General features: G+C 44.3%; 6 protein-coding genes and 1 long non-coding RNA gene across 18 annotated transcripts; 1 reads left to right on the top strand and 6 right to left on the bottom strand.

The window, feature by feature from the left end:
* Positions 1 to 1549: 1549 nt before the first annotated feature.
* Positions 1550 to 16270, bottom strand: LOC141786228 (uncharacterized). The gene is made up of 10 exons (XM_074664979.1): positions 16223 to 16270; positions 14982 to 15016; positions 14607 to 14662; positions 14318 to 14371; positions 13771 to 13824; positions 12125 to 12178; positions 11742 to 11795; positions 11226 to 11279; positions 10344 to 10397; positions 1550 to 1964 (listed from the first exon to the last, which is right to left on the bottom strand). Exons 1-10 carry the CDS (start codon positions 16268 to 16270, stop codon positions 1729 to 1731), a joined length of 699 nt encoding a protein of 232 aa, XP_074521080.1. The 3' UTR covers positions 1550 to 1728.
* Positions 15500 to 64268, bottom strand: LOC141785750 (voltage-gated inwardly rectifying potassium channel KCNH7-like). 4 transcript variants are annotated; one of them, XM_074664219.1, is made up of 18 exons: positions 63630 to 64268; positions 62865 to 63095; positions 42625 to 42780; positions 39000 to 39479; positions 37988 to 38008; positions 35987 to 36010; positions 35061 to 35275; positions 30571 to 30996; positions 25596 to 25827; positions 25322 to 25489; positions 24986 to 25185; positions 21891 to 22143; positions 20647 to 20852; positions 20381 to 20459; positions 19553 to 19843; positions 18810 to 18960; positions 17889 to 18087; positions 15500 to 17425 (listed from the first exon to the last, which is right to left on the bottom strand). In XM_074664219.1, exons 1-18 carry the CDS (start codon positions 63703 to 63705, stop codon positions 17147 to 17149), a joined length of 3687 nt encoding a protein of 1228 aa, XP_074520320.1. In that variant the 5' UTR covers positions 63706 to 64268; the 3' UTR covers positions 15500 to 17146. The 4 variants fall into 4 exon arrangements, with proteins under 4 accessions (XP_074520320.1, XP_074520321.1, XP_074520322.1 ...); XM_074664220.1 differs by having other exon boundaries at positions 21891 to 22134; XM_074664221.1 differs by lacking the exon at positions 35987 to 36010 and having other exon boundaries at positions 63630 to 64266.
* Positions 64269 to 92109: 27841 nt separating this feature from the next.
* Positions 92110 to 116034, bottom strand: LOC141785751 (uncharacterized). Of its 2 annotated transcripts, XR_012597563.1 has the most exons (6): positions 115844 to 116034; positions 114183 to 114265; positions 110565 to 110654; positions 104810 to 104888; positions 99428 to 99578; positions 92110 to 92190 (listed from the first exon to the last, which is right to left on the bottom strand). It is a non-coding gene; the product is annotated as an uncharacterized LOC141785751 (long non-coding RNA). The 2 variants fall into 2 exon arrangements; XR_012597564.1 differs by lacking the exon at positions 99428 to 99578.
* Positions 116035 to 121465: 5431 nt separating this feature from the next.
* Positions 121466 to 152113, bottom strand: LOC141786086 (fidgetin-like). 2 transcript variants are annotated; one of them, XM_074664801.1, is made up of 3 exons: positions 151698 to 152113; positions 150855 to 150888; positions 121466 to 126358 (listed from the first exon to the last, which is right to left on the bottom strand). In XM_074664801.1, exons 2-3 carry the CDS (start codon positions 150880 to 150882, stop codon positions 124083 to 124085), a joined length of 2304 nt encoding a protein of 767 aa, XP_074520902.1. In that variant the 5' UTR covers positions 150883 to 150888; positions 151698 to 152113; the 3' UTR covers positions 121466 to 124082. The 2 variants fall into 2 exon arrangements, with proteins under 2 accessions (XP_074520902.1, XP_074520901.1); XM_074664800.1 differs by lacking the exon at positions 151698 to 152113 and having other exon boundaries at positions 150855 to 151624.
* Positions 152114 to 188952: 36839 nt separating this feature from the next.
* On the bottom strand, positions 188953 to 196472 carry LOC141786029 (uncharacterized). Of its 3 annotated transcripts, none has more exons than XM_074664724.1 (10): positions 196378 to 196472; positions 193935 to 194088; positions 193647 to 193848; positions 193295 to 193556; positions 193159 to 193200; positions 192996 to 193075; positions 192759 to 192926; positions 192486 to 192585; positions 189847 to 191096; positions 188953 to 189759 (listed from the first exon to the last, which is right to left on the bottom strand). In XM_074664724.1, exons 2-9 carry the CDS (start codon positions 194024 to 194026, stop codon positions 189856 to 189858), a joined length of 2187 nt encoding a protein of 728 aa, XP_074520825.1. In that variant the 5' UTR covers positions 194027 to 194088; positions 196378 to 196472; the 3' UTR covers positions 188953 to 189759; positions 189847 to 189855. The 3 variants fall into 3 exon arrangements, with proteins under 3 accessions (XP_074520825.1, XP_074520824.1, XP_074520826.1); XM_074664723.1 differs by lacking the exon at positions 196378 to 196472 and adding an exon at positions 195168 to 195399; XM_074664725.1 differs by lacking the exon at positions 196378 to 196472 and adding an exon at positions 195168 to 195399 and having other exon boundaries at positions 189870 to 191096.
* A 2851-nt stretch (positions 196473 to 199323) lies between these two features.
* Positions 199324 to 221740, top strand: LOC141786003 (sodium channel protein type 2 subunit alpha-like). 4 transcript variants are annotated; one of them, XM_074664693.1, is made up of 27 exons: positions 199324 to 199564; positions 202718 to 203037; positions 203124 to 203242; positions 203416 to 203505; positions 203663 to 203791; positions 204401 to 204492; positions 205286 to 205525; positions 206561 to 206624; positions 206772 to 206913; positions 207123 to 207329; positions 207937 to 208215; positions 208300 to 208620; positions 208841 to 208973; positions 209052 to 209290; positions 209372 to 209545; positions 209626 to 209982; positions 210060 to 210587; positions 214281 to 214416; positions 214708 to 214862; positions 214936 to 215109; positions 215195 to 215317; positions 215908 to 216183; positions 216255 to 216308; positions 216390 to 216527; positions 218430 to 218534; positions 218615 to 218885; positions 218961 to 221740. In XM_074664693.1, exons 2-27 carry the CDS (start codon positions 202771 to 202773, stop codon positions 220151 to 220153), a joined length of 6006 nt encoding a protein of 2001 aa, XP_074520794.1. In that variant the 5' UTR covers positions 199324 to 199564; positions 202718 to 202770; the 3' UTR covers positions 220154 to 221740. The 4 variants fall into 4 exon arrangements, with proteins under 4 accessions (XP_074520794.1, XP_074520791.1, XP_074520793.1 ...); XM_074664690.1 differs by having other exon boundaries at positions 208300 to 208641; XM_074664692.1 differs by lacking the exon at positions 204401 to 204492 and adding an exon at positions 204089 to 204180 and having other exon boundaries at positions 208300 to 208641.
* A 1420-nt stretch (positions 221741 to 223160) lies between these two features.
* LOC141786000 (uncharacterized) lies at positions 223161 to 226672 on the bottom strand. 2 transcript variants are annotated; one of them, XM_074664685.1, is made up of 5 exons: positions 226382 to 226672; positions 225590 to 225760; positions 225229 to 225485; positions 224847 to 225158; positions 223161 to 224626 (listed from the first exon to the last, which is right to left on the bottom strand). In XM_074664685.1, the coding sequence occupies exons 2-5, from the start codon at positions 225732 to 225734 to the stop codon at positions 223592 to 223594; spliced, it is 1749 nt and encodes a 582-aa protein (XP_074520786.1). In that variant the 5' UTR covers positions 225735 to 225760; positions 226382 to 226672; the 3' UTR covers positions 223161 to 223591. The 2 variants fall into 2 exon arrangements, with proteins under 2 accessions (XP_074520786.1, XP_074520787.1); XM_074664686.1 differs by having other exon boundaries at positions 224862 to 225158; positions 226382 to 226671.
* Positions 226673 to 236793: the final 10121 nt, after the last annotated feature.

The raw sequence follows: 236793 nt of genomic DNA, 5'->3' as shown, positions 1-236793 counted from the left end.
TGCTGCTGCTGCTGCTGCTGCTGCTGCCGCTGCCGCTGCCGCCGCTGCCTCCCAAAGAGACAGATCCCACTGTAGTCTCGGTTTGTCGGAGGGTGTAAAACCTGTTGTGGCTGTCAAGAGTCTTGGCAGCTTCACAGTTTACCCCCTGGTCGAAGTGGGTGAAGTCTCCCGTTGTCTCGTAGCCCCGGTGTCCGCTCCCTCAGCTGCTGGGTGTTTGTCCCCTCGCTTTTTCGAAGACGCTCCGTAAAGTGAGCAAGTGGGCTTAGCGCCAAGTGTTGCGGTCGTCCCGGTGTGTCCGCTCCCAGAATGCAACACTTACCGCGGGGGTAGTATCCCTCCCGCACAGAGCGCAGAGAGCAGAGAGCTAAGCCAGTGTCGGTCCGGTTGTCCGTTTGGTCTTCGAAGAAGCCCCGGAAGGGGACAAAGCAAGGCAGTGGGCTCAGTGTTGCCGTCGTCCCGGTGTGTGCGCTCCCAGAAAGCAACACCTGTCGCGGGTCGTGTCCCTCCCGCACAGAGCGCAGAGAGCAAAGCCAACGTCGCTCCGGTTGTCCGATTGCTCTCCAAAGTAGTCCCAGCGGTGGAAGTGTTGCGTTGGTCTCGGTGTCCGCTCCCAGGAAGCAACACTCGCAGCGGGTTTTGTCCCTCCCGCCCCGCCCAGCACCGCACGGAGAGCCGATGGGTTGGCTAGTAGGTCCGGTTGTCCGCTCGCTCTCGGGCGCTCTTGAGCCCAGTGTTGCCCAGCAGTTTTGAAGTCTCGTAGCCTCGGGGGGCCCGCTTCCTTGCTGGGGATCTCGTTATCCCCCTAGAGACCTCCCAGCAAGGCGGGTTTTTCCCGGCCGCTCTTCGAAGAACCTCCAGTGGGTGTTTGTCGTTTTTCCCGACGTGTCGCGGTGCGTGCGTCGAGCACGCGCCCAGTCGGCGTTGCAGAGTGTTGAACTGTGTTTGTTTTTCAGGATGTGAGATGGTGCAATGTTGATGCTTTGTTTGAATTTTTCAATAAAGATGTTTGAACTGAATGCTACCTGTGTTTGTGGTGATTGTCAAAGATGTGTTGGTACTGTGGTTAGGTCAAGGACTTTGGCGAAAACCCAACTTAGGTGTTTGAAAATGAGAAATTGTGTTTACAAAGACTTAGGTTTTTCCAAATATGTTGTGTGGTGGTGAAAAGTTTTTTTTTGTAGTCACACTTAGGTGTTATCCCAAATTTTTTTTTGGTCGGTGTTTGATGAAATGATTGAGCATTTTCAAAGTTCGAGCGAGGCCCCAAAAAATCCCAAAATTTTGCCTAAGTATTTTTGGGGTTCGGACTTACCCCCTGGCAAAAAAAAATTTTTTGGTCGCGTCACGGGGGGGGGGGGGGGCTATGGTACGGGGGCAACCCCCCCTCACATGATTAGGGATATACTAGGTATACATTGATGCACGTTTTACTTGTCCTGTTAATGTGTACTCTTCCCAGACTAAAGGTATAGCTTAATCTTGCTCAAAATCATAAAGTTTTTGTTTCCCCCCCCCCCCACTAAATTGAACACAAACCACCATTCATCTTTATCACTTTATTTCAGCACACACACAAAAATACCAACACTGCAACACTTTGTCTGGGACAGCATGTACACAATAAGGTTTACTACAACTATCTTAAGGGAGAAGAGTGTCACCTTCAAATACAACTACACACTGACATTTCACGCTCACACACAGCACTTAGTGCTCTCACCATCAGCCTCACTTCTCCTTGATGGAAGCCACCATGATGAACACTCCTATCTGCACATTGACTGTGACACTCACAGGCAGCAAAAGGACACGCACACTCTTTATTGTCAATAACACACGCACAGTCGTGATGCGCAGGCCTAAGGTCACACGCTGCATCCTCTGCTCCAAACTTCTTCCGCTTGGCTCCAGTCCCCCAACCTCGGCCGCTCCTCCTCCTCCTCTGGCACGCTGTCTGCTGATGTCTGAGGACGACAAAAGTGCGTTACCATCATTAAACTTAACCTCTTCAGTGGCCTTTACACACCATGCACAAAGACATAGGAAAAGACAGAGACAGAGAGAGAGAGAGAGAGAGAGAGAGGGAGGGAGAGAGGGGGGGGGGAGGGAGGCACAGACACAGAGAGAGAGACAGAGAGAGAGACAGAGAGAGGGAGGGAGACAGACACAGAGACAAAGACAGACAGGGAGGGAGAGAGACAGAGACAGACAGAGAGACAGACAGTGAGAGACACAGACACAGACAAGGACAGAGAGAGGGAGACAGAGAGAGAGAGAGAGACAGTGAGAGACAGAGAAACACACAGAGAGGGAGGGAGGGAGAGAGAGAGAGAGAGAAACACAGAGAGGGTGAGAGAGAGACAGAGACAGACAGACAGTGAGACAATGAGACAGAGAGAGAGAGAGAGAAACAGAGAAAGACAGAGAGGGAGAGTGAGGGAGGGAGAGAGAGAGAGAGAGACAGACAGACAGACAGAGAGAGAGAGAGAGAGGGGGAGAGAGGGAGGGACAGACAGAGAGACGCAGACTGAGACAGAAACACAGAGCACATGTACATACATAGACCTGCTACACATTGACCCATTAGCAGCACATTCAAACATGCCTTCCAACACATTCAGTAGGGGTGTGTGTGTGTGGGGGGGGGTGATAAAAATAAAATAAGATAAACTTTAGGCTCTTTAAGGCTACCATCCTTACATTATGTTGTGACATCAACAAGCCCAAAGGACATGTCCAGTGGCTAAAACATGGATCCAAGTCATCACAGCATTTATTCAAGCATTACTTCTCATCCACTTTTGCTCTGTTGGATTATTACTATCATCACTATTAGCAGTATTACTATTATTTATATTTATTCCACACTACTATTGTTACTGTCATCATTTTGTCCCTAAACAACTTGATGACATTTGGAACCCTTACATGGCGTACTCCACACACTGCTTCAGCAAAAACAGTACACTCACTCACACCACAAAGTACTGCTCTGGATCTAACAAATCATTTCAGCCACATCACACACACACACACACACACACACACACACACACACACACACACACACACACACACACACACACACACACACACACACACACACACAGCATGACAAAAAATTAAAAAAACACATTACTCTGTAGTGGACACTAGAGGGGGATCTCACACCAACATAGACAGGAGGAAGTGATTTAAGTGATGACGTCAGACAACTCATCATTTACTAAATTTACAAAAAAATACACAACATACACAGTATACAACAATCCACACATAGTTTGATAGAGCTCCATAAGGATTTACTTATTTAGGATCTCACTTCACTCTTTACAGTTAAACCACTACATCAATCCATTATTTTTATTATTAACATACACTTGTAAAAACCATAACATTAACATTAACCTATCTCTATGACTGTGTGCAACATTATCATTTAAAGGTCTACTCTGCACTGGTTACTTCACCTCTTTCACTCAACATCACTTCTCCACCAACATCCATTTTCTCTACTCTATGCAAACACACGTCTCCATTCACTTGGACCAATAAACACCCCAGCCTCCCTCTTCACTTCCTCTACTGACCACATCAAAACTCCTAATATGAAATCTCCCAACCTGGGTTCACATCAACAATGGTGGAATCAAAAAGCCAATACACGTAGACCTTCACTAAGCCCAAGCAAACACACTTAACAAAAACAGACACAACCCTTTTCTTCCACATACAATTACAATTTGGTACGAGCAAGGTTAAAAGACTTTTGGATTTGTCATTACACTTTACTTTTAGTTAGTTTTCACATTTTTTTTTACCCCATTACAGTTTACTTTCATTTAGTTCTGACATTTTCTTTTTCCATTACAGTTTACTTTCAAATACTTTGGGAGCGGACATTCTACTTTTTTATTTACTTTTAATTTTTGCCACAAGGCTTAGTTTCACTTTACTTTACTTTTAGTTTTTGCATACCTTATTAACCAGGTGCAGGATTGAAAAAGGTCAAAGTAAATACTTTCAAATACAGTTTATTTTCCACGTCAACATACTGCTCACTGCTCAGTCAATGCTGACACTGAACTGTTGGCTGCTGCCTTAAACACAAGAAAAGAATATGAACTTCATATAAACATAAATTATATAAAATCATGTTAACATGACTCACATAAAACTAATAAATACAAAAAATTATATAAAACAATAAAATATGAGCTTCAACAATTACAAACTTGGACTCTGTAACAATAAAGTCACACTCACATCAAATGAAACTATTACAGATGCTCTAACTCATTGCTCCTCTAAGTTTTATCGCAGCACACCGCACAGCCAGTCAGTGCAGTAAACAAGCACGTCCAGTACGTCGCTGTGATGGTGCCGTACGGTGCTGAACACTGCTGAAAACTGTCGCAAAACTGCTTGGGAAAATGTTTCCCAATAATTTAAATCCTAAAGGCTACTAATACTATCCAAAACTATAACAATTTCTCTTTCATTTTGGTCACTTTCAGTTACTTTTGTAAACACAAGATACACTTTTACTTTACTTATCGTTTTGTTTTCTTTGCTACTTTATATTACTTTGACTTAACTGCAATGTATTTTCTAATTTAATTTTCCTCTTTAGTTTTGTTTAGTTAAATATTACAACCTTGGGTAGGAGGCCCGTGCCCTCGTGGCTCAAAATATTACTTTTACATCTCTCACTTCTTTGTGCTTATTTGAAACCGAGGACACAACATATGGGTTTCAATCACTTCATCTAAGGCCACAACAAAACAGGAAACCTTTTCAGTGAAGGTACATTACTGTCACTCCAAAAAATAATGCAAACAATAACCCTTCCAACAACACACTTCTTTCCTACAGCTCATACTCTGTACACTCAGATGTTCACACATCAACACCACAGTACAGCTTTCTAGCATTTAGCAGTTTGTAGTAAATCACCAACATGCCAGAAGCCAATTATCTATGTTTGACAGCATGCTCTGATTAACTTTCACACAAAATTCACATTCTTACCAATCAGCCAGGAACAAACATCTACAGCTACATACTACTGTTGAACAATGGGAAAAAGGCAGAATGACACCCTCAAACTGCATCCATAAACACTAAACACAGATCAATAATATATAAGTGACTACTCAGGACAAACATTACACCTGTCAAAATGCACGTGGCAAAAAATCCACTAAACCCAAAGGAATATTCTCAACATCTCTGAACCCACAGGTGGTGTTGCTGTTCCCACAAAGGCTGAATTATCTCCACTAGGGATGCACGATATTATCCGCACAATATCGGTATGGGCTGATAAAAGCTTAAAAACACGTTTATCGGTATCGGCACATATGAAAATTTCTGCCCATAGCCACAGACGATGAGGCGCTATTCAGTTAGGATTATTATTATTTACCATCTGAAAAATAAGCTCCTTAAATAAAATGTAGCACTTTATTTATTTGCACTGCAGAGCTCTGTGTCTGTCACCAGGTTGTTACAGTAGCTCTCAAATAATCAAATGCAACTTGGTTATGTTTCAAAATGCATCCTACATTTGAAGTTCGTGTGATCTACAGACATTATTTTTCTGCATTTCAATGCTGAATGTCTTGACTTTGAAAAAATAATACATTTCTTATTTATGGTAAAATCAAATGTTTTTTGGTCTTGTTTTATGTGTGTTTCCTAAAAAAATAACACCATTACAATAAGAGTAACATATACATTCCAGTACAGGAAAGACTTAGCTTTCTTCACAGTGAAAAAAACAAACACACTTGTGATTATAGGTATTGGTATCGGTATCGGCCAAAAGGGGTTTCCATATATCGGACATCGGCAAAAATCCAATATCGTGCATCCCTCATCTCCACTACACATACCCCCTGAAGTACCCCAGAAACAAAACAAAGCACAAGCTCATCCATTCATGTCTTCAACAAACTCAAACAAAAACAGCTTTCAGTTGTAAAGACTTTAACAAACCACATACTAACCGATGGATTAAAGACACCTCCCACACTCTGCCATCAGACAAACTAACAGACACCGTACAGGGAAAACCTCAACAATTCTATGTCACACCTTTTTTACAATTTCTGAATCACTTCATAATGCAAGGACATCCCTCACAAGTACATCTTTCCCAATACCTTATTGTTTTCTCTACCTCTTTATACAGCTACATTCTTATTTCATCTCTTTGTTTGCAATAGCAAGCACACACACAAACCTCCCTCTCCCCTTTGTGTCTAATTACCCATATATTCATGTCTCCATTTATTTTTTACATTTATTTAAGCATTACTGTTTATAATATCATAACTGCTTTTGTTATTGTTGCTACTTTTATTATTAATATTATTATTACCAAATAATTTATTCACTCTCCAAATGGCAAGGAGCACATTTTTACTATAATAATAACTTCATTTCACAAACTGTCCTCATCTGTATTTATACCACTACTGTCTTATGGTAATACATAGTCAGTGCATAAACGCATGTTTAGGAATACATGTAACTATTTCTGGGACAATTACAATACACAGGACCGTGCCACAGACTAAACAAACAACAATTACAGTCACTATCATTTATCTTATTGCTGCAACACACAGAGCAGCGAAAACACAAAACACACCTTAGCACTAACATTAGCACTAATCTTAGCATTTCAACACCAAGGGAAGGATTTTTACAAACTCCCTCTTAGGGCTGCCCAATATGGCCAAAATATAACAGCATCCTAAATATGCACAAAACAAACAACACAAGATAAGGTTTGACAGTTCCTTTTCCTACACTTTACAGAAAACAATAACTACAAATGACAAAGACAACCCACAACCACTTTACTTTACATTTCAATTACAACTTCCACAACTAACCTCTACTTCACTCCAGGAATTCTACTTTTAGCTGCTCCTCTGCTTCAACAACCTCACTGCAACATTTTACACATTTTCTAATCAAACACACAGCTACAAACGCCTGGACAGTATTACTTCAGTGCACTACAGCAATGTTCACTTACATTCTACTTTTACAGCTTTTTCTTGTTATACTCCACTTTTATTTCAAGTCAAAGCAGTAGCCTGTTACTCCTGTAATTCCAATACAAACAAAGAAAACGCAACAAATAGGGATCATACAGTGGCCTCTAAATAAAACAAGCCTCCCTGCATAACTCTGCACCCTTCTCAGGGCACCCGAGCAACATGGATTTAAGCTTAATGGACGGTTCACTCAGTGGATTCAAGGAAGTTACAGACAAATACAAGACTCAGCTTTTCCCCCAGGTACAAATCAAAAAACTTCCAAAATATGGGGATGTTCAGAGAGAAACTCATGGAGACCTCTCCACTATCTACATCTACAAATGATCACAGTGTTATTTTTTAATTACATCGCTCAGAATCTGCCAGACAACCTCAAAGGGTCCAAGCTTTGGAAATGTTTCACTCATAAATCTTTATCAAACTCATTAAACACGACAAATACAAAAAACAAAAAAACAAAAAACAAAGGGGTCTGGATGTTGACAGATAAGAGGTCAACTGTTACATCACCCTGCACACACCAAGGTCATAATAGTTTTGGATTTCTCATTACACTTTAGTTCAACTAAGTTTTCACATTTTTTACCATTACAGTTCACTTTACATTACTTTTACAGCACTCATTCTTGTTTTTATTTAGTTTGGAATTATACAACCATGCTGACTTTTAGTTTTTGTTTACTTTTACTTTTTTCATACCTTATTTGTCAGGTGCAGGATTCAAAGGTCAGAGTCAAGGTTAAAAAAGTTTTGGATTTGTCGTTATAGTTTGGTTTCAGTTACTTTTGACATTTTATTTTCCCTTACAGTTTTCTTTAAATTCATTTTAGAGCAGGCACTCTAGTTTTTATTTAGTTTTGATTTTTACAACAAGGCTTAGTTTTACTTTTTTCATACCTTATTAACCAGCTGCACAATTCAAAAAGGTCAGAGTATATATTTTGTCGTACTGTTTATTTTTCAAGTCCAACATAGTGCTCACTGCTCAATCAATGCTGATACCGAAATGTTGGCTGCTGCCTTAAACACAACAAAACAATATCAACTTAGTATGAAAAAATATAAGCAACAATTATATAAAATAATGTTCACATAAATTACATAAAAATAATATTAACATACATTATAAAAAAAAAAAATATATATATATATATATATATATATATATATATATATGAGCTTCAATAAATAAAAACTTGGACTCTGTAACAATTACACTACTACAAACGCTTTAATTCATTGCTCCACTACGTTTGGTCGCAGCACAGCCAGTCAGTGCAGTAAACAAGCTCGTCCCTATACGCCGCTATGATGGTGCTGTGCGGCGCTGACAACTGCCTAAAACTCTCTAAAATTGGTTGGGAAAATGTGTCGGATTAATTTAAACCCTAAAGGCTGTTAACATTGTCAAATGCTATAACTAAGGATATTTTGTCTATCAATTTAGTTAGTTTCAGTTAGTTTTATGAACACAAGATACAGTTTTACTTTACCTACCTTTTCACTTTTCTTTTCTAGTTTTTATTACTTTGAGTTAACTGCAATGTATTTTACATTTTACTTTTCAGTTTCGTTTCAGTTAACTATTACAACCTTGGTCAGAGTAAATACTTCTCCATGCTGTTTAGTGTCCTGTCCAACACAGTGCTCACTGCTCAGCCTGCTCTGATAATAAAATGTTGGCTGCTGCCTTAAACACAAGACAATCATATAAGCTTATTATAAACAAGATAAACATTAAGTATATCACAATAACACAATATAATATGAGCTTCAATAGTTACAAATTTGGACTCTGTAACAATAAAGGAAGACCCAAATACAATTAAACTATTACAGATGATCTGATTCATTGCTCCACTACATATTGTTGCAGCACAGCGTACAGCCAGTCAGTGCAGGAAACAAGCACATCTCAGTACGCCCCTATGATGGTGCCATACGGCACAGACAACTGCCGAAAACTGTTGTAAAATTGGTAGTGAAAATGTGTCTGATTACTTTAAATCCTAACATTGTCACCAACTAAAACTAAGGGCATTTAGTCTATCATTTCAGCTACTTTTGTGAACACAAGATAAAGTTTTACTTCACTTAAAGTTTCTGTTTTAGTTCTTATTAGTTACAGTTAACTGCAATGTGTTTTACATTTCACTTTTTGTTTCGTTTCACCTAACTATTACAACCTTGGCACGCACGCACACACGCGCACACGCGCACACACACACACACACACACACACACACACACACACACACACACACACACACACACACACACACACACACACACACACACACACACACACACACACTGAACACAAATTCACTTTGTTCTTCCTCTAAAACAACAACAACCCTAACCCACACATGACAAATCAATTTCACAATTACAATCACTGCATCCCCCAGACCCACTCTTTCTTTCTGTACTAACATTCATACACTCACTCAGCCCCATGATACACTCATACCACTCATCCCCATCAATCCACTCCCCATAACTCCATCACAAACACATGCTTTACAGATAAGGGACAGAAACAAGACTTCGCTAAATTGTTTTCTTCTTTTCCACACTAAACACCACATCCAAAACTGAAATATGGACAACAAAAAACCTAGCTTCCCAGCCTTTAAATCACACCTCAAAAACTACATAGATTCCATCAACAACTGAGGACATACCAATGCTACAAGGACCACACACACCGTAGCACAGTTACCTCACAGGACTGATGAAACACCAAAGGAGAAGGACACAAAACAAAAAAGAGCACACACAAATGAAAGCTACTGACTGTTTCATTCTTTGGAAAACTTCTGCCTTGTTAATAAACATTGACCATGTACTCCCCTTCTATTTATTTATTTATTTGTAAATTTATGTTTAAGCTTCAGAAATTACTTTTGACCTTTTCTTATTATCTGTAAGCAAAACTTAAAGTCATATATTTTGGTTGATGTCTGTGTTAACAACAAATAACTCAATCAGTAAATATATCAATCATTTACTCTGCACGTCTGTACCACTTACAACTACTTTTTATTAATATCACATTACAAAAGCCATCCCAATTACATAACCCCCCTAGTTACTTCACCCTTCTTTATTCATGTCACTTCATGTTAGCTTGTTAACACAAACCATAAACACTTCATAAAACACTTCTTTATTCACTTTGAAGAAAACACCAAGACACCCTACAACCTTTATTTATTCACAGTCTGCAAAAACTTCACACACTTCAAATAATACACCACTCACCTGTAGGGGTTGCTCTGTAGACGTGTTTCAGCTTACACCGTCCAGCGCAGACATCTGCAAAACATACAACACACAACTGTGAGGACTTCTGTTTCAATATTCCCCTTAGCTCTGGTTAGTTTTGTCAATGATTACAGATCATGAAGGCATACCAAACTTAATCACTTCACCATCACTATATAATGTAATCCCTCTACACATGTTCAATTAAAAAAAAAAATACAATACCAATTTTGTGTCTATCACTTGGATAAATAAAGTCTACTTTTAAAACCCCATGAAAGGAGACAACAGTGTAGCCAATTGGAAAATGTGACTTTACTGACAGAACTCATTATAAAATCCCCTTACAATAGAAATTAGTCTCCCACAAAATTCAGCTCACAAATGTTTACTTTGATCAACACATATTTCACTCAACATTTCCCTTTTGGGTTTAAAAAATACTGTTATTGCCAGAAATTATTTACAGATAAAACACAGAGAAAAGATTTTGCTCATTAAATTCCCTTCCCAAGTACAGATGTAAAAACAGTCTGCATGTCTGTACCACTTACAACTTCTTTAAGTATGAAGTATCCCACTACAAACATAATGCTAATTACATAACACCCCCTGGTTCTTTTCCCCATCTTCTCCAAGTCATTTCATGTTACCTTGTTGAAACGTACCAATAATACTTTATAAGTCACTTCTTTATTCACTTTCGACAGCACGCCATGACAACCTATAACCTTCATTTATTCACAGTCTTCAACTGTTCATTTGACATTCAAGTCAAAATTGATTTAAATCTGTTTCCTTTCTAAACCAATGCTGCACAAAATCATTACACCAACTTACAAAGACACTTTTAAACACTTAAAAAGATTAAATACTCACATGTTGGAGTCACTCTGTAGACATGTTTCAGCTCACACCCTCCAGCGCAGACATCTGCACAACATACAACACACAACTGTGAGGACTAATGAAAAAAACAACAAAGAAAAAAAACCCAACAAGACTTTTATTTTTTATTACTTTTTCCTTTTCTTAGTGTCTGTGTGTAACATTTCACTTGTGTTGGTATGTGTGTTCATTAATTCAAACATCAATGTTTGTGTCTCCCACATTTCACTTCAAACACTATTTCTGCACCACTTACAACTGCTTCTTAAAGTATCAAATCAAAAAAGGCATCCTAATAATATAACAGCCCCTGATTATTTCTCCCTTCTTTTTCCATGTCATCTCATGTTAGCTTGCTAACACGTACCAATAACACTCAACATGTCACGTCTTTATTAACCTTGCACAATACACCTTCAAAGCCTTTGACCTTTACTTTGTATCAGTCTTCACCACTTCATTTTACATTCAAGTCTCGATTGAAACTTGAATTAAATGAACACTCACCTGTAGGGGTCGCTCTGTAGACATGTTTCAGCTCACACCGTCCAGCGCAGACATCTGCAAAACATACAACACAACTATGAGGAATAATGGAGGAAACAACAAACAAAACAAAAAAACACAGTTAGCTACTGACTGTTTCGTTCCTCAGATAACACATTAAAAACAGCATCCCAATTACATAACAAACCCCTGATTATGTCTCCCTTCTCTTTCCATGTCATCTCATGTTGGCTTGCTAACATGTACCAATAACACTCAACATGTCACTTATTTATTAACCTTGCACAATACACCTTCAAAGCCTTTAACCATTACTTCTTATCAGTCTTCACTTCATTTTACACCCAAGTCACCATTTAAACTTCAAATTATTGGACATTCACCTGTAGGGGTCGCTCTGTAGACGTGTTTCAGCTCACACCGTCCAGCGCAGACATCTGCAAAACATACAACACACAACTGTGAGGAAGAATGCAGCAAAATGATGTTGTTTACGATGTTGCACCACAATTTCTCATCTTTACAACATGTGACCACAGGGGGCCATGGTAGATGGCTTACTCAAACACTTCTCTGGGGATACTTTTAGCAAATTCTGTACAGACTGTATGTCCCAAGCCTTCTATTGTTGCTGCTTTATCTGCCACCAATGACCGAGCACCGTTTCACATGGCCACTGAAAAAGGACAACCAATCCCATAGCCACTAACATCACCCAGGCAATGAAAAACCTACTTTGGAACAGGCCACTTGTGAAGGAAATATATACCATAATGTAATTTGCAAAAAGCTGCGTTGGCTGCAAAACTCTATTAACTGACTCAAACATGTACTTCATGGTGCCTGCTCACATCACATCACATACATGTCCAAAACCTTCTTTTTACTTTATGTTTTCATTTATTCACATTGCACTTCATCATCAGTATATAATGTAATCCCTCATAAGACATTCAACAAATAACATAATTTCATAAACAAGTCTTGTGTCTATCATTTGGAAAAATAAAGTCCACTTTTAAAACACCTTGTAAGGACACAACAGTGTAGCCATCGCAAAACGTGACCCTGATTTACTCACATAACACATTATTAAATCACCTACAAACAGAACTTAGTCTCCCCCACAATTCTGCTCTTAAAGGTTCACTTTCATCAACACATTTCCCTTTTTTCCTTTAACAAATGTGTATAGCTGTAACTGATTTTCAGATAAGGGACAGACAACATTTTTCACATTAACCTCTTTTTTTTCCTGGACAAATCACACATCCATAAGAGAACATTGGGAAACAAAAAAACCCTATCTGCTTCACTACCACAATGACTAAACTATAGAAATAGAAAATACCAATGCTACAGCAACAATACATAGAATTCAAAGTCATCTTGGCAAAGTAACGTCACACTGATGAAACACCAAAGGAGAGGGAATAAAAACAAAACAGAAAAAACACAATTGTAAGCTACTCACTGTTCAATTTATTAAGAAATGCTCTACTCTGACGTGACACTATAACTTCACAATGTACTCCCCTTCAAATCATTTATTGTGGCTTAAACTTCAGCTTAAACTTACTGTCTGGATGTAATTTTGACATTTCTGAATTTCACTTTGTATGTGTATGTGGGTTCATTACAAACAAATACATAAGTTCATAAATAAATACATTTAAAAAATCTGCACATTTGTGCCACTTACAACTACTTCTTAAAATATCAAATATCCCACTAAAAAGAAATGCCGATTACATAACCCCCCTAGTTACTTCACCCTTCTTTATTCATGTCTTTTCATGTTAGCCTGTTAGAATGAACCAAAAATACTTCATATGTCACTTCTTTATTCACTTTGTAGAAAACACCACGACAACCTACAACCTTAATTTATTCACATTCTTCACCTGTCCATTTTACACTCAAGCCACCATTCATTGACATCTGTTTCCTTTCTAAAACAATGCTACACATTATCATTACACCAACTTACACAGACACTTTTAAACACTTACAAAAATTAAATACTTACATGTAGGGGTCGCTCTGTAGACGTGTTTCAGCTCACACCGTCCAGCGCAGACATCTGCAAAACATACAACAAACAACTGTGAGGAAGAATGCAGGAAACAACAAACAAAACAAATCAACAACAGTAAACTACTGACTGTTTCGTTGCTGACAAATGCTGTCTTCTGCCTTGTCACTACAAGTGTACCATGTACCACCCTTCCAATTGTTCATTTGTGTATTTATGTTTCATCTTCACTTAATACTTCTTCCTTTTCTTCCTGCCACATTTCACTTCAAACACTATTTCTGCACCACTTACAACTGCTTCTTAAAAATGTCAAAGCAAAAAACCCATCCAAATAATATAACAGCCCCTGATTATTTCTCTCTTCTCTTCCCATGTCATCTCATGTTAGCTTGCTAACGTACCAATAACACTCAACATGTCACTTCTTTATTAACCTTGCACAAAACACATTCAAAGCCTTTAACCATTACTTATTATCAGTCTTCACTTCATTTTACACTTAAATCACCAATCAAACTTCAAATAAATGAACACTCACCTGTAGGGGTCGCTCTGTAGACGTGTTTCAGCTCACACCGTCCATTGCAGACATCTGCAAAACATACAACACACAACTGTAAGAAATAACACAGCAAAACAAACACAAACCTACACAAAAACCCCACTTACTGCACATGATGTACGGATGTCGATGCCTCCACTTGAACAGTTTACATTCACGTTAACGAAAACGTTTGCAGCACGCGCACAACCCCTTCCCCACGTGGCCACCAAACATTTCAACTTTCAACCTTCGCATTCTCACATAGCACCACATATTCACTCACCTTCAGGGGACTCATGGAGAAACAGGCGCAAAAGCTTCACTTTATCATCTTGGTGTCTATGAAAACAAAAGACAAGCGTGTTTGTGTCGCTGAATTCACTCAAAGCTAGCTTGTACAACAACAAACATGGCTGCCGTGCTCAACACTCTTACAAAAAATCACACCTTTACGGAGGTCACACACGAAAGCAGCAATGGCTTCAGTAAAGGCTCATATAATGAGTCATTTAGGATTCACTGCATGTATTAAGGTTATATCTTTACACCTTCACTGTTAGCACAATGTTTTGTAGCGCGCGTACTCACGCTAGCCACGTGAGCACCAAACATTTACAGGTAACCTTTGGATTCTTGCGCGGAAAACTTGTCAACTTACCTGCAGAGGATTCCTGAGGAAATCGGAAGACGGGTCTTATTCGATGATCACGATGGAAAATATAAAAATTACTGATAAACCTCTTTGTTTGGCTAACTGTGTTAGCATAACAGCTCCGGTTGCAGCACACGGGAACGCTTCTTCGGGCTGCGCATGCGCAAACCACACGGACCGACTACACCAACGGCGCTCTGCTGCCCTCAACCGGTCACTCCAGCTAACTGTACTACTTTCTCATCACACAGGCCACTAAACATTTACAGTGCTCAACATTTAGGATCTAGTGATATAATAAATAACATCAATGATAAATAATTAAACCACTTTGTGGCGTCAAACCTCTAACTTATATAACAGCTGATCATATTTATTATAATAACTGTTCACCTGCAGCCAACATCTGCTGAATACGAAACAATACAAATACACACACCTTACAATACATAGCCTATAAAATACTCCGACCGACTATCCCTGTGTGCATCGATGACAACTCACGCGCAGCTTCATCAGTATGCATTGTTTATTCATTTATACAATTCCCCATTCCCCCCAATAATATTTACACAATATAGTTCATTTCCTTAAATACAGTTCAGAACAGAAACATTCAAATTAGCTGTTAAGTGTTGCATTGTATAAAATACAGTGGCAAACATTTAAAAAATGCATAAAAACAATTGTGAACAGCACTAGATTTCAAAAGTGACATTTAGATCCAGTACAGCAAGTCTTCTTTTTTTTTTCAATTCTCTGTGCAAAAGTTTGCAAATCCCATCAAAGGTCAGTGGACGACTCGAGTTAGCCACTTCTGTTCTACGCGTGCGCTCGAGGAAAGGAAGCTTATCAAAGAGTCCGGAGAGCACAGTCTGCTCCAGGGGGAGAACTTCACAACGTTATGTGCATTTTGGAATCAAGACAAACTCTTTTGCTACATCGAGAGGCTAGGCGTTCGTCTTCACGTCGTCCGCCTGGCCGGCAGCCTTCGTCAGAGGGGTTCAAAAAATTAATAAGTTACATAGAAAAATAACCCAAAATTAAATACTTCTTAGAAAAATAGGTCTAAGCGTTACATCTCTGTGAGTGACTGAGTGACTGAGTGAGCTGTGTGCTGGACCTTCACTGACACCAGTGCAGTCTTCATGCAATACATGAGCTCCAGCTGGAGTGCTTACAAAACTAGGATGACTACTTCATTTCTCAACATGCAGTTCAGCCTAAAAACTGGTTAGGACATTTACACGTGACGGTGGAGGAGCGGGGTTCTGCCGCAGAGAAGGGGAGGCCATGGCGTTTTCGTAAAGGCTAAAGCGGGCTTACAAAGCTAAGGCTATCAGAGGCTGAGCCGTGTCCTTGGCTCAGAAGGATCCATTCTTTTTCTCCTTGTTTTGTGGGTTTTTACTCTTTAACTGGACTTTATCATCATGGAAGACCTGACACACGCTACTCAGAAACCAACTTCAGAAGGTGGATGTCCAAACTCTACAAAAACTGTCCACTGCAGTACCAAAACGTGCCACTAGCTGGAGCCATCGTTCCGCTTTAGTTTGTCACACTAACCAATCACTGCCTCTGCTTTAGTGTCTTCACAAACTTTCTATCACACCTGCAAACCTGGCTCCACCTCTACTGCACCACTGATGTGACGTACGCACTTCTACGTCTCTCGTACTAAACCATCTCCAGAGAGTTTCCTTTTTATTGCTCTCAAAGAGGGACAAAAGCGTCTTGTGCTATGTGGGACGTGGATTCTTTGAGACGTCTACAGCAGGCACACTAATGCCTCCAGTTTCAAGTAGGTTTTTTTTTCTCCACGGTGTGTTCGTGTGGTGGTGTTGGGGGGGCAGGGCATGCGATGGAGAGGAACAGAAACATGCATATCTGCTGTAGAAAAAGCACATCCGGTGCCTCGTGTCGCTGGCAGTGTTCTCTCCCAGTATGTACACTGTACGCAGGTGCTGCCTTTACATGTGGTCGTAGTAATAATATAGTGTATAAATACCTCTGTATAAATAGACTTTATACATTAGAGTCACACAGCTGGAAGGAAGGAGGGAAGGAAGGGAGGAAGGAATGGAAGAGAGTCTACAGTTTGTTTCCTTTGCATATTCAGTCTCGTTCTTAGACCCTGAGTCAAGCTTGGAGAGACGAGCGTCAGTCAGAGACTACTTTCCTGGAAGCCCCGGGTCAGAAACCGGCCGGTGGAGCCCTGATGTTCCCGAGCTGCCGGGGACGTCGGGTAGAGACGCCTGCCGCATCGAGGGGAACCTCTGCGCTTCTCGGTGCTTGTGCTGCTCTTGAGAGTCCACGCCGTTTTGTCTCTGCTCCACATCCGCGTCGCTCTCCAGAAGTCCTGCAAAGCTCCCGTCCGCTAGAGTCTCTGTGCAGAGGAGGACCGGGGAGGAATCTTTGGGTTTGTTTGAGGCCTTCTCCAGGACGGGACTCTAAAACAGCCACAGAGAGCACATGAACAAAAACTCCAACTTTTATTTTTTTATTTTTCAGGGTGTGCTTTTTTATACAAAAATGATCCCATATCATCTTTTCCCCTCTAGATTTAAAAAAGTAATATTGAAATAAAGATTTTTTTTATTTTTCTCAACAAGGGTATCAGTGGTTATAGACAAATCTGTAAGATAATACAGATTTTTTTTTTTTGTTTGTTTGTTTTTTTTTGGTTTTCTGTATATATATTTTATTAGCGTTTTCACCATTTATACCTCCACCAGTAAATAATAAAAATACAAACACACAATGCAGTACAGCACCAAACTCCCACCCAAAGACCCTCCCACCAACACCAAAACCAAAACCATCTATGAAAAAGGCAAAGTTGTTTGACAACAATTCCAAAACCTCCAACTTTTAATGACATTTCACCCAGATGCTCAGATGAGGAGTCTGTACCTGTGGCCGAGGAGGAGGAGGAGGAGGAGGAGCCAGGCTGAGCTCAGGCTGGATTGCTGACACCGGCTGCACCCTGATGGCCGGCCTGTGGTACTCAGGGCTGGAGGTGACGGTGCTGTAGGCGGGAGGTCCCGCTGTGGTCTGCCTCTGGAGGAGCTGCAGGATGGCCTGGATGTCCGCCGTCATCTGAGACTCCAGTCTGAGAACAAAAACCAGAAACTGAGACTTTGATGCATTCATCATATCACAGCAGTGAGGGTTTGTTTATCTATTTGTCTTGTTTTGGTCGTGACCTCGTTTCACCACAGGGATCGATGATTTCATCTCATCACAGACTGAGCTTTTAGCTATTATCCTCAGGAACAACAACACACTCAGGATTCAGATCCCACCACATGATGTGTGTGTATAAGGAGGGGAAGCCTTTGCAGCTACAAACACTCTGGGATCCAGGGACGATGGTGGTGCAGAGGCCTCAGACAGTCCAAACCCACCATCCTAACCTGTCGATGGAGAGTCTTTGCAGTGTGTGTCTGCATCTGGTGGCTGAGCGCTATAAATAGACAGCTGCTGCCTGTCTGCCTCCTCCTCCTCCTCCTCCTCATCTGTATCTGAACCACACGTGCCGCTCACACACTCCGCTGCCTGCGTTCACACAGTGACTGCGGGTGTCTGGGCAGCTTCTCACTCTGAGTCCAACTTTAAAAATAACATCAAAACAGACACAGCTAAAACACATCTTCGTATTAACACCTCATTTTTTCACTCTCACTCCTTCCTGGTAAAATAGCAGGGATTCTTTTACCCAGAATGCAGCTGGATCTGCAAATTCAGCACAGGAAAGGTGCGTTTCTCACCTCCAACTATCTCATTAAAGAGGATTACAGAAATGAAAATCTAAGAAGAACGCTTCCCCTCCACCTGTTCAGGTGCTGCTGCAGCAGATCCAGCCGTTGCTCCACCTCTCCGTACGTCAGGTCCGTGTCGCTGTCGTCCTCCCCGGCCGGCGTCCCCTGACACTGGGCCGACGACTCCTCTGTGGCCTCTTCAGGACGCTGTCGCACCCACTCCTCTGAAACACACACACACTGATCATTCAGCTTCCCGACCTCTGATCAGCTTAGCGCCTCGTCAATCCTTACATCATCTGACCCTGACGCTTCCTGCTCCTCTGGAGATTAAATCCACACTTTCTGTACGTTGTTTAGAGACATCATCTCCACTCTGTCAGAAATCCTCTTAAAGCTGCAGGAGCTGAATTATGGGATATTACTTTCAAATCAACACGCTGACACGACACGGTTCCTGCGTGTCAGAGGAGATTCACACTAAAACAAGAGGAGTCCTGCGGTGACAGTGTTGCTATGATGTGGTGATTTTAACAGGTTAAGCTGTCACAGCGGCGTGGAAACTATAGGAGGTTGTGTGAGGTCAGCGTGTGACATCCAACAGCTACTTCCTGTGTGTGACCTACGATCAAAAGGGGGCGACCCTGGACTGTAATCCTCTTAAACTGAGTGGGTTTAGGTTTCGCCGTAATGACTCATAATCCTTATTTGGGGTTTTAATAGGTGTGACATTCCTCCTCTAGGGCTTTAAATTCATTTCCCAACCAAAAAACCTCTAAGCCAATCAGAATCCACGTCTCAAACCGCCCTCCTCACCTTTAAACACCTCATTCTGCATGTTCTCTCCAGCCTGCGCCTCCGCGCCGCCGCTCAGCCCAAGACTCAGGGTGTGGTCCCTCACCACCGGGTATCCCAGCACACCCGAGCACAAAGGCCTCTGCTCCTCCTCCTCCTCTTCCTCCTCCTCTTCTTCCTCCTCCTCCTCCTCGTCCTCTCCCTCCTCGGCGGCTGACTCTCTCCTGTCCTCTGCAGCAGAGGAGGCGTACAGCGGCCTCCCTGGTGAAGCCGCAGCGGCTGCAGTGGTGGCCAGCTCCTTGTTGTTGGCGCCTACAGGGAGACACGGTAACGAGGAGATGAACACACACTCGTCTGTTTGGACTCCCCGCGGGGATGACTCATTATCTCTGACAACAGGTGCTGAGTGTTTGGCTTTGGGGTTCAAATGAGGACAAACAACGTTAGAGGAGTTAAACGTGCCAACGGCGGCGACTGAGACATGCGTCTTCAGCTCTGATAGATGGAGACAGGATGTGAAATGGAGTGTTGGGTGCTGCTGTAATCGCGCAGCCTCGTAACCATAGTGACCAATTAGATTTGGCTGAACTGGAGCCAAACTGCTGTCCCAAGGCTGTTAGAAGAGAAATTACAGCCGTTCCTGCAGCGCGAGTCACTCAAACGCTGAAACGCCGTCATATTAACGCTGACTTTAAAAAACACAAAGACAGATCCTGGTCTCAAATCCCTCCTGGATTCACCCCTGAGGTCTTGTTTTGCAAACAGCACAGCGCTAATTCTCAGAGGGACTTGGATGTAATGGTGCAAACAAAAAATGATAACAACACAACGTGCAAGCACAATCCTGACCTGTGGAGGACTTCCTCCTGTAGGAGATTCGTCTGGGACACTCGTCGTCCAGGCCGGACTCGGCGTGCTTCTTGCTGGTCTGTGAAAGGACAAGGATCAGATCTTGTGTGACTCAACCTCCAGCTTCAGGCTTCACAAATCTTCCCTCAGCGCTCCATTCATCATTATTACACAGCCTTCACCAATCCCTGTGTCCGGTAATGCGCTCTATCTCCCCGCTCGTCTTCCAGGTGAGGGAAACTCTGCATTAAAGACACTTCACCTACCTTAGGGTTTTCATCCCGGAGGTCAAAGGTCAGCTCCAGGTTGGTGAGGAAGTGGTCGGCGAACTCCGGGTACATGTCCAGCACCTCCAGGATCTCCTCCCTCGTGATGGTGTGGAGGTCGCAGTAGCTCAGCGCGCGCACGTCCGCGCAGGATTTCCCCGGCTTGGCGAAGAGGTGGATCATCTCTCCGAAAATGTCGTTCTTACCTAAACGGAGGAGGGAGCAGCGCATTAGACTCCTCTCAGCTGATCCACCAGGCCTCCTCGTGTTAAAGCAGCGTGTAGTACAGGATGCTGTGACCTAGAAGCAGACACGCCACCTGGCAGGGAGCGTGCTGATGCTAAAAAGGCCAAAGGGTGTCACAGAAATCTAAAAGTGGATTTGTTCACTACTGCCTCTGTTTGGTTTGTTTTGACCTTCATAGGCTGGCCTCGGGGTTTCCACAGAGTCAGGAGTAACACTGGAGATTTGACCTCTCTAGGCTTCCATACAGGACGACAAACACTAAAACCTCCTTTTTAAGATGTAAACACTTTCTCTAGTTCTCTGTGTTAAACATACACCCTAGCATGTCGTGTGTATCGTACAGCACTGTGACACACTGCGACCCCACCACCATCGTGTGAAAACACACTCATCAGCACTTTTCCTGCAGCAGCAGAGAAAAAATGCTGAGTTGTGCGCAACCTATAACTTCTACATCCATGCACCTCGCTCATCATGACCTTATTATGTCACCGGGTTACTCCAAACCTCATTGGCTGGGAGTAGATGCTCGTTAAAAGAGGAGGAAATGCAGCTCAGCTCCCTTCTTTTTCAACAAACACCAACGTGCGTCCTCCCCCCCTACTCTTGCTGCTCCTCGCCGATCATCTGAGACATAGCTGCGAGGCGGTGGCGGCGCTCTTTGAAGTCAGTTAATACAACATAGCCGGTGGGGATCTGAGCTGCCAGAGCAGCTGTATCACAGCTCGACGGAGCTGTCTTCGTTTAGTTGGCCCACCCGCGTCGGACGCAGCCGAGTTCAGGCGGAGCTCACCGGGCTGAGTGACGGCGCCATCGCACGGCTCTTTGAAGTGGTTTCCCGCTCCATGGCAGAGTTTACAGCGCTAATTAAGCAATGTTTAGACATTCTATGAAGCAGAACAACTGCTGGATACTTCGCGTCACTTTCCTACAACTTCACAAACTGCAAACACAGAAAACAACCTTGTACCTAACATACAGTGGCCACGAACACCTACCCAAGATGGCCACCACCACGTCGTCTTTCAGGATCTCGATGGAGCCGCGTGACACAAAGTAGAGCGCAGTGAGCACGTCCCCGCTGTGCACCAGCGTGTCACCAGGTGGGGCGTGGGTGGTCTTGAACCTCATGGCCAGCGCCCGGAGGCAGCCCTTGGTGGCCCCGCGGAACGCCTTGCAGCCCTGGAGGAGGTTCTTGTTGAGGTGGAGGCAGATATCTGCCTGCAGGCACTCGGGGAAACCCTTCAGGACCTGAGAGTGGGAGACGGGTCAGAGCAGATCAGATGTGACAGAAGAAAACACAGTTTCTCACGGCAGAGGCTTGGAGAGTGAAGTTCTGTTTGGGGGTGAAGTCGCAGGTCGAATTGGATGAATTTCCAGAGAATTTTGGGACAATTGCCACTTGTGTTCTTTCCTTCTTCTCAAAACCTAGTTTATCCTGCAGAACTGATGACCTTTCTCTGCTCTCTACGGCTCTTAAGCTGCTTTAGAGGAAGACGAGACACAACACTTAGAAACTTAGAAGCTGCAGATTGACGATTAAAACAATTGACAAAGAATTCTTTACGCTATCTGGCTGTAAGTTAACACAATACTTAGTCCGATCCTGAAAAGCTGCACAGATAAAAAACAGAAATAATGTCACAAATGTTGCCGCTGGACCAAACCGTCGTCACATTAGCGCTCCTAGCTCCGTGTTAGCCTGGAAGACTGTTAAAAAATACAACCACAAGTGTTTAAAAAGATCTCTGAAGCATTAAAAGACACTTACCCTTCAAAGACAAAGACACAAACACCACTGACCTGGGACGACAAACACCACTTTAACATCAAACACTACGAGGACGGGGACACGTAAGGAGCAGCTGGATCAACACACCACAGCTCCGCTCTGTCGTTGGCACATGACGCGCCATGTGCCAACGATCACCAAACACTGGCCCTGACTGCTTTCATTTCCTCACTGGCTTTCCTCTCTGCCGCTCAGGACTGATCAGTAGATTTGGAAAGGAAAGACTGAACAACATTTGGCAAGCGCAGGTGCCACCGCCGAGCGCGCGGCCAGGCCTCCCACGGTGGGAGGGAAACCTGGCAGCGCGCTTGGCGAGGCTGTGCCCACTCTTGCAGGCGTGATTCACTCTGTCTCTGGTAGCAGATGAATAGCGTGGCGGTTGGTTGGGATACACAGATTTCATGCACAATGACACACAGAGGGACCTCGAGGCGGCCTGCGTGCAAGTCTACGGCTAACAGGGTTCAGGTCTCTGGTGACACACCTCTAAATGGACATTTGTGTGCTTTCTGCTGTTACTGACATGCACGGGGAGACACTGTGAGCCCAGTGTTGTAGTCGAGTCACAGATGTCAAGTCTCAGGACAGGTAGGTCAGGTTTCAAGTCTTTAGAGTTCAAGTCTGGGTCTGAGTCAGCCAAGAAGACTATGAGTCAAGTCCAATTGAGTCTGAAGTCTGAGCTTTGTCACTCAACTCTGAGTCAAGACTCTGATCCTCTGTGTTCAAAGTCCAAGCCAAGTCCCTCTTATGTGATTCTGACTATAGCCCTCGAGTTTCAAGTTTTAGCCACATAAAAAGAAAACGGTCAAGTCCAAGTCAAATGTGAAGCAAGTCCTCATTACCTTAGTCTATGATGAGGCCCAAGTCCTTGTCATTCAAAAGAACCCCTGGATAAGTCAGAGACTAGTCCTTGTTACATGATTCTGAGCGACTTGGGATCCCAGTGCGCAGAAGCTTTAGTTCAGGTCATGTCTCAAATGTCAAGTGCCTAACTGTAAAAAATATGAGGCAAATCTGGGTCAAGTTTCAAGTCTTCCGATTTTCCAGTCTGGCTCTGAGTCGGCAAAGAAGAAAATGAGTTAAATCTGGGTCGGGTCTAGGCTCAAGTCCTCATCGTTCAAGTCGTAGTCACAACAGAAGAAACTAGTCAAGTCTCATTACAGTCTAAGGTGAGTCCTCTTTACTCAAGGAAAAGTCTGAGTCAAGTCTCAAGTCCTCTGTGTCTGAGTAGTCAAAGACTACGAGTCAAGACCCAGCCAAGTCAACCGGTTCAGGTCTAAGCCACCTACAAAGAAAGTTATCAAGTCCAAGTCAATTCTGAGGCAAGTCCCTATTTCCTTACCCTTGCCTAGTCATTGAAAAGAAACCCTGAAAAAGTCAGGGACTAGCCCTAGTTACATGAGTCTGAGTCTAGTCTTCAGTTCTCAGTTAGACCAAATCAGAGTCAGAGTACAGTCCAAGTCCAAGATAGGTCCCAAACTCCAGTGCTCAAGTCCAAGTCACCAAAGAAACAAGGCGAGTCTGAGCTTCCCGTTAAGTACTAGTCTGAGTTAAGTCCTTGTTATTAATGTTAGTGAAAGGGGGTCCACTGTTAAAGGGCTTTAGAAAGTCAAGTCAAAAGTCATCTGAATCAGGACTACAGTCCAAAAACAGTCAGAGTCTCTGACTCGAGTACTACAACACTGGTCGGTCCGTGTTTGTCATCACAGCAACCGTTCAGAGTGGTGATTGTGTTCGTACGGTCAGCTGTGAGACATATAACACAATAAAGGGAACATCTCTTCCAATAACATGCACAAAGATCAAACTGCAGAGTCAGAATGTTCTGGAACATTCTCTATAGGCTAGCAACACTGCTAATATGGGCTAAATACACATCTACCAGTGGGGAACATTCATGTCAACAGTAGTTTGGTTAAAACGTGTACCTCCTGCTCTTACCAGAGTGGTGGGGTCATTCCGTTTGACATGAGGCAGACATGGAAAAGACAAACCGATATAAGTACCATGGACAGAATCATGACAGGGAAAGACACAGTTCCTGGATGAAGACGCAGGAACTACGGCTTTCCATCACTTGTAGCTGTGCACAGTAAATGCTGCGGTATGCCCACGGCATAGCGCTACCGCTTCACAGAGTGGTAAGAGCAGTTCAGACAAGGGTATTCAAGGGACATCAAACTCACACACATGATACCGGAAAAAGAGCAGAAACTGAAGAAACGACAACAAACTCAAAGTTAGCAGTGGCAGGAACTAGCTTAACAGAACACACGCTGCCACGTGCAGCCGCTCTCGTACCATGTTCATGTCGATGCCGTTGGTGTAGGTCCACGCGTGCTGGAAGTACTCCTCCAGCCGCTGCCGCAGAGGGTTGGGGATCTGGTGGAAGCGGATGAACTCTTTGACCCGGAGCATCTGGAGGTGATACCTGGCCGTACCGGAGTACAACCGCTGGATGATGGCGGACACGTTCCCGAAGATGCTGGCGTACATCAGAGCTGGGAGAGAAGCCACAGAGAGGATGGTTGAGCTTATGCTAACGCCTTCTCTTTCTTGGATAATCCACCTTTACAACCTGCTGGAAATAACAACAGCAGTACGGTCTGAATGTGCGGTGACTCAGCTGGCACTCACATCCGATGAGCATGACGCAGATGGAGAAAATCTTCTCAGAGTTGGTGTTAGGGGAGACGTTCCCAAAGCCCACGCTGGTCAGACTGCTGAAGGTGAAGTAGAGCGCTGTGACGTACTTATCTTTGATGGACGGGCCTGAGCTGGGATCACTGTGGTTGTATTTCTTCCCTGTGATGCAAACAGAAAGAGTGTCAAACGTGGACGAAAGACTTTCGTCAAACATTGACCAAAGTCTTTCATCAAACGTCAAACGAGCTTCTGATTCAGGTCTCACCTATCGACACCCCGAGGTTGTCCAGCCAGCCGATCTTATGCTCCAAGTAAGGCATCTCCACGTTGCCAATGGCGTACCAGATGCACGCCAACCAATGAGCGATGAGGGCAAAGATGCACATGAGCAGCATGAGGACGGCGGCACCGTACTCCGAGTAACGGTCCAGCTTTCGGGCAACTCGTACCAGACGTAGCAGGCGGGCCGTCTTCAGCAGACCAATCAGAGTGGTGGTCTAAAGAGACAAAGACAAACACATACAAGGTTTAATTAGTGTGTGTCTCCCTCCATCCCTCCCTCCTTTCCTTCCATTGGCAAGGGACTTCAGGGAACCATCAGGGGGTACACAGAGCCCATCTGCACATTCTGGAAACGTTCCCTCTCCCTAAAACACCCACATCCTTTGTATTTCCAGCCATTTGTGTCGGGCCTGCGTCCAGATCTGGTTCAACAACAGTACAACAAACCAGCAGCTTTTCCCCAGCAATCAAAATGAACAAGTTGTTTGTCTCCAGTCAGCAGCAAGGGTTAAGGTCAGGGTCGCCAGAATCGACCGGCTTCTGGATTAGAGGCTCGTAAACATATGTAGCTTTACAAAGCTTAATCTTAGTCACACATCCCACACGAATGAGACTCACAGGCGAGACGGCGGATGACTCCTGCTGGTGTAAACAGATGTTTCAAGGTCTCGGCAGGATCCCTAAGTGTCAACACGGCGTCTCTGACTCGTGTGCTGCTGCTTTAGGCTCTACGGATCATGAAAGGCGCCGTGGGGAGAGGGATTGTTGAAGCGGTTTTGGATCAAGTCATTCCCCAGCAGCGAAATAAGACTTTCATAGTCTCAGCATCCACGCACACATTTAGATGCATCCTCCACAATGTGCAGACACCGCCTTCTGTTCTGCTTAATTCAAAGCGCTTTAATCCTCCGTTTCAGGGTTCCAGTCTGGCAAAATTAACCCACAGACTCAGCGTAGGGGGTGGAGGCGAGGGGGAAGCATACAGGCATGACACAAGCCCCGATCTATTAGAGTCGCGCAATCTGGAAACGCAATAAGTGAGACTTAGAGACCACTTTCTCAGCTGACAATTACCCTAATGTCCCATGGGAAATAATTACCTGCAGCCTCCTGCAGTAATTGCACTTCCTCACATCCATACTTGCTGATTTAGGCGCCACGTACAGGTGAGAGACCGGTATCTGAGAGCGGATGATTCATGAGAGGAGAGTGTGTCTCCGTCATGGTGAGGGAGAGCGCTGGAGCTGCGTCTGATGGGTCAATTAAAGAGCCTCCGTCCTCCTGATCTCACCCCTAAATCACCGTCATCATTCACCGCCGAGCATCCGGGCAGCAGGCGCTTTCGCTGACAACTGAGAGAGCGGTGAATGAATCACGCGCGGGATCAGACGAGCCCTAAATTACCCTGTGAATGAGGCCTCTGAGCAGGCGCTACCTGGACTCTGTGAGGAGACGGGGACGCGGCACCTGCTGGATGACGAGGCCCACACAGCGCGATGTTGATTAAAATCTGGACTTACAGTAAGTCGGAGGCGTTTGAGGATGTGGAGCGGAAGCTAAAGCTCCTATTAGGAACCAGCTGTTTAAAACATTTCCGCTGAATATCCCTCTGGCCATCTGCTGCAGTGGCTTTCTGGGAAAGAGCGGCCACTTCAAAAAAAGACAGGGGTGTGCACGTGGCGGATGGCCCAATGTTGAAAAAACAGGCTAAAGGTTCTCTTTTGCAGCTGAAATACATGCTAAATTGCCCTCTTGGAACCTAAATGCCAATAAAGTGACCTTAAGGGAGGCAAACGCCTGCTAATGTGCCATCCTAAAGGCCAAAATGCTCTCAAGCAACCTCTAGGGAGCCAAAACGTGCCCTTAAGTGCCATCTCAGGAGCCAAATGTGTTCTGAAATGTTTTCTTGGGGGCAAAAAACTTGTGCTAAAATGCCCTCTATAGAATCAAAATGTGCACTCAACTGCCCTCCTGGGTGCTAAATGCACATTTAGTGCCTACTTGGGAGAAAAAACATGCCCTTAAGTGCCCTCTAGGGGGCCTAACGTTGCAATTAGGGGCCAACTTGGGAGCCTAAATGTGTGCAAAGTGCTCTCTTGGGAGCCAAATGGGCACTAAATTGTTCTTTGCGGAGCCAAAATGCGCTCTAAAGTGCCCCCTTGGGAACCAAATACATTCAATGGTGCCCTCTTGGAAGCAAAATGTGTGCTACAGAGCTCTCTTGGGGTTAAAAACTTGAGCCTAAGTTCCTTCCTCAGCGCCAAAATGCACTACAGCAACCTCTAGGAAGCCACAACGTGCCCTAAAGTGCCATCTCAGGAGCCAAATGTGTACAAAATTTTTTTTCTTGGGGGTAAATACTTGTGTTAAAATACCCTCAAGGGAGTCAAAATGTGCACAAAACAGACCATCTGGGCACTAAATGCACAATAAGTGCCTACTTGGGAGAAAAAAGTGCCCTACAGTGCCCTCTTGGGTGAAAAAATTGTGCCAATTGTCCACTTGGAAGCCTAAATGTGTGCCAAAAAGCTCTCTTGGGAGAAAAAGGTGCACTAAATTGATCTTTCTGGAGCCTAAATGAGTGCTAAAGTGCTCTCTTGGGAGTCTAAATGGGTGCTTAAGTGCCCTATTGGGAGATAAATGCGCCCTAAATTGATATCTGAAAGCCAAATATGTATATATATTTATTTTTCTTGGGGTTGAAAGCTTGTGCTAAAACGCCCTCTAGGGAGTCAAAATGTGCACTTAACTCACCACCTAGCCACTAAATGTATATTAAGTGCCTACTTCTGAGAAAAAACATGCCCTAAAGTGGCCTCTTGGGAGTCAAATAGGTGCTAAAGTGCCCTCCTCTGTCAAGAAGTTGTGCTGAGTGTCCACTTGGGAGCCTAAATGTGTGCTAAAGTGCTCTCTTGGGAGTCTAAATGCGTGCTTATGTGCCCTTTTGAGAGATAAATGTGCTCTAAATTGATATTTGGGAGTCAAATATGCCTCAAGTGCCCTTCTTGGAGCCTAAATGCACTACTGCAACCTTTGCAGGGCCAAAATGCGCTCTCAAGTGCCCATTTGGGGGCCAAAATATGGGCTAAAGTGCCCTCTTGGGTCCCAACCATTGTGCCTTCTCGCACTGTTGGGTGGAAAAAGCGCTAACTGTACGAGCCTGTTTCCTTCTTTGCCCCTGCCTTTTCAAAGACTTTGTCCAAGCCACGACCAACAGTGATTTTGATGCAAGCTCTTCAACATCTTTAAAATTCTTCACCCAAAATATCCTGCTTATTCACTTCATCCAAAAACAAAACAAACACCTTGAGTTCACTGTGCTCCCTTCTGCGTACACAGAGTTTTAAAGACGACTCTTGCACAGCGGGCCAAAAGTGAGACTGAGGGGGCCGCTTGTTACAACGAATCTGCCTCTTCTTTCTTCTTTGTTTAGCGCAGCCGCCGCCGCTGCTGCTGCTGCTTTTTGCAGAATAATAGGAGTTGAAGTGTGCTGCTGTTCCAGTCTGTTAACCAAGTGTAAAAACAAGGAGGAAAACACAAGCTGGTTCAAAGGCATGAGAGAAAAATAAACAGAGCGTTTGAGCATGAAATTAAATCAGGCTCAAGAAGCTACCGCAATATTTAAGAGCACCTACACACATTTGGCCAAAAGGCTCAATCAAATCAGTAATAATCCTCAATGTGAGCAACTGTAAAATCACTCATGCGTTCAAACAATTCAGCTGAGCGCTTCAAACTCTGGTTGCTTCTGTGCAAAAAAGAGCTCAGCCCTGACTGGGAGAATATGATTTGACTTCTGGTTTCATGCAAATTCACAGACCCTTTAATTTGCAATAACCTTAACAGTTCGTACAAGCCAGTGTAGAAAACATAGGCAAATAATCTCCTCCAATCCAGACAGGATGCTGATATGAAAAATATGGAAATAGAGGAGCCCCATGCCTCCTGCAGGTAAATTCAGCACCGCATCATTTCTTTACATGTGCCAGAAAATGAGACATCGACCTGCCGTGATTTAATGAAATCAATGAGACAGGAAAAAACTCTCACATGGTGTCAGCGATGGTTTCCAGGCAACAAAAGTGCACGAGATGAAGTCTAAAAATAGACTCTGCTCAAAGAGATAAAATAACACATGGATGTGTTTGATTGGGAGAAGCTAAAAATATGATGTTTTGTTGTTCTGGTCCTGTCACCGCCAGGTTGGGACGATGAGCCGTAACGAGAACACACGTCCTGTCAGAGCACCAGACGTGGAGCTGTGTGACACTGTCGCTCAGCTGTCTGCTCCGTTCCCTCTGCCTGCCGCTCACTGCCAGCCTGCAGCCATGGAGCCGCTCACAGGCGCCAAGGCTAATGGTAAATAATGACTCTGCAGCTGGACGGGTTGACGTCAGGGTCTCGACCTCGACGCACGAAACACTCCAGGACTACTTCTTGCACATTTTTTCCTAATTTGGTGTTTTTCCGCCTCTGCATTTCTCCAAATTTTGTCTCATTAGCTACTTTGGCTCCTAAAAGTGAGACTTTCTAGAGACTTCCAAACAAAGTCAGCGACTTCAAAGCGTCACATTCCCGCCCTTTGTTGTCCCCGCTGTCTCCTAGCATCAGATAACTCACTCAGTCATCCTCTGTGAGTAGTTTCTCACAAGCAGAGTGTTTTGGGAGGCTGAGACCTTTTTAACTGATCTGTGCAGCCGGGGGGGCCTTCCAGACAGGCTCTGATGAAAAGAGAGCGGAGGGAAGCAGATGTGACAGCTGGCGTCAGATCGGTTTAGCAGGGCCCGGCGTTGGAGGAAGTACAGAGAGATATGACGGTTGGAGATGTGGCGGCGAGTCGGGGAACGGGTGGTGAGTCGGTCCAAGTTGAAAAGACACTGAGACAAACTAAAGATCCAAAACATTGAGTAACCATAGCAACGACTGCTACATCATTAAACAAAGCTGACTCGACTCACCTCGTCCGATCCTGAGCCAAAGATGAGCAGGTCAAACGGGATGGCGGCCACCATGTCGATGAGGAACCATCCTTTGAAGTAGTGGATGGCGATCTTGGCCGGGTGGCTCACCACCTCTTCGTTGATGTTCACATACGTGGTGCGGAAGTTTATGAGTATGTCCACGATGAACATGATGTCCACGATGAGGTCCACCACGTTGAGCGGCGAGCACGAGTAGCCGCACTCCCTTCTCCGCTGCTCCTCGATGTCGTTGAGGAGGAAGGCGGCGGAGTACGGCGTGAAGATGGCCGTGTAGATGACGAGGAGCAGGATCAGCCAGTCCCACACGGCTTTGAAGGGGCTGTAGTGGAGGATGGTCCACTTGTCCATGCGGGGGGTTTGGAGCTTGTACTCGGGGAGGACGTCTGCGCCCAGAGACAGGACCTGGAGAGTCGATCAAAAGCAGGAAGACTCGTGATTGAAAGACAAACTTCTACACCATCAGCATGCATAAAACCCTGACAGAGGACGGAGGTGAAACCCTCTCCAGTGAAGCGGGGCGTCTCCATCATTATCTCTGTTATTACAGTCACCATATACACCCCGATAGGCTCCAACATCGATATTACAGCGGCGTCACGGCCCATTTGGGATAAGGGTCTCGATGACTCGCAGGTAATTATAGGTGCGGGGAGAGGATTCATCTATTCATCTGAGTGTCTAACACTTCAATGGGCAGGCGACGGCTTTTGCTGCTGATTATCGGAGCTGTGAGGAATGCAGAAGAAGAAAGAAAGCGTGTTACATTCAAGGGCGGACAAGCGGTGACTGAGAATGGAGAAGCCTCTACTTTGTGTAAGGGGAGCGGAAAACGCTGAAGTGTTCATAAGTGAATTGGTTATAAGAACCTCCTGCCCTTCTACGCGGCGGCGAGGGTCAAAAGCTTTTACCCTGTGATACGGGATAACCTTTGGAATCGATCAGAAAGCAAAGGACGGACAAAGGGGAGCGCCTTCTATTATTCATCAGGCTGCCACTTCATTAAAAGCGGATGTTTCGAATGCTTGCTTTCATTACGCTCACGAGCCGGCTGTAATTGGTGCTGACTTTCACATATTTCTGCTTTTTTTATTGATTCCTGTCGGCAGCTGAAGGAGCACAGCAAGAATGTGAAAGACATGCTTTTTATGCTCTGATGTTGCCTTGCACTCTGCCGGCCACGCCAAGCACGGCAGGATACATTACCTCCAGCGGCCTGCTGGGAAGCCTGGGAGGAGCCGTTTGGTCGGCACAATGAGAGCTCTGGATTAACGTGTTGCAGCCAATCTGTTCCTAAATAAAAGATCCCATCTTAATTATTTAACCCACCGACTCTAGCTGTGTGCACAATTGAACTCTCTCCTGTGGGATAGTGGAGGGCTGGTTGGTGTGTTTGGCTTGGCTTCAAACCGGATGCAAATGAGCATTAGCTTTCCTCTTCTCTCGCAGGGTATTATTCATAAGTGCAGAGTGTTGTTTTGTGTTTTCCGTCACGTGGCTTTTAACGTCAAGGATCGGCCCTGATTTGATTGCGTGTAAAACTCAAGTTAACCCACATGTTCACAAAGAGAACATCAGATTGTAAGAGCGCGCGCTTCCTCCAGGAGCTGACGGAGACGCCTCGATCCCTGCTTCCTGAGCCCGATTCGAGACATCTGCTGCCTCTGCTGTTTGCAGATTTAAACTGCGTATCCCAGGGAAACGGCATGCTCCTCCCTAAGGCTCGCTTCCCCTCCTCTGGTCCTCTGATCATGTTGTTGCTGAACAGCTTGCGGTAAACAAAACGTAGAAATGACAATCTGCTCCAACTGGAGCTGCTTCCAGTCAACCAGGGAAACATGCGTGTGACAGCAAATTTATGAGCTGGGCTACAAGAAGTTTTTAATCTAGAAAAACACAACTGGACGACAAAAACATCCATACGTTTCATCAGAAGGCCACAGAGTGCAGTTAAAACATCTTTAAATTGAGTTTCCGCGCCTTTCAGTGCCTTTGAGCGTGAGCAGGGGTCATTTTCCTCGCCCCCTTATCTGTTACACCATTAATGGAGCATAATGCAGAACCGAGACCTTATCCGTGGTTTCTGCACAGCTCTACCTCACCTCTGGGAATACATTAACGTACAGTTCTGCTCTTCTCCGAGCCGCCGCTCAGGCGTGGCGGGAAGGTGAGAACGCCCTCTAACCTCGTCAGTAACTCGAGAAATACGGCCGGGGCTGTGGACGCTGTCTGGCGGCGGTAAGAGTATCCCTGATTATCCGCCACAAGTGATAGACGCCTCGGTTGTTTTACGTATCAGGCCCCTGTGGTTTCAATTAATCAACTGGAGGCACACAGAGGACAGGTGGAGGAGGGGGAGGAGGAGGGGGGAGGCAATCTGCTGACTCCATCGGCTGCTCAATTTGTGAAGGTGTTATATATGATGATATCACAATGAACGGTAAAATTGGATTCCAAAGTGACCCTAATGTGGACCACGCAGGCTCGGTGGGGTGAATTTATTGATTACCATAGACTTGACAAGACAACTGTTATTCTCTGCCCTCTTGGGAGCCAAAATGTGCTCTAAAGTGCCCTCCTGGTTGGCAAAACGCTTGTAAAAGTGCCTTCTTGGGAGCCAAAACACACTTTTTAGTGCCCTCTTGGGAGACAGAATGCGCTAAAGTGCCCCCTTGGGAGCCATAATGGGCCTAAGTGCCATCTCGGGAGCCAAAATGCGCACTACAGTGCCCTTTCAAACCCAGAATGTGCACAACAGTGCCCTCTTAGTGGGCTAAAAGCACTTATGTGCCCTCTTGGGAGCCAAAATGTGCTACAGTGCCCTCTTGGGTGCCAAAATGTGTGCTCAAGGGAGCAAAAAAACGCGTTACAGTGCCCTCTCAGGAGGTATACTGCAGTGAAGTGCCCCCTTGGGAGCCAAACTGTGCTCTAAATTGCCGAACTGACTTGCGAAGCACTTACTTAAGTACCCTTGTGGAAGCCAAAATACATATTACAGGGCCCACTTGGGAGGCAAAATACGCTACAGTGCCCTACTGGTGGGCATGGAGCACTAAAGTGCCCTCTTGAGAGCCATAATGGGTTAAAGTGCCCTCCTGGGAGCAAAATTGTGTGCTCAAGGGAGCCAAAACACACAGTACAGTGCCCACTTGGGAGCTAAAATGCGCACTACAGTGCCCATTTGGGAGGTATACTGCACAAAAGTCTCCTTTTGGGAGTCAAAATGTGCTATAAAGTGCCCTCCTGACTGGCAAAGTGTTTGCTTAAGTATCCTCTTGGAAGCCAAGCAAACTTTACAGGGCCCACTTGGGAGGCAAAATACGCTACAGTGCCCTACTGGTGGGCATGGAGCACTAAAGTGCCCTCTTGAGAGCCATAATGGGTTAAAGTGCCCTCCTGGGAGCAAAATTGTGTGCTCAAGGGAGCCAAAACACACATTACAGTGCCCACTTGGGAGCTAAAATGCGCACTATAGTGCCCATTTGGGAGGTATACTGCACAAAAGTCTCCTTTTGGGAGTCAAAATGAGCTATAAAGTGCCCTCCTGACTGGCAAAGTGTTTGCTTAAGTATCCTCTTGGAAGCCAAACAAACATTACAGGGCCCATTTAGGTGACAAAATGTGCTACAGTGCCCTATGGGGGATAAAATGTGTGCTTAAGGGAGCCAAAACACACGTTATAGTGCCCACTTGGGAGCTGAATTGCTTGTACAGTGCCGTCTTGGTATGTATACTGCATGAAATGCCATCTTTGGAGCCAAAATGTGCTCTAAATTGCCCTCTTAAGAGCCAAAACACATGTTACAGGGCCCACTTGGGAGGCAAAATGCACGCTACAGTGCCCTCCTAGTAGGCATAAAAGACTCAAGTGCCCTCTTGAGAGCTATAATGTGCTACAGTGCCCTCTTGGGAGCCAAAATGTGTGCCCAAGAGGGCCAAAACACACATTACAGGGCCCACATAGAAGGCAAAATGCTTGCTACAGTGCCCTCTTAGAAGGTACACTGCGCTAAAGTCTACTTTTGGGAGCCAAAATGAGCGTTTCAGCTTCCTCTCTTCTTCTTTTTTTTTGTTTCCTGCCCTTCAAAAAGTCTGTGCTCACCTCAGCTGGACAGAGCACCAGAACCTGATTCTTACTGTCTTGATAAACTAAGATCCCAGGCTCTTTGTGGATAATACTCTCACATGATGATCTGTCAATTACCAGGAAGCCAGGGGTGAAACATTCAGCTCTGTTATAATAAAAATAATGATGATGATGTATTTAGAATAATTAAAAAAATCACAGCGACCAGTTCTAAACTAATTTCTTTTTTACGGCTCAGTGAAAGGCTCATTTGGAGGAATAATTGAAGTTTGATTTCCTCATCTCTCAGTTACTATAAACATCCTGGATCTTGGAAATGGACTGCAGCTCATTTCTGATCTGCTAAAGTGTTTTCAGTGACTCTGAAGTGTCAGCGTCTTACCTGTGTAACCTTATCGGTAACATTGTGCGTGCGGTCCTTGACTTTCGGCGCGATGATGGTTTTCTCTGAGGACGGAGGCGAGGGGCACTTCTTCTCGTTATTGGCCTCAGAGAAGTTGAGCGTGATGAGCGGGATCTTGTTGATGGTGCTGTACTTGTTGAGGTTGGAGTCAGAGGTGGAGCCCAGCAGGCTGGATTTGATCTGGCTGAGCGGCCCTGAAAGCGACACAAGGAGGACACCGGTTACACATTTCTGATCGTTGGGTGAGTCGAGGACTTTGGGGAGATCATCATTTGTGATTGTTGTGACATGAGACGTGAGCATGGCGGAGGAGCGGCTCCTGACTTTTGGAGTGAGTTCAACCACAACACAACACCAGGAATACAGCAGACACTCTACTCGACCCGTCTAGAGTGAACAGGTCTTTCAGAGTCGCTCATTAAAAGATCATGAAGAACACAGTTGGTGAAAGAGAAGAATGACTCAATGCACAATCAAAGAATGAACTTCACACACTTAGTCAAAGCATCTCTGAGTGATGGATGTGACCAGAGTGTCCAAGTCACAAAATGTTCCCCAGCCGCTCCACTCACTGTTCCCTCACACACTCTCATCCTGACTTGGAGTGAAAGCATTCAACACTGCGACAATATGTGACAGCACTGTGACACACACACACACACACACACACACTGACATGTGGCCCGATGAAGGTGATAAAAAGTGAAAAAGAGAGAATTGCTGCTTCAGCCCGGGCGCTCTCTCCCCCGTTTTTCACACGGTTTACAGTACAGTGATTGAGAGTGGAGGACAGAGAAACCGACAGCTGAGATGAGAGAGTGCGTGCACAGCTTTCGACGCATGCCACAGAGAGGAGACTGGGAAATAAAAAAAACAACTGAAAAAGGGAAGAGCTGAAGCCATACCCCCAGCCATCCAGGAGCGAGACACTGGCAAACCAGGAGAGAGAAGAGACAGGAGGTAAAGGGGGAAGTGGGGGTGTGGGAGGGTGGCATAGCAGATATGAGTGCAAACATCACTTATAGTATCACATCAAAGCAGGAAATAGAGCAGTTAGGCAGCGTTCTGAGTTAACTTATGCATAACATGGGGCAGGTATAGATCCTACCAGTGGTGTGCACAAGGGGTGGCCCAGTTGTTGAACTACACACACTTAAGTGTCCCATTGGTAATAAAAATCCACTAAAGTGCCCTCTTGCAGGCTAAAACACACCCTAAAGTATCGTCTTGGGAGGCAAAACATGCACAAAAATGCCCTACCCTGTTTGTAGCAAAAACTTATATAGGTGTCCTTTTGGGGGCCAAATGCCCTTTTAGGAGCCATAAAGTGCCCCTTTATTAGCTAGAATCTGCTTTAGTGCCCTTTAGGGCGCCAAAACAGTAAAGTGGCCTCTTGGGAGCCAAAACAAGTTCTTAAATGCCCTACTGGGAGCCAAAATGTGCTCTAAAGTGTCCTTTAGGGAGTCATAACAGGTGCTAAAGTGCTCATTTGTTAGCCAAATGTGCACTTCAATGTCCTTTTCATAGATAAAGTCCACTTAAGTGCCATTTTGGGTGCCAAAACAAGTGCTTAAGTCCTCCCTTTGGATCCAAAATGTGCACTAAAGTGCCCTGTTGGTAGCTAAAATTCATTTAAGTGTCCCATTTGGTAGCCAAAATGCCCTACCAGGAGCCATAATGTGCCCTCTTGGTAGCTAAAATCTGCTTTAGTGTCCTTAAGGGAGCCAAAACCAGTAAAGTGGCCTCTTGGGAGCCAAAACAAGTTCTCAAGTGCCCTCTTGGGGGCCAAAAATGTGCTCTTAAGTGTCCTCTAGAGAGTAATAACATGTGCCAAAGGGCTTGCTTGACAGGCAAAATGTGCACTTAAGTGTCCTTTTGATATATAAAGTCCACCAAAATGTGCACTTAAGTGTCCTTTTAATATATAAAGTCCACTTAAGTGCCCTTTTGGGAGCCAAAATGTGCACTAAAGTGCCCTGTTGGTAGCTAAGATTTGTTTCAGTTTCCTTTGGGAGCCAAAACCAGCAAAGTGGCCTCTTAGCTGCCAAAACAGATTTACAGTGCCAATCTTGGGGGCCAAAATGTGCACCAAGTTGCCTTTATGGGGCCAAAACACCCACTGAAGTGCCTCTTTAAGACCAAACATAAGCTAATGTGCCCTCTCGGTAGCCAGCATGCACCAAAGTGTCTTCTTGAGAGCCAAAACACTCTAAAGTGGCCTCCTTCAAAAAGTGTGCACACCACTGCATACTAGGGATGGGTATCAAGGACTATTGTTGGCTTTATATGGAGCAACTTAAAAAAAAAAAGTTGTGGCAAATGTTGTTAAATGTACTGAAAAAAGCAGAGACTTGATTGGATTTGGTTTAAACTCAATAAATAAACTTGTCAAAACCTGAAAGATACCCATCTCTAATTCTTGTGTAACAATGTAACAGTAGCAGTCACTTCGACCTGAGCGTTGGTGCTTCTACAGTGAGACAACGTGAACACATGCATCTTAATCTCTGCTACAGTTGCAGTGCAAAAGGACACGAGCGAGCATAAAGAATTCAAACGGAAAAACAGTCGGGTTTCTTTCATTCACTGAGGAAGCAGAGGTCACAGGCAGTGGGAGGTATCGTCCTGAAGCAGCAGAGATGTAATGTGTTGCTTCATGCATGCTCGTGCAGACATTAGTGTCTTTTTTATTTTCTTTATACAAGCCCCTCGGCGAGTGGCTCCAGATCAGCGGGTCATGTGCGCTGACACTGAGTCATTCAGTGTTGTGCCAGTGTTTGCAGACTCCTTACAAACACACCGGCTTCTGCATTCAACACACACACTGCAGTCGAGTGGGGAAAACTCATGCAACAAGCAGGCTTGAAGAAGTCAAACAGCTCGAGGTGCTCGGGGCTGTTTGTTACCTTTGATATTGCGACCGTTGTCTGCGATGGCAGCGACACGGCGTTGAAAGAGAAAGGAGAAGGAGGTGAGAGAGGGGTTTCTGGTGATGACAAATAGGGGCTGGCATTAAAGCCCGGCTGCTGCCGCCACGGACTATTCATTACGGTGAAGTAGACGTATCACCGTGTCAGCCGCTGGGAGCCGTTTGGATTCCAGATAAAGGGGATAGAGGTAGACTGATCAGCCTGGAGGAAACCGGGCCACTCAGGGCCACAGCTACCCTTCTCGAAATGAGAGGCCAAAAGGCTAATGAGCGATTTAGACTCCAGGGAAGATCGATGGCGCGCCGTGCAGATGGTGACTCAATGTATTGCTGATTAAGACACCGGCATCTCACATCTCTCATCTCAGCACCGCGGGGCGTTTGGTAATTAATATAAGGACAAATTATAGTCATTGTTTGTCGCCGGTAATACAGTCCCTCATGACTCCTGTCGTGTAAACATTTTGGCAACATCTGACTCCGTTATTGCTGACACCACCTGGGAAATGTTGAAACTGTGAGCTCTGTTTAAAGAAACATCAGTCTGATTTCTACAAGATGAATAAATCTGGAGATTTCAAAAGGTTTGGTGTCAACTTGATGGCGTTAGCAGCAGTTTAGACCCTGAAACAAGCGCAAGGAGACGTTTCACCAGTGGCCTCTTTGCTCAGGACATCACCGCGGAAAAACAAACCAATCAGACGGGAGGTAAGCTGTGGGGAAAAGGAGATCTGTTTGTTATTTTTCTGTCAGTTTTTACAAGAAGCAGGCAAGAACAGGCGGTAATCCTGACAGGAGTCCCGACCTTGTAAGTTGCTTCAACTTTGCAAGATCGTAAAGTCAGTACCAGGATGTTTACAGGTGACGTTAAGGGACATAAAACCTTCAAAGTCTGTACAGATGCTTTCATGTTCAGCTGTTGGATTATCTTTGTGTTAAATAACACTTACTATAAAAAGACAAACTTGAAGGAAGAAGAAGACTCCTACCTTCGCTGGCGTGTCTGTCCCTGAACGCCGTCTTGGAGTTGGACCCAAACCCCTCGATTTCGTGCACAGACGACGCCCTTCGAATGCTGCACACGCTCTCCCTGGACGGCGTTGGAGTGAGCCCAGGGATTGACGGCGCCGCGATCAGCGTGTCCTCCTGGCTCTGCTGCACCATGGGTGCGGTGGACTGGTCTGGGTACGTCCGATCCCACGGGCCCTTAGGCGACGAGTGGTCCAAAGGCCCTGACACGGGGGTGGAGCAGTGGCTGGGGCCGATGAGTGCGCGAGTGTCGTTGGCGTAGGAAGGGCTGCAGCTCTCCCGGGTGTTGGGGAGCTGGTAGTCACGCGTGGCCACCGATCCGTCGCTGTGGCGGGGGGAGTCCACCATGACGGCATCGGGGTCCTCTTGGGGGAGGGACTGCTTGCTGATGCCCAGGAGGGGGAGGGCTGGGAAGCGGAAGCGAAAGAATCTCCCTTTGCCTGAGAGGGAAAAACATCAACAAGATGAGAGGGAGCTGGAGCGCTTACAGACAAACCATATCACAGAAAGTCACGACTCCTCAGGCGACGGGCTGCCTCGCCACTCAATTAGCATGCAGCGCCAAAGATCTGACGGTATTTGACCGCTGAGAGGCCGAAAACAGCAACAATCAGAGGGGATGTTGCTTTTTAATGAGCCAATGGGATCCACACGGCCCCCTCCGACCTTGTGTTGTGTTTTTCACGGCGTGTTTGCAGCAGGACTTGCTCGCTTCAACATCCCCGCTGATATCTCAGACTTGTTTGCCAATAGCAGTGAGGCGCCTGCCAGTGCGGCGTTCTTAAAAAGACCCTGGCAGATCAAAACAAACGCCCGATGTGCCTCAGGCGCTGGTTCAATCTTCAGATTTCTTTTATTATTCATGGGGGAGGACGTTTGCTGAACTATTATAGCGCGTCGAGGAGTCGGTAGTGGATCACGTGCGGGGTTTTAACGAGTGACTGATGCCTCTTTGGGAGTGATAACCACAGACTGAGGGGGTGTTGTGCAGGAAAAGGTATCCACCATTCAGAAAAAGACGTGTTCTAACAATATCTGCAAACATGCCAAGAGAAAGACTCACATATGGGCTGCAAACTGTGGCATGCATGTTGTGAATCATTTAGTCGCCTGAACATATGCCGTACATATCAGCCTCAACATGGCGAGGAAGCACTCAGGCGAACCTGAACACATCATCATCCTCATGTCTCCCTGAGAGCTGAGGACGTCTGTAAGGTAAAACAGGGAGGATAATTTTAGGCACTCCTCGCCTGCTCAGGTCAGCCTGGAGATTAACTCTGCAGCCAGATGTGGAGGTTGAACAGAGTCGGAGGGTGCGTTTTTGGTGAACAAAAAGTTGTGTTTCATCCGAGCTGGGCCTTGCATCAAAAACCACCTCCTGATTCATCGCTCTGCAGCCGATCCCAAACCGGCAAAGCCAATTTATATGCCAAAGAGTCTGCACAATACAGCTAAATCTGGCTCTGGGTGGCTGCGAATGCTTCGTCCCTCTTGAATCCAAAACTCTACCCTTCGAAAACACATCCAAGCATTTCCCAGATATGACCTGTTTCTTATAGCTGCTGGAGGATATTGATATATATAGTGCAAAGCCTTTAATTAGCTTGTAATGCAGGCATAAATCCACGCTATGTGTGTGTGAGTGTGTGTGTGTCACTGTGTTTTAATATTGCAAAGGCTGAGTGGCTCTGTGTGCGCTACATGTGCCTGCTGCATTAAGGACTCCCTGCTCCGCCACTGGACGCCGCACCAAGGTCCGTGTTGCTATGATACCACAAGGTAATATTTGCATTGAATACTAATTGGGCCCTCAGATCCCCCCTCCTCCTTCGTGTTGGGGAATGAAACATCTTTCTGTAAGCGTGATTCAGACGTCAGGGACAGCGGACAATGAAAACGGCCTCGCGTCCTTTTTTGTTCCTGCTTACGATGAATGGAAATCAAAAGGCGCCGGCTGCTTTGCATGCCGTGTGCCTCCACCTCCAGGAGTGTTTACCTGCGCTCCCTGTGTGCTCTTTACCCGACACATTTCACACATCTTAGACTCTTTAGGGAGTTTTTAACGTCTCTGGTTCCACTCTCGAGGTCGCACTTGGCTGATAGAATATTTGAAAAAGCATAAAAAGAGTCGTAAAAATAGAAAATCCTCTCCTGTCTCTTCTGCATCCAGAGAGGATGAAGGAGCAGGATGTTCCTGTGAGAACACAGAGAGAGAAAGACCAGCAGCTGCCAACTCGCCTCCGGGGGAAGCACCGGGCTCTGCAGAGGTGGTCAGCGGGGCGGGAAATGGTCAGACCTTCACCTTGTGGCTTTGACGAGTTCACATTTTGTGGCGCTCTGGGTTAAAGGTTGTGAATACTCAACGTGTTACATTCACAGCAACACGACTATATATATAAAAGCGTTTCATAACCTGGTGTTTCTCCCTATATAAAGCACCCTTCAAGTCAAATCCTGCTTTTTTCCGTTTGTGCGTAATTTATAGATCTGTGCTCCACGGCGTCGAAATGGGACATTCAAAGACGGCTGTGGAATGGATGGGCCCCTCGCGGAGCGGCAGAGGCGATCGATAAGCAGCACTTAATGCGTGGCTGCTCATTCCCCCAGAAGGAGTCTACATAATGCAACACATGGATCATCACCTCGCATCATCTGGAGGCAGCCGCTCCTGCACAGACTCAGAATAGCAGCACAGAAAGGAAGGGGGTGGGGCTTTTCTGAGTTTAATATACATTAGCAGCAGTTTGTACACTGGGATGTTCTTTGAAATTTGTGCTTATTCATAATTTGTGACCTCTATCCATCTGTAGGTAGAAGGAAAAGTGCAATAGTAAGTGGAAGTGGAGCGGAAGCCACGAGAGACAACTCTCTAAGGTAATCAAAGAGATCGCAGAGGTTGCGTGTAGGCTGAGAGGAATCAACCTTGTAAACAAATCTGGACCAGCGACGCCCACTTGAAGAGTCAGGCTTCAACTCGACTGCCTTTGTGTTCAAGCCGAGCAATTAGCTCCCTCAGGATAGCGACAGATGAAAGCTCCATCAACGTAAACACATACGCCGACGACTCATTCGTCTACGCTTGACGCCTGTTAGGGTCCAATTACAGTCATGTCGGGGTGACCTCTGCTCCCCCCCCCGTGCTCGCGCTTTATATGTCACGGGCTGAAAGAGGAGCGAGGAGGCACCACAGGGGAACGGCATTACACGCCATTACACCGACAGCTCCGGGGAGAGCTGAGTGCTCTCCAGAGCTGCTCCGCCAGTTCATCAGGCCATCCCGCCAGGCTATGAGCTATAATTGGGCTTAGACCTTTAAAATGATGGCAGGCTAACACGTCAGCGTCTGCTAAACGGTGGTGTCAACATGCCAGAAGAGATGTCTGGTTGGGGTTTCCTGCGCCGCATTGCTGCAAGTGCACAGTGATGGAAAATGAAGCTAGAAGAAGAAGACGTGAAATCCTAATGTCATTAACTTGACGAATTAGCGTTAGCGTGAGGGTCATGTTGCGTTTGTTAAATGCATGATGTAGAAGTAGGAAAAGGTTGCACCCAAAGGTCGCATCCTTCGTCCTCTGTACTCACGTTGTTCAGCTTTGGACGGCGACGTGTGGTTCAGTCTCTCCAGCGAGTCGCTGCTGCCCTCGTCCAGGATGTAATCGAAGTTGAGGATGAACATCATGACCACGCCTTCCTCGTTCTTCACAGGGATGATGTGGGTGGCGCACAGGAAGTCCGAACCTGAAGGAGAGATCGAAAGTTGATGAAACATTTCTTAAAGTACGGCCTCATCAATCTACAGGGCGAGTTCAGCTTATTCAAAATTCATAACTTGATTATTTTCCCGTCGCAGAACTTCACGGAGAGTTAAGGAACAGAGGAAGAACAGTTTGACCCCGGAGCTTTCTATTAACGCTCTCTGACATTCAAACATCTTAGTCGGGATAAAGCCGTGTGAGGCCGAGCGGAGAAATGAGGGTTAAAAGGTCAAGAGGTCCACAGAGAGAGGAGCCCCTGGAGCTGGATGAATCCAGACAGTCCTTCCTGGGACTGTGGGGTTCAGATACAGTACAGCATCTTCATCCTGTTACCTCCATTTGCACTCTCAGAGTCCCCTTTATTCCTGCAGGAGAACACTAATTGGTGTAGTTCTTTGACCTGAAATGTGCCGCCGGCTCCTCAGTGGGAGGTAAATTTAACGAAACCCTGCAAACGCCCTCCTAATGACTCAAACAGCACGCTAAGGGTTAACTGTTTATTCTTGCTTTGATTCAGATTGATTGAAAAGGCGGTTGTTGTTGTCGCTGCTGCAGCTTGCATGGGATGAAGGGGAAGCTCTGCCAAAGATCACTGGTGTAGAAAATGAAATGTAGATTAACTTTTAAATAATGAACGCGGACATCTCAGGAAGATGCTCTCCCTCACACCAGGCTCTAAGTCCTGCTGTCACCACCAGGCTATTTATAGCTCGCCCAGCAGGCCCAGCACTTCTTTTCTGGAAGGCTTGAGGCGGCGGGGGGGTGCAGACATGCTGCTGCGCACAGCTCTGACTCCTCGAATGTGCCCGCCACTCAAGCAAAATAACTGCAGAATTACAGTGCGGGGTAATTCTCTCAGACGATGGAGTCCTTTTGTGCGGTGTCGTGACGTCCTCACCGCGCTGTGACTTGATTTATGCATCGGGGAGCCCTGAATACGCTGGGCTAAGCAGCAACCTGCCCCTAATAGTACATCAATGTCAAGACGAGAGGATGGAGCCATTTGTTTTGGTCATAGCAGCAATGTGCATCCTGTGTCTTTCATGACAACATGCAGAGGAAGCCGTGACAGCAGGAGGAGGAGTCTCACTCTGTGATTTATTCCCTCGACAATAAACCGAGGGAATAAAAAGCTCCCAACTTTAACCTTCATTTAGAGCTGATTTGTAAGAGAAGAAGAAACAAGCAGGGACAAGCATCCTCCTATTTGTTTGCAAATTCAAACCGTAACGATCATGTTAGTCTCCATGGAAACAAGCGAGCGCTGAGGAGACGGGCAAACTTCATGTGCCAATTTGGATATTAGTGTAATTCATCTCCATCAGCAAAGTTTCTCTGATGAATTGTCATCATCTCCCTGCAATTCTGTCAAGGAGAACAGTGATGACAGTCACACATTAGGGTCTGCCTCCCTCTTTAACTTATGGCCAAATTGTTGAAAAACATGCACTAAAGTGCCCTCTTGGGAACCACAACTTGCTGATAGGTAGATGCTTGGGAGTCAAAATGCGCACTATAGTGCAACTTGGGAGCCAAGATGTGTTCTACACATCCCATTTCAGAGACCAAATACATGTTAGAATGCCCTGTTAGGAGCAGAATTGCGCACCTAAGTTGAAAGTTTTGGAAGTCCAAATGTGCTAAAGGGCTCTGTTCAGTGCCCAAATGAGTAAAAGTGCCCTCTTGGGAGCTAAAAATGCTTTCCCAAGTGTTCTCTTGGAAATCAAACTGGCTACAAGTGCCCTTTTGGGAGCCAAACTGCACACTGAACTGCCCTTATGGGTGCCAAAATGTGTCAAGTGCCTTCTTGGGAGCCAGTGGTGCACTAAAGTGCTACTTGGGAGCCAAAATGTGCGCCACAGATCCAAGTTCAGAGATTAAATGCATGCTAAAGTGCTTTGTTGGGAGCCAAAACGCATGCTTCAGTGCCCTCTTGGGAGCCCGAATGTACCCAAGCGCCCTGTTGAGAGCCTTATTGTGCAAAACTGCCTTCATGGGAGCCAAAATGATCTCCCAAGTGTTCTCTTGTGTCAAAACATGTGCTAAAAGTGGCCTTTTAGGAGCCAAAATGTGCTCAATTGTCCTTTTGGGGGCCAGACTGCACACTAAAATGCCCTGATGGGAGCCAAAATGTGTCAAGTGTACTCTTGGGAGCAAATAGTGCACAAAAGTGCCACAAATGAGTGAAAATGTGTGCAATAGATGCCAATTCAGAGCCCAAATGCATGCTCAAAAGCCCCCTTGGGAGCCCAAATGTGCTCAAGTGCTATTGTTAAGAGCCCAAATGTGCAAAAAGTGCCTTTTTGGGAGCTGAAATGCTCTCCAAAGCATTCTCTTGGGAGTCAAAACACACATTAGTGGTGTCCTTATGGGAGCCAAAATGTGTTAAGTGTCCTCTTGGGAGCCAAATGTGCGCTAAAGTGACTTATTTTGGTGAGAACACGCTGTTTGTGCCTTTTCTCTCTATTTGGCTCGTTTCCTTCAAAAAGTCTGTGCATGCCTCTGGATGAAAACTCAATTATCTTTAGTTTCAGTCCAACAAAACCTGAATTTAACTCTAAAGATGTCTGCCATGTGTATGAGGTCCCTTTATGATTTACACACTTGCTGCTGTTGACAAAAAACAGACAAGAGAGTGCACGGTGCAACCTCTGCATGCCTCAGGAGGAGCCAGCTTTGTAAAGCAATCTGACTGTGTGTGTGTGTGTGTGTGTGTGTGTGTGTGTGTGTGTGTGTGTGTGTGAGGACATGTATGTGTGCACTCTAAAAATAAGCCCCTTGGAAACCATAGGCATCAATAATTCACAGCAGCTAAGTATTATGTTCTAGAAAGTATAATGGTGAGACTTGTTTTGCTATATGAGAACCAGAAGAGGCTCTATGGATTATTTAATCTGCATTAAAGGAAATAAATCGTTCCATTTGTCTTTGGAGCGTTGCTGGCTGATAATGAAAGGGTTAATCTGTGTTTGGCTCATGCATGTGCTGCAGCGAACAACCAAATACCATGCAAATCCATTTGAATGTGCAGCACGAGCGTGTGTTCTCTGCAGTAGTCTGTAAATGTTAAAATGACAGTTTTCCACTTCTGCAGAGCCTCGTCAGAGTGTTTCCCATCAGCGTCAGGCACAAACAGGAGTGTGTGATGAAGCCCGACAGAATGAGGAGAGATAAATCTGTTAATAGGAGTTATTTTCCCCTCCGTTTCCCATTATGCTTTGCTTCTCCCCGCTCAATCACTGCCTCTATTACTCTCCTCTTCATTGTTCTTCCCAAGTCCTCGTCTGTCTATCACTCTCTGCACATTTACCGTTATTAAATCCACTCTGGGGTTAGTTTTTTCTGCTTTTCCAATCGCAGATATAAAATGTCAAAAGTAAATCCACTCTCCTCTCAAAACACGCCAACATTTAGTCTTTTTGTCCCCTGCCTTTACCTTCATCCTGAGAAATGATTGGTCTTCCCAGGGAGGCCGCCTGACGCGTTATAAGCGGACAGATCAAACACGTCCCTGGTGCTCCTGCTGATGCAAATTCCTGCCTGCATATCCTGCCTCAACTGAGGGTCAAAGACAAACACACACACTCCCGCAAACAGAAATAACATTTACATTTCTCAGCTGCACACAAGTGCGCGCACACACACTAATGAGGCTGACAGATCTCACACACGCACACACTCACAGGCTGCCGGCAGCATTAATTAGCTGAATGTTCTCTGTCCGACCAAAGCTGGTTTACACGCTGCAGCGTAATGAGAGGATGCACCTAAAACAGCCTTAGTCAGAGCATCTCTGACCTGAATATTCATGCCCGAGCAAAACACAGCAAAGCATCCTGGGTGTGATACATCAGGTGCCATCTTCTCCTCTCCTTAAAAACAAAACCCTCGCCCTGACTCAGCCTTCCTAAACTCAGATGTACATTCATGCATGGTCGCGCTAAAACAGAAACAATCCTCCCCTTCCTGGTCTCTAATCCTCCGGGGATGATGGAGGGGGGATGGAGGGAGACTGCTGACTTGCAGTTTGAAAGAGAATCTCAAACTTTGGCAAGGTGAAAGTGAGGTACCACGACACAGAGGTGTCCATCACTCACACAAACGTCAGGAAGATCCTCCAGCTGAGACATAACGTGTCTACAGGAGCTGCTGCGTGGCGTTGGAGTGCATTGTCTGCTGTGTCAAAGTCAAGCAATAAGCCGTAAGCCTGAGTGGAAACGTGGGTCTTATCGATTTAAATGTTTTCACTCGGCTTCATTTCCTCGCGGCCCACCTGGATTAACAGGGCTACCTGGTAATCTGCTGCTACACAGATGGCTGGGCAGGATGACGGCGCAGCGTGCGTATGCTGAATATGCCAAGTCACAGTATGCTGAGGGAGACTCATCAACACTGGTCCTACGAGGACTCAGACTAGACTGGAAGATAAATATCTGAAAGCAGCGAGTGGATGTTCACAAATGAGTACAGATCTCTGCTGTCTTAGAGCTGGACCGGGCTGAGAAATAGACGAAGACACAGGTGGCACACACATCTATTTAATAGAAAAATTACCCTCAGAGAAAGTTGTGTGCATGGGGAGGCTGATTTGGTGAAAACAATGCCCAATAGGAATCCCTCACGGGAGATAAGATGATTTAAAAAGTGCCCTCTTGGAGGCAAAAACATGTGCTAAAATGCCTCCTGGTTTCCAAAATGCATGCTGAGGTGCCCTCTTAGGAGCCAAAAGTCCACTGAAGTGCTTCTTGGGAGCTAAAACGTGTGTTTGAGAACCCTCTAAGGAGCCCAAACATGCTAAATACCATGCTTGAGAGTCAAAATGCACTAAATTGACTTCTTGGGAGCCAAAATGCAAGCCAAAGTGACCTTTAGGGAGCCAAAATGGTGCTCAATTGCCTGTTTTGGAGTCACAATGCACTTGAGTGACCTCTAGGGAGCCAAAATGTACGCTAAAATGCCCTCTAGGGAGCCAAAACTGTGCTCAATTGCCTGCTTTAGAGTCAAAACGCACTTAAGTGACCTCTAGGGAGCCAAAATGGCGCTTAAGTGCCTGTTTGAGAGTCAAAATGCACATAAGTGCTGTCTTGGGTGTCTTAAAAAGTGTGCTAAGAACCTGCTTGGAAGCCAAACCAGGCTTAAGAGCCCTCCTGAAAGTGCGCAAAATGTGTGCTTCAGAGCCCCTTAGGGAGCCAAATGTGCCAAATTGCCTGCTCCGAAATCCAAATGAACATAAATGTTGTCTTTGGAGTCTTGAAGAAATGAGCTAAGAACCTGCTTGCAAGCAAAAATGGACCAAAGTGCCCTCTTGGAAACAAAATGTGCACTATAGATTCCTTTAGGGAGCCAAAATGGTGCTAAAGTGCCCCTCTAAAAGCCAAAATGTGCGCTAAAGAGCCCGCTAGGGAGCCAAAATATGCCACATTGACTTCTTGGGAGTCCAAAGGACAGAAAGAAATGCGCTAAGAACCTGTTTGCAAGCAAAAAAAGGCCCTTTGGTGCCCTCTTGGAAACCAAATGTGCACTATACGGCACTTTGGGAGGCCATAGTGGTGCTAAAGTGCTTGCTTGCAAGTCAAAATGTGTTAACAGAGCCCTCTTGAGAGCCAAAATGGCACTCAAGTGCCTGGTATGGAGTCTAAAAAAACTGCGCTAAGAATCTGGTTGCAAGCCAAAGGGGGCTAAAGTGTCGTCTAAGAAACAAAATGCACACTAAAGTCTTCTTAGGAGCCAAAACTAGAGCCCACTTGAAAACTGGTGTAACATACTGCCCTTTTCAGCGTTGAGAACGTGCTGCAGTGATTTTTTTTGCGCCTGGCCTTCAGGAAGTCTGCTCTGATAGGATCTCCTCTGGTTCCTCTGACCTTGAGGTTTGGACAGCCTTACTGTGGGACATCAGGAGGAAGTTCACCTGAGGACAGGCTAATATCCCACTCATACACTGCTGTACTGACCAACTGTTCACACAGAGAGCTGCCTTCACACACACACAGGACACACATCTCCCTCATTCACCTGGGGTTCACTCAGCCTTCGCCTCCACATTCTCCTCCTGCAGTTACATTAAGGGCTCCTTCTGAAAGGTGACGCCGGTTCAGGCTCATTTTCAGCCTGAGAGCTCCCTGCTCCTCTCTGTCTCTCCTTCGCTCTGCTCTCATTCGGGGAAATTAATAGCGGGGAAGTGATGTGTAGGATTCTGCGCGGATTCTTTATGGATACGAGGCGGAAAAAACTCCACGACTGTTCAAATTCTGTGAATCTTTCATGAAGACTCTGTAAAATGGAAGTGAGAGGGTTTTCCTTCAAGTCTGAAGTGAAACTAAGGATTTTTTCATTCCAATATAAATCTTTGTGGATAAAAATCAAATAAATATTTTATATTTGAGAAGGAAAAAGTCTTGTTAAATTTAACTAAAGCAGTGAGCTGGTGTAATGATTTAACCTGATATCATAATGTGTGTTAAAGCTCCTGCAAATTACAGCTCAGCCCAAACAGGGGAGGACAGATGACTCCGAGCACTATGGGAAAGATTTTCTGCCCCATTATTTCATCAAAGCAAAGCCACAATCTTTGACTGTTATTACACACTACATTTCGCGCACCGAGGAAGCTTCAATTATTAAACAAATAGGAATCTCAGAGCGGTGTGTGTGTGTGTGAGTGTGTGTGTTTGTAGGGGAGGAGGGGAGTTCCAGTTTCAACAAGCTGGAAATTTCATTAGATTCTATTTCCACTATCAATAATTAAGACAATGCAGCTCCACATGCAAGTCGACTGGCAGGGGGCGGCTTTAACGCACACACACACACGTGCTCATTGGCAATTTAACGCCGCCATCCATTGTCAGAAAGGAGGTGTCTGGTCTGTGACAGTGATTGCAGGATGGATCCTGGTGAAAACGTTTTAAAAATGTGTGTGTGGATGAGTGACACTGATGCAAGCGAAGCGGCGAGCTCCTTGAGGGGTTGCAGTGACATCTCCCTCATTGTTGCGCCGCAGCAATCTCTCGCCGTCTCTGTCAGAAACGCTCAGCGGGGAAAAGGGGGGAGCATGTGCGGCTAATTGTCAGCGCATCACTCTCCCTGACCCTGGTGTTAGCATCATGTCCTCCTTGACACGACATCATCAAAAGGTGAGGGAAGCTGCGAGGAGACGCTCTCGGCATTTTAAGGATACAAATAATAATAATAAAAAGTTAACGAGCAGGATTGACCTTCCATTCCCTGGGAATCTGATCCTTTCCTCTTCTTTCTCCTGCGGGAGCTCTCTAATCCAGCTGGGGGACTTTATCCCCTGGGAAACAACATCATCAGAGGCAGCGTGAAGGGCCCCGGTGCTAACCCAAAGGTCATGTGTCAAATCACTGCGACACACAAGTTCATTCATTGACTGGAGAATCAATGGGAACATCCAACCTTATGCTACGTCCTGAGCTCTTGTTTTCTCCATTCAGCATTTTCACATCAGGAACTAACGAGGAGCTAAAACTGTTCTTCTCAGCACGGTGACTAAAAATCTATTGCATCTATAATCTCATTTAGAGCTTCACAAGTTATGATCCCCACGGCTACTCCAGTGGACTGAATGTGACACTTTGCACTACGCTGATTGTTTATCTGCAGTTTATGCTGAAAGGAAAGCTAAATTATCAAAAATCCATACGACTGCACCTCTACTCTCATGTTGCCATCGTGCAACTGAAGCTATAAGACCTGTGGGTGTTTTAAAGAGATCCTTTAGAGGACGTGGAGGCAGCCAGGAAACTACATCCGCAAAATCAATCCAGACAGAGTGTGTTGAGGAGAATCTGAGAACAAACGTAATTGTGCTTTTCTTTGGTTAAATCGCAGCATCCGGTTTGCGGAGCAGATAGAGGAGATAATCTAAGGTCCAGGGGAGCAGGAGCTAAGCAATTCAGAGAATACAACAAAGCCTTGCAGCAGCAGCCGCAGCATTAACAGGAATAATCTGTCTGAGGCTTTGGACGCTGTGTGGTGTCACAGCCAAAGGTTATCAGCCACATCATGGCGGGTGATGGACGGCGGTGTCAAACAGAGAGCTGTGACAGCGCCATGAATACCCTGCTTATTATCACAAAAAGAGGAGGACTTGACAGATGGTTGAGGAAGGAAAAAAGGGGAAATTGATTGATTGACCAGACATGCTGGACTTCTGAAGAGCAGCAATCTTCAGAAACACAAAAAATACAGCACTTTAATTTGTTACGTCCCCTGACTCAAATGGGGCTCTTATCAGGCTGCTGGACCAGCAACAAGAACAGAAAACTGAAAACAAAAACATCAAATCAAACCAATTAAATTTTTGTTTACACATGTTTGGATCACTCCTAATTAGAGTGTATCAAGTCTTTATGGCCTTTTTTGTTTGTTATTTACAATCTTGACAACAGAATTTACTATTTGCATGCATAAGATACAACAAATTAAAGTGGAAAGGCTCTTTTCAAAGAGCTCCCTGCCCTTCAAGTCTGGTGCAGGGAGAGCACACCTCTTTTGCTGTAATTTACATGGAAAACAAATGTAAGAATGAGGCACCATGGGGTGGTTTAGCTCTGTCATAGGAGCTCCCTGGCCTTCCATGTGCATACATGAAAAGTCAAAGCCTAAGGCGGGAAGAGCACACCTCCTTTTCTGTGTTATGTACATACACAGTAAACCAATGCAGAGACGGCAGCAGCCAAGACCCCAAGAGCGTTATGGCTCTGTTCAGGGAGATCCCTGCCATTCTACATGCCTATTCTTGCTTATGGTGGGAAGAGCACAGCTCCTTTCTTTGTCATTGACATACATGGAAAGCCAAGGAAGGGAGAGCACCAGCAGCAAAGACTGCAAGGGCATTTTGGCTTTGTTTTAGGAGATCCCTGCCCTTCTACATGCCTATTTTTGCTTATGGTGGGAAGAGTACACCTCCTTTCTCTGTCTAATACATACATGGAAAGCCAAGGAGGGGAGAGCATCAGCAGCAAAGACCCCAAGGGCATTTTGGCTCTGTTTTGGGTGTACCCTGCCCTTCCGCATGTGTATGAGTTACACCAAAGCTTATGGTGGGAAGAGTACACCTCCTTTCTCTGTCATGTTTATTCACCGAAAGCCAAGGCAGGGAGAGCAGTAGCAGTAGCAAAGACACCAAATGCACTGTGGCTTTGTTCTGGGAGCCCACTGTTCTTCTACTTGCAATCCCTATTATGTGCAAACATACATGGAAAGCCAAGGCAGGGAGAGCAGCAGCATCAAAGCCCCCAGGGTGGGTTTAGCTCTGTTCTGGGAGCTCCCTGCCCTTCCACCACGTGTGGCTGAATCGATGCAAAAGTGCAGAAATTAAGAGCAGAGATTCTGATGTGAATTGATTTCTCCCTCCATCTACTACAGAAATCCTCTTAACAACGTTACGCACATCTCATTTTCCAAGATGCCTGACAAGAAGGCCCGACAGGAACAAGCTGAAGCAATTACAGCCTCAGTGGGACGGAGTGGAAGCGCTCCTGCAGATGCTGAAACAAATTCGATTAGAGCGCACTGTAAAAGCTCTTGTGTTAAAGCAGTCGCTGTCACTTCTGTGCGGTCACAGCACGGCAGTGCTAAATTACTTAAGTGAAATTGTCAAGAAGTCAGTTATATATATAAATATCTGTCTGCCTGGCTGCAGCAGAAGAGAAAAACTACCAGCACAAGATATCCTGGAAGATTTATCACATAAATAACCCAAGGGCATGCTTTGTGAGAAAAATGTGATTTTTATGAGCTTTAATTCCTCAAGTACATCTGGATATTAACCAAATGTATAACAGACGCCCACGTGAATGAAACAAACAGCCCAGCATGTGATCTGATGAATGAGACAGCCTGAGAGGGAGATGGCTGCTCATTCACAGATGTACTCATATCCAATCTGTGAATGAGAGCAAAGCAGGGATCACGGCTGGAAATCACATACTGATAAATATGAGTGCTCAGCTGAAGAGGGGGGAGGAGAGGCTGAAGCACAATAAACCTCTTTAGAGCGCTCACGTGAGACTCTCGAGGGTTCCCCGCGTTCAAAAAACGCTGCATAATCTGAAGGAATAATCCGCGCTGCTCAGATACAGCTCATCATTTATCTCCAGGATGGATCTCCCATGAATGAGGGTGAGAGTGAGAGGAGGCACAGGGGAGGGGGAGGGGGAGCCACAGCAGGTTGGGGGAGGGAGGTGGGAGACTTGTTTACTCTGTTTGTGGTAATACCATCACATAACGTTGGCGTGCGTGCGGGCTTAATCCATACATCCAACATGAGAATGACCTATATATAGAGCGTGGCGGCGTGCCAGCAGAGCGCGGCTGAAGCAGAGGTTAAACTGGTGTGTTCAGCTGATCCGGGCAATCATTAAATATTGTACACATGGCTGGCTGCTGATATGATACACACTCTCTGTCCCTGCTGCTCAAAACTGAACTTTAATGACCTGAAGAGTCAGATTTTAAAAGTTAAAGTCGGGATAAACATCTTGATAATAACCTTTCAGAGCTTAACTTGTCGGGGTGATAAAACGATGTTGAGACGACCGGGGAGACAGGGGAACAATGGGGAAGGAGGGCGGAGCCTGAAGGAATGAGTTATTGATCGGAGTGACCTAAAAAGCAAGAGCAAGGTTTCATAAATTTTAATCCAGACCTTTTTTTTTTGTCTCGTTAATGTCACCGTAAGGGCTCGACTTCTTCAGTTAAAGCTGGTTGTGTGGATCCTTGCATTCGATAAAAGTGAGGATAATGATATGAAGATCAATCTTTACTGGTGATCACTGAATTTTCCAAGTGTGGAATGTTAATGAAAAGATTGATGCCAGACTATGACTGGGACAAAAAACAAGTTCAAGAAAAATCTGATGGTTTAATTCTGAAGGGCTAAGAATGTCGGCTCATTACACTCCCATACAGCAGGTGGCGACGATGCCCTGTAATGCTAACAAACTCTTGCTATTTTCACAGATAGGAAGGAAAGCTAAGGGTTGTTTCCATGGGCTAATGACTGTGGCTAACCTAAGGTGAAACATGCTACAATGGTTTTAGGGTGAAACGCAAAAGTTTTGTTATGTTTCAGTCTCGAGTTTCCACGGAAACGCTGTTTCAGCCGACCAAAAACGCAAACTTTTGAAAACGGCCTCCAGACTGAGATTTTCTGAAACGCTGCCGACAACGTTGCTGTGTACAGTTAGCCAACGTTTATAGTGGAAATGCTGATGTCACACTCTGTTTCACGCATACAACAGGATAACAGTACCGATCGTCACGAACTACCGTGTTGTGCTTGCGCTGCTCAGTCGGCTGACTGTCTTTCAAAAAAATGAGCATCTGTTGCTCCACTTATGCTCCCAGTATTCACCAATACACCAGATGATCGGCCCAACTCTACTTCCATGGAGATCTCCCAAAAGCTGCTTTTGGACATGACAGTTATAGCACCATCTACAGGCCTGGCATGCTAACTACAGCGTTTTCAGTCCCTCAGCTTTCCTGTTTAAACACAATTTTTTTTTCACTGCGTTTTAGCGTTTGTTAGATGAAAGATTGTCGTGTAAACAGGGCCTTAGACCTGAGGACATCAGCCACTTGTGTGTTATAGGAAATACTTTCCTCTCTTCCATCCAACTCTTTTGACTGTTTATTGTTTATTGTTAAAATTCAATGGTTATATTTTGTAAAATGTTCAAACTCAACATGTTATTATCAAATAAATTTGAGATGTTTGAAATTTCCTTGATTAGGGTCGCAGTTGAAAGTCTAGAAACCAGACTAGTTGAGAACCACGCATGAGACGACTCTTTAGCCTTGTTTCCACCAAGCGGTTCGGTACGGATCAGCACAGATTGGTACGGGTTGTATTGGTAAAGCCTGATCCTGTTTGCGCTTCCACAGCCAACTGTGCCTGTCTTGGCATGTCTGTACCCTGTATCTTGCTAATAAACCCAACAAAGAAAGACGCAACAAGGAGCAGCAATGGAAGACATCTAGAAATACGTCTTCTTAGAAAGTTCTCTTCACAAAGTCGACTGGAGATTTGAACATGCCAGGAATAAGTGTTGTTTCTAATTACCGCTGTCACACAGGAAGTGACCATTCTTTCTACCAATCAACAGACTGCAGTGTTTCTACCTCCAACTTCTGGGGTTGGATTGGTTTGTCTGGCACCCCAATAGTAGGGTCCCAAAATGTGAGACGGTATGGGTTGGTAATTCGAAGAACTGTCCCAGTTTCAGTCAAAAGAAATGCCACAAAATGTGCGTTGTACTGAACCAATCTGAACCGCTTGGTGGAAACTGGGCTTAAGATCTTCAACAGTTTGAAAAATCCTTGAAGACTACACACTTAACATCAAAGAATTCAAGATGGCAAAACACTTGATGTTTGGAGCCACTATTCTTTAGACATGAGAGCTTGCCGAGATAATCTGAGTTACTTACGCTATTTCAGTTTTTTCTCCTGGTCTCTGGGTTCAGTTCTGGTTATTGTGAGTATTCTGTCAGGGATTGTAAATATCAAACAGGTTTATGACTATGGACCAGGAGCAGCTGGATGTGAGCTCCTGAGGTGTACTGATGTATCATCAGTTGCTAAGAAATGCACCTGAACAGTCTGAAATTGTAAATCTAGCCTCACATCACTCAGGTCTCTAACAGCAACAATCAAGCAGAGAGGCTCTAAATGTGCTTTTCTTGTAAACGACCGACCCTCTCCTTCTTTCCTGGCAGCCCAGAGAGGCCAATGAGACCGGTTATAGATGAGATCCTCCGTGAAGCATGAGCGCAGAGGAAATCGAAGCCCTCTGCTTACAACAGGAATCCGTCCGTGTCACTTTAGATCGAGAGCAGGGGGGGCTTGCTCATTACGCCGCTTTCTCTCAGACTCATGAGAAGTGATGAGAGTGAGGCGAGCGGCCGTATTCAAAGTCACACCCCATTTGCTGAGGAACTCCTTCATTTGTTTCAGCCTTTATGGGTTTAGTGGGCGCCATTACCGTGGGGCGTTGCTAATCGAAGCAGCTTTTGGTCCCCAGAGATTGTCCACCTGATTCCTCTCCCCTGCCCACACCTGAGTTTACCTCCCCATCTCCCTTTATCTCATTCACAAGCCACATTTCCTTTCTGAATCCTCCTTTTCCCCGTCTCCTCCTCAACATCTGCTCTCCTCACACATATGTCTGCCTCAGACACAAGCTGTCCACTCAACGCTCGCAAACACAGCCTTCGGATGCCGAACGAGACCGCAGGCGAAACACAGCTTATCTTGTTTGCACAGAGGCGGATGTACAAGAATTGGGTTTTCTACGGAGAGCGGTTGCAATCCCAAAGTCGCACGGCGCCGGGATGAGGCGGCGTGAGGCGAATGAGCAGAGTCCTGTTATCTGCGGTCATCATGTGTGGCGTCCTCCGGGGCCTCGTTCAGTGGAAAGTTGTTATTCTCAAAGAGTGATTCACACACCAGCTTTCGGCATCATCTGCACTGCAGGAGGACGTGTCCATCAAAAAGACGCGTGAGGGGATTAGAGGGTGGTCCCAGGTCACTGAAGCAAACTGTCAAGCCTCGCCTAGCTGCGTGAGGCTAATTTAATGAAAAACCAGCGAAGGACGACGCCTGTTTGATATCCCTACAATGTTTAGGACGCGTTCAAGATTAAGTTGCGCGTTAAAAACCCTGAAATGTGTTAAGAACGGCTAATCCACTAGGAGGCCTGGTGGTTATGTTTCCATTACACACATGACTTCAAGTGCGTCCAGGGAGCTCGCCGTTCTTATATCCATCATATACTTCATTTAAAATGCCAGCAAGGGAAAAAAAGCGCTGTAATCCGAGCGAGCATCACCGAAGCACGACCGACTTTAATCTATTTATAGCGTGACATTTTCAGTCTCATTTGCGATTTGAAAGTGAGAGCTTTTTAGCATGTGGTGAGCTTATGGATTTCTTTATTCACAGAGGACCTCAAGAGGAGGAGAGCGCTTTAGTCTGACTTTTCTCCTCTTGACTGAGTAAATACGTGCTGCAGCAGCTACAATCATTTACTCTCACCGTGGTGATTCCTGAAGCTGTCACTACAGCGCCAAGGTTTAAACACCCAATCCAGAAACGGGCAGTTAATTTACAAACTGAGCCCTGCACTAGTTAGAAAGTGGAGTGTATTATTCAAACAGGTGTAAATAAAGTCAGCGTTTGCATTCGTTTCAGATAGGACGAGATCTCCTCACCTTCCAATTCCTCTCTGCTTTATTGTCTCATTACACAAAGAGGCATTAGCATTTAAATGGGCCTGAAGGCTATCTTAAACAACACGCCGCCAGAGGAAAACCAACCCGACCTACAGCTTGGCAACGCTACAGCATTTACTGTAAATAACAGAGAAGGAGACTAATTAAGTGAAACTATAACAGGATGCTAAAAGGATTTGTTCTCACTTTAACTACCTGAACAGTTTTTTAACTCAACACCAACGCCTCAAACACAAAGGTATGCCTTTAGCTTAAAGGGACTATCCTTTGAAGAGGACTGCAGCGACACATTTGGCCCACATACTGTCGTGATGACAGTAGGGTAACACTGCTGTTTGAGATATGACAACAAGCAAACGTTGTAAATTTGTACCATAGTTTAGTAGCCATCTTATGAAGTGCTACTGACAGACTGGTGCTCTGGGCAAATGAATAATATGTAACATTAGTAAATCCTGGTTATGTCCTGCCAGTCATCTACCAATCAGAGCTAACGTAACCTCACTCTTCATTTTATTGATAGACTCTCAAGTTTGAACAGACCACTGCAGAATAACTGCTGACTGTGGGTTGGGGGCAACATTATCACTAACAGTAAACCTTGTGTTTTAGTCTAAAGCCACTGTTTTAGCCATTAGCTCATGTTTTTTAGTTCATGTTTCAGCATTAGGCCCATATTTAAGCTTCTAGCCAGTGTTTTAGCCTTAAGATTTTATTTTAGCCTTTGGCTAGTGTAGTAGCCTTTAGCCAGTGTTTAAACCTTTCCTTTATGATTTAGCCTTTAGCTTGTGTTTAAGCCTTTAGCCAGTATTTAAACCTTAAGTTTTTATTTAGCCTTTAGCCAGTGTAGTAGTATTTAGCTTGTGCTTTAGCTTAAGACTGGTGTTTTAGCTCTGAACCAAAGTTTAAAACTTTTGCTTGTTTTTTAGCCTTTAGCCAGTGTTTGAACCTTTAGTTTGCGTTTAAGCCTTTAGCCAATGTTTAAACCTTTCATTTATAATCAAGCCTTTAGCTTGTGTTTTAGCCCTTAACCAGTGTTGTAGTCTTTAGCCAATGTTTAAACCTTTCGTATGTGATTTCACCTTAAGCTTGTGTTTTAGCCTTTAGCCAGTGGTTAAACCTTTAGTTTTGTGTTTTAGCCTTTAGCCAGTGTAGTAGCCTTAAGCTGACGTTTAAACCTTTCATCTATGTTTTAGCCAGTGTTTTAGCCTTTAGCTTGTGTTTTAGCCTAAAACCACTGTTTTAGCTCTTAATCAGAGTTTAAACCTTTAGTTTGTATTTTTTGCCTTTAGCCAGTGTCTGAACCCTTAGCTTGTGTAATAGCTTTTAGATTGTGTTTTAGCCTTTAGCTCGTGCTCTATCTCTCTCCTGTTTATCTTTCTTATTTCAGTTAGGCTCCAGTGTCAACCATCACTACAAAATTAATCACAGAAATTGTTTTCGGCAGAGAAATACACAGATTTCTCTCCTCACTACTAAACTTTGTCAGCCAGTGTGGTGCTGTCATAGAGACTTTGATGTGTTGTGAATCAATCCGGCTCAAACCGACTTGATCAGGAAGCTCAGAGGTAGCCTTCAGGAATAATCTATATTGGTGCTGGTAATCTCTTTTTAGAAAGTGGATTTTGATCAGGCAGATATCTAGAAGGGAGACTTTTCAAGATCAATTGGAAAGGCTTCTAAATGGCTGGCCAATCAGAAAGAAGGGGGTCACCTTAAAGAGATGACCTCTAAAAATGAGGCTAAAATAAGCGTTTTCTGAGAAAAACAGATTTTTCACAGCAGTCTGTATCTTCCACGTCCTACATTCAGCACAATAACTGCAGCAGTATCCTCTTGTTCCCTCACAGGTTTGCCTTTCTCTGCTGGTTGCAGATGAAAACTAAAAGCCACAAACACGTGGGATGAGGACAAAAGAGCACGGCAAAATGGCGCTAATGCACCGCTCTGTCCTTTAAGGTGAAGAAAGCGCTCTGTGTGGAGAACACACTGCGGTTGATCATTAAGAAAGAGACTAATTATGCTGAAGATAAGTCAGAGTCTTCTGAAGCATCTTAATGTCAGGCTCAGGGACTCTGGAGTAAACTTTCACCACTTTAAGGACAGGCTCCTCCAGCAGAGGTCATCCAGATATGTGCAGCCGAGGGCGAAAAGGACCAGAGGTACAAACCGTACAGCGTTAAGAGTGTAGCACAGATTGTGCTGACGAGATTCTCCTTCACGGACTGGAAAGGACAGCGGGTGATGCGTTTATGCAGACCCGGGGTCGTGGGATTAGAGTGGGGAAAGATTGCCTCGCAGAAAACCCCCAGAGGTCCACCAGGAGGGGGGCAATCAGCTCGCTGCGGTGACATTTCCCCGGGAATTCCAATATAGGAGGAGGCACTCGAGATAGGAGATAGAGGCTGAGGGCTGAGTGTGGAGGAGAGCCGCAGGAATGCCAAGACGCCAGGTTTCATTTCTCTCTTCCAAACTGCGTTAGGACAACACAGATCACATGACCAAAACTCCTCAAAAGTCTCATTAAAGCCGTACTTTGAGATGGTAAGAGCAGCCTGCCTTGTTGGAGCAGGTGTATGACCTTCCCTGGAGAAGCTCTGAGTCAGGTGAGAGGAAAACACTGAGGTAATTAGAGGCCCGGCACACAGAATGGTAATGAGGCCTTTTCCCCTGCTGCAGGGTCCAGAGCCTCCAGCTCTTTTTACTTCGGTCTCCTGTGGGCCGGCGAGTGGAGGGGGGAGGGTGCTCGGGGCGTCATTGATCCCCCCCTCTGCCTCTCCGATGCACCGGTTTTGAAGATCAATGCAACATGAAGGTATTTGTGTCCTCATTAAAGCTGTTTGCTCTGCAGATCGATGCGGATTGAACCCCCAGCACGGTTTGGCAGACAATGAGCCGGCCAAGGGAGGACGGAGGTCCTGCTTGGGCCGACTTGAAAGTACTTAAATCCTCGAATCAAAACTATAACTGACCTCGCTTCAGACGTAATCCAGAAAGTGTAATCAAGAGTCTTTTTTGGGAGATCAAACATTTTTGTGAGTTTAATTAGTTCAACATTTATTCCGAGGGGAGTTCGACAAGAGAGTTTGCTGCAAGATTCAAGGAAGAAACCAACGATGTGTGTATGTCTGGGAGTCTAACACTAAATGACACAGAATGCACTCTCTGGAGCTGTTTCCTGCCTCTAACGCCATGAAATGAAAATATTAAGAAATGCATTCATGAAATAAAGCCCGACTCGGAGAAGGTTTGCAGCAAATGTAGCAAAAAGTGTAACATTGCTACAGCTGTAATGAGAAGCACTGAAACTCCAATCACAGAAGCAGGACGTCACCTCCGGCGCAGGACGGCGCGGGGAAATTGTGTTATTCACGGCACCGTCTGAGCCGCAGCCTCCTCAGAGTTCACCGAGGACACCATGAAAACTGAGGCTGCAGCTCCACAGTCTCCAGAGGAGAAGACGAAGGCATCAGAAAATAAACCAGCATCTTCTCCTTCAAGCTTATCACACATGTTCAACCTTTGACCTCCTGCATCACGTCTCCGAGGATACTATGCCTGCTCTGTAAACCCTTTTCGACCTGATCTGCGTCAGCGCTCTCCCTCTGGGTGCTCTCATACCTGCCCGACTATGATTTACATGGACGTCGACGCGCGTGCACAGCTCTCGACACACATCAGCTGTCAAAACAAATCCTGCAGACAGAATCTTGTTTCATTATCCGCCAGCGCAGATAAAAGTTTATCCGTTCCTCCAGATAAGAAACCAGGAGAGTTGTTTCTCATCTTTTTTTTCTTTCGGCCTATTTTTCAGTTCTGCTGCAACAAACAAAACGTTGGACCTGACAAAAACTGCTGCAGTGTGAGGGAATAATGGGGTACCCAGAGGGGTTAGCTTAAATACGGCTAGTGGATTCCTGTATGATGAGGAATAACTCACTCTGGGTTGTTTAAGGTAACTTCAGCTGTGATGCTGCCTTATTTTTAAGACCTAGTGTGATTTCTGATGCCAACTTTGGCTGAGGAACAGTAAAAAAGACGCTTTTCTTTAATATGTTCTAAACTGCCTCACACCTACCCCCCTCTGAGCGGTAACACGTATTACAAACCACCACAAAAAACCTTCAATCTTCTTAATTATGTTCTTGCTTGCTTTTGGTGTGCTTTTGGAAGTCATAAAGAGGCATCAGTGTTAATTTCAGCATGTTTCATAACAGGTTAAAATTTCCTCACAGGAGCTTTAAAGCGAGAAGAAAAGCAAACAGAATCTGAGCAGCAAACTGAGGCTGTAAAAATCCTCAGGAATGTGTGGAACACTAAACATCTATTTATTCTTTTGCTCTCCTCTGGATGTGCTAAAAAATAGGGATATTCTGCTTTTTGAAGCATATCGGCATCCGCCTTTTTTAAAATCTGACAATGGATTAAAAAAACAATTTAAAACTGTTATTTTGTCTCACCCACTGCACCATCTGAGTGGTTTTCTTGCCTCTTGAAAATGATAAGAAATGATTTGAAAGTGCAAATATTCAGGAGGTCTGTGCTACGGAAGCCCTGTATGGCCAAAAAACTCAAAGTCATGTGAAAACTACAGAAAGAAATAATGTAACTGCTAGGGAAGTTTTACAATCAAAAATATTGTGTCGGTCGATACCCAAAGCCCAGGTATGGATATCGGTATTGCTATCGGTATCGGTATTGGTATTGGTATTGGTATTGGTATCTGTATTGGTATCGGTATTGGTATCAGTATAGGTATCAGGACCAGAAAATCTGGATCAGTGCATCCCTAGCAACTGCATCAAGTGCAGCACAAACTCTTATAAATCCAGTTTTATAGCAAGCAAACACATTTAGGTGATGGCTGATTAGCATTTAGCATAACATTAGCCCACCGGCAGCTTGCAGACTGCAGTAACTCCCTGCACACTTTGTTTTAGTCTGAACTTTAAAGTAAGAAAAGTGAAAGATAAAATATCTTCTACGTTATATTGAAATTTGGGAAAACTTTATTTAATGTAGAAAACTTTTTTTAAAGTTTTCATTGAACTTTATGAGACATGCTGCTAAGCCTGGGAGCTACTTTATAAACTGATGCTTAAAGGCTTTTAAATTAAGTTGAGTTTTTGGGCTTTTATGCCTTTAACTGGAGAGTATCAAGGGCTGTAGATAGAGCAGGAAACAGGGTGAGAGTGTAAATGAATATCGGTAATTGACCTCCTTGATCACTAATTATCGGTATCGGCCCTGAAAAAATATCGGTCGATCTCTGTTAAATAACTCATGACAAGTAGTGAATCACAGCTGATCACCTGAGATAACTCACAACACATGGCCCGTATTAATCCTCCACCAGTCTCCCAGCGTTATGCAAGAAGGCTTAATCATCTGGATACATATGTCATTGTTAAAGGTCAAAGCATCAACTCTCCCAAACCAGCACATTTAATGCGAGCGGTTTGGATTTCACTTGAAACAATAGCAGCTGTCAAAGCCAAGTCAGGGGAGAGTTTTTTAACGCAGCGCTGAATATGATCTGAGGAATGTGTAAGTGGATGTTTTCTGGAGAGGCAGAGAGCAGGAGTGAAAGTACACGCCTCACTATCCTCTCAGCGGTCTACAGGGAAGTGAGCTACATCCTTCGCAGGGTGCCCCATCCGGCACAGGCTAATGAACATCCCTCACAGATGAAGCAAGCTGCATGCTTTGGAAAACTGGACTTAGAAATGGGTGCACTCTGTGATTTGCTCCAGATAGAATGACACACAGAGGAACCTGTCGTGTGAGGGGTGTGTTTGCGTGCACTCACCATCCTTGCGGTGGTAGGTGATCTCCACCTTGCGCTCCTCTGAGCCCAGAAGCGCCTGAGCCACCTGGGCCACCGAATGCCGGGTGGTGAACTCGCCGTGCAGGAAGTCGCATGTGCACGGCTTCTGCATGACATCCGGACGGGAGAAGCCTGTCATCTCGCAGAAGCCGTCATTACAGTAGATGATAGCGCAGTTCTGCACGCGGGCATTGGCTATGATGAATTTCTTATCTGTGAGAAGAGGAAGCGTTTGTTATTGTGGTGAATCATAACAACACAGACGGACAACAGATGCAGACACAGAATCAATTTGGTATTTTACTCTAAATATAGATGGGAGAAGACGAGCCAGTTGCCCCACATTCCCAGATTTCTCCACTCATGTGAAAAAGGTTTAATCTGTTTTGAATAGGCACCCAGCAAGGTGTGCACCCGCTCAAATAATCCATCAAAAATAAACACAGCCGGAGGATTTAATACTGGCAATGAAGGTATTTGGGGATATGATCTGAAAGTAATTAAATCCTCTAATCCTTGCTTCTGTGGTAGCTTTTTAAACTGCTGGAGCAGAAGGCTGCAGCACCACTATTAAGCTTGATAAGGTGGCAGGATAATTAACTTATAATGACTTTTAATGGACCCCTGACATGTAGTTTATCAAAAGCAGAGTGGCATGGGATGTAGCATATCTGCATCACAAGCCGTGTTGTTGTAAAAGGAGGATGCAGCAGGACAGACACAAAGAGTGGGCAGAGGGGTACTCACTCTGTCCTTCGAATTTCCGGATAATTACTCCCAAAAAGGTGTTCTGTGGCGCAACATGACCCCTCCGGACAGGCATGGTTCCCCTCCGAAAAGAAAGATGATAAAAAACCTTGGGCTGTCCAAGGAAGAGCGAGCAGGTCCCCCTGAAACGTCCGTCAAGTTCTCGCGACCGAAGCCAGAGGGGCTCCCCGTTTTCTTTGTCACCAGTCAGTCATCCTCGCCGGAAAATTCTCCCCCTCTCTGCCTCGCTTTCCCCCCGTCTTTCCCTTATTTCAACTCCGACGCGTCCCCGTTTGAGCGCATCGCAGTGGCTCCCCCGCGCTCCTCGCCGATGTGAAGCTGGAAAGAAAAGCAGACCGCAGTTTCACCAACATTTCACCGACGCTCCTCGAAAGCCCCACTCTCTCCTCCTCTCTCTTTCTGTGCGTTTTGGTGCCGGTGGCGCGCGAGTGGCCGTGTGGATGTGTGATGTCTGTGTGTGTGTGAGAGAGTGTGTGCGCGCTCGCGTTGGGGGTCTATTGTTGTGAAAGGAAGAGTGATGGTCTCTGAGGCCAATGGTTGAGAGAGGCTGGCGGAGCGGAGAGGCGCAGCAGCGACACTGAGAAGGGAAGAACCCACATGGATGCGTAGACAAAGCGGCAGACGGAGAGGGAGGAGAGGGAGGAGAAGGAGGGATGCTTGTGACGGATACGCGGACGCGTTACAGCGGCGTTACTAACAGCGCCTCCTAATGCGTTTCCTAAAGTTTCAGACTGAATTATTGATACAAAATCTCTTCTTATTCCACTAAAGGGAGCTTATAAATTTTGACGCATCAGTCAGTGCGTAACTGACGCGTTATCGTTAGCATCAAAACACATTCAATGCCATTTCCCCCTATTTTAAAAGACTTATGAAAGTATGAACTCTTGTTTTTGACTTAATTCCTGATAATTTTATGGTATTTTAGTGAGCGCGTGCTCATTTCAGCCAGTCCACGTGCTGTAAACACAGCTCCTCCTCTCCTGTAATGATGTAAAGATGTGTCATACAATTCACTTTAACAAAAGCAACACATCACGACTAAAACTAAAAAAGAAGTCGACCTAATTTGCCGGAAATGAGCTTTTAATTTTAGCGCATCTCTGATTTTCCCTGACTCACGAGCCCAGTCGCTTCGTACGTCACTGACGCACGCGCAGGTATGTACCGTCCCCAATTAAATCACGCCCCACAGCCACCATCAGGTCGTGTTTTGAATGCCCTCTGCAGCCTGGAGTTTCTCGCAGGACTTTCATTGTTTGCATAAAACGTGACAGAGTTCCTCTGACTTTGCCTCAGAGCTGAGGGGCGCTGGCCGTGGTGCTGCAGAGGCTTTTGGCTTCTCCTCCCATCAGTGGATGGTGATTTTATAAGCAGCTTATACAGAATGAGGAGTCAAGGAGAAGGGGGAGTTTACGCCTTGACCTGGGGAGATTAATGAAGACACAAAGAGTGGGGCCTTAAAACCTGAGGGCCTGAGTTTACAAAGTGGTCCAGCTCAGAAAATCAAACATGCAACACACTTGTTGTGAAGCAAAGGGTTTGGTTTTTAGACTTGGTGCTAAATAAATAAATAAATACTTTTCAGTCAACCCAGGAATAAACTGATGATTTTCCTTGATAATTTTTTGTTTTAGGGTAGAAAAAGACATGCTATGTCCACCTGAGAAGGACTGCTAATGCTAACTTTTCAAACACACCTGCTCAGTGTCACAATGCATTGTGGGTTAGTTGCGAGGTTACGAAGGGTGTTGCAGTTAATCTTTGTAAGAATGTTGAATTTTTGTAAAAACTTGTCAGTTGGGCCACTCAAGGGCTGCTTTTGGGCCACATGTGGCCCGCGAGCCGCTAGTTGAATAGCGCTGCCATAGACTGTACAAAACATTGACATAGCCTCTGCAACGTCATCCTTCTGTTCCTGAAATGACACCAGCTGTAAGCTTCCTTCAAGCAGCTACAGGGCGCCTGTCGATCACGTGACCTCAGCTGTGTTTCTGATTGGACAATCAAACAATTCTTATATCTTCTAAACTGCTGAGTAAGAAAAGTCACTCACTGTACAGTTTGTGATGATAGCAAAAACAGTGTTTCAGACCCAAGTTGTTTTTGAATCAGGCTGTAAATATTTTTTTAATGCGGTAAAAGTCTGTTTATATGGCTGGGTGTGTACGTGGTGTCTGGTCTTTCTGCAGCCAGCCCCAAGTGGATTCTCGATGAACAGCAACTTTTAGCACTTCCACATAGGCTTCCTCCTCCTTCCATCCTGATTTTTTGTGCTTCTAAAAATAAAAGTGATGGTTACCTGTGGCCACTATTTTGTTCATGTATTACAAAAAATTCGCTGTACAATCACGCTTGGTAAGGTTGGAGTGCTACATAAACAACAAGCAGCTTGTGAAATCCCTGTAATTGTGTGGACTTAAGTCTCTACCTGCAGTTTCCCTCCAATCTCCATCGCCTCTATCAAGCTACATGGAAGAGAATAGCATTACAATGTAAATATTTCCAAGATAGAGACATTTGGAAAGATAAGAAGGTGCACATTTAGACTTCACACTGCCAAAACTGAGATCCAAGCAAGTGTCTCATTTTTTAATACAAATCCTGTTATCAGGCTCAGTATGAGTCACAGTCACACAGCAAGTCCAGAAAATGTCTTATTTTGAGATATTAAAAGACAAAAATAACACCTGAACAGGTCGATGGAGTAAAAAAGATAAACTTCCTTTGTAAACTGTAATTTCTAATCTTGGTAGACCTGCTGTGCTTCATATGAAAAGGTGTATTTCACCGTATGTTGGTTGGCTGGGTTCATATGTGCACATATGTGCATGCATAGACTGGATGATGTGTGTTTGTGTGTCAGACTTCAGCCTGATACTGACACGGAAATGGGTATTTCACATTAGTCTTCTCCATGAAGCTTGATTACAACACCATTTTGTCTTTGAACATCTTGAAATTCTACATTTCCTTAACTTGTCCAGTGAGTATGGCTCAAATCAAGTTTAAAATAAGACAAACACTTCTTCAGTTCTAACAGTGTAAAGTGTATGGGGCTGCACGCACTGCAAATAACAACATTTCTCCACATTAAGCTCTAAAACATAACTTTTTCTGCAGATTTAGAGAAATATTCGTCAAATACTTTATCTAAAAGTTTTATCTAAATGTTAAATGTTAGATCTAAATGTTGAATTTTATTAAAAAATGCTGTGAATGAATGTCCTGATTCTAAACATTTAGCTATGTTTCTAAACAGCATTTAGTTTAATTCAAAATATTTAGCTAAGACTAAATATTTAGTCAAGGTTTCTAAATCTTAAGCAAACATTTAGAAATCTTTTGCAAAGATTTCTAAATATGAGGTCAAGGTTTCTTAATCTTTAAGTATGATTTCTAAATATTTAGCTAACAAGCAAATTCACACTCCCGCCCGTGATCCAGCCAAGTGGATTTTGACAAAGTCAAACACAGTCAGCTAAATCAGCCGTTGGAAAAAAAACGTACAAAGTGCTGTGGTGGCGCTGTTGAAGATCCTATGGTCGACATCAAAGAAGAAGAGCCTGACATCGTCAAAATCGCTTCCTCAAACTTTCATTTTGGTACAACCCGCCACCGGGAGTGTGAATTTGCATGTTAGCTCAATATTTAGAATGAAAACTAAATGTTTAGAAACCTAGCTAAATATTTAAAATCAGGGCATTCATTTATAACATTTATCAATAACATTCAACATTTAGATAAAAAATTTAAAATTGATGTATATTTGACAAATATATTTCACAAATATTTTTCTAAATCTGCATAAAAAGTGATGTTTTAGAGCTAAATGTGGAGAAATATTATTTTTAGTGTGTGCAACTTTACAATCGGCGCCCTATCTGACATGTTTTCATGTAAGCAGAATAAACAACCACACAGCTACTGTTTGTTAGTATTAAAGTGCTTCTACACCTCTCACCTCCCTCTCTGAGTCTCTTCCTCTTCTTCACTCCCAGACGAGCATGATCAAACACACACCGCCTGTCTAGAAAACATCTGCCCCGGTCGAGCACCAGCTCTCCCTCCATCTGGCCCATTGAGAAAACCATTCACTACAAACAGACTAACAGGGGAGGTGGAGAGGAAGGTGGCATATGCTGCTTCTACTACCTTTTGTTTTTACCATGAATACAGTAGACTCCACAGAGGCCGCCTTTGTTGTCCTCTATTCAGGTTCCCCTGCACAGAGCATGTGTCACTTCTTCCTTTCAGCTGCTTTCGTATTTATCTGCATTAATCTCTGTTTCGCTGCAGTTGACACCAATGATATTTTAATCTGTAATCTCTGTCTGCGCCACTGGCTGATTCACTGTGCTAAAACTGAGGCGGGTAGGCCTGGGCCTGAGTCATACTCACATTTAAGAGAGTGACAACATCACTTAATTGTATCATGATCTGCTCAGTGGATGAACAGCAGGTGGTGACTAACCAGCTTGAAGATTGTAGTTGTCGAAATTTGGATGACGCACAAGAAACTAACGATTGAGATATTTTGCTGAAAAATATTAAGGTGTAGATGCTTTTTCCAGCCAACAGTAAAGCTCATCATTTTGTCAACAAGGATGGATGCTCCTCTCCAGGATTTGGTGGTCCACGCCGGAGTCTCTAAAAGGATCGAGCTGAATCCGGAGCTTTATAATTGGAGCTGTGCCAGCAGGTGAATGATTACAACTCTGCCCTCTGGGATCATCACCATCATTATGATGTATTGCAGAAAGACAAAATGGTTATTACTGTAGCGTCTAACCTTGCCCTGGGCCCTGCTAATTAGATGGACTAATACCGAACACCACAAGCTCCTGACAGGCTGTCACTCTCGCGGCAAAGAGGTAGATCCGGCTGTTACAGTGTTTAAGAGACGGAGGAGGCTGTGCTTTAACCTGGGTTCAAGCCCCCTTTGACAGAGAACATCAATCCTCAGAAGTTACCCAAAGCAAGAGCTGATACTGAATTCCCACCTGCTCCGGCTAAATGAGAACTTTCCCCTTCAATCAATAGAGTCTGACATAATTTCCTCCTCCACCGTCAGCACTAAATCATTTAAAACGAGCTTTGTCATCCTGAATTTTAGGACGCCCCATGGAGTTGGTGCGACACAGGATTTAAAGGTTAAGACCTGCTGTGTGTTTTTTTTTTTTAAGGTTTTGTGAGCACAAGAAAGCTAACACGGTTAATTACACGGGCTGCCAGCAAACCCGCAGTGATTTCCCCTGGTGGTTGTAAAGGATCTCTATTACGATGAGGCATTTTCTCTGACCTCAGCCCGAGAGAGGCTCAGTGTACTGTAGCCTGTGCAGCAGTCATTAAAAAAAACACTGCACGGCCTAATCCACTCAGCATCGGCTCATTCATGCCTGCACAGAGAAATGAATTGATGGTGTGAATTTATCTGTATCTGTATTTAGAGCATCTGGTTTAAACCCCCACGAGTCCAAAGCACTGCGCTGAAATCAGACTTTACCCTGTAGGTGGTTGGTGAGGAGGAAAATTGAGGAGAAGCTTGTCAAAATTCAACCTAATGGGAAGCAATGGCATTCAATCCATTATTGCTTCGACATGTCACCGAAATACCAAATCAGCATTGGTGAAATGTATAAAATAAGGGGGAGAATCAGATCAGTCAGTGACGCTAAGCATTTGGCATAAGTCACTGACGTATTTGCGGATGCCACGAAGCGACTGGCATATGTTGCTAAGCAACTGCTCAGTGTCATTGATGGATTGGCATGTGTCCCTGAGTGATTAACATATAAAGCTAAGCAATCGACACGTGACGTAAAGCATTTAGTACAAGTCGCTAAGCTTTGTGGGGTGCCACTGAGCGACTGGCATGTGTCGCTAAGCATTTGGCATGTGTCACTGAGAGATTTCCATGTGTTGCTGCGTGATTGACATGTGACGCTGATGGATTGGCATATGGCGCTGAGCACCCAGCATGAGTCGTTGATGGACTGGCATGAGTCACTGAGGGATTGGCACATGCCGATAAGCAATCCATGGCGTACCAAAAACCACTTTTGCATCTTGGTAGAATTTCTTTTTATCATTTTACCTGAGAGACAAAGACATATTTCAATCCTAGAGATAACAAATTGAAAGAAATAGATAACAAATTGAAAAGCTGGGAAGTCACTAATGTATTTACGGATGCCACAAAGCGACTGGCATATGTTGCTATGCTACTGGTAGGTGTCGTTGATGGATTGGCATGTGTTGCTGAGTTATTAACATATGACGCTAAGCGATTGACGCATGACGCAAAGCATTTAGTACAAGTCGCTAAACTTTGTGGGGTGCCACTGAGCGACTGGCACGTGTTGCTGAGCCACTGACATGTGTTGCTGAGCATTTCACACAAGTTCCTGAACGATTGTCAAGTTTTGCTGATGTATTGCTGTATGGCGCTGAGCATCCGGCATGAGTTGTTGATGGAGTGGCATGAGTCACTAAGGGACTGGCACATGCCGGTGAGCAATCAATGGCCTAAACTGCTTTTGGATCTTGGTAGATAAATCTTTTTGTCATTCCATCTGAAAGATGAAGGGACATTTCACTCTTTAAAATAACGAAATAAAAAGCTGGGAACAGGAGAATTCAGTCAAACGATAGTCAACATTAGTGAGGTTTACCCTCTGGGGGACATGAAAGTCCAAATGACAGGGCAGTTCATGAGATGGTTGCAAAGACATTTAACCAAGAAACAAAAATGTAAAATCTATGGTTACTCCAGAAAAAGTAAAGGGATAACCAAAGTCAGATAGATTCATCCTCTGAGGACTATGAATGCCTTAAAGAGATATGTAGCTGTGATCTCCCACCAATGTAAGGATGATCCACTAATGAGAACTCACCAGAAACAAACTGACAAACCCCTGTGGACAAACCATCTCAAGGAAAGATGCTAAGATTAATCTTACGGGGACAACGAAAATATTTCCCAATCCCATGAAATTGAATTTCATAACTGTCCAGAAATTTAGCCAAGAGCTAAAAGTACACCTACGTATCAGGAAAGTTCCTGTGAATGAGATATTTCCGTCTGCAAGGAAGCGTTAGACAACCAAGTGGATCATGGCTGCAGAAGATTAGAATAAAAGAGCTGCAGATACAGTAGGGGGAGCGTAAAATTAGCCCAGCAATGATAATGGAAGTCTTAATAACCTTAAGCTATCATAAGCTAAGTGGCGTCAAACAATAAAGATCTGGTTTGATGGAGAAAAATTGGGATGATGGTGATAAAGAATAAGTAGCACATTAATGAGGGGGTGAGGATGCTATTCCTCAGTGAGGGAGAAAATCCTGTCGATGCCATCCTCTGTCTCTGCTGCTGGGAGTGTGTTTGAGAGGAGAATATCCCCCTGAAAGCCCGACTCTATCAGCTCAGTTGGTCCATTCATTTTTAACTTAATCTCCTCAGTATGTGGAGCAATTTAGATCGGGTAGCCGGGCCTTGGCCCCTAATCCACGGATCACTCCAGGCAAATGGCTTCTTACATCCAGGAATGACTCTCACAGCCTCTCTATTCTCTCTCAGTTTATTTTTGCCTGTTCTTGTTATTGTTGGACCTTGATCTTTGCTCTGGCCTGGAGCCAGGAAAAGACAACAAGAGAAGGCTGACCGGCTGAAAGAGCGTAGCTGAAAGGTTGCAAAGTCAAGCAGAATAGAAAAGTGAGGGAGGTGACTGAGGCTGATGAAGAAAATTAGCCAATGTTCCTTGTTGGACTTTTTGTCTCCTCTGTGGTCAACTTTGTCCCAGACTTTTTCCACAGCAGGCCCCTTCCACAGATAAATGTCTCACCTTTCCTCATCTGCTGTCTCACTATCTGTGGGGAGCCGCACAGTTCAGCTCAGAGGTTCATGGGAAATACGCGCCAGGGACGCAGTGTTGGCGTGTCAGCGATAACCCACGCGTCACTCTGAGATACTGCCGGCGGCTCTCTGTAAACTCACGGCTTTGTCTTCTGTCATTGTCGCCATCACAGCTAAACGCCTGTGACTGCACAGCTCATCGCCAAAAAGAGGTGTCATCCCGTAGATGTATCACCCGACTCTTTGCTGGTTCACTCGAGGTGTCAAAGTGTACTGACTCTTACTCAGGGAAGTGTGTGTTTGTACAGTATCTCTGCATGTGTGTGCTGTTTGAGTCGCAGTTTAGGCCCATTTGAGGGAAGACATTTAAAAGTGAGGTCATTTCGCTTCATGAGGACATTTTTTTTCCGGACCATCGCCAGTTTAACCTGCTTGGGGGCTCAAGTGTAGAAATTGGCTGTTTGGCACATCTTGCAAGTTTCCATCAGGTACAGTGCACACAGGGACTAAAAATAGCAGCTTTGATTTAACACAAGGACCCAGACACAGAAACACAGCTTGGTTTCAGTTTTATTGTCCCTCCATCGATCGATATAAAAACACAGCCTATTTCCAAACATTCACCATCTTAACTGAGGTTAATACGCAAAATTTACGCCAGAGGGTCGAGTCAGACCATAAATGTTTTAATTTGAGCACAAAAAGAGAAATCAAGCAATGGTGGGAACACCCTCTTGTGAGCCCCAGTGCACGCTAAAGTGCCCAGTGAGGCAACAAAGTGTCCTCTTAGAGTGCCCTCCTAGGAGGCACACTTGGTGAAGTGCCATCCTGGAAAGCTAAACATGTGCTAAATGTCCTCTTGGGAGCCAAAATGCCTATCTAAGTGCCTTACTGGGAGGACCCAAAGTGCATGCTAGAGTGCCCTCTTGGGAGGCAAAATGTGCACTAAAGTGTCCTTTTAGAGTGCCCGCCTCGGGATCCAAAATACATGCTAAACTGTCCTCTTAGAATGCTCTCATAGGAGGCAAAAAAGCACGCTAAAGTGTACTCTTGGGAGCCAAAATGTGCGCTGGAGTGCCTTCTTGGGAGGCAAAAAACACACTTAAGTGTCCTCTTAAAGTGCCCTTCTAGGAGGCAACACTTGGTGCCATCCCGGATCCTGGAAAGCTAAACACTTGCTAATTGCCCTCTTGGGAGGCAAAACATGTACTACAGTGCCCTCCTGGGTGGAAAAACACTTGTTAAATACCCTCTTGAGAGCCAAAATGCTTGCTAAAGTGCCTTCCTGGGGGAGTCCAAAAAGCATGCTAAAGTGCCTTCTTGCAAGGCCAAATGTGTACAAAAGTGTTTTTTAGAATGCCCCCTTGGAATCCAAAATGCATGTTAAAGTTTCCTATTGGGAGGCAAAATGCACGCTAAAGTTAAGTGCCCTGCTTGGGATCCAAAATACATGCTAAAGTGATCTCTTAGAATGCTCTCTTAGGAGGCAAAAAAGCATGCTAAAGTGCCCTCCTGGGAGCCAAAATGTGCAGTGGAGTGCCTTCTTGGGAGGCAAAATGCATGCTCAAGTGTCCTCTTCGATTCCCCTCTTGGAAGGCAAAAAAGTGTGCTAAAGTGTCCTCTTGGGAGGCAAAATGTGCTTAAGTACCCTCTTCTGAGCCTAAACATGTGTCTAAGTTCTCTTTTGGGAGCCAAAATCCACTTGCTGGACTGCCCTCATGGGAGAAAAAACACATGCAAAAGTACCTTCCTGGTTGGCAACCCACTAAACTGCCCTCCTGGGTGGTCTTCAGAGCCCTGCCCTTCAAAAAGCCTGCGCACGTCACCGGAATCAAGTATCTGCACACTGCCAACATTTGTCGAGCTAACTGTTCCTATTGAATCAAAAATAGCCTTGGTTTCTAACAGTGGAGGCTTCCTTTTGGACAAACATTAGCACAAATCCAGAGCCAGCTTCTTGTGCCAGTTCCCACCACCAAACCCAGGAGCATATCTCTGCAGTCTGTTTCTGCATTTAGCATTTCTTTGCCCTGTAATGACTTCTGCTGAGGGACCTCGATGAAATCCGCCACTTATGAAATTACAGACGAGGTGCCAGGCTCGACATCCCGACTAACTGCTTCCCCTCACTCATTGCTCGTTATGTGTTTACACCTGAGATTTGCTCTCATCCTGCACTTGCGTGTGTAATTAAACAAAGCAGTTATTGCCATTACAGATGGTGACAATTACATCTATTCATGAGAGCAGCTGGATGTTTCATAGCCACAGAATCACAAACAAGTCACATGAATCATCTTCTGGTAACCATAGTGAGTCGGCGTTAGCAGCTGAGGACTGATTTTGGAACAAAGTCTCAAAGAAAGATCCCTCACTTGGCAGCAAAATTACTCTTGGCGACATTAAAATTTAAATATAGCCTACTTTCTTCAAAAATGAGCATGAATAATCATAAGCTTGTAGAATAAATGCAAAGTTCACACCACTGTTTCCACATAATCTCACCTTGGAAGCAGCTTTCAACTGCTCATAACAGCCAAAAGAGCATCACATTACTGCATACTCCCAGTACAACACATGCGCGATTAGACCAACATCATGATGAATTGCGATTGGTGTTGACAGAGCACACAGGGACTGAGGTATTTTTAGATTTTGTTTACCTATCAAATTACACTCCATCCTAGTAATCCCCGGTACTTCCCTCATGATCTGTCGCCTGTACAGTAGCTGCTCAAAATCCAGCCCTGTGATATCCAGGGCTCATGTGTTACAGTGTGTTCTCATTTGGCTGGAGTGTGTTCACAAATAGACTCTGTGAGTAAATATGGCTCCAAGTGTTCCTGTGGTTATATCCTGTTTGATTCCTGACCATTTCAATACATGAAATACAACTTTTAGCTAGGAATACTTTTCAGGTTCAAGATGCTATAAAATGTATAAGAAGCCAAAGCTAGCATTAGCCTAGCATAAAGCAACTGGGGTAACAGCTAGCCTTGTTATGTCAAAGGTGTATCCATCAGCTTTCCTGCACCTTCTTTGCTCACTAGTTAGCATATTTTAGCTCGTTTATCAAAATAAACCAGATGACTTCCTGAGATGCTGCCCTTTCAAAAGAAAAGTCGAGGCTAATGGAAGTAACTGTACCAAGTTGAGAAAAGTCCATACAATTTGAAGATACTATGAAGTCCTGATATGTTCTCTCACTCCTTTTTTTTTAGTTTGTTTTTAATTTCCAAAATCTTGACTTTGATGCTAAGCTAGGGTAACTGCCTGATGACTGTTTCTCCATTTTTGGTTTTTACCCCTACAACTAGGGTATCAATCTTCTCGTCTCACTTCAGAGAACAAAACTAGTGAGTGAATTTCTCACATCAATAAGTGTATTCAGAACAATTGTTAAAATTGACTCATGTGAACACTCACGTCTAGATTTATAAGTTGTCAGTTACAACTCATAACTTGCTGTGACGTCAAGTGTGTATTTATCTCTATGTTTATATGGAGAAACCTGTGTGTGTGTGTGTGTTCAGTCAGTATATAAAGGGCTGATGGTTTCAAATGACCCAACTATTAAGAGGTTATTTCTCTGGAGTCTCCTGCCTTCTATGTGACGGCTCCATTCACCCTGTTCATTAACGTACTGAGAAAACCTCTGGCAGCTCTCCAGCCCACTGAAGCCATCTTTCCTCCCCCCTCCTCTACCTCTCCTCAGGTCTGTCTCTCCCCCTCTCCCTCGCATGCTTTCACTCTCTGCCAGCTCCAGCCGGTCTGGGGGATCAGGAGCCAGGGTTGCCGTGGCAACTTCTCCTAGCCCTATCACTGGCTGGATCACCCTCATGATTGTGCACACCTCCACCTCTGCCTCGTCAATGAGGCGTTTCCTCTCTTCGACACTCTCTCATCATCCGTCTGGATTTGTTACTCTGAGTCAGCCGGGGTGCAGAGGTGACACTCTGTGGCAGATGAGGTTTTCAAGTGGCGCTAGACCTGGTGGGATTTCCCATCATGCCTCTTCCAATAGCAAGGCATTAGTGTGAAACCAGCGGCTTGCAGGGATGGGGTTCTCCAGGCAGGATTAGATATCTCGAGCTGTCGAAGCTGCAGGAAGGTTTTAGCATCTGGACCTTTGATGTGGGCCTCTTGTGGGTAAATACTACATATTGCACATGCATATGTAGCAAAGCCCCTTATATAGGTATATATACATACACACAGAGAGAATATAAGAATTTAACAAACATAACACTGGAGCAGTGGAGTCTCAAGTGAAGAGGCAGTGCATCTCGATTTGCATACTACTTAAATAATTTGCAAGTTTGTCCTCCTGGTTATCCAAATACAAGCCAAGATACTGCCACAGAGTAACTATATCTCATCTAATCTGCTAGACACCTGACTTTTCACATGTACAGTCAGATAAAAATCCTGTAGCTACCTGGCCCTACTGTAACTCTGCAAAGTGTTGCCAAGTTCCCCAAAAAATAGCTCTCTGCAGATCAAAGAATTGCAAGAAGCAGCCAAGGACAGTTATTAAATTGCAGATTCATACTTTCGCTACAGCGCCCAGGTCCAGACAAGAGGCCGGTCTCCACTGTGTATAAAAAACACTTTGATCACTGCATCACTTCAAATCAGGCACAGCAGTACTGAGAGTGGGTATACGTGTCCTGGCTACTGCAGCACCAATTTACCAGCACCACCAGCAGCTCGAGGGAGTCAACACATCGCTCCCCACAGTCCGAATAAAACAGCTTAATGTTCGCCTGGTTGTTTCTGACAAATTAAATCACCTGCGGTCCCTGAAAAGTCTCTCAATCCAGAAACATTTTCCCTGGCTGTGAAAAATGTTTGAGTAACACAAACGCTCATCTATCACACACACTCACACACACACTAATCATCGACTCTGTTGGATATCTTGACAGGACAATCCATTTGAAAGATGTCATACAAGGTGAAGTTGCCAGCTGATCAATCTCCTCCATTGATTTATGGCTAATGACATTGAGAGATGACTGCAAAAAGCTTCTACATTTAGCTTATTGACTGGCTGTATCGAGTGACAGACAGCCCGCTGAGATTCAGTTTTAGGATTGTAAAGTTACACACCAGCTAATTGACCGTACGAAGGGCTTAATATAGAACAGAGCTTTAATCTAATGAGATATTTTTAGTTTCCCAACCCTATGCACAGTTTAACAACACTGTTAAAGCCCATGCTTACTGGAACATGACTCTGGGAAACAGTGGTCACCCAGTTGTTAAAAATCATGCACTGAAGTAGCCTCTTGGGTGCCAAAACTCATGCTTATGTGCACCTTTGGGGGCTTTCAAGTGCCTTTCTTGGAGCCAAAACTAATGCTTTAGTGTTGGCATGGGAACCAAAATGCATGAAAGTCCCTACTTGGGAGACAAAATGAGCGCTAAAGTGCCCTCTTGGGTACCAAAATGAGTACTAGAGTGCTTCTTGGGAATGAAAATGAGCATTAAAGTGCCCTCTTGGGCGCCAAAACAAATGCTTTAGTGATTGCATTGCAACCAAAAAACATTCAAGTCCCCTCTTGGGAGCCAAAATTAGTGGTTAAGTGCCCTCTTGGGTACAAAAATGAGCATTGAAGTGCCTCTTGGGAACCAAAATTAGCACTACAGTGCCATCCTAGGAGCCAAAGCAAATGCTTTAGTACTGGCATTGCAACCAAAAAGCGTTCAAGTTCCCTATAAGAGCTGAAATGAGTGCTAAAGTGCCCTCTTGGGAACCAAAATGAGCACTACAGTGCCATCTTGGGAGCCAAAACAAATGCTCTAGTGTTGGCATTGCAACCAAAAAGCGCTCAACTCTTGTCTTTGGAGCCAAAATGAGCGTTACAGTGCCCTCTTAGGTACCAAAATAAGCACTGAAGTGCCTCCAGGGAACCAAAATGAGCACTACAGTGCCATCTTGGGAGCCAAAACAAATGCTTAAGTGTTGGCATTGCAACCAAAGAGTGTCAAAGTCCCATATTAGGAGCCAAAATGAGGGCTAAAGTGCCCTCTAGGGAAAAACGCATTTAAGTGACCCTTTTGGAGCCACACCACATTTGCTTGGTGCCCTCTTGGGAGTCTAAATATGCACTGAATTCCCTCTTCTGAGGCATAATGCATGCCAAAGTGCCCTCTTGAGAGCCAAAAACACATGCTTTAGTGCTGGCATGGGAACCAAAACGTGTGTTGGCACCCCCTTGGGAGCCAAAATGAGCACTCAAGTGCCTTCTTTGGAGTCAAATCATGTGATAAAGTGCCCTGTTGGCAGCCAAAACACTTTCTGAATTTACCTTTCTGAGGCATTTTGCATGTTAAAGTGCCCTCTTGGGTACAGAAACACATGCTTTAGTGCTGGCATGGGAACCAAATGCGTTAAGACGCCTTCTTGGGAGCCAAAATGAGCACTTAAGTGCCTTCTCAGGAGGCAAAAGATTTGTATAAGTTCTCTCTTCAGTGGTCAGAACAAGCTGTATGTGCCTCTTTTTCGTTTCACCCTTACCCCTTAAAAAGTCTGTGCACGCCACTGCAGGGAATTCCAGTCCGGCTGATGATCACTGTGACCTCAAGTCGGTTAAACAAGGGTGAAAACCAAGCAGCAGCCTGTAACCAGAGACATTCACTCTAAATCTAAGAGTGATGTAATTAAACGCAATTAATTAGTGCTGTCCTCATCTGATGGCGTGACGCACCTAAAACGGCCTGGCTGTAACAGGAGCTGGTGCTTCAGACGAGGCCCATCCAGGGCAAAGGAAACTATAGAAGTGTCCTATAAACTTAGGACAATGACTTCTACAGCGCCAGCGGGATTCAGTTTCTCTTATAGGGCACCACCACTAGCAGCTGGCCTCATTAGGTGCTACAGTTATCCTAAGGAGGGATGTCACCTGGAAAAGCTCCAGGGTAAGTTTACACCAGCGTAGTTTGGGTTTTTAGATGCTGAGCTCTCTGATCAAGCTTCAATCACATCAATCCTGGCAGATGACTCACCGTATGGTCATGTATCCTCTCTTTAAAAGTTTAATGAGGTGGTTCCGGTGTTTACATTAGGCACAAAGTGTCTGGCTGTGAAACTTAAGGCTTTGTCTGAAGATATAATCGAGCCTGGGATGGAAACACAGCAGTTGTTGGAGGTGAATTTGAATTTTAAATCTGAGAGTAGAGGGAAATATGGTCTGTGAGACAGCAGCTTATGAAGAACAATGAGTATGTGTCGCCATCTAGTGGTGGAATTTTATAAATACAACAAAAGGATTCATGTTGCATTCATAATCACAGTTTTAATCCATTAGAACTGAGGAATACAGATGTTTTTATTGCCTTGGGCTGATGACAGAGAGGTCAAAGGTCAGCTGTTGAACAGCACATTTAGAACTATGTGTTATCAACAATAGGAGAAGACTGGAGCAGGAAACTGACCCTGATTTTCACCTTTGACCTCAAATAAAAGCCTCAGGATCAGTCTGACACATCTGACCTGAATCCCCGCCGGCCTAATTCCATTAATTGCGATCATTTACAAGCCTTGTTCTCCAGGTGGAACATGATGAGCCGATACGCGAGCTGCCTGAAAGAGGAGCCGCGACTTTCACGTCGTCTGAAAGGGCAAGGCGAGCCCGGACACACAACCACAGGTGTCAGCTGACCTCTGCTGTAAGGACACAGCTCAGGCCCCGGCTTGATATCACGATATGACCCGTGTCTCGATCAAACATTTAGCGCACCTTGTCAGAGTACACCTGGTGTCACCCTGGGCGCGCTGCCAGCGTGGATGAGTATCCCTCGATGTCATTAACTATAAAACAACCAAAGGTTGCAGGGCAGGAGTGGAGTGAAACTGAAAACTTAAAGGAACACACCAGCTGGAGTCACACATGTGTCCAAACGTCTGCGAGGAGACCTCGATGAGAGGCCTTGTCACGTCTGAACCACTTAGAGGATGAGCGCCGGGCTGAGCTCTCGTCAGACATCCTAGCGCAGCATTCTCAGATCCTGCAGTAGCCCTGTTTAGCCACAGATAGCGGCTAAGTGCCCTGTTAGTTCACTCTATCTCCAACCCTTCAAGCTCCATTCCCGAGAGCCTCTTAAGAGACGCTGCACAGCTTTTTTTCCCTCCTCACAAAAGTAGCTGAGCTGAGAAAAACACATTTGTCACACTGAGGAGCTTTACAGGTATCAGCAGCGGTTATGGCCTATCAGACGCCAGGTTTATAGACGCAGGGAGCATTTGTTGGGCTATTAATGGCTGGTGTTTGCTTTTTAGAGTGTGTGCTCTTCCATTTCAAGCTTAAACTGTAAATTATTTCCAAAAAGTAAGCCTGCAATGATGTTTTTAAAGACATCCTGAACAACTCTACCTCTTCCAGCTGCTCACCTGATCCTTTCCCCTTTCTGTAGACTCACAGTACACAGGCTATAGGTTTATAGAGACTAATCCTGCTGGGTTATGCCTCTAAGTGGGCAGGGAGGGCTCTTACTGTACCTCACTTTGAAGCCTCTCCATTTTCAGGCCTGTCCAGAAAACTCTCACATGGACGCAGGTGTCTGGGGTTTCATCTGCAAAATGAGAAAAGTTGGATTTTTTAACAACTTTTATCAACTTCCAACTCTAGGTAGAGAACGAACTTCTTCCTGTTTTAAATATTCATGCATCTACACGAGTGGAATGCCCAAGTTTCCTCCCTGACAAATACAAATTCTTCAGCTAGGAATACATTTAAGGTTTAAGATGCTATAAATAGTGTATGAAGCCAAAGTTAGCATTAGCCTAGCATAAACCAACTGGGGTAACAGCTAGCCTTGTTATGTCAAAGGTATCTCCATCGGCTTCCCTGCACCTTCCTTGCTCACTAGTTAGCATATTTCAGCTTGTTTATCAAAATAAATCACATGATTTCTTGAGATGGTGCCCTTTCAAAACAAAAGTTAAGGCTAATGGAAGTCACTGCAGCAAGATGAGAAAAGTCCAACACAATGGCACATGCTATGAACTCCTGATATGTTCTCTCACACTGTTTTTCTTAAGTGTATCTACATTTTCCAAAATCTTGACTTTGATGCTAAGCTAGGATAAATGTCCGGTAACTGTTTCTTTGTTTTTGGTTTTTACCCCTACAACTAGGGTATCAATCTTCTCGTCTCACTTCAGAGAACAAAATTAGAGAGTGAATTTCTCACATCAATAAGTGTATTCAGAACAACTGTTAGAATTGACTCATGAACACACGTCTAGATTCACAAGTTGTCAGTAACAACTCTTAACTTGCTGTGATGTTAAGTGTGTATGTATCTCTTTATATATAAGGAGGAAATAGCCAAGTTTCCCCCCTGACTCTATCAATAAAACACAGATTTAAACCCTATACAGCTTCATGAATCCAAACCCTAGCTGTCACATCAACCACACTCTTGGTGTCATATAAAAAAATCTTTAAAGGCTCCCACTGCTTTTTAATTCCACCATAAGTTGTAAAAAAAGAGCTCAATTAATGTGATAAAAGCAGAGACAGAACAAAGCTAAAAGGACGATTTGGTGCTCTCTTTAAAAATGTCTCAAAATGACAAAACAATGTGGCTAATATTAGCATGATGAACCTTTTAACATTTACCACCTTCAGGAAATAAAAACAAGCACGTCCATCACTCAGGGCCTGGACAGCCGACAGGGCTGGTTAAAAATGGATGTTGATGAAAGGCGAGGTGAAAGAGCCACAAGAGGAGGGAAGTGAAAAGAAATTGGAGCTTGAGATTTAAATTTGATGGTGTAGGCTGGTGTTTGGTTGGCGCGCCAGCAGGTGGCGCCCTTTCAGCATGAATGAGACAAAGACAATCCATGTCATCTTTACACAGCAGTAACGTGGTTTCTTTCTCAGCTTGTGTCCTCTTTAACAATATATATTTCACATTTTAAATCACTTCACTTTTATTTTTTTTGTCATTTCAAAATAAAAGCAACATTTGACATTTAATATTAGCTCAAATAATATATTTTGCACATCCTTTAGATGCTAAAATAAAAATCAAATATATTCCAATATATTTTTTTTTGTTTGAGTGATGTATTTTATTTTGAAAATGTCTTCTCTTTCAGATTAAAATGTTAGTTTTTAAAGAGTAAAAGCGGAAATAAAGCCATTTCAGGTTTTTACACCACATTTTTGGGAGCATGTCTTCATGTTAAGAGATGTTAGTTTAAAAAGGAGTTTATACATTGACACATTAACATCACCATCAGACACAGCACTAGCAAAATATTTAAGAATAAATAAATAAAAATATACGTTAGCCTCTGTAGACCCTGCGTACAAATATATGGACATTACATTTCTGCCTCTCGGACCCATGATATTTTATTTTTGAAGCTCTGACCTATTTCCCACGTCATCTTTTGTTAATATTACAACATTAAACCCATCACAGTAAAATAAATTAAAAAAAAAAAACAGTATACATCCTCTAATCTAACAAATAACTCTCATAAAAGTAACTTCAGTCAAAGACCAAGTTTAGTTTTCATAATTATTAGGTCTTATTCATTTTCAAATATCAAAAGGAGAAATAAAAGATGCTCAACAAACAAAAGCTCGGGTCTCATGAGGTTAAATTAAATGAGTCAGATATCTGTTTTAAGATAACGTGGAATACAAAGAAGCCATACGATGATACTTTAGTGCCGTTAAAGGAGCTCTAATGCTCGGACCCTGACCACAAATCTGGATTTTCTGAAGGAGGATCTAGCTTCAGTTCATTTTCACGGCCGTTCATTTTCTCGCTGTGTCTCCATTCTTGCTCAGGAACAGGAGCCTGAAGCAGCCATGAAAACAGCCAATAGAGAAAAAAATTCTAATTTTTTCTCTTTTTGCCTTTTTTTTTTTTTCCTATGTGTTTGAGAAATAATCATGTATCATATCTAATGTAGCAAAAAGGGAGGAGAGAGCTTATTTTAGGTTCCCACATCTCAGATAAGACGCCTGCTTTAAGGTTTGACAGCTGCTAAACTGATATTCTATTTGTACTCTCTTAAATCTGGTTTATAAAATATCTTAATTTGCTAAAAAGCATAAAAAATAAATAAAGGAGCTGCACAGCTTTGTTTAGCTTTTTTTTTTTTTTTTTAATTCAACAGCATTAAGAGACCTTAATGTGCTGTGCTTTGATTTTAATCAGGCTTTTTAACCCTGAGCTTCAATGTGAGAGAAACACTCCCCTGTAACACTGCGTTCATCTTCATGAAATCATCTTTTCACTCTTAAAAAAGGCCCTTCCTGATACACCGCTGAAGCCTCACCCTGTCTGCCCACTAGGGGGCGATAAATATCAGGAAACAAAGTCGGTGAGATCCACTTCAAAACATGTAGAGGGGGAAAAAAAGATGAATCTGGCTGATCTCTTCCAGAATGATTAAGAAGAGATTGAAATAAGGAGCTGCTAATGCTCAAGTCAAATGAAACCGGCTTTAAAATCCTCCTTAAACTCCACTGTGTGAATCTTTGCTACTTTGAATTATTATCAATTCATCTATCAGGAAGCAGAATGTAGCGAGGAATCGAATCAGGCAGACAGCTCGGACAAGACCAGACACGTTAGTGGAGAATGATAAACAGAGAATCAGAGGCTCTCATCTCTGTCACCCTCAGATGTCATTAAACCCATAATGTGACACACGAAATGATTACTAGCATGATACGCATAATTATCATCAAGCTAATGATGCTTTGGTGTGCTCCATCCTCCATTTTTCTGCTTTTTTTTTCAACGTACAGGTGCGATTTAAAGACTCCTCGAGGTCATCAAGCTGATTATCTCGCGCTCTTTGCATAAAGTCTGTTTTCAAAGGTGGGGGAGGCAGGAACCTACAGGTGGTCTCTATCTCTCCCAGGGCGTGGGAGTGAGCCAGGAAGTAAAGTAGCAAAATCAATATCATGTGAATTATTAAGAGCTTCCTCCCCTCCTTTTTTTTCCCTCCTCTCAGTGTTTCTTTGTAAGTTTTTCTCGATGCACACATGCTATAGGATATTTCTGCCCAGGCCACACACACACACATGCACACACATGCACTGGTCTTGGCGCTCACCCCTTGTTGGAGTGCTCATTAGTCAGTGCAGTGATGCAGAGTCGCCCTGTCATTAGCTGAGAGCTCTGTGTCCTCCACTCCCTTTCCCTCTGCTTTTTTCATTCTTCCTCCTCTACTAAAGGATTCGTCTTCATTTTATCTCCGACGCCAGGGGCCGTTTCAGAGATCTACATGACAAAGATCTCCCTAATCCCACTGACGTCTAAATACCCTCAGCAGACCGTCTTTATTAGCAGAAGTGAGATCAGGTATCCTAATTGCCTTTGCCGTACGTGTCACTTGTTACAGCCTGAGCTGGAGCGCTCAGAGTTTGTTCGACTCTGGCTTTGTTTGGCCTCTTTTGATGGTCAGAAATTAAACCGTTATCTGATTCAGTCCAAATTGCTCCGCCTGTCATGTGTGGATAAGTCAGCACAATGTAGGTATCCTAATTAAAGTAGTGTACCAAAACAAAGAGGGGAAACAGAAATAGGCTAAATGTACCAAACCATGGGCTGATGGGAAAGTTTGTGTGTTTCTTTTTCCATCCTGATTCAGCCTGAGCATCAACACTAAACACCAGGTTTGTGTGTCAGTCCTTCAGAATCAAAGACTAATGGCCTCTCTCATCATTTTTTCTTTTTTTTTGCACCAACATTCAACAATTACACACACAGCGACATCAGAGGGACGGCAGAGATAAAATGTCTCCACAGAGAGCAGCCTTTGTGATGCAGCCCAGAGACGTGTTCTGAGTCACGGGCTTCACTTTCACTTCCACTGGACTGCAGGACCTCTCGCTCTGCCGGCTGCGATCACTCAGACTAATGTTACTCACAGCCTGTTCACTTACATCTCCTTCAAAAGGCATTCTGGGATTTGTAGGAAGTCTAGAACTGGAGCTTTTTGATGCAACATGAACAAGGAATGATCGAAGAGTGAACCAAAATGCAAGTCACCAAATGTACCACCCAAGCACCATAAATTTTAAACATCGAGGCAAAAAAAGCTTAAAAAGTTCATGTGAGAGCAAAAATAATACGTACAAGAGCAAATTTGACTTTCATTTTTGGCTATTTTTGATAAAAAGCGCAACAAACAGATACTGCCAGCTAATAGGAAGCTGCCATCAGCAAATTTGCATTCACCTAATACCTCAAGCTGTCATCAAAAAACAACAAAAATATCCAAATCCTCCCTAGATTAGAGTAAAAAGAGCACCAGACACCTACAGCTAGCTGGAGCACAATATGAGCAAAAACTGATAAAATGAAGCAAGTTCATCTCACATTGCATTGGAAAGTAAATACATAGCTCCTGTCAGTGGCAGGGCAGTTGCTAGCTAAATGCAAGGATTCACTCAACACAATGATTTGAGCCTTCCCTGCAGAACATAAAAAGTTTTTTGAGTAGTGTTGAATTGAACTAAAAATAGCAACAAACTGTTTCTGCCAGCTAATAGGCAGCTGCCAGCTACCTACATTCAATCCAGGCGTCAAAGTATATGCAAAACTATAACATATAGACATATTGAACTCTGTTCAACTATATGCAAAACTGACAAAATAAAGCAAGTTGAGCCCACAATACAGTAAAATTGGCAACAAAGTGTGTGTAAGCACAGAGGCAGCTGCATCGATTAGGCAGCGGCTAGAGGCTAGGCAGCGGCTAGCGGCTAGGCAGCGGCTAGTGGCTAGGCAGCGGCTAGCGGCTAGGCAGCGGCTAGTGGCTAGGCAGCCGCTAGCAGTTAGGCAGCTGCTAGGGGCTAGGCAGCAGCTAGCGGTTAGACAGCGGCTAGTGGCTAGGCAGCAGCTAGCAGTTAGGCAGCGGCTAGTGGCTAGGCAGCAGCTAGCAGTTAGGCAGCGGCTAGTGGCTAGGCAGCCGCTAGCAGTTAGGCAGCTGCTAGGGGCTAGGCAGCAGCTAGCGGTTAGGCAGCGGCTAGTGGCTAGGCAGCAGCCAGCAGTTAGGCAGCCGCTAGTGGCTAGGCAGCAGCTAGCAGTTAGGCAGCGGCTAGTGGCTAGGCAGCAGCTAGCAGTTAGGCAGCGGCTAGTGGCTAGGCAGCAGCTAGCGGTTAGGCAGCTGGTAGGGGCTAGGCAGCAGCTAGCGGTTAGGCAGCGGCTAGGGGCTAGTCGGCTGCTAGCACTTAGGCAGCTGCTAGCGGTTAGGCAGCGGCTAGTAGCTAGTCGGCCGCTAGCAGTAAGGCAGCTGCTAGGGGCTAGGCAGCAGCTAGTGGTGAGGCAGCTGTTGGCTATTTGTGTGGATTTAATTTAACAAAATACTAAAATAATGTCCTTTATTGTGATGAAAATAGCAACAATAGCTATTGTCACTATATATATATATATATATATATATATATATATATATATATATATATATATATATATATATATATATATATATATATATATATTTAAGCAAATTCTTGCAAAGAAAAAAAAAAAAAGGCTGCTGCTAATGACATGGATGAATTCAAAGTATAAGGGCAAAAAAAGACAACATTTAGCAAATTCATCCTCCATTATGATGAAAATAGCAACAAACTGCTTTTGCCAGCTGTCAAGCAGCTGCTTTCTGCATATATTGATATACATAATACTTACAATAATACAGTAAGCTTATTTATTATATTCATGCAACCAGCAGCTGCCTGCAGGCTGTAACATTATCCTCTAAGAGAAACATCAAACTTTCAGCCAAGAATAACTTACTAGTATTGATGCAGCTTGTCCTCTCGGTCCTCTTCCTCACTGTTCAGCCCGCCATCTCCTGGTGTAAAAAAATAGACCATAATTAGCTGATTAGCTTTAGCTGCTATTGCAAAAACACATGTTGTAGTTGATTTGACCCCAAGGACCCCCTGGAGCGCTGGTGGTGTATTGATCCCCCACAGAAAGTAGTCCCCAGATGATTTCATTCTGCTTTAGTTGGGAAAATTACCAGAGTGTGCTTACATTCAGACATTACGTAACTCAAACTCCTTTCACATTAAGAAACAGTGACCTTCATGACACTTTGTCTTCCTCTCTATCCTCCCTTCAGCTCTCATGACACTAATGCTTGTTCCTCATATGTGCACACATGGGTGATGAATCCATCTCTAAGAGAAGATGTATTTATTCTGTCTCTGGACGCCCACCCCATGTTCCAAATCCTAATTTATCTGAGAGAAAGAGGGGGTCTGACACGCAGACGGATGGGCCACGCTTCAGTACGTGTGTCATCCTATCGCTCTTCCTCTTCCTCTTATCTCTGAGTCGGCCTTTTGTTTACTGACACCATCAGTTTAATCCAACATCCGCTAATATCTGCCCGGCTAATGACTGCATTGTAAAATCTATCAATCTGCAGACGCCGGGGGAGATGTTCTGCAATAAAACTGTTCTAAAAAAAAAAAAAAAGAGAGAGATTCAAAGTTTGAGAACATGCCAGGTGAATTTCCCAGCAGACTTTCTTAGATAAATTCACAGGAATGTGAGCTCTTCCTTTCGCACAAACACTCATCATATCCAACCTGCTGTGTTTCAAACCACCATCAACAATGCAATTAATGAACACAATGATGATAGCGCCGCGAGGACATTCCTCTTTGCTCATCATGCATTCCACACCGCATGCTATTACAAATGACCAAACACTCCATATAATAGCACATCATTTAGCCGATGTCCTTCGCTGGCTTGGCTCCCCGCGTACTCACACGCCGGCCATCAAAATCTCTCTGATAGAGCACATTAATTACACCCATCCACAGACAGCTATGATTACAATTTCACACGTTTGAATGGACTACAGCCATTTGCCACAAAACTGCAGAGGCAGAGCAATGACTTTGGCGAACGGAGGTGGGGGGGTGGGGTGGGGGGCGGTTGATGGGGAGTTGTTCGTAATTCTCCCGAGAGCCGCAGATGCAGGATATGTGGACGCATGGATGCTGACAGCTCGTGGCGTTTAAGCAATGTGCTGTAATTGCATGCAAATGGACCTGAATCTGTATCTTCACACGTCTTCATTAGCCGGTTCACAAGTGTCCGCGGCTCGGGATGGAGGGACAATGGAGGGCTGGAGTTAATTCTTAGTAGGCTGGTCCTGTTTTCATATTCGACAACTTTAATTAAGCGATAGATTAAGTTTTGAAGGGATGGTTTAATGCCTTGAATCCCTTGAGTGCTCTCATAAACAGCAGAATGCAATCAGTCAGTGATATCTAATGGGGTTGAAAATGGACACAGACATTTAGATTTCCAGCACCAGCTCATTTTTTTCTAATTCAAATCAATCTGAAACATTGCTCTTAATGTCTCCATATACAGCGCTTTAATGAATATAAAATAATACTGAGAAAAACACTCTGGCCTTAGCTTTATTAATATGTTCCCCTTGAGCTAACACTGGTTATTTCTGCTTTGTTTTAGTCTTATAGAGAGGCAGAAGGCAGGTAGCATGCCGAGCTTAGCCTATAGACTGGATACAAAGGGAAATATGACATGCTAAAACCTTACTCTGGCATCTATAGAGCTCAATAATTACCACTGTTTAATTTGTACAATCAGCCTATTCCTTGTTTATGACTTTGCATTTCAACATTAGCATAATAATCCACAAGCTACACCCATGACTCAGCAAAATAACATCTTCTAATTTTTTGTTTTTGGCTGAATGACCAAATGCTATTGTTACTAAGTAAAACTTTGGCGTTGTCGGTAGGCATATTTAGTGACTGTAGAGAAAGACAGGCTTAAAAATTATAGCTAAGAGACAGTTTTATCTGTTGTATCATCAACTGCTAAAGCTAGCATTGTTTTGTTTTTACAATCAGCCTATATTTTGTTTATGTCTCGACATAGCAAAATTAGCAAGTTACGACCATGACTCCACAAAATGCCTTCTTCCTACTTCTTTAATGTGTTATACTCGTTTTTGTTACGGAGTGAAATTTTGGAGATGTCGGTAGGCAAATTTAGTGACTTTGGACAAAGACAGGCTCAAAAATCTTAGCTAAGAGACAGTTTTATCTGTTATATCATCAACTGCTAAAGCTAGCATTGTTTTGTTTTTACAATCAGCCTATTTTTTGTTTATGTCTGGACATAGCAAAATAAGCAAGTTACGACCATGACTCAACAAAATGCCTTCTCCTCACTTCTTTAATGTGCCGGACTCGTTATTGTTACAAAGTGAAATTTTGGAGTTGTCGGTAGGCACATTTAGTGACTTTGGATAAAGAGAGGCCTAAAAAACTTAGCTGAGAGACAGTTTTATTAGTTATTTCTTCAGCTGCTAAACCTAACTTTGGCATCTAGTTAGAGCAACAATTAGCATGCTAAATCACAGTCATTAAATTAAAAGGCAAAAATTGTGTTGTTTTGTTTTTACAAATGGCCTATATCTTATCAACATCAGCGTTAGAGACCATGACACAGCAAAATGCCATCTCCTTACTTCTTTGCGTGAATGACTGAGTGTTATTGTTACAGAGTGAAATTTTGGCGTTGTTGGTAGGCATATTAAGTTAGTTGGGACAGAGCCAAGCTTTAAAGACTTACCTTTGAGAAAGTTTTATCAGTTATTTTATTAGCTGCTATTGCAAAAAATATTCATTTGGTGAGTTTTAAGGAGTGAAGTGTCACAAAAAGAGCTCAAAAACATGCTATAAAGCCTGACTTTATCATATAGAATGAGAGATAAGAGTAGAGTATGTGACATTATATTCAGTTTCTGTAGCAAAGGGTGTCTCAAATATTTTTTTTCTGTGTCTGGAATCGTTTTGACCTGTAATCCCCAAGATTATAGTGGCTAAACTGCCCACTGTGTGTTTTCATGCTCTTTATCAACTCCCGGTATGCCGCGCTGAGAGGACCGCTGGCCTCTGGATGCCCTTAGCCTGACATTCAGGGATCACAGGGGTAGCTCGCTGTGCGCGCGGGCGTGTGTGTGTGTGTGTGAGAATGTTACTGAGTGTGTCCTCAGTTGTGAGCGCCGTGTCTCTGATGCCCTTGGGGTGGAGTCAGGCTCCTAGGAGGTAACAGAGGGGTCAGGGGGCACTGCAATTAGGGAGCGGTTGGAACCATTAATTAGTCGATATATCACTTACACGATTGTTGGTATAGAGTGTGTACTGTACGCTGGGAATAACCTCTGGACAACTTTCCCTCCTCATCATTTTCCTGTTCATAATTGCAAGTCCACTTTAGCTAACCTAAAACTTAAAGAAGAATGACATAATCCTTAAAATGAAAACCAAAACAATAAGAAATAAGTAATCGAGTCTTTAAGACGATGGCGGGGATTGAGAAACACTCTTTCAACTCTCTGCCCCGTCTTCAGGCAATGTGTCTCCTGAATTTACATCAGATTTTTTCTCTCTTTTCTTTTTCTTTTTGGAGGGTTTCACCTGTGATCCAAGCCCGCCTTGAGCAGTTTGATTTTCCTCTCTGTGCCTCCAAGCCAGGCTGTGAACTTTCAAAGGCTGCGAGTAAAGCCGCAGTTAAAAAAAAAAAAAAAAAAAAACTCAGAGAGAGGGGGATCTAAGCTGAGAGCGCTGTGGAGCTCTGCGGCTGAAAGGAGTAGCGAATGGGTGGAGGCTACGGTTGTTTTGAAACTATAGAAATCACGGCTTATAATAGGGATTGACAAGGCCACCCACGTGCGGGAAGGACATGACGTGCACGAATATGATTGTGCAACGCGCCCTCCTCTGAAGAAACACGTCATCATGACCCCCCTGTGTGTGTGGCAAGTGGGGTGATATCCTGGCGAGCAACACGCTGGCCAACGATAAGGCGTCTACCTCCCCTAACCCACAACTGAAGGATAAGCGAGGAACACAGTAGCGGCTCCTCAGAAGCAGCAGAGGCCATTTTGCCAAGCCACTGCGTGATTGACAGGAGCTGACGATAAAGGGAGAGAGGAGCGGCGTTGAAGGATAGCCGCCTCGGTGATGGAGTGCTCATGGGGAAGAGTAGCTATTGAATCCTCTTTTTAATCTGTCCGTCAAGGTTATTGAAAGTGCTGTCTTCGTTATTGCACGCCAGCCTTGGACTTGGAGGGGCCATAAGTATGAGAACACACCCTGTTCGAGTGGTAGATAAACAAGCTGTAAGCAAACATACACACAAAGAAGCTGTGTGGAAATAAAACCCTGATTAAGAAATTTCTTAAAGACAGCTTAAAGTTTCTCTCTTGAACAGTTTTAACAAAGTGAGCCTCTTTCTGCTCTCTTCACACCTCTCTTTTCCCCCCTACGGTGGTTCAAGTTCAGGTTCCACTCCAAACCAGACCCCTTTTTCAATCAATGTTCATCAGCGGGTCCAGCAATAACTTGTCAATGGGATTCTCATTAGGATTCAAGTATGCTTTTGAATGATATTGTATAGTACTGAATCACAGTGACAGATGACCGGGTGAGTGGCAGTTGAGTGCTTGTCATGGAGTGAATTTCAATCAAAGGGGGCTGGAATTGATGTGTCTGCATCAAAGTGCTGTTCTGTTTTGTTTGATAATCTTTAGAGGATGTTTCAACATCATTATGAGGTTTAAAAACAGCTAGCAGGAGCCATTAATCTCTGTTTTTCTCATTTAAGCTAATGCTAGCTGCCTTATATTGCCACAAATCTCACACAGTAAGCTAACGCTAATGATAATTTTAACCCCAAATTAATTTCATGTACTCTAAACTCATGAACATGCTAGAGTTAAAGCGAAAAACCTACCCGAAGATTTGCTGAGTCATGCTAGCATACCCTTCACACTGTTTGTTTACGTCTACAGGTAGCGTTAGCACAATTAGCTCACAAGCAGCCAAAAAAAACAAAGTCTCTAAGAGTGATAAATGAGATTGCACTCTTAGCAGGAGGTTAATCCGCTGGTGAGCTAATCTACTGGAGAGCTAATCTGCCTGAGAGCTAATCTGCTCATATGTTGACTGCCGCCTGTGCGAGCTAGTGCAATGTTATCTAATGGAATATGCTGAGAGCTTGCTAACTGGCAGTTAGCTTGATGTTTGTGTGTGGTAGTAAAATGTTCAACAGTGAGCAAAACCACGCAACAAAATTAACCCTTTACATACTGTGATAGCATCAGTGCTACTTCTACCTTTGCAAAAGTGTTATGACTGTAACTTTTTCACTGTTTCTTCAATCAGAAACATTCGAACAACATTGGAAACCTAAAAAAAGTGTATTTTCCAATGATATATGGTTCATTATGGTAGTCACAAGCATGTGACATAGCCCCCAAAACAAAACAGCAGAAATATCCTGAAAATGCTAAATGACCATAACTCCCCGAGTTTTTGCCCAATTTGAAAAATTCCAACGCCGATAAAGAGCTGGGAAGCTACGTTTTCCATCATTTTCAGTGTTTTGTCTTATCTTACTAATAAAGTACTAAAAAAGTGGCCAAAGATCAAAAATAGGGTGTTTTTAGACTACAATACAGCCATGATAACAAAATATGCCCATACCGCCTACTAGCTAGCAGCTCTTGCTAGCTGTGATGGAAATAAGTTCCTTAAAGCTAATGACGCTTGTTCAGATGGTCTTCATCACTATCATCCTCATGATTTGGCATCATGACTTCTTTCACCGATGTAGCACACTCGATGGCCAGTCCTGGAAAGGTAAGTTAGCATCAAGGTAAGTAAGCACCTAGTTGCAAATTTGGCAACATTGCTCCTCCAATGGGGTTTACCAACAATCATCAACCTCCCGACCAGACTTTATAACTCATAACAAATGTAATGAGTGCAAAGCAAACTTTATGGAAAGAGAAACCATCCCCTTGTTCATTGGAAACAACCCGAGCTAGTTGAATTGCATGACTACCCAAATGGAACTAAACGTAATTAAGATCTACTCAAGGTTAATTTGGTCAGTAATGGCATTAAGTATGTATGGAGTAGCCCTTTTCTAAATACCAGTCCATTAAATCTGTATTATTAAGGGATGATACTGAAATGAGACCAAGCATATACACATTAAAAATAATTAGTTTGTTCTATGTGTTTTTCCTGGAAGAGGATGAGAGGTTGGATTTAATGTTTAGTTTTGCTAATTGTCTATTTAAACATGTTTCTTCACAATGCCTTCCCTCAGTGAGGAGCCAGTTATTCATGTCCTTTGGTTGAAATCAATTGGTCGATGTCCACTCATTTGAGCTCCATTCAAATCACAAATAAAAGACGGTCTTTTTCGAAACGGAGCTTTGGTCGGCAAGGAGTGCTTCTTCAAAAACTGGCATCTCTCCAAGAGAAACAACCTTCCTTTTTCTCTCTTTTTTTTTCATCTCATTTGAAAACTTGGTCCCAGATTGCCCTTAAACAGAATAATTTTCATGCGCCGAAAGCGTTTGCTTTGTTACCCCTCTCGCAAGGCTAGCTTCTATGAACAGCGGTCTGAAATTACCAAATAATCCATCAAGAGCCAGTGCTTTTCAGAGCGCGCTACCTCGTATCAAAGGCTTACCTTGCCTTGTATTCAAATTTCCCTGCATTATTTGACCATTCATTTCTCTAGAATAAAAAAAGCTCCGGAAGATATAAAATCTCTGAAAGATGTATTATAATGGAGAAAAATCACTTATTTACTCATGAGTAGCCTTTAATTTATGCTGTCCCTGAACCGTCAGTGGCGAGTGAATACACTCTTATCTATTCAGCTCTTTTTAATATCACATATTAATCTGTTAAGCATTCAAAACAAAGCTCCATCTTTACAGCAAAGTCGCCATAAGTCTCTCTGTTTATATGAGAACATTAAGAGAGATCGTTTTACCCATAGCATTATCAGTGCACACTCCACTGGAGATGAACGCTTACTTATGTGCGCATAAGGTATATATATGTGTGTGTGTGCAATCACAACATATGCTGGAGTCAGTGGGGAATACTTTTCCCCAGAGGGTCTTCCACACAGCCCTCCAGTCAGTGTCTCAAATTAGAGAGCAGCAGCATAGCCGTGCCTCATCCACTTTAATAGCGTTTTAACTGTTATTGGAGCTCTTATATATGAGCATTCAGCGATGCTGGTCATGCCGGCACGCCTATGAAAAGGACAGTGCCACAATAGCCTCCAACTGAACTGTGACAGGCCAATTAATGAGCCTTCATCGGGGAAACAGTCGTTACATAGGTCGCTCTAAGAAGTGTAATTAGAATGCATTGTGGAGCCTTGTTTTTATTGGGCGCGTTAAATTGAAACCGTAAACGGCGTGGATTTGGGTGCAAACATTAAAAAAAGGTGCCTGTTTATGGAAGAGATGCAAAGAGGCGAGTTGGTTTCTCCTCCACACACACACACACACACACTCACACATAAATGTCGCCCATGAGGCTTGATAGATGTGTCACAGTGGGGATGTGAATGGGAGCCAATTACATTTATAATGTCAGACGTGGTGCAGAAATTAGCTTCAGTATTATTATGTGGAAGCTAATTGCAAGGAAATGCTAAAATGATTTAAATCACCAGGGCTATTTGAAGACATTAAGACATTTTGAAGATAGCTACAGCGCTAACAATTTGTACCACCCGCTTTATAATTACATTTAATAGGTTGTCTTATCAGTGCTCGAAAAGTGGATTCGGATTATCGCCAGGCTGGACAGAACAAAATTGTATTTTTTCCTTTTTTTTTTTTTTTTTAAAGTGATGAGTGCTGGCCATTCTGCTCATAGGAGAAGGGAGAGAGATAATATTCCGGGGGTTAAACTCTTGGATTGCCTCTTCAAAAGGTAAAATGAAGCAGAACGCCATTGGCGGGGGCCATGCTTTGTGTTTTCAAGAAGCCAGTCTGGAAGGTCTACTATTGGCATTCAGCGCCACTTAACTTCCCACCGCAATAGATTTCCTACAGTATGCAAAGACACATACAGAGCGTGTTGCCAAGCCGTCCTCAGAGTTGACCCCATCCAGCGGCACTGACCTCACCATTGTCGGCGCTCTCAGCATTCAGATTGTATGCTAATAAGGGCAGCGATGGAGGGAAGGGGGAGCTGGAGACATGCTTTGTTATTAAGTGTACGCAACACTTGAGTTGCTGCTGCTTATTAATGTTCAGGGTCTAACACTTGAATGGTTATGAATTCTGTTGGTTTTACAGAAGGAGGCAGTTTGTGAGTATTGTCCAAAAGAAAAAAGATGGTGGGAAAAAAGGTCAGGATTTAAATAGAATCTTTAGAAAAACTTGACTTTTGTTTGGCACTAAGAGAACACGTTTTCCCACCAAATTCACGTCACTCAGTGCACTTGTTTATGAAGGACGTTGGTGTTGGGTACAGAGGGATGTAAATACTCCTTGGTCTTAAGGCTAGCTGTGCTTTAAGTACAGTCTGAATAAGAAAATCTGTAGAGGAAGAGATGAAAGAACTACAGTCAGAGCAGACAAGATCAGGATCTGTGGAGTGCATAGGAATTTTGAAGGGCAAAGCCAAGAAGAAAAACCAAGAGGGCAGTCCAGTGTGTTTTTCCAACCAGGAGGGCAAAGTAGCGCAAATCTTTTTGGACAGGAGAGCACTTCGGTGAGCATTTTTATCAAACAGAGGGTCCCCTCAGCATGCATTTTTGACTTCCAGGAGGGAGACAGTGGAGACAAAACAGAAGGGCACTTTAGTGTGCGCTTACATCAAACAGAGGAGCACTTTAGCGTGCATTTTTGTCGTATAGGAAGGCACGTAAGTGTGCACTTTTACCAAACAGGAGAGCACATTAGCATGCATTTTTTGTCAGACAGGAGGGCACTTTAGCATGCATTTTGGTGAGCATTCCTATCAAACAAAAGGGCACTTTAATGTGCATTTTTGTCAAACAGAAGGGCACTTTAGCATGCATTTTTGCGTCACAGGAAGGAAACTTAGCATGCATTTTTGTCATACAGGAGGGCACTTTGGCATGCATTTTAACCAACCGAAAGGGCACTTTAACACACTTTTTTTCCAACCAGGAGGGCAATTAAGCACAATTTTTTTTTTGCCAACAACAAGGGCATTTTTGCACAAATTTTTGTCAAAAAGGAAGGGGAATTTTAGCATACATTTTTGCCAACCATAGACCCCTTTTTGCAAATTATTGCCACCCAGGATGGCACTTTAATGTGCATTTTTGTCAAACAGAAGGGCACTTTAGCATGCATTTTTGCGTCACAGGAAGGAAACTTAGCGTGCTTTTTTGTCATACAGGAGGGCACTTTAGCATGCATTTATACCAACCGAAATGGCACTTGAACACACTTTTTTTCCAACCAGGAGGGCAATGAAGCACAATTTTTTTTGCCAACAACGAGGGCATTTTTGCACAAATTACTGTCAAATAGAAGGGGAATTTTAGCATACATTTGTGCCAACCATAGACCCCTTTTTGCAAATTATTGCCACCCATGATGGCACTTTAATGTGCATTTTTGTCAAACAGAAGGGCACTTTAGCATGTATTTTTGCAACCTAGTTAGGAAACTTAGCGTGCATTTTTTTTCAGACAGGAGGGCACTTAAGCATGCATTTTTACCAACTGAAAGGCCACTTTCACACTTTTTTCCAACCAGGAGGGCAATGAAGCACAATTTTTTTGCCATCAACAAGGGCATTTTTGCACAAATTACTGTCAAATAGAAGGGGAATTTTAGCATACATTTTTGCCAACCATAGACCCCTTTTTGCAAATTATTGCCACCCAGGATGGTACTTAAGTGCACATTTTTGTCAAATGGAGGGGCACTTATGTATTTATACCTCCCAGAGCAAAAATTAAGCACACAAGCTAGCACCAACTGTGAGGGCACTTTTTACACAAAAAATTGTTGTCAAACAGGAGGGCACTCTAGTGTGCATTTTTGCCAACAAGAGGGCACTTGAGCACAAATTACTGACACCCAGGAGGGAACTTTAGGCTATATTTTGATTAGACAGGAGAGCACTTTATCACACGTTTTTGCCCAAAGAGGGCACTTCAGCTTGTATTTTTGCCACCCAAGAGGGCAGTTTAGTGCGTTTTGCCACCCAGGAAAGCACATTTTGGCAAGAGGAGTGCGCATTTTTGCCCCCAAGCGGGCACGTTAGGGCATGTTTTTCAACAAGGTTTTGAAACTCAACAGCTCTACAAATTAAAGGTTCATGATTATTATTTCACAGCTAAAAATTTGACTCAAAAACCTGTAAAGCAGCGCCAAGTGAAGGGAAGTGTTTCTACATTCTGTGAGCAAAGGTAGCCAGAGGCTTAGAGCTCTCTGTCCGCAGCACCTGAAATCCTTATCCACAGGTGTACAATCAGCAACATAAGCAAGAGGCCCTTTACCCTAAGACCACATCATCCGCCGGGCCGGCCACGCAGACCCGGGGTGCCACTCCGAGCTTAGAAGGAGATTAAGGCCTGGATCTGGCAAAGGAAGAAATGTATCATTCATAAAGCAGCATTTCCTAATGGTGTATGATGTCTGCGGCGTGTCTTAACCGTTTAACCCCTGGCTCAAATTAATTCCACTTCAAGTTTGGCTTTTAAGATTTCTCAGTGTGTGTGGGATTTTGACTCAAATTAAAACGTTTGGGCCTGCCGGTGCAGACGGTGGAGATGATTTGATGTTTTTGATGTGGGTTTGATCTACAGCAAGATTCTCATCTTGTGTTTATACATGCAGAGCAAATATTGCAGGGGTTGGTGATACTGAAAGTCTGCTTATACTTTGATCACATGGCGTTAAAAACGTATATTTGAACTCCACTGGTGCCAGGCGACTTGAAAAGAAACACACGAATTAGCCCTTCTGGTTCCGTCTGTCACCAAACACATTCTCTAACTTCTAAACAGTCCAAGGCAAACGTTGAATTTCATCCTGTATCAAACTCATTACTACTCTTAACAATTTCACATTTTTGGGATTGCAAAAGTGCATTTTTTTCATGTTAAAACCTTCAGGGCCCGGTTGTTTCAGGGATATTTTTTGGGACGTGGAATCTACACAGAATTCAGAGAATGCTCGTATTGTTGTGTTTGGATTCCTTAAATGAATCGGTTAACTTTCGAAGGTCAGCGAAAACATTTTTGCCAATTGGAGGTGGAATTCAATACGATTTTATTTGTGCTATTGTAACAGGTTGAAGGCTGGTGAACTCATTTAGAAGACAGTGGTGTTGTATTTAAGTTTGTTAAAGACAGTAAGAAAATTAATTTGACTTCGGACAAGCAGGGACTATAACTTTTATGTGTTTACCGTAAAGCCTCTAATAAAGGCTCCAGGTCTTTCTTTAAGGATTTATGTGAATTATCCAAAAAAAGGAGTTAAGTTAATTAAGTTAATTTGGGGATTTTTTTAATGCTTTTCGAGAAAAGGACTGTGGTTCGAGCAGGAAACTGGCCATAAACCCCAAAATACTTAAAGCTCCAGTAAGGGATTTTTAACTTGGGTCTACTTTGGCGCCCCCTGGGAGAAAAGCAGAGATTAGATGTATCAATTAAAGGGGGTTGATTTCAGTTATCACTGAACGCCGTCTCTGGTGGTTCTTCGTGACCTTTGAGGGGACCCTGAAACATTGGTGTAGTAGCTTTAATATCAAGTCTTGTAAACTTTAAAGTGCTGCCAAAAAATGTTTTGAATCCTGAAGGTAACAGGAGCAGGTATAAAAATTGTGACTTGTACAAAATAAAATTTAAGTAATTTTTTGGTTCTTTTTTGTGCTTTTTCAAAAACAAAGAGCAGGAAACTAGCCTCATACCCAAAAAAACAGGCCACCCACTAGAGGGCGAATTTCATGGGGCACGACTTATACAATAAAGCCACCTGTGCCCCAGTTAGCTTAAAATTTGACACCTCATTTAAAGAGCAGCAGAACTGTTCCTCTCGTAATACTTAAAGCTCCTGTGCAGGACTTTAAGTTTGGGTGCACTTTGGCGCCCCCTTTGGGAGAAAGCAGAAGTCAGAGGTATCAAGTAAAGGGAGTTTGATTTCCCTCAAGGTATGGCTAACCAGTTATCACTGAATGTCCTCTGGTGTTTTTTTTGTTACATTTGAGCAGACCCTAAATTATTGGTGTAGTAGCTTTAATATTTAAGTCATGTCACCTTTAAAGTGCTGAATCCTGAAGGTAACAAGAGCAGGTATAAAAAAATGTGACTTGTAAAACAGAAAAATTTAAGTAATTTTTTGGTTCTTTTTTGTGCTTTCTCAAAAACAAAGAGCAGTAAACTGCCACAAACCCAAATCCGGCCACCCACTAGAGGGGGAACTTCATGAGGCATGACCTAGACAATTAAGCCACCTGTGCCCTAGTTAGCTTAAGATTTAACACGTCATTTCAAGAGCAGTAGAACTGTTCCTCTCGTAATACTTAAAGCTCCTGTAAGGGACTTTTAGTTTGGATGTACTTTGGCGCCCCCTATGGAAAAAGCAGGAATTCAAAGGATCAATTAAAGGGGGTTTGATTTCCAGAAGTTACAGCTAACTAGTTATCACTGAACGCCATCTCTGGTGGTTTTTGATGACCTTCGAGGGGACCCTGAATCATTGGTGTAGTAGCTTTAATATTTGAGTCGTGTAACATTTAAAATGCTTCTAAAAAATAATGTCTTGAATCTTGAAGGTAACTAAAGCAGGTATAAAAAGTGTGACGTGTCATCTGCATTAGCATGTTAGCATCAGCCAGCAGCAGGAGGGAGGTTTGTGAAACCCTCGGCTGCTGCTGCTGATGAGTCGTCCTTGATTTGAGTGTGGCGGTAATCAAGCTCTGTGTGCAGTTAATTCTATGTTCCATTATGTGCTTACATGCATAGGCACATGGTGAATGATTCCCCCCTCTACACACACACACACCAAGCGTACACACACACACACACTAAACAGATAGAGCTCTATACGTCTCTCTACCTTCGCTGCTGTGTGAGTCATTAGCCATTCCAGACGCAGGGTGATCAGCAGAGCCAGCCTGGCCTGAGACAATTAGAGACCCCAGAGGTGGCTGCACATCACAATGAGCCCCGCGGCCATGATTAAAACATCAGCCGCGCTCTGTGCAACGCTGACGGGAAGAGGGAGAAAAGGGAGGGGAGGAGAGATCACAAAAAAGAGATGAGTTGAGTTCTATCGACTGCCTATGTTCCTGATTAAAAGAAGGGTTTGTACATCATTTCATGAGCTGGAGGAAGACGTCAGACGGGGGCTCATTTGTGCTTTGTGAACATAATATCCCTAACACGCACATTTTAAAGAGTCACATTCAAGTGTTCTGTTGCTTGCAGACAGTGGATTACCTGTGCTACGATGCTGCTATCTGCTTTGACATTTGTGGCTTTGATATGTATCTCAGGGAAAGGAGATTTAGATAGTAAATCCCTCAAGAAGGGTTTCGATGAGCCCAGGTGTTCAAGACTGAGAGATGCAAGCGCAGCACTTGAAACTCAAGTGATTTTTTTTGTTTTAGGACTCAAACTTTAAAGAAACAAAAGGAATCAGATGATCATTCATCAGCAGTAGATATCGCTCCAGTGAGGGGAAAACCAACTGTGCTATTCCCTCTGTGGTTTACCCTCCCATCCCCAGCCCTCGCTACCAGGCCCGACCCTCATCTCCCCCTTCACCCTCCCCCCTGCCCCCCTCTCCTCCTCTGGAGCCCGGCTGTCCTCTGATCTGGAGCGACACCGACCACTTACCGACGGCGGCGGTCCTCCAGGAGAAGGTTGAGCTCTCCCAGAGTCCCCGCGGTGTGCGAGCCCTCTGTCCCTGTGTTCTTATGGTTCAGTCACCATTGAGCAAAGCCACGTGGGAGCTCCACTCCAGCGTCTACACTGAGACTCCCTGAATGCCTGCTGTGCTGTGCTCTGCTGTGCTGAGCGTTGTTCCTTTGTGGAACCAAAGGCGAAGACATGTCGCATGTCGCAGGTTGCAACTTTTTTTCATTCCTTGTCATGTTTTCCAAAAAGCTGCACAGAAAGTGCTGCTTAAACTTAAATGAAGGGTAAATAACGCCTGTCTGGCGCAATTTGGCATCTAATCGGTCTACGTCGAGGCTGCTGGTGCTGTCTTCGCCGCATCCCCTCCTGTTCTGACACATGCTATAACGGCTTATTAAATGTGATGGCTGGTATTATTCAATTCGGAAACAGTCGTACCTCAAAGAGCAAAGAAAATTACAAAATTGATTTGATGACAGCTAAATTGCAAGAGAAAGGCCTTGATTTAACCAGCCAATGTAAATGAGTCCAATTTAGAATCGTGTAATGCGGGGCCGGCGGAACGCGGCGGAAAATGATCAGGCCTGGCCAGTCACAGATATTAAAATGAATTATATCTAATCGGAATTTTAGTCACGCTACATTAACTAATAGAAAGTTATTAACATTTCAAGAGCGCGGGGAGGAGAGGGAGGGAAAAAAAAAGCTTTTGCCTGCAAAATTAACAGTGGCTGGGCTGACCCGTGGGCCGGCGGATGTGAGCACTGTAATGACAGCATAATGGCATATTTACATTTAAAACCTCGCCGGCTAATATTCAGATCCAGACTGAGACGTTAAGTCAAGGAATATTTGGTTTGGCCTCGTGGCCTTTCTGCTGAGGGTTTCTCTGATTCCAACGCTACACTCCAACTTTTAATTTCCTTCTGCTTCCTTTTTTTTTTTTCTCATCCTTCCTGCAAGTTGTCACCGCTTTCTTTTGTAGCATGTCTGGCATGCATGCCGTAAAGTGCCATCTCCTTCCCTTGTTCGCGTCTCCTTTCATCTTTTCATTAGCACGTCTATAGAAACGTGTTGTCCCCACCTGTGTTTGTCTTTGTCTCCCTCTCATGCTTGTCATTAAGGGCTACGAGGCCAGCGATTTTACCTCTGGCAACAGAGTTTTGTATTTTAAGTGTTTCACTTTTATATTAATTTTCTTTGCTCACCAATATCACTCCACTCTCTCAAGCGTCTTCAATCCGCTCCTCTCTATCTTTTATTTTTTTAAGTTCAAGGGCTGCCGAGAACACACAGGAGCGCTTAAAGACACAGCTTTTGAGGCTGTTGATACCTGCCAGGTTTTGCTAATTTTCAAAGTACAGTGAATAAACCATAATGAAACAGCACCCAACAGTCAGCCAAGGACGGCGCCGCATTCAAAGATGTTTCATCGCTTATCACACACTGCCCACCGAGCCATTAGTATTCACAACATATTAGAAGTTTCATGGACATCATACAAGATGAACTCAAAGCGTAGTCAATCCTTAATAAAGGCATCAAAATCTTTCAGTATTCACAAAGTTTGTTTTCATGACCGGGGGTTATTCAAATTCCTGTGTTTTTCAGCAAGTGAATAGAACAATTTGCAAGCACACAATGTGTGTAAGAGTGTGTGCGCGTCTCCGTGTGTTATTGTTTCTGGGTTTTTTCGCCAGAGTTGGGCTGACCTCTGGCTCTACACGTTCAGCGCCAGACATCAGCGCTCCTCTGCTCTCCTCATTTCCACTCCTCCGCTTGTCTGCAGCCGCTCTGTTCATCCGCAGCGAGCGATGAAATTTTTACATAGGACAGACCGGCTGCTTTATAATTTAACACAGCATGGAGCCAGAGCAGGAGCTGAGACTATACTGTGGTGATATGTTTAATGTTTGATTTTCAGCATCTATGTGCTGGAAAAATGATACCTGAACGCTTCCTGACACTTGTACACACACATGTGTGAAGTGTAAACCAGGTGTCTGTATCCGTGTATGTCTTCCCTGAGCCAGCGGTGGTCTGTTCGGAAAGGGAGGGGAAAAAAAAGCAACAAAGAACGTCTCCAGCTCTGACGTCCAGCCAGCAGACCTTCCTCTCAGCTCACCATCTGCTCCCCAGGTCACCACACCCACCCACCCACCCACCCATCCACCTTCCCCCCTGCACCTCCCTCCCTCCTGTGTCCCTGCCTGCGAGCTCAGTAACTGGTTTCAATATGCACTGATGTGTGAAGCGCTTTGAGACTGAGCTCTGATTTACTGTCGACTAAAAACTTCCCCCCAACAGCTATTTTATAAACACGTCTCCTCAGCGCAGGAGACTCAGCTCTCTGGCAACTTGCTGTGAATTTAGAGTCAAAAGCACCTCACTGTGACCTTACAGCAGGCATTTGACCTTTCATTTCTCCTTATTACCTCCAAAAGTAACAAGAAATAAGGCGTATCCATGAACAGGTTACATAACTGACACATGGCTTAACGCTGAGAAACAGCTTTACACAATGCTTCCACTCATTACAACTCAGTGTGCAGGGATGGGTCTGACAATCTGTGCTAGAGTGCCCTCTTGGTTGGAAGCAACACAGTAAAAATCCCTCTGGAGGCAAAAATGTGCGCTAAAGTGCCCCTTTGGAAGGCTAAAATACTCGAAGGTGTCCTTTTGGGGAGTAAAACGCATTTAAGTGCCCTCTTAAGTGGCAAAAACGCCTGCTAAAGTGCCCTCTTGGAAAAACATACTTTAGTGCCTTTCAAGGAAAGAAGGGAGCTCAAGTGCCCTCTTGTAGGCTAAAATGCGCTGAAGTGCCTTCTTGATTGACAGAAAATGCGTTTAAAAGCCGTCTATAAAGGCAAAAATGGGCACTTAAGTGCCCTCTTGGAGGCTAAAATATGCTAAAATATTCTCTTAGGAGGCTAAAGTGTGCTATAGTGTCTTACATGGTGGCAAAATATCCACTAAAGTGCCCCCTTGAGGGGCTAACTTGTGCTAATGTGCCCTCATAGGGGGCTAAAAGGTGCTAAAGTTCCCTGTTTATAGTTACTGGGAGGCTAAAATGCACTTAAGTCCCCTTCGGAAGGCTAAAATGTGCTTTGATACCCTCTTAGGAGGCTAAAGTGTCTTCTTTTCCCCCTTGGGCATCAATATGTGCTAAAGTGCACTTTTCGGAGGAAAAACAAGCCCCGAGGTGCCCCCTCAGAGGGCCAAAACACTAGAGTGCCCTCTTTGGAACCAAAATGCATTGAAGCGCCTCTGTAGAGCCAAAAACACACCAAAGCACCCTTTTGTGGGGCATAGCAAGCACTCCAGTGCCTCCTTGAGGGACTAACTTGTGCTAATGTGTAAGCTTCCTAGGAAGCTTAAATGTGCTTAAATGACCTATTCAGAGGCAAAACAAGCGCCAAGGTGTCTCCCTAGAAGGCCAAAACCCACTGAAGTGCCCTCTGCAGAGCCTAAACATACCAGAGTGCCCTCTTGTGAGGCAAAGCAAGCACTCAAGTGCCCCCTTGAGGGACTAACTTGTGCTAATGTGCCCTCTAAGGAGGCTTAAATGTGCTAAAATGCCCTTCTGGGAGGAAAAGTGCACTCAAGAATCCTCCTAGGTGGCAAAAGATGTTCTTGGCCAAAGTTCTTTATTAGTAGGCAAAACAAGTGCTCAGGCCAAAAAGCTCTAAAGTGCCCTCTTGTGAGGCAAAGCAAGCACTCTAGTGCCCCCTTGAGAGACTAACATGTGCTCATGTGCCCTCTTAGGAGGCTCAAATGTTCTACAGTGCTCTTTGGATGGAAAAACACATTAAAGCCCCTTTTTGGCGGCTAAAATACACACTAAAGTGTCCTCTTGTTAGACTTAAAATACTAAAGTGCCCTTCTAGGAGGAAAAGTACACTTAAGAACTCTTTTAGGAAGCATAAGTGCACTAAAGTGCCCTCTTAGTTGACAGAAATGCACTGGAAAGGAGGCAAAAACTGTGTGCTACAGTGCCCCTTAGAAAGCAAAAAAATGATAAAGTATCCTGTCCTTAGGCAAAAACACACCAAATGTGCCCATCTCTAGGGGGCCAGAACATGCTACAGTTCCCAAGACAGATCAAAATGCTTGATAAAGTGCACCCCTGGTTGGCAGAACACACTAAAATCTGCAGAACTTAGTTCCTTTTTTGTGCGGAGAAAGCACTGTATGTTCCTTCTTTTCATTTCACCCTTTCCCTCCACAAAACGCCTGTACATACCACGGTTTTGAATCTCTAGAAAACGACAGAGTTCTAATGTACAGCGTTATGTGCAGGTTACAGCGTCCTCCAAGCATCTGCTGCCATGAGCCTGAAAATCACCTGCAAACATCTCTGAGACGTTCAAAGTAAATATATGTTTAAGGGATTGATGCATCCCGGAGCTCCGAGCATTTTAATTGTTGTTTTCTCGCACAGAAAAGTCTCACATACCAATAATTCTCTGCAGCCGCCTCGCTGAGATAGCTTGCAGCCTGTTGTTGTTGTACTCTACTTAATTAGACTTCCTCTAATGGTGGGTCTATTTTTTTATGCCGTGTGTGTGTGAGTGTGTACCTGTGAGCGGCAGGGCAGGAGTGTTAGCGAGCTGGCTTGGTTGTGTTTTCTGTGGTGTCTGCTAACATCCGTTAGCACCCTGTGGAAAAAAAGGAACAGTTAGTCTCCCCCCGCCACTTTACAAATGAAATCAGTGCTGTGAGGCGGTGGATTAATATCATAAGGAAGGCCAGAGTGGGCCATTAGAGTGGTGTAATGTTGCTCCGGGGCCTTGTGATGGATGGCCATCGGCGCTTCGGCCCTATTTGCACACAGTCACCTCTGTGGTGGCCGCCATTAGCAGGACATGGGAGGTAAGGGCTAAGGGATGGTAGCGAGGTGGTTGCACCAAGGTTTTTATTAGAGAGGTGTGTGTGCGTGTGTGTGTACTGTAAATGTCTGAGTGCATGTTTATATTTGTATCTGAAATTACCAGCCATGTGTGTGTACGTGTGTGTGTGAGTGTGTGGACTCTTCAGCAGACAGATGTTGCGCTCCCCGCCCTCCACTCCATCTAACGTGTCTGTCTCTCTCGGTGGACGGCCGTAGTCAGCGGCAAACACACTCAGCGTAATTAAGACAAATTAGCCCGGATGGCAGCTCGCAATAACAACAACATATGTTGGGAGGTTTGTGTACAGAAGAATACAATCAGAGTCATCATTAGCAAATCACTTAAAGTAAACACGATCACATTTTCCACCTTGGAGCACTCGTTGATTAATAAACGGCTTGATTCACTTTAATCTGTTCGTCGTTTCTTTCCTCAACGCTCTGTGTTCTCCTTCTTCCAGGGCTCACCGTGTCAGCGTTTTGGTTTCACCGCTCCACATGTGGGTGAAGTTTGCATAATGACAGTACGAATAAACAACAAACTTGTACTTATCCAAGTCAAAGCACAAACCAAACAGGAAGTCTAAGGAAATGTCTGTAGACCTCCAAGACAGGAAGGTCTCCAGGTACAAATCCATCATCTGCGAATGGAAGAAGTCCAGAACCACCAGGACTCTCCCTTGAGCAGGGGTGGCCAGCCAGTCAGAGACCAAGAGCCACAAAAATTACCGTGGTACCACAGAGAGCCACATCACACACGTGGTCTCACAAACACACTTCCTCTTAAACATAAACAAAATGACATAAAATGAAAGTCAATACATTTCCGTTTCTCAAACCAAGAATTATTGACTTGTCATCTATCTATCTATCTATCTATCTATCTATCTATCTATCTATCTATCTATCTATCTATCTATCTATCTAGATAGGTAGGTAGGTAGCTATGAGCACATGAGCAATTGAGAGGATCACATGTGGAGAAGTGAAAATGAAACTTAAGTATCAATCTCATCACCAGAATATTGATCAATACTGATCCCAATGTTGGATGAATGGATCGAAGAGCCACACACCGAAAGGCAAAGAGCCAGTTCAGTCTGTCTCAGGACAGCGCACTTTATGGTGTTTCCACTGACTAATCCCGGGACAGTTCCCCAAATAATCAAGACCAGCCGTCCCACTTTTTGGGACCCTTGCTTAGAGGTGTCAGACTAAACTGTGTCGCCCTGCTATGGCGTCACACTGTTACTTAACTGATGCGGCTATTGGCATCCGGTTTACATCTCGCCTACCACGATGGGGCATGGTTGGATGTGGAAATGCAAACAGGACCAGGCTTAACCGACCCATCCCGTACCAAACTGTACTGATCTAAACCGGACTGCTTGGTGGAACGGGGCTAAAGACAACCATCTCTGCAGCAATCAACCAATCATACCAAATGTATGGTAGAGTGGTCACACAGAAGGCACTCCTTAGTAAAAGGCAGCCCAACTGGAGTTTGCCAAAAAGCCCCTGAAGGACTCTCAGACCATGAGAAAGAAAGTCCTCTGCTCTGGTGACCTGGGCAGTGAAGCATGGTGGTGTCAGCATCATGCTGTGGGGATGTTTTTCAGCAGCAGGAACTGGGAGACCAGTCAGGACTGAAAGAAAGATAAAAAACTGCTCCAGAGTGTTTTAGACCTCAGACTTGGGTAATGGTTCATCTCTCAAGAGGACAGCAACCCTCATTGTTGGAATTCAGCTGTGACATAAAATGTGGAGAAGCTGTGAGAACTTTCTGGATACACTGTCCATTCTGCTGTAACTTTTCTTTAGTTACTAACACTGTTTTCTTCCTCTCTTCCAGGCTTTCCTCTCAGCAACAGCCTCATAAATATGGATCTAGCTGCTTATATTCATGTAATGTGGCCAAAGCTCGTCTCCACCTTGAACTAAATTAATAAGAATCCCCACTTTCATTTTTCATCCTCAAACATTTCTAACAGTTTCTTCTCATGCTTTGATTATCCATCCGTCTTTGTGTCTATCATCTCCTCTCCTCTCTTCTCCTCACTCTCCATGTCACTCCTCCCTCCTCCCTCCATCTCCCTAAACATTTCAAAAGAATGAATTACTTTGGGCTGTCACTTGGCCCCGGCCAAGAATTCATTTTTGTGGGTCAAGTGTTTCAAACTGTCATCTTTGACAGGAACCATCTCGTACAATAACTACACGGATGGACCTTGACTTGAAGCGCTTTTCTCTTTTTTTTCCCTCTTCCCTTTCCTCTCCTCTCTTCATATACATGCTAAAAAGATCGCTGCTATTGTTGGTGCAGAAATAGGTTAGGATGGCGAGATGGAAGAAGGGAGGTGAAGAGCGTAACCCGTGAAAAGGGCGGGAAAGGCGGAGATCAATACTGGATTAATAGATTCAACTCGACCACATGCAAAGTTAGAGGAGTGAAAATATCAAGAGCAATGGACGAGGCCTGAAATGTTCCAATGAGAGGATAAAGGAGACACTCGACACTACAGGAGAGCTGCAACATTTCTCTGCACCAAGGTCTTTAACATAACTAATTCAGTAAAGAAAGGGAAAATGCATAAAAGATTCGCCTCAATGTGAGCGATTGGGCAAAGATGGCATTGAAGTGAACATAAAGCTTCTGCATGTGTGTGTGTGTAAGTGTGTGTTTGCTGGGGACAGCAGGGCTTCAATGGCATTGGACTTGTGCAGACAATCTATTTACAGTGTGCTCAGGGGAGCTTATAAACAAATGTTGAGTAATTTCAGCCAGGAGTAATTACCCTTGCCGCTGACAAGGAGAGTGTGTTAGCACTCCCCTTCACCCTCGGCCCTGTCCAGAAGGCTTCGAGCTCCACAAACACACACTCCCCCACACTCACACAGGAGTGCGCAGACATGCACAGATGCACGTTATCAAAGTGGAGAAGTTCCTCGCGTACGTGTGGCGTTTGTCCAACGGTCGATAACACAAACACCTCCCCAGTGCTTTTTTGGTTTCACCTCTGTTTCTGAGAGTTGGATGATGAAATATGGCGGCCTGCTCGTGAAAACACGCCGTGGAGCAGTGAAGATATGCAGCTCAGAAACTTTGTCCAAAAAAAAGTAGCCGATGGATGACGGGTGAATCGAACCGCAACTGGCGGAGACAGACTGGAAAGAGATCTGGTGGAGATCTTGTAACTTTACTTACTTCCTGAATTTCAAGACTAGAGACAGGGGGTAAGGTTTTCCCACACTGTCAACAGGCAAAGGTGAAATATTCCATCTGGTTTCACCAAATCAGAGTTTTAAAAAAGTTAGAGAAGTGATCTATTCTGTGGCCGCCGCCTTAACGTGGAGGAGGGGTTTGAGTGCCTCAATGATCCTAGGAGCTATGTTGGTGGGAGCAATCGCCCCTGAAAGGGTCTCCCAAGGCAAACTGGTCCTAGATGAGAGGCCAGATGAAGTGTGGTCAAAGACCCCTTATGATGAGTACAAACAGAAATATGTTCACCCTGGCCAGAGGGTCTCCGGACCCTCGCCCTGGAGCCAGGCCTGGGGTTGGGGCCCTTAGGCGAGCGCCTGGTGGCCAGGCCTTTGCCCATGGGGCCTGGTCGAGCCAAGCCCGAATGGGTGACATGGGTCTTTCCTCCTGCAGACCCACCACCTACATGAGGAACCATAGTGGTCCCATGCAATGTGGGCGGTGGTCAAAGGCGGAGGCCTTGGCGGACAGATCCCCTGAGGCTAAGCCTTAGGGATAGAGCTGCTTCTCCTCCACATCGAGAGGAGCCAGATGTGGTGGTTCGAGCACCTGGTGAGGACGCCTCCCTTGGGAGGTGTTTCGGGCATGTCCAACTGGGAGGAGACCCCGGGGTAGACCCAGCACACGGTGGAGAGATTATATCTCTCGACTGGCCTAGGAACGGCTTGGTATCTCCTCTGAGGAGCTAGTGGAAGTGGCCGGGGACAGGGTCATTGGTCTTCACTGATGGCACTGCTGCCCCCACGACCCGGACCTGGATAAGCGGTGGAAAACGAAATGAAACGAAAAGAAATGGAGAAGTGATGTTTCCTTTTCCTTTTCCATCACTAGCTGTGTGGTTTCCATAGTGATTGGACATCCCCCATTTATTTAAATGGGAAACAAATGTTAAAAATGTTGAATATTTTAAAAAGTACATGGGTTAAAAATGTGAAAAATTCAAGCACAGTTCTTCTTAACATGCCACATTGTTTAAAATGTAAACGGTGACAATTTGACAATTGAATTTGACGTATGACCTCCTAAGGCCTCCGTAGGGGTAGTTTATGTCTCGGCTTTATGAACCTTTCCCTTAAAGATGAACTTTGGATCTGTCAAGGAGAGCCTCAGAGAGAGAACAAAACAACCCAAAGAGAGCGTCCTACACCCGCTCATTCCCCCTCATTAACATTCACCGGGCGTCGAGACAACAGATCATGTTATCGAATGCAAAAAAACAAGCAATCAAAGTCACATTCATTGCTCCATTGTTTTACATTTTAATCATTCGTGAGACTTAATTACAGGATTGAAATGTAACTAACGAACAAGCAAATTAATTTTCACCTCCACCTCTGGGAGGCAAAGCAGGGGCCAGATACCAAGCTTGATCCCCCCGCCTGATCGATTATGATCTCGCGGCTCAAACGGGAATAGATTCCCATGCAAATTCAGCCGGATCAATCGGCATTCCCACGGAATCAATGAAACAGCTTTTTCCAGTCCGACCAGAGGAGATTGTTTGGTTAGGAGAGGATGGACTGTAGAAATCAAAACTGAGGAAGCTGTGTGTCACAGATTTAACACCAATATTTCAAGAGAATAAGGATCTGATTGTTTTCAAACGTCACAACTAGTGGCTTTAAGCGTGAAACATCAAAGAAATGTTTCCTCATGCTGGGAAAGTTGCATCCTTTGGGAATAAAACTGAGGTCACTGGTGGGAAAGTCACATTTTCACATCCCACTGAACAACTTCAATGTCAAACCTGACTGCTGTGTCCTCCACACACACACACACACACACAGAGGAGAATAAACACATTTCCACTTATAGACTGCGTCGTCTGCATACGTGTTGTAGTTACATGAGCGCGTACAGGAGGCTGTGTGCGTGTTTCCTCAGAATTAAACGTGTACGTCTTTGTCCTCTCTTTGAATAACTTTCTCCCCAGCTGATATAAAATGCTGCGAGGGTGGCAGGCGACGTTAAGCGTCATTGTGTTGCCTTGGCCGAGCACTGCAGGAAGTTGTGTTTGGCACGAGGCCCGGAAGCAAGGTGAGGACAAACACTCCCAACAAACACACGCCGACATCCACAAAACCTACGGACGCATATCTGCTACATGGTCCACATTCACAGTGAGCGTGTGTGTGTGTGTGTGTGTGTGTGTGAGCAGGTGTTTGAGCGTGTACCCAGGTCTACCTTTCATCCGTGCGGAGATTTGGAGAGGCAGCCTCCTTAATTCTCCCTTAATTCATTTGTGCTCCAGATTCTCTGGGCTGCCGGGATAACCTGGGAATGATAATGAAGAGGAAGGAGAGACGGAGCGTGAGGAGTGTGAGGGTGGGGAGAGGGAAGAGGACATGAAAACATCACAGCACATGGCTCCTTCTCCTATCTCCCCTTTGAATGTGTTCAGAATGGATTTAGGGCTTTTCACAGAGTCTTTTAAGAGAAGATGGATCTTATTAGCGCTGATTGCTAGTCGCAGGACGTTTTCAGCCTCGGGAGCCCACCTTACTTAACCCTTTCACAGATGAACAGGGAGAGGAGCATTAAGAGGGACGGCGGTTTGATAGCATTTTATCAAATATGAATCCAGTATTGACTCCACTTATCGAGTGTGAGTGCTGTGAACGCTGTTTCCAATCTGAGGTATTAAGCCCTGAATCCAGACTGCTGTGATGATACTGGGAGACTCTAGTCCAATCCATCACACGTTATCCAAAGACTCCTTACCTCATGTTATATACTGACAGGGGTGTGTCTAGAGAAAAAGCCAAGGAGGGCTTTGGCCACCCAAGTGGCCACCTCAAAATCTGGGACTATTTTTTTTTTATTTGATCAGGTGTAATAGCACAAAAAATGTTCTGATTCCGATTCTAATTCTGGGCAAGGTTTTTGCATGCTTCAGACCCGTGATGTAAGCGAAACTGGAGATGGATGACGCCCAGGACTTTTTAAAATTTGCTTGCTCTGCTTCCCACCCAACCTCGCTAGTGCTCCTCTCATATGCTCTGCCCTTTAACAAACCTAAATGTTAAACATTTGTACATGTATATGACCAGGCAAATGCAGTTAATAAAAATTCCGGGAAATTCCTCATTAATTTCTGAAAATAACCACAGAACTTTCCAACTTTGGAAAATCCCTTAAGTTTGCAACCGTACTCCAAATAAACCATTTATTAACTTTGTTCAAACCACCTTTAGATTACATAGACACAGTTTTTCCATCAGCTGCAAAGATAAAAAGTTAACTAATTACAGATTTGTTTTCAAGAAAGAATATAACTTTTGGTGTAAGATTAAAAATAAAATATGATAATATGTACACTGAACCATAGGAAGTTTTAAAAAAGCCAAAGCACAACAAATACACATACTTAAAGACCTCCTGGACGAAAAATAATTGGTGTTAAATGCTCCATCTGGTGATCACATAGTAATAATGGAAATGTCCAAATGTACTCATGGTTAGTTTTGTTTATACATAATAAAAAACTGAGCGTAACCAGAGTCGCTTTCTACAAAACAGACCCAACAGAACACTAACAATACATTCAAAAGAAATAAGCAGTCTGAAGTACCTACTATATTTAGATGCTGTTTGGAAAACAGCCTCTGATTGGCTGTTTGCCTTGTGAAAGGTAGGACTTGTCGTCGTATAATCAAATATTCAGACTCAGTTACAAACACTGACTATAATATACGTATTTGTCATGACATCATCAGTCTGCTGCTGTTTTGAGGCTAATCACAGGGAGGGGGCCAGGTATTGGGAACGCCAACTTAACCGAACCAGGGTTGACATTTTAAAGCAACACACTGGTGTGAAAATGGTTGGGGAATGGAAGGAAAGTTATTGGGATATTTCAACTTGAAAGTTACACAAAGAGGTTGGGGTATGGTATTGTTTTTATATTATTTGTCATGCTAATTTGTTTTGTTTAGTTAGCATGTAGCTTAATTTTGGAATCGCGTTGATTGGTTGAGGGTGTAGGAGCTGGGTTGCCGTATTTTTTGGTTGACTGCTGTTTTCTTTGGATTACTGTTGATTATCATTCGTTCACGTTACCTTCAGTTTTTGACCTCGGCCAAGGAGGTTACATATCTGAGAGAGTTTGTTTGTCTGTGAACAACGCAACACAAAAACAAATGAACAGATCTTGATGAAATTTTCAGGAAATGTTCGAAAGGGGATACAGAAGAACTGATTAAATTTTGGAGGTGATCTGGATCACCGTCTGGATCCAGGACCTTTTTAGAGGATTCTTTATCATTGTGAGACAGGGCCGTTTTCACCATATGTGTGTATAACTCCACCATAAATGGTCGGATTGCTTTGCAAAACAACACAAGACAAAGTCACCATAATTTCTGATGAATGTTAAAGTACGATCCAGATCCTGGCGATATTCTGGATACTAAGATCTGTAATATGAAATATGTACTGGGTCATCATAATTTTCAACACTGTCAGGTAACAAATTATCGCAAAAACCTGCGACTAACATCAAATTGTAGCAGCCAGTCTGCTGAAAGGTAGTATAACATTAAAGTCGGACTAAAGTGTTGGTGGTCTGTGCTCTAGGCCCAACCACAGTCTACCTGAAGTTGCTACATCGCCTGTAAACATATAAAACGTCGATCAGTGGGTTTCTTCTGTCCTTAATTGAGCTGTATGCTCCTCTTCTTAAATAAGTCTCCAGAATGGGTTCAATTACCTCCCTGTAACTAATTGATCTTGCCTGAAACAACGGCAGCAGCAGAGTACAGTCCCAGCAGGGCACAGGCCTCCCCCCTCCAGGAACCCCCACGCAAACACTGCTGCTAATTGAAATTATTTCGATTAATATAAGCTAATCGAGGCTAACCACGCAGCATCACAGCGGGTCATGCAGTTGGAGAGCATCCCTGTTCTCTCCGTCTTCCTTTGCGTGCACTACACCTCTGTGTTTTGACAATCCGGCCCTCTTCAATACACAAAGCAACAATTCATCCCGCGGAGAAGAACAGGCGGGAAAAAAAGAAGGAGCTGGGAGCAGGGCCGATCGATAAACAGAGTCGGAGCTGTGATTTATTTACCGCTGCGTGTTATGTAGAGAGCGGGAGCACGGGGAGAAGAAAAAGCCTTCTGATATGGCCACAGGCAGCCGACATAATGGGGCCCTCTCAATCTTCAGTGAGTGGCTTGTTGGATTGTCAGGCAGGTTTTCCGCCGCTGTTCAAAAGCGATCAAACCCCCGAGACGCGGGCGACCAGACAGATGATTACTCACTGTAAACGATCCAGGAGGAGTGGGGGAAAAAGGAGAGGAATAACTACAGCGGATATTGATGACTCAATAGACTCGGTGACAGACGATTCCATTTGTGTCGAGATAAAGTGTTGACCGTCTCGGATCAATCATAATAGGGGGGCTCTTATTGAGCATAAAAACCATGTTTAATGTCATTAAACCCACATCGAGCCCCCTTCCCTCCTCTCTGGGAAGTGTACACATATCTGAGTACAGTAGATCGAGGAAGCAGAGGGGGGATGGGGGAGTTGTGTTGTTGTTGGGGAGGAGGAAGGAGGAAGGAGGAGGAGGAGAGGCATGGGTGAACAAGGGGGGAGAAAAAAAGAAACCTTCGAGGCAATCATTTCTGGCAGAGCGGTGGCAGCCAGTGTGTGTGTGTGTTTTGTTTCGTAATTTCAGGCGCTTCGGACGCCGCCGACACTCAGCGAGGGCCAATAACAGTTCGCAGACTGCTGATGTCATCACATTTTGACAAACTTCTCAATCTGGAGTGACCTTCCCGCAGCCTCACACACTCACCTCGCTAACTCTCCCACTGAGTGTGTGCATCTCCTGGACTCTGTGTCAGACGGCGCCACGGGGAGGGGGTGTTTGGCTTGATTCTGGAGAGATATAGAGATGGCATATAAAGATGTGATGATATGGTGATGGAGGATAACGCAGGAGCCTGTTGAATTAACAGTAACTACTGTGTCTTATCCATGAAATGTAATCGTTAAGATTCTTAGAGCAGGCATTAACATTTAGTCTACTATACTTGTGTTCTGCATGTTTAAAATAGTTTCATACTGTATTTGGGGTCAAATTAAAGCTTCTGTAAGGAATTTTTAGCTGCCTGTAATATTATCACCAACAAAAGCAAACTACGCACTCAACAGGTTGGACCCAAAGAGTGGATTTAGGGTCACAAGACACCTTCTCAAAAAATGCATTAAGAGTCATTTAACCAAGCATGTTTAATCTGTTTCCTACGGTGGCCAGTAGGAGTCAGATGATTCGCAAATGCTACAACACACCGGTATGATAAATATAGCTTTGTAGAGGTCTCACCATATTATTTCCACAATATTTACTGGTAATGTGTCATCTTATATTTAGCTTTAAGACTCAGTCATGCTTTAATGTTAGCATTATAGCGTTATATATAATGCTATTATTGGCATTATAGACTTCTAGTAGATGACTATTTAAATTTATAAAACAACTAACAGATATGCTACTGTTACTACATGTGGTTTTAAAGTGGTGCAGTTTGGTTGCCTTATGGCTCCTTGAAAATTTAATGGCATTGCATCATGGGACAGTTCTACAGGCGTAAACAACTGCCAATCTGGGATTATTTCATATAGACAGGGAGAAAAAAACAACAACTTGAAGCAACAAGATCTCACAATGTTCCTTTAAAAATGAAAAAATAATAGTAACATTAATATTAAATTTTGAAAAAAGTTTGGGGTGGGCTTGGGACCATTTGGCCCACCCTTAACACCACCCCTGCACTAGAAAACACCTTAATTTAACCTTTTTTCCATTATGGTGTGGCTTTTTCTAATCGTCTGACACCTACAGGCCACCATACGTAACAGATTAAATATACTTGGTGAAATATTTATTCATAATTTTTTTTTCAAAGAAGGCATCTAATGCCAGTAAGGGGTACCCAACCCACTTTGGGTCCAGCTTGTTGATTATCTAGCTTGTTTCTGTTTATAAATTTCTGCCTTTTTCACAACAGCTAAAAATCCCTTATAGGAGCTTTAATTTGGCTTGAATTTTAACATGGCAGAATAAAAAATAGGCAATAGATAGAAAAGGTGTACACATGTATATTGGACTTAATCACAGTCATATGATGCATCTTCACATCTATTTTGGTTTGCATTAGCATAATCTGGCTGTAAATATGTAACTTTTGTCAGTATTTACATTAGATTTAAGATTCCAAAGAGACAAATTAGCTTCACATGTCATATTTTGATTTATTAGACTGAGCTTACAGAGTATGGAGGTGACAGTGGAGACAGCAGGTAAACAAACGACACACCCCTGAGGTTCAAGGCCGAAACCAAAGTAAAACTGACTGAAGTAAAGACAAAATAAGGAGCTGATTCTCTCTGTTATGACTTCTCTAACACCTCATCTTTAGATCATGTGAGATAAACAGGAAATATGATGCTCACCTCAGCCTGCAGAAACTCCTGTGTGCTCCTGAGTGATCACATGATTAGACCCAGCTGTGAGTGCAGCAGCCACACACACACACATATACACACACACTGTCAGAGATCCTTGATTTTTTTGCAGATCATAGTGTAAAAAAGTAAATAATAGTAAAATAATCATAATATCAAGGCAGGCAGCCATGTTTGTGTTTGAGTTTTCCCACAATGCAGTGCAACAGGAACCTGGTGGAAAAGTGGGAGGAGCTCCAGAGAGGTCAAACAGGAGGGGATGAAGAGTTAAAGAGGGAGTGTTTGATGTGTTTTTGTGGAGTTAGACTTCACTTTCAATGTTTTATCACTTTTTATTCAGATGAAGAGGATGTAATGTGTAAATTTAACATATTAGCATCACCCACCTGCACACAGCAGCTGATGATGAGACAAACCTGTGGAGGAATCCACGCTTTGACGCTCACCCCATCAGTCAGGGCCCTGTCCTCTCCCACCCTCCTCCACCTTTCTCCCCTTCCTCCTCCTCCTCCCCTCCCTCCACCGCCGGAGGCCTTCACCCTGGGGCCCACCTGACTGACAGCTGTTGATTTGGATCTCTCCATCACACGCCTGATAAAAAAAAAAAAAAAAGGAGAAGGAGGAGGAGGGATTCTCATCCCTGCTGCAATTCCACAGGAATGGTGCACGGGACTTTCAGCCGTGGCGGCGGCGGGCGGCAGGGGCCTCCTAATGAAGTCATTCCCTGTGCACATGATTGGGTGAGATTGCCACCGCCATCCTTACCTTCCACGCCGCTCCTGCTCCTGCTCCTGCTGCTGTGGTTATCCCCTTTCTCCCATCCCCCATCTTCTTTAAGTGTACTCATGTGGAAACAGCAAGTGGTTGTGTGTGCATCCATCCTTCCTCCTGCATGTGTGTTTATACATATGTGGCACATGTGATACGCATGTGTGTAGGTGTGTTTTTAGCTCGGCTAGCACTGCCTCACTGGCTGCTAATTGGAAACAGAGCAGAAGTATGATGCAGAGGACGTTGCAGGTGTAAAATCAATCAAAAAGAAGCAGGATTTGAGTTATTTCAACCTGTCAATCACTGTCAAAACACAGGAAGTGCTTTGATGATTTGAGATCTGAGAGGTAAAGCAGACAGCTAATGAATTTATCACAAAATAAAAAAAGAAAAACCTTCATGGAGGTCTCCTAATGCACATCACAGTCCCTGATAGTTCACTCAGCGACACCTCCTCAGCAGAGCAGGAATCCTCCCGAGACAACCTCGCCGCCTGTCAGTCGGTCGGTCTGCCACTCACCGCTAACACGACAGCCCGTCCCAGAGTGCCTGTGAATGTGACAACACACACACTCACAAAATAAAAAACACACACACACATAGCAAGAGTGCTTCTGAAGGTACCCTCCTGGAGAGCTGGGATGAGTCACCGGAGTCTGACTTCCTGTTTTTAACACACTTTATTTTGAAATCTGATCATTTCTAACCAAATCGAGGAAATCTCTGATAGGTGGCGCTAATTGGTAGAATTTGCATTACAATGCTTTATCAATATGCCAACATCATGCATTATTAAAGGTGAGCCATTAACATAATAATATATTAGCATAATCAAGCAGCAGCGGATCTCAGTGCATCATCAGCGAATTGTTGTTACCGCCCCTTTAAGAAAATCATAACCCCACTTTAAAATGCAGCTGATTACAAATCACTTATGGAGTTTTTTTTTTTTTTTTGCACTTTTTGGACACATGTCATCAACATGTGACATAAAACACCCCGTGTGATTAATTTCAGTGGTATGTACAAATGCACAACGGGGTTTTTTTATCATTAAAATCAAGTAGTTTTCAAGTTATATTCAAAGTGAAGCCGTGTGCCCCTGATGAAACAAAGCAAAGGCACTTAGCATGTGTTCTCCTAGTTAAGATTCCCTCTCAGCAGTAATACAATGTTTCTGAGTGTCTGCTGGAAAACAAGTGGAAGGTCAAGAACGCGAACAATAGATGTTGATTCCAATTATGTGTAAAGCATTGAACAAGATGCGCTAATGATGGCGTTGTCGGGAGAAAAAAGGTGTTTATACGCTCCTCTCCCAAAGCCCGTGGAACGGTTTATTAGGCAAAGGCTTTATTTCCATAAAGGCTGATAAGACTTCAAATGATTCAGTGAAAAACAGTCCTGGCATCGGCACAGCAAAGCAGTGTGCGTGTATTTATCTCTCCCGACGCTGGGAGACAATCAAGACGAAGATGATAGCACGTTTTTTTGAAATGCAGCACAGAGGCATAATGAGATTGCAGCTACTTCAGGAACAAAAACCAGACAAAATGTTTTTTTTTTTTTTTTTGCCGTAAATGGCTTCTTGTTTTATTCACTCACGCTAAAAAAGAAAGAGGAAAAAAAAAGAAAAAGGCCATCGTTTTCAATTAATGAAGCAGGGAATTGAGTCCGAGGTCCAGCGGGATATGGATTAACCGTGATGGCTTCAGGGCCCAATCTCACACTGAGTCTGCGCCGCGGTCTGCACGGAGGAATTTCTCATTCAAGGCCTCGCCGATGCCACCTCCTACCCCCCCTTCCTAACTCATCCGCCCCATTCCTCATCCTAAGGTGAGTTGCTTCAGTGCAGACCGCTATTAGTGGCGGTGGGGAGATAAAACTGTAAGTGTTGCTCCCAATTAGTGCATCAGTGACCGCTCTGCGCCTCCTCCACGGCAAGGCCTGCAAGGAAGGGAGGAAGGGAAGGACGGACGGGAGGGAGGATTGTAGGAGGGCTGACAGGAGAGGAGAGTGAAAGTAAAGGTTTAGAGGTAGATAAAGAGATGACTAAAAAATGGCTTAAGCGTTCATTTTGAGTGGCGAGACAGCTCCTATTAACATTTAACAGCGTTTGCGCAACTTGGTGTGGAGGTTAGGATGCAAATGAGGAGGAATTAAAAGTGGCCAGAGGTTTGTCATTGATGGATTGCAGTCTGGCGCTACTCACCACTTCCTAGTGTCCATCACAGACGATTACTGTATAATTAAACCTTATTTCTGGACTCTGCGACGCATAATTACTTGTGTGGGAATGTACGATCATCTAAAAGCTCCGGCAAAATGCTTTAGCATTTAGTCTGGCAGGCTGCAGTCATTTCACAGAGCAGTGACAGATAGAGCCATCTGATGATGGGCAAAAGAACAGTCACTTTTAATAAGAGGTGGGGGGGAAATATTAGGCGACAGTGTGCTGATTATAGGAAAATTAGGCTTTCAAGTGGTAAAGTCCTTTGTGTTATTTGCATAATTTATTCCTTCTTTACCCCCCTACTTCTTCTTCAACCACCTCTGCTTTCTCTCCCTCCCTTTTTTTTTTTGCGAGCTCTGGGCAATTTCCTCCCATATTTGAATGGATTGCACATTTAAGACTACTTAAGGAAAATGATCACTTAGCATATTTTAATTGTCGTGCAAAGAGTGAGCAGAGGTGTGAGGGGGTGGGTGGGGGGCTTATGGGGGGGGGGGGGGGGGGGGTGTAGCTTTAATGTGGAGGGGACGCAGCGGTGGTGTGAGAGATAACCTCAGGGTGGACACAGGCGGAGCGACCTTAACGCACACGCTCAGTTCTTTCTAACTCAGACATTCCTCAGTCTTTAATCCAGGAACAATACCAGTTCTGGCCACAGGTGTCACTGCAACCAACTGAGTATGACTAATTGGAAATAAATACAGGCACGACATTACGCAGTGGTGTGCACAGGGGGTGGGTGGGTGGGTGGGGGATTGTTGAAAATAACATCCTATAGTGCCCCCTTAGGAACCACACAACATGCTAAAGTTCTCTCCTGGTAGCAAAAAAAATTGTTCACAAGTGCCCACTTGGGCGCCAAAATGCACACTTAAGTGCCCTCTTAGATACTAAAACATGATAAAGTGCCCAATTTTGAGGCCAAATACTTGCTAAACTGACCTCTTCAGACCCAAAAGCTGCACTTAAGTGCCATTGTGGGAGGCTAACATGGCTAAAATGTGCACACTTGGGACCCAAAATGTGCTAAAGTGTCCTCTTGGGAGCCAAAACTTGTGCTGAAGGGGCCTATTGAGAGCCAAAATGTGCGCTAAAGTGCCCCCTTGAGAGCCTTACATGGCTAAAGGGGCCTCTGGTAAAGCAAAACATGCTACAGTGCCTCTTTGTAAGCATGAACATTTTTTAAGGGCCCTTTTGGGATGCAAAATGGAAGCTTTAGTGCCTCTTAGGGGATAAAACACACGCAATCGTGACCTCTTGGGAGGCAAAATGTATGCAAAAGTGCCCACTTTGGAGCCAAAATGCACACTTAGGTGTCCTTTTGAGAGCCAAACTGTGATGTAGTGTCCTATTAGGGAGGCCAAACATACCTAAAGTGACATTTTCTTAGCCAAAATGTGCACCCAAGTGCCCCCTTGAGAGCCTAAGATGGCTTAAGGGCCCTCCTGGAAACCAAAACATGTGCTATAGTGCCCTCTTGGTAGCAAAAAAAAATATTCCAAAGTGCCCTCTCGGAAAGCAAAATGCATGCAAAAGTGCCCACTAGGGAGCCAAATGAGCACCAAGGAGGAGTCAAAATATGATATAGTGACCTTTTTGGAGGTAAACTGCATGTTAAAGTGACCTCTTTGGGGCAATTATGTACACTGAAGTGCCCTTTTTGGAAGCCCAACAGGGTCCCATGTTCACACTTGGAAGCCAAAATGTGCTCAAGTGCACTCTAGGGAGCCAAAATGTGCACTAAAATGTCCTCTGGTGAGTCAAACCATGTGCTGAAGCGCCTGATTGGGAGCCAAAAACTCATGCTTAAATGTCCACTTTGGAGCGTGCAAAAGTGTCTTCTTGGGAGGCAAAATCTTTTAGGCCCTGCTCTTCAAAAAGTCTGTGCACACCACTGATGTCATGTACGACTTCCTGCTAATGTGAACAACTCCAATGCAGCTGCACTGAGGGAGCGAGGAGCAAACAAAGGGGAGTAACACAATCAAACCTTCCATCCGTCTCGTAAATTTGAAGCCTGTAAGAAAATCACTGTATTTACGTCTGGAGGAAAAGCATGTGTCACAAATTATTTCTGATCATGCCTATAGCGTGTTTCAAAGTGGGAAAATAAAGAAAACAGCAACCCTCCGTGCACTCTCACCTCTCGTGAAGCGTTCGCACAGATAATTATAGAGGCTATACAGCAGCTTCCCACACCTCGCCACCAGCTATATAATGATACCTTTAGCGGTGTAGTGGGCAAATGCACATCATTTTCATTAAGAGCACTCACATAATCCGAATTCTTTGTGATGGAGGAAGATAATTAATGCTTTAATGTTTTTCGGTCTTGCCACTCTTACCACAGCAAGAGAAATGAATTGTTACATTTTAATGAGAGAAGCGACGGCGGCAACGGCAGCGGCGGCTTCCTGCGCTACACGGATGGTTTTATAATTGCACACAAGGGTGACTAACTCGAGGCTCATTAAGGCGATTTTTCAGCTGGGCTATTTTTTGGCAGGACAATACATTTATTTCTCGATCTACTCATAAATAAATCTTTTTTTTCCCCTTTACTCACTTTGAATGCGGCGTCAGGAAAAAAACACAGATATAATCTCCCAAGAAAATGTCTTTAATGAATCGTTTGTTGCTGCTTGTACCTAAGATTACATGAAAATACATTTAAGTTGACTGCAAGTATGGCAACATATTCACACATATAAACAAGTGGTGCATTTTGTATTGTATGTATAGGTATGTACAACAGAAACACGTTACACTCTGGTTTTAAAGTTGTGCAAGTGTGTTATATATACTAACAATTTATAAAATTCAACACACTAAATAAAAAAAAGAAGAGTGTGCCCACATATATACACATTCACACGCGCACAACCACAGTAGTTCACAAAAGATTAAAGCAAATGTATTGGATTATACATTTCCGGGTCACCTCGACCCTCAGCTCACGAGTCCTGTGAGTGTTTTTGATGTTAGCAGGTGTGTGTGTGTGTTCGCCTATAGCTCTGACCTGACAGTGACAGAGACACACACACTATAGGCGATGCTGCTGCAGCCTGTGGTTGCACCATCAGCTAAATGTTTTAAGTACAGTCATCTGAGGTAGACTGCGCAAAACTTCATGGTGTCACTCCCTCCTCTCTTCTTCTTCTTCTTTTTTTTTTTTTTTTTTTTTTTTTTGAAGCATTTTTCCACAAATGTCTGACATTTGGAAAGACGTAAATCAAATACCACGTGTGTGTGTGTGTGTGTGTGTTTGTGTGTGTGTTTTGTAGCCATGAGGTAGAAATGCTTTTAAAGAGGAGCCGTTTAAAGAAACACCATGTCGAGGAAAGAAAAAAAGAAAAAAAGAAAAGAGGTCGAGACACAAAAAGGAGGACCACAGAACACGTAACAAACAAGCGAAGCATTGACCGGTGCGTTTCAAGTCGTTTGTTGGTCGGCTGTGGAGACAGAGGGAGAAACGCCTGTGCTGTTGATGTGTGCTCTGAAGTGCATTAGTAGGTTTTTCTGTCTAAAGGGACTCTCCCTCCAGAGGATTTGCTGACAGAAGGAATTCTGGTACAGATTGTTTTGAGGGTGGTTTTTCTGACTCCGCTTTCCCCTTGTGCTGCCGCCACGCTGCCTGGCTGTCTTTCCTTTCCGTCAATTTTGCTGACGCTCAGCAGAACTTTTTTTTTTTCCCTTCTTCTTCTTCTTCTTCCCCTCCTCTTTCTCTTCTCTTTCACATCAGGTGCTGCACTGACGGTGCTCAAACCAGAAACAGTAGCAACACAGATTGAACAGTGTATGTGCTATGGAGGCTAAAAGTGGCGAACAAAATCTCCTAACAGGAAATGGCATTGGTACACTTCAACAAAAACAAACACACAAATGCCTTTTAGTGCATGGACGTAAAACTCTCTGTGTCACCAGGAGGAGGCGAAATACATTCCAATGTGATTCAAAGGTAACCTTCAGGGGACCAGAATCCCTCAATCCTGTTTCAAGCTTCTGGAGTTTGAGTCCAGATGCTTTCTGATGTGGGTGAAAAATTCAACTGAAATAAAAAAATGGATTGGTTAATCAGAGGGAGCCATCTGTCTAAAAAGAGTATTTGCAAACTTCTGCAGCAAACCCCTGATCTTCCTCCTTCCACTTGTGATTCCTCATAATTCACTGGATGTCTCTTTAGTGCACCCATCTCCAAGGATTCATTAGCTGAAGCCTCCACGCAGCCTGACAACAAAGCCTAGAACGATAATACAAATAATGATTATGCTGTTTAATAAATTACACAACTCCCACCACCCTCCGTCAGTCCGTCTCTGAAACCCACAAACAGCAAAGCTGGGCAACGTGGTTTACATCTTTTAAGAGCGATGGAATTAAGCTTGGTCAAGTAGGAACAGGTAGCCAAAGCACCTGCTGTAAGGACAAAAAAAGAAACATGTTCTACTCTCACTGTTGATTATGTTCCGTCACGTCTAGAACATATCTATTACATTCATCGTCACCTCTTTGCTTGCTGAGGTACGCCATAACTGCCAAACCACCGCGGATTCTCCCCTCAGGTCTTAGTGCTTTTTGTCAAGGTATCTTGAGGTACTATACAATTCACAAACGCTTTCCTGAGTTTTGTTTGTTACGTTTGTTTGTTTGCTTTGCAGAAAAAGGATCAGAAGAGATGAGTGAGTCAGGGCCCAGACTACTGCCGCCCTGATGGATTACTGCTCCAAGCAAGACAATAAAGACTGATTGACCACCGCCTATGGCTTCTGTCAATCTCTGTTTTTTAGACTCACCGTTGAAGTTTTAAAGCTCTTAATAATCGTCAGCTCATGCCATGAATGTAGATCGTGAGGCGAATTAAAGAAAGAAACTCAGAAAGCACCACTTCAGGCACTTGGATAGCCAACTAAATCTCAAGAACAGGAACATAAAGGTATATACACAGACACTGGGGCGTCTCTTCTGAAGCCAACTTGCTCGCAATGTGTAAACAACGCCTGGCTTTCCGGTGTGTCAAGAATTCAAATTAAAATTCTTGCTCATTAACTGCGAAACTGCCAGTTGTCTTGTCAAAACCAGGTCTCTCTCGGTGGATCTAAACCCTGCTTGTGAGAACTCTGTGGGCTTGTGTTGGCCTTCTGTGTGCCTTTCCCTCCAGCACAATGCTTCTGCCCTGAGGGGAGGAAATGTGGATGCCTCTTTTTCTCAAGGGCGGCATCTTTCTTTTCACTGGCTGCAGCCGAACATTTTGTTCCACTCAGTGTACGTGTCAATCTCTTTCTGCGATATACTGGCTTGGAATTTACAAAAGACACTCTCAAAGTCCTGGTAGGTAAGTGGCCTGACCTGTCCCCTGGGCATCATACCCGTCATGTCCATGCCCTGTGCAGAGGCGTGTAACAGACCAACCAGGGCCTCCTGGCAGAATCTGGCCAAGTCCAGTCCAGAGAAACCTTCAGTGCGCTGGACCAGCAGCGCCAGCTCCTCCTCGCTCAAGCAATATTTGTGCTGAGATTGAGCCAGGAGCTGGCTCACGATCTGGTGCCGGGCTGTGCTATCCGGCAGGGGCACGAGCACCCTGCGAGCAAAGTACCTGCGCAGCCCTTCGTCCATGTCCTGGGGTCTGCTTGTGGAACAAACCACCAACACTTGGTTGCTTCCGTCCTCTCCTGATCCCATGAGAAGTGAGTCTAACTGGGAAAGTAGCTCCCCCTTCAGGTGGTTGATGGGGCTCTCTTCACTCAGGTGGGCTGAAAGTAGCATGTCCACCTCACTTATGAACAGTACTGAGGGCTGCCGACAGCGTGCCACCAGGAATGACGCCCTTATAATTTTTTCTCCATCTGCTAGCCACTTAGTGGCCAACGTGGAACCACTGAGCTGGAGAAACGGTGCCCCCAACTGGCTCGCCAAGCAGCGTCCCAGCAAAGTCCTGCCACTGCCCCGGGGTCCAAAGAGCAGCACGCACCGGGGAGCCGGTCCTAAACTGCTGAACATGTCCGGGCGCAGAATTGGCCAAAGGACCTCCTCCTTAAGAGTCGCTTTGGCCAGTTCAAGTCCTGCAATGTCACTCCAATCCACCGGGGGGCCCTGCTGAACGATTTCAGAGGTAACCATGTCAAGAAGGTGAGGGTCACTGGTTTTCAGCTGCTCCTCAGCAGGCCTGGAGGAGGGGTTGGATGAGGAGGAGGTAGGCCCTGGTGCTGAGTGGGGGATGTGAAGGCGATGGTCCTCAGCACCTTGCTCACTGAGGGAGGGAGGGGTGAAGTTGACGAGGGAATCTGCCGAGCGAGAACTCCCCAGGGTGGAGGAAACATACGCTGGGGGAGTCATGGGTCCACCTGTTGCCTGGCTGCTGTACTTCCTCTGCTGCTCTGATGACATCGTGGACTGCTTCTGAGGATTGAAAGGTAAAGACGACTTTTCTCCGCTTCGGTCAAATCCACCACCACCTGCGCTGTTGGAGCCTCCGTTTGCACTGCTGCTGTCTGCTATCCTGTACATGGGGCTCTCAGTCGAGCTGCGAGCCTGGCCGTAGCCAAAGTTTCCGTAAGAGTCAATCTCTCCTTGGCCTGTCATGTAGAAGGCTTTCCTTTTCAGGGAATTAGAGGAGCTACTGTTGAGAGGGGTGGGGGCAATTGGGGTCAGGTTGTGGCTCTGGTATGGGTATCCAGGTAAGGTGGAGGGTGGAGGAAGAGGTGTAGGTGCAGCGATGCCTGAGGGGAGGTACGAGGAAGGAGGGGGCGCTCCCCCAGGGCTGTATCCTGGCCCGACTGAGCTCTGAGCTGGGTAGCCTGCTGGGGGGTAATTATAACTAGACAAGTTAGGAGAGCCTCCATTGTAAGCTGGGACTAAGGTGGGGTGGGAGGGCGGCGGAGGGGGCGGCTGCAGAAGCCCGGAGCTGTGCAGCGGGGAGGGAAGTGCCGGGGTGGGGGCAGACTGGGAGCTGTAACTACTGTGCAGGTAGGAGCCGCTGTACGCGGGGCCGTATTCCTGAGAGGGCATGGCGGAGGAGTGGAGCGCGGTGGCGGCGTGGCTCCCACAGCTGCTGCTGGAGTAGCTGGGTTCACTCAGGGTGCTGGAGGCCAGGCCCGGGGAGCTGCACATGCCAGAGACAACCTCTGAAGCTGCCGGCACTCCACCTTTTCTGACAGAGACCCCCTCTGGGATACAGCTCATGGGGTAGACGCCATCCTGCCACGGTTCTGATTCACCTTTCCGTCCATTCATCACCCCAGGGACGCCAGGCCCCTCGGCGTAAGAGCCGGGCATCTCAAGGATACCAGAGTACTTCTCAGCATACTTCTTTAACAGGTTGGAGGCGGTAAGGGCTGAGATGTCGTCATTGGCCCAGGCGTACTGGTAGGTGGCAGAGCGCTGGAGGTGGCCAGGTACCGCCCTGTACGCCTCGGCCTTGTGAGCTGGCGAGCGCGTGGTGGAGGAGATGTCAAAGTGCTGTTCGGCCCACTGGCTGTGCTCGGGGGTCCACTGCATCTTTAAGCCTGAAAGAAACAAGGACAGAGACAACTTCAGGTGAGCATGTCGACTTCTGAAACAATTTAGGCAATGATTAGGATGACAACACCTACACATTGCCGTAACTGAAAGGTACGTGTTTCCTTGCACCGTCACAAAGTTTTTACTAATCAGGAGCTTAAATCAGGCCTCTGCTGTCTAGGTCATGACGTGTGCTTTGATTTGGTGCGATTTAAGTTAAAACTAATAGATTGTTTGATTGATAAGGAGGCTGGAGATGTCAGCAGGCACAGTGCTCTACAGAGGGATGGTGGGATGGCTGGTTACGGCAGCCTAATGCACCCTGGCCAGACCAATAAGACAGAGGCATCGAGGGTCACTCTATAATCCCCGGCTCATCTGAGGTGGCTGGAGATGGGTTTGAAAATGCGCCTCGCCGAGTACCACAAAGCAACACACACACACTCACAACCGTGCACATCCACACCCCCCCCTCCTCTGTTCGTGGCCCTTTCATCCAACACACACTCACAAACCTTCGCTTAGACACACAGGCGTTTAAAAAAACTATCTCTGCCTGCACTCAGGCGTGCTGACGTGCACACACACACACTCGCAGCCACTGACCCAGACGGACAAACACAGGCACGCACACAGGAGCTGTAGCGAGCAATGAATTACAACACATTGTGTCTCAAGCTTAGTTCCTGTCTGCACAGCTCCACCTTGACCTCCCTCTCTCCAGCGTTCTCTTTACCTTTCTGTCTGCCTCTCTTCTTTATGCCTCCCTGCCGCCTTGTCTTCCCCCTCAGCCTCTTCTCTTTGCTTTTTTTGGCCGACCATTTTCCACCACCCCTCCTGCTAGATCCTTCTTTATTCCTCTTCACCTCTCCTTTATTCTGACTCCATCTATTTCGATATATATCTCTGCTTTTCATTCCCTTTCTGCTCTTTCTCTGCGGCCACCCCTCCTCTTATTTACTCCCTCTGTGCTTCTGTGCTCTCCTCCCCCCTCCTCCCCCTCCACCTCCCCTCCTTCCTTGCTCCATCTCATCTCAGACACACTCACCTGGCTCTCCCCTTTATTGCCTCAGGAGGCTGGAGAGCCACTGTTTCCTTTAATCCCAGCCAATGCCATCTGCAAACACTGACAGTCACACAGCGACTCCATCGTTGTCTCACTATCAAAGCCGTGGCACTATCAAAGGCTGGACGGGGCGTAATCACAGCAGCCGCACGGCAGATTGAACCCCGTTTGATTTGACTTAGTGCACACAAATAAAGGATAATATCGGTGTCATTTAGGCTGCTTCCTCCGACTTATTGACTGGCAGCGGTTGCATGTAGAGAACCACAGTTGGGGGTCTGGTGAGCAATCCCTGCCTCGGAATTGGTTTATGTGTGTGTTTTTGTGCCTGTGTGAGTAAAGCAGGCATGCACAATGAAAACCATTCATGGTGGAGCAAATCTTCCATCCCTCCCTTCCATTTATGTTCACACAAACACAGACAGACACACCAAATAAAGCACAGGCACTCGCACATACACGTTCACACTCTCTTGCTCTCTTTTCCGAGGCCCTGTGTTTGTTTGGTAACAACACAGAGAAGGCGGGGGGAATCCCCAGACTCCTATTTCCTCTCTGATTCTCCTCTCTAGCCATCTCTCGGCAGACGCCAGTGGCTAATTAGCAGAATGGCGATCTGCTAATTGTGTTAATTTACAACATTTTAGCCGAGGGGAGTCTAGCAGGGGCTGGCGAGCCTGTCACCCTCCCGGTGTACCAAGCAAGGAACGCCTCAGACAAAGAGCTGAGCGGAGGAAAGTTTTGTATTAGCTGGGAGGCTCCTTTAATATTGAGAATATATTAAGAGGGAGCAGCGTGATGAAAGGGCAGCAATTCAAGGAGAAATTATGAGGCTGGGAAACCGGACAACACAAGGAAACCAGGCACAAAACAACAACTTTGCAAAGAAGCCACATAATTAACTCTAGAGGAAGCTGTTGTGTTTAGATTTGACTATATCACATCCATTTTTGTAGCTTTGGGGCACATTTTTGTCCTCATTTTAAACACAGTACGTGCTAAGATTATGATAAAGTAATGATGCTGAAACGGGATCTATATGTTTAATTTTTCAACATTTACAGAACTCTACCCTCCAGGCGTTTGAGGGATTCGTAGCCTGGAGCTAAAGGCAGGTTTACCTGCTCTCATGCAATCTCAATTATTTCCACATTAGCCCTTAGCAACAAGGCAGAAATAGAGGGTCACATGGCAAAGCCAGACAGATTCAGAAGCTACAGGATCTGTAGTGTTTGGGTTTGTTTTGCTAACGTGTCTAATCACTGATCAGCACTTGGGTCAACACTGTCTTCAAGTGCTTGACCTCAGCTGATTACAGCTTACATCAAAATAAAGTCAAAACTAGTGCATGACGTGATGAGATACTGTTCATCATCTGTGCTTGTTTACATCCAGGTAGTACAGCGATACAGCAAGCAGCTAGCATCAAAGACTGTATAAAACATGGAGGTAGCCTCCCTGACACTGGCTTTGAGCTTCCTTTCTAGCAGCTATGGAGCGCCTGTCAGTCACATGACCTAAGCCGTGTCTCTGAGTGGGCGATCCTGTTATTTCCAAACCACTTTTTTGGCTTGGTGTGTACGTGGTTTCCATCTTTCTGCAACCTGCCTCAAGCGGATTCTCAAAAAACAGCAACTTTAGCACTTCCCCATAGGCTTAATTTTGTTAAACCAGATGTTTCCCCTAAGCTAACACACATACGGGCTTCATTTTACCCTTCGTCATCTGTGCTTGTTTACATCCAGGTAGTACAGCGATAAAGCAGAAGCAATTAACTGATCTAGTGGCTGGTAGCTGCACTCCAACTAGCATCATGGACTGTCTCAAATATGGACATAGTCTCCTTGACTCCGGCTTTGAGCTTCCTTTCTAACAGCTATAAGGCGCCATCAGTCACATGAGATGAGCTGTGTTTCTGATTGGACAGACAATCCTATTTTTTTTAGCTTGGTGCGTACGTGGTTTCCATCTTTCTGGAGCCAGCCTCAAGCAAATTCTTGATGAAAAGCAACAAGGCTTAATTTTGCTAAACCAAATGTTCCCCCTAAGCTAACACATATGAGCTTCATTTAAGGCCTTCAGTCACAAAAACATGAAGTATAAGGGCAGTCTTTCTGCTCACATGCAAGAATTTAGCAATTATCGTGTTAAGAGGCTGTTAAAACTAATAAGAATTTCAAGACATGTCAGTGAGTGATTTCTCCCTGCCAGTCCTCACTTACACGCTAGAAATTCAGAGTGAGCGTCATCTTGCTATAAGGTAGTTTCAAGACAATTATCAGTCCATTTGACACATCTCTCTCACAGCCGAGACGCTCGCTGCGCCTGCAAACAAGTGAAAATATTATGACGTGTTAAGATGGATGTGTGTTAGCGCTGTCACCGTGAATCGGCTTGTTTGGATTTCATTTTTTAAGTGCTCTGCTCTGGTTGGGGCTTTTTCTTTTGTCGGTGCAGGGATGCGTATGGAGAAATGGGGAAGAAGAAAGAAAAGGAGGAAGAAAACAAGGCTGAATGAATGGCACGCACTCGTCTCTCCATATAGTTTGACACTCCATCAAACTCAGATGTGTCCTCCGTTTAAAGAAACATGGATCTTACTAATTCCATCATTAATAAAGATAACATATATAAAAGAGTGTGTCAGCCTCCATCAGGGCTTTCATCTCCTCTATAATGAGGTTAATGCAGAGACGCAGTGATTACCCCAGCAATGCAAATGAAGGCCAAATGATAACTTGCACTATTTAAATAAGGTAATAGCGATTACTCCACGTTATTCAAATGAGGACGGAGGCTTTGAACTGAGCGCTTTGAACTCGCTGCTCCTTCTCCAAAACATATGAAAGGGATGGAGGATTGACTTTGGACTCATTCAGTGTGTGTATCCTCTAATTCAATGTGATGTAAACCAAGGGCAACGAGCGAGGCAAAGTCGCCCAATGTGGCGGCGGCTGTAGCGGTGGTGGTGCAGGATGGGTGGGGTCATCCGGGGAGAGGAGGAGGAGAGGGATCAAGGTGGGCTGACTTGCTTCTCACTTTGAAAGACGCTTGAAAGTCGCTGAAATCAGTACGAAAGCGAACATTGAGGATAAAAATCGACACAAATACCCATCAGAGGTGCGTTTTAATGGGAAAATAAAGAGTTTTAATGCTGCTAGTTTCATTTTAGAACTCTCAAGGCCTCTCGCGTTTAAAAAAAACACCTCCTTTTTGCAGAAATTAGTGCTTTCAAAATAATCTCGCAGAATTCCTCCCATTCAAGCTTTTTTACTTTTTCATTTTCACAACTTCACAATGTTTTCCCTCCGAGGCTTTCAAGGTCTGAGGGACATTTGCAGAGCATTTGGACGGACACGCGAAGCACGGTGTTTGTGTTGAGGGAAAAGGGAGGGCGGGAGGGGGAGATCGTGCACTCAGCTGAAACAACATCCAACAGAAACCTTCTCCACCTTCTGAAGCGTCAAGCCTTGCCAGCGCCTTTCTCCCCCCTCCTCCTCCTCCTCCTTCTTCTTCTTCTTCTTCTTCTCCAGCCTCCACATAGAGAAGCCTAATCATTCTCATTACACTCGGCGTCCATCTGCATCAACAGAGCTGCCTATTACGGCGCTGTGTGTGTATATGTGCAGTAAACAGCTCTTTAGAGAAAGCTAATGAGCTCTTTTAAGTCTGTCTGCCGTGTGATTCTGCAAGCGGGGTGTCAGAGCAAACTGCCCATTTTGGTAACGTCATAATTAAGCTGCATTTCTGTGTGTGTGTGTGTGGAAGGAGAAGGGATGCAGGCACCCACACGCGTTGGCGCCGAGACAAAATCGGTGACAAGACGCGCACATGTGCGGCCTTTCCTGTCGTTCTAACGCAAACAGGCAGCGGAGACCTTCCAGAAACAACTAACTATCAAACTATTGTGTCATATTCTCGCACAAAGACCTGCTCCTGAGTCTCCAGGCAAGTGAAGGAGGAGGAGGAGGAGCGGCGTGACAGGCGATAACTTCATCAGGAGAGACCTGTTTTCACACACCACAAGGGAAATCCAGCCAGGCAGTTATTCAAATCCTTATCAAATACACCAGAGGGCATCTTTTAACCTCCAAATCACTGCACGGATAAAAAATCTGAATGTGCGCCAAATGCAGCTATTGTCTTATGAGGGTGTGTGTGCAGCCTCATGCGCGCAGGCCCTTGTGTGTGTGTTTGACAACCTCCGGACCACCTTGTTAATGAGTCCAGCACACTGTGACTAAGCCACAGGCTACGCTGTATTGGCACACGAGCTACAGAAGAGAGTCAAATAATGTGATTAGGTCCTCCAAAAGGCAATTAATTATGAAATTAGTCATGAGCTGGTGTCATACACACACATGAGAACACACACGTGGATCAAAACTGGCAGTGTTTGTGCAGATCATCCTTTAAGGGAGGAATTAAAGCGCACCTTGTTTGAGTGTGTGTGTTTTTTTTGTGTCTTGAGTGATTAAAAAAGACTTTTGTGCAAACAGATGAGTTAAATTTCTCTTCCATGTCCTCTGACAGGCGACAAAACTGTCCCCAGACTTCTCCTCGCTCGCCTTTGAAGCGGCAAACCGCGGCTCGCCATTACGAACGACTAGCAAGCGACAAAAACAACAACAACAACAACGACAGCAACCAAAAAAAAAAAAAAAAAGGGAAGTAAACAGAGCGAGTTCAAAGTCGAGACGGCGAGCAGTGACCGGGAGAGATGAGCTGTCACTAACTCAAAGAGTGAAAAAGGAGGAGGGGGTGATTGCTGTACGGATGACAGCTCAGAGCTGCGATATAAGGATATTTGACAAATGACGGCGTCTTTAAAAAAAATCAAATATTCATTGTAATCCGTGATCTTTGACCTCAGTGATAAGTTTCTAAGCCTCGACCATCAAACTTTTGAAATCAGCGCCTCTTTGTGGAGAAATTTTAAGAGAGCTTCATGGTGGTATGGAAACGCCTTTAAAAATATTAGGCCTTTATTTATTTATTTAACGAGGGAGCTAAATTTAAAGCGGCTAATAAATCAGGACTTTAAATCTGTGAGTGAATTCTAGAGGCGTATCATCACCGCCCCTGCCTGCCTGTATCAGATCTTCCTTACAGCTGGATAAATTGACACTGTCTAAATTTCCTTTTACTAGACAGACTATTGAATGGGTGGGTTAAATGGGTAGGGCGCAGTTAAACAAATGCTCCGGATCAAGGAAATTGTGCGTGGCTTCTTTTGTCATTCAGAGAGGAAATTGAGAGATATTCGGCGGGGGCTCGGAGCCCGCTAACGCATGGCCATTCATCTATAATGCACTCGGCCTGTCCGTCAGCTACTCCATTTCCTGTGACTAGCGCAGCTTGCCTAATCACCCGGCTCGACGCAGGGTTCCTTCCTCAAAGACACACACACATACACACACTGTGTGCGCGCGGTCACACTGGCAGGAATGAAGGCAGACACATGCAGGACGGAATAAAACATGCAGAGAAACATCAGGCCTGCTGAGGCAGAGCGATTATTCTTATCTGGTGAATTAAACGTCTGCGGGGACGAAACACGCGCGCACAGCGCGGGGACACGTCTGTCCTGTGAGAGGTGAGATCTTAACGTGTTTACAGACCAGCCTACAGAGCCTTTTTTATTACACTTCACCTTAAAAGGTAGAATATCAAAAAGCAGGACGATAATTTAAAATATGACACAGAGGTGCCAAATTGACCAGAGGGGGCGCCAAAATCAACACAAACACTTAAAGTTTTAAAGAAAAAATGAACAAGATTAAAGGTTTTTCAAGAATTTTAAGAATTAAAGCTACTATCCACGCATTTTTTAAGCCATTAAAGCTGCTGTCAGGATTTTTTTAACTGTTGACTGAAATTAATGTAGATGCTTCTTAATGGGTTATTAGAGCAAACAAGACTATCACATTGGAAAAAAACTAAATCTTATTTTTTTTATTATTTTTTTTTTAGTAGAAAATGCCTTTTAGACACAATATGAGCCACATTCACCTGACCAGTCCGGAAAAAATCTCGGAACAAAAGAAAAGTTACTTATTTCAAGCCATTATTGTAGTTTTTCATTTTTTTTATTGTATTTTTTTTTTTTACATTTTTCTGGACTGATATGTTGAATGTGGCTCATATCAAGTGTAATAAGACAGTTTTGACTTAAAATAAGACAAAAACACTTAATAAGATATCATTACTTTGTAGTGCAGGAAGTATATTGATAATTCTTTATGGGTGTTTTTAATACATTCAACTGCTGCCGCAGGGTAGGTGTCAGCCAAATTATTTTTTTAAAAAGTGAGTTAAAAAAAAATAATGTAATACATGTGTTTGGGAAATTATGAGTCAAACAAAAATAGAACTTCTTTGTCTGAAAGTTGGATAAAAAAAAATTCTCACAGGAGCTTTAAGTTCCAATGATTTTAAGTTACAGGCAGCTGAAGTTGTGCTTCTGTTCCTTTTCAGACTAAGTGAGACAAACATCCGCCCACACCAGTGTCAATTAAACTTCCACCGTCCACAGTCTCCATCAGGTGACAGCATCAACACTCGTACATCTCCATCGGCATTCCCCACAAACACAGCTCTCCGTGTGCGCCGCGCTCCCACCTGAGGGGGCATCAACAGGATCTTTCAGAGCTGCCCCGAGGTTAACACGGGGCCACATGCTATCAATACTCCTCTGACGCTCGGATCCATACCTGTGAACCAGCAGCACTTTGTTTACCTGTGTGTTCAGTAATTAAAATAGATTTCTGAGAGGGGGCCTAATCCTTTCAGAAATGACATCGATCCCTGCTACCAATGCAAGAGAGCAACTTTTTTTCCTCCCCTCTCCTCTTCCTCTCCTCTTCCTCTGCTGCTTCTCCCTCCCCCTCTTTTTCCTCTTTTGATGGAAACTTTGGAAAGTCCTCGACATGAAGGACGTCATTTAGGGCCAAGCTGGGAGGAGGGTGAGGGGAAGGGGGGGTGCGGCTGAGGGGTGGCAGGTGGAGATAATAGAGAGGAAGCCTCTAACCTCGACTAAAGCTGTCTGTCTTCGTAAATAAAATGAGATAATTATTGAGTGAACAACATTATACGCCGACGACACTCTCCTTCTTCTACCCCCCCTCCTACCTCCTATCGGCGCGGTTGTAAATCTCAACAAACACGGTGCTTTTGGACATTAAGTGCTCACTAAGCACAGTGGATGCATCATATTTCAAGAGCAGGCGTTGTGTGGGTGAGGAGCTGGGGAAAATGGAGTGTAATGGTTATCCATTATCTTATACGGCAACGGCGGCGATGATCATTTTCAAGTGACTCATTTCTGGAAGTACCTATCTATTGGCCACTTGGAGGGAAGACTTTGATGGCTAATCCAAAACAACTATTCAGAGGTCATTTACCGCTGCGGCGCGGAGACACTCTGCACAAGAGAAAGCGCTCCAGCCTCCCTCATTATTCAAATACAATCCTCAGGAAAGAGCCACATCACAAACAGCGGCGCCGCAGCCCCGGAGTGGGCGATTACCTACACAGCACACTCCGGCCCAGAGTGGAAGCATTAACAATGCATCAACAAATGAATATATCACAATTCAAGTAAGAGTTTGAAAGCGCTGAGGGATATTTGTGGTGGGAATTAAACAGTGATCCAGGAGGGTATTAACATATCAATGATCCCACTTGGTCGTCGATGATACCAAGAGAGAAACTTTCGTATTATCCAATCGTTTTATTTTATTCTGCGGAGGTAAAAGACATATTTTTAGAAGAGTAGGTGCGATGTTTGTTTGTGTGTGGTCCCGGCTCCACATGAATGGTTACTTAACACCACACTGATTTCCCCTCAGCAGTTAGAGAAAAACCAGCCGATGCTCAATGATGCATCACCGTGTTTGTTGCCGCCAGGCTGTGTGTGGATGTGTGTGCATGTGTGTGTGTGTGTGTTAGCATCGCTGGCACGTAGACAGACAGCCCAGGAGTGACTGCCGGAGTGTCACCATCTGTGGATGCATTATGTCTGTCTGCACTGGGCTGTGCATGTGTGTGTGTGGGTGGTGTGGAAGTGGAAGAAGAGGGGTGGAGTGGGGCATTCAGTCAGACAGTAAACTGGACCACAGCGCCGTAGTCTTCTCACAACAGCAGGCAAACTCGCTGCCAAATCCAGCTACACTAGAAAAACTGTCACTTTAAGCGAAAGGGGCGCCTCTGTGAATTTAAAATAACGACCTTTAAATCTTTCTTCTTCTGCAGAATGAGAGGAAAACTCTGCCAAATGTGGGGACTGATGCATAATTTATCTAAAAACTCTTTCCTGAAACTTCACCGATGTTTCCATTCAGAGTTTTTCTCCCTGTCACAACCAGAAATGCGGCTCAGAAGTGACTCGTCGCTGAGTTTTTGCAGTGTACCAAACACTTGGCAAGCAGGCGAGATTAGAGTTCAACAGCAGTTGGTGGAGATTAACGCCCGCCGTGAGTGGCGCACGTGCAAGGAGAGTGTGCACGTGTGTGTGTGTGGATTACTGAAGAGGCCCTGGCTGGGATAACCTCTACCCCCAGCCTTGTGAACTCGCAGGATCCTTCAGCGCTCATGTTTGAAGTGCGAAATCCTGCACACTTCATATGGATTTCTGCAGAGATGTGCCAACTCACGCCTTCTCCATGGACGTGCTTTAAAGTGAGACCAAAACAGGCGAAAGGTCAGAGGTCGTACTTTTGCACGGTGGTAATTGCACAATAATTTGTCCTCCTGGAGTTCGGCTCAAACTTTGGAGTCATTTATCATAATGGCGGCGTGTGACAGCGGGGTGTACAGGATGTATTCGAGGCTGACAGGTGAGGTGAAAGGGGAAAGCGAGGACATGTCGCTTCAGGTCGCCGAGTTGGAGCCAAACTTTGAGGCATCAGGAGAACTCGTCCTACAGCTGCACGGTCTCGATTTAAAGCTACAGCGTGCGCGTCTTTAAATCCACTGCGGCTTTGCATTACGCTGGAATTCACACAGGTTGTCCAAACAGTCAAACAGCTGATCAATACGCTCATCGATCGGTGGCATTGAGACTGAACTGGTCGTGTCGAGGGGGCAGGAGATGCTCCGCAGGCTGCAGGCGCAAACACACATGTTTGCCCAGGCTGCTCTTAAGGAATCTGCTGCAGCAAATGTTTGCAAACGCTTGTGTATAGATTCACTAACCCTCGTCTGCCCACTCCTCAGGCCTCCTCGGGACACAAACTACCTCCACGCAAACATCTCGTACGTCCTGTCTGCTCCAGTCGGAGCAGTCTGCCAGCAGTTTGTCTCAAAGTGAGGGCACCCAGTCAGCTCCAGCAGCTGAATATCAAGCTGGCTGCTGCCGCCGCGCTCGTCTCTGCTCGTCTCCCCGCGCTCAACTGACACAGTCGATAGCTCTGCATTATTCATGGGGACGGCGGGGGCCGATGAGATGGCCTCTCGCTGAGGGCTGGATTTCAACAGGGCCCAACTTTTACAGAGGCTGGCGGACGCGTGACACCTTCAACAACTGCTTATCGTCAGCGAAAATGACAACAAGCCGCACCAGGAAGGGCAGGGAGGGCTGGGTCTGTAAGCAAAGTTTCCACTGTAAAGTTTGACACCATCAAACCCTTGTTCACAACAAGCAAAGGTGTCTTTTGAATAAATTTGAACAGAGCTAAAATAGCCCCAGAGTGGAAAATAAAGCACATATTACGACTCCCTTGTCAGCTCATCTTGTTTGCTATCAAGTCAATAAACACGGATCACAAAGTTAACATGACGCGTCCCTTTGCGCTAATAAAAAGAAAACAAATCATAATTTCAAATGCAGCTCATCCGTGTTGCCTGATTTCCATTACACAGACGAAAGACATCAATTAGCTAAACTGCGTCCGAAAAGAGGAGGAGAGGAGAAAAAAAGGAAAGCAGAAGAAAGAAAACAGACAGTTATTTGTTGAGTAAATCAAACAAGACGCAAAAGAGAACCAGAGGCGATGAAGAACGTCAGGCTGCTTGATATCAGATCTCGGAGGAGAAATTTGATGGGCACCGATGAGCAGAAGGCATCTCAGGAGAATTGGACAGAGGAGAGATTTAATGTGATCATAGGGGACGCTCATCTTTCAGGGAACGGGGTAATAATGAGCAATCAATAACGTCCTTAACAGAGTTAGAGCAGGCGGCTGACAGCAGATGTAAGGCTCCGGCTAACAGGCTACGTCTGATCTCACATTACCACGCTGGATCTGGGAGGAACAGGCACACATGTACACAAAACACACAGTGCCAACATATGGGTGCACACACTGTATGCTTCCCACTATCTCACACTCTCCTCAGGTGACACACACATACACACATACACACCACAGTGGTGTCATTGTCTATCGATCAGCGCCTGTAATCACATTCACGGGCCCACAACGCGCCAGTGGAGGCTCTGTGCTGTGAACACAGGCTGCGCTCGGGTTTGTCCGACGGCTGCTGATTTTACACGCTGAAATGACAACCACCGCTGGCAGATTCTATCAGCCGTGCTGGCGAGGCAATAAAAAAAAACATGCGGTATTTACTTATGGAGTAAATAAAGCTGTGTACTCAGCCTGCTGCTGTCGAGGCCACTTAGGCTCAACCGGCATCTGCACGCTGCGGCTCAGAATGTGTCCCACTGCAATTCAACGACGAGGAAAGGCGACGATTAAACAAAAGTCAAACTTTGGTGGAGATCTGGACTTTCCTCGCAGGGTGAAGCCAGAATATGAAAGGTGACGCTATTAGCAACCACTAGCTTACACCCTTCTAGTGTTTTCTCCTGTACAACCGCACTCCATCCTATTAAAGCTGTGAAGCAAACAGAAAATGAGATATTTCAGCATTGTCTTTCCAGCTCTGCCTGATCTGGAGTGAGAAAGACCAGGACCTTGATACGGCGCACGCTGGCAACTTCATGCACTTTCACATCATCATCTGTGCAATATTTCTCAGGCGAACCCGCAGTTAGAAAGTCTTGTTTTCACTCTTACTGAATAAATAATTGCTGCTTTATTACTGTGGGGCGCCGACGGAGACAGGATCTTTGCTTGTTCGTTCACCGACAGACCAACAGGGGCTGTGAGGGGAACTTAAGAGTGTGAAAAAGAAGAGGAGAAGAGAGGATTGTTTGTTGAAGAGATGAGCTGTGACATAAGATAAGGAGTGACTCCACCGTCCTGTTGGACGATGAATGTCATTCCAGCACTGAGGTCCCAGGAGGGAGATGAGTCAAGGCCGAGGGACGAAACGAAACCAAGGGGCCGTCAGGACAGCCTGGAATCCAGCTCGTGATATTTTCATTTCTGGAAACTTGTCACGAACTTCTTTAGAAATAAGCCTCATGCCAACTCATCCGCCTTTTGCTTCATCACGATTTGTGTATTCAGATTTCTCCTTAAACCTCTAAACGCCGCCCCACTGAGCTGCATGCACACTCCACTTTTTCAGAAAATGATTGACAAGATGTTTTTTTTTTTTTTAAGGGGGTGAACAATATCACGCTGTTGCAGATGCTCCAGCCCTTGTCAACAACTTGTACTAACAGCTGACCAGATGTGTCTGAGGGTTGCAGCGTCTCCTAGCAACAGCAAAATGTTCTGGCCTTACGGGTAAATCAGAGATCACAACGCGTGTGTCTATACTGTGCTGATTTTTCAGGCCGGGGTCGATCTGACTTCGCTCAGCTCCTCAAAAACAAGGAGGAGGTTGTTGAGATTTTTGCAGAAGCAGAAGTTTTGGAAAAAGATGCTTTTTGTTGTTTTCTGAGTCCAACTTGTGCCTCTAAAGCCATGAGATCTTTGTTTATCCCGTGCAGATTTCCCCACGCCAACGCCAACCCCCCCTTTCCCCGTCGTCTTAATCACGGATCACGGCTTTAGCGCTGCCGCTCATCAGGTTGTTAGTCGCTCGGAAAGCTCTCAGACTGGGCTACAGGCCTCTTATCTTATCAGTCAAACAGCGGCAGGAAATGAGACGCACAACAGTGATACTGCCAACAACACTCATCTGTCAAGACACGCCGCCTCAATTACCATACTGTAGCACAAAGCATGAGCGGGATTCAGCGAAGGATTGCTGACGTGCGTCCGAGTCCGGTTCATAAAGGAAGAGGAAATGAAGGAGGGAGGGGTTAACTGTCATTTAAATGTCAGGAGTTAGTGTTTGTGACGTGGCCTCCTGGTTTTATTTGAAACAGAGAGAAAAAGAGACGCACGGCGGGAGAAACAAAGAAAGACAAACATTCAGAGAAAGAGATAGGGAGGGATGTGTGTGCTGCATCCCAAGGGATCACTTACTCAGTATAGACACAGTACTGGAGGACAGAACACAGCAAGGGTTCATTGGCCAAAATCTCTCCTCTTTACACACACACACACACACACACTCACACACACACACACACACACACACACACACACACACACACACACACACACAACCCCTCCAAGCAATATTCCTGTAAGCACTCGTCCACTGAGAATAACCGCATTGACTGAAGTGGAGTCAATGTAAGAGGACGATAGAAAGAGGGGAGGTGGAAAAAAAATAAAAGTGAGGGATCAGGAGGAAGCAGGAGGAGGAGGAGGAGGAGGAGGAGTGTCCACCTGGCCGGTGTCCAGGGGAATTAAACAGTCTGTTTACCGCTCTCAGCGCCTCAGCAGCGCCATGTTAGCCTAATGGCACGGACATGAAGCCAATTGATTTGTGGACCAATAGACCTGTCCCACAGCACGGGCAGATTACCTAGATCACTGGCTCTGCATCGAGTAGACATCGCTCCTCATTCGCGCCCCACAGGCGGCTGGATGTGGACAGGGTTTAAAGTGTGTGTGTGTGTGTGTGTGTGTGTGTGTGTGTGTGTGGGTTTGCTTACATATGTGTAACAGTGTTCAACACAAGACAGCCAGCTCAGGTGAAAACTCTTCAGCTCTTCACATATGACTGATCACATACGACTCTTCATGAGTGAACGGTCTTGTTTATATCAATTTGAGAAATTTAAACTTGACTAAGATCAAAATTTTATTGCATCACTGCAAAAACTGGAATCATATCAAGTGTTTTTGTCTGATTTTAAGAAGAAAAAGGTCTTGTTATATGTGAGCCAGGGGCAGCGTCAAAGGGGGCCCAAAGGTCCCCGGCCCACCCACTTTTCAACAGGCCCAACCTTAAATTTATTTTAATTTTGGTTTTAATTTTTATAAATCAATTTAAAAAGACACTAAAAATTTAAATTTTGTTGCTTCATGTTTGTTTGTTTTTTTGTGTTAGATGCTCTGTCTTTGTAAAATCAGCCATGTTTTTTTGCCTGCTGGGTAAAAAATAACTGTATTACGAAACATTCATCTTCATGTGGGCAGGATCACAGCATTATTTTTGGAAAGACTGGAGACTTTGTTGTATTTTATTTAACTGTGGTTTATGTCCTTGCTCTTACAGCTTTTAATAAACTGTAGCGGTACATCCTACTGGTGCGTTAGAGTGCCGCTCTTTGGTCAGTACCATGGAGGGTGACTGCACATAAATCTGTCTGATGCACAAAAAGATTATAAACATACAGTTAAAGGTGGAAAACCAACCAAATCCACTTTAAAACCCCACATAGAAAAATTTGTATATTGTAGGGATGGGTACTGAATTAGGTACTTTTATGGGTACCGACCTAATTCAGTCAAAAGTACCGGGTATCGGTAAGAGTAGGTGATTTTCCTACTGGACATAAACACAGCATTGCAAGGTTATATATTGAAGTATAAATATGTTAAATTGATTTTAAAAAATATTTTTTTATACTGATATTTTTTACCACATAAACACAAAAAAGTACCGAAAATTGGTACTGTTGAGTACCGGTACCGATTGCCAGGTACCCGGCATCCGTACCATATTGTTTTAAATGTGAAAGGTACACATCCCTGGTATATTGTCAGTTGTTTTTATTCATTAAAATAATGATCTACAAACTTTTGTAACTTGAGGGCCCCACCAAAATTTGTCTGGCCCACCCAAAGTTGAAATCCTGGCTCCGCCCCTGACCACTCAAGAAAAAATGAGGTCTCAATAGCTTTTATCAAGTAAACAAAATCTGCCAATGGAACAAGAAAAATCTGCTCAAAAATTTGCTTGAAACTAGAATAATGTCTTAACAAAAGTAACTTTTTTCTTGTTCCATTGGCAGATTTTCCTAACTTGTTTTAAGCAATTTGGACCTCATTGCTGTTTTTAAATAACTTGAACAAGACAGTTTTCTGGACTGGTCAGGTGAATGTGGCTCATATTGAGTCTAAAAAGGCATTTACTACCAAAAATAAGACAAAAACACTTGATAAGGTTTCAGTTTTTTCCAGCGTATGTTAAAAAAAACATTAAGCCAGTGTTTTAATACTCGTATGTGGAGTTTGTTGAGTGAATTTTTTCCCAGAAGGATGTTCTACCACTGCCTGTTAGCAGCATTACTGCTGCATATTGTTCCAAATTGAATGTTACACCGAATAAAAAACCTTGCTGCAGGACAATGAAAGACCACACACACTTGAAACTACAGTTGTCAGTGTGTAGAGCCCAGAAGTGAGAATAATTCCACATTCTCCACAGTTTTCACTCATGTCAGTGTCCCACTTGATAAGCATGAAAATCCATTTATCTACAAAGGAACTGTATGGTCCATATTGGACAATGTCTCTTTCATGGTCCCTTGCAGGCCCTTTTTGGTCCCACAAAGCCGCCCAACTGACTCCTCCACGTCTGTAATAGGCCACATTCATTTGATATGGGCACATCAAGGAGATGCTGCACTGGTTTTTTGCCGTGCATCAAGAGACGAGGAGCTGGTTCACTGGAGCAGGAGTACGCTCCCCACATAAAAGGAACGACAGACGTAAAGCAGATGCAGTTGGACGAGGGATGAAAAAATACAGTGGACCCCATGCGGGGCTGGACATGAGCTCCAAACATGTCTGCTGGCGTGAACGTACGCACGGGAAAACCATATGGAGACACAGCGAGGCTCACTGTCATTATCATTCAGCTTTTCTCTCCTCCTCAAGAGTTGACAGCATTGAGAGCAGGACGTATATCCAGAATTAGGCCTCTGAGGAGGAAGAGGCGGAGGAGGAGGAGGGGGATGAGGAGGAGGAGGGGGATGAGGAGGAGGAGCCGTCAGATTACAGATTAGAAGGTGGGGAAGTGGTGGGATTAAACATGCGGTCTCGATGGTAGCCCGACTAATACAGCTCACAGCTCGGCTCAGGGCGTTGTCAAATTTAGTCCTGTGGATTTAACTCACTTTAGCGCCAGCGCCGAGGGGACAAGAAACTGGACTCTCTTGGAGAGTCTTGCTGGAAGTCTTTCCGCAGTCGTCAGTGTTCCTCATCGCTCATCCAATCCATATTTGTGTAAATAATCTGCGTGGAGCTTTTACAACACAAGGCAGACACACAAAACCTCTGAGACACGGGTATTAACAATGATGCTACGTCTTAACCACCCTCCGGCTAATGCGGCTAATGAATGAGAAAGCGCTAGCGGGCTAACGGCTCTAATTCTCCTTCACAGGCTATCATGTTGCAGCCCGGAGACAGATCAATACCATTTGCTCAACACACAGGAGGCCTGGGAATCTATAAAAGGGCTTTTATTGAGTAATTAAACACCCATTACTGTCCCGTGCAGCCAAACAATAAATTTGATCAGCCTCTCAGGCGCAGATCCAGCCGTGATTAATACTCAGTGCATGCACGACATAAAAGACCACAATGACATTTTGTTAAGTCCTGTCTTGGACCCTTTGACGATGCCAGGACAGGAGTGCTTCTCCTGCTGCTGCTGCTTACAGCGGCGCTCTCAAGGTTGTTTGGTGCATTCAAAACCCACCTTCACCTTTGCTACATCTTTCAGGTAAAAACAGCAAAGATTAGCTTCAAAACTCAGTGCAATCCCACACCTACTCAAAGCTCCTGTGAGGCCTTTTTTTAGCTAGCAGTGAAACAAACTGAAATTCACACTAATGTCTCTTTATGACCCAGAAAAGCAGATGAAAACATCAAGACAATGCTCAAATATCGCTACACACCTTTTTCTAACATCTGAAACCTCTAACAGGGGGTAGGTGACACTCCACAACAACATTTGTTAACATTTTCAACAGCAGATGAAAGTGAAGACATGCATTTTTGATGATATAAAACACAAGTTAAACATGAGCTGCTTTGACCATAGGGGGCGCCAAAGTCAGGACTAACTAAAAACTCCCTGACAGGAGCTTTAATGTGGCCTCAGTCGACCTTATTTAACATTTAATTATGTTTTATTTGGGGATGTCCCGATACAGATTTTTTACTTCCGATGTAATTTTTTATGTTGATGTTGATGATGTTGATCTGATACCGATACCTTTCTCCGATTAATCCCGTACTTCGTTTTTAAAGTGAGCCCTGTTGGTACCTCCTCGAGGAACACTTACTTTACAAACGTTGCAAGACGCTGTTTTACTGTCATTGCTTTCCAAAGAGAAGTAGACATGTTTGCAACATGGTTTGAATTACAGCCGCCGTAAAGTGTGACGGTGCTGAAAACACGTGACAACTGGATCTTATCGGATGCTATCTGATTCTCCAAAAACGGCCAAATTGGACGCCGATAGTGATCAGTGTATCAGATTTAGACAACTTTTGCTGCAGCTACAGATGTATATAAATAGAATGTAGGGATGCACTGACACAAAAATTTTGGCCAATACAGATATCTGATATTACTGTCATTGTTTTTGCCGATAACTGATATTTACCGATATCTATATTGGTTAAAAAAAAATATATATATATATAAGATAAGTACGTTTTGTCTGGACAGGAAGAGAGACATAAAGAAGAGGGTCCACTCTTCTTTTGGTGTTTACATAGTCATAGAAAACAAGATTATTGGGTCTTGAAAGATTGTTTAAGACACTCTGAAAATGCTGTCAGCTAATAAGTAAATATCGGCTGATATGGATATGTTAAACAATGACTAATATTGATACCGATATTTCATGCATCCCTAATAGAACAGACTTTAAATGATGAAAATAGACACAACAGCTGATATTTGACTCAAATCCTCGGCAGTAAAAAGCAGAGTCTGGTAGCTGAACCCGGATGACTATATCGACCAATTCTGCTCCTTCAGACAAAGCTAAAAATTTTAAGCAAAGTTAGGAGATAATCATGTCAAAAACATACTGCCCTGCACTGTCTCTCCTTTTCAGACTAACCGAAGGCTTGACTGCTTTTTTTTTTTTTTTCCAATTTCCCAACGTCCTTTTCTGCTCTCGCACAATTCAAAAACCTGTTACAATCCCATCCTTGTTGGAGAATATTTAGCGTTGTTGAGCCAACAATATGGCATCTGGGTGATTCTCCTAAATATGAATGGCCCATTCACGGGGCTCAATGGAGTCGCTTGGCAATGGCCCTTCTTCCCCTCCCTCCTCCATACTCAAAACAATATTCAGCGCAGCAGTCTTGGCACTTTTCCCCGAAATCAACAAAAGAGGAACTCGAAGCCGTCCCTGAAACCCTCAAAGCATTAAGCCTCTGTGAGATGCAAGTACTTGGCACAAGCAAAGCGATTTAACGACAATGGGCAAATCATACAGTGCTTTGTGAGATTTAGGGGATACAATAGCACTCCGTTTCCAAAGCACACATTAGTAAGCATGTCATCGGGACCCCCTGGGGGATTTGAGCAGCCTAGAGGATTGTGTAGTGAAGAGGATAAATATATGTTACTGGGCAAGAAGATGGAGCCCTGCCAACGCCTCATACTGTGGATTATGAGTGTGTGGAATACATTAATAGATTAATCTTCTGAACACACAAACTAACCCGCAAACTGAACCCATTTGGCTTGTTAAGCGTATACATAGCAACACATCCAAAATCAATTTACAACCATTTAACAGAGCTCAAGAGGTGCGGATGAGGAGAAATCTCAAATAAAAAAAAAACAAACTCCTGCAATGAAAATAAAACACACACACACACTCAGGAGAAGAAAAAAAAAACACTTGTTATAAATGTGCGGCGCTTGCAGCCATGCTGACCTCTGAGTGCTAAACAAAACCAACAACGGACAAGCAGACACCCACTCAAAAGTCAATACCATGCGTGCCTCCTCTTCCTCTTGTATGGTTAATGCATGATGCCAGGTAGGGGAGACAGACGGAGAGTAGGATCTCATTATACGCTGCATGCTATCATTAGCTATCTACCACATGTGTCCATCCTGCCAACAGAGTTGTACAGGCAGCACCCTAATGCTCCCGCCTGCTTCCAGTGAGGGGAGGGGGGGGTGCCTTGGCCCACAAACACAGTCAAGTATGCATGTAAATAATCACAGGTAGGCAAACAAACACCTGACATTCCCAGCAGGGCCTGTGTGGCGGGTTTCAGCTTGCAAAAATACAAACTTTGGTTAGCTTTGTGACTTTTTCTGCACGGAGGGTTACGTCCTAAAATTTGAACTCTTGAGATGTTTAATTTTGATTTATGAGGGAATTTTCCAGGTTATTTGAGCGCTAATTCAAGGTCTGATTACATGCAGCCAAGCTGTAGCGCTGGCTAGTTTAGCTAGCAGGGAGGTGTAGCTTTAACCAGAGGCTAAAACTGCAGAAAGACAAGACATTTAAGTCTTTTCTTTTCTGATCTATCAGAAAATCTTGACGATGAGTTTTGGATTTGTGTCTCGAAGCCATCAGTAGCTTTGCCTCTGCTCCCAGTTTGTGCCCATCTCCCAAAGGCCACAGGCAGCTCAGTGATGCTGTGCCACACGCCCAGCCACTCAACATCCTTTGTGTCCGTTCCCTGGCAGCCTGCCAAGCTCAAGCACACACACACACACACACACCTAAACTCACACACTGATTCTCCCTCACACCCCGACGAGGCATTGTTCATTAACACGCACGCACACCTTTGCTGCCTCGCAGACAAAAGTGGTTTGACTTACTTGCCGCTCGCTAATCAAGACGTTCAAACTGAGACGTGCAGGAGGGAGGGATGGAGGGGGGTAGGGGAGGTGGGGTTGAGGGTGGGGAAGCAGACGGCCACTATCTATCTGAGGCTCGCTGTTAACAAAATCAGATCATCCAGCCAGAGCTGGGAAGAGAAGAGCAGCGTCGGCGAGAGATTACAGTCAGATCCTTCCTCTCTCCTCGCTGTCATTTTCTGCGGCCCTTGTGAGGGGGGAGAAAAAAAAGGCTCTCGTCGTCCTCCATCGTCAGGCCAAATGACTGGCGAGCTTCCCCGCATATCAATGCACAATTTAACTTAAGACTTCCATGGCAATAACCTAATTAGAAGCAGCGCCTTCTCATTTCAGGAGCACAATGTAAAGGATAAGCTCCACGCCGCCATGTCTATCGAGGTCTAACGGCGCTGGATATTCCAAAGTTTTTTTAAATAAGTCCTTAGCATATTTAACACTTCCAGGCGCTGAGCGTTCTAATATCTGCGGGAGAATCCGGGCCACGGGTGGCGGAGATTGCTGGTAAAGAGTAAAGCGAGGTGAACAGGGGTCTGCTTAAAATTCAGAGAAGGGGCAGAGGATTGCAAAAGAAGGTAGGAGGGAAAGAGGGAGAGGAAAAGTCTACAGCTTTGATTTGATTAAAAGCGATGAAAATGGCGCATTACATAAAGCAAAGAAACTTCAAACATTCAGGGGGATTGGGAGTTCAAAGAAGGAGAGATAATGCTTTTAGCGCTGGAATTAACATGGAAATGAATTTCCTCTTACTTCATCTAATCAAACTGTTTCACCGTGTAACGCTCAGGAGGCGCAACACAAAAGCGCAATATCAGTTTCATGCACCACAGGTTACAGCAGGTGCGAAGTGGTTCGCTGCAGGTATCAGTCCAGGCCTGAGTCAGCTGAGCGTGGATACCCCTCGTCTTTAAGTACAGCCATCAGATTCTGACTGGATAATCACCAGTCAGCACTCGGAGTGAGGCGTGAGGGCACGATGAATATAATTTGTGATGCGTGAGGGCAGGAGGCCGCGTGTGTGTGGGGAAAAATTCCATCAACTCGCAACTGTCAGTCACAAAAACATCCCCCCACCCCTTTTCCTCCTTCCATGAAAAGACCCACAGGAGAGGAAGAGGATTGAGTGGATCATGGTGTCAAGGATTTTAGGGGACTGGCGTCCACTCATCTGCCGAGGAAGACACGATACGGGCAGCGGTGCTCCCGACAGCTGCCCGCCGTCTCTAGGAGAAGAACTTAGATCAGCGAGGAGGGGCTGTCAGCGAGCACGCAGGGAAACACACAAAGACTTACACAGTCGCGCTGGCTGACACACAGCCCCGGCACTGTCTTCTGGGACGAAGATGGAGAGAGGAAAAAAGAAGGAGAGTGGAGGAGAGAGGAGGGGAGTAAGTGGACAAAGAGTGAAATAGATGAGAGAGCAAGGAGACAAGACAGGCTGACGCACTGTCGAGCAAACGTGGAGAAGAGGAAGGGAAGGAGGGGGGAGAAAGATGAGAAGACAGAGAGAGATGGAGAGAGTGAAACAGACAGACAAGTCCGAGAGGGATTTGTTCTATTTGCATGCGCCGGGCTCCCATGGGGTCCAGCTCCGCTCGGCGAGCCGAGAGCACAAAAGATAACACTTAACATATTTGCTAAAAGATGACAACCCTGGCTGGATCTCGTTTGAAGAGGCCCTTTGTCAGGACGTGCAGACAGGAGAAATCCACTGATATGGATGCAGCCCAGACGAACAAATGTCTCTCCTTCTCTTTCTCTCCGTCTCTGTGAGTGTGTGTCTAAAAAGCACAATATTTCCCCACATCGTCTTACATCTGGCAGAAGTCCCACGGGGGGGCGGGCTGGATCGCACGCCGGTGGCTCTGGGACGGTAAAACAGCTTTTAATGGTAAACATTACAGACTGATAGAAAGTGTCAGGATAATTTATTTATACGGTCCCACTGGGAGTCGCTCCGCCACCCTCGCCGCGCACCAGCCCTCTCTATTCATTTGAGGGAGAAGTCCGTATTTAGATAAATAAAGGCAGTGTAAAGGGGAGCCTGTTTGTAAAGCACTTTTTCTTCTATTCCTATTATCTCTCCTCTCTCTGTCCCTATTAGCTGTACCGGGGGGCTGCCGGAGATGTGAGGCAATATGTTATGTGTATAATGAGGGGGATTATTGCTACTGTCACTGCAACACGCGCGCACAGACACTGCACAGGGATGGATCTTAAGCCTGGGACTGGAGCAAACAAATACACTTAGAGGAATAAACAAACTGCTGAGTATCTACATTATTTACATTACATAGACAGACACTTGCACAGTTGCGCCTGGGTTTCCTCGACTCTTGCAAACACACACTCACACTTAAATTCAAAAAGTGGCACCCTAACAGTCCACTTATACAGAAGGGACTTCTTTTTTCCTAATTAAAAAATGAACTATCTCATTATTTGTTGCACAAAAGTGAGATAGTTACACAATATAAACACAAATGTATAATTGTAGCAATGCACCAAAAAATGCGCTTATTGCATTGTTTGTACAAGTGCATACACCCATGTAAGACTAATTAGAAGCTTTTTATATATAACAGTGTACACACACAAACATATGTGCAAAACAGCTTAATCCATCAATGCATTTGCATTAATGCGCCAAAAAATGCACTTATTGCCTCATGTGTGTTAATGCATGGAGCCATATAAGACTGAATAAGACTGAATAAGAGTTATATATCTATGACAATGTGTGTGCACACTCACTAATACAAGCAGAAAAAGCTGCCAAAATCTTCAATTGTAAAAATGCACTTCTAATTATGCACTGTTAAATGCACTTGTCATATTGTTTGTGCAAATGCAATACTACATTTGTAAACAAAGGTGCAAAAAAAGCTCCAAAAGTGCTGATTATGTGACAATGCACTTTTATTTATGCACCGAAAAATGCACTTTTTATATTGTTTGAATTAGTGCAGAGTGTCTGATGGGATCATAGAGGAGACACACTTGCAAAAATTAGTGCAAAACAAAAACATCTATAAAGTAGTTGATGCACCTGCTGTCTGAGTTATACACACACACACACACACACAAGTGCATCGACAGGAATGAGTGTAAACAGCACATGATGTGGTGCAAATAACTGTAAGTGTGTGAAAGAGAATGAGAGTGTAAAAACATTTACAAAGTGGAAAACGCACCGGCTGCCTGAGCAAAACACACACACACGAGTGCGTTGACAGGAAAAAAGAGGAAACAGCACATGACATGGAGCAAATAACTGTGAGTGTGTGTGTGTGTGTGTGTGTGTGTGTGTGTGTGTGTGTGAGTGTGAGGGAGGCAGCGAGAGCGATCAGACAGAGAGCTGTAGAGATCAAAGGTGAAAGGTTGAGTCCTCACTAATAACTGCAACGAAAACAGAGAATGTGCAATCGCCCAAGTTTGGTGCAATAACAGAGAAGCGCATTGTTGGGTTTGGTTATGATGTTTTGTTTTGTTCTGTTTTTTTAATGTTGCTAAAATGTGACTATTCATTAGAAATGTACCCACTCGCTTTGCTTGTCGGTCTCACTTTGCAACAGGGTGGGATGGATGTTTTCAATTCCAACAATCCACCATTGTTCTGCGTGTGTGTTGTAGCGCTGCAGCGGTGGACACACGCTGCTCTCATAAATCTGCTTTTTGGAAATTTGTGCATATTTTAAAAATTTAGAATCACATTTAGTGGCTTCAGTTTGTTGTGTCTGGTACTGGTGTTGTCAATGCACAATTCTCTTTAATTACCTGCTAATTCACTTTTAATGCAACACAGGGTGAAATGTGAAATAAAGCGCAAATAATGTATATTTTAAATATGCATTTTGAATTTGCACCGACAGAGGCCTTGTTCACTGTTGCACCGACGATGAAAACAACACTTGTTCTCAACAGAGTGAATTTGAGCCTTTTTCATTCTTGAAGGGAAAGAATATCTACCTCGAGACCTCCAGGAGATTTTTCAAGATAATTTTTTATAACTAAAAAGTTTTAAAGCTAATAAGTGCTGGTTTTATGATCTTAAAATGCAAATGTGTTGCAAAAATGCACTTTTTTTTTAAAGTGTGTCATGGAAAAATGTGAAAATGAAAGTGAAACTTAATGGCTTCAATTTTGGATATTCATCTGAGAAATTACAAATCCAAGCTGAGATTTGGAAATCTGATTTTGCACACACACACACACACACACACACACACACACACACACACACACACACACACACACAGTATGATCATATTTTGCAGATAAGACACCTCACCTCCTCCTCCTGCTACCGGATCCCTCATATTTTTACACTTTCTGTTCACAAAAAAGCACAAGTTGATAGATAAAAAAAGAATTGGACTCACCATAGACGCTGCTGCTGCTGCTGATCATCTCGTGCTGGAACAGAGGAGGAAGAGGGAGAGGAAGAGGAGATGAGAGCATTGGGATTAATTGGTGGAGAGAAAGAGGGAGAGAAAAAAGGATTCCCAAAAAAAGAGGGAAAAAGAAAAAAGCTTTACATTACACACTATTTCTCGCTCGGGCTAAGCTCGGATTGCACGCCGTGAGAAAAGTGGGCAAGTGAATAGGAGAGACATCTAACCTACATGCATGTCATTAGAAAGTGGATGACAGGCGGAGAGAGAAAGAGGGAGGGAGAAAGAGAGGGAGAGAAATCAACTGGTGCAAGCTGGGATTGTTTGGGAAATGACGCCGGGAGTCAAGTTAAATCTGTTGCGAACGCCCTAAAACGTCCAAGCTTGTGAAAAATACATGCGGCGGTGACATTGTATCCGCTCCCTGCACGCATGCACACGGCAACTTGTTGTAAGAGAAGCCGCAGGAGCCCGATGCAGCCTGGATACGCGTCCTCACGCATGCAAGTTGTGTTTTTCTGCCCTTTTTTTTTAGATAGAGTGCCGCACAGCCGAGACATGAAACAGGCAGCTTATAGTGCAGCCAAGCCTGTGCGGTTAAACCGTGGCGCAGGTGCGCTCCTTAAAAAGAAATGTCATTTTTGAAAAACATGCACGAGGAATCCACGCGCTGGGATCGTCCGCAATTCGGCGAACTTGTTAAATCGCAGAGTGCACGTGCATTATTCCGAGATAAACAGCGCGCACGAGCCGCTGTAGCCCTGCACAGACGCGCTGTCTGCTCTGACCACTCTGTCTAATTGCGCACGCAGCAGACTACCCCTTTCTTACCTGCTTTTTTAGCGACAGGTCGACCTCTCACGTGGTGGGGTTAGGGTCGCATCGATCCCGGGGAGGGGTGCTGCTGATGAACGGGGTGCCGAGGTTAAGCCGGGTTGCGTGCGAGCTGAAACCATCCCAAGTTAGCGCAGGAAACACTGACCACAGCCACTGCCATGTTGGAATTTCACCAGCCCTGAACAGCTGCTTCTCACACTGACCAGTACGCTCCCCACTGCGCATGCGCTCAGAGGGGAACAGAGGAGGAAAAAAAAAATCCTCAATTCCAATTAATGCCCATAAGGTTATTATGGGCGTATAGTTTGTGGCAGAATAGAAGCTGAGGAAAAATGAAAAGAGAGAGTGTTTTTCATCTTATATGAAAGTACAGCCAAACAGTTTCCTTATAACTTCTTTATAAACATATGTATAAGTAATGACACTTTTTATCCTCTATTAAGTTGATTAAAGTTCACAAAAAGACACTTAACACCTTAAAATTTAAGGTGAATTCAAGATAATTAAGGAGAACATCTTCTCACCTGTTTATGTGACTGCATTGAAAACACACTACAGGACCCCCCCAGGACCCCCACTTTGGGAGCACACCCAGCCCCTCCCTGCAAACACCACCGTCCACGTCTCTCCCAGTGATAATTATAGCAGCAATATGGAATCCGCAATTGAAGCCCTAATTAGAAGGAAAATGTCCCAGTTAGTGAGTTATCAAAGCATCAGTGGGGGGGAGCACATTTAAAACAAGACATCAAAGATGGAGGAAACTGTCAGTTCATTTGTTCCCCATCACCCTTCACACACCCTGAATGGAATTAAAGGTGTGTGAGGGGTCCAGGTGTGTGTTTCTCTACCTCACCTGAGCTGAATCCACTTAAAACCCCACATCTCTCTATCACCATCAAGCATTTGTTGTCGCAATTAGAATCGATTGAAACTCAACTAATTGCTTCGTAATCGCTCTGTTGTTCCTGTTTTGTAGCACAATGCTAATTATTATAAGCTAGCAATTAGAAAAGGCCTCAAATAAGCAGCTTTGGCGTTAAAGTGAGGGGAAACAGGCTGTGCATGCAGGGCTTCGTGGATGCATTAGTGAGCATGCTCTTTCTTTCTCCACCTGATTTACATACTGGAGGCAAAAAGGTATAATTCAAGTGTGTTGAATATGTAGTGTTGCTATAAAAGGAAATGCGCTCTTATGTGGAAGATCATTTTTACATCATATTTCCTGATTTGTGACGGACACACTGCGTCTCATGAAGATGTGTGTGAGTGTGTGTGTGGAGGTTTAACGGCAACATAAATCTAAATAGATTTTAACTCATTAGCCATTGGAGAGGTAATGATGTAAGTCTGCCACTAATGAGCTTAAGCTCTTAATTGAATAGGAGGGGGGTAGAGGAACACACACACACACACTAACACACACTCACAACACGTATATGTACACACAGCATGGACGCCCACACAACCAGGAGTGCACACAAAGACAAATCCACACACAACAAATACAATCCCGCCTCCTGTGTTGGTATGGGGTGTTTTTTTCCTCCTTTCTCTCAGCGGGGTCATGAAGAGAGGGTGGAGGGGGGGGAGTCAGAGTCACATGACCAGCTAAATTTCAACTCCAGTGCCTGCGGACTTCAGTGTCGGCCCTCATCACTTCACCGCTGCACTTTTTTGTGCTTTCTTTTTTCCCTCCCCACCCTTCATAAAGAAGGAGAAGAAAATAAAAGGAGGGCAAAAACAAACCGGATACAAATGAGCTCACAATCAAAGCACCCACTGGATGTCACTAATCAAACCTCCTCTACACATGTTCTATATCCACAGTATAAGAAGAAAACAGGCGACAAAACGCGCCTGCTTTGATGCCACCTCTTCCAGACACATTTCATATTTTTATTCATCTCAACCAAATAATTATCAGCACTTAACCCCGCGTGTCTGCGGCGACGTAAAAACGTCAAAATCAATTTGGAGGAAGAAGAAAGCTTATAGGATAAAATGTCCACTCTTTATAAAGTGTACAATACATTTAGAGGAGAACGTTCCCCTGGTAATACAGGCGATGAAAATGATGATATCCAATTTCTTAGAGTCTTCTATCAAATATACTGTGATATAAACAAAGCCCCAGTGAATGGGGGACAATCTCAAAGCAGGAAATCCAGAGGGAGGAGGAAAAAAAGAGAGATTAGAGGAGGCGAGACAGTGTTTCCAGTCACTCAGATAAAGAAGAGCAGGGGAGGGAGAAAAAAGAAGAGGGGATGAGTCGTCGTGTGTGTGGCCAATCCACTTTTATGAGCCCAGACTAACGCCCTGATGGGACACGGCGTGGATTTGAGCAGAGCCTATTGAGCATAAGCTGCTAAATTTGGCAATAAAGGGAATGTGATTTACTGTAAGCTCCACTGGGCAGAGAGCGACACGGTGGCGCGCACACACACACACACACACACACACCTGAAGAGTGTGAAAACACACAGCAACAATAACTCACTCACTCTGTTACTGTCTCCTGCTCTCTCCCTCATTCTCCCTGACACACACACACACACACACATACACTGCGACGCGCGGCCGGCTTGCCTCTGAGCCACCGCACACTCGCGCAGCCACTCATGCGGCTCAGCGGCAGTGACTTTGACAAATAACCAGGAAGTCCTGGTGTTGGCTTAAAAACTCCAACTTGTTCAGTTGCAATTCTGCATTTGTCCTGCTTTAATGGCTGTGGAAGTGGCTTTGGAGGTAATCTGTCAGTGATTGATTAGAGGCCGGGCAAATCCCCCCCCCTCCGCTGAACGCATTGGTAGGCTGCAGGCCTGCTGCTGCTGCTGCTGCTGCTGCTGCCGAGTGAGGCTGAGAGAGACACAGCCAGGGAGAGACAGCAAGATGGGAAACATGGACGCTCAGTGTGCGAGTGCATGTTTGTGTCTACATTAGCTCAGCTCAAGTTCAGATCTCTGCAGGAAAAAAACAAATATCCCTCCCTTTAAACATCTGTTATTTCCTCTATTATCAAAATAAACAAAAATGTCTCTATTAAATGTGGAAATAGCCATAAAAAACACCAGTACAACAAAAAAACAAACACTCTTACATTAAAATATTTCCTTTTTAAGTTAAAAAAAGTCACTTAGATCCTGAAAAAGTGAACTTAAAAACAGAAGATGTGTTAAATCTGAAGAGCTTCATCAATTAAAAAACATGTATTAAAGCAGTTTTTTAGCATTAGCTTCAAAGCTCAAAAACAATATTACCTGGTATTATTAATAATGTGTAGAATTTAAAGGTAGATAAAAAAATATTGAAAGGGCAAAAGTTTTAAAAAATTCTTTAGTTACTGAAGTTTTAAAACAAAAAAAGACTGTTAAAATGTTAAGTATTTTTTAAATTAAAAAACATGTATAAGCATCTTTTTGAAATTCTGTTTTTGGCAAGAGTTGGTTTATTTTCGGTCATTTAAAGAACTGTTTTAAGACTCTTTTAAGAAAATTTAACTTTATTTAACACAAAAGTTAGTGTCCACCACTATATCTGTGTCGTGTCAGAAATATCAAAGACTTGCTATTAAAATTCTATCGGCACCCCGAAAATCGTAAAAGAACCAAATCATGGGGAAAGCACATCGTCCAACCCTACAAATTACAAAAATTGTTATTGGCTAGAGTTAGTTATTTTTAGTCTTCCTTAAAACACTTTCAAGACTTTTTTATTTTAATACTGGTAAACATAAAAGTTAGAGTCTACCACTGTTTTTACACTGTGTGATGACACATTTTGTGTTCTGGGGTCACTTAGACCAGGGGTCACCAACCTTTTTGAGACCAAGGGCTACCCCATGGAAAATGAGTGGCACAGGGCTACTTCTCTGATTAAAACTTTCTGAAAAAATTGCACCGATCACTTTTTAATATTATTAATTATTGTAGAAGTGGTAATACTATGTAGAGAGACTGCTCACATGCCAGTGTTAATTATTTCACAGTTATTATTTATTATAATTTACAGAAAAATGATGGTAGCAAGAAGCTCCATTATGACCAGTGCTGTTTTTTGGAATATGCCTCGTGGGCACCTTAAATGGTTCTTGCACCATGTTGGTGACCCCTGGCTTAGACTCTAAATTATAGGGATTGGAGAAAATTAATTCACAAAAGTATCTGTTTCTTTTTTCATTTTATGAGTTTCAAATTGAGATTTTTTCATTCAAACTTCTTTTTTTTCTTTTTCAAAATTAAATCCTTCATTTGAGTCTTTTGTTTATATAGTGGGTAGGAAAAAAGATACCACTTTTCACCAGCAGAGGGCAAAATGTTTTTCTTCGACTATCTCGTAACGTGACATCAGATCACCTGAATAAATCCTAAAAACTGACTCACGTGTGATGTAGGAAAATACGGCTCCTGATATAGTCCGAGGACATGATCATTATCATTACCCAACTTTTTCACATGGTCTGGTTTTAAGAAGCAAACTCAAAATCAGAAATAACGAAGAATTAGTTTTAAAATTTAATCGGCACCCCGAAAATCATAAAAGAACCATATCGTGAGAAAACGACCTTTCCTACCCCTACAAATTGTAAAGTACTTTTACTATCAAAACCTTTTTCAGCCAGAGTTGATTTATTTAAGTCTTCTTTAAAACTCTTTTAAGACTCTTTAAAAAATTCTAATGCTAGTAAACAGAAAAGTTAGACCCCACCATTATTTTTACGCTATGTGATGATACATTTTATATCATGGGGTCACGTCAACCCCAAATAAGTCAACATTTTCACCCCAAAGTCTTGCTTTCAATGCTTCAAAGTTCAATTAAAAATGTATTGCTTTTATATTGATCACAAAAATCATGAAATACAATAAGATAAATGCTAGATAAATAAATCCTTAAAGCCACTTAAGTGACTCTAAAGTTTGGTGATGGTACAGAGCTGCACACACAGTCTGTTTCAGCATCCTATGAATGCACAGATCTCCTATGCTGTAGATAAATTACATTTAATAACACCTCCAATTATGTCATCCTCCTTTTTCATCACTCCCATATAAGAGCTGATGAATGCGTTTGATTTCTGCGTGGATAAATGAAGCCATTCTTCTCTTGTTTATGAACTTCCTGATAAGAAACAAAGCCGTTTTAGCACTAAATGGACACTCTTGTGATATTAACGCTGCGGGCTGTTTAACAGGATCCACAAAATGCTCTGTGATTCTGAACTCGGTCTCACAGAGCACATTCACTGCTTCCTTTCTCCGCTCTTTTATAATCAGAGTCCTTTTTTGCCAAACATGTCGAGGCTCTGACCATGAAAATGTTTAGCATGAATCTTAATATCACTTAAGTGATAATTATTCCGCTCGCCACAAACCTGACTAGCAAAATGGAATTCAATCAGAGGCTGCGCATAATGACAGTCATTATGAAAATAATGAATAAAAAGTAATAATGACATCCCTGTCTGTATTCAGACCTCTTTTTCTCACACATCTCCATGGTGATCTGAGGGTTTTTTCTCCCCGACTCTACATTCTGGCTGGCCCATGGCCGCTTTAATCACATTGTTTATGGTAAACCAAGCGTTGTGTGCTAGCTCTATGCTTGGACTCATTTAATTAACCACTTGAGAGGTGTAGCCGAGTCTACAGTAGTGCAGCGTTGTCTCCTGCAGTGGAGAGTGCGGGGTTATTGTTGCTGACCGGTCCATCTCGCAGCAGCTTTCTCTGTTGGCTCTTTGAAATGAGACAAATCTCCCTCTGAGCGAGAATTTGCCTTTCTACCACTAATGTGAATCTGACGTCTGACAAGCAGGAACAATATAATTATGGGGGAAAACATCGCGCCAGGGTTGTAGAGGAACAGATTACACATGCTGGGATTAAATGATAAATCACGCGCTGCTTTGCTCTGTTACAGCTTCTGAGTGCGATTCAATAAACCTTAAAAAACATCGATTTACTGTACATTTAACAGTCGTTACGCCTGATTTCTGCGCAGGTAAGACGTGATTTAACCCACATCCACACCTCCTGCACAATCATCCTCCTACATCAAACAATGTTTTCTGTACATGTGAGCATATTCTTAGCTCCCACCCAGAGTATTTGTGCCTCTGTGTGTGTGTGTGTGTGTGTGTGTGTGTGTGGTGGACCATGTCCTTGAGGTTTACTCTTTTTGATTCAATAGCACTCCACATGGATGGACTCAATCAGATACCTCGAACCCAGTGAAGGGTGATGCTCAATGGAGCTGAAGTTACACCGCGGCTGCAGCTCCTCGGAGAAAAGACGGCCTGGTTCTGAGACGATGTTTACATGTACAGACGCTCCTGTAGAAACAATAAAGTGACAAAATGCAGAGCAGGTAAATGAAGACATTTTGACTTATCATCATCACAACATACTCGGTGTTTTCTGTGCAGTTTGTGCTTAAGCGCCCTAATAAATCCTACTTTAACTGTCAAACCAATTCACAAGCATGAAGATCCAAATGTGTGTTCAGATCATCAAAGGCGCAGCGCAGAGATCACATCAGTTACTTATCCCAAAATCAGATTTAGCACAGATGTACAGCTTTAAAAGGATGTCAGCTGCAGTCAGCTGTGCAAAATCCTTCCACGGATTTCTTACCCGCCTCTCCAAACACACTTACACGCAGTTCCTGAACAATAACTACGAAGGTCTGAGGGAAGAACTTGAAATGGCCAACAGAGTGTCTGGCCCTAGAAGCCATTACTCCTTGAATACCTTGAGGATAATGAAACTGGGCCAGGGGGAGAGCGGAGATGGAAAAGTGTGCTGTTGGAGTGCACTGAGCCATTGCACATTTCTGTTTGAACCCATAACACGGCGGGCATGTGACAAATGATAGCAAACACAGAGCCTGGGCCACTCTGGGAAGATTGTAGTCAGTGGAACTCAAAAAGCAGGTTTGTTTTTGTTTTTTCCTCCCGTTTGAGTCGCACTTCCAGCAAAAGTTTGTTTGTTTTTCCTTCAACATAGATTTAGATAAGTAGATTGGCACCACCTGTTCAAATCTTGATATAACTTCTGTAATTGTAAGTCTACTTTTCGAACATTGTCTCCAGACAGGCCAATAACTTTTCTAACACTTCCAACAGGAGGGACAACCCAGACTATCTCTGCTGTGAGTCACATGTCAATTTGTTCCAGCTCTCTGCGAGAAACCAACATCGTCTGGGAGCCCACTTCCTGATTGGTCATTTTGAAGCCCGAGAAGTACGTCTGCATGTCCTGACCCCTGCCCGTTGTTTCTTCATGCTCTGCTGTATAACAAGACCATCACACGGCACCGACGGGAGACAGGTCTCAGCTGCTCGGCGCTCTTATCAGAATGGGCCGCGCGGAGCAGAGCGAGACGCCTGGAGGAAGTATCAGTAAACAACAACGCTATAGGGTTGCAGTTGCTATACGCTCAGGAACTCATGCAAAATTCAGCACGTTGTATGTAGACTGAGATGAAGCCGAGGCAAAAGGCAGGGGTTATGTTTTAACTGGTGAACCTTCAGAACTTCACTATTCCCTCTCTAATTCCAGCGGAAATGCTGGTGAATCTGACCTTACAGAGGGAAACGGAAATATTAATTGCTGCCTGATACATGAAGAAATCCAACTAGCGGCTGCTGCACTGTAGCTCAAGCTCCAACCAGTTATCTCTGTGTCTTCCTCCCAAGTCCTTTAATGGTGTGATCGCCCTTAACTCCACTGTAAATCTCTCCCCAACGGCTTATGGTTCAAATTAATGGCCCTGCCATAAGTGTTTGAATTTCATGAATTGTAATAATACTTACATCACAAGACACATGAAGTCATGTCTCTCTCCCCACAGTGGAGATATGATACATTTTAGCGGGATGCACAAAGTGGTCCCCTGGTACGGCAGTGATGTATTCTAATAGACTGTGCTGGCCAACCCTCGGGTGCAGATATTCATGATTCATATTTGAAGGCAGCAGAACATTTAAATGGGACATTAAGTGGCGTGGAAGATTAAAACACTGTTAGCTTTGTGGGATATCTGGGACATTCTCTGCTGGATGAAAGTGCTGTGATATCTATCAAAGCGTGCCAAAATGAGGATTCTCTTTGCTTATTACGTTAAAGATAGGGTCTGCAGGAGTTTTTGTTGCTTGTTGGTAAACAAAACATTCAAACTGGGCTCCTCCACCTTGGATCAGTGTCAGCGGCAGCACACACCCACTGCCTCCAACCGTGACAATGTGAACACACCCACTAGCCCAGCAACCACTTGCAACATTGCGTTTCCATGTGGGAGAGACTCGAGAGCCGTGCACCTGACTTAACATGTTAGTACAAGCAAACCACAGGTATTTGGCTATTGACTGTATATAGAGTGTATTTTGAGGCCAAAATACAATGGTCGCAGGTGCCGCCATTGGCATTCGTTGTGCAGCCAGAGTCTTGGCAGTAGAGGCTATGAGGAACTCAAGAGGAATCTGAGTGGAGCCGGTGACAAAAATAGTAAAATACACAAGAACGGCAGCTGCCAATCATCATTAAACGCGAAGTAAAGACTCGTTTTTAACCTCTTGTAATTAATGGGAATGACCTATAGTGCAGCCAGCCACCAGGGGGAGCAGTTTTGAGGCAATCTCACTTCAAGCTGAGCAAGATGACGTCCTTTTTTTTACAGTCTATATATTTGACACATACCAACTTGCATCATTCTTCGTTCTGTGCTGCTCTCTGAGTTCCTGAAAGCGATTGAAAGTCAAACCAAGCTTCACCTTGTTTAGGTTGGTTGTGTTTTTCTTCCCCCGTGCTACATCCACCATCATAGCTGCTCTGATTAGCTTCCACTCTGGATCATCACCACGTGATTGGCTGCTGTAACCACGCTTATTCTTCGTCTAGAATTATCTTCATATAACCAAAACATCAGCATACAGGCAGAGGATGTGGTTGAGGCTGACACAGACACTGACACTGACACACATGTACAGAGGCCCATAGGAGATGATTGAGCAGGATTATTCCTGTAAGAGTTGACATTTTATTTTTTTTAAGAATTTTAAACAGCCAGGGATGAATGCTAATGTAGCTTAGCAACATAATGTACAGCGAAAAGTGGGGTCACTTCCTCTGGATCTGTGTCTGGTACATCTCTGCTATGTTTGGCTCCACTCTGTGATGTTTACTTTTAAAATTGAAAAGTGTTAAACATATTTTTTCTGATCAAAATCTTGAAATGAAGCTGCAACGCTGAGGATTTCTGACATTTAAGAGCATTTTTTAGGCCACAGTAAAGGGTTAAGAAGCAGACAGATACATCCTTGTCCGTCATAATGATCGTACAACTTCATCCAGCCATTATTATTATAGGAACATGTTTTGTGTCTATGAGAGCGAGCGCATAATCGCGGATGTGTCTGTGTGAGTGTGTGAGTGTGTGTGTGAGTGTGTGTGCCGGAGCAGCAAGACAGACTTGATGATCCCCTGTCTCCTGGTGACTGTGTGGAGCCAGCCAGCCGTGGCGAGGCTGCCATAACTACCAGTTGAGCTCTGTCAGGGAGATGACCCACTCTCTATTCAACAAGACCTGCCACCCTGACAGAAAGACAGACACAGAGGCATGACGGACAGTAAGACAGGCGGGCGAAGAGACAAAAGACACAGCATGCGAATATTTTAACTCTCGACTGAATTTGAGAACTCTCCGTCTCGCTCCAAACGGCTGCAAACGGGGAAAAAGCTGTAGGTGTAATTGGACCGCGGCAGCGCAGGTCAGAAGTCAACGGTCTTATTTGAGGGCTAACACCATTTAAGACTAATTTGAGACTATGTGTTATTGTGCCTTTAACTAAGTTTCTAACCTGATCTGTATAGAGGTTCATTGTGCTTTTAAAAGGAGACCTGCTGCCCTGCAAAAGGCCATCTAATGGTTTTTCAAACCCACAGTATTACATTAATGTACTGCAGATCAAAGGATAAAACAACCGCTTCTGCAGATGGAGAGTGTGCGGGGAAGATTTAAGTTTTTTTTTCCCTGTATGAGGAGTCCATTCGGGGTTCTCACTGTTACGAATGATTACAGTCTCACCGACGATTAAAAGGCACTTAAAGCAAAATCAAAGCACATTTATGATGAGCTTACCTCACACATCTCTGAGAGTGAAATACGGCAGATTCAAATGGACACCTACGACGGAGGAGGAGGAGGGCCACGGTTCATAAAATAAAATACATAACAAGAATATGAGACGAAAGTTGTGTTGTTATGAAATAAAGTTGAGCATCTTCATTTTTAAGCACTCCCTTAAAGTTTCCACAGGCCGGGGAAAAGAGCGTGATGGTGGCAAACATTAGGATTCAGGAGAGATGAATGGTTCTTAATATATCTTTAAAATTACATGAATTTTTAAAGACTAGTTCTGTGCATTAACACAACTGTTAATTAGTTTCCTGGTAATAAAACACAACCGCCTCCTTATGAATGTGCGTCCAGGCACTGTTGCTGGAGCCAAGCGGTGTATATACCTCGTTCATTTTGTCATTGGTGTTTGTGTGCATGTAGCGAGGTCAGGACCCTGGCTGGAGGCCCGTCCCCGGAGAGCTTGCCTCCAGCGTGACCAACTAACACTACAAACAATTAAAAACCACTGCTGCCTCCCCCCAGGGCGCTCGGCTTTACCCAGCTCAGGTCGGAGAAATCGCTGCACAGGATTCCAAACTGAAAAGCCCTCGCTATGTGCTCTGTAACGATGCCGGGGCTACGCAGGAGATGGAGAGGCAGAATCGATACGGCTACAGCCTGTGGACCAGTGTGGAGACAGGGGGCTATTATTAGGACGTCCTTTCTTTACCACCTGAGCCACTTACACACTTAGGATAGTCACACACACACATCCGCAGAAAGAGCTTGCAGGCGTGCGATTTATCTCCAGGACTATTACAGCAGAAATTTCTAATCTTGTAGCAGCAGTCCCAAAATATTCGCGTTACAAAATCAACAACATGTTCTCTCTGACGCTTTGAATTCACATGAATAGAAGCAAGACTGCTGCAAAATTAATCACAACTTTGAGAGAAAACAAATAATTCACACTCATGCTCTTCTTGCCTGATGCAACACAGACGAGCGTGCAGCGCGCAGAGGCGGCCCTGCAAAGTCTGTTTGAATTAAAGGATCTGAATTTATTAGCAGAGTGGGCGCAGTTAGCGTAGCAGCCAGCCGGTAAGATAACCAGTCAGCCAACCGGTTATCTCCCTGGGCATATGCTGTGTCCACTGCTCCAGAGCCCTGCTGTCAAAGCCATTGTGAATCCTAATGATCACAGTGCATCCCAACCAGGCAACACACACAAACACAGACGCACACACACACACACTCTCCCCAGTCTTCGCTCCAGGGGTCCTGACAAAACAGGAGACGGCGGGGACTCGTCAGAAGACAGCGATGCCGGTGCGCTCCACCTGCTCACTGATTCTTACGCCTGGAGGAGCCTGAAGGCACTGCCATCACACACCCTCCCTGTCCATGGCACACACACACACACACAAATCGATACACACACACTCATATATGCCCACATTCTAACACACACATAAATCCACAATGCACACATCCAACCACTCCACTCGCCTCCTTCTTACCTATCTTCTATCCTTTTTTTTCCACTACTTCACTTCCCAATTCGACCCTACCCATATCCTGTTGATCGCCTTCCCCCTTCACCCTCACCCTCCCCCTCGCCCCCCCACCCTGAACTGCAGAATGCATGAAACAACGTACACACACACCCTCACCTGTCAGGTAACATCAGAGAGGGGGAGAGTTGAAGAGACGTGACAGCGTGCTGAAGGAAGCGTGTGCCAGGAACACAAGACCTCTCTCCGTTCACCTCTGCTGTGCTGGAACACAACGAGCCGCGGCACCCCCCTCCACCCTCCTCCTTCCACCCTCGCCTCCCCCCCTCACCTTTGCTAAGGATCAGACCTGTTTGGAGAGTGCTGGAGAACCTCCAACAGACAGAGCGGCGAAGACAAGCCGAGAAGACGAGGTAATGCATCAGAGCGTCGAGAGGAAGTTCTGATAATCAATAGGCGAAGAGAAGAAGAAACAAAGATGGAAAGAAGGAAAGAAAGCATGGGGTAGGGACGGCCAACACATGCCGCCCGAAGGCCTTTTCACTATCCATCAAGTTCAACAAGTTGGCCCGAAAGCTAGCAGCTGCCATATGTGGTGAACCATTTACACAGTCAAGTCCAACAAGTCAGCAGTAGCCCGGCAGATGATTTGTTGGAGGAGAGGAACTACATCCAAGAAGGAAAACTTCAACAGTGTCAGACAGGCGGGTACTCCTGCACAACTTTACGTTTCTGGGCCAATTTTGTTGACTGATAGCGTACGGTATAGAAAGTGTTGATAACGGACAAGGTCATGTTTGTGTTTTAGTTCAGATGTGTGTTTATTAATTATGAAGGATGCCTCATTGCTCCCAAGACGTGAGTAGGAAGTACTTATAACTATTTATACAGCAGTAAATGTTACAAAGCTTCTTATTTGTGTCTTGTTTACAAGTTTTTGGGGGTATTCTAGCTTCCTTGTGCATAACTTAGTGGAAGAAAAAGAAAGTGAAGTCATGTAAGTTTCACCAGGGTCGATAAGGTTGTGTCTATGTCTTCAGAATCTCTTGAAAGACGACATTCAGATTCACAGACCTGTAGCCGACCTTTTGACAAATAGGTGAGCCAAAGCATAAAACCTCAGCCACCCGTCACCCCAGCAAAGAGAGGATCAAAAAGTGAGAAAACCAATGCTTTAAAAGAAGTTGTTTCATGCTTTGTGAAACAACCTGAATGGATGTTATTTGAGTTTACTGAGGATTCATGCTATTCCCAACCAATCTGGGTATCTTGACCTGGATGTGTGGTCACCTCCACTAAAAATCATGAATGTATACAAATCCAGAGCCCGCTCCATACAAACATCCACGTATTCATGCTGAGGAAATGAATTAGCAATATGTCTGCATGCGCTGGCCTTGGGAAAAAACATCCCCTCTTTATAATTAAGCCGTTGGCATACTTGAGCGAACCGCTCCGTCTCCTCGCGCTTTGAGGGGAATGTTAAAAGCCATCGCAGCTAATTGGTTCCCCTGCCTCCTGTTTGTCACGGGAACGACACAACAATCAACGGCTTCTATCAACTCCTCGAGAAAGGAGGTGAAACAACGGGAGGGTTGTCGTGTGAGAGAAAATCAAGTAAGCTGTTTGTCTTTAGACACAATTCCTATTCTAATTGCCGATTAATTCGGTGATCTGGACTATCGTTGTGTCTCTCCATATTTCATCCACTTGGCACTAAGGTTGTGAGTGATACCTCAGCCATCACTCACGTTTGTCGACTTATCTTTCCAGGTGTGTTTCAAGGAAGAATAACTTGGTAGGATACGTCTAAGAGAGTCTGTTTCCTCTCTGTTGACTCTCTGGCCTCTTTGTCTTTGCAAGGATTTGTGCTTCAGCCAACAAGCTTTAAAACTTGTTCAAGTTGTGAGGAAACAAAAAGAATCATAAGTCTTTGTTTGTGCTCCCTGCCTGGGCTGGATTAACTTCTCACACACGCAGCTAAATCCTCCATTGTCCAATGCTGCGTCTAATTTCCTTACTTCATTTGCTTTGAGGGAACACTCCAGCGTTTATATTAAAGAAAAGCCCTCCATGTGGATTTGAGGGGCTATTTGCAAGTTAGAGAACGCCACTCGAACAATAACTACCTATTTCTAGTGTTAGTTATCCTCTGGATGTGTAAGAGCCATTTCCAAAGAGGGTGGTTGTGGCGGTGTGGTGGTGGTGGGGGGCTGATTTTGCTTCATCAGTAAGAAGTGGATCTTCTAAAAACAGTCATTTTGTTTCCTCGTCTTCCCCACCCACCCACCCTTCCATCTCGAGAGACGGTGCGGGCTGAAGTGCCTCTCGATGCTCTCAAAACTTACATCACTCATTGTTTCGCCTGCTGGCATGTTTAGCGGGCTCTTGGCCCATTTGGGTGTTGGGCTGGAGTGTGTAGGTTAGTGGGTGGGCAGCAGGAGTGGGTTCTCTGCGAGGGGCAGTGGATGCTGGAATTCCTAATAGGAGGTAATTGAAAGTGAGCACTTAGAAGCTGTTGGCTGGTATTTTCCTCATGCGCGATGAAGGGCCGCTGTAATCATGTGCTAGACTTTGTTGTACCAAACATGCAACGCAATGGGAAGACTCATTAGTGGATACTCTGCTTTACATAGGTGTTCCAGGCGAGTTGACGCACAAAGCAAAAGGGGACTTTTTCGCAGAGGTTGGAGCGTTTCCTTGTGCTGGAGAAGGAGCCTTGAAAGTTTTGCTGAAATGTGACGAAATTTTAAGAGTAGGCCGCTCGAGGAGCTGAAGTGGCTCACAGAAAGAGCCTCCACTTCAGCATTCTTACTTTCTCTTTCTCGTGTTGTCTCCGTCCGTGGCTTCCAGGACAAAACGGTACCGTAACCCGAAGCTTCGCTCGCCACCCTCGGTTAGACTTGAGCAGCTGCTAGAGGCTTTCATGTGGATGCTTCATGCAGAATAAGGCCTTGTTCCATTTGTGGGAGATGAAAGGCAGGAAAGTAAACTGGAAAGAATGTGTCGAGTGCAAGGTTTGGTTATCCCATTGAAGGACATGTCTTCAGGGTACTGGAGGATAAAATGGACAGACAAAATTGTGCTTAACAGAGAAATAATGCTGCTTTTTACCGCTATTGTGTCCCGTGAGGATGTGTGGACACGAATCTATTTACAGTGGTAACCTTGAGGGAGGAAACGACTTGATTTAAAGGAGAAGAACAAGAGGGAAGAGCAGGAGACAGGGAGAGGAGCTCCCTCAGGTCACATGATCCAGCTCCAGTTCTGATAATCCGCACTTTAAACGCTTCGACGGCGTTGGAACTGAAATTCTATAGCCGTCTGCCCCGCTCAATCAGCCACAATATCTTGCTCCAGCAAACAGAAGCTGTGGTGCCGCCGCTTAGCACCAGGATAATGATCAGATTAAAAGCTTTGACTGGTGAGACTTGGACTAATGCCAGGTGATGGGAGCAATTTGCCGCCCAATCAACGCCGCACGAAGGAGGGGAGGAGTGCACCATTGGCTACTGACGACAGCAGGGAGGGGTTACTGGGGCGAGGGAAAGGGGTTGGAAGCATCCCAACCCCAAAAAGCAGCTGGTGATTCAACAGTTCCTATTGTCACATTCCATTACATCCCTTTGTCTCTCTTTTTCCCCGCCTCCGTTTCTCCGTGTCTCTCCGATTTTCCCTCTAATCAAGTTCCCCCTCTGTCTTCCTCACTTTCACTCAAAAAAAATGGGTGGTCAGCACAAGGCCCCTTTCCCCCGCTGAAGATGTTTGCTGTTGGGCTTCCGTCACACACACTTAATCTGACGCCGCGCTCAAAGACACACAGGGCAAGATGAAGGAGGAAATAAAGAGGAGGAAGTGAGGGTTGAGGAACACAACGGGCAAGCAGAGACTAAAGGAGATGTCTTTGTCAGGCAGAGGGAGACATGAGAGGGCCGGCGCGCTAATCATCGATCGGATGATTAAGGCAGATGAGGAGGGCTTTTTCCCCCAGTGAAGGATCTGATTGTTGGTCTCCTCCCGCCTGGCGTCCAGGGAGCACGCCGGCGGCAGCGGCTCAGGATCAATACACTCAATCACGGCTGAGAGGGGCAGCGTCAGTCACGCTGTGCCAGACTATTAGGACCAAGTAGGCAGACAGTGAATAACTCCATGCTTCCCTGGTCCCACCTCACACCTCAGGGGGAGGTGATGTACTGGCTGGCTGGCTAGCTGGAATGTGTGTGTGTGTGTGACTATAGAAGAGTGTGTGCAGCTGAAACACCTGCTGTACTTCTGGTTAAAGGAACAGTCCAATTTTTAGGGAAAAAGCCAGTTTGAGCGTATGTTTATAACTTTTGTAAGCTAGTTTCACTTTGGAGTTGTTTACACCTGAATCTCTACTCTACACGACTCAGCTAGAGATGCTTTATTCTCTCCCTTCTCTGAAGACTAACTGGTAAGTACACATAAGCACTGAGTGGAGTAAATGTTTACCACTTCATGCACAGTATCTTTTCACAAACTTCGATTGAAATCCTTCACTCCACACTATACAACGAAGCACAAGAAATCTTTTTACTCTCCTCGCACCAGCACAAATAACAAATCACCTTCTTGAACCGTTCACACACTCCATCACACGTTCTTCGTCTTGCTGCTTGTGAAAGCCTCGACCCTCTTTCCCTTATAGGCCGCTGCGATCCTGCACGGCAGGTGAACGACTCGTTAGCGGCGTAAGAAGGAAGGAGAAGGAAGGACGGCGCTTCTGAGACAGCTGTGTCCCTGACAGACAATGGATGGCCCGGGTCCATCTGGATGCAGCAGCCCTGGACCAACATGATGTATACATCTTCACTAGCCAATGGGTGCCATTAATCCCTCCTTCACCATGGTGACCGGCGGTGACAGCTAACCGAGGAGCACAGGCCCAATCCGACTATCATATATCTGTCCTTCTGTGTACTTCTTTGGTGAAAGAGGAAGAGTCCATCGTATGTGGGAGTATCCCATGAAAATACTCAAAGGAGTCAGATTTTTAATCAATAATTAAGCTTGCATGACGACCAGGGAACTGGAAATCCTAAGCAGGGACTGTCCCAGTGTTACAGAACAATGTATAATCTATCCATCGACATCCACATTATCCTTTTACCCTGCTGTAAGTTGAGTGTTGACAACATTCCCCTCTAATCTCCATCTTTAAAAAAAAAAAAAAAACAGGCAACCTTGTCAGCCGAGCAGTGGAGATGCAAAGAGGGATTGGAAGAACGGCCTTGCTACAGGACCATTCTGAATATGTTAACAGCGCCGCTTCCCTTGAACTGTCACAACTTGAAAATCCACCGTGTTAAGAGCTTCACATGCAGGCAGTCATGAATATCTGCCGTTTCCATACACTGTGGCCGCAGAGGCTCTTAAAAAGCACTTGTTGTAATACATGACCAATTCCCCGGCAGGCGAGTGCAGGGGAGTATTAACATCTCCTCAGCCTGGTTCGGTTTTAATGTGATGGAGATGTTATTAGAGCCATCACGGGCCCAAATGAATGGCCGGTGGAAGCGCCACAGCGGGAGGGAGAGGGGGGAACACATCGACCTTCGCCTTACCAAGGACAAGGACACTTGTGCTCATAAAAAGGGGTGGTCCAATTGTTCACCAGCCATGGCTGCTGAACCAAGCCTTGGAGTCAGGCTTTTTCATGTTTGGGATTACACTCTCTGAGCTCTGAACGGGCGTCATTTCCAACATTTTGAACTCGAAGGTGTATTTTCCACAGCAGGAATTCAAGGATGAATGTGTTAATCTATAAATGATCAAACATTAAGAGGACATCTGATGTACTGAATAATTCGCTAGGCTCATAAGACATCGATAAGTTGAAGGTAGGCCCGTGAAATCGATGAGTAAGATGTTAACTTGTACCTAGAACCACTTCCTTTAATATCTCTGAGATCCATTTGATTAATACTGCCGTCCTGCATTGTTGTGTTAAGCAATTCTCCGCGCGACAAGAGCCGCTCTCCTCTTTGAACACTCCTCCTGCCTCCCCCCTGCTCCTTTGAAGTATAATTATTTCGCTTTAATTAGAAGCGAATCATGCTTAGTAAACACAAAAACACGCTCTCTTCAGATTAATAAGCCGGGGTAATGCGTTAGACACGACGAGTCGCTCTTGAATGGGGGGCTTTGGCTCGGCTCCAATCCTGGGCATGATTCTCATTGTGCTGCGGCTCCCAGGCTTGACGGAGAGCTGACCGCCGACTCGCGGAGAGGGAGAGTGAAGATGCAGCAGGAGAAGAAACGCAGGCCTTGTGTCTGACACTGGATTCTCCTATTGTTTCAACACAAAACATGTTGTTCTTTGTTGTCTGATATTAATAATACATCGGCCACAATCTGTAAGTCAAATAGAGAGAATTAGGCATGAGGCACCTTATTCGAGAGTTACATAACTTAAGTTTCTGCGCTAAAAATCATCTTAAACTCTAATTCGCAGTTTAATTATGTGCTAATCTGTAAACAATACAATCTGACATCTGTAGTATTGTGTCGAATGATCCTTAAACAAACTTTCATTCCACTACGTACAACTTTACACCTCTTCCTTCCTTGACACAATGTCCTCAAGATGCTGTTGCGTATTTTTCTACACTTCAGTTTCATAGTTCGATCCAGCTAAGCTAAATATTCCGTCAGCCGAACGATTTAGCATATCTTAACATCAGATTATTTGCGTGTCAAATGATCCTTAGATGAACTTTTGATTACACCCAAACCCAACAACCCTCCCGTAACACATTCAATTATACTATCAAACTGAAAAGATAAAATGCTCTAATATTTACTTGCCAGTTTCAGCAGCAATGCCGAGGGAGGGAGAGGAAAAGGAGGGTGTGTGTGTGTGTGTGTGTGTGTGTGGTGGGGGGGTGTCGCTCTCCCAGCAACTAATTACTTAAGCAGTTGTCAAAGGTTTGAAGCTCGCTCTTGAATTCCAATGAACACTGTCCATGGACAGCGGTGGTTTTGCATATATTATGAATATTTCAGCTTCTCCCAGTAACCTTGGTGTCGTTTGGCAGATAGGGGCTGGCAGAGAGCCATTTAAAAGCTTCTCTGTTGCAGAAGGGAGGAGACAGGGTATTAAGCTTTATCTATACTTGACATTTGGAAGCATTTGTAATTAATTCATATAGAAAATCTTTCCAACCCCCCTTTGCGCTCTCTAAATTAGAGAAGCAAAAAGGTAACTGCTTTTGTTTCTAGAAATGGACACCTGCCATCAAATCATGCTTCTTCTCCTTCTTCGTTTTGCTCAATCCACTAGAGATTCTCTCCAAGCTCGCATAGACATCTTTGTTTACATCGTTCAAAAATTCAAGGTAAGAGCTCACAAACAGTCTGGCCCTGAATACAATTACAGGTTTTAGATTGTGAGTGGGAATAAAGACGCATGTTAATGCTGAGAAAACAGAAGTGAAAGTCCAACTAGATGGGGAAGAAACTTAGTATTGATTTGATAATGATAAAACATTTCTAATAGACGGGATTAAATTCTTAAAAGTCCACCCACACGGACTCAATAAAGGTGTTTTCATCTCCTCTGAGAGCAACATCAATGATTTTCCATCTTTACAGGTTTCTTCCTGTGTTTGGGTGGGCAGGCTCAAAACGCAGATATGAAGAAGTACTTAAATGCAAGTTGGACCTTCAGTTGGCTGAACATTTGGCCTTGCATAAAAAATAACTGCAGCTCTTTTCCTCTCAAACTAGCCACTAGCACCCACTTGTATCCACCTTGAACAGACAAAAGCCAAAAACTAGAAAAGCAAGCAATTACCGTTCCTCTATAACTTCTTTCTAATACACAGTGTTAGCACCCGGCACCAAAAAGGACCAGTTAGTAATCTGTTCTAATAGCAGAGGTCATGTTTGATCTTAATCTGGCAGATTCTGCCATTTACACGACTTGTAAGTAAAAATTCCTGCAGTCAGAGTTCGTGTTGTGATATAACTGCCTTGCAAATGGGCATCAGAGTTATTTGGGGTCATTTTTTCAAGCTGTTCCTCTCTGATTTTTTTTCATGACACTCTTACAAGATGTAGCAAATAGAAGCTCCGTTAGCTTTTCTTTCAAACATAAAGTTGAATCTTCCAACAAGCAGTTGGCGACATCTTACACAGATATTTCAAAGAGCCAGTTGTGTCAAGATAAAACCTGAAGCCTTTAGTGTACAGCTTGACTGTTGACATCTCAGAGAAATGAAGTGGTATTGTTTTTCTAAAGACTTGGGTTGGGTTTGGAAACAAGCGCAAGGGTTAGAGTTAGGTTAGGGGATAGAGCCAATCCCAATTCTATACTTAGGCCCTTGGTTTTGTGTGTGCACCCCTAGTGAAGGGGTGTCCCAGTTCCTCGTGAGATCAAGGGGAAGAGCTACACAGCCCTTGAAACGAAGAAAAACTGGGACCTCAGTTAAAACCAAGGTGTATAACAAATTTCCAACGATATCAGTATTTTCATCAGACATCTTATCTTTGCTACGTCACGTAAATATTAGCCATGTTTTGAATTGTTGGTTTTATTTTGAAACCGCTCATTATATCGATCAAGCTAACGCTGCTATAGCTACAGCTACAGCTAATAATAGCTACACCGATGTCAGACCAGAGTGACAAATTCATAGCAAACAGACTTCACCACAATGAACTGTATTTCAGCATGCATTAGCATTAGCTACATGATATAGCTTTTGAACACCATAATGTAGAGCTATACATCTTGGAGAAGTCTGTTTGCTGTGAATGCGTCTCCGACATCAGTTTATCATCACTTTGTAAAAACGTGTTGGGATTAGAAGTGAATAAACAGTTGCTCTTCTCACGGCAGCCAGCGAGCGGTAGAGGTAATGACAAAGCCGGAATCGAGCGGCGTCTCATTTTTAAAGCCGCGTTTCCACCAAGCTGTCCGGTTCAGTTTGTCTCGGTACAGTGCGCATTTTATGGTGATTCCATTGACCTATCCCGGGACAGATCCCCAAATAATCGAGACAGGCCCATATTTTGTTGGATTTATTAGCAGGGTACACTGTGTCCTGCTGCTATGGCGTCACACTACATGTGGCTTTTGGCATTCAGCTTAGACGCCGCCAACCACAAGGGGGGAAACGCAAACAAGACCAGGCTTAACCGAGACAACCCATTCCAAACCATACTGATCTGAACCAGACTGCTTGGTGGAAACGGGGCTTAAGAGATGTGTTAGTCCCTTTCCATTGGCCCTCAAAACAAAGGACCAAGAGGAAAGGGTGAAGGGGTAAGACAAAGGGTGAAGGGGGAAGAGTGAAAACTGGGATGGGGCCTTGACTAACTAGCTTCCGATTTGCGTAGTCAAATTTTACCTACCCACTAGTTTGACCCCTTACTGCCTGAATTAATTTACAATTATGTTTAAAAAAATTCTAGTGTGTTTTTGCATTCCTACAATGCTACACTTAGTGAAGATTGTTATCATAAATCGATTGTTCTAATAAACCAATAGACATTTGTGGGAAATAAAGGTCATCTCAGCTGTATCGAGATCTAACAGAGTATTTTGCAAATTTTCGACAACAGGCATCAAGGGGTTAAGGGTATGAAAATACTCAGAAGAGTCATCTTTGTTGCGTAAACTGCTCTTTTTTTAGGGGTTAAGTGTCACGTAAACTGAAGTATATTGTGATGCTTGAACATTATGTACTTCTCAGTGAAGTCTGTTGATAGGCCATGGTGGAAACAGTGTCCTATGTCAGCTCTTGTGTCTTTAAACTAAATTACGCCAACATCTGTGATGCGTCAGTGGGTTTTATTCCTTCTTCTTCCTTCCCTCTGCTCTGATTCATTAAACAGCATATCCTGTTTTTTTCCCTGATAGGGAGTAATCTCTTCAGAGGCCGTGATATTCCCAGGAGCTCAGCCTCTTTCTTGGAGGTGATGTCAATCCACTGAGATGACGACGTAAGTGTAAAGACTTCAATCTGAGCCTGAGCCTCATCCAAAGCCGGACCCATCCACGCCATTGTGTCCGTTTTCTAAAAGAGTGAGTGAGTTAGAGCGGCGTGGGGGTTGTGTGTGTGTGTGTGTGTGTGTGTGTGTGTGGGGAGAGCGTGCCTGTCCAAGAGGTTGCCAACTGGCATTAGGGGAATGTGAATCAGTGAGGGACCACCGCGGTGGTATCCAGTGGTGTGGAGTGTGCCCCCCCTCTACCTCCACTACTGTGTTCCTTTTCACAAGCCTCCCCCACCTTCCCCCACCCTTGTCCCTTGTTTCTGCCTCCAGCTTTAGCACTTCCTAGTTTAGTTCTGCCTCAGCGCCGAAGAGCTCTCTCCCCAATTTAGTGAGTGGCAGGGAAGATGCGGACTGACACCATACTGATTCAGAGGAGTGTAAGTGCGTGTGTGTGCGCTTCAGGGAGGGTGTGTGAGCCATTATGTCTTGCTTTATTGAAGGTGGAACAAACTGCAGAGATGGAGTGGGACTACATCAAGCTGTAAATAAAAAAAAGGAGGCGCATTAGCTCAATAATATCTTCATTTCACCTCTATAATCTTTCTAAAATAATCACGAATGCTTCCAACGTGACCCCTGTGTGTCGCGTCTAATTAATACCCCATTCATGTAGGAGGAAGAAGACAAAAGGAGCTCTCAAAAAGGACCGAATCATATCTTCCATCAGGCGCGATGCCATCTCTCTAAATCCTCTCTTTTCATAGTGATGACTGGTGTTTGCCTCCACGTGAAGCCTGTATGTGTAGAAAAGCTATAGCTCTGTATGAGAAGGCCAGCTCTTAGTCTTCAGGGTGCCATCCTGTGGCAACATCAGAAGAAATGTCAAAGATTTTGAAGGCTTGGTTAAATACGACTGGATTTCTTTGCCTTAAACCTTCAATGACATTTTTGGCTGTCGGAAAGGTCAGCGTGCAGCTCCTGTGAAATGCTAGCTCTTTTGGGGTGAACTTCAATACAGGATAATAAATCCCTTTCTCTATTTTTTCCCCTCCATACTTCAGCGCCGTCCTTGCCACAATAGCCCGTCAACAAGTAAGAAAACATACACGGTTTGATGGATATTTCCGTCTATTGTTGATGAATTTCTGAGTCCTAAAGCAATTATTTCCTCTCCTGAACTCAACAATATGACGATATAAATATGATATTACACCAAGTCATTAGAAAAGCTTTACTAAACATCTGTTTTTTCTGCATCCGCAAGGGTAAGTGCTGTGTTTATCTGCGTCAACAATTACATCTGAAAAGGTGAAACCACCAAGGATTTACATTCAGTTCTTAAGGTTTATAGTTAAGTTTCCTTTTTGACAACTACGACAGAAGGAGATGTGCGCTGAATAGACACTCAGGACAAGCCGCTATGTGTAGGCAAGCTTAATATAACAACAACTTGAGCTCAAGTGACGACACACTTATGGTTTGTTTCTTGGAAACTATGAAATGATAATAAAGCAAAAACATTATGGAAAATGTGGATTCAGTTTGTTAGGGAACAAAAACATTTCACAATTGCTAAGCCAGAGGATCCAACAATGGACAATCCTCAAGCCAGATTAAGGTTGTTTCTTGAGCCGACTGCGGTCCAATAACAATCAAACGCCATCTGAGAGAGAAGAGCTTTAAGAAGAAAACACGTTTTCAAAGGCCTCGTCTCCTTCAACGCCACAGACTCGCCGTTTGGACTTTTTCAGAGAGCAGCAAACATGGGACACCAAAAGGTGAAGAAAGTTTGATTCTCAGGCCTCGTTTACACGGTAATGTTTCATTATTCATTCCTCACTGTTACACAGAAATGATGTAGTAAGCATGCCAGGCCTGTAGTTGGCGCTATGACTGCCTGTTCCAGAAGCCGCTTTTGGGAGATCTCCACAGAAGTAGAGTTGGGCTGATCATACTTAGTTCAAAAGTGGAGCAACAGATGCACGTCTTGTTGAAAGACAGTCAGCAGATTCAGCAGAACAAGTACAACACAGTAGTTCGCGACGATCGAAACAACGGTACTCTTGTAGTGTTGTATGTGCTCGTGCAAAGCAGAGTGTGACGTCAGCGTTCCCACTAAAAATGCTGGCTTAATTTTTACAAGTCAACAGTGTTGGCAGTGTTTCAGAAAAATCCCACTCTGGAGGCCGTTTTCAAAAGTTTGCGTTTTAGGTCGGCTGAAACGCCGTTTCCGTGTAAACTCGAGGCTGAAACGCAACAAAACTTTTGCGTTACACCCTAAAACCGTTGGCGTGTAAACGGCCCCTTAGAGGAGAAGAACCTGAATCTTGACATCCTGATGGCTTCAACGTTACTGACATAACGAGGAGATCCAACTGGAGATGTTTTCACGGTGGCACAGTGGAGGGGGCGCCATAATGATCCCTCAATGGACCAATGGAGCTTCAGGTTGGTCAGGGGCGTCAAACGGCGGCTCCTTCATGACTGAGGGCCCTGGTCTGTGTGGGAATGACTGGGTTTCTCAATGTCTTCCAGAGGAATCAGTTCACTCTTTGGACCATCCTGATGTTCCCCTGATCTAAATCACTCTGAGAACATTTGGGGATGGATGAAGAGGGACGTTTACAGAAATGGACATCAGGTCCAGACAGTGGATGATCCCCCATGAAGACATCTTCACCACTTGGAGCAATGTTCCCACTAACCTCCTGGAGTCGCTCGCATCAAGCATGAAACTGAGTCCTTTTTGGACACTTTGAAACTCTTTTAAGCTAGTGTGTGTTTACCCCTTGACTTTTGGTGTGAGTAAGCACAGTATTAGCAAAGGCTTAGAACTGTGGTGCTTTTTGGAAAAGGTGTAATTAAAATATTGATCATAGAGCCAGGCATTGGTTTGCAGTCACTTCCCATTAGTTGCAGTTGTTTTCACTGCTGTGGCTGTAATCATTGAGTCACATTCACTGAAAAAGAACATTACCTCAGTATTGGAAGGAGCCACTTAAGGCGGAAAAAGAAAAGGAAGAGTCTTATTTTTAAGGAAATGAGCCACAGAAATGAGTAATCAAGACTTAAAGTAGAAGTTAAAGCTGATAAAGCTGAGTTCAAGTGTCCAGCTTATTTTTTTTTTACCTTTTTCTTTACCAGAGGATGTTGCACTCCACCATCCACAGCGATGCACAATTACTCCTCCAATATGATGCCACACAAAGACGATTTGGAGCGATGGAGAACCTGATGAAAAGCATTGAACAGGAATTAAATCATGTTTTCCACACCATAGGTTCAGAAAATGGTGCTTGAGACACTGGAGAGCCCAGCGGCGGATTCCAATCTGCGGGCTGAAATTGGAAATGAACAGCGGTGCCGTCTCCATTCTGACAGCCTCATGTCAATAAAAGTCAGTTTCCCTCCATTGCTTTCCCTTCGCTTGACCACAAAGGGACTTTTGTCAGCTACAGTCAAGAGCTCTGGACGGCTAATATTGTGCTAACGCGTTAAAAAAAAGGCCGGGGAAGAATTCAACGATTAATCTTTGCATGCAAGTAGACAGAAAGTGGAAGTAAAAAGAAAAACAATGTCTTTAAAAGCTCAACCTGTGCCCGTAAGTGCTGTATTATACAGCCGTGAATTGGTCGTTTTCTGCATTCAGAGTGAGCAGCATTCGCCGTTTCTCTGAGCTGAGGAGATCATATAATGTGATTTATGGTTGTGGAGTGAATTATGGAAACACTGACCTTCCCTTTACATCCCATCAAACAGATAACTGGCCAGTAAGTTGCTGTTATGATAGGGAGGAGAGGGTGTGGGGTGGGTGGTTGGGGTGGGTGGGGGGGGGCACTGTCATGCTTGTTTACATGTTTGAATGCAGCGGGAAGTGGCGACTAGATTCGTATCAGGCGCTGCTTTTGATATATGAATCCACGTCAAAAATTTGGCGTCACGAACAGGTTCGGCGAGTGGGTTTACTTTCATTCAATTGGCCTTGGTGTGACAAAACGCCATTAAAAGGTGGTATCTCGAGTTTTTCTCCCTCGGCGCAGAGTGTCGTGACAATACCATCTTTGAGTTTTTTCTCTTTCTCTTTTTTTTGGGGAGGGAAAAAACCCCTTCATCTCCCCCACCTTTGTTTGCACTTTCAATTTGCATATCAAAGAAATCCCATCGGGACCTGCTTTGCATATTTACATCTGATTAGTAACTTTAAATGAACATGTCAAAAATGGTCGAGTTTTTCTTTTTTGAATGTGCGAGGACTACCTAGCTTGTATAATTAGTGCCAGCACATGTAACATTAGCCCAAAAAACAAAACAAGCTGATTTCAAACAACAGAAGAGGCACCTTTTATATTGCCTTTCATTAGGCGTACTCAAATATTCCTGTCTCACCTTAGACCTCGACGCTTGCTAAATGATAACTCCCTCCGAATGATAAAGACAAAAATATGTACTGTATGTTTGTGGTAATATTTCTTTGCAATGACATTAGGTCTTGTAAATCCTATCAGTTTGCTTCTGATGGGAATATTTTTAGATGTACGGAGGAAGAGTTTGAAAAGAGAACGTCTGGGTTCGAGGTCACTTAGTTCTGTGACAAAAACAATCTGTCTGCTTACCGTCATATAGTTCAAAGTCACAATAGGGTAAAGTGATATTCTGTCTTCTTACCTGACAGCAGAGTATGTCTCAATGCTGACATGTTATTCCTCTCATTCTGGAGACCAGAAGGGAGATCTGAAACCGAATTTAAACATTTTATTTCGTGGTTTGTCACATGTGGGAGGGACCCGACTCGAGGGCCTGTGCTTTCTCATTTCCACCAAAGTTGACATGTTTGACGCCTTGTGTGTGTATGTGTGTGTGGAGGAGAAACTTTTCCCTGCAGAAACTTCTAGAACAGCGAGCTTGTGCGGGCCAGAGTGTGCACCCAAAAAGGGACTAACGATGTGATTATTAATTGGGGTCTATTTTGATTCAGTATTCCACGCTGCATATCGTCACGGGTCCTCGGTGGGATTGTGTCTGCGTGGCGGTGTTGGGGAAGGAGGGGAAGGAGGGGGGGCAGTCTGGAAGGCTGTGCCGTTCGGAGCACGGCTCGCTTACCCGCACATCGGCATACCAATGAGTGGGGTTAAGAAGGCACGGCTCCTCGCGGAGACACCGTTCCTTCGGCAGACCCAATCCGCCAAGTCTCCACGGACCTATTTCCAAAAGCTGCTCCTAATGTGGGCCTGTGTCAATCACCCCCACAGACAGCTCCCCCCCTCTCGGCCCCCAGCTCCTGTCCATATGAAATAGTCATACATTAGGAACCAAGGGAGCGCACCTCTCCGTCTAGGAGTCCTCATGTATTCTAATGCTATTCAAAAGCTATGGGTAGTTAAGTGAGAGACAGTTTCTGGATGTTACACCCCGCTCTTTGGAAGCTCTTCTTCTTTTTTTTTGTTTGCTTTCAAAGAGTTTGAATTTTCGACATGTAAGATATTCGACTTTCGTCTCCGTCTTTTGTCTCTGTTTGTTTGTTTATGAAGAGTCATACTGTGCAGGCAAGGAGAGGATTTAACAGAGGAAGCGGCGTTCTGTCAGCGAGTGGACGGGGGCTAGATATTGGATCTCGCTGTGACATGTTTATGTGACAACATCATTTGACAGCTTTGACACTCCATAGACAAACACCTTCAAAAAGAGTCGGCTGTATACCCGCTCAAAAATATAGGGATGCCTGTTTGCTGCCAAATGTACACTGAGTTGATGAGATGATTTTATTTTTTAAGCAGATTTAGAGCTCTGAGTGTGTTTCAGAAAACGTTAGGGTTACATTTGCCTTCAACTTATAATGATGTTTGACTGACTGCTGTATGCACAAGCTTGTTTGAACTTAATGGAAAAGTTAAGATGTTGACGAACCAGACGCAGAATGAATAATCAAATGTTGTACTGGCCCTTTAAAAATGTAAATGATATGAGTTTGAACTTTCAAACTCATGTCACCAACACCTTCCTTCTTATAATAACTGTGCAAAAGGTTAAATCAATCTTTAGACTTCCAAGTCCACAATGTGCAGTTTCTGTGCAGCTGTGTAGCTCTTTCCAGTCTCATTGTTTTGCAATCCTGCTAGCTACCAGTGTTGCTGTACTTGTTGGACAAAACGTACATAAGCTTTAACTTGCCTAAGCAAGAATCTGCCGTCCACAACTTATTCGCTAACTGCTCCAGAGTCAACAAGATTTCCTGTGCACATGCACCACCTAGCTAGCACAACCTAGCACAGGGATTGCACTGCAAAGTATTGCAGATCTGCATGCAACCCAGCTTTAATAGAGTTTCCCTTGGCTTTTGGAGCCATATATATATATATATATATATATATATATATATATATATATATATATATATATATATATATATATATATATATATATTATATATACTAGTCCAGAAAAATGTCTTGTTTCAAGTTGTTTCAAGACTAAAATGAGGTCTGAATTGCTTGAAAAAAAGTGAAAAAAAATCTGCTAATGGAACAAAAAAAATTACCAGAAAATTTGCTTTAAACACAAATAATGTCTTAACTTTTCTCTTGTTCCATTGGCAGATTTTTCTTACTTGTTTCAAGCAATACAGATCTAATTTTTGTCTTAAAACAACTTGAAACAAGAGATTTTCCGGGACTATTTGGGTGAACTTGGCCTTTTTTTTAAGTCTAAAAAGATATTTTGTACTGAAAATAAGAAAAAAACACTTGATAAGATTATCGTTTTTATCACAAACCAGAGTATTTAGCAGAAACGCTGTTGTTACGATAGTCACGGACCACCATGTTGTGCTTGTACTGCTACTGCCCAATGCTACATCAGTGGAGATCTACCAAAAGAAGCTTAGGTACAAGACAGTTATAGTGCCACCTACAGGCCTGGCATGCTTATTACAGCATTTCCACAAATGCAGATTTTTGTCTCTCAGCATTTCCAATATGGTGACCACCATCTATTGGATTCAAATTGAGAGTAATTTGCTCAAATTGGAAATACATGACTTTAAATGAGTGTTCTGACACCTCATTAAAGGTGATTCAGTATGAGCAATCACCTGCTGTAAATTTTACAGATAAAGGCTTGTGGTTGCTTGGAGTCTTGTCACTCGACAGCCAACACATCATCCCTCCGTCAGGAGTCACACCGCAGTGCCACGAAGGCAGCCGCCACAATACTCCACCATGACCAAGGATCCAATCTCCTCTGGGGTCAGAGTGCACAGGGCCTCCACAGCTGGTCCAATAGCACCATGCCTGGCTGAGTGCAGCCCACGCTGGGGCCTGAGGTGGAGTGGCAAGTCCATGGGACGCGAGGCAGGATGAGCAAACCGCAGGGATCCGAGTGGATTTACTCTCCTGCTAGCATCCTTTTTAGCCGGCAGTGGAGCTATTGTATGGACTCGATATGTTCCAAGAAACACAAAGATAAAGAGGTCTCTGAGAGAGGGAGGGGGGATAAATCAGGAAGAGGACGGTGCTTTTAAATCTGGTGTAACAAGGACACTTCATTGTTTATTTTTTTAAATTGGACATCTTTAATACAGCAAAAAAAATTAAGTTCCAATGGAATGAAAGCACTGAAGGTCATCAAGCGGGAAATTATCAACACTTGAAGCAGAGTTTTTTAAGTCCTCATTTAGTGATGTGGAACTTGTCTGTGAACTTAATTTAACATATGTGAAAAGAAGTTGATAACCCAATTAATTGTGAAGAAGTTTGCTATGGAGGGAGGGTGGACTTCTTTTTAAACAGATTCATTTAAGATTAAAAAAAATGTTGAAGGCTATTCCTCGGAGAATATAATTCTCCTCTAATAATTGTACTGTTCTGACCAGAACGCCGCATTGACAATGAAATAAAGCATTGAATTAGTGATAATTTATCTCGTTGAAGTGCGACAAACCTTCCTCTAGACCGGAGTGTTTTAGAGTTTTTGATGGAATAAAAAAGACAGGGTCACAGGAAGATTTTTAAAATGTTCCCTTTGAAGAAATTTCTTTGAAAAGTTGTTGCTTTATGATGCCAAAAGTGTTCAGAGAGGCTACTGCAGCTCTATAGTGGCAGGAATGATGAACACTTAAGATGATTGTGAGTACTTGCTGCTTTTGTGAGGACTTGGAATAAAGGCTTCCTCTAAACTCCAGGTACAAACATTTCTCCAATTTTGTGTCGGAGTTAAAGCATATTTTTGCAACTCATTCCCCATGTCCGATGCATAAAATCATGTTACGTAAGCGAGGTAATTCATTCTCCATGTGAGTGCAAGTAGCTTTACTCTTTATGGTCCATTGTAGGGTTAGAAGGACAATCTTACCTTCTCAAGGATACCAGAGGAAGAGCTCGGCTAAAATTCCTCTCAAACTTTCAACACAAATGTGAAGTTAAACGTTTTTTAAAGGACGGCAATAATATGAATTTACCGCGCATATAAATTTTCACGACAACCCATTAGAAAAATTAAGTTTTCAAGGCTGCGTTGGAATGAAGGGTGGATTGAAAACGATGATAAAGCCACAGTACAACAATCAGCCGCCCTCCAAAGCACAACTAATTTTCATACAGTCCCTAACGCTCCAAAGTTGTAATTGTGCACTTCTTCCTAAATGTGGCAAAGACCTTGGATTCTTCTTGATTCAGAAAAGGCTTCAGTTCTTTCCACACAGTGTTTGACACAGTTACCATACGGCATAAAGCCCAATGGAGGAATTTATCATTACTGTGTGAAGCCTGATGGTATGTGTGCTTTTAAAATTAATGACTGAAGCACTCTGACTTTTAGTCCGTCTAAAATTTTCATTAAATTTCATTATTCAGCTGTCTCTGTGGCCCTGAATTAATAAACTGCAGGTATCATACCATGAATTCATATTACGTTTGAGACAGAAAGAGATGGGTGTTCTTCCTTTTTTTCCCTCCTCTCTTTACAATATCCTAAAAACATACAATTAAAAAGAAAAGTTCAGAAGCAGAACTTTGAAATGAGACGATGCCATTAAAGTGCCATTAGTTAAAGTGGAGGTATCAATCACTTTAACGCACATAACTTTGTGAAACGTCTCGTTTTGTTGATGTTGAATGATACAGGCTTCTTCCAAAGAGGAGAAATTCGTCTGCACAAAAAGCTGTTTTACTTCCTCACGTAAGATCGACGATTTGCATGAGACTCCGCACATCTTCCCAGCACAATCACGACTTCCTGGATTCTGAGAAGAGATTCCTGCTGCTTGTGTGCGGTTCTTGTTTGTTTACCCCGAGTGTGATGGCGCCGAGGTTAAAGCTACCTTTAGGGCTCCACAAAGAGCCCAAGCTGGAGGGCGGCGTGAGCGCCTGTTAATAGCGATGCCCCGGCGTTTTTTTTTTTTTTTCTCTTCTCTCTTCAGCAAAACTCTTTAAAATGAGATTTTTTTTTATTTTTTATTTTTGAAAGCAGCCGGTGATTCTCCGGCGCATCATTCTCAGGCTCTGAACCTTCCACCTCGAACTCAAAGCAAGAGAGAGATGAGGAGTTTGTGCGCCGCCGTGCAACAAAGGAGGGAGATAAGAAAGAGGAAATGTTGTAAACTGTTCGCTTTTGAGAGGAGAGGTTTGGTTTAGGCAGACGGCGTTCAGGCCGTGGAAGAGGTAAACTCAGGAAACAGTTACGGATGGACTCCAGGTGAGAGAAGTCATTAACTGCATTCAGAGATCCTCTTTTATCTCCCTTCTTTGGAAGTAAACCACCCCTGAGCTCCTGCTGGCTTAGACTTCATCTCTTCTGTGTATTTCCTTTTTTATTTTTTAACTCTGTGTCGCTGTAATTTTTCCCTCTTTTTGGCTGTTTATTAAGAATCAAACATAAAGAGTGGTTCCTCCTAAAGCTTTAAATCAAATGTAAAAAAAAAATTGCTTCTTTTTACGTCACACAAAATCAAATACTAGCTTCCTCTGAACTCTGAAGTATCACAACCAGACAAAAACTCCCTATAGTAGCTTTAAAATGTAAGCATCTCCCCCGTAATTTGTTCTTACCCTTTTGGGCACTTCTTCCACAATCATGTTAGAACCATCTAACTTCAACAAGTTAATAACCAATATGTGTCTTTAACCGCAAAATGCCTCGACTTACTGCAACAAAAAGTTTGTTTTAAAGTGTTGAAGTCGATATTTGAATCCCAGGAAATCTGAGTTCAATAAAAGGCGAAGGGCTGTCAGTGAGATAAAGACTTAACCGTTCAGCACATAAGTCTCAGTAAAGAAAAAACCTTGACAATCGAACACACTGGATTATGTGTGTTGTAATTAGTGTTCAATTAGCTAATTCCGCTATAAGAGTGAGAGATAGAAACATCAAAATCCGGTTGAAGAGGGCCATGTATGCCAAGAGCAGGACAACCATGAAGACAGCGCAGACAAATGTAACTAATTGTCATATAACCTCAAATTTGGGGGCATGAAAGTGTCTAAATAATGGCAGCTAATTTGCCTTGTATTGTGCTTTCTTGATGGCTTTAAATTGAATGAGTCAGGATCCATTCTGGCGTAATGTGAAAGCTGGGGCCACTGGTTCACACCGCAGACATTCAAGGTCGGACACTCCAAATGACGGGGTGACGGCGGGGGGAGTGAAGAGATTTAAAGCAAGGCAGCTGAGTCAATGGACGGCCGGGGTGCAGATTTGGCAGCGTATTCATGTAACCTTGAATTATTGGTTGTTTTTTTCCCACATTGAAAGCTTTTCCACGAGAATATATCCCTTTTTTTGTCGCCCACATTAATGGCACAATCAGCCTGAAAAAATTGCAGTCACAAATTATTCATTGTAATCCTCCATTTGAGGACCCTAATGCCTCTAATTGGGCTTTTATGACTTACAAACTGTATCTTCCACTCTTTTTTTTATTTTTTCCCCTCTGGCGTTTGTTTTTCTTCCTTCCCGCCACGCTGCGGAGTGACATTGAGCCTCTCCCTGTCGGGGTGCTCTCTTGTCTCACTCCAGTGCACATTTTCGCTGTCCCCTCTCCTCCTCCCCCAGACAATGAGCTTTTGACTGAATACATTATCTGAGCTGTTGTTCTGTTTGTTGTTGTTTTAGCATCCAAGAAAAGAGATGAATTATTAATGATGACAGACAAAAAAGAAAGTGGAGAAAAAAACGAGGATTTTTATTTATTTATTTATTTTTTTAGGGGGGATGCAGCTTAATGCTGCGGCTCCATCAAGAGGCCTGAAAATAAGCCTGTAAAACCTACGACTACCTAACAGCCTGTGACTTCTGGAGTACATATGTGATTAATCGATCATTAGGCTGATCGATTAATCAGTTAAAGATGTTTTATATCCTGTTTCAAGCTTGACATGTGAGTATTTCCAGCACTTGTCAACAAACCAGGATGCTTTGGTTTCTGGATAAAAAAGGTCTTTTAAAGGCTGTCTGTACTTTTCTTTCCCCTCTTTTTTTTCACTTTTTGAGTAAAAGATAACTCTTAAAATAAGCAGCAGACAAGCTAATAATGCAATAAAATGAAATAAAATCATTATGTTGCATTGTATGTATAAGTTTCTGCTGGTACCGTTTTGGTTCATGGTACCAAGAGGTTACAGAGGTGGAGTCTTGCGTCGTATCAAAATCAGCTCTTGTACAGCCCAAAATACAAGATTCGAGAATATAGTCCCGGGTTTAAGTTAGGGATGGGTACCTTTTATATTTGAAACAATACGGTACCCATACCCGGTACTTGGCAATAGGTATCGGTACTCAATGGTACTAATTTTTTTGGTACTTTAGTGTGCTTATATGAAAAAAATATGAATTTGTTCAATAATATAATCTCAAAGTTTTTTAATTTAATATATCTCTTCTTCAATATATAACCCTGAAATGCTGTGTTCATGTCCAGCATGGAGAATCGTTGCGTTTAGGTACCTAAACATGGTACTTTTTGATGTTACATTAATCAGTACCTGGTACTACAGACAGATTTCGGTTGGTACCTATGAAAGAACCTAATTTGGTACCCATCCCTAGTTATAGTCAACATATCAATCTAGTACCAGTATTTATAAGCACCGGTAACCAACCAGTTTTTTCAGTGGAAAAAAGTCTTTTGCACCCCACTTTGATAACAGAATAATGGGTGACTAAAAAAGACAAAACTTGATACTATAGCTGTGATTTTACATTTATTTAGAACAAACATGGTCCAAACTGAGGAATTAAGAGTGCTCCACATTATTTTTGATACCTTTTCTATATCTATGTGTGTTTAAGTATAAAAGTTCAACACTGAACTACTTTTAAATCTCGTAGTGTTTCCTTTAAAATGTAAATGTTATGTGTATTTTCACACTCTCAGGCATGTGTTTGACAAATCATACAAAAAAAAAATCACAGCACAGATTTCTGAAGTACTAAGTCATGTGTGAAATAAGTTAATCCCAGCTGTTTGGATTATTACAGCGAGGACAAATGGGCTTACATTTCCACACAAGCGTCAAAGTGGATGCATTTCTCAGGCCTGAGTGTCACTGATCTGAAGCAGGGATTACTGTGCCCCCTCTTGGTTATGAACCAGCACTGCATTGTCATTTAAAGCTGCTTTACAAGCTGCACAGAGAGCTGTCAGAAGGATGGTGCAAATGTTTGATTGATAAGGCAGAGAAGTCAAAGACAAACTCTTTTGTATCACTGCGAGGAATGGTCTCTGTGTTTCACTGAGCATGTTTAAAGGGCTGGCTTGTTTCATTGTCGAGGAAGAGGAGATGTTAGTGTGGATCACAGGAGCAGACGTAGGTGATAAAATGACAGAGAGACGGCTACAGAAAACTGCTCTGATTTAAAGTTATTTAATTAAAAAATGATATTAAATTAAAGTAAAACTGTTTGAAAAGTGACCCAACTTCTCAGCATTTATTAAATTCTGCACTTTGTCCTCTTTGCAGCAGCAGCAGCAGCAGAGAAATTTAAGAGGATTTAACACCATGCAGCTATGCTTTGGATGTCTATTTTTTCCTGTTGTTTGTATTTTTAGCACCTCTTTAAGTCCGTCTTCCCTCAACCAGGGAAAAAAAAGGCCTGCCTGTTTGGCGTTTACAGGATCAAAGAAGAGGTAAAATATCATTTCCATAACATTTGAACCAGTTAACCACCAGCACAATGCAGATAAACACTACTGTAAGCGTCTGACAATGCCAATGAGGCAGGAACTCTGTGATTTGCCGCTCCGCCAAAGAGGAGGGAAGCAAGCGCAAACATGGAGGAGGTCAAAGGTCAACTGTGCTCTCCCTGCATCCCTTTCCAAGCAGAGCCCTCGAGCGCTGGTGGTGTTTTAGGCAAGCGTACCTCACTTTGGGGAAGGAGGAGGAGAGAGGGGGGGAGGCCTGATGGATGCCGTTCCCAAGGTGAATGGAAAGAATAGCATTAAGCTGCACCACACCGCCTGGAGAGAGCTACACCGCTTTGGGTGATTCATCTATTGATTATTTCTACCCAAGCATGGAGGTGCCATGTAAACACACATATATTAGTAGTCTACAATGCACATGTGCGCCCCGAAACGCACATGCAGACACGGTGGATCCAGTGAAAGCACGCCTCGGGCCTACTCACTGTTTTATAATCAGATTCCGACTTCTAGAAGCTCGTGGGCATCTTCAAACCAGCGGGCAGGAGCATCTGATGGAGAACTAAATAGAGATGAATGAAGAGATGAAGGAATAAATAAATGATAAATGTGCATTACCGCTATTTGTGTGGGCCTATTGTGCTATTGATTTAAGCTGGTGTGTGTGTTTTGTGTGTTATGTGTACTCGTAGTAGGTTCTAGCATGAGGGCCAAGAAATGAAAACTTACTCTGAGCTTTAAAAAGAAAAAAAGGAGAATTTTAATTTTCCCCAGAGGAGTCGACTTTTTCCAAATGTGCGAGGAATTTTGAGATTTTACCGTCAAGTTTGTTGAGTAACTTTATCCTATTTTAATTCATTAATGTAAGAAAAAGCTGCAGTCTTCTTAAATAACTATACTCTACATTTAATTTCACCCTAAAGGTGAATGATTCTTAGAACACAAACTCACTTATTTTAAGCTTTAAAAGTTGGTCGGTGCAACTTCAAGCTACAAGAAGTTGCCCCGTGTCCATGGCAACAACCAGGAGCTCATGACTGACCACTGGCGAGATTTTAAATGAATAAATAAATAAATTAAGCACGGCACATGATTTGAGTTATAGGATAAAATCTGCAGGGCAAAGAATAAAAGAAATGTTGTTCAAATTTATTCAGAATTTTGCTTCATCAAGATTTAAAATAGTGAAAAGTTAAGACAGATTTCATTAATATTTAAAAATACTTTAACAATATTTTTAACAGTTAAACTTCACTAATATGGAAAAAAAGGATTAAATTTTTTAGATGAATGAACTTCAATTTTTTAACTGTAAATAAAAATGTTACAAAACTGAATTTCCAGAAGCCAAATAACCCAACTTAAAAATTTCAGACGTCAAACAATTTTGAAAAATACTCACTGACTTTGAAACTGTTAAATTTGAACATCAATGTTTAAAAAAATTCTTTAAGGTTTAAATTTAATTTTTTATGCTCTCTAATGTTTTTGTTGCTGCTTTTGAATTATTGTAAATCATCCCATAATCCAACTTTGTTTTAAATGAATTGTTCTATAACTTTCAAGAAGACATAGTGTTTGGTTATCATTGAAAATCAGGATTTTCTGACTCCTGACATTTAATTTTTATGGCTGTTAGCACATTTATATTATGCTTCAATATTTGGCTTTTCATTGTTTCAGATCTTTTTTTAACCTGCTTTACTGTCCCCTTGCTGCACCTGCTCATGTCTTTATCTGAAAGTGTAAACACTGCTATAGAACACAATAAAAGGTAGTTTCTTCCACATGACTCCGTAATAATAATAATAATAATAATAAAAATAATTGTGGCTGTGTTTGTTCACCTCTGTAGGCCAAACCTCTGTTTTTGTGCACCAGAGTCCGGATTTTAAATCTACGTGACAGACTAGCATTTCATGTTGCTCTGTCTTATAGATCCACCGCTCGTCTGTGGGTGTAATCATGAACATCTCCGCTCAGGTTGAAATTCAACCTTTGGACGTTAAAAAAGGATAATGCCAGAGTTGTCACTAACATTGGCGATCATTGCTTTGGGCAGGAAAAGAGCTCCTCTCCAGCATGTTTCTTTCTCCGCTGACTTTTTTTTTTTCTTCCTTTTAACGTTGGACGTGGCTCCCTCTCCCTTAGGGGCGGTAATGGCATTCTCCATGACAACGGCAGTGTGACACGGCTGTGCCCTTGAGGGCCGGGCGCCCCCTCTGGGGGGAGCGCCGCGGAAACACGACAGGGTCAACGGTCACCTCCCATCATCCACCAGCACACCCGTCCTCCCCTCTCCTTCTCTCCCTCCTCAGGTGGAGGAGAAAAAACAGAGAGAAAAGGAGAGGAAGTCTTAAAGCGAGCCCACTCAGTCCAGGCCTGGCAAACGTGGAGCTTTAGCCACAGGCGGTTCTGGCTAGGTCTCCAGCTCCTTGCTGTTCCCTCCAAGGCCAGGGCTGGATCAATACGTATAGTAGTGCGGATTCTTTTGGCACCCAAGTATAGCTGTGCAGTATTGCCCCGAGGTACAGGTCCGTTAAAGACATAACAGTGTGTGCATGTGAGCAAAGTGGACGGAGTTTATTCAGGAAGGTGTTGGCATGAAACCGATGCTTCTGACAGGATGTTTTTTATTTATTTTGCTGCTTTAAAATCAGGAAATTCTCACGTCTGCATTTAAATGTAGACTTTTTAAGGATGTTTTTGCAAAATTAATTTAAATATTTTCACCTGAGTTGTTAAAAAAACATGATTTACAGTAGTTTTCTTTTTAAATTATACAAAATGTGTCATCTGTGATAAATCCAGCAGAATAATTTCACTGAAACACACCAGGCCTGCTCTGAGAAATGATACTCTACTGCCATCTAGTGGTGAAAAAGCAGAGCAGTCTGACACCAAGTCCTTTCTGCTGTTTTATCGTCTTTTAGCCTAAAAAGAAAAACACCTGAGGGGGAAATAACACCTGGCACAAATAAAGAATGAGACTCATAACAAAAAAAATCTCTCACGTCAGCGTTGTGTCATTTGGCACGTCTTGAATGAAAACTCAAAAGGAAGAGAAGAAAAAACAGGACGCAGTCAGTTCAACAATTCATGTCCTGTGCGTTTGGCGTCAAACAGAAAGAGTTTGTAAAAAAAAAAAAAAAAAAAAGTCTTGAGGAGAATTTGGAAAAAGAAAAAATAGAAAGTCAGTCCGTCCAATCCTTTGTCGAGTCTGTTCTGCTGACCTTTTTCTGCTTTTCACTTCCTGGACTCGGGCGTCCTTGGATCCTCACCCCAAAACAAAAGCGTCCATCCACAGCTGATGATGAGGAAGCTGCTCAGGCACCTGCAATGAAGAGGAAGAGCATCTGGTAAACACCAAATATCCTGAAATGCTCGTTACGGAAGCAGCAGCTTTGAGATACAAACGCACATTTTACCGTCAGTGGCGCTCACCGTACTGGTAGATCGATCTTGGTGATGATGGGAGTGTGCTGTGAGGACTGCTGGGAGCTGCTAGGACAAAACTTTTCCCCTGACTCTGGGTGCGGGATCTCTGCACTGCCAATGCCACCGCTTGTGCGAACCTGGACGGGGTTGCGATCTCCTCCTCCTCCTCTGTTGGTGACCTGTAAGGCGAGGAGGAAGTGGGCCCGTTGGACAGATGTACCAGCCCGTTGGAGGTCAGGTGTGGCGGCTGAGGAGACGCTGTTGTCGCTTCGCGTTGGTCCTCAACAACTTCGACGTCTTCGTTGAAGAAAACAGGTGGTGGAGGGGGCGGGAAAAAGTCCTCAACTTCCTCCTCGATGTCTTCTTCTGGAGCGTTTGTGCTACAATGATCTGTCTCTGATTCTACAAGATCATTCTGATCCTCGAAGCTACCTGGAAGTTCTGTTTCTGCTTGATCTACCTCCAACACAGCTTCAGGTTCCTCTTCTTCTGCTGCTTCTTCTTTGATCACCTCTCCTTCTTCTGCTTCTTCTTCGTCTCTTTCAATGGTTTCCACAACCTCAGATGGACTTGAGCTTCGACAGTCCAGATTTCCGTCCGAATCAAAAGGACATAAAGGAGATTTAGGCTCCTCAGAAGAGTTTCCAGAGCTTGCAGAAGAGGTTTTCATCCTTGGTTCCTCTCTGATCTCTAAAGAAGCTTCTTCCTCTGGTGCTTTTTCAATCTGGATCTCTTCAGGGACTTTCAGGACCATTTCTGAATCCGTTGACCTCTGCTTCTTGGATGGAACCACCTTGAAAGTGGTCATCGCCCTCCTCTGTATCGGATCCTCCCACTCAGGCTCAACAGGGAGGTTGGTTGGCAGATCGCGATCAAGATCCTTGCAGATGGCTCCATTTTCCGAGTGCCGGCGATGCACCGAAACAAAATTCGGGCTGCGCAATTTTGGCAAGGTCGCAGCGCTCCTCAAACGTGTCACCAGCGCCCCTTTGCTGACACTCGACGTCAGGACTTTGGCGAGAGCAGCGCGAGCGTCAGAGAGGTCTCTCCCTCGGAGTGAGGGCAGGTGATCAGCGACTTCATGGAAACGTGAGAGCGATGGGTGCGAGAAGGATGAGGATGAGCGTGAGCGGGGTGGTCGTGGGGATGATGAGGATGAGAATGAGAGGGTGATGGAGTCGGATTCGCCACTGTCTCTCAGGTTCGACAGAGGATGGAGGGAGTAGGGAGTCCCTGGAGGAAGAGGAGAGACTTTAGAAAATTCAGAAATCAGAGAAACTGATCACGATCATATTGATTGATACAAAGGATAGGAGGCTTCAGATGATTTATGAGTCAGTTTGTAAATTTAGGAGATTTTTTTTCACTTTTATTTCGTTAAGAAAAGGAGAATTGATGGAAAAAAATCAAAGAAACATAAAGAAGAAATACAGGAAGAGAAATGTTCTTCACACACAATTGATTATTTGAGGTTAGCTCTTTATTTGTCATGATTACAAAACTGGAAAAACATTTCATGATCACAGACGCTTCACAAGTTGTTTCTAATTTTGTCTTTTTTGAATCAAAGGCACAAAAATTCCACAAAATCTGATTTATAGAAAGAAAAACAAGGATAAAAACAAGACCAGAGAGAACTTCAGAACAACACACACAACAGACGTATAAATAGTGTTCAAGTGCAGCAGCAGGCGACAAGCAGATGACAGGGACACACATCCATAAAAAGCCACTAAGACGGGAAGGAGGAAGAAGAAGAAGCCGACGCAGGAGGAGGAAGAGGGATGTTGGAAGGAGGAGAGGGAAGCAGCCCCCGATCAATCACCCGCTTCAGGTAACTCAGAGTCTGTAAGCAGGGAGGAGAGAAAGCAGGCGCGCTCAGTCTACAGGTTCAACAACAGGCAGGAAAACACTCAGCGCCAGGCTGGAACTTCAACAGAGTGATTGTATGAGTGTAGGAGGAGGGAAAGATGAGGGAGGTCGAGTTCGCAGACTAGATTCAGCAGATTCTTTTAGAGTACAGAAAACAGAGGAGTGAACCTCGGAGGAGTTTGTGAAGATCCTTAATAACCTTTGTCCAATCAGAGCGCTCACTGTCCTCTCATGTCTCTGGGAGAGATCAGTACAGAGAAGGAGCCGTGCAGCAGGTGCTGAAAGCATATCAGACGGACTAACACGAGGAATGAAAGCTCAGACAATAGAGGGATTTATCTCCAGAGCAGGCTGAAGCCGCTACGTTCCACGGGTCACTTTAATTGCCCTGGCCGGGGTTAAATTGTTCTGGCTGATAAAAGCAGAGTTTTCGTGCTGGATTTAACTGCTAAATCGTCCGTTTGATGGTACTCGCTCTGACATTTTAATCTTGATTTAACTTCAATCTGCGCTGACCTCAAGCGGCACCGAGTGGAGCCGTGAGGATTCGGCAGACAGAAGAATTCACCTCCGTTTAAAGCCGCTTTGATTTCCTCTCAAATACTGTAAAAGGTCAATTGGGATTTTTCTACAAGCGTACTTCACATCTTCAACAATGCTGTGTCGGTTAGCACCACTAGGTGGAGACAAACTCACTCAGGTTTTATGTGACACAGAGAATCCAGACAGCTTTAAGTTTGGAGATCGTACCTTTGGCGTCTGTGTGTGGCTCCACTTCCTGGTGGTTGTTTGCACACGGAGGGGCAGGCGCCCTCCTCTTGGTGCTCCTTAATGTGGATTCAGCAGACCTCTAGAGAGAGATAACAGCATTACAGAGAGAATATGTTGAAGACGATGAGAGGCACTGTCACTAATGTCTAAAATTTAATCAGCTGTCAAAGCTGCTTTAGCTACAGATGAATGAGGAAGCTGTGAGAATGTGAGCGTCTTAAGCATTCAACAGCCCACCTGAGCTTCTCTTACCTGGCAGGAAGTGAGACTGTGAGGGATGCTGCGAGACCCGCCCATAGGTGGCTGTGGGGCTCGTCTCTTCTTGGGCATCTCTGCACTCAGGGTTTGAGAAGACGCAGCAACATTTGCGCTGACTCCCGCTTTGAGCCCTGGTGAAGCTGGAGCACTCCTCGTCCCTTCCTGAGAAAAACAAACTGTTTAAGAACAAATCACATCCCAGCATCCGTTGCTCTGTGCTGCACACCGTACCGTCTGGGCCTTCTTCTTCCTCCTGAACAAGCTGAGGAACCCACAGTTCTCCTTCTGCTTCTTCTCCTTCTTTGGCAGCTCTGAACCGTGAGAAAGAGAAAAAAGGAGATCTGGCACATGGAGGATGAAAGTGACACTCTGCATTAACGTGTTTGTGTGTTACCTTGTAGTGGAGGCGGTGAGATGACCTCTGTTGGCGTGACAGCTGTTACAGATAGAAAACAAAGGAATAATCAGACGGCACAGTTCTATCTCTTTCATATACATGAGTACTTACACTATGTCTAATTTGTACATACTTATTTCAGGCGTCTTGTCTAGATGCTGCTGCTCGACAGCTGTGTCTTTGGCGAACACCTCCCTCACGCCGTGGTCATTTAAGCTCTTGGTCAGATCTAGCACCTCTTTGGACCGGGCGTCTCTCAGCAGAACAGTCGTTTCGACTTGAAACTCGCACTTTTCACACACAGCAGGCATCAGGAGCTCAATGGGCACTTGGGGATTCACGCGCACCACGGCTTTATGGGACTTGTTGTAGTTGATCAACAGGCGCACAGACGGCTGTAAAGAACAGGACAAACTTTGGATTCTCATTTTTTCTTTCTAATTAAAAAGGAAATTGTTAACTACCGTCTTGACTTTTTTTTCTACCTCAGGCATGTACGGCCTCCTGATCTTCTCCTCCATCGCTTTCGGCTTCAGCACAATCTTGTCTGCTTCCAGGGAGCCGATAGGAGAGTTTGGCTTGAAGCGGATGATGTTCTTGTTGGGTGAGAGGACCTCGACCGTGTAGTCAGACGGGTTCAGGTGGTAGTTTGCACAAAGGGTCACGAGGAGGTCCATCACTGGTTTACTACGAAGAAAGAGGGAATAGAGAGAATTCAAGCCTGTATCTTATGATCTTGCCAGTTTGTTCATCTTCATATAAACATGTACTACCTCCCATGCACTGTGGCATGCTTCTCCAGCCCTCCAGGCAGGACCACAGACAGACTGTAGTCCCTGTCCAACGGGTTCACCTGCTCATCCATCTCAAGGGGACCTCAGATTTGATCAAGCTCTCCAGATCTACTCCTGGCGTCAGGGAAACCTCCTGAAAGACAAGAAACTTTGCTGTATATAAATTATTTTCATAACCTTTGGCTCCTGGATGGAGCCAAGGACAGTTCAGGTTGTTGATGTAGGATGTGACAGGATTTCCCCCCTGGCTGGTGCAAATATGGAAAATCTTACAGCTGCTATAAATAATTTTCAAGATGTATTTCAACGCCTCTGTGACGAAAGGAATGTATCATTTACTGTACTTCAACTAAGCCAGCAAGAGCCCACAGAATGCCAATAAAGATCAAACTGACACAGTAGAGGTAAAATAAATTTGTGTAGAAATTTATGGAAGTTTTCCAGAAATAAAAACAAACATAAGTTGACATCTCAAAAAAGCAACTGAAAAGAACTCCTTATTTCGACAAAATATGTCTTCATCGTTCTTTTTGTATATAAAAATAGTGAGTTACACTAACATTTCACACGTCCACTGTTTCTCTGAGCTTTGCAGTGATGGATTTGAAGAAGTACACAATAAAGCGCACACAAAGAACTGCTTCCTAGGTTGAAATAAACGTCATCAGGATGTCATTTGTATTCCTCTATTCTGAAGTTTTGACTCTTCACTTTTTATGGATGAGGTTACAAAACTGACTTTATCTCAAAAAGACAGTTCTGGTCACACTCTTATACATGATATTTCTGCAATTTAGAATACACGCGGAATGTTTAATGCAGTTAAGAAATAAGGCAATACATATTTTGAAACCTTGAGATATTAGGGTTATACTGATGTAAAAAATAAATAAAAATACACCAAAACTGCACTCCTGTAAGTAAACATGTAAAAATATCTCCTGGCGTACTTGTACAATGATCCTTTGGGGCTTCCGTAGAACAGAACCCCTTAAAGGCATCATTGAGGACTCTTTTTTTAGCATTCAACACCGTTCAAAACAATAAAATGCCAAACATTTGTTCACTTCTAGCAGGTGCCTGAAAACTGTGGGGAAATTTAGTCAAAACGAAGAGAAAACTAAATATATTCACAAATAATTAACGACTAATATCCAAAATTGTCGTTAAATCTCGACTCATAAATACGAAGAAGTCTTTGCTATGATTTACCTGAACTACGTAGAAACTTCCAACGGTTTTCGACGCTGTCAGAGTTTAATTTAGACTCTCTCTGACTTCCTGCAGGAATTTAACCTCCTCTGTCACGAACTTTGACCCTTCGTGGCCCCTTTTTTCATCACACAGGAGCAGTTTCGTTGCACAGTTTAATTAAAGTCGACGCCCTTTGGTGTTTTAAGCTAGGAATTCACCGGAGCCGAACAGTTGTGTGTGCTTGTTTATGCGCGCGAGCCTGTACGAGGACACAGACAGGCGCGTGCGCGGAGGTTACTGAGTACACGTGACGTAAAATTAGACAAATATTGCTTTTTTTTTTTTTTTAAATTAATTTATTTTATTGTTTCATTTTATTTTTAAAATTTATGGGTGCTAAAACACACTTTTGGAGCGGAATTTTTTTTTAATTTAAAAATATAACTTTTTTTTTTTAAGATACCAGTGTTTAAATTTATGAATGTAAATGTCACATACGTCTAATAGCGTTTACATTACCGTTTTTTTCTTTTAAAATATATCCTATCCGGCTTCAAGAGCTACAACCTAAAGGTTATAAAATAAATACCCAAATATTGATCACAGCAACTCTAAATTATAGTCAGGTCAAAGCTAAAAATTAGGAGTGAGCACAACACTGAGACCATAAACAATAAGACTGTGAACAAAGTGCACAATAAACCCAAGTCAAGTTAATCCACAATACAAATTTCAAAAAATATAAATATAAAAACAGGTCTGTTGTAAAAAAAAAAAAAAAAAAAAAAAAAAAAAAAAAAGGTCTATAGGAGTGATTTATAAGCAAGTACATACTTGGCTGACCTCACCGAGGAGCTAAATACAGTTGTACAAACAAGTCAGAGTTAACTAACTGAATGATAATTTATCCTAATGTGCAGTAGCCTCCATACTCTCATGTTTATTGTTTTGCAAGTACAGTGATTACATACATATTTCAAATTAGTCAGTATTGCCAATTAAAGTAACTGCACTTGTGCAAACAGATAAAAAGAAGCATAACAGCCCAAGCAAAATATCTCCCTTGTATGCAGTCAGCCATGCTTTCTGAGCAGTAATACTGAGTTCCAAATAAGCTTACACTGTTTCTCCTGTAAGAGGGATTAGTGCTCTTTAAAGGCTACGTCCCACCATGCCACCTTGTTCAAAAACACTTGCATGTAAAGTAAATACAGCCTTTCTGACTTACCTGCGTCCACAGTTTCCTCCCATTCTGTCCCAGCTCTCTCTTCTTTGTTTTGAGGTGATAGGAGGGGAGAAATTGAGGAAGGGAGAAAAGGGTTCCTTCCTCTGTAATCCCTAGTGAGCAGACCGGCCTACCACACCTACAGGCCCTGCCCAGTCATGTGACCTTGCTTTGCATGTCTGTGTTTGTGTGAACAGTGTGTGTGCTTTGTGGGAGGTTGTGGTGTGGAAGGGCATGCACATGGTTACTCTTTTGAACCGGTTCGGCATGAGCAACATCAATGTAAAGGAGAAGATCTTTTTGATGGGTCTCGCCAAATGGATCTCTTTGTTTTTTTTTTGTTTTATTTATCATTTCTATTTATATTTATTTCATGCTTCTTTGAAATCACATGCAAATAAAAACACAAGAACGTTTGGGAAGAGGAGATATGAGGTTGGATGTAAACATGTGGCCCCTGGGTGTGTTTTGATGCCACAGCTATAGGACATAATGTAAGCTTATATGTTAAACAAATCTCTTGATTAATCTGTATACAGAAGGTGAGCACCAGCATGCAGTTAAGTGGGAGTTTTAATCAAATTAAGCACAGAGAACACATGTCCCCACAGACTGTAATCTTGTAATCTCATTGTGAAGTCTTTCTGCGGACTCTGAATGGGCCCCTGCGGTAAACAGATCACTGTGTGACTGTCTCGGCTAATGAACTTCTTTTGATGACTAATGGATGAACAGAAAGCCTGTTAGTCACCCCATCCAGTCTGTTTTTCTTTATCATCGCTTATCATGTCGCGAACTGGAAGCAGGCCCGGGCATCACACTGCAAAGCTTTCGCTCCACTGTGATAAAAAAAAAGGTGTTAACACATCATTTAGTGAGCATCTTGTAGTTTTAAATGGTTACAGCCAGCCTGGTTCTATTACATAACCTCCAATCTGGTAGCTATGTGTCATAGAGTAAGTTGTGTAACACTGATAAGTTTGATTTTCTCAGCTGAAGCGATGAGTTTCTAAACTCATCAGATGAAAACAGACCCTTCGATTTGAGCTGCAACAAAGTCAAGTGCTGATGTGCTACAGCCTCATTCTGAGCTCCCACATTCTGCACTTTGCTTCTAATGAAACACACAGTGAAGTCTCAACAACCTGCAAAGAGCGGCAACTGTGAACTTTCACATTTTTCAAACATTAAATCATTCTTGTGTGGGCTAAAATGGAATACAAACAGTAGTACAAATTATTTTTCTATGCCAAAATGACAAAAACAGGACAGAAACACGTGTATTCTTATACAGGTTGTTTTCACTCACTTGTGAAAGAGTGTAGGGTCAAGTAGACTATGCATTTAAGGGTTAATCAGGGGTCCCAACTTGCCTATCCCTTATTCTATACCAGTGTTTCTCAATCCTGATCCTGGGACGCCCTGTCCTGCATGTTTTAGATGTTACTCTCCTCCAGCACACCTGATTCAAATGAATGGCTCGTTATCAGGCTCGAGCAGAGCTTGATGACGAGCTGATCATTTGAATCAGGTGTGTTGGATTCAGGTAACATCTAAAACATGCAGGGCAGGGGGGGCCCAGGACTGTAATTGAGAAACACTGTTCTATACCCAGTTTTGAGCACCTTTTTTTGGGATTAGAGCTCCAAACCAACTGGGCCTGGAGCCTCTGGCCCCCAGACAAGAGTCCCACCCTGTCTTCCCCTGATCTTGTAGCCAGGTTTGAGCATCCTTCTCTGGGGTGAGAGCGCATACCTAGGCCTGAAGACACATGCCTGCCTTGTTGGTACAGTCATACCAAAACACCAAACGAAAAACAAACTTTAGCTGACCGTTTAGAACTGTGTATAAATGGGTTTGTTATTTTATCATACTGAAGTGAAACAATGTGCACTCATGTGAGAAATCTACACACCAAAGGGTGTGTCCAACTTTATTTTTTGGCCTCTGAGAGTTACGATTACCCTAAGTGGGTTAAAATAACCCACCAATAACACACACTCACTCCAACAGGAAGCTATCCACATGACAGTTTTTCCATTTTAGTCACTCTGTGTGTGGAATTTTGCAGCTTGATAGTTGGAGGAGAGTGTTAGGTTCACATAGTGAAGTGAAACTACAAGCGTTCATGTGAGACTGTTCTGCTACCTGAACATGAAGAGGGTGTGTCTCCCTCTGCTGGGGAGAGATTATCTCCTCATTCAAAGCAGCAAAACGCTTTAACTCAATTTCATTGTTTGTACACCTGTGTCAGACATGTTGTTTTTGTGGCTTTAGTTGGCTTACACAAACTCAATTACACTCCAAAGTAGAGAAGAGGACAAACTTTATCCCTTTAATAAAGAGAATTATGTAAGTGAGTGTGGGTGTAATGCAGATAATTGTCCAGCAGGTGGCATAAACTCACCAGAGAAACACAAGGTGAATATGTATTGGTCCTATATGTACACCACAATGTGGTAACTACTTAAGGCTCCACCTTTCTGACCTGTAGTTAGCAAAATACATTAAAAAAAAAAAAAAAAAAAAAAAAAAAAAAAAAAGTCTTGATAACATAAAAGTTTTACTTTCGCTTTTAACCCTCTTGCAAAATCTAAATAATGAGCTATACAAGTTGTATGATATGTTTTCTTGAACTCGTTTAAAGTAGAAGCTAATCAGAAAATTTAATACAGGATTGATACTAATTTAGAATTAATTATTGCTGATTTTATGATGACCTTTGCAAAGGACGAGCATCGTCCAATAAACGAGCTTTGATCTTCTAATTACGCATCATAAACAAAGTATTATTTTGTACATTTGCCTTGTTTTGAAGCCAAACTGGGTTTCCTTCGTTTTGTTTTCGTATCCCAGCGTCGTGCAACAACAGGTTGCTGTTGCTCTGACTTTTCTAGAAGTGTATATCAAGGCCATTTTGCGACAGTCACAGCTTTGGGGACATTCATTCCCAGCCTGTGATGCCTCACCAACCGGAAGCGCGCATTGATTTCTCCACAACCAGCAAGGGAAGCTAAAAGAAAAAAAAAAAAAAAATCAAAGGAGAGGTTACTGAATGAGAATCCATCAACACTCGGATTAAAAGGACGAGGGGAAGCGTATTTTAACCTGACTCTGTTTGATTTGAGGATTGTTTGTCGGAGATGGGATCTACCTTCAGGGTCCCCACCTGCTGGGCACCGTAATGGTGGTGAGTACATCTCTACAGAAGGGTCTCAGCCTTCTTTTTTTGGCGCACAACTTGTTTGATACTGCGCCGAAATGACACAGTGCGTTTACATTGATGAAAAGACCTTTTGGTGTCTTTATTTGGTGTGTCAGAGCCAGATGCGCCCTCTCTGAACATTAAGTGTAATTATCTTCCATTTTTACGCAGTTAAATTGGACGTAAATGGCTGAACGTCGTGACAGAACGAGGTTGAATGTGAATAACACTCGATGTAAGCGACAGGGAGGAGAAGCCCCTGAGGTGTCAGGTCCCCTTTGGTGAGAAAAAGCCTCCTGCTTCATGTGTGATGCAATAAAGAGGTTAAGGTGACAGAAAGAATAACACAAACAAACGTCTAGTTCTATTTTTGGTTGCTTTCTGTGTAGGTGCACACGCACAAACAGTCACATCTGGCAAGGACACGCCCAGACTCATTCATGACAGGCTATTGAACCTTTAACATCAGAGTATGGGAAGCTGTAGGGTGAAGGTTTTGGAGTTTCTGATCGTGTGTTAGTGGAGAATGGACGTCAGGGGGAGGGGTGTTTGATGAGAGGAGAAAATCTGTTTTAATGACAGTTCACGGACCCCAAAGAGGCCCCCGGGCGCTAGTTTGGACAGCAGTGGTTTCCAGGGGATGCTGATGGGTGGCTGCGAATGAAAGCGTCAACCTCAGCCGCGCTCTCACCGGTGCCTTCCGCGTTTTATCCACCCTGTTCAGGGTGTCGTCGTTGTAATTCTCCAGAGAAGAGTGGAAGAGAGGAGGAGAGGTGGAAGGGTGGGGGCAGGATGGCTAATTTAAGGAGCTTTCTCGTCCTTCAAATGGGAAAAGTGTCGTTTTGTGGAGTGACGGAGGTAACGAGGAGGCATCATCAACATGGCGACAGCTGCTGCGGCCCCTTCGGCTCGTTCTGAAACCGCGACGATTAAGGTACTGTTTGGCACGCGCTGCTTCTTCTTCTTCATGGATCCTAATTCAGGTTGATTTCTCTCACATACTTTCATGTTCGTCATCTGTTGCTCTGAGATACACGGTGAGGTCGTAAAAAAACACAGTGTACTATGGAAATGTGTGTGTGTAACAGGTACCAAAGTGTCACAGGAGAGAGCTCAGAGGCTAAATGCTAAAAGAAAAAGACACGTCTCTTCTTTGTCGCTCAAATGACCAAAAATGACTCATGAGTGTCTGTACTTTTCCGTTTTTCGCGAGTTTCTTCCTTTCAGCACCACGGACAGCAGCGCCCTTTTGACACCACGTCAGCTGACATTTGAGTCCTTCAGATAAAAACGTGGGAAGATTAAGAGCGCAGAAGTCCTCGAGAACATTCTAGAAATAGTCTCATTTGTTGTCACGCGCACAATGAGGCAGGTTTCTTCTTGTTTGCTCCCCCTCTTCAGCACCAGGGACAGGGGGAACATCTGTGCACGGCTAAATAGAGCCAACTCAAGGGCACTTAAAGGAGGCGTTATTGCTGAGATGATGCCGACTTGATGAGTGCCATAGAAAGGACAGATTTCCCAATTCTGTGTGCCTGAGGTTAACTGTGAACAGTTGGCTGCTTCCTCAGGCAGTGATATCTTTCACACGCTGAAGAAGTGGAATTAGATCGTCATGGCACAGCAGAAATGTCTTCACTTCACTTTGTGTTTTCAGTTTGTCATGTTATATCTAACTCCAGGCTGACCCAGGCTCAGAGGTGGGTGTGGATGTGAGGCCTACAGGGTCGATCAGGACTCATCACCCTCCCATCACCACCATCATCACCACCCAGTCCTGCTCGTGCCAGACCAGCTGTCAGGCCGCTTGTCACAACAGTGTCCTGGGGCAGTTTGGGTACAAGAGCAGATGTGTTGAATGATGTGCCCCCTATGGGAGAGGCTGCATTAGCAACATTTACAAACACAACATTAACTGGCTGCTGTGGTTTCCTAACAAAAAGCCTCCGCCTCTGAGGTAATGGGACCAAAGTTTACGAGCCAGTTCTTCTGACAGCGCTCTTATACCTGTTCTCCTGGCTCCATGACCTTTTCACGACTTAGATACAATGAAAGGTTTTGACTGCGCTCAAGTTTAGTTACACGTAGTCTAAAAATGCTCATATGTAGCCTTTGTGTTTTGAAAAATGTTATTGTTGTCAAGGTCTTCCTCGTGCCTCCCACTCAGACGAAAGTTAAATGTCAGAAGAGCTTAGCGCTAACTCTGCCTCTGCTCCTTTGAATATAAATAGGCTTCTTGCACACCAGGGCGCTCTCTGAGGCTTCACTTTGGAGAAAGCTCCTGTATTTCTTGGGCTGGTGCGGTGTCCCATGCGGAACAAAAAGCTGATAATGGCTCACCGAGGCTTTTTTGTGGATTGTCTTGTGGGTGAGGTTTGGCAAATGCTCTACGAAAGGGAAGGGAAAATCAATAACCCCTGAGAGTTGTAATGAGAGCAGTTCATATTTTACTCATTTGATGCTTTATACCAATCAATTATTCTGTTATCAATTACTTCCTCCTGTTTCCCTGGAAGCACTCACTCAATCACGGCAGTTTAGAGCTTCTCACTTAGGAATAAACGTGGAAATTTGTTGTGATTAAGTTCCCTCTGGAGACTCTTCTGTTTGTCTTTTCCTCACGGTGTCCACTTTAGTCGATTCTAGTTATTTGCAAGTCCTTGTGAGTCAGTTCAGTGAGACCATCAGGGCCTTATTAATAGTCCGTCTGAGGCCCGTTGTCCTACCTGTGACCTCTCCCTGCCCTTGATTGAAGAAAGAGGTGGACGTGACAGATAAGAGGATCTTATTTGAAGTGGTTTTCGGAGACGTTACCTGGTTTCCAAGTGAGCTCAAGCAGAAGAATGTGAACACACAATGACTCTGATATTCCTCCTTGTCCCCTCCCTTATGTCATTATAAGAAATTCAAAGGCCGTTAATGCATTCTGCCTTTCTTTGATGGCTGTTCATCGTGTGAATGAGGGTCTGAGTCACTCTTATGTAAAAGTCACGTCTGTTCAAGCTTGGCTCTTCCTCGTCACAGCTCTATAACAGTTTAAAGGCGTCATGACTCTGGATTTACATTTCATAAGGGGAAAATTACCTCAACAAGCTGAACTATTTCCAGAAGCCTTCATCTCTCTTCTCCCCTCCACAGCTCCCTGCCCCAGCTGAGCCCCTCGCTGCCCTCTGAAGGAGCAGGATGACAAGATGGCACAGCTGCTTGTACCGCCCGGACCTGACAGCTTCCGCCCCTTCGTCCCCGAGTCGCTGGCCGCCATCGAGAGGCGCATCGCCGAGGAGGAGGCCCGGAGACCGCGGGCGGAGCGCCGCGTCGACAGCGACGACGAGAATGGGCCAAAGCCCAACAGCGACCTGGAGGCGGGGAAATCCCTGCCCTTCATTTACGGGGACATCCCTCCCCACCTGGTGTCCACGCCTCTGGAGGACATGGACCCCTTCTACAGCAATCAGAAGGTCCTCCTCAACATGTTATCACTGTGAAGCCTGTCAAGGAAATCAACAATGACGTTAAACAAATCTTCTCTGTCTCTTTCTTTCAGACCTTCATAGTATTGAATCGCGGGAAGGCAATCTTCCGTTTCAACGCCACTCCTGCCTTGTACATCCTAAGCCCCTTCAACCCTCTGAGGAGGGTCGCCATTAGAGTTTTAGTGCACTCATATCCTTTGACAATGTGCCAAGGCCTCAGCTTGATTTGGATTATCAGACAAAAGGAGGATTTGAATTTGCTGATTAGGAGGATTTAAAGTCATGATTGGTTCAGACTTCCTGAGATGTAGCTGTGCTGTAAAAACCACATATGTTTCATTTATTCCTTGACTGTGCGTCCACGATGTTCAGCATGTTGATCATGTTCACCATCCTGACCAACTGTTCGTTCATGACCCTCAGTAACCCCCCAGAATGGGCCAAGAATGTAGAGTAAGTTCATCATTTTGCTCTTAAAACCGCACATCCAACCTCCAAAATCCAATAAAGCCAGTCTGTCACCTCTCCGAGGAGCAATACTGCTCTCATTTGCTCTCTCTGTGTGCCCTCTCCTCATCTAACCCTGCACTTCCTTTCCTCCTTGCCTTAGGTACACATTCACAGGGATTTACACCTTCGAGTCCCTCATAAAGATCCTGGCCAGGGGCTTCTGTGTGGGGAAGTTCACTTTCCTGCGTGACCCGTGGAACTGGCTGGATTTCAGTGTTATCCTCATGGCGTAAGTGTTGTGACAAGCAGGGTTAGGATGGGATTAACATGATCAGGCGGATATGAGCCAAACATGTTTTTTTTAAAGCTAATCAGGCTCAGAGCAAATGTGGGAAGAGGAGTGGAAATGAAGGATAATCTCAAGTCGAGACTGTTTTAACGGATGCTAACCCTTCAGAGTGCCTTGGCCTGAGGCCTTTAGCATTAGCTCACATAAGGCTTTTGCATATGCTGTTTTCTGTCTACGATGTGCTCTTTCTCCTCTTTGACTGGATTTTTTGTGGTAACTGTGCATTTGATCCTGCAGGTATATAACAGAGTTTGTAAACCTAGGCAATGTTTCAGCTCTGCGCACGTTCAGAGTTTTGCGAGCTTTGAAAACTATCTCAGTAATACCAGGTAAGGCCGCCTGCGCCTGCTGCCAGCACTCCTGCCATTTGTCCTCTGTGCGTGACCGTTTGCCGTTCCCTCCTCCCTCCCTCTCCCCTGTCCCACCCAAATCCTCCTGTCTGCTCCTGCCATGTGTGTGGGTGCCTGAACTGTGTGCGTGTGCGTGTCCTCTTCCCTCCCTCCTCCCTTTCCTTGCCTCCCCTTGCCTCCCCTTGCCTTCCCCTTACAGATATGTCACAGAGTTTGTGGACCTGGGCAATGTCTCAGCACTGAGAACCTTCAGGGTTCTGCGAGCCCTGAAAACTATATCAGTCATCCCAGGTGAGATAGCCACCCAGGCTAGAGAAAATCAAACGCTAACGGCTGAACGGCTAACATCTCAGCACATCTCACTGTAGCTAAAGCCTGATGACGCCTGTCGCCGTGCCCTCATGCTGCCTTCGTCCCAAGGCCAGTAAAAGCTGGAATCTGGCTCCAATCTGCACAGATTGACAGGATTCAAAGCTTTTAGATGCATCCTTTAAGGCGGGATCCCTTTTGGTTGAAATCTACCCTTGCCTTGGGAGACTTACGAGTAGATTTTGTGCACTATTTGTTTTTTCCTTTCTGCATGAGACATTGCAAAGCCTATTTTTCTGGTGGCAAGCACTTGTGTGTGTAGGGGTCCTTACCTTGTTCTCCTGTGCATGTCTTGTTCAGTGTTGTGTGTTGTTTTGGAGGATTTCGTGGTGTCTGGGTAATGGAGTCCTGAACACAAATGCTAGAAACATACAGGCCATGCAGATCTTGAAAATAGGTTTCCCTGCTTCATTTTGTAAACATAGGATGAGCGGATTGATGCCACTAGCTTAACGCAGAAAATAGTCACACATTATCACAGCATTCACATTCAAACATAGTTTCAGTGTGCACTATCAGCAGTGATCCGTGCCAGCCTGGTTCCTGTATGAAGCTCTCAGATCATACAGGAACCTCTTTACGGATCCCTCTGGCTGCTTGCTACTCTTAGCCCCTCTTAGCACCTTCATTTGTAGTCAGTCTTGTGGTTGTAATCAGCAAACAGTAATTATTCCGCCATGTCCACCTCCTACCCCTTCACCCTCCCCTCATCCAGGTTTGAAGACCATCGTCGGCGCTCTGATCCAGTCCGTGAAGAAGCTATCGGACGTCATGATCCTTACCGTGTTCTGCCTCAGCGTCTTCGCCCTCATTGGATTGCAACTCTTCATGGGCAACCTGAGGCAGAAGTGCGTCCGCATGCCAATCAACGGCACCAACAGCAGCAGCGAGTGGAATGACACATTTGTGGACAACTCAACATTGTTCAACTGGACCGAGTACATCAGCAATAAGGGTGAGAGAAGCGTGAAAGCTCCAGGTTAACCAGGGTCGAGTTAGTGTTTGAGGCAGACGGTGTGAGTCAGAGAAATGCTGCTTTATATGCAGAGATGGGTCAGGGTGGTGGTAGTGGAGCGGGGGTGGTTGGACATGTTGGCTTGCTGCCGTTATAAGGAGTGACAGCGATGGCTGCGAGCACGGGCTGGTGGGAGAACGTGGCAAATGTGGCAGATAATCGCCACAGCAGTGATACCCCTGCACCATCATTCTCCCAGAGTCGATCTGTGTGGCATGAGCAGCTGGAAGATCTGTGAGTCACTGACTGTCAGCAGGATATTGAAGCAGCGTGCAGCAGCTATATAACAAACCGAGGCCAGAGAAGCATAGGGAGAAAGGAGATTTAAAGTGGCGTGTTATAAAATATTTGGTCTGTAAGCCTAAATGAAGGAGAGGAGCTTTGTTCATGTCATTCATAGATGTGTCAGTTAAACTGAACCCAAGCTGGGGAATTATACCCAACTGGAGATGTAGCTGATGTAGGCACACAACAAACGGAGGCCAGAGAAGCATGGGAAGAAAAGAGAGATTCAAAGTGGAATGTTATTTAATCTTTGGTCAGGAAGGTAGTACGTTTAAGAGTAATTGGGGGATTATACCCAACTGGAACTAAGATGTAGCTTATGTAGTAATACAACAAACCGAGGCCAGAGAAGCACAGAAAGAGAATAGAGAGATTCAAAGTGGAATGTATTTAATCTTTGGTTGGAAACAGGGACTGAAGGATGTAGTTTCAATGCTAAGATGCTGTATGGTCACTTTCTGCTTGAGATCGAATTGAGCTCACCAAAAGTATGACTAACACCATCAGGTGTTGACGTATAAAAGCAAACCACCACCTTCTTCTTGGCTTCTTTACACTGCACACTAACTCTGAGGAGGAACCCACAGGGTGCAGATTGCTTTCCTGTCCCCCATCGATCTGTACGCTCTCCTCAAATCCACCGTTTCACACCTGTGATGTTGACCGTACTGTGTGTTCCCTCTCTTTTAGATAATTACTATTACCTCCCTGGTCGCAGGGATGCTCTTCTCTGTGGGAACGGCAGCGGTGCTGGGTAAGGCTTGGCGTGTTTTATTCATGAGGCCAATTAGACACACCACAAAGGAATCCAAAGTGCCGGTTAACTTTTTGTGCAATCAGTTCAATGTGTCTGGAACTGTTCAAACTACCCTCTAATTGTCATCCTGCTGGGCTCCAACAGTCAGTGTCCAGAGGGTTTCAGCTGCATCAAAGCTGGACGTAACCCAGACTTCGGCTACACCAGCTTCGACACCTTCAGCTGGGCCTTCCTGTCCTTGTTCCGACTCATGACCCAGGACTACTGGGAAAACCTCTACCAGCAGGTTTGTAAAGCAGCTATACTTTAGGGTGGGTCTCTGTGTAATTAGAGACCTCACCTGTTGTGTAAGTTTTTGTTCCAGTACAAAGTCACCAAACAACAGGATGACCACAGCTTCATGATGTCCTACAAAGACACACAAATACTGCCACGCATGGTTGATTCTCTATAAACTCCCAACAATCCCTCCCTCCTTTGCTTGGGCTCCATCAGACTTTGCGGGCGGCGGGAAAACCCTACATGGTCTTCTTCGTGCTTGTCATCTTCCTGGGCTCGTTCTACCTGGTCAACCTGATCCTGGCTGTGGTTGCGATGGCGTACGACGAGCAGAACCAGGCGACCATCGAGGAGGCTCAGCAGAAGGAGGAGGAGTTCCAGGCCATGTTGGAGCAGCTGAAGAGGCAGCAGGAGGAGGCACAGGCAAGGAAATTCATCCTTTTTTTGCAAGTTGACGAAATGTAATCTTGGATTTCATGGGATCCCAAGTTATCCTGTCTCAAAGTGAAAGGTCGCTGCCTTGTTTTTTTGTGTCGCGCCTGCTCAACCTTTCAGTAGCTCCCAGGCTCAGCACTGTCTTATCAGGCTTGTGCACATTCGGATTGTTGTTTGTGCAGTCGTTGCCATGGCAGACTCCTAAATCCTCAGTGTACTGTGCACGGTTTGTGGGCCTTGTTGAGAGGGCCACTCAAATCTTCAAATCTGGCTTTGTTGAAGCATCTCTTGGAGATAAACGAACACATTTCACTTCCCTAAAATGAAGGAGTCTGTCACATGAAATCTGTGCCTCTGATTTTCTGTTTTAAGTGATGTGAATGTGCTGTGACCTCACTTCATATGTATTAGAAGGCAAAATTTCAGTATTGTTTGGGTTTGCATGAAAACATTGAGGCGTCCATTTTTAGAAGGCGTCTCAGGCTTATTTGGCTGCCGCTGCTTCTCTCAGCTGCCAGACTCTCTCTCACATAGCCTTTGAGACAGGCAACTGCGTCGCTATGACAACTGTGTTTGTGCTCCCATTGGCTGGCAGGTTGCCGCGGCAGCAGCCACCGAGAGCGGAGAGTACAGCGGGAGAGGGGGCCCCACCTCAGAGTCCTCCTCGGGGACGTCTAAGCTCAGCTCCAAAAGTGCCAAGGAGCGGCGCAACAGGCGGAAGAAGAGGAAGCAGAGGGAGGAGGAGGAGGAGAGGGGGGCCCAGGACAAGTTTCACAAGTCTGAGTCTGAGGATAGCATTAAGAGGTCCAGCTTCCGCTTCTCTATTGACGGCAACAGGCTGTCCTATGAGAAAAGATGCTCCTCACCAAACCAGGTAAAAACAGCATGACTGTTTCCTGATGAGTGGAGCATTCTGAGAGCTCAATAAAGTGAAACCACTCTTCTCTTCCCACATAAGTCTCTCCTCAGCATCCGTGGCTCCCTCTTCTCGCCGCGGAGAAACAGCCGAGCCAGCCTGTTCAGCTTCCGAGGCCGGGCACGAGACATGGGCTCCGAGAACGACTTCGCCGACGACGAGAACAGCACCTTCGAGGAGAGCGACAGCCGCAGGGGCTCCCTTTTCCTGCCGCGTCGCCTCGAGCGCCGCTGCAGCGCCGTGAGCCAGACAAGCCTTGGAGCTCCTCGCATCATGCTGCCCGCCAACGGGAAGATGCACTGTGCTGTCGACTGCAACGGCGTGGTGTCGCTGGTCGGTGGGACTTCAGTTACAACCTCTCCTGTAGGTCTCCTGCTCCCTGAGGTGACTGTTGGATTCATGCTTTCTTTTCCCATCCATCTTTTTGTTCTTATGTTGTTGATTGATGAATACTTTGACGTCATTTCTGCATTTTTTCAATCAAATATTCACCCCCCCACTCTCATATTTTAGCCATTAGGGTAGAGAAGGTGTGGAATATCGCTACACAAATTTCCTTTTATGGATTTTTTGTTTCCCATAGGGGACAACAACGGATACGGAGCTCAAGAAACGCCGCTCAGGTTTTCGCCAACCATCCATGGATTACTTAGATGAACCAGGAAGCAGGCCAAGAGCTATGAGTGTGGCCAGCATCCTCACCAACACCATGGAAGGTAAGCCCAAGCCAAGGTTAGTATTCATGGGCTCACCTCTTACAGTGCAATTAGACGCTGTGATTTGTCCTGATGCAGAGCTGGAAGAGTCCAGACAGAAGTGCCCCCCTTGCTGGTACCGATTTGCCAACACCTGCCTGATCTGGGACTGTAACCCTGCATGGCTGAAGATCAAGGATGTCGTTAGCATGATCGTCATGGATCCATTCGTGGACCTGGCCATCACAATTTGCATCGTCCTCAACACCCTCTTCATGGCCATGGAGCATTACCCCATGACCAAAGAGTTTGATAACGTCCTCTCAGTTGGAAACTTGGCAAGTCTTGCGCAACTACTCACCTTAACTCACACATGTCCTAAAGAGGAAGTAAATCTAATACCCTCTTTTCGTTTTTAGGTGTTCACAGGCATTTTCACAGCAGAGATGTGTCTCAAGGTCATTGCACTGGATCCTTACTACTACTTCCAGGAAGGCTGGAACATCTTTGACGGCATCATTGTGAGTCTGAGTCTCATGGAGCTTGGCTTGGCCAATGTGGAAGGCCTGTCTGTGCTGCGGTCCTTCAGATTGGTGAGTGCACACACAGGGGAAGTGAGACGCTGGATATTGTGGTGCAAATGAAAATCACTCTGTGTTTTCTGCTCAAACAGCTGAGGGTCTTCAAGCTTGCCAAGTCCTGGCCCACTCTGAACATGCTCATCAAGATCATCGGCAACTCCGTGGGAGCTCTTGGGAACCTGACTCTCGTCCTGGCCATTATCGTGTTCATCTTCGCCGTGGTGGGCATGCAGCTGTTCGGCAAGAGCTACAAGGAGTGTGTGTGCAAGATTTCCAACGATTGTCAGTTGCCACGCTGGCACATGCACGACTTCTTCCACTCCTTCCTCATCGTGTTTCGGGTGCTGTGTGGGGAGTGGATCGAGACCATGTGGGACTGCATGGAGGTGGCTGGGCAGTCCATGTGCTTGATCGTCTTCATGATGGTCATGGTTATTGGAAACCTGGTGGTACGGGGTGTATTGTGTTTATTTCATTTGTATATTCTGTAGAAAATTTAAGATGCCAATCAAGATTCTCTTTCCAGGTTCTGAATCTGTTCCTGGCTCTCTTACTGAGCTCTTTCAGCGCTGACAACCTCGCCGCCACTGACGAAGACAGTGAAATGAACAACCTCCAGATTGCAGTAGGCCGGATCCAGAGGGGGATTGCCTTCATCAAATCCACCGTCCGACAGTTCCTCCAAAGCCTCTGCTTTCGCGGAACCGGCAAGGGCTCGGTTCTGGCTGAGGAGAGCAAACCCCTGGATGAATTGCACAGCAATGGGAAGGGCAACTGCATCTCCAACCACACATCAGTGGAGATCACCAAAGACCCAAGCGGGGTGTACGTGACGGAGGGGAACGGGCGGCCAGGAGGAGGGTTGGTGGTTGGGGTTGGGTTGGGTGGGGACACTACGGGTAACTACCCGATGGAAGAATGCGACTACATGTCGTTCATTCACAACCCCAGCTTGACGGTCACTGTCCCAATCGCTGTGGGTGAGTCGGACTTTGAGAACCTGAACACGGAAGATTTCAGCAGTGACTCATCAGACGTAGAGGGCAGCAAGGAGGTAAGAGAAAAGACTTTTATTTTGCAGGAATCAGTTTTAAATCAACTTTTTACACGTCCTTGAAAAAGCTAAGTTTCTTTGTAAGATCTAGGGGTTGGTCTCCAATGTGCATGATTTCTAAGGAAGTCTGAGTCATACAAAGTATTCTCATGCCAGGTTGGCCATTAAGTGTTGCCAGGCTGACAGAGCACTGGGGCTGTGCACCCTGGTGATGTCAACCTCCCACTGTGGGTGTGGTGCCAATGTCCCATGATTCCAAACAAACCCTGGAGACGATTTCTAGCTTTCTTTAACCCCTCCTGATCCCCACACCCTGAAGTCAGGGGTTGGTGTATTGTAATATTCGAGCACCATTTATTTTCTGTATTGCAGTTGTAGCATTGTAACTGTTGTTCTATGTGGCTAACGTGTTCCCCCCTCTCTGTGCCTCGCGGCTCAGCAGTGAAAGCAAACTTGAGGTTGTATATGCCAGCTTTTGGTGTGTTTCACTCACTTTGTTTAACCCCTCGTTTGTTATTGCAGCGGTGTCACAGGCGCTCTCAAGGTTTTCAGTGAGAGGAGAATTGTAAGACCACTTTATTGTACCATAGCACTAACCATGAGGACTGCCTATGCCATTTACAGACAAACAACATGATTTCTCTCATACCTTCAACGGATTGCCCATTTTTCCGTTCTTTGCCTGGTCTGCCCTCCGTCCCCCCTCACCCTCCCCTGCCTCCTCACCCTGCCCTCTTTGCTTTACACCCTCCTCTCCCCTTATACAGCAGCACACTCAACGCTGTATCCCTTTAGTCCCCCTCCTCCCCCCGTCACCCTTTCATGACTTATCTCCAGACATGAGGCTGTTCTGAAACCATTAGGAATGAGCGACACACCACCTTTCTCCATCGATAGCCATCCGACATATCTTCGCTTTTTGTTTCATTGCTTGGTTCTTGACTTGGGACTTGATTGGCATCCAACACTCAGAGCTTGAGAATGAAGGAAGGAAAGAGGAGATGGAGGATAAGGAGTTAAAAAAGGAGGAGAGGGATGGAATTGAGGAATGAATTTTGATGTAGTTTGACAAAATTCATTTGTCTGGTTCATAGCCCATACATGCACACATGAAATACTCGAATGTACTTGTTTTCTGTGATACTCGGAATGATGTAAGATCTCAGAAAGAAGGAAACAATTCTGAAACAGATGGACCAAGATGGATTCCTGCAGGGTGGCAAAACAGATGACACATGGCACTTCAGATTAAAGCAGATGTATCCCTGATAATGCACTGAATTCCAAAAATGTAGAGACTCTGTGAAATGTTGCTTTGAGTGGCATCAAAGAAAGATTATTTCAGGTGAATCCATCACATTTAAAAACAGATATTCCGGGCAACTTTCATCTTTCTACGCCTGTGTTATTCCTTTTTGTTCCACTGCAGTTATCTTGTTCCTCAACTTGTACAAATCAAGAAAAACTTAGCAACAAAATCAAGGTCAAGAGCATTAAACCTCAGAAGCTCCACACCCAGACAGTGTAAAAATGGGTTTCTTCCTGAAGGAGAGAAAGAGAAACCAAAGATGGAAACGCTCCTCCAGAAAACGATGCACTTGTGAGCAGCATGCTTCCATCATTCCCACGCCGTATTAGCTGGGTCCCACCGCAATCAGAGCTGCTGCACTGTCTAGGATGACATGTTCCTACCTCACACATCAGTCAGGTCAAATATGAGGCCATGTAACAGCATGTTAGCTCAAACCTCACAGCCAGTGGCGTGCACAGACTTCTTAAAGGGCAGGGGCCGAAAGAAAAAAAGACAAGGTACAGCACTTTCTTATCAACCTTTTCAAAGGCATTTAAATGCACAATTTCACTCTCAACATGAAACTTTATCATGCTGTAACCAGCAAAGGGAACAGTTTAGTGTTTCCCAAAAAGAAGGGCACATAAAACTTGTTTTGACTCCAAAAGGGAACTTAAATGCCATTTTGGCTCCCAAGAGGGCACTCTGGTGTTCATTTTGGATCCCAAGTTGGCACTTAAGCATCCCCAAGAGGGCACTTAAGAGAATCCTAGTTTAATGGAGGGAATTTTAGAGTCTGTTTTGGCTCCAAAGGGATGCTAACTTAGATTTTGGCTCCAAAGATGAAAATTTAGCACAATTCAGCCCCAAGAGGTCACTGAACTTGCATTTTGGCTCCCTCGAGAGCACTTTAGCGAAATTTTAGCTATCAAAAGAGGACTTTAGCATGTGTTTTGGCTCAGAAGAGGGCACTTTAGTGCACGTTTTGGCCCCCAAGTGGACACTCTAGCACTCCCAAGAGGGTACTTAGGGGAATCTTGGCTTAAAGAGGGAACTTTAGAGTGTTTTGGCTTCCTAGGGATGCTACCTCAAATTTTGGCTCCCAAGATGCAAATTTAGCACAATTTGGTCCCAAGGGGTTACTGAACTGGCATTTTGGATCCCTAGAGGACACTTTTGCATGGTTTAAGCAATCCAAAAAAAACGTTAGCATTAGTTTTGGCTCTAAAGAGGGATCCTAAGAACATCCTGGCTCCAAGGAGAGCACTTAAGTTCACAATTAGGCTCCCAAAGAGGGCACTTTAGCCAGACAAGTGCCTTTAAAAAGGGTAGTTTTATTTTGCAAACCATTAGTGCTTTTAAGCCCACATTTTGGCTCCCAAGAAGAAAATTTAGCATTGTTTATAAAGGATATTTCGCATCAATTTGACTCTGAGAGGTCAATGAAGCACAATTTAAGCGCTCCAGTGAGATCACTCTGGTGCAGTTTTTTAACAATTGGGCCATGTGGGGGGGTGGAGCGCCCCCCTGCCCCCCTCCTGTGCACACCACTGCTTACAGTGGTCTCTTGATATGCAGACGATCTTGTAGTGTAACTTAAAAGTCACTGCTTCAAAGGGTGTGAGTGTTTTTAAACCTCAGAGTTAGGAAGACTGACAGATTTCACCTCACAGCAGGGAGGAGCAGGTTTTCTGGGTTCCCCGAGATCACATCCAACACGTTTTTTTAAACAGTGCCAAAAACAGTCAGACCACATGCTGTCTTATAAACAGTGCACAGTACTGGTTTTTGCTGGTAAGCTAATGTGGTTATCCGTCTACTTCAGCACCAACAGAGGAAGCTTGTACACTGCTTTCAAGGAATGGAATTAACGTGTTTTCATGCCACTGATGAACAGAGGACCTCTCCGTGGGTGGGGGCTGTAGCTTTAAGGGTTGGGGCTGTGTTCTTTAAAGATGGGTTGATTTATAGATCAGTTTGGAAGATTTCTCAGTGGACATGAAAACACTACAGCACACGTTCTGCTTGGTACTATTTCAGGCTTGGATTGATAATGCACTGGAATACTGCATGCACTCTTCCTCGTAATGAGGTAACATCAAACGTACCCACAGTGCACTTTCCGTAAAGCTAACCTCCTTATGCCTTGTGTTGCAACGTAATCTGATTGGAGCCATGAGATAAAAGGAATAACAGAGCCTGTAGGTACATTTGATCGATGCTGCATGTGATGATGAAGAGCCCACTCTGTGAGCTATTTCAGTGCCTGGTCTCCACACTCAGGTATGCAGTTGTGGCACTGGGGTGAACAGAGAAGCACAATGTCACACAGTCCTGTAGCCTGGTCCTTCCTCTCAGGCTGTGCAGTGTAACTTTTTCACCCTCGTCTTCTCCCTTTTCAGAAGCTCGACGTAGAGCCACAGCATCCGAGCTCGTCGGAGGGGAGCACGGTTGATATCCGACCCCCAGGAGACGGGGTGGATTCAGTGGAGCTGGAGCCGGAGGAGTCGCTGGATCCAGAGGCCTGCTTCACAGAGGGTGAGGGGAGGGGGGATGTGGGAGAATAAGGTGGGAGTTGAACCGCTCCCGCAGCACATTTCAAGAGGTAAAGGAAATCGCATTAACTGCTTGTGCTTCGCCCCTGGTGTGCTGGATTCACAGCTGAGTGAATTCAAACGCTCAGCAGAACAGGGAGAAAGGTCTTGGTGTGTAATGTAAGCTGACACCTCGTCTGACACACCTCCAGTGCAAAATCTGCACTTCCCTCCTCTGTCTCCAGCACCAAGAAACCCAGCGTTAACGCCCATGTTTGTGGTCCATCCTCTGCAGGCTGTGTGAGCCGGTTCCAGTGCTGCCAGATCAACGAAGAGGGCAACCATTACAAGAGCTGGTGGACTCTCAGGAAGACCTGCTTCATCATCGTGGAACACAACTGGTTCGAGTCCTTCATCATCTTCATGATCCTGCTCAGCAGTGGAGCGCTGGTGAGTCCGCGTTTCGTACGTTTCGGGGCTTTTTCGATCAAACAAGAGTGGTTCATTGTCTTTTTCTGCGCAGGCGTTTGAGGACATTTACATCGAGCAGCGGAGGACGATCAAAACAGTCTTGGAGTTCGCGGACAAGGTCTTTACGTACATCTTCATCCTGGAAATGTTGCTGAAGTGGGTGGCGTACGGCTTCGTCAAGTACTTCACGAACGCTTGGTGCTGGCTGGACTTCCTCATCGTTGACGTATGTAGATCCAGACGCTCTTGGTCGAACATACCATAGGGGGCCTTCTCCTTGTCACCTTGCTTGTCTCTATCGTCCTCTCCAGGTGTCTCTGGTCAGTCTCATTGCCAATGCTTTGGGATACTCCGAGCTTACCGCCATCAAATCTCTGCGGACGCTGCGAGCCCTCCGGCCTCTGAGAGCTCTGTCTCGGTTTGAGGGTATGAGGGTAAGGCCTCCACATGTAATCCAAATTGTGTTTAAAGACTTTATGAAGCAGTGTATCTCGAGAATAGCTACCGTCTGATGCTAGTTACTGGTCTTAGCTTGTTGTTAGGGTGCCTGAATGTAAGACTGCATGCCTTTTACGACTTGTAGCTATCTTTTCCTCGCAGTTCGACTCTGTACTTCTCTATCTGCATGACCTTGTTCACATTGTGTCACTAGCTTATCGAACACTAGCTCTTCTCAGGCATTGTTCTCTGATCGTGTGGTGCCTTTTGACCTGTAATTTTTTCTTTGTTGTGTGTCTTTTTTCATTTACAGTCAAAACAAAATGTTGTGACTTCATCCCGCCTCTTCTAAGGTTTTTTTCTGTTTTGCTTTTTTACCTATCAAATGTTAGCTCTTTCACCTGTCCACCTTCCTCTTTCCTCTATGTAGATTGGTGTCAGAAGACATTACGTATTGAACAGCTTTTTAATAATGCAGGAAGATGTGAATTTTTAACTTGGCTCTAGCGTCTAGTTGAATCAAGTGATTAGCCACTTAGCGTCTATTTTTGGGAGTTCTGAGTTGGTGTGTGTGCCCACCGTCCAGGTCGTGGTGAACGCACTCCTCGGGGCCATCCCCTCCATCATGAACGTGCTGCTTGTGTGCCTCATCTTCTGGCTCATCTTCAGCATCATGGGCGTCAACCTGTTCGCAGGGAAGTACTACTACTGCGTCAACACCACCAACGACGAACCCTTCCCCACCAGCATAGTCAACAACAAGTCCGAGTGCTTCAACTTGGTCAACGAGAGCGCACGTTGGAGGAATGTCAAAATTAACTTCGACAATGTTGGCGCTGGATATCTCGCTCTATTACAAGTGGTGAGTTTGATGTTGGAAAATGATAAAGGAAGCCTCCAAATGGTCTCTGACGCTTCTCCCATCTCTTCCAGGCGACGTTCAAAGGTTGGATGGACATCATGTACGCAGCCGTGGACTCCAGAAATGTAAGTGCTGAAAAGTTTTGTCTTCTACATCATTTCTTTTTGTCACAAGTTTCAACATCTTCTCCATCCGTCTCGCTCCAGCTGGAAGAGCAACCGGACTATGAGGTGAACCTGTACATGTACCTCTACTTCGTCATCTTCATCATCTTCGGCTCCTTCTTCACCCTCAACCTGTTCATTGGCGTCATCATCGACAACTTCAACCAGCAGAAGAAGAAGATAAGTTGCTTTTGGAAACCATAATGATGCACTTTCACAATAAGAGTCTTGTATCACATAGGAGACCTATAAGCAGAGGTGTGCACTGTGAGAATTGGAGGGGGGGGGGGGGGGGGGGGGGTCCTGCCAATGTTGCCAAATTGTTTAAAAAAAGAACACACTTGAGGGTAATTTTGGACCCAAAATGGCACTGAAGACTTCTTTAGGGAACCAAAATATATGAAATTGACATGTAGGTACAAAAACACGCACAAACATGTCCTCTTGGGAGCTAAACAAATGCCAAAATGCTTTACACTAAAGTGTTGTAAAAGTGAGGTAAAGGTTCCTCCAGGGAGCTTAATTGCACATCTATTTTTCCTCTATGGAGCCAAAACAGGCTCTGAAATTTCCTCTGGGACCCAAACAAATGCCAAAATGCACTATTTGGAGCCAAAATGCATGCTTAAGTGTTTAATTTGGGAGTCAATACATATAAAGTTTCCTCTGGGAGACAAAAGACACACAAAAGTTTTCTCTAGGTAGCAAAAATGTGCACTGAAGTTTCCTCTTTGGAGCCAAAAAAATGCCCTGGGTAGCATCAACACAAACTAAAGTTTCTTAAAGGGGCCAAAATTTGCACTTAAGTTTTCTCTAAGGAGCCAAAATGCGCACTATAGTGGCTTGTAAGGGGTCAAAACTACACTCCAGTGGCCACTTTGGACTTAAAACATGTAGTAAAGTGCCCTCTGGGAGTTAAAATAGACACTTAAGTTTTCTCGAGGGAGCCAAAATGTGCACTGAAGTTTCCACTGGGAGCCAAACAAACACAAAAATACTCTATTTGGAGCCAAAATGTATGCTAAAGTGTCCAATTTGGGAGTCAAAACATGTAAAGTTTCCTCTGGGAGACAAAAGACATACTAAAGTTTTCTCTAGGGAGCCAAAATGCGCACTGAAGTTTCCTCTTTGGAGCCAAAAAATGCCAAAGTACCCTATTTGGAGCCAGAATTCACACTTAAGTGTTTTTTGTGAGTTACAATGTGTACTGGAGTTTCCTAAAGTTTCTTCAAGGGGCCAAAATGTGCACTACAGTGAGCTGTTAGGGGTCGAAATTACACTTCAGTGCCCTCTTTGGACTCAGAACATGTAGTAAAGTGCCCTCTGGGAGTTATATGCACACTTAAGTTTCCTCTTAGGAGCCAAAATGTGTACTTAAGTTTAAAATGCACACTTCATTGCCCTCCGGGTTGGTCAAACACATTATGAGTCTTTTTTTCCTTTTGGCCCCAGTCCCTTACATAGTCTGTGAACTGCTTCATTTGATAGCTCTGTATATATTTGTTAGGATTAAAACATATTTGTTTCTCTGATTTTAATGTTAATGCTGCACCATGCAGCCACAATCCAATACACAACAGGTGCCAATCTTGTGCTCCACTCTGCCAACCACATGCAAAGCCTGGCGGCAAAGCAACCGGTCAGGTCCAGGTCCAGCTAAAGCTGGCCCACAGCTGTGTCTAAAGAAGCTGTTAAATAATGGTTATCTGTAGCACCATGCCAAGGATTACTGAGGCTGCATGAGTCACTGTGAACATCCTTCTTCACGGTGAGTGTCTGGAAATGTGCCGCTCATTCAGCCGAGTACTAACAAGTCGATAGGCCTTAGAAGAGAGAAGGGAGGAGGAGGGGAGCAGCCTCAAAGCCACGGCGTCACACACAGATGGTTGCTCAGTGTTGACACCACTCCTCCCTGCAGACATGCATCATGCACTCCGCGAGCAGGACGGAGTGTGATGTGTGAGATGTGGCGAGGGGGAGCGTTTATTTGACTAATGAGAGCCAAGTGTGTTTTTTCTACTTTGAAGGAAGAGGAGAAACAGAGTGTATGTGGTTGTAACCAATGTTGTGTTCTCCTTTTACTTTGGAGGTCAGGACATCTTCATGACGGAGGAGCAGAAGAAATACTACAACGCCATGAAGAAGCTGGGCTCCAAGAAACCGCAGAAACCAATACCACGACCCACGGTACAACTCAGACTCTACTCTCAATCCAACCAGGTAGAGGTGGGGTTTAATCTGACTTGTGTTCCTCCTCCTGTTCCCAGAATGCATTTCAGGGCTGCGTTTTCGACTGCATCACGAAGCAGGCCTTTGACATCGTCATCATGATCCTCATCTGCCTTAACATGGTGACCATGATGGTAGAGACGGACGACCAGACGAAAGACATGGACAAAATCCTCTACTGGATCAACTTGGTCTTCATTGTGCTCTTCACCGGGGAGTGCGTGCTGAAGATGATCTCTCTTCGTCACTACTACTTCACCATTGGTTGGAATGTGTTCGACTTCGTGGTGGTGATCCTGTCCATCGTCGGTGAGTAGGTTGACTCAGTTAATTGTCATATGTTGTGGTAGACTTTGAGTGAAGATGACTCTTTCTGTTTTTCAGGCATGTTTTTATCAGAAGTTATCGAGAAGTATTTCGTATCACCGACGCTGTTCCGAGTGATCCGTCTGGCCAGGATTGGTCGCATCCTCCGCCTCATCAAAGGCGCCAAAGGCATCCGGACACTCCTCTTTGCCTTGATGATGTCCCTCCCCGCCCTCTTCAACATTGGTCTCCTCCTTTTCCTCGTCATGTTCATCTACGCCATCTTTGGCATGTCCAACTTTGCCTACGTGAAGCGCGAGTCGGGAATCGATGACATGTTCAATTTTGAGACCTTTGGGAACAGTATGATCTGTTTGTTTCAGATCACCACCTCGGCAGGTTGGGACGGTCTACTGTCGCCAATTTTGAACAAACGGGAACCCGACTGTGACAGCCAGATGGAGCATCCTGGGAACTCCTACAAAGGCAACTGCGGCAACCCGTCAGTGGGGATCTTCTTCTTCGTGAGCTACATCATCATCTGCTTCCTCATCGTGGTCAACATGTACATAGCTGTTATATTGGAGAACTTTAGCGTAGCCACAGAGGAGAGCGCTGAACCATTGAGCGAGGACGACTTTGAGATGTTCTACGAAGTGTGGGAACGTTTCGACCCGGATGCCACGCAGTTCATGGAGTACAGCAAGCTCTCAGACTTTGCCGATGCCCTCGATCCACCACTTCGGATGCCCAAGCCGAACATGATCCAACTCATCTCCATGGATCTCCCGATGGTTAGCGGTGAACGCATCCATTGCCTCGACATCCTCTTCGCTTTCACCAAACGAGTATTGGGTGAAGGCGGCGAAATGGACGTGTTGCGCGGGCAAATGGAGGAGCGCTTCATGGCGTCGAACCCTTCGAAGGTGTCCTACGAGCCAATCACCACCACCCTCCGGCGCAAACAGGAGGACATGTCAGCCATAATCATCCAACGGGCCTTCCGCTGCTACATGATCCGCGCGGCCATGAAGAAGGCCTCGGCTCTCTACAAGGAGCAGCTGAAGGAAGGGGTCCGCGACCCGGACAAGGACGTCATGGTCATCAGCAAGTTCCACGAGAACTCCACTTCGGACAAAACGGACATGACGCCGTCCACTGCTTCCCCGCCATCGTACAACAGCGTGACGAAATCAGACAAGGACAAATACGAGAAGGAGAACCAGGAGAAGGAAAACAAAGGGAAAGACTTGAAAGAGCGGAAGAAATAAACAGTTGTTTACAGTTTCAAACGGGGAAGATAGACGCGTGTGTGATTTTCCAATTGGTTGTTGTTACTATCTGACACACTTGAGTGTACCGTTAAGTTGTCTGTAGCTAGTGCTGCTACTATAAATCCAGTGTCTTGAATCTAACAATCGCTGTATCACTTCAAGAAGTACTCTGCATTTTTAATTTTTGGTTCCCTTTTTTAACGAGGAAGAATGTTTTCTACTTTTTCGTGTCATTATCGTGAGAATGTGCAAGCGCTTTTAACTGTCGTGAAATCACCAAGGGCAGAAAAAGTCGATGCTGGAAACTGAAATCTGTATTTTGCTTCGATCCGGACTGCCATCCTCTCTTTTTTGTTTTCTTTTTTTTTAACATTGGGGAATTCAAGAGAAGCTGAATGTATGCAAGGAAGCGAGACTCGATTAAAGGAATTGTTTGACACTTTGGAAAAACAGTCTGTCGCTTCTTTGCCTGGTGCACAGTGAGAAGATTGATACGGCCGACGTGACGGGTATCAATCTTCTCATCTACCTCTCAGCAACCCAGCACAGATGCTCCTTTTCCAAACAGTCAGAGCCATTTCACTCATTCATCCTGTAAAGAAATCATCCGGGACATCACTAACACTGTATATCACATTTAAAGCTTATAATATCACAAATATTTGTATGAGAATTCTTGTTGTTTCTTGGCTGAAACCAAGAAGCGAGTGGTTTTGACGTAGTGGTTGAGTTTGTAAATAATATAGCTATTTGGGCCCACAGTATGCATCACACTTACATTTGATGTAAGAGCACTTTTTATTCCCACTGCTATGTTATTCCACATGTAAGTGTGTGTGAGGGGGAGTTAGGTGTGTGTGTATTTGTGTGTCTATGTGTACTTTTGTATAAAAAATAAGGAGTGAGTGTAAGCATCTGTCTTTTCGTGTGAGGGTGTGTTTGCCGTGGGGTCTTTGGGTTGCTTCTGCTCCACATTTTTACTGTAGATACATTTTTTTTCTCAGTCATCTGATTTGTTTTTACATTTTTTTCTAGAGCTGTTTTTATTCCACACATGATGAATCACATGTATGGTCCTCCATATCTGTAGATAGGAACCGTGAAGCACTCAGTAGCCAGCTCTCATTGCGCTTATAGTGTTTCAGTGAACTGCATGCAGGAAGTGACGACTGTCTGCTCATGTGGTCTTATGATTTCAAAGCCAAAAAGAATAAAGGACATATTTTTTGTACATGCTTCACTTTTTTATGTTTTTGATTTTATCATTTCAGGCTTTTTTCTTTTCAGCGCTGGTCTCAGTCGCTTTAATACAGCGACAAACTTTCAAGGATCATTCATGTGGTTCGAGTACATGTTACACTAAAACTCTGTATCGATTTGCAAAATGTGACAAAGTGACATTCTTTTTGTTATAACCAAAGATGTGGCAACGAAACTCAAAACCTAGATTTCCAAAATAAAAGCTATTTTGGAAAGCACATCATGCATGCAGGGTGGATTCATTACATTGTGAAATATATTTTTAAAGAGGGGTGTTGTGACTTTTTTAGACTTTAAAGCAGGGGTCTCCAACGCTTTTTTTCCAGGATGAGAGCTAAATTCAAACAATAAAACACATCACAAGCTACTTCTAGTCCTCTTATTTATTTATTTGATATTTATCTATCTGTCTGTTTATTCATTTTTTTTAATCTAATTTTGATTTATTTATGTATTTTTGTACTAAATGATTTTTTTAATTAACTTTCGTAGTTAAATTTATTAATTTTTTATTAATTTTTAGTCTAAGTTTTTTTGTCAATAATTTTATTAATTTTTTTTTTCCCAAATTTCTTTCTTTCTTTTTTGTCAGGAACATAGCACCGCCTGCTACTGAGTCTACTCACTAGCTACTGCTCATAAGAACAGGCAATGGAGTCATAGATATGAACGTGATTAGCTGATATTCTTTGCGGGATGGTGGGGGGACTTTGTCTAAATTCTTTGTATGTACTTCCTTATTTATTCATTATTCTTCTATATTTCCCATTTACTTGACGAGCAACTCATTGACAGCCTTTAAGCTACAATTAGCTTGTGAGCTACCTGTTGGAGACCCCTGCTTTAAACTGTCCCTCTGGTGCCTCCGTAGAACAAGAGATTTACACACCAGAGAGAAGAGAGGAGGTGGTGCGAGGAGGGGAGGTAGAGGTGAAAAGCTGAGACCACCCCCACCCACCCGTCGCTACCACGCAGCTTCTCCCACCCTGTTGCCTGGCAACACATCGTTACAGCTCCCCTGCCTGTGATTGATCAGCGGCATCTCTGAGCTCTTCTTACCCACAATACCTTGCAGGATCCGAGCGGGAAGGCATTCCCAGCCCCAGCAGGCGCACACACCTCACCGGTTTGATTATATAAGGAGGAAAGGAGGAAAGGTCGCACCTTGTGGCCTTGTGTCCTTAATGAAAACAGACTCTACCCTCAGTGTGTGCATCATGGTTGGGGGAGCATCAACCACCGCTGGATGTATGTTCAGTCACTGAACACCTGCTGCAGAGTGAGTGAAGGTAATGAGGCGTGATATTTTCTTTACATGAATAGACCAGAGCCTGTGAGAATAACAACTCAGCGACGCCCTCCAGTGGCTGAAATCTGACACAAACTCAATCTAAAGGACAATGTAAATGTTACAGCAAAGGGAGACAACAGTTTGACTTTTCATTCCTTGACTGGAAAGGTGTTCACTCATAAAAAGGCCCAGAAAGGCCCACTTTGGTGCAGTTTTTGGTATTCTTGGGGGCGCTAGAGGACGGATGTTCTAGGAACCAATGTCACAAACTGTCCTGAGACAGAAACCCATCATAATCAAATACACTGACGTCAGACAGACTTATTTAACCCTCTCATGTTGAAGGAAGTGAGTGGAGAAAGGTGGATTCATTTGCTGGTAACATGCGCCATCTAGTGGTCAAAAAGTGGAACCACAGCTCAGCACACAAATAAAGAAACCTGAATTGTTTTTATGTTTTTTATCATCTTACAGTTTCTGCTGGGTAAACTGAACACATGCTTTACAGACCAACGATTAGCAGCAATGTTGAGACACCGACCAGTACAATGAAAAATACTGTAACAAATACAAGCACCTCGAAACGTGGATTTGTCATAGATGCCAGTCACTGCTACAAAACATGCTGGAGTGACGAAATACTTCAGAACAGGGCTCAAAGCACACGGATAAGAAACACTGCTGTTGGTTTATTGTGAGTTTTGTTCATTTGTGGAAATTAAGAAACAAATGGAGCTAAAATGACATCACGTCTTCGAGCCTTCTGTGTCAAAATGTGACTCACTCTCTCTTTGGAAGTGCACTTGTCGAGGATAAATCAGACTGATGGCTGAACGTAAGAACTGCAGATCGATTTCTTTGTAATCAGAAAGAAATCTGACTCATCAGGTTGGTTGTGAGCATGACGTGCCTATTATCTGACCCGGGTCTCCCTGCAGTTCTGTTTGCGTCAGACCCTTTATTTCCTCCTCCGTCTGCTCCGCGTACCCAGACGAGGACTCAGTCTGTGAGTCACGATGGTCTGGATTGTTCTGGAGGTCTGTGGAAAGCGGCAGTTCTTCAGCGACGCCAGCTGAGGCAGTGCAGAGCTCACGGGGTTCAACATGTGAGCAAGTTTGGAGACTGAGGGAGTCTGTGGGGTCTGGGTAGAGACAGGGGAGGCTCTGCGGGTCAGTTTTGGACTCTAACGCGGTCTCAACCGCAGGGAGAGTCTGGGTGTCGCTCACAGAGTCCATCTGATAGTGCTGCAGGGAGGGGGCGCTGTGGAAGGAGGTCAAGAGGGAGTTGTTGGAGTAGCTCAGCACTGAGGGAAGTGGGACAGGGTAAGGAGGAGGGCCTTGCAACGAGCAACCCCAATCTTCCTCATCCTCGTCCTCATCTTCCTCTCCTTCATCATCTTCCTCATCCTCTTCATCCTCTTCCTCTTCTTCCTCCTCCTCCTCCTCCTCGGGGTCGATTGTTTCCAAGCTGTGTGTGCTGCAGTCCGACAACCCGCTGCAAACGCTGCTCCCATCCTCATCTTCCTCATACGCTTCATCATCATCATCCTCATCCTCATCTTCATCCTCTTCTTCCTCTTCATCTAGCTGTGTATCTGTGTCGCCTGTGCTCTGGAGGTGCATGATGGGAATGTGCGGGGGGAACTGCAGGTTCGGCGGCGGCTGCTGCTGTTGCTGCTGCTGCTGGACCAAGGAGGAGTCACCATGGTAACCGTTGCCATTGGTTACGAGCTGCTGCTGCTCCGGCTGCTGCTGCTGATGCTGCTGCTGATGCTGCTCCTCGCGGCTCTTTTCCAGCTCCAGCTTCATGATGGTGTGCAGGAAGTGGGTGCGCACCCGGACGGGGTTGAACTCGAGGCGTCCCGTGGTGTTGCTGCAGCCTTCTTTGGTGCAGCCACAGGGGAAGGACATCCGGTCCACCTGGGGGCAGAGTGACAAGGTGTTGAAGCATGGGCAGAGTGTAGCAACAAGTGAAAGAGATCCAGGAGCTGATTGTGACCCTATGATTCATGAACCAAAAACCTCGTAAAGGTCTGTAGACCACCAAGCCTCAAATGGGGTAACTTCCTGTTTCTATTTTTAGACGCTCTACCGCACAAACAAACAAAAACAACACTTGAGTATTATAGATGGGCCTCACCACAGTTCCATTTACCTGGCACTTAATGCCGGCCAGGCTGCAAGCACAGGTCTCCGGGTCGCATACCCCCCTGCAGCGACACCCACACTCCTCCCGAGACATGCGCAGGGCCCGTAGCTCGTGCTTCTCCTCCACATCTATGCGCCGCACCCCTGAGGAACGCAGAAGAGCCCTCCGCCGCCTGGTCGTCAGAGGCTGGAGGAAGAAGTAATCATCCACCTCCGTGTTGTCCACATCCAGGTCATCCTCAGAGATGTCATCCAGCGTCAGGGCATCCGCCTCCATGGATGATACCGTGCCGTTCTTTGTGAGCTGAAGGGAAGAGAACAGAGTCAACACACGCCTTCTCAGTGTAAAAAAAGAGCATCCTCAAGTCACTGACTTTGAGTTTGATGGCGTTGAGCTTCTCCGCTTTGAGGTGGTTCCTCAGCATGTTACGGTGGCTCTGCTTCTGCTCCATGGCGAACTCCCTGAGGGTGAAGCGCTTCACCCCGCTGTGGCGTGGCGACATCCCTAAGGTGCTGCCGCCCTGCGTGGGCACGCTGGTGAAGCCCTGGCGCCGGTTGAAGTAGTACACTGTGACGCTTTCAAAGTGCACGTTGCGGCCTCGCAGTCGCTTCGACTGCTGCTGGAGAGAAGCTGGGACAGACACAGACGGTGATTGGTTATCAGTGTTTGGAGTTGTTAAAGAATCATCCTGCGTGTGTGTGCTGAGAGGAAGTGATGGAGAAATGTGATCTTACAGTCCAGCAGTCCAGAGGGGACGGGGTGGTTTAAACTATCGCTGCTGTTGCCGCTGTCGCTGCAGGAAACATCATCGTCAGAGCCCTGGAGGGACAGGTAAGGGGACGGGCCCTCCTCCAGCTTCCTCTTCAGGATCCCACTCATCGTGAGGCTGCTGCGTCTGGTCACACCTGCACGAAGGAGAAACTTTACGAGTGAGAAACGTGCACAAAACCCTCTGCTTCCCATTCACACTTACATCTTAAATGTGTCATAAAGTGTGGAGTTGATGGCTCGTACTGGTGGAGGATTACATCATATGCAGCAGAGCTGGATGCTGGGCCAAGCTTCTGCTCTCTCGCGGGCTTTGTCTCCTTTCTCCTACTACCTACTGCAACATTCCCACTCCTCTGCTAGCCTGTTTGCATTTTTACCCACACATCTGAGCCGTGCATCCTCTGCCAGCTTCGCATCCAGCTCCTCAAGCCAGGAGAACGTGAAAGAAGAGGCATTGAACGCATCTTTTTGTGATGTCACAGAAAAGGTGTTGCAGTTTTTTTTTCCTGTTAGGATGTCCTGTGTGGCCTCTTTACACTAACCTGCACACACACACACACACACACACACATACACATACACATGTTCGAGGATGCTCACGTGTCAGCATGCACACGCAACCTCCCACTCCCCATGCATGTCCACAGCCCCGAGCGCTAACAGGGGGATTTCTTATTGACACATCAGCATCACATGTGACGTGATGGAGCCTCCGTTGGCTCCTCACAAACCCGCCGTCTTTGACCGCCACTGACCTGTTTCCTTGTCTTGCCTTTGGTTTCCAGGAAGTCCTCGGCTCTCTCCTCTGCATCACCAGCAGCAGCCAAACATCCCCATGTGTCGTGATGATGCAGTGAGCGCTGCCATGATGCCCCCCTCTCCTCCTCTTCCTGTCTCTGTGTTCCTCCGGCAGCCTCTGGCTCTGTTTCGCAGCACAGGAACACCTCTGCCTCTGTCACTATCTCCTGCACTGCTCCCTCTGCACCCTCAACTCTCACTGTCTGATTCTCTCCCTCTCTCCTGCTCTGCACCCCTCCTCCTCCTCCTCCTCCTCTTCCTCCTCTCTCTCTCGCTCGACTCACAAAGACTTGTTAGCTCGATGCTGCTGCCGGCTGGCGCGCTGGAGCTTGACTGAGGTGAAGCAAGCCCTTGGAGATCACAGGGAAAAAGGGGGTTGGAGATGTGGTGGTGGATTTGATGGGGTGGGGGTGGAAAGTGTAGATTCTGCAATGTGAGTGCAAAACAATGAGTTCCTGTTTCTTTCCTACAGCTCCTACAACATTAAAATCTCACATTTTAGCTTCTGAATGATACACAAAATGTCAAAATGATGAATTATGACATTTAAAATCAGACAAATTGACAGAAAACAGACACATTAACAGGAAATTGGTGATTTCCTTCTGCTGTAATGCAGAGAAAATACACTGAGGACTATAAAGTCATTGCTCTGGGAACAATACAGTCTTTTAAAATAATACAGGGCATTGAAACAATCATTAGTTCATTAATTCAAAGGTCAACAAGAAGGATTTGTCAGTTTGTCAGGAGTTTCTTTTGTTGCCTTTTTCATCATTTGTTGAGTGCAACCATGTGAATTGGGCTGAAAACTGTCAGATCTGGCAACCCTGCACCAGCCATCTTTCGTTGAATTAAGCTAACTTCAAAGACAAGTGGGAACACTGGAGATGTTAGCAAAAAGGATAGAGGCCTGTACCAACTTGAACAAAGTTGGGTTGAGACCAGTGGTGTGCACAAGAGGGGGACATGGGGGGGTAGCCACCCTCTATCTTGGCCCAGTTGTAAAAAACATGCGCTAAAGTGCCCTCTTAGAAGCCAAAACTTGCACAAAAGTGCACTCTTAAGTAATAGGTCATGCTAAAGTGCCCTTTTCAAGAGCCAAAATGTGTGTAGAGTGCCATCTTGGGAGCCATAACACATGCTAAAGTGCCCTCCTGGTTAGATAAACATGCTAAAATGCCCTCATGGGAGCCAAAACATATTCTAAAGTGCGATCTCTGGAGCCAAAACATATGCTTAAGTGCAATCCTGGTTAAACATACACACTAAACTGCCCTCTTGGGAGCCAAAATGTGCACCAAAGTGCCTTCTTGGGAGGCAAAACACAAGCCAAATTGAATTTCTGGTTACACAATCACACTAAACTTCCAACTTAGGGTGTCAAAGGTGTGTGTAGAGTGCCCTCTTAGGAGCAAAATGTGTGCTAAAGTGACCTTTTGGTGGCCAAAATGGGCACCAATGTGCCATCTTGGGAGCCAAAACCAGCTGAAGTGTCCCCTTAAGAGCCAAAATGTATGCTCAAGTGGACTCCTGGTTGGGACAACACAATAATTTCCCCTCTTTTGGTGTCACAAGTGTGTGTAGAATGCCCTCTTAGGAACAAAATGTGTGCTAAAGTGACCTCTTGGGAGCCAAAATGTGCACCTATGTGCCTTCTTTGGAGTTATGAGTACTAAAGTGGTCTCTCGGGAGTGCACTCTTAGTAAGACAAACACGTTAAACCGCCCACTTGGGAGCCAAAATGCGCTCTAAAGTGCCTTTTTTGGAGGCAAAATGTGCACTAAGTGTCCCCTTTAGAGCCAAAGCATATGCTCAAGTGGACTCCTGGTTATACAAACACACTAAACTGTCTCCTTGGGTGGCAAAACTGTGTGTAGAGTGCCCTCTTGGGAGCCAAAATGTGCGCCAAAGTGCCCTTTTGGGTGCCAAAATGCACAACAAAGTGCCCTTTTGGGATATTCTTGTGAAACACTGCCCTCTTGGGAGCCAAAATAAGCTAAAATGCCTCCTTGGGAGACAAATTGTGCTTTAATGTGTCCTCTTGGGAGCCTAAATGCACTCAAGTGCCCCTCTGGTTACACAGGCACGCTAAACTGCCCTCTTGGGTGGTAAAAATGAATGGTAGCATGCCCTTGACAAACATGCAGAATTTAATTCCCTCTCCAGTGGCAAGAACGCCCTGTATGTCCTTTTTTTCTTCCTTTTCCTCCCTGCCCTTCCAAAAGTCGCTTCACGCTACTGCTTGAGACAAGCTTTTCCAATATGGCAGCCACCAAACATGTGGGCGATTACACAAAGACTACATCCTATGGTGGAAACTGAGGTGGCCAATCAGAGGAGCTGTTAATAAGAACTAAACACTGCTTAGAATAATTGTATCTCTTAAAATATTTCCTCATACAGTAGCTCAACTATTACTAAAAAGATGCTTAATAGGATGAATTCCAAGTTAACAACCCAACCCCCACTGACGAGCCCCTAAACATTGTTGCTATAGCAATGCCGGACCCTGACAGTTTCCCTCTTCTCATTATAGTGACGCTGGACTGGAAAATATATTAGAGATAAAGCTTCTGAGGAGTGTAGCCTTGAGTTTCTGATGTGGTGTACAGAAAGGGAAGAGTGTGCGTCAAAGTGCCTCTGCCTTCTCCTTCAGTGGAGCTGGAACATACCTGTAATGTTGCTGTTACGTTGAGTAATATTTTAGAGGAAGCTGGGAGATGATTGGGTAAAATGACTAAATTATTGTATTTAAGTAAAGGAGTGTAATTTCACTGCATTAAGATGTGACTTTTATTTTGTAGTGAGGGGTTACAATTTTCAAATTAAAGCTTGACTTTGAGGTGCTGCAGCTCCTGTTCTGCTATTAAAAGTGATCAAATATGTTCAAAAGGAGTGGGGATTACATTTTTTAACTTACATGAAAAGTTACCTCAATTTTTAGAATGCCGTGTTGATTTGTATGCAGTGTTTTCACAGCTTTCCTCTCGTTCCAAAAAGGATTTTTTTTTTTTGTTTTTGCTCTGCATCGCCTTTTTTTTTCCTTCTCCTCCTGGCAGAGATGGAGCGGCAATGTGCTGGAGAGACGGAGAGATCCTTCCAATCAGCTTCCATGGCAACGAGCCACAAGAGGGAGGGGGAAGAGAGAGGTGGGTGGGGGGGGGGGTGGGAGTGAGGATGAGGAGGAGGCAGCTAGAGGGGTTGTGGGGAGGTGGGGGCTGGGGATGTGGCAGCTCCAAACGGCTGAAGCATGAGAGGAGAGGAGAGGAAAAAGAACGTGTGCTGAAAATCCGAACAATGGGGTACAGCTGAGGAAAATTAGACATCTACATAACTGACTGTGTCGTCTGCGTAACAACATTTCCAAGGACAGGAATCACACACTTACGGCTACCTTTCTACCACGTATGACGGTCATTACCCCTGTCTGTTAGAGGCTTTTAAAGTGTGCTGATGTGACGTTTAAGGTCACCAGAGGACACTGCAACCATCTGTACATGCAATGTCGCAAGCATCCTGCAGTAAGAATACACAACAGTGTGTCTAACATGGCTGTATTTTATATAAAATAACTACAAGTGAGTGGAATAATAATCTAGCAGTCAAAGACTGAGGAGGTGTGGGGTTCTTGTAAGTTCTTGCCTCAGCTCGAGTCACGAGCCCATCGTTAATACCCATCGCCTGTGCGGCTCTGCTGCCTCGACGGGTGTAATTGTTTCCCCAGGGAGGCAGATAAATGGCCCGGCTGTCCTGCTCCACTTTGACCCACAGACTCATGTGTGTGAGAGTGTGTGTGAGAGTGTGTGTGTGTGATGTTTCGTCGCCCTTTGGGGAAACAGATAACTCTGAGTGACGTCATTTCATATTTAAATCTTAGCTTTAGCGTCATTAGCCGGCGAGTTCCAGCGTCCACCTGGTGCTGTAGAAGCACATCAGCCCTGCTCTAATTGGCTGAAAGGATTATTATCACAACCCAGATTCATGGATTAAAATATGTCATCCAACAATAAACACACTTAGCTACACATTTTTCCTTTTTAATTGTTTGTTAGCTGTAATGACTTCCTCCAAATTGCTGTCTCCTCCTCCCATTAGCGCTTTAACCACTCTTTAAAAACAGCAATTTGAAGCTTCTGCTAAAAGCTGATGTGAATTCCAATGAAGGGTTCTTCCTGGTGTGTTTCCAGACTTTGAACACCAGGTGGCAGCGTTGACTAAAGAAACACACTAGGGATGTGTTGCTGGGATAAAAACAAGGACTTCAGAGACCTTGAGAATGATACCTAAAGGCTTTTATTTTGATAGTAACACCCAAATAACCACAAAGGATGGTTATTCTAAATGTTTGCAAAGAGACAGCGTTTAATTAGCCTAGGAAATGTGCAGTAAATCCTACAAATGTGGAGTTAGTAGTTATTGTGTTGTACTACAGGCCCTCAAAGTTGACCTTGCTGTGGAAACCCCATAAACTTGTCTCTGTACAGCAGCCTGTCTTGTAATACTGAATGAGATACTTTCTCTATAAACCCTCACAAGGTAAATTAGATTTCTTTAAAGAGTGTCAGCCCAATGCATCCCAGTGCATCCCCCCGTCCTCGCTCCATATTTCACCCTGCTTTATTGCCCCTCTTTAAACCCAGGGGTAATGTTGCAGCCAGCTGTGATGAACATGAAAAGGCGAGACGATCATATTTTCCTCCTCTTCCAAAGAGGAAGAGAGGTGGTGTAGAGCTGGTCAGGAGAGCAGATGGCATCCCCCGTCTGTCTTGTCTGTTTTAAAAGAACACTGCAGGCCAAGCCCCGAGTCAAACAAGCCAACAACGCAGGCTGGGATGATCTCAGAGCTTCCACTCTTGCTTTCCAAAGCGAAGACATCAAGATTTAATCCCTTCTTTGAAACCGTTGCCGTGTAACTGACTTGTGTTTTAATCTTTCTACTCTAAACAAACAGGAATGAGCATGAAATTGTTGCTATACACAATGTGCTTCACCTCAAAAGACTCCTCTGCCCTATTTTCACAACTGGAAGTCCAGACTACGGTGCGTTACACTCCTCTACACCTATCAGCTGACCTGCTGTGATATAATGAAGCTGAGTTAGGAAGTAAAACCTCAGTAACTGGAGCAGTGTCGCTGTTATTCGACCCTCACTGGCTGCTGTGTCTACTCATGTGCCTAGAAAGTGAGCAGGAAGTATCACAGTGTGTTAAAAAAAAAAGAAAGATAAAGAAAAAAAAGAAAAAAGGGGAAAAAAAGAAACAAAAAGAAAAAGAAAAAAAAAGAGAAAAAAAAGAAATAAAGTAAGAAGGAAAACAAGAAGAAAAAAAGAAAAAAGAATAAAATGAAAAAAGAAAAAAGAAAAAAGAAGAAGAAAATGAAAAAATAGGAAAAAACAAAAGGAAAGTGGAAAAAAAGAAAAAAGAAATAATGAAATAAAGAAAGAAGAAAAAAGAAGAAAAAGGAGAAGAGATAGAAAAAAAGAAAAAAAGAAAAAATGGAAAAAAAGAAAAAAAGAAGAAAAAAGAAAAGTAGGGAAAAAAGAAACAACAGGAAAATTTTTTAAAAAAAAAGAAAAAAGAGAAAAAGAAAAAAAAGAAAAAAAAGGAAAAAAAGAAAAAAATGAAAAAAGAAAAAAAGAAAAAAAAGAAGATGTTCCACTGGACATGAACCTGGGGCCTTGAGAAAATCAATGAAGCACAGTTTAACTCAGCTTTAGGTGCCTCTCCATGAGCCTGTTTTCAACATTTGTGGTGATTTTTTTTTTATTTATTTCTGCAGCTGGTTGGAGAGTTTTAATACCAGAGTTCAAATGGAAAGGCTGTTCGCCAATGACACAGTTTATAACTCCAAACTTTATGCTCTTATGAGTCTATTACTTTTACTACACCCCTGCTTTTATTAACTTGCCAGACTGCCTTTGTTATATACATAGTGTGATAAACTTTACCAACTACAGGCGTCTTGGGAAAAGCTGTTAGGTTTCTGGTTAACAGAGTAAATAAGCAGCTGAAGTGAATGGCACAAGGTGAGCTGAGGATAAACAATTTGCAAAAAAATCTAATTGCACATCCTCATCGTAAACATTACTTCACGTCCGTTGGGAGATTTTTCATTTAAGTGAGATAATAAGGTGAAACTTTATTGATCCTCGCTGAGGAATTACAACGCAGAGGCTCTGAGATAATAGGGAACAGACAAGACGGATAGAATGACATAAAAACGCAGCGAGGAAAATCATTAACCATTAAAACGCTGAGGGATGAGACAGTGAAATACAGTGTTTACAAGTACAGGGTGGTGTTTAAGTGCGCTTTAGTCGATCGTCTTGGTCGTGTAGGATGTATCAGGGGTTGTGATGAAGATACAGGATGTATATGTAAATATATTCCTGGCTGAAAAGGAGTGGAATAAAAATACAGCGAGAAACAAAACAAGAGTGAGTTATGTGTGGTGGGCTGTGACAGATTTTCCTGGCTCGTACAAGAGTGAATGTCAAGACGATGAGACGTCTGTACATGTTTGTTTCAATTCCCAGACTTTAGCTTGAGAACCAAACAACCTTTGGCTCTGTAAGCAGATACCACATTAAACTATGTTAAGTGGAACTGTTTAGAGACAGTATCTTTTTAATGGCTGGTGGATCATTTGACATCTGTTCCTTTCTGACTCAACAGACAGAATAAAACACTTCTATCTTATCTTCTCTGAGGGGGTTTTATTTCTGTCTGTCCTCCAAATAAAGTACTCCAAAGCCCACGGCCAGGAATTCAGCAGGCACAGAACCTGCAACATATTTTATTTAACAGAAGCAGACAGTGTTTTTACCCCGGCGAATCTTCACCAGAAAGTCTCTCTGAAGCCCCACAAGGGCTGAAATGTTGTCTGCTAGTATTAAAGAAAAGCCGCTCTGGAGCTTTGAGTAAGGGGGGTATTATATTATGTTTGCTCTCACACTGAATTCCACTCAGACTTGCTCTTAAAGCGGCTTGTGTTTACTTTCAGTACGCGGCAAATCAAAAATGCACAACGCAGATGATCCTAATATCTTCTTTAGACCAGAAAATAACCTCATGGTCCCATTTCCTCTCAAATATTGACCCTTTGTGGATACGGAAATTAAAGAAGAAAGGAAAAATGTATTAGAACTTTGAATAATAAGATGTAAAATTATGTTTAAGTAATTGTTGAAGCTCAGCAGAGACACAGGATCCAGCTGAAAGTGACACACAAACCTCTAGGCCTCTCTGAATAATGCATCCACTGCCAGGATAAATGGAGCGATCCTGTGTCCTCCTAAGTACTATCAGATGCCTATATCATGACGGCTCATTCATTAAGACTGGATTATCTGGATTGCCAATCAACTCCCTTTTCTCTCTCCTCCTGTATTGATGTGTCTATTGTAGATCTGACACACAGCTTCAGGCTTGTAACTCTCCTTTCTTTCTATCTACTCAATCCTCTAACTCAGCTGTCAGTCTTCCTCTTACTACCCCCTCCATCATTTGACCCCTGCTGTTTCTGTTCCCTGCTTACGTCAGAGTAAAATTCCAACCATCCTGACTCCATCCAGGAAGCATCAACTCAAAGGAAGTTGTTTTAAGGTGTTAATTTCCCTTTTCATGCAATGTAAGAGAACAGGAAAACCCTCCCTGGGAGAAGCTGGTGTGGCTGGTGAAATGTTAACAATCGAACCACCATCATGGTTGCATAGAGGGCCACTGGGGTTAGCTGTTGTGTGCCTTCCTTGATTTGTTCAGGAATAATGAGCTTTCCTACTCACCCCAGACATGGTGTCAAATGCAGGATGGGTGAGGCCAGAAGCTGTAAATCTTTTTCCTGAAAGCCCGCAGATGTTCCCCTGTGAGCAGTTGATGGAAAAGTAAAGCAGATTATTGATCATGCTGGCTTTTAGTCTGTGAGTTTTGTTCATAGTGGCTTAAGGTACTCAGAATTTTGGGCCCCTGAGTCCTCAAAGCTGTGTGTCACTAAAAGTCACTTCCCCTCTGTTTTAATCTCTCTGTAAAGCAACAACATGTGACAAGAATTCAGATGGAAGTAGTAGCATGTTAACCAGTCATATCCCTTTTTATTGATTAAGAACTTAAAAATGCTTTATTACCCATTTCTGTCATAGATTAACTCACCTTTATTAGCCTGTCACAACCTTTTAACTGCCAAACATTTAACAACTAATGTCACAGATCAGCTAATGTTAAAATAAAACAATACGCCGCTGCCCTTTAAGAAAAACGTCAACAGTATCAGCAGGATGTTGTTTGTTTACCATTTGATGCTAGCTGTTGATGCTAGTTGTCATTTACCTGCGTCAGGAGGTCGGGAGCCGATGTGATGCTAACAATCCAGATGGCATAGGGACAGTGGGTTAGCAAGATGCATAACAACTTTTGAGCAGAGGGGGCCTTCAAGGTATTCAGTGAAGGCCTAATAAAAAATATTGAAAGAATTTTTGTACTCCTAAATAATTATTTTATTTTGTTTTTATTTATTTATTTTACTCAATGAAATCATAGCAATGAGTTCTATATCATTAATATAAACTTGTCCTGGCAAACAATGGGTTAATATAACTAAAAAAGAATGGACCAATCACAATTTTCCTTTTAATGGTATCTGGGTAAATTAGCGACACCTTCTGGCAGACAGGGCCTTCAGTAACTGCAACGAATGCCTGTGTAACTCAAGCGAATGTGGACACAACTGTCTTAGCCAATCATATTTTGTTAAGGTGTGGGTGGGATCATTTCCTGTCATCTTCCGGGGATTAGCGAATACTTAATGAATCAGCGCGTAACTGTAGCTGTGAGTGAGTGAGGAGAAAAAGAAGATCTAGTTGGCAGAACGTGAAGAGAAATGGCGGAAAGTAACGGAGAGGACTGTGTGGTTGCTGGATTACATGAAACTCTGTTTTCAAGGCTGTCTTTTCAAGAAAAGCTTGAAATTGCGCAGCTCCAACCTGGTCTAACCTCGGCGCATGCCTCAGAGGCAGGTTTCCAGAGTGTCAGGCACATTTTAATGCAAGAAACAATCACAGCAATCACTATTCAATGTAACCGTCTGAACCAGCATATACATTTGTATCTATACTATCTGTCCCGTCTGTCATAATGGAAAGTTAACCTGACAGCACCTGGAAGTTTGATGCACATCTTACAAGTCAACAATAAACAGCCTTAACATCTGGTACTGAGTATATATCTGGCTTCTCTCATTTCATTTAATTCAAAGAAAAAAAGGAGAAAAAAGATGGAGAAAAAAAGAGAGAAAATAAATGTATGTTACTCTGGATGTACCTGTTATTTTCCATATTCCTCTATTTTGGTCTTTATTTTTAATGTGATCTAAAAAGATGGTGTGCATTATTGTAAGGATGATGAGGAGGAGACACCGGGAGAGTATACAGTATATCACTAAAGGAACGCACAATTTAAGCACACATTTGTGCGTACGCACTGTTCGTGAATGAGGCCCATTGTGAGCATAGTAATTGATTTTTAGTTGATTTTTTTCAATTTTATATCTTAATTTTTTAATCATTTGAAGTTGTGTTAGGTGTTGCAGTGTTCAGGCACATGATAAATTCGTAATCACGCAAAACTATCAATATACTGAACTTCCATGTCACATGATTCTGGCTATTGTTTTTATTTCTTTGTTTGATTGTTTATTGCCATGTGTGGTCCCATGGTCCTACTGAAGGCCCAGTGGCTGGGGCCACGGTTCCCCACTGCTTTTGAGGTATCTTTTTTTGTCATTTCTCATTTTCTTAACTGTGTCGTTTTCACCCTAAATGAATTAAATTACTAAAAATGTGCAAAAAAAATATGGCTACATGAATCTGCGGAAGATAGCAATATCGGTTAATCAAGCTAGCTAATTAAGACGTCATGAACATTTTGAGAGTATTAATTCAAGATATTTCAATTAAAAATTTGGCTAGATGTAGTTAGACAACAAGTTTAGGTGTTAATTGCTTCTGACAAATTTTCCCACATTTTTTATCATATTAAGTTTAATTACGTATTCAAAGATTAATAATTGAGGGCTATCTGCACTGAGTCAGCTAGCTCTTGTTAGCCGACATAGCAGCTGTCTTAACTTGCACTTAACGTCAATGAAACGTTTCTTAAAGAGCATTAACTCAAGCTGTGTGAGCTAAAAGGCCACCTAGTTGTATTTACTCAGCCAAATTAGCTGCTTCTAGCATGCATCATAGAATTATGATGATTTACGTGATGACAAGGGAGTACAACAATAAAAAGTTTGATTTGTTGCTGCTGGAGCAGCTGAGGCCTCTTCAAAAAGACTCACTGAGTCACAGATTTGGCTTTTCTAATTCTCTTTT

The sequence above is a fragment of the Halichoeres trimaculatus genome, unplaced genomic scaffold, assembly GCF_033239565.1.
Source record: "Halichoeres trimaculatus isolate MK-OKI-2021-1 unplaced genomic scaffold, fHalTri1.1 fHalTri1_scaffold_24, whole genome shotgun sequence".
NCBI classification, from domain to species: Eukaryota; Metazoa; Chordata; class Actinopteri; order Labriformes; family Labridae; genus Halichoeres; species Halichoeres trimaculatus.
This window is presented reverse-complemented; position numbering and strand designations above follow the sequence as displayed.

Coding starts and splice junctions, on each gene's coding strand:
- LOC141786228 (XM_074664979.1), bottom strand. CDS start 16,270: ATGGCCTCCCCTTCTCTGCGGCAGAACCCCGCTCCTCCACCGTCACGT. Junction 15,017..16,222: donor CCGCTCCTCCACCGTCACGT/GTAAATGTCCTA, acceptor TCATCGAATAAG/ACCCGTCTTCCGATTTCCTC. Junction 11,280..11,741: donor CTACAGAGCGACCCCTACAG/GTGAGTGTTCAT, acceptor TATGTTGTGCAG/ATGTCTGCGCTGGAGGGTGT.
- LOC141785750 (XM_074664219.1), bottom strand. CDS start 63,705: ATGCCTGTCCGGAGGGGTCATGTTGCGCCACAGAACACCTTTTTGGGA. Junction 30,997..35,060: donor TTACCGATAAGGTTACACAG/GTAAGACGCTGA, acceptor TCGACTCTCCAG/GTCCTGTCTCTGGGCGCAGA. Junction 17,426..17,888: donor CTCCTCCTCCTCGGCCACAG/GTACAGACTCCT, acceptor TGGCTGTTTTAG/AGTCCCGTCCTGGAGAAGGC.
- LOC141786086 (XM_074664800.1), bottom strand. CDS start 150,933: ATGCTCTCATCTCCTCTTCCTCTCCCTCTTCCTCCTCTGTTCCAGCAC. Junction 126,359..150,854: donor CAGCAGCAGCAGCGTCTATG/GTGAGTCCAATT, acceptor TGTTTCTTTCAG/GCTTAAAGATGCAGTGGACC.
- LOC141786029 (XM_074664724.1), bottom strand. CDS start 194,026: ATGGATGAGCAGGTGAACCCGTTGGACAGGGACTACAGTCTGTCTGTG. Junction 193,076..193,158: donor CTCACCGCCTCCACTACAAG/GTAACACACAAA, acceptor CTCACGGTTCAG/AGCTGCCAAAGAAGGAGAAG. Junction 191,097..192,485: donor GCCACACACAGACGCCAAAG/GTACGATCTCCA, acceptor CTCTTCCTCCAG/GGACTCCCTACTCCCTCCAT.
- LOC141786003 (XM_074664690.1), top strand. CDS start 202,771: ATGGCACAGCTGCTTGTACCGCCCGGACCTGACAGCTTCCGCCCCTTC. Junction 206,914..207,122: donor GGGAAAACCTCTACCAGCAG/GTTTGTAAAGCA, acceptor GGGCTCCATCAG/ACTTTGCGGGCGGCGGGAAA. Junction 209,546..209,625: donor TGCTGCGGTCCTTCAGATTG/GTGAGTGCACAC, acceptor CTGCTCAAACAG/CTGAGGGTCTTCAAGCTTGC.
- LOC141786000 (XM_074664685.1), bottom strand. CDS start 225,734: ATGAGTGGGATCCTGAAGAGGAAGCTGGAGGAGGGCCCGTCCCCTTAC. Junction 225,486..225,589: donor CCCCTCTGGACTGCTGGACT/GTAAGATCACAT, acceptor TGTCTGTCCCAG/CTTCTCTCCAGCAGCAGTCG. Junction 224,627..224,846: donor GCCAGGTAAATGGAACTGTG/GTGAGGCCCATC, acceptor CTCTGCCCCCAG/GTGGACCGGATGTCCTTCCC.